A 287,529-nucleotide genomic window follows, 5' to 3' on the forward strand; every position below is an offset into this window, starting at 1 on the left:
CGTCCCTGCCCGTCCCCTGTCCCTGCCCGTCCCTGTCCCTGCCCGCCCCAGCCCCCCGGGACCCGCCGCCCGGCGCGGAGCGGGCAGCGCGCGGTGCGCAGGGGGCACGCGGCCGGCCCCGCCCCCCCGCCGTACCTGCCCGGCGCGCAGATCCCCGCGGCTCCCGGCGGAGGCGGCCCGGCCCGGCGCAGCGCCGCGCAGCCAAGGTCACCCCGCGCTGCCTACAGCTCCCAGGAGGCAGCGTGGCCCCGCGGGGGGGGGGGGGGGGGCGGCCGAGGGGCGAGGGGTTCGCTCCGGGCACCCCCCAACCCCCACGGTGCCTTTTCCCGGCAACGTCCTCTTCTTTCCCCTCGGCCCTGGGCTGTCCCGACCCAGGGAATTGTGGAAAAATCTTTTAAAATCCTGCACGGGAGAGACAGATCTGTTTCGTGGTTTTCTTCAGTGAAAAAGCAGCAGGAGGAGCAAGTACTTTCTGAAGGTTGATGTTCAGACGCTACGCGTTCCTTCCAGGGCCGCAGCCCCTACGCAGCTCCGTGGCCTCCTTCCAGCCCCCCCAGTCATTCCTGGGTACCATTCCCACTCCCTCTCACGAAGCAGGGGAATAATCACCCCCATTTAGCGGACGGAAGCTGGGTGCAGCACAGCTGGACTGATTTGCTGACAGGCACATAAGAAAATTGCGCTAGTCAACCATTCAGTGAGGCCGTCCTTGTAACTGCATCATTTCCCGGTGTGATCCCAAACACGGAGGGGACTCCCCGGGTAGGGCTTGACCTCCACAGAGCGTGCAGCTGACCCCTCCAGCACCCACACCCCCATGGCAGGTGGCTCAGCCAGGCTGTGTCCTCGCTGTGGGGCTCCACGGGGCAACAAACCCACAGCTCTGGTCCCAGTGACACCTCCCGCCCGGGGGTGCCGAATGCTGCCGGAGCCAGGATGAGCAGGTATGAAGTGGGGGGGACACGAGAGGTCTCGGGGGGGCCCTGAGGGATGCTCAGCTGCGTGGGGATGCTGCACAGACGCCCGCTCCAGCACGCACTGCTGCAGCCCAGTGCTGCTTCGCCTTGCGACCCATGCCGAGGCCAGCAGCTCTCTCTGCAGCCCAGTGGAAATTCCCCAGCGGTGCCAGCACTTGTGGCCTCCAGAGACCAGCAACCCTCGCTGGACCCAGCCAGGAGCTGGGGTGCTGCCATCTCGGCGCAGCACTCCCACCGCCTCGAGCCTCCTGGGCTCCGCGCAAGGATAATCTGGAGCAGCGAGGCTGGTGGGCGCTGTGCGGGGGCTGCACCTGCTCCCCCTCCACCCCCTGCCCTCGCCTCGTCGGCTGCGCCATCCCCTGCGTGTTTTTTCAGGCTCCCCTGCCCTCATTTGAATGGGCCCTGCCTGCCCAGCCTCATAATCTGCCACTAAGTGGGACTGCCGATGAACACTGTGATAAATTTAGAAAGAAATCTTTGTGTGGGTCAGAGGAAAAACACGGCGGCCTGGGGAATCCGAGCTGCAGCGAAGCGGCACAGCTCCGTTTGATTTCCCTCTGCTCTCCGCCTGCGAAGCGGGATTTCACGCCGCGTTTCTTACGGCTAAAAGCAAGAGGGATCCAGAGAGTTTATAGGTGGTCCCCGCTGCTGCTGGAGTTTGTAAGCCAAGGGTGCCTTCATATAAAAATAATCTGTTTTAACAGATATTAGCGAAAAAGGAGCGGGGAGGATCGGAGCGTGCGAGCAGCTGAGCCGCCCCGGCGCAGCACGACCTGACATTTCAGCTGGAGCCTCTTAAAGAGCAAGTTTACCTTCCCCCAGGACTTGTTTATACGCAGAAGTAGAGATGGCAGTTTTACTTAATTCCACTTTCAGGCTCGTCAGGCTCCTGACTGCCACACCACAGCGATATTGTTCCTCTGCAATTGCTTGTGTTGACCTGTTAAATTGTTTTTAAATGACAACAACAAAAATAGTAGCATTAGTGGTGCAAAATCCCCCATGAAATCACAAATCCAGCACCACTTTCCTTACTGAAAGTCCAAATGCTGTTGAAAACTGTTTTGTCATTTGTTGGTAAATCACATTGTACCAGTGCAAGAAAAGGGAAAGAATTTTCTGAATGTATTTCCTTTAATAAGCTATTAAGACCTTGTACTGCAAATTAAACTATTAATTAGATGTCTTATCATTCCTAAACACGTTAGCATGTTGCCAAAGCAGCAATAAGCCTCTGGGGCAGGCACAAGATAAGAAAAGAAGGAAGATGCAAACACAAAGATGAAAAAAATAAAGCTAAAGGGTCACAAGAACCAGAAATAGCAAATAAATAGCCAAGGGTCAGTGGAGTATTTTTTTATTTACAAGAATAAAATAAATATGTAACTTAAAAATAAATTTCCAAGGTGGAGGCCCTTGGGACATCTATGTCTTATGCAAGACAAAAAGCGATGTAACTGTTTTCAGACCTTTATTTTCTACAGTGAGTGAAAAACTGGAACTAACCTCCTTTCCCCCCAACAAGATGACTTTCCATTAGAAACATAACAGAAAAATTGTTCAAACTTGTGGTTTTTTTCTCCAGAAGAAAAATGCAAACAATTTTCAATAGGAAAATATAACCCTGATGCAATTCCACACTGACTCCACAGCTGTCCCTTCCGAACCAACCCTCCCCCCAGAAACAGCATCCCAGGCTCACCCATTCTTGTCTCTCCTGTTTTTTTAAGGTTAAAAAAGAAAAATGTTGAGCCTCACAGCACTCGGCACACTTCCCTTGCGCACTGTGAAGGTGGTTCCTCCTGCCCTCATGGGTCCTTTCGAAATGAGAAGGTGAGCCTGCGAGCATGGGACCAGCTCTGTGCCTCAGCCTGAAGGTCCTTCTCACACGGCGGGTCGTGTCTGAGACCCGAGCCCTGGCTCACACTAATCTATGTTCATCTCTGGCTCCATCTCAGGGTTTGCAACATGAGCATATTAAAATGTTTTTAGAGCCCAATTCTTCAGCATTTGCCTCTGACAGTTTATCTCAGGGGATAGATAATCTCATTTATGTCTGTTACTGCAAATCAAAACACCAGCAAATTAAATGGATCTGAAGGCTAGGATTAAAGACTTAGAATTAAAACACCTGTGAAGTGCCTCTAATGCAAATAGTTGTAAATACCATTTTTTCTGAGGGATGGAAAAGCCCTACCCAAATGCTGTTCGCTTTACCTTGAAAGCAAAGGCGGAAATATCACATCGGTGCAGACATCATATACGTGGGCTTTATGTGATGCTGGTTTCTGTTCTATGGTTAGGAAAGGAAATGAGCTTGAACACCCTTGGCCAACGCCGGGAGACGTCTTTATGGCCATCTGATGATGGGTGAGCTTTCGGCTGACTCAGAACTGGTACAGCACACGAATTCCACGGGACGGGCTGGAGGAAGCTGTGGGCGCTGCCGGTTCCCAGGCTGCCGTCACAGGGATGTGCCCTGGCTCCACCGACGATGCTTCGCCAGCTTCTCCATCCGTAAGCGTAACGCAGGCCGTTGGCAGAGCCGGCTGGGCTTCCGTGGTCCCTGCGCCCGGATCGCAAAACCTGCCGGGCCTTGCAAGCAGATGGTGCAGTAAGTATTGTAGAACTCCCACACAACTTTTGCAGGATCAGGCATTGAACAAGCAGACGGGAACTGGATTGATGGGAAATTCACTTTAGAAATTTCATTTTAAATGTTCCCCATTCCTAGAATATGAGCTTCAAAGCCCACTGGATGTTTTACTTCTTCCATAGTTTCATAATGTTATTATTTTAGCCCCTTGGCTGTCCTGCCGGTGCCCCAAGTTGCAGCAGCGGAGCAGAACCCTTCTTCAGGTGCTGCTTCTGACTGAGCACCCGAACCTAAGTACCAGCTGCCCTCTAGAGCAAAGTATTCAATGTTTTAGCAAAGCACAGCCAGCAGATAGCAGCATTGTTATATAGAATATACCCTAGGCTCTTTCTGCTGCGGTTTCAAAGTCCTGCAGAACCCTTGGTGCGTCTAAGTCTGAGGCCGTGACTCCCCCTCCACTGAGCTCCTGCTCACCTGGGCTGCAGCCTGTGCTGCGGAGGCGAACATTTACCTGTTACGCTTCAAAAGAAGCCGTAATCTCTAAGAGAAACTGCTTTGAACAAAATTTCACAGGGGGTGAGGATTTGAGAGTGAGACCAGGCACACAAAGATCTACCCTTAAACTGATATTTTAGCATGTCGGGCATCGGGGCAGCTCTTCCCAGCGCTAAATCAATGAAAAAGAAATGAGCAAGCAGCAAACAGAGAAAGGAGATACTTTTCTCTGACCTGGGTCATGCTGTTTTGCTGTGAAGGGCTTGTGATATTGCAGTTTTCTCACCTGGGAGGGTTGTGCTGTTTTTATTGTCAAAGGGATGGAAGATCCACTGAGGGACATAATAAGACAATAAAAACTTGTTTGCTCTTGATAAATCTGATTGATTTCAGCAATGCACAGAACCAGCCACCTTCAACTCACAGTAGCATTTTATGGCAGTTCCGATACGAAGGTATTCCTTCTTTTCTGAAAAAGTCTTTGATTTCAACCTGCAGAAAGATTCGGGGCTGCCTGGGTGGGTGTCAGGGCTTCTGCTTGTGTTTCAGGCTGGGACATGGACATGTCATTTCATGGCTGTGTCACATTGATATTTTTATTTAACCCCTTGTATATGTAAGTGCCACCATTCTTCCTCAGAGGATGCTTTCATGCCGGTGATTTTCATCAGGGCATTTCACGCCAATATAAGGGTCCCCACCAACTGAATAGACTATGGATGCACTGTATACGTGGCATCACAAACCAGGCAAGAGCACCTGCATCAACCTTGAGCCAGGTTTATGTGAAAGCAGGTCAGTTGGAAGATGGGATGGATTTAGCCCCCTTAAAAGCCCCTAGAAGTGGCCCAAAAGCAGCTGTGAGCCCGCAGGCAGCATGGGATGGCGAGAGGAGGGGGCTGCCTGGCAGGCGGTGGGGCCAGCAAGGAAGGAATGCAGGGAGTTTGATGAAGGAATGCAAGGAGTTTGATAAGGAAGAAATAATAATAATAACCTTTTCAGCTGGGCCAGAGCTGAGCCTGCCTGTGTTTACAGGCTTCCTGAGCTGGAAATGCAGCCTTTTCCGCTGGCTCAGCACCGTCCCTGCTTGGCCACCGCTGCTCTCGGCGTTTCCTTCAATCTGGATGTTTCAGAGAAAGCTTTTGTTTTGCCAGAGCAGTTGACTGTAACTTTATTGTCTGCTGGGCTGTAGGGCATACCCTCAGCTATGAAAAATGCACCTGACGTTTGATTAGATCTCCTACTTTGGTACAGTAAGCAGTGCTGATTAAATAAACAATCTCCAAAAAACAACAACAAAAAAAGCCAACCTGAGCTCCCTCTCCTACCCCACAGTGCAAACCAAGCCTCTGGGAGTGCTTTCTCCGTGTTCCACTGCAGCCAGGGCTCTTGGGAAAGAAAGTAATTTCATTTCCCAGTGCCCGTTCCCCTTGCAGCCAGGCTTTCGGAGGTCAGATTCCCCCAAACTGCAACAGAATAGGCAGTGGGGATCCCTGTTCAGTACCCCACAAGCGGTACCCGGTGTGTCTCTGTCTGGGAAACAAGCACTAGGAAGGGTCGGGCATCCCAGAGAGGAGGGGCCGGGTCAGTAAAGATACCCAGCTCCAAACCTCCTGCTCTCAGTGGAGCTCGAGCATCTCCACAAGAGCAGGCACTACAGGACTGCCATGCATCGCCCTACAAATTATTTGAGGCAGGAACCGTTGCATAGTGAGGAAGCCTTCATCTTCATCCTCGTACACGTGTGCACACACCCCCCCCCTCTGCTGTCAGGTCAGACCCCTGCAGGTCACTCCTTGAGGCTAAAGCCTTGTTTATTTTTCCAGGAATTATCTGGCCATCTTAAACATCAGAAAATCAAACAATTGCGGTTTTATAGTGGGCTGTACGTCACTTGTCCTGCAAACGTGTTTGTTGAAAGACAAGGAATAATGTGCGCAGAACAAGCTACAGCCTTTAGTCATCGTATTTCTGCTGGGAAACAACCTCTCTGCGAGGCGTTGTCCTCTCATCGCGCTGGCACACGGCACAGCCAGAGCCAGTGTCCCGGTGGGATAAACACGCTGTTGTTCCAAGGACACAACGAAGAAGCTGATTTTTAATACTCTTTTTTTTTTTTTTCTTCCCCCCCCCCCCCCAAATGGGTTTATTTACAACGAGATTTGGGAGAAGCAATTCACACCAAAACAAACAAAACCTGAAATATTTTAAACCATGTTTAAATGACTCTTGCGCTCATAAAACAGCCCCAGATAATGACGGACATTGCTGTACCAGAAAAAAAAAAAAAAAGCCTTCCCCTCAGGTGTTCAGCACTGAGAAAAGGTTGCAATAAATTCACTAGTGAGAAGGTAGATCAGCTCCAGGGGCCATTTTTGTCCTTATTTTGGATGTGGAGGTCGCTGCTGCCGCCAGCAGAGATTGTGGTCTGACCAGCGTCTGCTGAACTGCAGCCTCATCGCCAACACCAGGCTTGCAAAACCCACAGCTCTGGCTCCCCAAAACTGAGCTGCACTTGCTCAGGGCTGAGCACAAACCTGCCCCTGGTCCCTGGCTCTCACCGGAGGATGCTCTCACTGAGCTGCACGATGCAGCTGGCAGCACCGCTGGGCCTCGGGCGCAGCACCACTGCAGCACGAGGTAGGACCTGCTGCTGCTGTTGGGATTTTGGTGTTGGCCTTCACTTACCAAAGCAAAAATACAATTTTTTGTTTGTGTACCCACTGCTGATGCAGAGGGAGAGGCGCTCGCAGCAGAGCCGGGTTGCTGACTAGCACTCATTGCGCTGGGAGCTCTTTGGCATCTTTTATGTCCTACCCGAGCCACCAGCCCCCACGGCGGGAGGGTGGGCGGTGGGGCTGCCAGCCCCCGGCATCTGCAGAGCTGTCGACAGCGGTATCAAAACTTCCCCATCTCACCCCAGCAATTGATTGCTGGCTCTGCCTTGTCAAACACTCTCTCCAGTCCCCGACGTGAAGAGACTGGGGAAGGTTTTTACTCTAAAACAGCTACCTGCGCACTGGTAGGATTGCAAAGGAAACAATTCTGAAGTCTATTCACATTTCAGCCTGCAATTCCATGTGGAAAGTTTTTCACAGAGCTTCAGCAAATTTTGCTGGAGTAGGAAATACTAAAGACAACCTAAAGCACAAGGAGGGGATTAAGTGTGATGTTCTTAAAAGAGGAAGAAATCCTGCACTTAAGGATGAGATTAAAAACAACTCTGTTAAACAAAATTATCTGAAACCTGAGAGGTTTTTGTCACTGAAATCCCAATTTAACTATTTTAATCAGCCTAACACACTGCCACAAAAAATTTTGGCTGTCTGGAGTCTGGCTCGAGGCTTCTGTAGCTTCAGTCTGCCTCTGCTTAAAAGCTGCTCAGGGCTAAGGGCACTTGCATTGCTCATTATGTTCTTCTAACAACAAAAGCAGAGAACAGCTGCGAAAAAGTGTCTTGTGTGGTCAATGGGGGAAGCAGGAGGAGGCAGAGAAGCAGGTCTTTGGCAGCTCTGGCGCTTAATGTGCTTTAGGCTGATTTTGAAGTTCTTCACAGAAATAATAACAATAAAAAAAGGTCTGCAAATCCCTAACTGTCCATAGAAAACTCTTGCCCTCCCTTGTCTCTCTGCTCCCCTTGCAGTTCACGCTAAGGATGCTCTTCTCTGCCGGGTCACATCTCGGTGTCGGCGGGGCTGTGCTGCCTGGCAGAGTGGCTGTTTTTGGAGGACGCTTGGCCAGTCCCGTTCTCCTGAGTCCCACCGTTGAGGTTTGGCTTCTCCTGCAGCTCAGGTTGTTCTTGGGGGGGCATCATCAGCATCGTGTTTCCCTGGCTACCGTTTTCTGTGTAATATGGGTCTTCAGCCTAAACAGGTACATAAATAACAAAGGCAGAGTTAGGGAAGGGAAAGGGCTGACAGCAACCGGCTTTGATTGCAGGCAGCGTCTTGGCTGCCTGCCTGCGCTTCCTGCACAGGAGGTACAAACAACTGCAGGCATGGGAACCTGCTCTCGCTGATGAGAAGGGGAACAGAGGGCCTGAACCATGCCGTGGCAAGATGAAGCAAGAAAACCAGCCAGGGACCGCATTTTTGTCTCCTAGACCTGAAAAGAGAAGCCATCAGGTTTTGTTGTATTCTCATAACCAGGTTTTGGAGATGACTCTGCCTTGGGTTTGCAAAGCCACCCTGTGACAGATCACCTCTGCTTTCCGCCTTGGCCAAGTAAGAGCTGAGTGAAAGCTATGGAAATTACCTTCTTCTCTCCCTCTCCTCTCTTTCAGCCTGTGAATGCACACAGCTCACAGCAAGGTGCTAGCAGAAGTGCCGGACTGCACTCCAGCGCACGCAAAGATGTGCTGTGTGGCTTGTTACCGCTGTTGCTACAAGGAGCAGATGCCTTTGGAGGATCCAGAGCAATAGGAGAGCTGCCTCCATCCCCCACCACGATAACACCCCATGTGTCAGACCGTGGCAGGTCTGATAGTAGTGCAATGGGCACTGGTGGTCCCTGGCCGCGGGTGGTGATCCCTGCCGCAGCAGATAGCCCCACTCCTGCTTTGCTCAGCGGCATCCAGCACGCCTGGCAGGCTGCCAAGCTTCCCACCCCCCCGGCATTCTCTCAGCCCCTTTGCTGACACCATGGTCCGTGGCAGAGAGACGGGTGCACTGGACACGTTGCACCTAGAAACTGGATTGATGCTGCCATGCGTTTACATGGCCTTTCACTGGCTGCCAGCATCCAGGAGACGGTACTCGGAGGCAGCGGGCTCCAGAGCCCAGGCTATGATGTCCCTGCCACTGACACGTGTGCTTGACTTCCCACCTGCATGTTTTGGGAGCATCCTTTCTGGCAATGAAACAACCTAATGGCTTCCCAGGACGTGACTGTTCACGTGCCCACGATGGGGGAAGAGCATGGCCCATCCTCACTTTACAGAGGGCTCACGTCCCCAAAAGTCACTGGTGGGGAAGAATCCTCAGCAGCCAGCCTGCCTGGAAAGGGGAAAATGGATATAGGAAATTTCTTTTTATTTCTTGATATATTTTATTACCATCGGTTGTTAAGTGAGGGGAGAAATAGCCTTTATTACAGCATTGGTACAAGACAGACATGTAACTCAAATGCAGTGAATGGAAAGTTAAAGTGTGTCACTTTTAATGACAGATTCATAAGGTTTCGGTGTCTCTGGAGGGGTCTTGCTGGATGAGTTCTTGCTGCTGAGCAAAAAGAAGTGTTAGACCTAGAAGTACAAGCGAGAAAGGGGCGGTTTTCCCACAGCAGCAATCAGCTAAGAGTTAATTTTAGAAGGCAAGAGAGGTTTCCCTTCACCCTGCACAGTCTGGCCTGCCTGCTCCTGCCCTTTGCCGTGCCAGGGCTGAGCCAGCCCTGGGTCACATCATCCCATCGACCTGGGGACACACACAGGCTGGGGGTACCGAGCCGCAGGGTGCGGAGCAGCCCCCTTCTCTCCCACCCAGGCACCTCCCGGCTGCTCCAGCACTGCCTGCGCTGCCGGGCTCCTCTACCTGCGGCTCTGCCACCTGTAAGCACTAACCAGCCTCTCTCCTGCCGGGCTCCAGCTCCGCCGCTTCATCAGGAAATATCCAGCCAAGCCCAGGAACGCCAGCATGAGTCCAGATGTGACCAAGGCAATCAGGGTCTTCTGCGAAAAGTCCTGATGGTTCCTCACGGTCTCCAGTTTAAGGGATTTTATTCCAAACTGGAAAAAACACCAAAGAGAGCCGGGAGTCTGACAAACAGGAAACATGTGCATCTGCAGAACAGGCACCGGGCTTCAAACAATGCTGTTCTTCACCTCCCTGTTGAGCTTCACGTAAACAAAGCCGGGCTTTGCTACCCAAGCTCCTGAGCTTTGCACTCGCCCTGTGAGCTTGCACGTCCTCACGGTCCCATTTCCATCCTAGCACCTTCTGTGGCGCAGGGAAATTTTCTTCCTTAGACCAGATGCTCAGGCCCTGCTCTTAGATTTAGAGCGTGCATCTGCACGGCTGAAATATCTCCGTGCACTGCTGTTGCAGCTCTGTTGGCTGCTATTTATATAGGCACCTGGAGCTCAGCTTTACAAGCCAATGGCAGCCTCACTGGCGTGTTGAGAGGAGGAATTAATTAATGTCAGCGTGGTACTTTGAAGAAGCAGAGTGCCAATTACATCCCAAGAGTTATTGTTGGGATCTGGGTCTTTTTAGAGAAGATACTGCAGAATTTTACAGTAACTATTTCAAGCATTTCTGCCTTCGGTGGTTACGTTGGTCCTCTAGTTGCACTAGTTCACCACTGCCTTGCTGCAGGTCTGGGGGTTGGCTCCAGCCATCTCACGTGCCAACGCTCAACAAGCCCCTCCGAGAGGGAGGCAAGGTCAGGTCTCAGCCGGCTGCCCCAGCCTCAACTGCCCGTCTAAAAATCTCCTTTCTCCAGCCACTCAGGCCACCCATTTTTTTCCAGCTGAATTTGCTTAAGGAATTTACCTTTTCCCAGTGAGACTTCTGGAGCACATTTTGATCAGGATCTGCAAGGTTTAAAACGGGAGAGGCACATTACACGGAGGGTCACGCTGCAGCCAACGCCAGCACGGAGGAGCCTGGCCATTGCTGAGCACGGAGGAGCGGTGAGCCCCTTCGCTGCTCTGCAGGCAACGCCACGGCTCCGTGGATCTAGCAAGGCCCCAGAAGAAAGAGCAGCAGCTGCAGGGAGAAGTCTCCTCCCTGGCTGTAACTGCGGATCTGTGCCCCACAGCCTCTCCCCACAGACAGCCCCCCTCCCCCATTGCCCACATTGCTCGTTACCCAGCGGTGTTAATGACAGCCAAAGGAATCGGCTCAACTGACCTCCCTTGCCGACAAGGATGAGGAGCATACAGTCACGGTCCACTTCAGATTTAGCGAGTTTTATCTGGCAGGGGGATGAGGATGGAACAGGCCGGGTTCTCTCTTCACATATTGCACTCCATAAGTCCGATCCCTTCGTCTCTAAAAAATGTTTCTGCAAAATTTTCATTAAAAACAAGAAACAGCCGTTGAACCAACGGAACGGACTAGTTCACCTCAGCTACGCTGATGATACTACTGGTAGTGTTCCGCATTCACCCTTTGTGTTTCAGTGGCTCGGCTGTGCTGTGAGAAGCTGAGAAGCAACAAGCAGTGACAAGCGGCGCGGGGGTGTCAGACCTTCACCTCCCACCTCACTGCTGCTCGCAGCCCCCACACCAACACCTAGAAAATGGAGATGCTTCTTTCTTAAATTAATGACAATAAATTAAATAAAGATATCATTAGCAACTCTTGCAAATGGCATTTAAGCAAAGCTAAATTTAGGATCTGGATTGCATAGCGAGTCTCTCCATTTTTTGGACTGAAACAGCCGCCTGAAGAGCCCCATTGTTTCAGAGTCCCAGGCAGGGGCTGGGAAAGGAGGGAAATAACAAAGAAGCATTGAGCCTTCCTGTTTAGGAAATGTCTTCAATGTTTTTGCTAGGTCGCTGATCAAAGGCTAGGCAAAAAAATACAAATTTCTTACATTTTAGAGCTGAACTGACTCTGGGGTGGAAGAGGAAGAGGAGTGAGGAGCTGCAGCCTTTCCCTTCTGTGGGCCAATTTCTGTATCGGACAGGACAGCCTTTCTCCTCAGGTCTATTTTCAGCCACGGTCAGGCCTGGAGACAGAGCCCCCAGTCGCTACAAGACGTTATCAGCTTCCCTAACATCCTCCCAGCTGGGGACATCGTCTGAGCTGTGGCCTTGCCCACCCCCTCGAGACAGAGACCGGCTCCAGCTGACCTCCCCCCTGCCCCTACCCTCCACTTGCTCCCCGGGGGGCACCCACCAACGTGGGGCTGCCAGGGAGGAGAAAACCCTCTTGCCTTGCAGCGCTGTGCAGAGCCAGGCAGCTCAGCACCTTAGAATTGCCTCAGGATTGTGCTCGGATCGCCACATCCTCTTAGCATACAAAAATGCAGAAACTTATCCATGGGAGGATAACAAACAAATCATTTTCAGCTGTTTCTGTAGAGCTTGGCTTGGGGTGAGAAAGGCCAAGATGGAACAAGAGACCCAAGTGTGTATTTTCCTTTCTCTGCTGTGGAAAGAACTCATCGGAGTGTCAGAATTTCCCTTTGCAATTAGCAGCGCTGGGTGCCAGCTTATTGCTCATTTGCTTTGGGAAAGGCCAGCAGGAAAGTGAGACCCGGCACGGTCCCTCCTATCTGCTCTCCTCCCAGACACTCTTATCTGCTTCCCAGGTCCAGCAGCTGCTGAGCCTGAGCTGGTTTTTCCCACTCAGGGATGGCCGAAGCGGAGGCGGGGCGGGGTGTCTGCCGTGAGGTGCGAGCTCCCAGGAAAACACGGGTGGAAGTGGAGCAGTTTGACACGTTTCACATGCAGCGAGGGTTAAGAGCGTGTGCAATTTACATACGACTCTATAGCGTATTCTATCAGTTACATATGCATCCATTTATGTGCTGCAGGTATGTAGTGCAGGCACGGTGTCCATAAACCCTGTGCCCAGGGGCCGCTGCCCGCTGGATGGCATCTCTGATCAGAATCACTCCCTCCCGGAGGAGTTTCCATGTGGATTCTTGCTAAAGTGCAGTCCCTGTATACCGGAGCAAGTCTAAATACCATTTCATTGCAAATTTGCAGAGAAAAGGCAAGAAAGAATTCACTCATCCCAAGTGGCGGCAGCATGGCTGACCAGCAAAAATAAAATTAATCACTGTCAGTTTATACCCAGGGCATTGCCAAGTTGCCATCCCGCAAGATCCAGCACCATCTGCCCTCTGTGGCAGGTTGTACCTCCAGTGTGAAAGGGGTCTTGCCTCCCACCCACAACAGTGTCTCAGCTGGACCCTCTTCTGCTTTTATAAATGCCTCATTTTTGGGGCACAAGGCTGAGGGCAGTTATGGAGAGCCTGGGATTCCCTTAGGAGTCAGCTCAGATGGGGATGCTGCTCAGCCACCCGTGCTCCTTCACATGCCTTGATTTCTTTCCTAGGGCACTTGGCAAGACAAAAAAAGGTGCTCGCATTCCCAACAGGCAAGAGGAAGGAGAAGAACAAAGGAGATTTCCTGTTAAATGTGGCAGAGATACTTTAGAAGCTAAACTGACCCCAGAGCTTAATTATGAAAGAGGAGGCATTACGCAGCCAGGAGGCTGCATTTCCCCTTGGACTGCTGTGATCGTCCCTTTGGGATCCTCCTGGGACTGCTGTGATCATCCCCACCTCCATCAGTCTGGCACAGTTCAGATGCTCTGCCCTAGAGATAACCCAAACCAACCCCCCAGGCATGGTGGGTGACCCCATCGCTCCAAGCCAATCGCTCCAGGAACCTGCCCTTGGCTGTTTGCTTGCAGCCCCCCTCCTCCTGCATGTCCTCCCGCTTAGAGACACGTGGCCACACAGGGCTGCTACTCACACAAGTGTTGGACTCGTTGAGCTGCAAGCAGATGGCTGCAGTGTCACTCACTTCTTTGACATTGTGGCATGTGATGAGCTGGAAGGGAAAAAAGACAGTGGCAGGATCAGTGAACGGTCAGGGGCGTTGTGGGACAAATCCAGCCCCCTCGTGCTCCCACAGCCCACGGCATCCATCTGTATCCTCACCTTGGAGCTGTCCCTGGCTATCTGCAGTGACGTGGTGGCAGCCGAGATGAGAGGATGCTCTGAGCTGGCAGGAGAGCTCACCAGAGCTGCCGTGGACCCTGGGATTTCTGCCGTCATGCTGGGTTGTGTTGCTTGGCTCTTGGCGGTGGAGACCCCTCCGCTCGTGTGGTCCGGGTCCAGGGGGGTGCCTGGCAGCTGTGTGGGGGCTTGGCTGGGCTGTGGGCTCGTCTGCTTGCTGCTGAGCCCTGGGGCCGTGGGGCTGGCTGCCAGGGACCCGGCAGCAGCTTCAGTTTTGAAGAAATGCAATGAAAAGGATACATGAGAAAAGCTTAAGTCCTCTAAAATCAATGCGTGGCATTGCGATGACTGAAGTATAATATTGATTTGTCATAGCCAGCAGTACCAGAACGTGTTATTGGCTGTATAAGAAACGCACATTAGACTTGCTTCAGTTACCTAATTGTTACATGCGCTTCATAATCTGCTTACAATGGGCTAATTTCCTGGGCGCATGCTGCACCACAGCAAGGATGCCACTGCCCGGCCTCCCCTGCGTCACCTTCATCACCCCCTTGACCCAGAGTCTTCATACAGATGCACTGATTTCAAACAGTGTAAGAGAAAGGCACCATCCACCTGGGCAAGTGTCCCTGCTTCAAAGCCCTTCAGAGCCGACATCTGGCCTGTCATCGGAAAGGCTGGCAGACGTCTTATGGGTGTCATTTGCCGAGCAAAGAATCAGTATGTTAAGATAAAAGATGAAGGAGCACCTTGTCCTATCATCTCTTGGCTGTTTTGCAAAGGATGTGTCTAAGCCACCCATCCTGAAGACAGCAGTGGCAGGTTGGCCCAGGTGGGGTTTTTTGGACAGGATTAAAGCTTTTGACCATACTATCAGGCTCCTTTTCAAGAGCACAACCCACGCACCAACCATGTGGTTTCTTAGGGCAAGCCTGTGCCCTTAATACATCTGATTATTAATGCAAATGCTACGAGGAATCATGGGGGGCGTGATTACCAGACGTCTCTGCCGCCGGCTCGGCGCTGCTGGGGGCTCTGGGGGCTGTGGTGGCTGCCACGCTGCTGATGCCTTTCGTCTCCGTGGCCGTGGCTGCTGGTGTGGGGGTGTCTGTCGGGCTCCCAGAAGCATTGCCTGGGGGCAGAAGAAGGTGTTAGGGGCTGCCTTCCTTCCCCCCATCCCCCATCCGCCCCTGAGGGTCCCTGTGGGCAGGGCAGGGTTAGCTGCTTTCACCAATTTGCTTTCTTCTCGCCCCAAAGTGGCAGGCTGCCTCAGAGCTCATGTGGGAGAAGCTCAGAGCGCAAACATTTTGGCTGGGCGAGCACCAGACTTGGGTGCAGCCCTTGCAGAGGCTCCGGGGCTCTTGGGGTGGTGCTGGAGGAGGACAGGCTCGTTTCTGCCCTCATCCTTACCGATCCCTGGGCTTACCGAGGGATGCACAAAGCTCTGCACAAAGCTGGATTTTGTAGTAGTTTGGGTTTATAATCCTTGGAGGAAAGACTCAGGCCTTGGAAGAGATCACTTGTACAGCTTAGGAAAAATGAGTTGGATTTGCAGTTGCAGGCACAATCTCAAAGTAAATAGAAACATTCCCACTGGCTCGGGATCAGCCCTGACTCATGAGCAAAAACATCTTTGGAGGTAAAACAGAATGTTTGGAGAATGGTTTGCTGTTCTAACTTAAAGTTTATATATTGCTTCCTGGTATGTTACAAAGATGACACTTCCAGCTTTTCCTTCTGAAATGAACAATATGAGTCAGTGAAAATGCATTTCTTCCCGCTTCTTAACCTTTTCTATTCTTAAGACCTATTTCCACTCGTAAAAAACAGCTTCAGTCTCTACTCCAGGGCTGTTGCTGTTTAAGATTCTTATCCAGACACTAAAGAGAAAATCATACAAAATACGTTGTTTCATTTGTATTTCTGCCGAGGAGAGCCTGAGCTCCAAGAAAAGTTACTTCATCCCTCCAAAAACCCTCCGAGACGGAGCAGCACTGACAGATCCTGACCAGCCGCCCGGCGCCGGCACTAGGGCAGCACCCACGGCCCGATAAACATGCGTTTCGGTGTCGTGCGCTGCGGTGTCGTGCACTTCGGGGTTGTCCTGGCAGGAATTTTTCTACATTGGGATGTCAGTACTTTGCTGGATCGGGTCCAGGGAGCCTGGACGGTTTATGAAAAGCAAAGACCGAGATCGCTGCAGTTCGTATTGGCAGTGGGTGGGAGCAGGCAGGGCTGCTCGGCGGTGCCTGCAGCCGGTGGGTGGTTATACCGGAGGGTGCTGAGTGGGGACTGTGCCCCATCCTGCTCCATCCCATCCCGCCTCGGCTGGGCTGCAGCTGCTCAGGGCGTGGGAGCACCGGGGAGGCGGGGGCCCTGCCGAGGGCTCGGCGCAGGTGTCTGGAGCTGGGATCGAGATTTTGGCACAGCTTTTATTTAAGGGAGAAGTTTCTTCTCTCCAAGACAATTCAGTTCCAACTGGTTAAATCACCAAGTATTTCTGATGAATTTTAACAAATCAAAAGCAGGAGGCATGACTGCATGCCCAGAATAATGAGTAGCATGAAGTTAAATCCACGCTTTGCATATGGCTTTGTGTTTGCATGGACATTAGCAGGAAACTTTACATCAGTAGAACAATGTAGCACCTGGACTTGACCTCCCCAAGTGCCACAGCCACCCAAGTACCTCTGAACTATTCCAGATGTTTGTAAAGCACCAGAGGTATTTCTAATCAAAGTCTTTTCAACACTAAATACCATAAATTGAAGCCTGGATTATTGCTCAGTGTAATTTGTAAGAAGACCTGTCACATGGTATTTTTTTTCTTCCCTTTACTTGTAGCAAATGCAGGACTTTTATAGAGACCATAGCTAAGTTTTTTGAAACCTTAGGACTCATGAGATAAATAATGATCCAGACGTGGGCTGGATAATCCACATGGTGCTCAGCTAAAGTGGGTCATTCATTGCACTATACATTTTTACTGGCTTTGCTAAACTTTGTGAATTTGTTAGTATTAAGGGTTTGAGAGTTTAAGCCAAGCCATTTATTAACCTCAGAGAAATCTCCACCTGGTAGTGCTACGTAGAAGCAAGAGCACATAGATACATGAAAGCAAACTACTTCACAGTACCTACTGTATTTACCTGTCTAGCTTTTAAAAAGTGAATGCCTCTGGGTTTTAAAGCTGGTTTGTTAATGAGGCTTAGGAAGTATCTCAGCTGGAATCAAATAAAAAAGCAGCAATATAAATGTTAAAATAGTTGACTTGGTCCAACACTCATCCCTGAGCGCTAAAGCAGGACCATAGAAGGCAAAACTCTGCAGTGGTGAGGGCTCAGGAAACAGGAGACAAGTTTCCATGGTTTCTGCCTTACTCTGCACCCACCACAAACGAAACACGGGGGTGGGTTTTTCCCCGCACATCCATCCCTGCGAGGTGGGGGGGGGGAATGCACAGGGGATTCCCCGACAGCACCTGCACCGCCTGTGCTGATACAGGAACCTCTTGGTAAACCTTTTGCTAACAGGGTGCCTACTCCAGTGCTCTGAGACAGAAACCCTCTCCCAGGGGAGTTTCTCAAACTCTTCCATGTGTTTGACAAAGTCTTTTTCCAGGCTCAGCTGGCGCTCTAGAACCTGCAAGGGCTGCGGGCTGAGCTGCGGCAAAGCGCTGCGGTGAGCCAGCTCCGCGGTACTGCTGGCACCAATGGCTGCAGAAGAGGAGGGGTAAAGAACCACGGGACATGCAGCAGGAGGGTAAAGAACCACGGGACATGGAGCAGGAGGGTAAGGAACCACGGGACACGGAGCAGGAGGGTAAGGAACCACGGGACACAGAGCAGGAGGGTACAGAACCACAGGACACGGAGCAGGAGGGTAAGGAACCACAGGACACAGAGCAGGAGGGTAAGGAACCACGGGACACGGAGCAGGAGGGTAAAGAACCACGGGACATGGAGCAGGAGGGTACAGAACCACAGGACATGGAGCAGGAGGGTAAGGAACCGTGGGACATGGAGCAGGAGGGTACAGAACCACAGGACACGGAGCAGGAGGGTAAGGAACCGTGGGACATGGAGCAGGAGGGTAAGGAACTGTGGGATACGGAGCAGGAGGGTACACGGGACACAGAGCAGGAGGGTACAGAACCACAGGACACGGAGCAGGAGGGTAAGGAACCGTGGGACATGGAGCAGGAGGGTAAGGAACCGTGGGACATGGAGCAGGAGGGTACAGAACCACGGGACACGGAGCAGGAGGGTAAGGAACCACAGGACACGGAGCAGGAGGGTAAAGAACCACAGGACACGGAGCAGGAGGGTAAGGAACCACAGGACACGGAGCAGGAGGGTAAAGAACCACAGGACACGGAGCAGGAGGGTAAGGAACCGTGGGACACAGAGCAGGAGGGTAAGGAACCGTGGGACACGGAGCTCTGAAGCTGCCGCCAGCCCAGGCTTCCAGCAGCAGCTCCTCGGAGGCTCAGCCTGCATTACTCATGCCTTTCCAGTTTTACTGCTCTCAGCCATGTGGCAGGAATTCAAGCGGGTGGAGCCCTCTTCCCTCTGGAAATATCTGATAAAAATCCCTTCCCTCCCCCTTTTCCTTCTCCCAGACAGGATATGGGTGTGGGGCCGCAGTCACGCAGGACGCCTGGGGCAGGGGGCTGCGGAGCCCCCTGAGCCGCCACCCCAAAGCCCAGCTGTGGGACCCCAAGGGTTCCCTTGGGGGGGGGGGTGTGTGTCTCCCACAGCTGGGTGCTGCTTGGGAGCCCAGCACCTTCCTGGGGAGCCAGGTTGCTCCTGGCCTGAGCAGTTACAGTGTGCAGCCCTCTAAAGAAAGTTAAAGTCAAGTGCCTGTGAGTTTTAATGCTCCTTTTTCATTCCTTGATTTTTAGAACTTTTCTAGGTCTTGCAAAAGGAATGAAGGAAAGAAAAAAATGCTTTAAAATAACAAGAAAAGAGATTTTTTTTAAAAAATCAAGTTTGGCAGAGATGAATAAGAAAGATGTAAAAAATAAAGATCACATATTTTTTAAAAAAGTGTTTGTATTGGGTACAAATAGAACGTATACTCCCATTTCCACGCAGATTCTGAGACAAGCAAGGGGCAGCTCCCCACATGCTTTAGCAATACTCAGTGTTGCCACTGCAAACTGCTCGCAGCACTGTGCGCTGTGCAGGCAGGGGGTTCTCCAGCAGCCCCGAGCATCAGCCACTTTGCAGCCCAGGAGACCGCTCCCACACACAGTGCAACTCAGCGGTTCCCCAAAGGGTCAAGCAATGCCCAGGACAGAGCATCTCCTACGCGACGTGCTCCCCGAGAGGCTGGGCAAGGCTGCCCCTCGCTCTGGAGTCAGACTGGTTTGATACCTGGTACCCAGCCTCCATCCTCCCCACACGTGGCATTTGTAGAAGAGCTGCAGCTGGCCACTCATGGCGTGGGGGTTATTTTATCCCCCTGTAGAACTCCTGGCATAGCTGAAGGTGTCATGGGAGGCCAGTTGTCCCAACCTCGGCAGTGCTGCCATGAGCCAACCTAAGTAACTCCCCCCCCAAATTGGGATTTCCATCCCGAGTTGGTCAACTGCAGCCTTCACTTAATTCACTGGGACTCCCCAAAGGGGTGGGAGCATGCAGGGCCCCCCAGGTGAGCTCCCTAGTTTTTCTCTGCTCTGCCCAGCAGCTACATTGAACAGAAATAAACCTCCTCTACTCTCCAGCAAGTGCTAATAAAGCACCGTAATATCCTGCAGAAACACGGACCATGCTGGCAAAAGGAATGACATTTTGCAGCATTAAATCCCCCGTCACCCAGTGTCTTTGTCTTTGCAAAGGCATAGGTTTTTATCACTTTTCTATCATTTTTGCTTTGTACTACAAGGAACTCAGGTTTCGCATTTCGGGTAAACACTTTTGTCTTACACCCTGGCTCACTGCTCACTTCAGCCCAATCAGACAGTCCTGAATTTTATTTCTCTCAAATCAAATTGGCTTTTTCCTTCCTGTAGAATTAACATAGACTGGAGGGTCAGGCGCAACGGCTCGGGTGAGCGATATACCTTGGCAGCAAAGGGAACATGAAAGGAGCACCGTGAAACGCAAGAACAAAACACAGCAAATTCTTTCAATAGATCTAGTTGCTCACATTCATGTGAGTAAGGGAAAATTACATTTGAGGAGACACCCGCACGTTCCTGGCTCCTGTCCCAGCACACAATGCAGCACAGAGCACTGCTTCACTTTTTTTTTTTTTTTTTTTTTTTGTCCCTTTTTATTACTTTACGGTTGTTGGGTTCAGGACAAGAATGGTAATATTTCCCTAAAATATAACCCTTTAAAAAGTACTACCTAGAGAAAATCTCTGTATTATTATTCACTTTTTCATATGATGAATATTTGAAGAGCTCAAATAGGAGTTTTTAATATTTATGGAGATTCATTTGATTTGCAGAAAATGCTTAGTTCCTACCACAAAACAAAAGTAAAGCTAATTTACACCAGCGCAGACTGAGAAATTACTTGAACCGCGGCTGCACTCTACAGCTTTCCATGCTGCATTTGCATCCCCTTGTGTTACCTGTAAAATTATGAGGAGCTCTTACACCCTGATTCCTCTCTTTTACAAACCACCAGCATTTTCTGTTTGCAGCACATCGCTGTGAACGTGTTGGCCAGGATGCCTGATGCAGTGCCGTCCTGTAAATTGTCACCACAGCGTTCTTTATGTGCAATTGCAATCTCCGCTAAGCGCCCACTAAAATACATCCCCCCGAGCTGCTCTTTCAGAAGTCACAAAGAGTTGCCCCATGCACTAGTCTCACACTGCTCTACTGCTCAGTGTTTGTAACCCTGGTATTTTCTGCAGTCGATACTCACCGGACAACTCCACAACACAGAACGCAATCCAGAAAAGCTGCTTCCACTTCATTATTCTTAAACTTCCCAAGAACAGCATTCCTGCTCGCAGCTCCCACTAAAACTGGCTGTGACAGCTCTTGGGCTTTCAGTCCTGCAGCAGCTCTGAGCTCATGTAGCTTGGGTTTAGTTCAAGCCTTTGAGATCACTCGGTGGTGGGGTGGGTTTCTCTTCAGGGGTTGTGCTTATGGTTCAAGACTGCGAGGTGGAGTTTCTCTGATTTGATTTCAGTTTTATACCGGTTCATGGCAACCTCACTATCACTTAGGTAATTTTCTCCTCCCCACTTTCCTGCCAGGGCTTCAAAACAAACAAAAGAGCAGCCCTCTCCCCAGCAAAGGATCCCAAAGCCTCCCTGGGCTTAACTCTTTCCTGAGAGCTGCCGGCTTTCCCGTTAAAGCAAAGGCAGGGATACAACGTGCTCCAGCTGGAAGGAAGGATTACAGTGGAGCATGTTGCTAAACTTCCCTCAAAGCAAAGTAAACACCATCTGATGAGAGCAGAGAAGTGGAGGAACCCCAGGTCCAGCCGGTGACCCCCGTGCATGGTCCCAGGGCTGGGCTGTGGCAGTGCCGTGGAGAGGGGGGACTTGGAAAACTGACTTCGGAATCAGAAATTTTCTCAGCAAATTAAGCAAGGAACTCAAGGATGCAAAATCATCACTGACCTGAAGAGAAGCAACTCCATTAGCTTCACTAAATTGACTTCAGTTAAACAGAGAGCACCAACGAAATGGTTTAGAGAAGGTCTGGGGGAGAAAAAGCCCACCGGCAAAAACTTCTGCATAAAACCTGGAGCAGAAGAGGGACTGGAGACTAATAACTTCCTGGAGCTCATTTCCATTAATAATGCATTATAGAAATATTAAAAACTTGCATAGAAATATTGACTTCAGTTTTATTACTGGGGTCAACTCTAGCAAGTGGAAATGGTTGGCTCTGGCTCTCGGGTTCTCCCTGTGCTGCAGGCACATGTGGGACCAGCTCTGGAACCAGCAGGACGAGGGATGCTCTGCAGCAGGCAGCAAACGGGGCTGAGTCAATGCATCCTACCATAGCTTTAAAGAAAAATAAGTATCTCCAAAAGTACTGATATAAAAAAAAAATACATTTTAAAAAAAGAACCAACCTGAAAAGAATTTGGTGTTTTCATTTCTTGATTTTTGTCTGGGGACACCAAAGTCAACAGAGTGTCCTAGTAATAATTTTGGCTTTTGGGGATAAAAAGAAAGACATGTTCACTTGGGAAACTAATCTCTAATTAAGTCTGAATTCTTCCTTTCCTTTTATAGCTAAATGATGTGGTCACTAAAGGAGTTATTGCTAAGAGGAAAAGAAAAATGAGGTGGCCAGGAAAATAGCTGTGGAAGGAAGGAGAATGAAGCAGTTGTTCAATGTATTATCTTTTTGTGGATGCCCCCATTACACTTGTACAGTCCCATGGCTACAGGCAGAAAAGGATTAAAAGACAGAAGGACAGGGTACCGTACACTGAAATCCCCAAATAGCATTTCCAGTACGCACATTTATCAGTGTAACAAAATTCCAGTAGCTTTTGTTTTTAGCATCAGGCATGAATTGGACAAGATGATGTTTAAAGGTCCCTTCAACTCAAATTCTACGACAGGAAAATGGCTCTTGGAAGGAAACACCTGCAGCTCAGTAATGTGCTCCAACGTCTATATAAAGTTTTCTATTATGTTCAGTAATCTATTACTGAACGACAGAGCTGTACAACTCCATTAAAGACCAAAACATCCTGGTAAAATAAGGTCTACAACACGGTATAAAACCGGTGTGTGGACACAGCCCGGCTGTCTCCAACAGCTCCCACCAGGCGTTTTCTCTTTTTCCCTCTCTTAAGTGCACACACACATTGGGAATCATTTGGCTCAGTACTGAACACAGGTTTGCATGCATATCAGTTTAGAAAATACATTCACATATGAAATGAGAAAAGCAGAGTGAGACAATGGTCCTATTTAAATAACAGACTTTTTTTGTGAAAAGTGAGAATTTGGGTCGAATAACAGAACTAAAAATAAAAAGTTGAAATTGTAAAGTATCAGCCACGAGGGAGGCAGAAGACCATCTGGTGCGGACCAACATCCCATCACACTGAAAAGCATCAAGAAAAGCTGCCGAGCTGCCTCTGGTGGGACAGGGCTCGGGACCGCTTTTGTACAGCGAAGGCAAAAATCTTCCAAATGCTTTGAAATGTTATTTTGGTACTAAAGAGGAGCGAACTGTAGGAAAGGAGTAAAACAGACCAGCACGTGCTGAGCACCCTGTTTGCACAGGGGTTGCGGGGGAGCTCTGGGCCGCCAGCTGGTGCAGCCCCATGGTGGGTCACGACCGGTGGCCGGTCATCCTGTGCCCCCCAGTCCCCCCCGCCCCCACCAGGGGCTCTCCCCTCCACACTGCCAGGTTTCCTGCCATTCTCCTCCAGCACTGTGCCGGGCTCCTGAATGGAAGAAACCAACAGAATCATCCAGGTTTGGCTGCCGGTTATATTTCACCTTTCAAAATCAGACTAAAAATAGAGTGTTGCACCACAAACAGATGACGATGTCTGCCAGACACCGAGCATGGAAAGCTCGTGGGTTTGGTTTCCAGTGGAAGTCAGGCTGTGATTAACTGCCATTCCCCGTGTCAAAGACATAGGGTTTCGTTAATGCTTATGCCCACCGGGTGCACCGAGTATGTCAGCCCATGCCTTAGATCTCATCTTAGGAAGTGATGCGGCTAAGCATGGCACAACAGGGAAATATAACATATCCTCAAATGAAGAACTTAAAAAAACCCAAATCAGTATCCTCAAATGAAGAACTTAAAAAAACCCAAATCAGTTACTTAAAAAAAACCCAAATCAGTTACTTATTAAGACTCTTTGATTTTGATTGAAATTCTTTGATTGAAAGCACTGTCTGCAGAGGATTTTGGAAGAGAGACCTAGAGATGCTTCCACCTGTCCAACCACTCTGCTTGTGGATCCTCAGCCATTCCCCTAGCGCGGGCACGGCTGTGCTGCCCGTTGGGGGATGCGTGGTAGAGGGTGGTGGCACTGGGACCCTGCCTGCCTCTGGTACAGCACCGCCGGCTGTGGGGCTTAAACCGGGCTGAGCCAGGCTCAGCAGGAGCAGGTCGGGCTTGGCTGGCTCGTGCCCATTCGCAGTCATGTTTCAGAGATGCTGGTGAGCTCCTCGGTGGGGGGTGTGTGTAAGTAAGCACACACCTCCAAGCATATTCCAAATATTTGGAACATCCAGCTGTAACCAGGCCCTGCAGTTATTTCCATCTGTTTATTCAATGAGCGGAAGATAACACCTTTTCTCATTGATATCGCTCCCCATTTAAACCTCCGTTTAAAGCATGTTGCAAACGAATACTGTAGAATTATTTCCTCCTTTTAGACCCCTAAATTTTTTTTATAGTTAAAAATTTAAAGACTAAAATAAGAAAAATGCACTTGACTTATCTCGAAGCAGCCTGTATCAGCTGTATAAGGTTAACAGCGCCTGAGCCAATTTCAACTAAGGATTTACAGGATCGAGCGTCCAAATTTCAAACAGCACGGTGATGAAGACTAGTTCACATAGACTGGGAATTTTTCCAAGTATTTAAGGGTGATTTAATTTAATTGTGAATGATGCAATAGACATATGGCTAGGAAGTTATATGCCAGGAAACATGTTTTCTATAAGTATTTTAGCAGGCAGATGGCATACAATAGTTTTGGTGTAGTCATTTCCTCACCTCTTAAAAGTTGCTATTTTGGACAGATGAAACAATTAGATTCCCACCATCCTCCCAAGACACCAGCACTGCTGACCCAGAGGATGTGCAACTTTAAGAGGACTATTTCTGTACAAATCCCATCAAATCTATCAAACCGCACGCTCACCTATCCGTTGCCACCCAAGACTTTCAAAGCATTTTAACTTTCCCACTTGAATGGAAAGCGAGCGAGTATTAATGCTTCACAGCACTCCCACCCCACGAGCGAGAACAGAAGCATGTGGAAGCACTTGGAGCAATGCCACACCGCAACTACATCCCAAAAGCCAAACGTTTTGCATCTTAATCCTCAGCCTTAGCAACCAAACCACACCACCTCCCCGGCAGCCCAATGCTTCCTGGAAATTACAGCTGATCTCCTACGTCCACCACGCTCAGGCCTCCAAAGAACTGCTGCAGGACAGCTGGCTCTCGGGAGCGGTGCGAGCATCCCTGCATCCCTGTATGGGGCGCGACTGCTGGAGCAGGGTATGAAGCTACAAACAAAACGGTATTGGAGTGAAGCCCGGGTTGTTTCTCCTAGTGAAGCTTCTAAGGTGCTGTTGGAATCTTTCTCTCCTTTGTGAAAATTGACTCCTTTGTGTTAACAGGAAGCATGGGACCAAATCCTGACTGGGGCTGAGCAAGGGGAACTCCTGTCCACTGCTAATGCAAGACAACAAGCTCTCTGCTCTGAGCAGATGGCTCCTGAGGAATGCACTAATTGTGATTCATCTAAGAAAGGGCAAAGAGCTCAAAAGCTTCCCTAATATTATCACCCTTATCGTGATTTCCTTAAAGAACTTGTCATCTATTTGCTTTATTGTGTTTGGTTTTGCACATTATTATATTTATATTGTAACTCTGGGGGCAGGAAATGCTTCCTTTATTAGTGTTTCAGAAACTACATCCTGTGACTTCTATCAAGGCATCCTTCGTGAGAAGGCTGTTCTTCAGAGATTACTGCCTCAGTTTCTACATCAGAGCTTCTCCGAAGCCGTCTGCTTCTCCCAGCCCTGGAGGAGCCCCTGACCCCCAAAAAGACACCCCTGCGTGTGCCCTGGGCACGCTCTCCGCCGTTACAGAAGGATGCTGGATGAGACCCCTCTTGCCCTCACCTTCACCTACAACTTTAAACGAAGGTTCCCCCTCTCCTCTCTTCTTTGTAACCTCCAAGGAAAACTTCCTGCTTCAGCAAGAAGCACACAACTTGTCTGGGCTCTTAAATCTACTTCCAAACTGAGTGCACAGAGCCTTTAATAACCACCATTTCGGAAAGAGCACTGCCTTTCTACACCACTGTTTACCTAGGTGTTTGTATTCTTTTTCTAAGTTTTATTTTAATATAGTACTCGGAATTAAAGACCAAATATATGTATATATATTTTAATTTGGGCAAAGTCTTGCCTCTTCACAATCCTTGCAACTGCATTTAACAGGTGCCTTGCTATTTATTACCCACTTGCACAGCTACTGCTCCTTCATTTACACACAGCAGAGTCATTCCTCAGAGAGAGACAGCTGAAAAAAACCCAAGAATATCAGACTTCTGATCTGTAGATCATATATTTTCTTTTAAAAAGCTTTTGGAAATCTTAAAAAAAAAAAAAAAAAAAAAAAAGATTCATGGTTGTTGCAACTGTAACATACTGTTAATAAAAGTGGTATATTAAAACAAATTGCTTAGTATGATTATTCCACTAAAATCAATATCTTCAAATAATAAAGCAAATATGAAGCATACACATGACTACATTCAAGCAAACCATATGGTGGATAGATTGCTGAACAGTTTTATGCCTTAAACTTTTACTTCAAGATTGTTGGTTCAAATCTAATCAAGGCTATGCTCATTTACTACCTTCTGTCTGTTCAGCGCTTTGTAAGATATTACCAGGTCTTTAATCTAGTTTTAAGGGGCAGGCTACAATGTAAATCAAGTCACTTAAGCATTTTTCCATGAAACTGTTCCCCAGATGCATATTTTCCGCAGGAATACCAGAGGTTGAACGAGTCAGAAGGAATCGCCTTGAACAAGGCGAGAATCAGCAAAACCAGAAGCCTACAAAAGGCAGCAGCTTTTCAAAGTTGCAGGAAGAGAGCTCTGCGTGTGGAGAGGGAAACTCTGGCACAGGACGGGCAAAGAGCCAGAAGATGCTCGGCCAGAGCTGCCGGTGTGACCTGGAAACAGTTTGCAGCGCACGGAACATCGCAGGCAGGAAACTGCTCCAACCACCCCAGCGCCAGAGCTAAATAAAAACCTTTTGTTGTCTTTGACATGAACTCCTCCTGGCTTTGTGATGGAAACAAAAAGATCCACGGAGATGGTATCTCGCCACTGACCGGACAGGGACAGCGATGTCGGAGAGCTGTGCAGCGTCAGCGCATCGCACCCTCCCTTCGTGAGAAAAGGGCCAGTGGCTAAGGAGCCGGCCGGCGTCAGGGGGGGCAAGAAAAGCCAGCAACAGCCATGAAACCTGGCTGAAAACTCTTTCCAGATAGTGCTTTGGGCAGCGCGAGGGACCTGGCTGTCCCCGAGGTCATGACAACACCTTGCAAAGAGCAAATAACCTAATAACGCACCTCTCCAGCATGGGGCCGTATCACCGCTTGCCTGCGCGAGGGGCGGGCGGGCACGCAGAGGTCTGGGTTTGGGTAGCTGAAGGGATGACACAGCCTCAAGAGCCGCTTTTTAGTTTTTTTGGAGAGATGCACGTTTGCTTGACGATACAAAGAATGACAAGTAGCTGCAGCAACATAAGAAAAGGAGCAGGAGAGGCCAGAGATGGACTAGTCATACTCCTGTTACTGCCCGTCACTACTTCTGCACGGCATGAGTCTCATTAACCTGGCTGATCTCATTGACTGCTTTTCACCGCTGCACCGTCCAAAGTACTTAACTATAACAAACAGCAGCACCACAAAACACCAATAAAAATCATTAAAGCATAAGTCTCGTAATTTAGTACAAAGATTAGCTTCTCCATCCAGATCTGCAGACTGCTGATTACAATTTATTTTTCCCATTTATGGACGTCATAGGAACATGCAAGTTGGATTCATTGCTTGGGCTTTCCATCCATCACCAGGATGCAGCAAGTCCATCTTGTGGATACACCAAGTGAACGGTACTTGAGATATATGAGATGCTTGATTTACAATTCAATTCCAAATAAATGCTATTTACATTACTGTTTTAATTTTCTTAGTAAATTTAATTAAATTTAAATTTAATTCATTAAAATCACTATTAATTTTAAACGTATTGAAATTATAGAATCGTAGAATCGTTTAGGTTGAAAAAGGCCTTGAAGGTCAAGTCCAACTGTTATCACAACACTGCCAAGGCCACCACTAACCCATGTCCCCAAGTGCCATGTCTACACGTCTTTTAAGTACTTCTAGGGATGGCGACTCCACCACGCCGCTGCGCAGCCCGTTCCAACGCCTGACAGCGCTGCCGGTGAAGCATCTTTCATTTTGGTTGCTCTGATACGTTTCGCTCGCTACATTTGCAAATTTACTTACAAAAATACAGCCGCCCCAGGGCTGCCCTGCTTATCCCACGGCGCTACGCGGCATGGCGCGCGCGGGGGCTGCGGGAAGCGCGGCCGGCTCCTGCCGAGCATCGCCTCTGCGCCCGCGGGGCTGCGCGGGGCTGCGCGGGGCGGGAGCGAGGGGCGGGAGCGAGGGGCGGGAGCGCGGGGCTGCGCGGGGCTGCGCGGGGCGGGAGCGAGGGGCGGGAGCGAGGGGCGGGAGCGCGGGGCGGGAGCGCGGGGCGGGAGCGCGGGGCGGGAGCGCAGGGCTGCGCGGAGCAGCGCGGGGGCGGGAGCGCGGGGCTGCGCGGGGCTGCGCGGGGGCGGGAGCGCGGGGCGGGAGCGCGGGGCTGCGCGGAGCAGCGCGGGGGCGGGAGCGCGGAGCGGGAGCGCGGGGCTGCGCGGAGCAGCGCGGGGGCGGGAGCGCGGAGCGGGAGCGCGGGGCTGCGCGGGGCTGCGCGGGGCTGCGCGGGGCACGGGAGCGGGGCAGCAGCACGGAGCAGGAGCGCGTAGCAGCAGCGCGGAGCAGCGCGGATGAGCAGAGCCCCTCGGCACCGCCCCCCCCTCTGCGCAGCCGCGCTGGCGGCCCAGGGGCTGCAGCCGCAGGTGTGAGTAGCTGCTCCCGGTAGGCGCAGGAGGCGGTGGTGCAGCCGCACTGCCCGGGTGAGGGGAAACCCGCCCCCAAAGCCTGCGTTACCCCCTGTCCGGGGAGCGCTCCAGCTGTAACTGATGTGACATACAGCCTGAAAACTCTGGTGGTATCTCCGAGAGAGAAACCCAAACTGTAATTAGGAAATAAAGGAATGGCTTTTACTCTGAGTAAACAGCAGGTTGGTGCCAGGTGTTAGGGAAGCATCGGATGAGATGTGAAACTCAGCAGTGGCAGCGCTGAAAGGCATCTTTAAAAGCACCAGGGGGAAAAACCTGGAAGGGGCTCTCAGCTCCACCCTGGCCATCGCTGATAATGAATTGCTGCTGTTTTCTGCGGGGAAATGAGGTCCCAGGGGTAGAGTCTCTCCCTCTTTCAAAGGAGGGTTTGCTCAGGTACACAGAGGAGCATCCTCAGTCATTACCAACTCCTGCTGCTACTGACCCGCTGCACTGGGAACTGGCATGGTCCACATTCAAAATATCCTTTTGCTTTGATTTTAAAGTCGTGTCCTTGGTCTTAGAGTGATAAATAAAACGAAATAGAAATCGAAGAGCCACTTCTTTACTTGTCTCCTGAAGAGAAGGATGCAACAGCAAAACTATTTCAACTGCAGAGCTAGATGACCTGAAAAAATGACAGGGCTCTGCTAACAGTTATGAGCACACAGCTAAATTCAGACACCACTTATTTATTGATGTGTTTGTACAATAGGAGTGGCTGAGAAGGCTGCAGACTCCCAGGTACGTTCTGATGGCACATAATAAGCACAGACAACACAGACCTACAGTGAATAATAGAACAAAAAGCTTCCAGTATCGCTGAAAATCAAAGCGCATATGCAATCAGACACTATCCAGTTAAGCCTCCTGGGAAGGGGAGCGAGGGGCATCTTACAAGCCTGGCTCTTGCCATGAAGGAGGCAGGTATTGCAGGACAGTTGCATTAAAATATAAACATCCAACAGCATTAGAGTTTAAAATTATAGTGCTGTTTTACCGTACAAATTGCAGTGTATCTCACATAATGCCATCGATAGGGTCCAACGAAAGAAGCAGCACAGAAAGGACATCCACATTGTGGACACATCCCCAGCCTGTATTCTCAGTCCTGTGGTGATCTAGGGTGAAAAAAGTATCTATTTATGAGATAATAAAAGATGCATTAGAAATGTCCAAGATTAATAACTTCCCCCAGCAACAGAGAGTTAATGCCGCAGGTTTTCCCCCGAGCTGCAGGAAGGCTTTCTGGCCCCAGCAGAGCCCTCCAGGCTGCCCCCTCCTCAGCCCCCGCAGCCTGGCAGGGATGGTCCCTCACTGCCCTGTCCCCTCCGAGGGATGCAGCCCGAGCAGCCACAGGGCCGTGCTTAAAGCTTTCCATTCCCGATTCGGAAATACAAACGATTTCACACACGGGGAAGCCAAAACTGATGAGAAAAAAAGGCTTATTATTTCCACCCCTCTGCAGGCCCCAGACATCTGCTTACCTGGGTTACTCCATTTCCGTGTACGAGCGGTGTTGCGGCAGGTCCATGCGCACGCTGCACGGCCGGCTGCACTGCGACCACTGTGCTCACCATAACCCCGGGCACGGGCTGCCCACCTCCCAGTGCCGGCATCCCCAGGCAGCAGCCCTGAGACACGGCGTCCTTCCACTGCTCCCCTTTGCCCGCTGTTAATAAACACTGTGCTTTCTCCAATTACATTTTTCTTTCAGTTATTCTTCTTCTTAGCTCCATCAATTGCATTGTCCCCTGCGGTACCATGCTGGAATTACTGCTGCTGAAGGTCCTGACACGATGCAGAACAGCCTCCATCAGCTGTTTTGTGAAGAGCAGAACTCTCCGATATGGGAATATTTCTGTTTTGTGCTTTTAGAAAATCTTTTCTGCAAGGCTCTCAAGCAATTATCATGAACAAAGAGCACCTTAACCTTATACAGAGAGAACCCAGGGCTCTGTTAAGGGCAAAATGAGGGGAGGCCCTGGGGGATGCTGCGGAGTGGAGCTGGGGGATTGAGGGCAGCAGGACAGCACACGCATGGATGTGGCTGCACAAGGACAAACAGCAACTTCATGAGAAAATCAGCAGGACACAGCCTCTGCTGTAACAGGAATTGTGTTCTTCCATGATATCCCTCGCAGGAGAACTGCGATGGGCACAGCTTTTAGTGCTGCTAAACATGACTTCGGCTGGGGCTGTCGGAGGGCTGAGAGGATTTGCACCGTGAGTTTGGGATGAGGAATTCTACAAATCGATGTTTTTTTCCACCACCAAGAACTTTTCCTCTGACCTGTTGGGACGCAGCCCCTCTCAGCACCATTTGTAATCTTAGGGAGAGCATTGGTGATGAGAAGTGACGCCGCATCATTTAGCTGAAGCACGCTGGTGACATAGGGCACACGATCGATACGTGGAGGCTGAGGCTCCATTACTTATAAGAAATGCTTCAGAGAGCACTTTGGAAATGCAAGCCCTGTCCTGGGACCTCTCCTAGATGATTTCAGATTAATTGTTACAGGTTTGTTGGTTTGTTTTTATGGAAGAAAGGTGATTTGTTTGCTTTCTTCCCCCCCTAGAGTTTTACCATCATCTTTTCTCATTAGGATGGTGGCAGGAGGTCAATAGAGTCCCCTGTCTGCGTGAGATTCCTCCGTAATTTGGAAGGGAAACATTCAGAGCTGCAGTGTTGGGGGTACCTTCCCCAGCGTGTTGCTCTGTGTTTCAGAGCAAAGTATGGAACACACAACCACCCCCCCGCCACCAGCCTCTTTGTTAAACACAAAAGCTTTGTAATTACTACCAAGGCGTAAGAGACAAATTGTGGCTCTGCTGCTCTCCAGGCTCAGACTTGCTGGCTCACTGGTCTCCCAGCCATGCTTCTGGTGACATTTTATTGCTTTGTACAGGAACAAAGCAGAGCAGAGAAGCCTCCGCCGCTGGGGCTGCCTTGCTGAGGTTAGTCAGTCCTTCCTACCCAGAGGACAGGTTGAGAGCTGCCTCCCCTCCCTCTGCCCATTCTCCTTGTCACCATTTTCTCTGGTTTTTGGTTTTCTTAATTATTTTGGAATCTAGAGAATAATCTGTCGTCAAATCCTGCAGAACAAATTGAACGTCAGGTTTTCAAACCATTCTAATAAAGCAGATGGTATCACAAGCCTGTAAATCTCCTCCCAACTTCAATGCATCTAAACGCTGACAGATTATCCATTAATGGGCAGATTAATCCTGAACAGCAAAAACAGTGGGAAGGAAAATACATGCTTTTGTCTCCATAACAGGGAAAATGAACACGCTAATATGTACAACTCACAGGAGAGGTGCAGTTACATCCATTACGAGCACATGGAGCGACTGGCAGAGCCCAGAGGCACTGGAAGATGTGCACAGCCGCTGAGCACAAGGCAACAGCTTCTTCCAGCTGCCCGACGCCTCGCTGGGAGCAGTGAAAGAAAAATAACTTTATGATGGAAGGGGCTGACTATCCTGAAGCAAGAGTCTACTTCCCAAATGGGCCAAGTTATTACCAGCATTTCTGATAATTTCCCTTCCCTTTCCCACCAGGCTGGGTTGGGGTGCAGCCTTCCTGCAGACCCTCTCCCCAGTAAGAGCAATTTTGCTGATGTCTGTTTTGGCCAATTCCTCTTTGTCAGTCTCACCAGTAGCAAATGCTACCGGCCGTTGTACAGCCAAGTAAAGGATTTTTGGTCTTCTGTGTTGCAAGTGGCAGCCTCTCCCCCTCCACCCCCAGCACAGCATCCCCTTCTCAATGCCATCCCCTCCTCTCCCCACTGCTGATTTGCTTGGCAGGTGTGAAATATTAATTGCCTCACATGGGAGCTTGGCTCACTGTCTGTCGCATTTGACTGAAATATCATTCTCTGCTGCAAATGTAATTACTGGGGGTCTAGATTTTAAAAATAGCCTCTTGCCTGTCTGTTAATGAGGAGCCATGCTTTGCTACACAACGAGATATTTTGGTTAATTATAAAAGAGAAAAGGACAAATTTGTCACGTCTTTTGTTTTCGTTCCACCGTGTCTCCTGGTGACAGCAGTGCCGAGCCGTGATGGACTGCTCAGCCGACAGCACCAGATGCTCCCTCCCAAAATGGGGAGGGGGCCAGGGCTGGCTGGGGTCTCACTGCTGAGCAGGGGGTGCTCCTGCCTCCCCTCACTGCAGGGAAGTTGAAACAAAGGAAAGAAAATTTCAGGCAAAGCCTAGATTTTCGCTCAAATTCTCCCCAATCCAGTGTTTAAGGACTCCCTGAATTGAAGCACTGATATAATCTTAGGAAACCCACCAGAAGGGCTGACCTGAAGCATTCTGGGCTGCAGCTCCAGCATCCAGTAGACTGTCTCCTGCCCGCCCTCTGCTTGGGCTGGCAGTGTGGCAGAGGGGGGGCACTAGCACATCCTCCCCCCACCATTCCCACATTAAGGAGCTCCATCCTCTCAGGCTTGCTGAATGCTCACACCAATATCCACACACATTTCTGGTTTCTTTCCTAAAAAAAAGAAAAAAAGCCATTTTATAGGTGCCGGTGCAACTGCAGGAGAGCGATGACAAGCTTGGAAATGGCAGATGAAAGTGCTAACAAACCTGCCCTTGGCTTCATGTGCTAATTAATAATGTGTTAATAAACCTCCAGAAGAATAAAGATCAATAGGGCTGTTGCATTCCCAGGCCCTGCTTGAAACCTGCCAGGCAGCAGCAGCAGCTGCAGCTCAGGAGAGAAACGGGCTAAGCGCGGCTGTATCGGTCATGAAACTCCTGGTTGCAGAAAGCAGCACCTACCCCTGGCACACACTGGATAGAAGACACCGTTCTGGTTAAACAAACTCATTTTAACAGGAGTTATGGAAATAACCAGATGATCGTGTGGTTTTGAGGATGCGCTGAGCCATCGGGGCACGAGGAGGATGCGGAGGAGCCGAGCAGCAAAAGGGGCTCGCAGCCAGCACTCCAGCCTGCAAACGGAGACCCCCACAGCCCCCCACAACCCCGCCGGGTCCCTGCCACCCGGGGTGCCCAGCCATCGCTAGCGGAGATGTCTACCTTGCAGTAAAGGTTTTTGTATGCCGCTCTGAATCATCCTCCTACTGGCCAGCTTGAGAGAGAAGCACCAGCTCTTCCAGAGTTACGGTCTGACTCGATGCCCAAGGACCTCTGCAGTTGAAAAGAAATTCTCAGCAACCTGCAGGTGAAGGAGCCTCAGCCGGCTCCTGTCCGTGGATGCACGCAAGAAACCAAAAGGAGAGAGAAGGGAAGCAAGAGAGGTGGTGACAGTTCATTTCTTGATCTGATGCTTGAATTGCCTGGTATTCAGGTATGTGCCTAAGGGAAGCAACCTATTCGGTATGGTGCCATGGATTCCCTCTTCCTCTCACAACTGCAATTTTTAGCGCTGCGTTTGTAAAAATCAGCAGCAATACTTTTCACTAAGACGCATTGATAGAATGTTTCATAATTATTTATATAATTATCCAGCATTTCAAAGAACCCATGATAACAGCCTAAATTGATGTATTAAACAAGCATAATAATTATTCCAACAATATTGAATGCTGCTCTGTCAAATAATCATTTCATATATATGAAGAAAGCTTTCAGAAATCACACAATTCAAGATGCTACCAGATTAATGACAAAAAAATTCCATATCCTTTTCCTGAAGACAGGCAGAACTTAGTATGTGGAAAATTAAATATGCAGGTACAGGGCATATATGGAAGTATCATACATCAAAACCAGTAAGAAACAATAGAAGAGGGAGAGGAGAAGAAAAATGGCACTTCTTTAGCCTAGAATAATTGTGCAAGGATTACACTGCTTCAGAAATTGCTCCAGGTAACAAAGTAATCAGGAATAGAAAATACTGTTTCTAAACCAAGAGCCCGGATGGTATCTTTGTGGCCCAAATTCCATCCCAAGCCAGGTCTGTATTGTCCTCCCAGTCTTAGTCTTCCCGCAATAGCAGCTACTGGGGAAAACACTACTACTACTACCACTACTACTACTAATAAGTTCCAATATAGCACAGGAAAATCCCACTAAATGAACTGCAGCAAACCTGTGCTTGCCTTCTCCCTCTGCTGAAACTTCAGTAACACTTAGAAGAGTGGCACAAATTTTATAACTTTGTGATGAAGATTAAAAAATAAAGCCCAGTAAAAATCCTTGTGAATTATTGAAACTGTAGCTCATTATAATGGAAGAAGTGAGCCTTTATTTTCAGTAAGTGACATGGGAGCAGAAAAATGGCAGGATAATGATGCTCAGGCAGAGCAATTACTCCATTGTGATAGAAAAGTGTAAAGTTTATCACTTTGATGACTACCCTGATTTTTTTGTACACCCAGTTTAGAGACCAGGAGTCAGGAGGGTTTCTGATGCTCCATCTCTGCTGCTGGAACCTCCTCCCTACTCCGACACAGAAAGCTGATCTGCCGGGGTGGGTGCTCCTTGCTCCATCACGTTGTTGCATCCTGTGCCCTGTCCTGCCTAAAGCCCTGAATTTGTAGCAGCCCCTAGACCTCGTTTCGCAACACAGAGCTTTGACACAAACATTTTGAGCTTGGATAAAAGACAAGCTCAGGATTTATGAGGGTCCCACCCTTGGATGAATCCAAGCAGAGGGTGTGTGATGCTGTTGATAATGATCAAAACCAGCTGGTTACTGCCTGAGGCAGAGCGGAGAGGGGAATTTGGGTTTTGTTGCCTGTAGGAAAATGGACAACAAAACCATCCTGCAGCAGGCACAATCCTGCTCAGGCCTGAGCACACCTTTCAGGAGGAACCCACCGCAATGGGCAACACCCGAGAAGCCTGGAGGGAGCTGCAAGCCCCGAGCAGGGAGCTGGTTACCAGCCTGCCTGCTGCTCCTGCGGCACTGCTGTTTACACTGGCATTGTTGCTTTCCTTTGGGTATGTTTGCGTGACACTTTGCCCATAAAACATGTCAGTGTGATGCACTGCGTAAGAGTGACATAACTTTTATCAAGGGGAAATTTAAGGCTTAAGTGTCTTTAAAATGCTGGCATCGCTTACCATATGTGCAAGCTCTTTTTGAATATTACACCCATTATATGTAATTCTTTTTGCTCTTGGAGGAATATTAGCATGTACTTTTCTCCTCGTCAATCACTTTTTTCTTTTTTTTTTTTTTTTTTGCATCCTTTGATGATGACCTTTGCATCATCAGCCGTCTTTAAGAGGGTCGCAGAAATGTGTGCTGTCTGATGTCTGGGCTTTCCAGAGCCTCTGCTAACAACACCACGAAGCCAGACTGGAAATAAGATTGTTGTGCATTTATATGGCACGTTCTCTTCAGGGAATTCAAGCTCTTTCAGACTCAATACAGAGGCTCCCATCACTCACCAGAGCTGAATGATTCCTGTGCTCATGTGTGCGCAGACCGACCCACGGAGAGCCTCTTGCCAAAACACACTTTGTCCCACTCATTTCACGAGTGTCATCGCTGCTGCAGCAGCGGTAGGTCCTTGCAGTCGTGGTGATAGTCCTGTGCTTGGAGGGGCTCCCACCCTGTTGGAAGCGGGCTTATCTCTCACAGCACCCCAACATTCCTGCCAGGGGCTGTCCCTCACAAGCTGCCTGCCCAGCTCCCGATACTGCAGGGTGCTGTGGCACAGAGCACCGGGGTGACTGCGAGGGCTCATCCACAGGCTCTAGGGCATTTTGGGGTAAGGACCATGCCACAGGCCTTCTAAACTGAGCACCAAGTTTGTAAGTGCTCACCTCATTCTACGCTTCTTTTTCCAATGAGGGAGTAACCTTCAAGCTCCGAAGTGGAAAAATACAGACCCCCCGGTTCGGCTTTACAGACACTTTTAAAGCTGGTCCATTTACAACCCACTGTCTCTACACTCTCTAGATTAGGATTTTCTTTTTGTTTACCATTTGCCCTGCTGCACAGCGACAAATCAGCATACTAGGTCACAACTGTCTTGCAAAGGCAGGACATCTCAGATAATTAGTCAGGCTAGACCCCTTGGATTGAGTTCATCGCTGACATCTTCTTAACTGGAGAGAAAGGATTGCATGTCATTGCCTGCGTGCACGGGGTCAGAAACACATTCAGGGTATAAACAGTGAAAAGCTGAACCAGATGAGATACAGAAAAGTGCTTTACAAATAAAGGTCCGATTTCACTCCCCACCTAGTGCTAATCCTGTGCAATCTGCTGTTACCTTATGTCCCTCTGATCCCTCCAAAGCCTGGCCAGCACTTCATTTCTACCCCATCTCGGAAGTGATCTGCACCGCCGTGAGAACTGCTCCGGGAGCTGGCGTCTAGGAAAGAAAAAAATAAAATAATAAATAAATTAAAAAAAGCTGTTAAGCCACTAGATGGCAGAGAGCTCGCCGGGAGCTAGAGCATCCCCAGGAAAGCTGAAGCATCCTCACCGGGAGCTGGAGCATCACCGGGAAAGCTGGAGCATCCTCGCCGGGAGCTGGAGCATCCTCGCCGAGAGCCTCGCATCTCTCCTGCCCTGCCTTGCTCCCACATTTCCTCGTCGCCTTTTCTTCGCATTCACAATCTCCTGGTGGCGATGCCACGGCGGGTTTCCCCTCCCCCCGATTCCGCTGCTCCCGATGTGGGGTCCACAGGGAAGCGGGGGGGCACGGGGCCGTGCCCTGGGCACCCAGGACTAGCAGCAAGCAAGCTCCCCTAGCACCAATTGCGTGCATAAATTATCCCCCTAATTACACCATATGCACAAATTGTACCGTATTAATCACTATAGAATGCTAATTACCCCGGCCCGGCCTCGGGGGGAGCCCCCCCGCCAAGCCCCCCGGGGGTTTCACTGCTGAATTCGCCGGAGCTGGTACCTCCCCCGTGTTTGCCTTGGAGATGCGCTGGGTCCCGAGGCGGGCGGTAATTAACCCAGCTGCAGGGTGTTGCTCGCCGAGAAATCCCTGTCATTCCCCTGAATGGGAGGCGTTGGGGAGAGCCATTTGTTTTAATGAGGCTCTTTTGTGTGTGTGGCTGTGTGTGTGTGCGCGTGCGGTGGCTGTTGCTGTGTTTTTGGGTTGTAATTGTGATAACAGATGCTGGGGGAAAGAAGTTTCAGTCCTGGACCTCTTGTCCTGCTCATTACGGCCTCTCTGAGCTGCCACTTGCACCCCAAAGCTGCTGTTTAATGAGCCTCGCTCAGCAGCAAGAATCAATTAATGCTCCAGCACCTTTGGCTTGGGCTTGGTAGATGCAAAGCCATTGAATTAAAGCAAAAAAAAGCGAAGAGCAAACCCTCGTGTAAACCTCCACCACGGGGCAGCCACAGCAAAGCTGGGCTCTGCCGTTAGGCAAAATGTGTGTTGTGATGTGGACTTGGCTCTGTTCCCCTCCCAGTATCCCACACCCCACTCCCATCCAACCATCTGCAATATTTCAGATGGGTTATTTGTGAGACATGCGGTGGGAAGGAAATTAAAGGCCCTACTTGTATGTAAATGGGAACCTGCGCAACTGTGCTCAGGAGCGCTGAGGAAGGAGCAGCTGTGATTTGCCAAGCCAACCAGAAAATTAAAAAGATTGTTTTACAAACATGCAGAGGGCATGTGTGTGTGCGCCCACAGTTGTGCAGCGGTGGCCCCAGGTTCAGGCAGTGCCGTGGGTCCCCTCCACTCCTTGCTTGCCTGTGCTGGAGCGAGGGCAGCGGAGGCAGGAAAGGATTTGCTGTCCCTTGGTTCTCAAATCCCCTCTGCCAAAGACCGCTTTCATCCTGAGAGCAGTGAAAGGCAATTGAGGGGGACGTGATCTGTAGCTTTGAGCTGCAGGGTAGGTAATAAGGCGGTTGAAAGTCTCCTTCCCTTCCAGGTCAGTGCTTTGCAGACAGGTCAGGGATCCATTTATACATTTAACCCCCTTTTGAAGTGAGGAGGACACCCTCGTTTGCAGGGCATGGCAGAGATGGGAAAACTCAGTCCTCTTCAGAACATCACGGGACCCCCTCACATCTGAGGTGCGCGGTAGATGCTTTTGCTCAAGCCTCATCCTGCAGCTGAACTGGGTTCACTGAAGGTAACACAGCAGCAGAGAAGTGACTGGTGTCTGTGACCACGGCCAGGAGCCGTGCCGGAGGGGGGCCGCTCCAAAGGAGATGGCAGTGAAACGCCTACGAGCAGTGCCTGGGTGCAGGGGTACGTGCCAGGCTGGGCTGGCCTGCAGCAGCTGTAAGCCATTCCCAGAGGCTCTCCAGGGATCTTCTCGTACTCTTCACCCACCAGGCCTGAATATATTTCCTGCTGTGGGTCATAAGAATTCACTCTTACACTTTAATTTAATGAGGTGTCTTAAATGTGGATTTAATCACAGCATTAAGGTAACGGTCACTGCATTCGAACTGGTGAGTGCAAACATCTTTCCTGAGCAGACAGCTCTGCCGCATCCTTATTAATCCAAAAATCATATCCATATTAATTACTCCACAGATTATTGCTCAACCCATATCCATTACCAACCTGCTAATCCTCCAGCCCGTGCAGTGGGTATTAGCTTCCCCGCCAGCCAGCTCCTTGCTGCTCCTCTGCAGACGGAGAAAGAGATCCTGCCTTGTTTCAGAGGTGCATCCTTGGGAGCCAGCTTCCCAGTTCACAGCTCCGTATTAAAAGGCAGCTGATTCATTTGTGTGTGTGTAAACCAGGTATTTGTTTGAGACCTGCAATTAGTACAGTGCTGAGGCCACCGCGGACGCATTTCCTACCGCCTCGCCATGCCAGCACGCACTGAGCCCCAGCAGCGCCCTGCTGCTCCGGCTCCTGCTCGGGCAGGAGGAATGCCGCTCTGTGTGCCAGACCGGGAATTACAGCATCTCTAGAGGGTGATTTAGCTCAGCTGGGGTGAGTTATCTTCTAGAAGTACTGATCTCTTTTATATATCTGTAGCGGGAGAGGTGAATCCCACCCATTAGCATGACAGGTTCTGCTGGCCAGGGACATTATTTTGCTGTCAGCCTTGCAGCCAGCAGAGCTTATAATTCTTCTGGAAGCATTGGGCTATCCTCCTGCTTCTACCTGTATAGGCAAGAAGGCCAGGCCACACACCGAGCGATCCTTTGAGTTCTCTCCCAAAGTGGACTTGAGTATTTCTGGTCCTTGATCTATTTGTTTGGTGTATTTGACAAGTCTTGAGCCACTTCCCTCCCGGGCAGGGTGCTGGCACTCTGACCTGTGCTTGTCAAAGGCTAAAATGCTATCTGAGCACATATAAAATATGCATGAGGTCTTCGACCTAGTCTATAAACTCCTGTACAGCCTGAGGCAATGCCTTTGTGGTGAGCTCAGAGAGATTGCAGGTTCCCGCTGTAAAAATCAAATGAACCTCAAAAGAATGCTTAAAAATTCGTGCAAAAGCAACTCTCCCCCCCGAGATCATCCCAACACTTCCCTTTGTGAAAGCTGAAAATGACAAAAAAAAAAACCCCAAACAAAAAAAAGGACTTTTAAGCATTTATAGTTTCTCCTCAAAGCTGAGCCTAATTGAGTGCTTACAAAAGAGAAAAATGCTTTCTCCTCTCCAGGCAGGCAGCGGCTGGAACAGAATGACGATGCCGGCCGTGCGGAGCCTGCCAGCTCCCTGCACCCACCACCGCATCCCGGCAGCTCCCAGGCCACCCACCACCGCCTTGACACCGAGGGTGCGTGTGTCCAGAGCCAGCCCCGGCACCCAGCAGGGACCTGGCTAACGAATGGATTGGTCCCTGGTGCTCCTGCAGTGCCTTTCATCTGAGGCTCTCAAAATCTAATTAAATCTCCCAACACCTGCGTGAGGGATGGCGACTAGCTCCATTATATTTGTCAGAGGGGAAAGGGGCAGGCAGGGTGCTCCTATGGCAAGGCAGCAGCAAAGCTGTGAGTAACCTCAGAGGGGAATAATTCTCCCCACTGCAGGAGTAAACGGAGGATATTTATGGCTCTGAAGCACCAGGAGGCTGTGGTGTCTCCAGCTGTTGTGTCTTTGGAGCTGGAGGTCCTGGTACCAGGCTCTTTGCTTTAGCAGGTAGCTGGCCACCAGCAGCCCTTCGAAGGTGAGATAGGGGAGCTGGAGGGGCTCTGCAGCCCCAGAGCAGCCCCCCTTCCCCTCCCCAAGGGGCTGATGCTGCTGGGGTCCCAGCTCTGAGCACCAGGAGATGGCAGTGGTTTCCTGGTCATTGCAAGGAGCACAGCAAATCCCCATGGCTCTTGGTGAGGGCTGAGCAAAGCAACGCAACCACAGCAAAGGGTAATTTTCAAATTGTAATGATCATTGCTGATGGTGTTTTAAATGAGCAAAACAAAGCAGGAACCCCATGTTTTGTATTTCATACTGCTAAGAGAGCCTCCTATGCCCTTCCCAGCCTGCTCCAAAATAGAGATGATGTGGGATAAGCTCGAAGCACCGAGGATGGACATATGCACAGCCCCATGTGGACCCAGTTACGGTGCTCCAAATTTTGCCTTGAAATAAGTCTGGATGAATGGAATCTATTTATAACCCCCCCAAATATTATTCCTGGTGCTCAGGCCATAGGCAAGCCTATTTCCAGGAGCAATAAGGGTGAAATGGCAGTCATAAAACTCCAGTAATCAAATGTGAAAAGAACAGCCCAGTTCATTAATATGCAGACAAGCTGATAGAGATGTTATTAATTATCAAATATTACCATGGAGTTAATTTTTACCTGAGTTGTTTAAGCCTGGCCATCCTCCTTCTCTTTTCTTAGACATTTTGCCATAGGGCAGCATTGAACATTTGTAATTAGATTCCTTCACTGGAGTTAATTATGAAGCGACAATAAAGTCTCAGTGGTTTCCATTTTTCAGAAGCATTATTTTGAACTAAAACCAAATCCTTTGTTTTGCCATAAGTATTTGTAATCTTAAATTTAACATGAACCCTGGGGTATCCTCTTGATACAGACAGACACGTTCACATTGTACTATGCTGCGCATCTATTTTATATTGTGTTAAAATACTTCTACGTTGTTTTATATACACTTGCCCGCACAAACCTGTCTATATACTGGAGCAGATACAAGATTTCTCTTCTGGAAGATCTCTGAATTAATGAGCTACTTTTCATCCCATTGATGTCAGATCAGTGGCCCCCACTAGCGACACTGATAATTTGCAGGTTCCAGATTGACCAGGCACCTGGGGAAATGTGCCACCAGAGGGGTCCCAAGTGTCCCATCAAACAATTCTGGATTGGGGAGGAAGGGTTTGAACATGGCTATTAGTGACGTGCTCCGTTTTAAGCAATGAAGTGTCTGCTCAGCACTAAGCTAAATTTCCCTTACAAATGAGTTAGCCACTTAAATATAACAGGACCACGCACACTGGAATAAAAAGCAAAAGATTTTTGTGGTTATTATTGCCAGTTTAAGAAAACTGTCTGGTTACATACAATTTTATGTCACCCTCTAGCTAAGCATTCACAGAAGAGAAAAGATGCTGGAATTTAAACAGGTCAAAATTAATGTCACGATTGTATTTGATAATTGAAAGTGTCACCTCCATTAGCTCGCCCTGATAACCAGGCTTGAAAAGCCAGCACTAGGGTGTCCAAAATCCTTTCCACTATTTACAGAGCAACAGTGATTAAGCAACAGGGCACTCCCCTATATTCAGAAAGGGAAATAAAAGCTGGCCTAGGGTGAGCGCAGACAAAGCTAAAATGGGGGGATGGAGGGTAGACTTGAAGCTGTTTTGCTGCTTTTTCACAGAGAAAATCTGCCCTGGGCGGTCTGCAAAGCTGCGGAGCCCCAGCTCAGTGGTGTAAACGCAGCCTTCCGCGGGGGTGTCTGCTGGCACCCACAGCCTTACCTGCGAGGTCCAAACGTGCTGCTCCAGCGGTGCCTTCCAAAGTGTGTTTGTGGCTCTTCTGCACCGGACATGGGAAATGATAGAGGGGTCTAAGCCATCTGCATTTTATATAACCTTTACTAAGCATCACTTGACCTTGTCAGTGCCGACAAAGCCCTGTGAAGTGCATGCTAGATAAAACGTATTTTTTAATAGAGTATACTTATTAAATATATTAACAAGGTGCAGATGAATACAAATGACACCATGGTCAATGCTGTCGATCCATGCTGAGATTTCTTTCTCCTTTGCTGAGCTGAAGGAGTCAATAACCTCTCAAAGGTCACACATGGAGTGGTGATGCCTCCTGGCAGCAGCCGTCCTGCCACCTGCCTCCAGCGTCCCTATTACAACACAATGGCCACGAGCAAGTCAGCACAGAGAGCAGCATCTCCAGAGGTCCCCTGTAAAGCACCATCCCCTCTCCTCCAGCTCTTAGGAAAGCCCTGGGAACCTCAGTGCAATTCATATTTTATTCTTGATATAAATTTAGACTAACCCAAGACACAAGTGAAAAACAACCATCTCCTCTTTTATTCCCTAACTTCACAAATCATGGGAAAATTCACTCCATATTGAGTGGACGCCCCTCGGTTCAGCACTGGAACGGTCGCAGGACTGCCAGCAAAGGAGCTAAGCGAGCCCATGGGATCGATCTGCCGAGGTTAAAATCCACTGGTTTCAAGTGGGAGATGGCAGGATGTGGCCTGCCTGCCTTCCTAAGGTTCACGTCAAGCTTTGCTCTCAGTTTGAGGAAAATAAGATAAAATGACCTGCCTGAGGAGCAGACTGCCGCACTGACGCGATAGATTTGCATTAGCTTCAAAGAGGAGCAGCTTCCCATCACCCTATTAGCACTACACTAGAACAAGCGGCCTCAGTGTCAAATGTCTGTAGAAAAACTACATCTTGGGGCAGCACTGAACTCCCTGCTGTGATCCACAGTGTGCCGTGCCTTCCCCTTCTGGGTTAGATTTATCCTTTTTAGTACCTAATTTAGAAAGAAAAAAAACCCTAAGATCCTTCAGAAAAAGCAGTAAGACCTCATGTTCCAGATCCTCATGTTTCTTTTTTAATGCTTCCTTAAGGGTCTCCATTTTTCTGTCACTTATCATCATCCAGAGTAATTTTGGGCTGTTAGAGAAAGTTCATTGCTGTAATTGCAACCATATTGGTCATTAAAGTTGACAGACAGCTGCTGAAGAAGTCACTTGCTGATTCCTACTACCCAGCAGATGCCTCTCAGCGCTTGCTAAAATGTTAGCTTGAATTTATGAAATGGAAGCAAATGCATTTTACCTTAAGGACTGATCATTTCAAGGAGAGGAAAACATGACAAACTCATCCAGGGCTTTTATTTGTAAACAGCATTTGCCTCCTCCTTCCCTAGCTAGGGTGGAAGCGCCCAGTCTTGTCCACAGCCCGTGAGGCTGCCTGCGTGCCCTCTCCTGTCTGCGAGGATCCGTGCTCCTCAGGGAGACATCTCAGCCCTTCGACCTCTTTTTTCTGAGATGATGAACAAGCACATCTCATGGGACATTCCTGAGCTGGAGGCCATTTAGCAATAATGATAAAAGTCTGCACTGAAAGCTCTGGAAGAGCAGGGAGGCCAGCAGGGACGGCAACAGCCTGCCCTGCCCTGCTCTGCGGGGAAGCAGCAGCGCTCAGTCCCTCAAAGCCTCCCTGCACCTCCCGCACTTTGCTTTTCATTTACTACTGGCAATTTCTTCCGTGCTGCAAAGGCAAAAGTTGCTTTTCACAGGCTGGAGGCCAGGGGCAATCCCGGACCCCCGCTCAGCCCCACTGCACCCCCCGCTTTGCCAGACAGGGGTTATTTCCAGATTTCCACGTACCTTTTTATTTATTGCTGGTATGATTCAGTAAGTAAATATTTCTCACCAATATACTCAGCTTGTATAATAAATGCCACACACCACATGTTAGAAAATAAGGACCCACTCAGGATGGCTTTTTTAACCAGTAAACTTTATTTATATATAACAACAGTACAAAGTGAGTCCTTGGCTTGCAAAATAGGAGTGTTTCATATTTACAATAGGTACACAATAATATATTAGAATAATAACAAAACCCCCTTTTTCCTTGGAACATTTTTAAATACTTAAACTTTCTTACATTTTTTCCACAACACTTGTAAAAACAACAAAAAACAGACAATCATCTTAAAAAAAAATATAATACAGAACTCCAGTGTGTCAAGTATAATGGGGAGGGGAAGAGCCAGAGAACGATACGGTGGAATGGGTACGGATACAAATCAATTCATTATTCCTGCCAATACACAAATCCCCTAAAACTGACGTGTGTTTATTTTAAGGAGGGGGGGGCAGAAGAAATCAGAATCTGTTCCATGGCTAATACCTCTACATTCCGTGACATTTTGGGGAGCTCCAGAAGATTTAGTACCTGTACATTCCCTTTCCTTTGCCGCTTCCCACCGCTTCTCGTAACAGCCCCCAAGGTGCCATTAGCACAGAAACACTCATCAATAAGAGAAGGATATTTTACTGCAGTATCTTCTGAAGCTAGGAAATAACGTGGCAAAATCAGCTCGTCAGCTCATTTACTTTCCGACGGCTCCTCTTGCAGGCACACCTTTCTTCTGCCCAGTCCATGAGGTGGAAACATCTGATGGAGAAGCTGTTGCATAAACTTCCAAGCTTATTCGAAACAGAGGTATTAAAAATCTCAAAGGAAAGGCCGTATAGCAGACCTCGTGTTTGATCTGGCAGCCTCAGGAGGCCCAGGGAGTTTGGGATATTGTCTGTGCAATTGGATGGACCCTGCAGGTCTTTTCAGCACGTTCTTAGGCGCTGCAGGAATGTCTGTCTTTTAGTATTATCTTCCACTTTGACAAAGAAAGGAGAGGAATGGGTAACATGGGGGCAAATGGGGATCTAAAAGAACAAGCACACAGACACCGCCGTGCTCACAGCACGGCCAAAACACCTTCAGCTGCGGTTCAGCTGCTTCTGGTGCAACTGCAGCAGCAACGTCGGCGCAGACGCCCAGGCAAGACAAGGAGCTTTTCCAGCAAGGGAGCAGCCGGCCTGTGCTGCCCCGCTGCCTTCTCCTCCCCACCTCCCACCCCTGGCACGGCCCCCGGCATGCAGTGAAGCTCCCCAGGCTGCAGGATGGGTACAGGAGACCCAGAGTTTTGTGCTAGGAGCCGGGAAGGCAATAGGTACCGCTAGCAGCTGGGACGCCAGCCTCTGTGCCGTGCCTTGCCCAGAACAGGACCACTGCCTGAAACTGGTTTCTTTTTTCTGTGGTGAACAGAGGCTTTGCACAAAGCCTTCCAGGTGGTAAAAATCGGTTTGAAGATTCCCATCCTCTTCCCTGCCAAAACTAATCTGACCAACCCACATTTAAATTGTACCTTCAGGGTTGCTCAGCTCAGTGGATCCTGAACGGCACCTTCTTGGCAGCGCACGCTGGCGTCTTTTACTCCGATTATTTCCCCACTGAATGTCAAATTAAAAAACTCAAGCAGCCTATCCACACGGGTGTTGGGTGGCCTTGTAGCTGTCACCAGTGCTTTGCCTTCAGCCTCCAACCCACCGGTCTCAGTGGCCTCGGGAGAAGGCTGGGAGGAGGCTGGGGCGATGCAGGCGTTTCACCGAACACACATTCACTAAACAGACGGGACTGCTCACCTAGCTCTACCTAGCACGCAACTATATACAACATCGCAGCTCCCTGCGTTATTGGCTTGCGGTTTATGGTACAAATGCAATTCTGAAATAGGATGGCTGAAGCTTTGTGGCATTTTAATGTATCTTTGATGTCAGTTATTTATCCTTCTCTGAACATTTTTTCTTCTCTCCAGGGTACAGTCACACGTGAGCTTTCCCTGATGTCCCAGCTTATTCAAGTCAGTCTATTTTAGTTTCATTTAGTTTGGCGAGCTGAGTCCCTGTGGCAGGTGAGCTCTGACAGCACTGGAGACCGATGGAGAAGAGCCAGTGACAGGTGAGAATGTGGCTGGGCTGCTGCCAGGGAACAGGCTCGAGGCACAGGCTTGGACAGGAGCATCACGGGGACCACGCCAGGAGCTGCTCTGTACTTTGCCAACCTGCTGCCCTGGGGACAGGGCAGGGACAGCAGGCAGGTTGGTGCTTCTCATCCCCGTTGGCTGCTTGGAAATAAGACTTTGTTTGTCGGTTGTGCCCACTGGAGGAGGAAAGCGCTCCGACCCTTTCCACGCAGATTAGACGACTCGCAGCAAGGTGCTCAGAGTCAGCAGCGCGCAGGAATGCAACCCCAGAGCTTTAAGCCCTCTTGCTTTTGTTCTCCACGTGCTCACCCATATTGCTCCCTACATTATGTAATTTTTGGTGAAGTCCAGTTGAACGTAGGAGAGAGAACTTACGTGGGGACAGGCCGTTAGGATTTTAAGACAGTGTGTTGAAGGCACTGCTGTGATGAAGGTCTCTGTTGCCACCGTGTCCAGCGGCTGCACTCGCCATCCCCACTGTGTCACAGCATTGAGACCCTGTGGGAAGGCATCACCATCCGGCACGGCCACGTCCAGCCTCCTTTGGAGATAAACCTCTGCTGCCCGGGATGCTGCCCACCAGCAGTGAAGCCGTGGAAGCAGTTTTGCTTCTCAGCGCTGGTTCCTGTGGTGGGTCTTCACGCAGCTGCCGGACTGGTCCATGCTGGATCTCATGGGACTCCAGCGCTTTGGCCGTGCTGATCTCTCCGGCCTCCCTTTAAACATAAATTCATCCTTTATGGCAAAGCGTGGACCACTTGACGTCCACATCTTCTGTACTTTGGTGGGCTGCAGTGTTGTGGTGCTCCACAGCAGGGCTCATGCGGAGACAATCTTGCCTATAAGTTAGACTCTTGTATATGGGTTTTTAATAAAGGCTTTCAAGGTGGAGAAGCGTTTGATTAGCACCTTGCTCCCCCTTGGAGTAGGTGCTTTGATAGCTCATGAGCAGAAGATTAAATGGAATTATTTAAGCAGTGACACCAGGCAGAGAGATTCTGGAAAATGACGTCTCCCACTTTGATGTCGAAACACCTGAAACGAAGTGAACTGGAGAATCAAAACACCAACCAGCCTTGCAGGAGGAAGGGGGCAATGAGAAGGATGTGAAATCATTTCATGTAAGGCAAAGTCACTGCCCCCTCCTGACCAAACCTCAAGTCCAGTTTGCTGCAAGTGCGAAGAAAATGCCATCTTGAGATCTGAAGCTTCCTCTTCCCAAGGGAGTAGTGGGAAAGTCAGATGCAAACAGGGCAATAGATTACAAGCGTTTTGCCCCAAGGGGATATGTTGCTTCATTCCATATAATTGCCTATAAAGATCCATAATTAATTCAACCACATGAGTATATACTTGGCAGATGATTTAATGGCCACCCATTCCAGCCAGCACCGTGCTGCTCCCTGTGCCACCCTGCTCATGCCTTTTCAGGTGATGGAAGAAGAGGTGTTTCTGCTGCTTCCCTTGGAAGTCAGTCAGTCAAAAGTGTAATAGCTTACTGGTTTGCAAAGTGCTCCCACTGCTCTCCCTTTCCTCCTCTGCCCAAATTCCTCCCACAACACAGAAAATAAACTCAGCTGTCCCCTTCTCAGTGCTCTCCTGTATTCATGGAATACAGACCCTGTGTTTGGCCAGCTTGGACGCATTGGATTCTTTTAATCCTTACTCACAAACCAGTACCTCCGGGCTCTGCAATCGGTTTTCTTTTCCCTCCCTCATCCTTACCTTCCAGGATAATCCCAGTTTACAGGCCCTTTCCCAGGCTTCTGACAGGACAGGGGGAGAGGCTGCTAAGGGGCAAATCAGCCAAGCAGGACAGGCAGCCCATCGTGCTGCACGTAGAGCATCGTGAGCAGGGAGACCTCCCACGTGCTGCCTCTCCTGCTGCCTGCCCGTGGGGCAACGGGCAGCCAAAACGCACATGGAAAAGACACTGGACACCGGCACTGCCGGCATTGCTGCTGGGTGGCTGCAGCACCCACACTTAGCGCTGCCCAGCAGACCCCTTGCAGGGAACCCAGCGGGTGGTTGGGGACTTCGACTTTTGCTGAGAAAATACTGGGGAAGGGGGAATGACAAAATGTTTGCTTATGGGGTGCTCCTGGTCAGAAGGTAGAGAGCAGGAGGAGGAAAGTATGCTTAAAAGCAGCTACGCAAAAGCCTCTCAGATAGATGTGAAGACAGAGGACCATGAGGGCCTGACTTGGGTTGCAGGGCCAGCACACCTTCAGGAGCACCCAGGTGATGAAAAGCCAGGTCTTTGCTTTGGGCAGTACTCATATTTTGTGAATCCTGCAGGCATAACTCTTCAGACTAATATTTAGAAGCATTTGGAAACTGTTGGAAAACCATTTGGAGTGTTTTCTTTGGGTTTCAGAGTACCATAAGAATTTGGTGAACCATCTGAATACGAATACTCAAAGCAATGACCACAACTAAAACATAGACCTGGCAATCACTCCCAGCAGCTGCACGTCGGATCACTGCAAACAGCAGCAACAGAAACCAGTAAAAAAATGAGACCTGGAGGATTTCAGAACCCGACACTCTGCAATCCCCTGTAACACCAGCAGCAAAGAGCAGGGCAGGCTGGCGGCTGCTGTGAGGATGGCTCACCACGTCCGCGGTGCTGGGCTCCAGGACGTCAGGCTTTCATAGGACAACCCACAAGCTTGCACGTTTTCTGTCTTTGAAATTAGACTCATTGTGCAGCAGAAGGATCCCTGGGAAGGCAACTGTTCTGGTAATGGGCAGTACGAATCCTGCTCTGCTCCTCAGTCTGTCTCTGCCAGCTTGCTCCGTGTCTCGGTAAATCCAAGCCCTCCAGTTACAAAGCTCAGGCTGTTGTAAATGTCAAGAACTTATTGCACAAGGTTGATCATTATCATCAGTATCTTCTCCCAAGTATTAATAGGGCACAGAGAAACTCCTAGAAATGGATTAACCAAAAGAAAGTGGACTTGGCATGGCTTTTTCTGAAGGGTAATTAAAATAACAAATTTCCTGAGTATTTCTCTACATGCTTCTCCCCTCGCCTGTTGCTGGCTTCTGTTAGGTCTGTGCCTTGAGACCAAAAGCCAGCAGCTCACTCGGTGCATGGGGAGCCTGTGGTGACCCTCCCGGGCTCTGGGATGGATATGAAAATGGATTTTCCTTCGACACACACTGGCTGCAAACTAAGGTCCCAGTCCAGCACAGCACTGCCTGGGCAGGGCTGAGCAGATGTCGGGAGCTATTTTCCTGCCACTGCCAAGCTCATGCAGTCAATACTTGTACTTCCATTAGACCTAATCACCCTGTCCTCCCCACTGCAGCCTGCGCAAATATCAATATTTATTACAGAGAGAAATATTTACAGCGTTCCTTCCCCTCCTGGCACTCTACAAAGGGACACACACAAGCTTTGGTGTCGTTGAAAGAAATAACACTCACAAACATTTGCCTATCACTGGCCACAAGAACACGTGCCGTCGGGGCCAGCAAGGAACTGAATATAACAACAAGACGCCGAGACAGAGACAAGACAGCAGCGCTAGCTGGCCCGTGGAGTGCTGGTTGAGGTTTTGCCTTGCCTAGAGCACAAAGATTTCTTTCCCCTCCCCAGTGGAAACACAAGTCCTGCGCTGACCCCGGGCGACCCCGTGAATGCTGGCAGAGAAACTCAAAGGGAGCCTGTGCCGATCAGCTCTGCAAGTCAAACAGAAAAGCAATAAATAGCTCATCTCGCTACGTTGAGTCTTTTCAAGTATCGCTCACTGTAAACATTGGGGGGGTGTTGGTTTTTACTGCCAGAAATTCAGAGGCGGCTGCCAGAAACCACCCCAAAACCCAACCAAGGAGGCTTCATCCCAGCTCTGCCCGATGGGAGAGGGCAGCCGGCTGCTCTGCTCTGAGCGTACCTGCAGGAACCAGCATTGCACCGAGCGCGGCCGGGCACGGCCGTGGGCATCCCACCGCTGCTCAGCGGGCTGCCGGCTCACTGCAGTGTGCCGGCCTCCAGCGAGGGGAATGGGGGTGGAAAAGGGGAAAGCATTTAAAATCAGATCTTTCCTCGTTCAACAGTAAATGGGATTTAAAAAAAATATATATATATCGACACTATATAAATACATAGATAAAGCTGGATTTCAAGACAGGTTGGATGATCTGATGGTTTTGCAATTCAGGTAAAGTTCCTTCTAGTGCCTATAAGTTACTCAGCCACGGAACTATTTTCTGGCTAAACCGCTATTTTACTTGTGTAAAAAGGTGTGGTGCAAACTTGTGCTCATATTTTTTATAAGATCCCAAAAAGGAGAAGATTTCATTTTTCCAAATGTTCCAATTAGCATAAGAGTCCATTCGCAGAATGTCTGAGCCACATCCCCGGGAGTCTCTCGAGGACAGGATTCAGAGCTGAACCTTCTTGCCAGGATTATCTCTGTGGCCTCTGTGGTTTTTGTTCTATATCTTTTTTTTTTTCCTTTTTCTTTCCTTTTTTTTTTTTTTTAAAAAAAAAACTTTAAATAAAGTTTTATTTTCTAATATACATCAAACAATTTTCATGCAAAGCAGCAGTCATGGAGACATCCAGACTTTCCAGGTTCCTTCTTTCCATGTATGCTCGAAAAAATGATCCATCTTGATTTGACTTTGATTGAGATGCTTTGTCCTTTTCTCTTCCTGCCTTTTCAAACCGGATCCTATGTGGTTTTGAACACAGTCACTCCTTGGGCCAGTCTGCTCACTCCAGAAGAGCCTTGGTATTTATATGTGTTCAGCGCCTTTCTTGCTTGTTCTCCTTCTTAATTCCCCAGCGTCCGTGCAATCCTCTGCCCTTTGCTGTCTGCGAGCACCGTGTCCTTTCTTCAGCTCTCAATAGACATGGCACCAATAAGTTGCTCTACTTTGTATGCCAGACGCTGCCTACGTGCCTGTTCATCCTGCTCCAAAGCCCCAATGAGCTGGTACAGAAAACATCAAAAGGGAGGGAAAAAAAAAAAAGAAAAAGAAAGAAATCAGCGTGCGAGAGGGGGTGGTAGAGGTGGGTGGGCAGCAAGATGTGAGCAACTTGAAACTTGGATGTGTGAAACTTAAATAACAAATGGCAAAGCAACGCGACGAGCGCTTCGCCGTGCCGCAGCCGTCCTCATTGATTTGTTGGACCGCTTGGTGCACATTACCCACACAACACCATCATTCCCACTCTTGTACCTTGGACTCCACATTTCTTGTCTCATTTAGCAGGAAAGTTATGAGATTTTTAAACCCTAATCAGAAATTAGCTGTGGCATTGTACCACAAACATACATGCAGTTAAATGACAAACCCCTTCCTCTTAACGGACATAATTGCAAAATAGGTTCTTCTTACACTGAAATGAAGGGGTGGAACAGATGGCAAGAACTTGGTTTCAAGTGATGCGTTCATTAAAGGAGCTCATGCTGCCAGGAATTCTTTGCAAACAGGAGTCTGCGCCACTGCAACATGGGAATTGTACCACACTGTTCCCAAAAGACAGGGATGTTTCTGGGGACCTTCAGTAGGTCATGATGATTTTCCACTGCATTTAGGAGTGGGCTGCACTGGGCAAATGCCAAGGCTGAGGAATGCAGTTGCTCCCACAGTATTTTAGGTTTCAGTCCTCCTGGGAAGTACGCTATGGGCACAGGACTCTTTGTGCATGAACAGAACAGAGCGGGAGAGCAGTGGTGCAAGCTACGGTCACACTGCATCAAGGACAAGGGAGGAGCTCTGGGCAGCAGCAAGGAGGGTCACTGCACAACCCAGGACCGCCCAGAAGCTCATCTCCTCTCCCATGCGGGTTGGCATCACCTCTGCGCCCACCCCAGGGGACACCCACCTCTTCGCTGTACTTGCTGACGTAGGAGTAGATCTCGTTGAGCGCGCTCAGCATGTTGAACTCGACGGCGTGCAGGCGCGACTGCTCGGCGAGGTAGGCGTTCATGTCCTGGTCGCTGATGGCAGGGAGCTTGGCGATGTCTGCGTAATACCTGCAGGAAGGAAAGCTGTCAGAAACACCAAGCCTCAAAACACCCCTCTTCTCCTTGGGATTTAAACAAAGCTCTGCAGGGAAAAGGGCAGCATTTTGCTTTATGCTTACATCTAGTAAAACAGGATCCCGGTCTGTAACAAGCCGAAAATAAGAGCAGCGATGCTTGGCAGGGCTGAGCTGTGCCACCAGCTTGCTGCAAGAGCCACCTCCTGCATTGCCGGCCAGCGACAGCAAAGCTGCTCGACGTGGGAGGTCGGGCAGGACCGGAGCCCCCAGGCCAGCCCCGCACCCACATTGCTGCCGCCCGCACGCTGCCACTCACCTCTCCACCCAGCTCTTGTAGCTGGGGATGTCCTTGGCATAGAGCAGCTTGTTGGAGGGGGAATCCTTGCCCAGGCGGTGCTCTGAGGTGGAGCAGGAATCCATGAAGGTCTGAGCCACAACAGAAAGGCAGGCATCTGTGATGCTGCCTTTGTGGATATCAAACACAAACTGGGGGTTTTTGATTACGTTCACCCAGAATCGCAGAGGGAGGCTGTGGGGAAATCAAGAAACAAAATTAACTGTGATGACAGAGGCTAGAAAAGGACATTTAGCTGCGGTTTGCGTTCCCAAGCAGAATACAAACGGTGGGAAGCAGCAATAACGTGAATAGGAGCTGGGCCAGGTCTATCAAACACCAGTGAGCCCAGTGCTGCCCGGGTTGCTTGTGACAGGTCCCGCTAGGCCTGGGCTGGACGCTGCTGCCCCATGTACCCCAGGAGCTGCTCTGGGGCCTGATCCTGCCCAGGATGGCAGAGGAGGCAAGAGCCGGGGGACAGCAGGCGCTGAGGGCAGGCTGGCTGTGCCAGGGCAGAGCTCGATGGTGCCGTCTGAGCAGCTCCACGAGGAGCCCATTAGACCGTGTTCTTAGAGCAGGAGTCCGCGGCGCAGAGCCGAGCCGGGGCAGCGGTGCTGCCGCCCCCGCGCTAATCAGCCGCTGCCCGGCCGGTCCGCAGTCCATCATCTGCCAGCGGTGCAGCAGGCATCAGAGGCTTTGTCCCCAAATCCCGAGGCCTTTGCAATCAAAGGGGAATTATTATTCCTTTTTTCTTTGGCTGTATAGCAGGATCAAAAAAACAGCTGCTGCTTTCTATTACCTTTCAAGTCTCGGCTCTCTCTGTCTACCCAGCTTGCTCACCGAAGGCTTCAGCTTAACTCTTGCTGCACTGCAGGCGAGCAGCTCGGCCGCAGCCCCAGCAGTGCCAGCTCCCAGACCCCCCGGCTCCCAATTCCAAGCCCCCGTTTGCTTTGACCTGTTACGGTGGCATAAGCCTTCTCCCATCTCCCCACCAAAATGCCCTTTCTGGGGATGCTGCAGCTGCCCAGAGCGCTCAGTAGAGCTGTTAGTTCAGAGACCGAATTTTCACCATTCTCCCGAGCCCACCGTGCTCCAGGCCAGGAGGAAGGACCAGGGCTCGTGTGGGCTGGTGGCTCCGGCAGCAAAAACTCTGCTGGTCGGTGCTTTCTTTTTTATTGCTTTAAGAAGTCTCATCTTTTTGTGTGATTCTGGAGTTCTTATTCTAATAACACCTTCCTCTAAGCCTTTCAATAAATTGTTTTTAGCTTCCCACAGCCTTAGCAGGGTACCCAGCTTTTGCAGCCATGATGATTAGAGGCCTTTTAAACCACGAGGGACTCAGGAAAATACAAAGTCTTCAGGGAGCAACCATTTGTTATGCTTTTTTTCCTTCCTCGAAGAGGTGAATTTCTAACCCACGGAGCTTTTAATCCTAAAATAACAGCAGAGGCAGAGATGTGAGAGCTCCTATTGTTTGGAAAAGGCTGAACCTGGCTGCAGTCCATGCCAGTGGCACACAGGGATGGCTCCTTCCCCCCTTGTCACCTACCCCACGATTTCCAAAGACCAGGTGTGTGGATCTACGGCCTGAGGCCGGTGCCCAGCTCCCACCCGGGCAGAGGACGCTGAGATAGCTGGGCACAGGGGTTAACGCTGCACCAGGGGTTCAGCTCGTGTGTGCATGGAGTCAGCACGAACCAGCATCAAACCCCACTGCCGCATCTGGGGCAGCAGCTGAAAAGCATTAACATGGCTTCATGGAACATCTCGTGCTTTGGAGCTACGGGACTTGGTTGTTCTCAGCCTTCCCAAAGTTCTTCCCCATCTCTGTTTTTCCCCAGGACACAGACAATTGCTCAGTACTGAGGTCTGCTCCCCTCTCCATCTTCCTCCTTCGTTCTTACCAATTGCTCTTCCACGTGTGCCTCACATCTGTGTCATGGATGCCGTGCTTATCTGCCTGCTCATCCAAGAAATCGAACATATACTTGATGGCCAGCGGGAGCGCGCTGCCGCGGTGCACGGTGCTGAACAGCGTCTCAAACAAGTCGTCCACAAATTTCTGCAGCGTACCCTAATGAAAGCAGCAACCGAGAAGGTGAAGGGAGGCGCAGGCACACGCTTGGCTAAGCAGCGGTGGCAGGAGGGGATGCCAGATGGCATTACCAGCTCTGCACAGCCCCGCAAAGTGCTGCCATGGACCCCACAGGAATAAGTAAGGTCGGGGTCCTTACGAATGCTGACTGTACAGCCAGAGGACCCCGGGGGGATGCTCCAGCTTGCAGTTATTCACGGCTGCATTTACTCTTTATTTCTCACCTGAAAGAAGTTCTTTTGCTCTCAAAAGCAAATCTGCATTATCTACAGTGATGAAACACGGTGAAAGGCAGGACCTTTCCTCTCTGCCCAAGGAAACCAGTTAAATATTTACAGGCACTGCTGTGTCTCTCCAATTCTTTGTGTTTTATAATGTGCAGAAGAAGGAAGCATTGCAGCCATAGCCTTGCAGCGTGAGAAAATCTGGGATGTGTTTCTGTTGCTGCCCCATGAGCCATCCAACCCCTGGCACCCAGGAAAGCCCGACTGGGACAGTATCCCCTGGGAGCTGAGCATCACTAGGGGCTGCACAGGATCCCTGGCAAGTGCCTATAGACAGACCTCCCTATGCATTTCCCAAGCAAATTTAGTGCATGGCAGTTACCTTTGTAGCTAATAGCCTGGTCAGGTAGATTTCAGACACCATCTTACTGCCCCGGTCTCCTTCCTTCTGGTCTCCATGGTCGTGGTTTTTGACCAAGTGCCAGACCTTGACCCCGCTCTCCAGGTCGGGGGTGATCATGGGGGCGCGGGAGCGCAAGCTGTCGGGGCTGCCGGTGTAACGGAAGGTGGAGTCTGAACAATGGGAGGAGAAGTCGGTCATGCTCAAAGCAACCCCCTTTTTCATTTCCCTGTCTCCTCTCAGTGATGCCACTGTGCTTGCTAATGCCAAAATCATCCGCCCTGGCTTTTTTATGGGGTAATGAAACGTAATACCAGCCTGGCACTGACGAAATGTGGCATTTGCCAAGGATACGTGTTGGTCTTCACTGAGAAGAGCCCTTCAGACTCAAGCTTTTGTGTTTTCACACTCAGACATGGGACTTTTCTGCTCCATTCACATCCTTTACTTATGTGAACCGACTCCTGCAGCACCGGCATCCTGATATCAGTCTTCCCTAAATAATAACAAGCTCCCCAGCACAACCAGCACAAAGGGAAGAAACTGTTGTTCCTGTTCTCCAGGCATTCATTAGAGCAACAAGGGCTCAAGCTGAGCACCAACTGCAGAGCCTGAGGCCAGTCCTGCATCCCGGCTGTGCCGCCCGTGGTGCTGAGCGGGTCCGGCCTCCCTGCTGTCCCTGCTTCTGCCCTCCTCCCTGGCAGGGAAATGGGAGCTCAAAGGTGAGCAGACAAAGGTTTTTCCCTTAATTGCTCAGAAACCATGGAGGGATGTGAGATACATTTAACTTCCCAAAGAATGTACCTCCCTGGATCCCATCCACAGCATCTTCAAGCTGAGACACCGGGCTGAGTAACACAATCATGTGCTGTTGGATTTTTTTCCTCTCACTAAATTTCTTTGTTCTCTGGGAATCTCATGCGTTTTCTCAAGTTTAGCCTCCAATTCACTGCTCACCCTCCTCATGGAGAGTAAGGGAATCAATCATAAATCAGCCGAGGGAAATACGCAAGTCATTACCAAACTAGCTAGATTTTCATCCCTGATTAAGGCTTAGATAAATGACTACTCCAACTGATATAATTAAGGAGACAGACAGGGGGACAGCTAGGGAAGCATCTAGTAATTCTATTTTTAAACACAGCTCTGTACTGATATATAATGGGGGAAGTAAATAAGTATCTCATTTAAATTCTGTCTGCACAATTAGAAGTATTAATCTTAACATGAGCGATGATAGTTCATATTGGGAGTTTGCAAAAGCTTTTCCATCTGACACAGATCAATGAGCACCGAGGACTCAGGCTGTGTGACCCAGCCTCGGTTTTTCCATCACCTGAAGCGCGGGAAGTGCTGGGCACTCGGGTGGACTACAACTCCCAGGGAGAAATACCTTTTCTCTTGGCTTTTGCCTAAGACTCTCCTGTGGATGGCTCCTCAGAACCCTTGCTTGAGAAAAAAAACCATTATTCTGGGGGCTATAAACAAGAGGAGGTTTGTCAGGAGATCTCTCGTTTGTAAAACACTCTGTAAAATGAAAGATAATGAAAGATCAGCACACTAGAGATTTTGCCACTGCTGCCTTTTATGGAAGTATATTATTACTATTATTGTGGATTTAGTGCTATAAACGCACACCTGGCACCTCGCAGACTCATTTACTCAGGCTGCAGCGTCTTCAGGGACCCTCTGTAAAGTGCCAAGCCCTGCTATTATGCAAATAATTAATTCCCAGGTGTGCACATCCGAGCACGCCGAGTTAAGATTGCCATTCCCCGGTTTTGACCCATTAGCTGAGGATTCAGGATCCTCCATGTAGAGAAGAAAGAGATGAAGGGATTGGGCTCTTCCCTGGTGCAGACCTGCTTACACACAAGGGACACAAAGCTGCTTTCCTGCAGCGGGAGCCCCAGGGGAGCTCTGCTGCATCCAGCCCCTCTCAGCAAAAGCCTTTCCCTGGGCTTTTCCAAGAGCCGTGTTTCCCAAGGCTGCTCATGTGCTTGGCATTTCCTTTTCCCTCCTCTCAGCTTCTCTGGGCTTTCTGCTGTTCTGTCCATAGATGGAAAAACCTTTGCAAAAAACCAGTAGCCAAGGGCATTCTTCTGTTTGGCACCTGAACGTGCCCTCATTGTGGCTGAGGTGGTGTGGTTCTTTGGGGGAAGCTGCTGCTTTTTCCCCCACCTAATTGCCTTGGGGTGCTGCCCTCCTGCAACAAAGGCAGCTTCAATACCAACCCCATCAAGATACACTCGCAAGTAAAGCTGCAAGCTCCAGGCTGGCTCTGAAATGCGGAGTACAGCAGGAGTAATGCCCGGTTGCTGCCTGTGAGCCATAGTTTCCCAGCCCTTAATGCTGCTTCTTACCGTATCTACTAATGGATGTCCGGGATATACTGGCAGAGGCAGGAATATTATAGGAGGAGGTCTGTTTGGGAACGAGAGCCACAACTGAGCGGTCCGATACCTGGGGAGGCAAAGGGAGAGAAGAAAAGCTCAGCGAGATGCACCGGCTGCTCACCCAGCAAACGCAGGTAACACCAGAGCTCGGGTGCAGCGTGGGCAGGGGGCACGGCACGGCACAGCATGGCACGGCACGGCACGGGGTCCCCAGGGCAGCCAAGCTCTCTGCTGGGTTGTCGGCGAGGGACCAAAGGAAAAAAGTGGTAAATCAAAAGACATCTTGAAGCTGGTTTTGGTCGTTCTGATTTAAGATTATGTTTTATCCAATAAAAATGAGAATCTCAAGAATTGTTGTGATCCAATTAAAGTAACAATGCAGAGGGAATAAAAGGGCTATAATAACGTTATGGACCATAAAACATTCCTATTAAACCATTTTTTATTTTAGCAATTTTTACGAACTTTAAAAGTTTGATTTACAGCTAAGCAAGACATAAAGCCATCTTTCAGGGTATTAAATTGTCAGTCCCTCTACTGCACCAGAGAAGGAATTAAATGCTGGGAAGTCTAACTATAAATGAACATTAGTGCTAACAAGATTTTGTTACAGCAGATTTTAGTAGCCATGTTTAATTTTATCCTCCCTATAAATCTAGTAGTCACTGGAAATTTTTTAACTTATTTCCCTTAATTAAGGATCTGCAGGTTTCCAGGGAATGGGCCTGAGTGTCTTTTAATTTTGAACTCGTGGCCCGTGGCGCGGTGCGGCAAGGGAGCAGAGAGCGCAGTCACTGCATCTCTCAGGTTGAGGACCCGCCGGCGCCCAGCCAGCACATTATTTAGAGGAGCTGCATGAAAGAAATGCCTCTTCCTGCTGGAGAAATTGCTTTTGGGGCTAAGTCCCCCGTTACGTCCTGCGTGGGACTCGGCACTGTCCCCGCGCACGGGGAAGCTGCAGGGGTGTTTGTACAGCGTCTGCTGGCGCGAGGTGATCGCACACCGCGATCCTCACTGCCTTCAAGGCTCTGGGTACCAGTCAGATGAAAGGTTTCATGTAAATGCGACTTATTATTATTGCTAGTGATAGTGGAAATAATAGTCACTTGTGTTTCACAGTACAAAAGTGAGGTATTTCTAGGCAAAACACTTCAACCACCTCTGTTATTTCCTCTTCTGCTCCTGCCTCACTTCATCCCATTTATTAAGACAACGGAAGAAACAATCAGTGGTGACATTATTTTCTTAGGCTGCTATTAGCTGCCACTTCAGTTCAATTTTGCTAGGGAGAAACCCGAGTGGGCCAGTGCTCCCGTGGAGGCAGCAGCTCCCTGTGCTGGGATCCATATCCACTGGGGCTGCGGTTAACTGGGAGAGAGGCATTAAAAATTCCACACACACACACAGAGCACTCTCACTCTCTAAATTTTGGGTCGAATGGCTCTTGTCAGCTAAAAAACACCAGCGTGCAAATTAGCATCAGATGTAACACACATTCGTTTCCCATCTCGCTCTGCTGTTGCCATACTCCCATAAAACCCCAGAGATGCTTGCGAAGCTGGCTGGCTGTTTTACAACTTTATAAATATTCTGATTCTTCTACAAGCTGGAAATGTGCTGCACAAAACACCTTAAAGAAAAGAAAATTAAAATCTGGAGCAGGGAGAGCAGAAGCCCAGACAATAATCCTGCGTTTGCGTGGGGTAGTGAGGACGCAGTGAGGATGCCAGCTCCACATCCACGCCACCCTCGGCTCCTAAGTCTCATTTTCCACAAAAATCTTCACTCTCTGCTTCTAATTTTCCATTTAAAATAGTTTTCTAGTCTCTCAGCCTTTCTAGACTCACAGTGGCTGACAGGTATTCATGCTCTGCTGCCTCTGAGTTAACCCTGCATGAGCCACTGTAAATCATTTGATATTAAATTCAGTGTTTCATTTTTCTTGAGTAAAGCCACACGGGGTGAGACTCTCCCACGGAGTTTAATAGGCATGAAACCAAAACGACACCACACAAACGTAATACAATTCCTTACAACATAAGTTAAAAGCTCCAGAGAATTTAACAAAGAATTACACCTACTTAACCTATACATCTATTTTTATAAATGAAGAAATGAGCAGCAGGCATATGGTTCTCTATATAATTCTATGAAGTGGTTCAAAAATATTGCCGAAAGATGAATATTTCTCTTCAAATTCAATCTGGCTTTTGTATGCAAAGGCTTCCCATGAAAATTACATTCTATCTGTTGATGCAGGTATTGTATAGTATATTGAAAACAAATGTAATAGTGTCAAATTCCAGCAGCCAGGTATGGAGCCGAGAAACTCTTGGAATGGAGTAAGTGCCCTCTGCAGAGCCTTCCCACCCTGCCCCAGTGCACGGTGAGGAGGAGGAGGCTGGTTTGGTCCAGGAGCTGCAGGGACGGGGGCTGCGGAGCGCTCAGACCCCAGAAACCGGGGGCAGGGGCAAGGCTGCGAGGACCGGGCAGGCTCTGGTCCTTGCTCCAGCACTTACTGCCAGCAGCACCTCTCCAAAGGACCACAGAACCCCGGTGTTCCCGGATGGAAACATGGGCTGTGCGTGCAAATCCAGAGATCACTGTGCCTTCGGATCAGAATAAACACAAGACAGCTCTGAACAAAAGATGGAGATAGCTTTACAGGGCTAGGGGTTGTTTTGTTTTGTTTTGTTTCGTTTTTCTAGACATTCAGTAATCCTTCGTTAGTCCTCCAGAAACTGGAGAAATCTAGATTTCATTTTTATGGCTCGAACCACGCCTGTTTTACATGTAACACATGTTAAAACGGTGAGGCAGCAGTGCTTAAAACCCAAATGATTTTATACCCTCTTCTAAGCTGTGCCTTTGCCCACATATTTGTTTCACTGTGTAGTCCTGGAGCATCTGTATTTTTGATACCTAATAAAAACATTTATTACTCAAATAGAAAAAAACCTGGTAGGAATAACAACAATGAGAAAAAATTGCTTCTTGTTTTTGGCAAAAGCCCTGCCTTGACAAGAATTCTGTTGCGCTGCAGAGAACTTGGCTTCTTTTAAATGGCTGAAATGGCTCTGCCAGGCTGCGCGGAGCTCGGGCCAGGGCAGGGAGAGAAGTGCAATTGCTACCTGTTTAGATGTTTGGCAGCAAATTTCTATCCGGCTCCAGAGCAAAACTGACATTAAAATGGCAGGAATAGCTGCAGCATCTTGAGTGGTGCAAGGATTTTGTTTATTTTAAGGGTAAACTTGTGGCTCAGATTTTCCCACAGGCACTAAAACGAAAGTACTCCCCCTCCCCCCCTAGCATCCGACACACATCAGGAAAACACGGCGCTCACTCGTGACTTCCTTATGATGACTTTTAAAGATCAAGGCATAATAAAGCCTTGCGGCTTCCCTGCATGTTAGTTAATCCCTTGCAACTGTCAGGTAAAACAGATTTTAGAAACAATGGAATTAATCTGCGCAACTCCTAAGACATTTTACGGTAATCTGTGTTTAAATCCTTGGGGCCGCTTGGAAAAGTTGACCCTCGAGGTGCTTTTTTACATGCACTTTGCATATCTATGCCATTCTCTCAGTCTCGCTCCTTGATTATACGGCTCCTGTCAATACTGGCTCACATTCAACTTACACAGCATGAGTCACGCTGATGGACTTGAGATGGTGTATAAACAGGGAAAGATGCCAGATTAAATACTAAACACTTCTGTGTAGGTAGTGATGGACAGTAGTAGGTTACAGGTCCCAATTAATGCAGTTATCCTCTGCTGCAGGCAGGCTTTGAGTAAAAGCCTCTGATTCCCTTTAACCAAACCTTCCTCAGCTCCCTCTTTACCACCCTCTCCGTCTTTTGCACACCGTAAGAAGCCCTTTCCAACAGACGCACAGCCACCCAGGGCAGCCTGGGCTGGGCTGGGGCACACGAGCTGCAAGAGCTAAAGGTGGCAGTGACTTCTCAGGTCACCTCGGCCACCCTGGCTGATGCGTGATAGAGCATCCTCACTGCCTAGCCTCCTTTTATGTGACTTAAACTCTTGTTACTTGGCTTGGAAGACTAGGTCTGGGACTTAGGAGGTTTGATGCCACTCTGTCAAGAAGTAGCTCTTGATGTTTACTTTTTCCTGACCTGGCTTCATCCCCTAACTCCCCACAGCAGCCTCTCGAGCCTCCCATGGGACAGTACCTGAAGTATTTGCTCTGCTTCCCTTCTTCACTCATTGCACGATGCTCAAGAGCCAACGCATAGGAAGATCAAGAGTACAAGAGGTGAGCTGCCGCTGCAGCCTGTGCTTTGCATCAGATCATCAGATTGTGTGGCATTTGCAAAGCTTTGAAGGAAGGCAGAGGCTCCTCTTCCTTCCCTGCTGCACTCCTGGTTGTCTCAGACCCCCGCACAAAGTCCTGAGCCCCACGTGCCATCCATCCCCTGGCCCCACACCTCCAGCAGCAGGTGGTCAGCCCTCGTCACCGCTCCCTCTGTCTCATTAGCACGGCTGGTGGTTTTAATTTAGCCAATTTTCAACTCTGCTGGTTTCTTTAACATCCATGTCAAGGTTGCTTTCCCATCTAATGCGTAAGCACATTGAACCCTTCTGGTTTATCACATAAATGTGACCTCCCTGTCTGTCTTGGTAGATGAGATACTTGGGAATTAAATTTCTGCTTTTCTTCCCTCCTGACAGCTTTCCGGGAGCTGTCCGCCGGGGCTGCTTTCTTACCTGATAATGCATCAAGGTGTTCAAGCGCTTCCAATCTCCTTCAATCTTGGTGGTGATGTCTTCATCTTGCAGGACCACACGAGCTATCCGGCCCTGCCGCCACTCTGTGGGAGAGGCAAAAACCAGGCAGGCATGATGGTCAGAGAGGGGGAAAGGCACTAAAAGGCTCTATCCACTTCTGGCCCAAGTACCTACTGGACAGATGAGCCTGTAGAAAAGGCCGTCTCCCAGGAGGAGGCACCCAGGGGAAGCTAAATTGTCAGCAGAGCAAAGGAGGCTTCAGGAATCATTTGCTCTGTGGTCAATGGACAATTAGCTGATCCCACAGAGCTCAAAACCTATTCAGCAGGAGCAGTGCCCATGCCCCTCTAACGCTAGAAACACGTATGGTGTTGTGCAGCCTGAGCTCTACTTCTCAAGCTCTGCCAAACCCACCAAGAATCACTGTTCAACCTCTCTGATCTTCCCTCTCCTACGAGGCAGGGAAGCTCCTACCCAAGTCCATGTCAACAGCTCTCGGTCTTTGAGAATATGGAACGTTTTTGTATACTGCATCGAGGATCTTCTCTTTGACTTGAGTGATGGTATCACAGTTGAGCACCTTCACAGGGATCTCTGGACTGTTCTCATTATCTGGGTTCACACAATTTAGGATCTGGAAGGCAAGGAGAACACCACCATGCTCTAGAGGGCTTCAGACAAGCATCCAGGAGAACTGTAACCACATGTGTCACAACAACCTGTTGTCATAAAAAAAGCATTGCAACCCTAATCGCATCATTGCTGTCGCATCTAGTGTATCTTCAGAATGATTACCAAGGTAGGCGTCCTAAATGTCCATTTTCATTTGCTAGAGGGAGGGCAACACTCAATGCACAGGGAGATAAATGGTCCCCTCAAACCCTGCCTTTCCAAACCTTAGCTCAGGCTTTTTGTATCTGCAGATTAGGGGCACACCTGACTCGGCCGTGGGTCTGGCAGCATGAGGCTTTACTGCACTGGTAACATTTAGGCTTCACAGTGGTGTCCTAATCACCAGCCTAAGGTCAGAACAGCTCATGGCCAAGCAAGGGGGACAGAAGCGATTCAATGGCAGCTTCTACAGCGATCACTCACCAGGGTCTTGTACTCAATTTGCTGCCGGATCAGCTTGTCCTCACTGAGGGAGTAACGGGCTTCTCCTGTGATGGCATCAATGGGACCTTTCTCCATCTGTTGCTTGATGGCACAGTAGAGCATGAAGAGCGGCTCTCCAGCACATTCCTACACAACGAGACAGACAGCACGACTAACATGGAGGTGGAGGTGCATCTCCTCCAGGGCCACTGGCTGCACGCAGGTTTTGCACAGGATTCCTGTCAGCAGAGGCATAGTCCCACTGACTCAACCTTTAGCACATGTGCAATCCAGGCTCAGCCCCCAGCAGCTCCTGGAAAGGGCAGCCAAACCCATCAGCTCCATTGCTCGAGGGGTATGTTGCCGTTGGCTTGGTAAATCTCTACTGAATCTACATGGCTGTAAAAAAATGGAATTTGAGATCTTGACCTCACTGTTCACTCCCATGAAGCAAATTCTGTGGGGCTTCCAAAACCACAAATAAAGTTAAAAAATATGGAAGTCCAGGCACGGAGATCCAAGTGAGAATTTCTCCTAAGTACCAAAGAGGTGCAACAGAAACTCCACTACATGAGAATTACACCAGGTGATCTGAGGGTTGGAGAAGGCTGAGCACGGAGGCCGTGCCAGCTTGGCTCAGCCCATGTAACAGCAGCCCCAGCTGTAGGCATCTCTGAGCAAATTTCCACCTCCCCTGCCTTGCTACTACATCTTTTGACTTGGAGTCTGACTGAAGAATTTCAAGCCCGGATTCACGCTGGGGATGGCTGGTGGGTGAGACAGCAAAGCAGGATCTCAGCTCCATCCCTCCTTACCTTGAGGAACTTGTGGAGGAGGAAGGCAAACCAGTTAGTCAGCATCTTCTCAGCCACGGACTCGGTCCTAGGGAAGCCCGGAGGACACGCATGTTACACATGAAACCAAATCACACACCAGAGGCCCCAGATCTCCTCGGGTGGCACCACCTGGCTGCACCCTGACACAGCTGCCGTGGTGCTCCAAACCAGGGCCCCCCCCTCTGCTGCACCGAGCTGACAGCAGCTTGCCCAGCTGACAGCCCTGATGGGGCTGGTGATGGGGAGCCTGGTGACACTCGGCTTGTTGCACGTGGTGCAAATTACAGCCTGGCTCGGTAAATCATTGGGATTTGCAGCAGTTCCTGGCAATCAGGGACAGCAGAGTGACAATGGCAGGGAAATTACAGCTTTCTCCCCAGTCCCACCCAGTGTCCTCTCCCCACATTGTGCCCAAGATTATTTCTAATTTAAATACAATGGTTCCTAATGATAGTTTTTAATGCTGGCTCTGCAGGACCAGGAGACTTTCCTTAAAGCACCACAGTTCCTTTCCTTGGGATGGGACAGGATGGCTGTGCTGTCTCACAGTCCACATCTGAGCGCCAGCCATGCAGCTCGTGCTGGTGGCAGGCAGGCAGGCAGGCAGGCGGGCGGGCGGGCAGGCAGGCAGGCAGGCAAGGCTGCCAGCCTGCCCACGAGGCCACGCAGAGAGCTGCTCTGCCGCAGCCAAGCCAGCCACAAACTGACCCCGGGCAGCCCGGCTCCCTGCGCTACCAGCCTTCTCCTCGTGCCACATGCAATACCAGGATCTGGTCAAAATTTCAGCAAGTGAAGAGGGGTGGATCCAGCACCCTGCCCGCTGCAGCACCCTTTCTGCCGGGGACCATGCCTTCACTGTGAGCCTGCAGCAAGGCAGCAGCCCCGCTGCCTCTGGGCGCCTCTCTGTGCCTTCATCCCCTTGGCCGGCAGCTCTGCTCCTGGTGCCGTTCCTGCCGACTGCCCTTCGCCCACTGTGCCAGCAACCTTCTCAGGAGATGCTCAACAAGCACGGCAATGCATCGAGCCTCTGCCATCACCCTGACCCTGACCTGGAGCAGGTCACTGTCCCGCTCCAGACCCAGCACCCCCATTTTCCCCTGTGTGCTCTGCTGCCTTGAATCAGGGACTGCCTCTTGGTATGTATTTACACAGCATCCCACATGCTTGAAAACTCTGCCATTTAATGAAAAACACACACGACAAAAGCAACAAGGTTTGATCCCAAAGTCAAGCAGATGAAGCATAAACGGGAGCCACAGATATCACCAAAGAAAAACTGATGCCAGTCGGCAGATAGACCTGGGGTCACGCTATCCATCATCTCTTAGGACTGCAACATCTGCCAGGAATTTGTGAAAATGTCTGCAGATCCCCAAAGAATTTAAGCCTGAATTGATTAACTGCCTAAAAAATCATCCTACAAATTGACACACACATTGTTCTCCTGTTTAAAATATTTCAGTCACCCAATTAAGGAGGAGAAGCACCAGCACACTGCTGCGCCAGCGAGCCACAGAGAACAGAGAGGCAGTGATACAAACTAAAGAATAGGTGAAAACCTCAGAAAATTATACATTTAGAACGTCAGGGTGAATATTGATTTAGTAAACTACTTTGTTAATAGAATATTATATTAAGAATTAGCAAGCCTCCCTATTAGCCAGTGAAGCAATGCTGTGACCTGTCCCTGTTGGCTGCTCATGGGCTGCCACCAGCACCGCAAAAAGAACTGAAATGTGGAGCGACAGAGAAGTTGGGGCATATTGTGTGGGAGAAGGGTATCAGGTACTCCCACATCTAGCTGTTCCCTTTTATTTTGTTATCAGAAATAAAAGATCAGCTGAATGCAACAGCAAAAAGAAACACCTCTGAGCATCTCTGTCAAATCCCATTTCTCCTTACCTTCAAGCACTGAATCTCACTCTCATCTTGACACAGGCTGACGCTGTGAGATATTTGCAGTGCATCGGTCCTGGGGACGGCCAGCAATTGAGTTAATCATCACCGTCCTACACTGGCTGAGGAAAGGGGCTGCTTGTAACCTTCAACGCTGCTGGGTGCAGCAGGAGCACCACAGGCTCCTTGCAAACAAGTCTGCTGTCTATACTTTCCCTGGCCTCCTCTGCCTTTGAAATCGGATCGGTGGTGACGGCTGGGTAAGCCATCCCTTCAATTCTGCCTGCCACCACGGGGCCTGACCTCTCTTTCTCTCTACTACGTGGGGAAGGGTCTGCTGAGCCGCAGCAATAGCTGCTGCGGGGCTTTGTGCTGCCCCTCGGCAGGCATCGCTCATACGCTGTCGCTGGGCTGGTATCTGAAACACTGTTAGAGATCTGCCTCTAAAAATAAAAAATAAGCTCCTGAAGATTAACACGGCAGGGGAGAATCCCTCCACTTGGAGAAAACCTTTCTCATATTGACCACATAACAAGGGCAAAGCACGATCCAGAGATGACTTTCCAAAGGAGTCTGACGCCAGCAACCGGCGCCTTGGCGGCTCCTCTGACTTTCTGAGGCACCAGGAATAAAACAAAACTAAACAAAAAGAGCTGAGAGAACCCCAAAAATAAATATGTATTTTATTAATTTTCCCTGCTATATCTAGGTCTCCAAACTGCTGTGTGCTGCGCTCTGTGCCAGGAACTGGAGCAGATATTTGATTTAATGTCAACTTTCTTGCTGTCTCCCGCGAGGGGTAGTCATGGAAGAAAGAGAGAGGGGAAAACGAGGAAGAAAGAGAGAAAGAACTGAGTGTCAATTATGAACTGCTGCCACCAGAGATCTCAAATTTTTTTTAAAAAAATTACATTTCACTTTGTGGCTGATCACTGCTTATTAAGTCAGAGCAAGACCTTCCAGCCTGGGCTGTTTTGTGCACCAGCAGCAGCCGGGAGCCAGCTGGGCACAGGGCTGGGACAGGGCTCCAGCCGGAGGTTCAGTAGGGCCTGTAGCGATAGGACAAGGAGTGATGCTTTTGGAGTAAAAGAGGGTAGATTCACACTAGATATAAGGAAGAAATATTTTACAGTGAGGGTGGTGAAGCACCGGACCAAGTTGCCCAGCGAGGTGGTAGATGCCCCATCCTGGGCAACATTCAAGGTCAGGTTTCCTGTGAAAGGGCTAAATCCTGGTGCAGGACAGGCAGCCCCAATGCTGCTGGCATTGCCCACGGCCCCGTCTCTGTGCTGGGTGCTGTGGGGAGCAGGGGGCACATCTCTGATCACCAGACATGTATTTTTTGGAGCACCGTGAAAAGTCATTATTGATGGCTGAGGCAGAAGACGCTTTCCCAGCGACTTGTCAAACCACAGGGGAAATTAAGACGGCTTCCTTTTCTGAGATGAGTTATTGTCTCTGCAAACACAGCCAGATTTAAAGCAATTTCCTGTCAAGTATATTCATTATGGCTGGAGGAATCCCTGAAATTTTGCTAGAGCCGTGAAATCCTCCTCTCGCCTTTGCCTGCTCACTCCAGCGAGATGCCAGCAGAGCCGCAGCCACGGCCGATGGGGGTGCGTTCCTGCCGCTGGCCAAGAACCCAAAGGGACATGGGACGGAGGTGGCTTATGACATGGAGAACAGGTGTAGCCTTTTACTGGTAGCTGCTGACCTTGCCTGCATTAATATACACTTTTTCTTCTCTTTATTTCTGTCACTTCCCAGCACAATCTTGGGTGAGTTGCTTATCTGTTCCTGAGCTCCTTCCCTCAGCTGTGAAACACAAACGCTGCTCTCCATCCAGGCAGACGTGGATGCTGTGAGGACAAAGCCCATAAATACCTCTGAGGCAGCTCAGACACGTGAGAGTGGAGCTCGCAGAAGCATCCTGGCTGCGGAGAATGGGCTGCCAACAGGAGGGGGACCAAGCCTTGCTGGGCAGCCTGCCTTTCCCTGATGGCTCCAGGGGCAATCCGCGGCATTGCCCATCCAACAGGTCCTTTCCTTCGCTAGGTCAGTGCTGTACTCACCCCAATAATACCACACAGCTCACGGGAGACAAGGACCCTCAGTACTGTACAGACATGTAAGTTAGAAGACTCCTGCCCTTAAGAGCCTCAAGCCCAGTAAGATGACTAAAAAAGCTGCATCCCTGCTCCTCCAGACCCTGCTGTACCTGAGCTAGCGCCTCCTCTTCCCTGCCTGGACGCACAGATCACTGCTTGGTACCAGCAGCATGCAGGTGATGGAGAGCCCTGGTTTTTGGGCCATTCACCTCCCTGCCACGATGGTGCCCTGAGGCAGCCCTGCACAGGACTGGCACAGGCGCTAAACCCCTTTGCTGAACCACTCGGGCATCTCTGCACACACAGGTGAGAGAAGCTGGAGCTTGGTCAGGTGGGTGCAGGCAGGGCAAGGAGGAGGCAGTTGGATGGTGGAGGTGACAGCACTGGCATCGTCACCTGCTCTCAGCCAAGCCAGAGTGAGAAGGAGATGCAGCAGAGGTAATAGCTCTCTTAGATCCAATTTAAGACCCTGTTCAGCCATCTGTGAAATCACAGAGTGGAGTTAAGCCTGTGTCCTGGAGGCAGGCACGGAAATGGATGGGTTTATCCAAAGTTCCCCATGGAAAGCTGCATTTTCCTGCTGACACCAGCACCCTGTCCCGCAGAGCCCCCATATGCCACCAGCAGCGTGGCCATGCCAGCCCGGGGGACCGTGCTGACCTGCCCACAGCCTCCTCCCTCCCCCGGCCCCGTGGTACCTGCGCAGGAGCAGTTTGGGGTGGTTCTTGTTTTCCAGGTTCTTCTCGATGAGGTCGGAGAGCAGCTGCTTCAGCACGTCGGTGGCGTACTCCAGCTTGCCTTGCAGACCCGTCATGATGAGTGAGGCCACGTTGCCTCGATCGCGCATGGAGAAGCTGCGCTGCAGCTCCAGCGTTCGGATGAAGGTCAGCAGGAAGACTTTGTTGTTGATCAGCTGAGCAAAGAGCTTCAGAGCCTTCTCCACGCTCTGCTGCCCGTTCCCTTGGACCTGTGGTGGAGAAGAGCATGCCCATCAGCCAAGGCATGGGAGGACAAGGGACCAGAGGGCAGCCCTGCATCACCCCAGGGGCATGCCACCGTCGCTGGGGTAGGGTGAATGGTTTAACCCTGGGTGCACAAGCCAGCATCCCACCTCTCAGGGTCTCAGCATCCCTGAACGTGGCCTCTGGCCAGTTCTGAACAAGTGTCACCCTTTCTGTCCTCCCCCAGCACCTCAGCACAGCTTGCCTTAATCATTGCTTCGAGCTACACTCTATGCATGCCATAAAGCTGCTGCTTTGAGGCTAACGGCCCTATAAATGACATACAGTTTTGCTTGTTCTGCACAAAAAGTGACACTCTTGTAAGTAAATTAAATACTAATTTAGGCTATTGCTTTATTATGGGACAAGTGTAAAAAATTGAGGCTTTCAGCCAGTTACAGATTCAAGTAATTCATTACAAGCGAAAATGATGAACTGCATTAAGCAACTTTACCAAACATCTTGGAGACTTATGTATTGGTTTTACTAACGTTACATAATTAAGCAACTGTGTAATTGGCAACACATTTATCACTTGTGCAATTCTGTTTTTCATGAGCAAAACAAATAAAAAACATTCATATTTGTTTGCTAGAGCGTCAGCTTATTTGGCAATTTAAACAGCGAACATAATGTGTGGGACTGGAAAATGGCATGGGAATGGGCTGAGGGAGGCTGGTTCAAAGCCTGGGTGAGTTTTACCAACTCCACAGCAACTGCTCGGTCTTGGTGGCCCACTGGAATCTGTTTTGATGCATTAATGCTGAGTACTGCTTGCCTGGAAAAGCAACGCAGCCGTACGGAGCACAAGCAATCAAGACTTCTTCCTCTGACGCCTCTGGCTGAAGATGTGGGCCACCTCCCGGGCTGTGTGAAGGCAACGGGACTTTCTGGATTTACTGGAGTAATGCCAGTCTCTGAGAGGGAGCGCTGAGCCCGGGACCTCTGGGCACCCCAGATGGAGGATGGCAGCCCCACACTTGGCGGCAGATAGTTTCGTGAAGCACGATAATTTTTTTTTTTTTTTGGCACTCTCACAGGTGAGAAGAGCCCATCTGCAAGGTGATCCGATGGCCCCTGGTACCTTACCAATTTTTCTATATCCTCGGTGAAAATCTTATGTATAGATTCAACATACTGGTGGAAAAAGCAGGGAGCTGGAGGCGCTTGCTGAGAGCCAGGCAGGAGCTGGCCGCGCCTGGGCATGGTGCTTGCCCTCCCGTGGACACGCCATGGAACAGCAGCAGCAGGATGCTCCAGGCAGGATGCTCCAGGCAGGATGCTCCCAGGCGCACAGCCTTCCCCTGCACCGTAAAGTGATTAAGGAGGACTTTCAAAAGACCCCCATAACTTGGCTCTGCTGGCCTATAGCAATATAAACCCCCATAAAATAAAACTAAATCAACACCGGGGAGAAGAAACTGAAAGGAATGAAGCAGTGCACGATGGAAATAAAACACCAGTTTCTTAGTTAAAATGAACTCAGGGCTCATCCTGCCAACCCCAGCGCCTCTGGCAGGATTTGGTGTGGAAGGGATAAAGGCACCTCAGGGTCTGGTGCTGGCTCACCCGAGGGCTCAGGGAAACCTCGAAGGGCCAGAGCACAGCCTGTTGGTTACCTCCAGCTCCCGCAGGACAGGATGGTCCTCGATGCCAGGGAAAAGGACCCTCATGGCATATGTTCGGTAGTCGAGGTACGGGATCCCAGAGCGATCCAGGTCGCTGGTTAATTCATTGATGTCCGTCTGCAGCTCTGCAAAAGCTATTCAGGGAGAACAGAATGAGACAGAGAAATACCGGTGGGCTCCGGGAGCTGGGGCTGGGCAGGGGCTTTGGGCAGGGCTGCCTGCTGCTCTCCGCGGGGGCATGGCAGCAACCATCAACGGGCCCCCTCAGGAAACCCATTCGGAGGAGACCTCGCGGCAGAGCTCAGACAGACCCTCACCCCTGGAGACTCTGTCTCAGCAGCTGAGCGCGAGGGAGCACATACTACACACAGCAGATGCCGAGAACAAAAGATGCTTATTAATTTGTATGCAGTTCACACCTGTGTATATACACCTAAAACACCTTTAAAGGCTGCAGATAGAAATGAGGATCTATTTTCCTAACTTGGTGCCTCCCATATTTTCCTTTCTTCTTCTTCTCCTCCTCTATCAACAGTTGCCAAAATAATCAAATCTGATGCAGGTCAATTCCAAGCAGAAACTGCTTGCTGCAGGGGTCAGGAAGGAATTTATTCTTCCTCTTGTAACATGACATCACTGTGTTATACAGCTGTATGGGCATCCTTGTGTTCTCTCTCCAAAGTATGAAATACTGGCTCAGGAAGGTCTCTGTACCCCAGCTAGGCAGCTGCCCATGCCGTGGCTGTGGTCTCTCCTGAACAGATCTCGTTTATTGTCCTCTGCTTTCAAGGCTATCCTTTTAAAATGAGCCGAACAAATCCAATGCAACTCTCTCTATATACAGAGGCCACACTATGAAATTTGCAGCTTTCTATTTATTTTTCTCCGAGTCACTAAGCTCCCTTCCAGCTGGAAGGACAAACACGACAGCAGCAGCACACCTCCCCAGAACGCTTTTTCTCTCAGCCCACCAGCTACAGAAATGACGCCCGCCTCCACCTTCGCTCCTCAGCGCCTCGCTGCAAGGGACGAGACTTGTCTGTGCTGAAATCCGCAAGCGGCAGGTCTAGCTAAGCCAAATAACACACAAGATTTCCCAGAAGCAAATGCTTGAGGAGCTTCTTCCTATCCCTCAGACCTACTCTTACTGCTCTGGGCTCACACCTTAGGGACCGGAGGAGGGACTGGCCCGGCTTTCCAGCCCTCCCGCCTCCCAGGTGGGATACACGCTGTTTCTCGGGGGTCCGAGACCCCTCTGCTCCCGATCTCACTCTGTCTTTTCAAAGCTTTCTACTAAAAGGCCATTAGACAAGGGGGCATATCGTGCCGGGCACCCCGGAGCTCACGCCGTCCTCGCAGCGCGATCCAGGCATGTCGCTTAAGCAGGATCAAGCTCTAATCCCATTCTCGGCACACCAGGCAGCAGAGCCGCGTCTGCCGCTGACGCCCTTGTCGCTGCCCACCTTCCCGTGGCAGGGCAGGCGGGCAAACCTCGCAGGGCACGCGCTCCGCTCCTCGCTGCAAAGATGGGGTGACTGGGGTGGTTCCAGTGGGGAAAGCAGGGGACTGGAGCACGGGGCTGCAGCACAGCGAGAGTGCCCGATCCCGGGCAGTACTGACCCTCCTTGCACTCTAGGGCCACGCGGGACTCCAGGTTGTCCATCTGCATCTGCAGCCTCTTGAGGGTCAGGTCGTTCTCTCGGGACTTGCGCTTGTAGGCGATGAGGACAATGATGACAATGATGAGGAGCAGGCTGCCTCCGGCCGCAATACTGACAATGGCTGGCAGGGTCAGGAGGCTGTCTGAGGCGATGCTCACTGAACCAGGGGAGAAGATGATACCACCAACACGCACCTACAAAGCACAACAGAGACAACCACAGCTTTAGGTAAGGGTGTCAGCCTGTCCCACAGCCCCGTCCTCCCCAGCCAGGGCACGCACCGCAGGGGCTGCACAGACCCCTAAGGAGGCACTGAACCACCTCTGGTTCAGCCAAGAATATAGTAATTCTGATTGCCTTCAAACACAGAAGGTGCAGCTTATGTGAACACAAGGAGGCTTCAAGTCATGATAAATGTGCCAGCCCTTCACTATCTGTGTTTTGTTCTTATTATCTGATGGCTCCATTTGACTTTCATTTTATAAGCTTTCAACTCCCTTTTGTAAACCGTGGACATCAGCAACCCAGTGATAATTTCACTGACAAGAAACCAGAGCGACTGGAAAGAGAGAACAGAGAAGGGAAGAGAAAGCCCCAGGTGAAAGCTACAGAGCAAACACGGCGGAGGTTAATGCCAGGACAGGCTTTTCTTGGATGTGCCCCGGCCACAGATGCACGCAGCTCTCAGCCAGGTTGCGCTTCTGTGAATCACACTGCGATAATCTGAATATGTTTTGGATGCTGAACTTAAAGGGAAATAAATCACAATTACAATCTCATTTGGGCTCTACTCAAGCACTTCAGCAGCTGCGAGCTTGGTCTGCGAGTGGATCAGGGGAAGCAGCAATGCCCAAAACCAAAGCAGAGGAAGACACCAACTGTTATCCTGGATGAGGCCGTTGATCCAACCGCTCCAGTGTCTGGATGTCCCTGGCTGCTTCTGCTTCGGGAAAAGGCAAAGCCTTTCCATTCACTTAGCAGGTCAGGTCTGGCTACAAGGACTGATAAAATCCCTACAGGAGGGAGAACACAGCCCGCTGAAAACGGTCTCGCCTACTGAAGGAAGAGCAAGCAGCCCCAGGGAATGGAAGGTGCCTGGCACTGAAGGCACCATCGGAAAGATTTGTTCCTTCTAGAAGTCTCTGATAATAGCTGGTGAGTTTCAGGGAGGGGAAGAAGTTTCTCCTTGCTAATCCACATCAATATTTTAAGCTGCCAGTTCGACAGCCATAAAGATCTAAAATCCTATCGGTCCTTGGACAAGAAATCACACTCAATATCTGAGTATGTCAGGGAGCTGGAGGAGGAGAAAGGGTGGGAAGGAGGGAGGGGAGGGATGCTGACAGGAGTGTTTGGTCCCTCACCATCACTTTGTGCTGCCCGGTGAGATTTGGTGGCTCGCACAGCAGCTGGGTCTCGGAGACGGTGACAGCGCAGGGCGTTTCTCCGATCAGCACGGTGTAGTTGAGCTTTGCTCCTCCCGGAGCGGGTGGGCACAGGTTTCTGCCCTAGGGACAAGGGGAGAGGAGACTGTACAAAGATGCAGCACATTTCTCCAGTTTTCATCTCCTTCCCCGCTTGTGCAAATGACAGGACTCTGTTTAGCAAAACCTATTCTCCAAAGGGGACCTAAAACTCCTCTCTGAAATTTTTTCTGCCTCTTCCCACGGGTGAGTAGGGGTCTCCTTACCTTCAGGATGATGGGTGACCCTGGCTTCTGCTCCAGCACCCCAGCTGGACTCAGGAGTTCAAAGGTTGGGTTGGGGTAGTATATGAACTTGGTGTCGTTGTAGACTAGCAGGGACTGCACGTTGTTAAAGATAAACCCAAACTCGTCCGGCCGCTCGACGGCATCCAAGCCGGGTCGGTAGTCGGGGGTGAGGGGGGGGGCGAGGCAGGCCAGCGCCGTGGCGTTCACCACCTTGCAGACCTGCGAGGAAGGCGATGCTTTGAAAGACAGCAGAGAAAACTTGATCCTGACCTGAACAATGTTCTGATTCCTTAAATACTCCCTGGAAAATCCAGCGAGTTCAAGTTTAGCTCGAAATTTTTAATCCATACTTGATGCATTACAGCCATAGTTTGGGGGAATTTGCTTCCCCTCTGGCCAGCATGAAGGCACTGGTGCAGTGAGGGAGGGTGAGCCTGGAATTGAGCAGCTTTCAAAGGAGCTAGAGGCATGCATAGCAGATCACTTAACCCTTTTTCTTTTCTCTTTTTTTTCCCTTTCTAGTTGTGTCCTCTTCAGCAATGCTAGCTTTGAAACAGGCCCAAGGCAAATATCTGGTCCCTACTACAAACTGATGATTAGAGGCAATTCCCAAATGCCAGGGAGGGAGAGGAATGATCAGCTGATGCTTGTGGGCTGGAGGTAACACGAAGGTCATCTCCTGCCGGGCTGGGGACAGCCACGGCTCCTCCAGCCCTGGAAGCAGGGAACTGGCTGATTTATGAGACTCTTGCCTTATAAAGCAGCAAGAGCCCAACCGTCTGGCCTCCCTCCATAAGTAGAAGATTTAATTTCGCTCAATTTTGTGTCTTCAGAATTATTTTTATAGCACTGTAACTGCAACTGCTAGCAACAAAATTAGATGTCTTTTTAAAAAGAGCTCAGATGAAAAGGGTCTTCAGAGGGGAAGGGAGAAAGGGAATAGGAAAAGACTGATAAGTGATTTGCCCTTTCCAAGATAATACAGATTCAGTCAGAGAAATCACTGCTTAGAAACAATATATTTCACTTTTACTCAGTCAAAATAATTTCTGCGGGTCTTGGAGGTGCAGTTCTTATTTCTAGCACACAGGACCATCGCTTAGCTTCCGTTTAGCTGAGGATTCATTCCCGTTTCTCACTCTTGGACTAAAACAGTACAGATAGGGGACAGAAGGGAAATTCCAGATCAGCCCCAACCTCTGCTACCAACCCCTTGCTTTGGGAACATCAGGGTGATAGGAGGGAGGAGGGGAAGGAGGCATAAAAATAACACCCAGAGCCCCATGCCCAGCATCCTTCACCTGGCGAGGAGGGTGCAGGGAAGCAGCACCTGGCCTTACTGCGGCCATCAAGCTGCAAAAGTGGCCCGATAGCTGCTCGTTCAGAAGCAGCTCCCCTCTCCCCTTCCCTCCCTGGGCTGGCGCAGGCATGCCGGGCCCAGGGCTCCGGCAATAGGAGGTTTATTTATAGAGAGGCAGCTGGGGAGGGACTAGTTAAACATAGCAGCCTCGGAGCTGGCAGGTCTCAGTGCCTAGCTTTGGGCTTTTACAGAAAGAGCAAGACTAAAATGGGAAGTGTGGAACAGCTGGGAATGGTGGGGACTGCTACACTTGGACTTTCCATCCTAACATGCCCATAGAGCTGAGCTAGGTACTGGAAACGGAAGGATGCTGGGGAAAGGAGAGCTCTTGGCACAGGGGCTCTGACAAAAGGGGGAATTTCAGGAGTGAAACAAGTTTACCTGACCCAAGACAGAATTTGAGGTGATGGAGGTGACCTAAACCGGAGTCCTCCATTTCTACCTTTGGAAACTCCTCTGCAGTTACTGTGTTGCTGAGGAAGTAATTTCCCATTTCTGCGTGTCAGAATTCCTCTTTCCAGGGTCCCCAGTTTGTGTAAGTGTAGGGAAATACCCCCAGGGCAGCTTTCACCACAGCAAGCCCCACCACGCAGAGAGCACTGGGACCAGTAACCGCATGTGTGCATCCGGGTGGGGGGACCCGCCGTGTGGCAGCACATTGGGGATGCTCCCGGCAGCCCCGCGCTGGCACCTACTTACGTTGACAAACTCCTTGCCGTTGTACTTGACACGGATCCTGGGCTCCTGGATCACATCCAGGTTGGAGCCGGTGACGGTCAGAGGCGTGTGTCCGCTGCGGAGAACCAGGAGACACCTGATTAATGCATCTGGCAGGCTGGGGCTGTGCAGGGAGGCTGTGCTCAACAATAAGGATACTTGTTGATCTCAGAAAGATGTTTTCTGCAGACACTTCAGGCAGCAGGTGACAGGGTGGATTAATACCCTCTGCCTGAGCCGCTGGGAGTGGTGTCTCAAGTTAGCTAGGTTTAGGCTGCAACGTCTCCCACCCAACGGCACTGCAAGGCAGCAGGGTGAGAAATGGGACCAAAGAAATCAACTGAGCTGAGACTAAATATGTAAGACAATAAATTAGTCACAATGTTTAATGATTTACATAGTGATGTTTTTAAGGAACACGACAAATGGTACGTGCAGTGAAGGAACTGACGTGCACTTGCATCTGGACTGCAGACGCAGCAAGTTGTCACATAGAGCGGGGAGGATGGAGTGCACCCGGTGCCACCGGGGCCAGGGAGGACACAATCCCCCGGGCGAAAGTACCCCCATTCTCCTACAGCCAGTGCCCCTGAGCAAAGGCTTTCACTCTTGGCTTCTTTCATGTGTTAACTGGAGCAGCACAGCCCAGATTCACCCGAGCCTCCAGCACCTCTACAACAGAGCCCAGCTGTTCCCTTTAGACCACCTCTGCCAGCGGTCCAGCCCAGCCTATCAAACCCATCTCACCAAAACCAGATGCAATCTTGAATTTGGATTCAAAGCAAATGTCTTGCAGAGCCTGCTGCGAGACACTTCTTTCAAGGGCAATTTTAAAAAATAATTGGAATTTGCAATGAAAGGCTGTGTTACAGCCCTTGTGAGCACAACCGTTAAAGTAACACCAGGGAGGAGTATGGCCCAGGGTTTTTAGCAGCAACATCATGGTGATCTGACAGTGCTGGCCGCCTCGTTCCTACAGTGGATCTGGGGTAAACAGTACATTTTGATTAGCATCAGCTTTTTCCTTTCTTGGTGGTTGCTGGTTTTGTTTTATTCCAGGACTACAAGAAGGAAACTTTAATGAGCAATTGTGCACTTCTTCAGCAGATGGAAGCGATCTTGGCTTTATTTGTGCTCCCAGAATCCCGGCACAGACTGCTACTGCTGTAATTACCTTGGTAATCACAACTACTTTTGTAACTCTGGAACTGATTTGGGGTAAATGCAAACGCCTCAAGCACCCATCCCTGACAAATCCAGGATGCTGGGTGGGATGTGCATTTCCAGATAGACCCTCTTTTAGCCTCACTCAGCATATGCTGAGAGGAGACCCAGACCAGGCGAGCTGGCTTCTCTCCTGCTGCGGAGGAGCCGCTGCTGAAGCCCCACGTTACCTGGCAATGCTCCACTCGGGTTCGATATGCTGCACCTTTGGATCATCGATGTACTCAAACAGCAAGGTCTGCTCCAGCTGCGCCCGGTCGACGCTGACAGAGACGTGAACAGCTCCCAGGCCGTGGGCTGACGGGGCCGACACGCAGACAATCTCGTTCATGGATCGCCTGCGCAAGAGAGAAGCCAGGGATGTGTAAAAGGGCAGTCACAGCGTAGGGGCAGAAAACAACCCTTTGTCCTGGTGCTGCCCTGCAGCGGGGCAGCTCACTACAAGGCTGAGCCATCACTCAGCCCCAGACTCTGACACCTGTGAAGGGGATGAGCCCCTGAGACGGGCAGGGGGGCTTTGCTGGCACGGGAGGGAGGGAATGGAGCTCTGCGCGGGGGGGGGGCCTGCCTGTCCACCAAGAGAGAAGCGCAGGCTCCCTGAAATCACTCTTTGTGCCAAACTGCAGCCTCCTGCATCCCTCTGTGAACCCGCTGCCTTCTGCTGGGCGTGTGAAAACAGATGGTTGTTTTTAAAATGGGATGCATAAGCTCACTCAAAAGCCAAATTCTTCCCCTCCCCACCCTGCTGCACACACAGGCTCTTGTGAGCAGGATAATGGAGCCGGCGAAGCCCCCGCCTGGGAAGGGCAATGCCACCGTCCCCGCTGCCTTCCAGCTTTGTCTCCCCGTCAGCACAGGGGTGACCTCGGCCTCGGTGCTGGCTGGCCGGACACAACAGACCATCTGCTTCCACTGGAGCCCCGGAGAAAGTCGAGGCGGCAGGGTAGCGAGGCGCTGTCAAAGCACAAAGGCACCGGCGGGTGGATGGATGGAGAAGGGCAATGGGAGCCAAGTGGTGCTGTTCCCAATGCTGGGACAGAGCTGCGAGGAACCACAGCTCTGCGGTGAGCCCGGACACTGCTCCTACAAAAACTGCCTGAGTGACATCCCTAGAAGGCCAGTGTCCCTGTACCCATGGGTCATCCCGCCTGCCCAAACCTGCTGCCGGCTCACCAAAAAGGCTGTGCTGTTTCCATGGCTCAGTAAGTTTTGGCTTCTCACGGGGGAGATGACAGGGAGATCTTCAGCCTCTTGCTGACAGTTTGGCACTTAAATAAAAAACTGGCACTCCTGGGTTCACCATCCTCACCCTCCTCAGAGGCTGTGCAACTCGTGGAGGTGTCTGGGGCTCAAGTACAGCGCCCCGCATCTGCTTCCGGCAAAGCACTGGTGTCTGGTACCCAGGCAAGGGGATGCTGCGTGGTCCCCTCTTCAGGGCCCTTACACACTCCTTGCCCTCCCTAAGGAGCACGGGCACATTACTCAGCCCTGGGCATTCCAGGGGGGTATCGAAAAGCGGGTACCACAATGCTCCCAGCTCTCACCCTGGCACACCCATCCACCACAACAGAGGGAATAGAAACAGCCTCCTAAAATACCTGAAACAAACTGGACGTGACTGTTTCTGTTCTTGCAATTACATGTCTACCCCATCCTGCTCTCCTCCTCCTCCTCCTTCATCTTATTCTCACTTTCCACCTAGGTGTAATTTAACCATGAAGGCATCCTTGTGCGAGGACCGTGTTTCTCCATCTTTTTTGCTGATTCTCAGAGTGTTCTCCTGCATTCCTGTGCAGCTGAAGAGCTGCCTGCCTGCCTGCTGCCGGCTCTGCCACCCCGTGCCGGCGCAGCCGCTCAGCCCTGCCAGTCTCCACCGCGCCTGCTTAGCTCCGGCGTGAGATCCAGAGTGACGCATCGGTGCTGGCAGAGCTGCTCTCAGCTCCCTGTGATCAGTTAATTAGCTTTCTGTGCTATTATTATGTCGTCATGGTGAATCTACCCACTCCTCCGATCAGAGAGGGGAGAATGGGGGAAGCTGTAATTAGAGTGAATCTCATTAGAAACTGCTTCATCTAATCAGGCTCCCCCACACCCTCGAGTACAATTGAAGTTCATTGCCTCAAAACAGTCCAAGCAAAACAAAGTGCACAGCGTGACCCCACATGAAGGATGGTGCCATTCATACACTGCCGCTTGCTTTGTTTAAGTTTCTGCTTGCCTGCTGTAATTAGAACACACAGAGAATTGAAAACTCTTCCAGGTTTTGCAGGTCAGTGACTGCAGGTTGCCTGAATATAATCATATATTTAAGGGATTATATTACAGGGCTGATTTTGCTCTCAGGCCAGTTTGCAGGCTGCATCTGCTCGTGGTAATGCTGTTACCCGTGTGCATTTGAGGAAGCAATCTGGCATCTTTGCTTTGGAGACGGGAAGAAATATTGATGGGTCGGTTACAGTGCTTAGCACTTGGAGAATTGAAGCACTTGAAGACCTTGGCATGGCCAGACCACCTGAAGCACCATTCTAGGATGGACGTAGAATAAGCACCGCCAATATCCCCACATGTCCCATGTCTGAACGCCCACAGCTCCCGTATCGGAGAACCTCTCAGTCTTCCAGATGAGAAATTCACCTCCAGGCGTCTTTACTTTCCCAGAAACTTCCTCGGCTCCTCCTGGGAAGCCTGAGTGAAGATCTGACGTGCAGAATCCCTTTGCACATCACACCACTTCGCTTAGGTTCCTGCACAGGCTGCGCCCACGCTATGTAATGCGTACTGCCAGCTGCTTCAGGGCACCTGTGTACGGGGCAGGGATGTGTATGTGATGCACACAGATGTATGCTGCATGTATCTTCTTTTAACTAAGCCCCAAGAAAACCCATTAAACCCTGCAAATGTCAGCTCTGTGTTTACACTGCTGGGTAAAAAGCAAATTTGCCATAGAAATCCCAGAGGAGATGGATGGCTGCGCAAGTCTCTCAGCAGAAGGTGTGTGCACATCCTCAGTTTGTTCTGCCACGCAGAAGCCCACCCCTCGCTCAGACCATTTCTAGGAGGTTAAGGCACCTGCAGCAGTGGCTGCAATAGAAGTAATTCAAGCCGTTGATCTGTGAAAAGCAAAACTAGATGTTTCTTATAAACGTCGCATTTTCTTCAGAATCAACCAGGTTGGGGGCAGGTACTGATGACTACCAGAAATGTTTTACAATCACGGTGATGTTTGCCCAAGATTTTTGGACCAGTTAACATCGTAACTGCACTAAAATGAAGTAACAGACAGCACTAATACTGATGCCACCGCCCCCTTGCCAAGCAAGGATTGGTCACAGTAAGAGAGACGATGGTTTCATGTAATAAAAGAGGGAATGGGAGCCTTCAGGGGTTCCCAGAGGAATTTTTGCCGTGGCTGCAGCAGATACACAGTGGTGCAGCCCTGGCAGCACTGGCCCAGCTCGGCCCCTTACCCGTAGAATTCGCAGGTCTGGTTTCCCAGGAGCACGGACACGCGGCTGCCAGCCCCCAGGTAGTGCCCGGAGATGGTCACCATCGTCCCTCCTGACTCTGGACCGCGGCTGGGATTCAGAAAACTCACTGCTGGGGTCTGGAGAAAGAAAAGGACAAACTCAGAGCTCCTGCCTGCTGCTAGCGGAGCGGTCAGTGGGAGGGTGCCCGAGGGCTGTGCCAGCCAGAGAGCACCGGCCCCTGAGCATCCTCATGCTTTGGCTGAGTGGGGATATCTTTTATAAAATGGAAAAGCAGAATAGGGATGCGTCTTGGACCTCTGACAAATCTGCTAGATTTTCAAACCCAGTTCTGAAAGAGAGACGCGTCTCTGCAAAATGATTGCAAATTTAACCTTGGCAAAATTCTGTGTTTACCTTCAACTTTGCTCTTACACAAAGGTAAACTCTTTGCACTGCAGTTTCAGAAACTAAATATATCCCAAGCCAAGCTAATTGCCACAATGGAAATTTGAACCCAAATGTTTAATGTTTGCCAACATGATAAAGCATCAACTTCCTCCCCCCCCCCGCCCCCCAGGGTCTGGTAATGGGAAATACCGCACAGCTTTAACAAAAGGCAGCACCATCAGCTCCAGCTTAATATGAACCACCAGAGACAGTATTGTAGGGGCAGAGCTTGTTTCCCGTTGCTGATGGAAAGACATCCTTGGTGGGCAAACTGAGATCCCACTCGACATTTTATTGGTGATGTTATTGCAGCAATGCCACGTCTTTATCCTGCCTTGCACCAGGATAGCTATTTATCCCCCTTAATAGAATTTGCAGAAAGCAGGTACATTTTTATTTGTTTTCAATCAGTGGATATTACCAAATTGTTTTGCTAATGCTTTCACATTACCCTCTTTATGACTCTCATCTGCAAAGGCTGGCAGGCTCCCAGCTCTGCTCCCCTGGTACCACCTGCTTGGCAGCTCAGTGAGTTTGTCCTGTTTTCTCTACTGTTTTCACAACGCAACATGTGTTTTCTGGGTGCCACAGCATTTGCCAGAGCAGCTTAGACCAAAAGCCTCCTTGACCCTGACTCCTGAATAGACCAGACAAAACCACACAATCCACCCTGTCGTGGGTAGTTACGGAATAATGGTGCAGGAGGGAAAGATTTGTCCTTCAGCTGCTCGTGCTCTGCTCACAGCTCTTATCCTCACTGGGGTCAGGAGTTGGACTCAATGATCCTTGTGGGTCCCTTCCAGCTGAGGATATTATATGATTACACCAGCTAGTAGCAATACAAGACAATATGAATGGTAATGGCAATCTTTACACTAGGCAAGCTTGGGAGCATTTCATACAACTGAGAGGAGCAATATCAAAACACAAAAACCCTCCAAAGGATGTTCACTGTGTGATTGCCCATGCAAAACCTCCTTCAGTCTCCAGCCCAGCCCTGGCTACAGTTCCCAAGGTGAATTATGAACAAGCTGCAATGCAGGGAACATTCCAGACAGCGAAAGACCCCTGCCAGCCACCTCCCCCCTCCAGCCCCATCCCCGGGGCCAGTCTGCTCCTGGGACCCTGGGGACAGAACAGAGCAGTTCTTTAACATATTTAACATGCCCGTGAGGTCCAGCAGTTCCCGCACACACCCCAGTGATGGAGCTGCACACATACTGGACAACACAGCCCTCCTCCTCTGCATTCCAAATCAATTATAAGCACCTCCTGGCTATAAGCACCTGACGTTTCTGGTGTGAGCATCACCTTGTCTAAGCATTGAAATCCTTGGAAATTCAAAGCATTGCCCAAAATAGAAACTCAGGCTATAACCCCGAGCAGTCATTCTTGTAAACAAGGAAAAGACAGGAGAGCAGGGGGCCCATCCTAGAGACCTGCAAAATAACCCAAGGCTGGGGCGAGGCCGGCATCAGATGAGGGCCTGAAAGCTGAATATGAATTTTCTGTCTTCAGCTCATGATTTGGTGATAATTGTGACAGATTTACAGATCCAAAGTAGCTCCAAGGTTCCACCTCCCCAGATAAAACAGGTGTAATTAAGGTGACAGCATCGCTCCTGCGCTGTGTCAGGCACCAGATGAGCTCACTAAGGCATGAACCCTCTCAGGGTCAGAACTGAGCTCTGCTTTGAGGTACCGATCAATTTTACTACTGACTTTAAAGGTATAAACCAGCTGTAATGGAATTTGTGGCAGTGCTAAAGAGAAAAATAGAGGCCAGCTAACAAAAGGAAATGATGTGCTAGAAGTTTTAAACGCTTGAGAAAAAGAAACGATATAATCAGGGTAAGTGCTCGAAATCAGAAGCAACAATGCAAAGGCTGATAATGCTCGGCGTATGCTCACCGGGTTGCTGCAAGGTGCTACTCCAAGGTTCATCTCTGCAATTACCTTCCACTGGCTCTTGGTCATTATTTAACACAAAGCAAGAGAGCACCCTCCCCGTGTCGCATGGGAACCTGCCTTTCGAGCATGGCAAACCCGGGGACCCGCTGGCACTGCCCTGTGATGATCAAAAGGGGTTTCTTTTTTTTTCTTTTCAGATTCAAGCAAAATGTGGTGGTGTTTTGCACCCCTGCTATGTCGCTGAATAAATGAAATCCCAGGGGAGGGTGTCGCTGACAACACCGGGAGGGTGGCTGGGACGAGCCTGATTTATCCCTCAATTAGTTTACAAATTGCGGACAATCAGTAAGTGCTGGCATTTCCCTGCATACAGATTCCACTAGCACAAAATCAATGTGGCTGGATGAAGAGCCCCTTTTAGGCAAAACTGGAGATATGAGAAACCCCAGCTGTGGCTTTTAAGTTTATGAACCAAAAGGCTGCTAATTAAACAACAGAAAGAAATGACCTGCTCAACCAGTGGAAGCCCACCAACCCAAAGAGCAGCTCTCCATTAGGCAGACAGAGAAAGCCTACACTGAGCCAGCATCCTTGAAGGGGAAAAAAAAAAATCCTGAATATTTGGATGCGGAATTACCCTTCCATCCCAAAGGGCATCATGGGGAAAAAAAAATTAAACCTATAGACACAGAACTAACTCAGATATATTTAGGTTTCAGAGGCAATTGATGAAGTTTCTAGCAGGACTTCAGTACCTGAGCTGCAGAAGGACGGACTCTGGCGCTTGCTCGCCTGGTGTGTTTCTGTGCTCGTGCAAAAAGGCCTGTTGGTGCCTGTATGTATCACACACACCTACAGAAACATCTGCAAAACCAGCAAGCAGCAGCATCTAGATTTGGTCCCATTAACTGAGCACCAAAGTAACAATGTCCCTTCATTACAAACAGAGGAAAATTTTGTGCACTGACTCTAATTCCTTGACAATTCCTCATGCACAGAAACTCCTCAGAACAACGTTGTGTTTTGTGCAAGGCTCCTCCTGGGAGTACCACAATGTGCGTTGCAAGGAGTAAGTGAGCCTAACAATTTGGAGAAGGCTGTCACTATTTTGGAGGTGCAAAGTTGCAACCAAATGCTGTGGGAGCCCCGGGTTTAGGTTCCCACCTAAATCCTGTTTATCCTGTAGCCCTGTGTGAGCTCCAGACCCTGAAAACGGCGCCAGTTGAGTGGGCTACCAAAAATTGTGCAATGCAGTGGGGAAAGCATCAGCAAAAAAGATGGCAATTTTGGGATTGCCTTCTGGTGTTGAACCATGCATCTGACGCGCACTGGTGGAGCGTCACGGCTGTCCCCGTGGGGCACGCGTGCTGCCCCCACCCCTCGCCTCAGCAGGACACTCACCACAAACATGTACTGCTGCGTGGACTTGGCCGTGAACTCCGGCTTGCACTCTCCGATGCACAGGAGCACTGGGCCGGAGCTGATCCCTGGAAGCGCCTGCCCCATTTCACAGACGATCCTGGAAGCAGAAATGCCGCAGGGAGGCTTTGGCAGGAGGTGCCAACAGTGCCCTGTGTAGCTCCACGCAGGGCTGGATTGCTTTCTTCCTTCTTTCCTCCCCCCCAGCTTTAACTTTGATATCTACCTCTTTGGAAGAAGTTAATTACTGAGTCTATTTTTATCCCATGTAGTAATTTAAAGAAAAAAAATCAAAATTAGACATAATTATTACAAGCTGTAAACTCCGGAGCAAAGCAGAGCACTAATGGCAATATATTAGCCAGTAGCAAAGTGAGTGCTAAGTCCTTAGAGTAACAGATGAGTTCATTAAGGGAACAGCTCACACTGCAGTCTCCCAGTTAATCAAAAATGGAGAAACCTGCTTGGGGATGATAGAGACAGCCGTGGAGAGCAGCCTTTGCAGGGGAGCCGGGCCTGGCTAACCTGGAACATACTGATGCTGGTAAAAGGAGTTAGTGGCACTGAAAGATGGACCTTGTGCTCCTGGCGTGGTCCAGCTCAGCCCCACGGGCACCTCCCGAGGCAGGGCAAGACAGGGAGAGCTGCTGGGGTTAACCACAGCTGGCCCAGCTGGCAAATAGGGAACAACAGATCGCCCTGTGGGTGCCTAACCCTGAAATCCCAGGGCACTGGCACAGGTACCACCAGCTGGAGATGCGCCCAAGCCAGTGCCTGGCACGCCAGCAGGTTCTGGAGAGGTTTTTAAAGGGCCGTCAGCTGGCAGGGCTCTCTGGCTGTACCTAAAGGGGAGGGATGCTGCTTGCTCCCACGGCAACACTGGAAAGACAAATTCAAGAGCATCTCCCCAGTCACTGGAAACCTGGGGGTAGGAGCAACCTGCCTCGGGGCAGGGGATGCAGCAATGCCATCTCGGCACCCTGAGAGTGAGACCAGAGAAGAGCCAGAGCATCCTTTCCCCCGTGAGCCTGAAGGTGCTTTTGCAGAGCGGCAGGGGCAACACTCACGCTTCTGCCGATCACGTGCAAATGCATAAAAGCCTCTAATTTGTGAAGGCAGCGTTTCAGCTGCCTTCGGCAGCATTGAATTCACTACAAATAAAATAAAATAAAAAGACTAAAAGAAAAAAGAACCTGCAGATAACATGCATAGGTGATGCCAGGAGGCCTAATGAAATACATACATGCTAGTAAAGAGCTCTAATGTGAAAATCCTTACTGCTGCACATCAAAACAGGTTGCCTAGAGAGACGCTGCCTTTGGAGAACAGGAACTGAAGCTTCTCAGCTGTGTGCCTTAATCTGCCACGTGCTCCTCTCTCTGCTTTTCAACCAGACATTGCCCATGCACCGATCTCTCCTCTGCCTGCTATTTCATTACTTCTCCTCCTGCAGACTGGCAGCAGAGCGAGGAGGCAGGGTTTGGGAACAGTAGTCTCTGCCCCTGCCAGCTCACGGGCAAACAAAGCAAGGTGAAGTGATTCCTGACACTCCATGGGCAGGAGAGGAGAGCAGAGATTCTCTCCCACAAGAAGCAAGGATGCTCCAAGCACTATACATGGGGGAAACACCGAATACTCAACTATTTGCCAGTAAAGCAGCAGCTGCCATACAGCACCAGACATGATGGGGTGCAGGACAGGGCAGAAGTGACCTGGTACACTTGATCCCGATTCCTGATAAAAGCCAAATTCCCAGCAGGTACCTTGTTACAAAGTGATACATTCAGCAGAGCTGTAGGGTGCTGATTGCTGGGCTAAGTGGCCCTTTCACCAACATTAACCTAATTGCTGGCTGATAGATTGCGTGGCTGGAGCATATGGTGAGTCATTACAGTCTTGGAATTCAGTCTGCCCACAGAACCCTTAAGAGGGTCCTTTTATCTGTATTCATCTTTAAAAGGCAGCTCTCATGCTAATGCTTGCTGTTATCTGCCCAGGGTAAATGTTTTAATGATGTTAACAAACTTTGAAAGCTCAAGAGCTGTAATTAGAGTCATGATTATAAAATCAGGGTTTCATACCATCAAAGGAGGATAATTTTATATTCTTCCACCCTTTATTTGAAAAATAAAATAAAACAAAATACTGCTCAGCAGAACAGCCCAAACCACTAGCAGTGACAGTACCACTGGTGCAGCGGCTGGAGCCATTCCTGCAACATCACCAACGACACTCTGCAAGCCCGTAAAACCCTTCATCCAGTGATCGCATGACAGACTGATACACTGGAAGGGGAGATCAGTGTCATTTCTGTCTTACAGATGGGGAAACAAAGATAAGGAGTGAGCAAAACCCTAACCAAGGCCAACATGTGCTAGTGGCGGGTCCTTTCACTATGCTGGGGATCAGACTGGGACCCACCCAACGCATTTCACCACCAAAGGGCAACTGCTTTCAGCTGTTCTCACTGTTCTGTTCACCATCCTGAAAGTGGGGCAGATCCACACTGCTGGGACCGCTCACGGGACCTGGGCTCCCCATCTCTCACTGCGAGCAGTCATGGCCCTACTACATGCCATCCTGATCCCCAGCAGAAAAGATTAGACAACCCAAGGGGAGACATTACCTTTTGCTCTTCTCCTGCCCTGCACAAATGACCCCCAACACACCCCTCAGCACCTTGGCTACACCAGAACAACCCCCTGCCCCTCAAACAGCACCAGGAGCACGTGTCACTTTGGGAGGTTTATTTGCCCATCCTCTGTTACATGCCTATTTTCTAATTTTTGGTTGACATTTTTCTTAGTGAAATAAATGAATTGACTCCAGTGGAGGCCCATTCGGATTAAGTGGCTGTCACCACCTCACCCGCCTAACAAATGGCTGCGTGCAGCTGGCAGCGCCGGCTGAATTTCAAGTGCGATGGGGAGCAGAGAGGGCAGAGAGGCTCAGCGTCAACAGCAAGGTGCTCATCAGAAAAGTTGCTTAGCAAAGCAGGAACCGTGGTGTGGAAGGAAACAAAACACTTAATGAAAGCTTAAAGGGCTGCTTAACCCCCCAGACAGCATCCAAGCACCTCAGCCCCTCTGGTGTCGGAATGGCATGCCCTGCTCCAGGCACCATCCACCTCCAGACCCCTTCCTGCAGGGCTGGAAAGGGTGGAGAGATGGTGCCCAGGGTCTGGATGAGTTACTGGCCTCCTGTGCATTTGCTGGAGGTCAGGGAAGAGGCTTTGCCAACCCTGGGGACCCGCGGTGTGGATGGGTGAGGTCTGCGAGGCCACTCACTGTTCTGCGACGACATACTGCTCGGGCAGGGGTGTGCACTGCACCCCAGCAACCTGTACCCCATGGGCAATCTCGGAGAAATCCAGGCCCAGGTTCACGCCACGGATGGTCACCCTTGTCCCTCCTTCTGGGGGGCCTGACACTGTCAGGATCTAGAGGGAAACAAAACAGAAAAATTGAGTTGGTGGCCCCACAACACCCATGCTTCTTCAACCCCGTATCTGACTTGGAAACAGACTTTTGCTTTGCAGGCTGCTCGGGGAGACCGAGTGCTCCAACCGCCAAACCCAGGCCAGCGCCACCTTCTCGTGACACCTCTGGATGTCTTGGAGAAGCCCAAGGAGAAGCTGAAATCCATCTGTGCCGTGGCCCGAGAGAGGACATTGAGGTCCCTGGGCTGGCCAAGAGGCATGGGCAATGCCACCCCCCAGGAAGCCTTGCAGAAGGGTAGGACTGGCTCCGTTTTTATACATACAGAAGATGGTCAGTCACCTTCCAGAAGCAGCCTGTTGCTTTGCAGAACTTTAGCTTCTGCCTTGGCTGTTCTCTTGAACGTTAATGTCACATTTTATTAGTAAGTTGGCACCTCAAATGACTTATAAATGTTAAAGAGTGAGATCTGTGCTTTAAAGCTGCCTGTTTATAGCCTGCCTCAGCCATAATCATCTCTGCTTCTATAGACTCTCATTAAGGACAATATCCTCTTCAATTAGGAGTATAAATTACAATAACATATAGTCACAAAATTTGGACCCAAGACTCTCAAATAGTTGTCCTGAATCTGCCACTGGTCTGCTGTTGCTTTTGGGTGAGTTACTAATCTTCCCCATGCTACAGCTGTTATTAATAAATAAACATAATCTGTAATAATGCAATTTAATTAATTGAATAGATAAATCTTGTTTACGCTTGTTTGTTCCACTCTTGTCTTTGGCAAAAGACTTCAGCTCTTCAAAATGTTTTCCTTAGCAGTTACGGATGCATGGCTGCTTTTCTTTTACTTCCTTAAGAGCTTGCTGTTCCCTGGACGTGAGCAGGGAAGGAAGGAGGCAAAACACCAGCCCCAGCCCGAGTGCGCCCCGGCAGCCCGAGCCTGCCCCAAAGCAGCCCCTGTGGGACCCCCTGCACTCTCCAACGCCATGGGACACGTCTCCCCCTTCCCACCCAACATGAACCGCTAACACCATCAGGCCACCCCTGTTCCCCGTTACTTCTGTGGCACCAAGTTCCCCTCAGCCCCTCCCCGTGCTTCAGACCCCAGCGGAAGCCACTTTCCTTCTCCCTTGCTTACACCTCTTCATCTCTGGCTCTCCATCTCTGCTCCCATTCAAGGTGCTGCTACTGAATCTGGCCAGACACGCTGGGCTCAGCATCCTGCGCACAACCAGCAGAGCCAGGACCTGCCTAGTACATCCAACCACCACCTCCTTCCTCCGCCTATGATTGAATTTCTACCTCCCCCTCCCCTTGACTGAGGTTTCTAATTTATTCACTACACACTCCGTTGTGCTGCTGTTTTCTGTAACTTAGACGGCGTAGCGTGTCTTGTATCATTTAGCTCCATGAAGCACTCTGTGCCCATACAAGACACCAGAAGATTAAGTAGTGCATTACACCGAGTCCTGAAGGCCTGCACTGGTAACGTTTATGTTGCTAGTTGGGAATCACCTGGACTCGGCAGTTCACGTACTTGACAGTTACAACTGTCCTTTGCAGCTCTAGATTACGTTAAAATGTGTTTGCTGGAGCACTTACACGGCCGGGCTCATTGTCTTATCGCTGTTCAAAAAAAGTCACAGTTTGCCATTTCTTGACCTTACTACAACCAGCGGAGCCAGCCGGCCTCCTCGAACAAAGCCGCGCTGATTCTGTATTTTGAAAATGTCCTGACCTGGAAAATCCCCAATATGGAGCTCCACTCGACCTAGATTTTAGTGGCCACTAATTGAACAGTTTTGAAGTAACTGTGCCATAAAGCAGCCCCAGGGTTAGAACAGATGCATTCAATTAATTACAGCTGGAGAGATTCAGTCAAAATCACAAAAAGAAGATAAGTCTTAAAGGTCCCGTTGCAGTGAGTGCTGGCGAGCCCTGCAAGCAGCACCCGGCCAGGCAGCACCCCTGGGTCACCTCGTGCTGCAGATGCACAGCCAGGCACCTCCAGCAACCTCAGCCCAGGGATGCTGCTGGCAGTGGGTGCTGGGTGGTGCTGGGGAGCCCAGATTTCTGGTCTGAGACAGGCAGGATTAGGAAGGAAAACTCCCCGATTTCAAGAAATGTACTTTAATAGAGTGGCTTTTCATTCTGTGGAGGATCAGAAGAACCCGCGAAGGGCAGCTGAGGAAAACAAGGCCATTACCAGGAATTGTACATTTAGTGTTTAATGGGCTGCACCTCTGCTGGAAGTTTTTTAGGTTGTTTGCAAAACTGAAGCAGTTTTGAAGTCAGTGAGAGCAGGGCCTTTGGTTTTGCTCCTCTCCCAGATTAATCTGAGCAGGTCATCTCTCCCCTCTGCATCAGCCTCGCCTTGCACGAAAAAAATCAGCAATCCACTGCCTCTAGGAAAGCATGTTCCTGCGGCCCAGGGAGAGGATTTATGTGCGTGTGAAGCAGTGTATTATTCACAGAAAGGATCCAAACACAGAGGTGAAGCGGGTGGTGGTAGGAGCTTGGTCACCTTTACACTCCACCCTCACGTCACGTCAGGCATGCAGATGCACCACTGCGTTTCTGCTGTTGCTGCTTCTTTCTTGAAGCCAAGTTAGGGGGAACCCAGGGATCACCGAGGCTGGAATCCATAGATCCCAAGCACCCAGGAGCTCTGACACGGTGCTAGCATACTTCCCTCCCCAGCCTGCAGAAGACACTGCTGTAATGATACAGGATAAATGTTCTCAGCCTCACATCTTGCCAGTTGCACAGTTCAGCTTCGCTGACATAAAGCAACATTTAGCTGCCAGAAGCAGCTTGTGCATGAGATGGGGAGACCTAGGGCTGGCTGTGAGTCGGCCAGGGCTTTCCTTCTGGAGCTGGAGGTAAGCCGCCAGCCTCAGACCCTTCTGCACAACGGCCACTTGGCATCTGTCAGGGTGCGGAGAGAGCGGCCGCCTTGCAGAATAAAGGGCACAACCGCTGCCCCCTCCCAAAATGTCATCCACCTTCATTCTCTTTGTCTTTTTTCATCCTGCTCTAAGCTAGCTGGATCCCAGCTGATGAGCCCAGCAGGGAACCAGCACATAAGCATTGTCATCCCGGCATGATCCCTCCTTGTCTCTGCCTTAGCTGATAGCACATTCAGAACCTAATTGTTATCTCAGCAGAGCAACTCCATTATTCAGCCTGACACCGCCCCCCCCCCCTTCAGCTGTTTGTTGCACTGATGTTATATTAATGAGGCCTGCAAATAAATGAATAGGAGATCAGAGTGCCGCTTGTTCGCAAGAAAACTGATTTTTATTTATTTATTGCTAAGACCACAGACCGTGTGGAAGTTTTATGCTGTTAAAGGGACACTGTCGGTGACAGCTGGGCCGCTTGCTCAGAAAAAGAAAAGGACTGCCTATATCCTACTGCTCATTTACTTTTACGACTATTAAAACACAATCTTGTCCTACTAGTTATGCATCCCCTGAAGGCACTGGTGCCTGGGAGTCAGGCCATTGACCTCCAGCTTGACAGGAAGCGTGAACCTGGGCAGATGAAGCAAAAGGAGTGGAAACCAGCCTGTATTAAAGGCTCTTTTAATCTGAGAGATCCAGGCTGCAATGCAAGCCCCAGTAGGAGACCAAACACTTGCTCCCCAGTTGAGTCTCTCAATGCTGGTGCACGCAGGATGGAGAACGTGTCACCCAGAGCAGGCTGGTCCCAGCAGGGCACAGTGGTCCCTTCCCAGCTTTCAGCACAGAGCTCTGCAGCACTGCACGTTGCAAAAAGGCACCCAAAATACTGAAAAAACTGGGATGCCAGTAAGAAGGAACCAACAGCAACGAAGGCTGTAAAGGTCTCATGATCTCCAAGACGATCTCATATACTTTTCTGGAGGGAAAGTCTGAAAGAGCTTAATCTGTGCTGTTGAAAGGTTTGGGTTCAGGAATATTGAACCTACGGGGTTTCTATGGCTTTGCTGTTTTCTACAGACATGACTGCTCAAGAACTTGGCAAAATTCTAGAAGAGTTTTTAGCCCTATCAGTGCCCTTCCCATTGGTGGATCTCAAAGTGCACAAACAAGGCCCCTAGTTCCCTCTGCTTCCCCCCTTCTTTTTCTACAACAATGAAAACTGCAAACTTTCACATTAAAAAAAAAAACAACAAAAAAACCAAAAAAAAAAAAAACCCAACCAAAAAAGCTGTGAATTCATAAGGAGAAAGGCAAGAGGTGGAGTTCGAGGAAAACCACCAAACACTGCAAGACCTGTAATAAAATCACAACAGCTCACAGCACCGTCAGAGTCAGCAGAGGCCATGGGACGATACATCCCACTGAAATCTGTATTTTCTAGCGCTGACTCTCACTGTGGAATAAGCCCAGCTGCCAATGAAAGCACAGACTCGATTTCTCTCATCTCCAGACCCACTCAGGGCAATCTCCTGAGACTCAAAACATCCCCTGGCGAGGCACCCCGTGCCTCCCACTTCGAAGGCTGAGACACAGACCTGGTTATGGAGACAAGAAATCTGTAACAGCAAAGCTCTGCTTTTTTCTCTTTGGACAGAGACCAAAAGTATTGCTTTCAAGTTGGACAGTGATAAAACACTTGGTGGCAGCGCCATGCCCGCAGCCAGCCGCCAGAGCCAGCCTGGCAGGGCTTAGATGCAAGTCACTTGGTGGCTGCAGCAGTGTTTTTCCCCTTCTCTGCTTACCTCAAGGAGGGGTAAATAAATCATTCTAAGACTTATTCAATGTTAAAACTGTCTGAACAGTTTACAGCAAAGAAAATCTCAGGCAGAGGCTGTTTTGCTTCTTGCATCTTGTAGCATAACCTCGTGCAAGCAGAACGGTGTTCAGATATGAAAACGTTGGTTTCTGACTGCTGGCAGGACAGGGTGAGTATCCAGGCAAGCCTTTAAGGCATCTCTCTGTGAAGATAGGTATGATTTGCCAAACCAACCAACCAACAAAACAGCGGAAGGACAGACTCTCAGCACTTCTTAACGCTCTCACGCCTCTGCACAGCCAGCACCACCGCCACCTCCACTCTGCAGCTTACAGAACACTGCACAAGAGAAACACCCGCCCATCAAAAATGTAATGCAGCTGGACAAAAGGTCTAAGAAGCACCAAGAGCCTGGTAACGTCCCTGCGGGATGGACAGACCCTCCTCAGCAACGTCCTCCTCCCGCCAGCCCCAGCCCTGATACAGCCCCACTAGCCTCTGCCTTGTCCTCGCCTCCTCCATCAAAAGGAGGGCGATGCCTTCCTCCCAGGGGGGCTGAGCATGAGCCAAGTTTAGTTAAGCTGGTGTAGAAACTCATCTGAGTTAAGAGGAAACTTCCACACATACCAGGATCCTTATTCAGCTGGCAGAAAGCTTATGTGCCAGGGAGCCCTGCTCCTGCCCTGCCATGAGCATCAGTGCAACAGGCTACTTTGATCCAACACCGTTTTACACCCACACCTCCACCTCCTGCAGTATGGATGCATGCTCAGGGCAAGGGAGGCTTTTTTAGGGGAGTTAATTAAGTGAGAAACCAAAATCTTCTTTCATTCCCACCTGATACGAGTGTCACTCCTAATAGTAACGTTAACAGACCGAGTGCAGTTTTACTGGTAAAAATGCTCGTGGGAGACATTTTGCATCCCTCAGTGGTCTGAACAGAAACATCAGAAGCACCAGCTATAGACTAATTAGCTCCCTAGTTTAATTAGCATTCTTGCAACAGTCCATAGCGGTCACCCCAGTGCTGGTAGCATCGCCGGTGAGTGAGAGCTGCGCGGCGGGGCAGTGGGCTGCACACCCTGACCACGTGCCGGCAGATCTGCAGAGCAATTTCACAGAACGTAGTGGAGCATTTTAGTCCCTGTTCTTCAGCATGGGATGCACAACGGCGGGTTTTCAGTGGGGAGGGAGGCGAACACAAATCCACTTTGGCCGGGGTAAGGAGAAGGGGCCGGAGATGCGCGCTCTTACCTCGGTGATGCGAGGGTTGGAGCACTTGACGTTCCTGCTGGACCAGTCGAGCCAGGGCTGGGCGGGGAGCGCGCTGCAGTGCGGTCGCAGCGTGCACTTGGCCTCGCCGCTGCACCAGCCGCACTCGAACTTGGGGTCGGCTTTCAGGCAGAGCCCGCAGCTCTCGCGCTGGGCTGAGCACTTGTAGAGGTGCACTGCGGGGAAGAGGGGATGGGCACTCAGGACGAGGTCAGGAATTGGGCTATTCACATGCACTACAGCTGCTCTTGGACTTAGAAGCAAAGGCGGCTGTGGAGTTTTGACTTAACAAGCTGCAGAGTGGACTTGCACATGTGGCTTCCAAAGCCAAGGCTGTATCAGTGGAGCCCAGTCCTCCACTGATAGTGCTGCTCACAGCGAGTTGCTCTCATCCAAAGCAAGTTCCACCAGGACCACAACATCTCTGCCTGTGGCCAAAGTGATGGCAGCTAACGCCACTCTGCCCCAGGAACCGCTTTCCAGCCCCCATCACCTCCCTCCTTCCCGTGACTTGAAAGCCCACTCAAGCAGCCGTTACCTTTCAGATCCTCCGGGTTGTCAATGACAAAGTTCCCGTTCCAAACCACAGCAAAGTCCACCGCCAAATTGCTGATGTCCATCCCGTCATAGAGATACTGAAGGAGAAGATCGAGAATGAAACGCTTGGGAGGATGTGTCAGAGACACTAACAAGAAAAGATTTTTTTTTTTCAGAAACCATGATTATTCTCTGCTTAAAAACATGTGCTGATGTCTGAACCACCGCACTTCTACACTTCACCTCCAGAGTCCTGCTTTGACTCCCTCCTCCTCACCAGGAAGAGATAATTAAATCAGATCTAGTCCTTGTGAGAGGTAATAGATTAATTATTCCACTCACAGTGGTTGCTCTTGTCACTCAGTCTCTAGCTTATCAATACAGCCCCCTCCAGTTAATCAGACTGGAAGGACTGCTGCCTTCAGGCTATCTTCTTATACAGTCACTGAGCACCCTAGTGTGACTGGGAGCTTAAAAATCATGCTGCACAGCTTTGCCTGATGAAGTAGGCAACAGCTGAGGGAAAACAGACAGTGCAGGGAGGTCCTTTCCCACTCTGTACTTCAGCCTAGCCTAGGATAGCACTGGCTGGAATTATTGACCTTCTCATGGATTTCCTGAGGGCCATGGCTGCGTGAATCCCGATGCTTTAGGCAAATTCCCGGTGTATTCTGAAATTCCCCTTATCACAATTAGCACCAAGGAGGCCTCATTCTGATGCTCTCTGTAAGTCAACCAAGAGCTGCTAAAAAGACTTAAAAAGGTGACCGAACGTTGCCATCCTCTTTGGGATGAGGGAATGATGATTAAACCAAAGCAGACTGCTTTGACTGTCCCCATGCAATAGTTGTGTATGGTTTTAACTTACGTTTGGTTGTATGGATTCACCTTGCCTGGGTTTTACTTAATGTGAAAGTAGCTCTTCTGTACAAATGATAGAGCTGTGAGCACAGAATTGCCCTTACATTCTCCACCTACAACTTCCTATTAGCCTAACAGGAATAAAAGTGCTTCTCTAATGTTTATAAATCACTTTGGATAGGAAAAGTACTATACAGTATTAATACATTTATTATCCACCAAGCTGCAAGGCCCAAAGACGACCAGTGATATATAAATACCCAGTGAAATTTTTAAAAATTCAAAACGTCATTAACAATTTAAGACCATCTGTACCGAATATTAAAGCAGACCCTGTTCCGCTGCCTAAACCAAACTGAACATGCCCTGTTTGCCTGTGGACCTCTTTGAATGCACGGCGAGGAGGGGAAGGACCGTGCCCTCCCCTGCCCGTCCTCCAGATGAGGATGGTGCCATGTGAGACCCAGACGTGGGCTGCAGCTCGGAGGGTTGGCTCGCGTTCACCATATGCGTTTCAGCATCCCTGAGTGACTTTGGGTATTCTGGGGTAAAATTCTGCCAGGTCCACAGGCAGGGCTAACCCCATCCCATGGAGGAGCGCTATCCTCCCTTGCCTGCTTCTCCGGCAGAATCGTTCAGTTTCCCTCTCTCTGCTGTGCTGTGCTCTCTGCCCTGGCAGTTTTCCTTTCCCCCTCCTTCCAAGCACCACGCTGCTTTTCAGCATTACTGTATTCATCCAGCTACCATGACCTGGAATTCGACAGCTCCCTGATAAGGGGGTCTGTGATTCGCCTTATCTCCCCCGTGTAAATTAGCCTGCCTTAACACCTTCTGTGCATCTCCTCCTCCTCCTCCCCTACCCCTTGCTGACCCCCCACAGTCAGACAGGGAGCTGTCAGATAAAGGATCTTCTCCCAGCCGGTGCTATAATGAAACACGGTGCTATAATGAAACACGCTGCATGCCCACGGCGGGTTCCCACCTGGAATTCAGGATTAGTTTAACCCCAAGACGTTCCATCAGCTCCATGGCTGAGCCCAGCCCCTTCGCAGCCCTTTGGAGCTGACACCCATTTGGGGCACTTTTTTGCCAAGGTCCCCTCCCGGTCCCTCACCGAGCTGTTCTGGCACTGGACGCTGGAGCTGTTGAAGCGCAGGGCAGGCACGCGGTGGATCACACCCTGGATGCTGAGGACACACTCGTACCCGCGCTGGCCGGACTGGGGCTGGGGCAGGTTTCTCGCCTTCAGTGTGATGGGTTTTACCTCTCCCACCGGGATCAGGATCTCCTCTGTGGGGAAGAGCTGAGGACAGTCCTGGGGGAGCAATAAGAGAGAGGGGGAGGTTATGGTGGTGATGGTGTGTCCGCAGGTCTGGCCAGGTCTCAGCCCACCTGCTCCGGTGGCCGGGCTGATGTCCCAGAGCATCCTCAGCACACAGGACCAGCCACTTCTCAGTCCACCCTCACAGCTGCAGGTGAAGTGCAGAAATAAAGAAACCCCCATTACAGCCCCCCTTCTCGGGGACCGGCGCTGATTTTCTCACCGCAGCCACAGAAGGAACACCTCTTTTTGGGGAATAAATCGAAAGCATCCTCCCGGCTCTGAGCTTGCTGGAGTTTTATCTGCGGAGACACAAGCTCTTGCCCTGCCCTCCCACAGCAGCGACAGCGCGTTATCAGCTGCTCCAGCTCTGCCTGAGCCCCGCTGCTGCAGGAGGGTGATGGGCTGCACTCCCTGGGCCCCCTCCTAATCCCATTTCACTCCTTACACCCCTTGGCTGTGTGCTGCTTCGGAGCGAGACTGAGCAGCATGGGATGCACTTCCCTCTCGCTACCAGGTACGGTTCCGCTCTACTTTAGCTGAGTAAAATTACGCCAGTGTGCCACTAATTTCCAAGGCGATGTTAATTTCTGCTCTATCTGCTCTCACCCCTTACCGTGCTCTCACATCTCTGGCCTTTCTGAGATGCCCAGCCAGCTCACTGCCACGCTCCCACAGTTTTTTCCTTAGCTGAGGACTGCCTGGGTGGGATGCGTGCCTCCGCTGGCCGGCTGGGCAAGGCACCGGGACCTGAACTGCCCTTTCGATCTCTAAAGCAACGCTCCTCCCTGCTCTGTGCTTCTGGGAAGTGGAGGACGTCCAAGGACGGGAGGATTTGGTCACAGTCGGTATCCAGGAGAGTAGGGATGGGGTTTTCACAGATGGGATTAAGCACCCTAATCCTGATCCCCGTGGGCTTTCTGAAATACTGTCTAGTCTACAAGACTGGCCTTTTCTTTTAGGAATCACAGCAAAGGGTTTGGCACGGGCAATAAACTCAGCGCCTCCTCCAGCAAACAGCATTTGTAAAGGTCTTACCACTTTTAGGAGTGGTCATCCTTAGATCCGAGGAGCTGATACCAAGGAGGGATCTCTCACAGAGGAGAGAGGACTGAAGCAAAAGCTAAATAATTTGTGTACAACTGGATCTCAGTATGTATCAGTGGGATGGATGCTGGGCTGTGATGGGAGTGCCACACATCCCTTCATGCACTGTGAAAACAGCGAAATTACCAACACATGATGGCACCTGCAGAGCTCCTGCCACTGGGTGTTCACTGAAGGGACCATCAGAGGGGGAGGAAGGGCAGCCCAAAGGTGCCAAACAGGCTCTGAGGCCCCTGGAACCTGAGACACTGGGTCTCTGTCTCCTTCACAACACTCCCAGGGCTTCAAAACCGTAAGCCTCCGATTCTCCTGGACACTTGCCCTTCAGGCACCCTAAGCCCTTTTACATTAGCCTGCAAAGAGCAAACAGCCTGCCAGCCTGCCCAGGGGACCCTGCCAGCCCCCTGGGCAGGAGGAAGGTGATGTCCTAGCCAAGCTCAGTGACTCAAGCGGGTGACAGCAGTGGCTCCTGCTGCAGATCAAAGTCTTTCCACACCTCTGGGATGCAACTGGGAGCTGCTCCAGGAATGCATTTTTTCTGAGGCAAATGCAAATTCAGGAGTGTATTACAGCCAGAGCCTTACGGTACTATCAATCACCCTGCCAGGCCAGAGCAAAAGCATTTTGGGAGGCAACCAGAACCGGCGAGGGATGCTGAGCTCCAGGAGCAAGGAGAGGCTGCTCAGCCGGAGTCCAGAGGAGGAGAAGGGAGGGAGTGGGGGGCTGAGACAAAACAAAAGTGAAAAGAAATTTCACTTCAGGGCTTTCCTGGTTAGGACTGGAGCCTCTTGTATGAATGAGGAGATTAGACAGGTCCTGCTCCTGCAATGCCAGGCATGAGGCTGGCTGATGACAGGCAGCTGAGCTGCGAATGACCCCTCCTGCAGTGCGAGGCCAGTGTGATGGGAGCTTCACCATCCACTGCAGGAATTAAACAGCCTCTTTGCTGAACCCCAAAGGCTCCAAACACTGACCTCAGGGCATTAAATAAAGGTGATGTCAAAGATGGTACTTCCTCCTTGATAGTCATTTTATAAACAAGTTAAGGCTCAGGAGTTCTCAGTAGGAGGCAGTGAAAAAACGTGTAAGGATAGTTCCTCAGTCCCTGAAAAGAGCCTGATTTTCAAGAGTACAAACCAACATGAAACCGGAAGCGGTCTATTAAATATTCCATTGAAAACCATGTGAAAATATTTCAAACATCTGTGTGATTGCAATAAAGGAGCAAAGAAAAGAGCAAAATGCTGCTGCCTTCAAAACTATATATATATTCAGAAAACTAAGCACAGCAATTAAAGCCTTAAGTACAGAGAAGCATGATTTGTTTCCACTTCTGCCACTATCTGGCCAAAATAACGCAACTGTAATTTAATAGCAAGTTTTAATATTGCAGTAGCTCAAGACTTTGCTATGCAAGATGCTGTATGCAAAATAAAAGGAAACTCTCCCTGCAAACATCGTTCCACAGATGAGCAGATCTCCAGCTCCCCATGAGCACAAACTAGGTGTGTAAATGAAACTCTGAGACAAACCGCAAAAAAAGACCTAGGGAATGCCTGGTAATTGTGTGACGTTCCTCCTGTAAGATGTCAACACTGTAAGCATTATCTCTTCGTAACACACCGGGAGATACAGTTTTTCCTTGATTTATATACCAGGAACAGCAACACATAGAGACAAAGGCTCTGACCATCAGAAGTATTTACATTCTGTTTAGCTCTGATTTGCTTTGATCTAATGGAACTAGGTACCTAAGTACCTGTAAGTATCTGACGTTAAATGATTAATCCCAAGCTAAAGTAGAAGTTCTAGAGAAAAATGGACTGACGTCTCCCTTCCCGCTGCCAAATCCTAGAGTGGCACCCTAAGCCCTTTGCCACCCTGCCTTTAAAGTGAGGGAAATCATCCGGATGGCAACACGGGAGCCACCCTCAGCAGGCTCCCGCTAGGACGGTGTATTTAGGGAGAAAATCCCCATCTCTCACTAATGACCACCAAGCACGCCAAGCCGCGCTCCCTCTCCAGCTCACAGCCAGACTGATGGGATGTTGTTTTGCTACTGGCTCAGGCAAGTTGTAAATGAGAAACAGATGCTACCCCAGTTTGGAGAAGCCAGTAGCTTAAACTGCTGCCTCATAAACCTTTTTAGTAGCACTTCTCCTTATATATTTTTTATTTTATTTCTAACAGGAACTTTCACGGATTAACAGCCAAGAGCGATTTTAAACTCCGACAGCCAGAAAACGGGCTATGCTGGCAAGGAAAGAAAAGCCCTTTTCTGCAGTGGAGCAGGTTTACAGGCTGGAAGGGAATGCCACCGTGAAGCTCAGCCCTGAGGTTCCTGCAGACCCTGAGATCATGGATCCAACCCCCAGCTCAGCCTCTACACCATCACCAGCAACCTCCTAAGATTCATGCCATTCTCCATCCAACTGCCAGCTCTTCCGAGCTGACTTTGCATGCACATTACACACTGCACACCTATACCACCTTCTGCTCCAGATCTGGCTGCGTTTCAGGTTTTGCATTTAACCTCAAAGTCATATCGAGGACCAATGGGAGACAAACGGCTCCACTGCAGAGAGGTCCCCAGCTCTGTGGAAAGCTCGTGTTTGGGAGGAACAGCAACCTGGAGCCACAGAATCTTTTATCACACTATGATTGAAAACAAAAAATCTCCAGTCACATCACCAGTGGGAGAACCTCAGTGCACAGTCCTGAAAATAATGAATATGTTATGGACCATTATCCCTCCTGGCCACTGCCGTCCGTGAGACGACTGTTGAAGAAATGTTTCTTCCTTTAGAGACATGGGAAAGGACTCACATTTTCAAACCTGGTCTCCAGTGCTGAAAATGCTGGTAGCAAAAATTGTTCTGCCATCATTAGAGATGAGTAGGAAATAATAGATTATTTTTTTTTTCCCTTTGGTTTCAGCGAGAGGAAAATGTCACATTGGGATTCTGGTGAAAAAAACAGGCATGCAGCCTGTGAGTGCACATCACTCGGGGAAACACTGAGAGAGGCAGCCCCTCTGTGCTGGCTGACAGCTACAGTGATCACACTAATAAGGGGATATACATTTTGGGATGGAGCGACATGTAGGAAGATGCCACACAACTGAAAGCCCAGAGCACTGGTGGGGAGCCACAATTGCTGCTGGCAGTTGCTGCTGAATTTATCAGATGAATGAGTGAAGCCGCAAGAGCTGCAGGGGCTGGCGGAGGGCATGGGTCTTGCTCGGACGCCGCACGCCTTGCAGAAGCGCTGCTGGAAGCCCTCTCCTCCCTCTTTGTGCCATTTCCCATCCAGGCTCATTGTTCAGCTTGCAGGTCTTTTTATTTACGTGGGTTTTAAATCGCTGCCGCAGTGATGTACACCTACGTCCCTGCACACACAGGCATTCCCATGGGGTGGGGGGGGGGGATTGGTCTTATGGGGGTGCTGCACCACAGTCCCACACTGCACACACAGAGCTGCAGCGGGGTGATGCCGTATGAAAGCCTGGCAGGCTGCTTTGTCCATTCACCACCTCTTCTACCTGATCTAAAAGGCAGTGGCAACACAAATTATTTCGTTAGGGATATATCAGCAGCTTTAGCAACGCCTCTGTCAATGCTTATTCACCTTATAGGAATTTGTGATGAACTGGGAAGCGGTTGGCAGGGCCAGTCCTGCTGCTGGGATCGGAGCTGTGTGGCTGTGGCAAAGGTCTTCTCGTGGTGGCGAATAACAAGAGCATCCCTGGTTTGTAGGGCTCGGGTCTGGGTGCTCGATTCTGTGCTTCCCCAAGCTAGTGCCAGGAAGAGCTGAGCATCCACAAAATACAGAATAAAAGGCAGACTGCAGCCAGTGGAATATACAATTTTTTCCATAATCAGTTTACTTTGTTTTTTAATTCATGAGAAGTAAATCCTGCAGTGAGTTAGAAAGGCCATTTATTGCCTCCTCTCGCTAAACAAACACACGCTGAATCCTCTCATTATCCTTCTTGACTTGTGTACACCAGAATAAACGCAAATCAGAAGATCTGCTGGAGAAAGACAAGACTCCGACGCATGAGTGGCACAGACTCTCAGGGAATAATCTGCGTATGAAGTATCATTGCACACAATTTACGAAGACATTTTATGCTTCTCCAATACTTTTTAGCCTCAAAGATTCCAAGGTCTATAAATACCTTTTACCCGCGATACCCATCTGTCTCTGAAGTAGAACAGAGCACCCATGGTTATTATTTGTGTTTAACAGAGCAGTTTTAGTAGGTCAAATCTTCCTGCTCTTATTTGGAAAAAAATTGCCTAGAATGGCAGGGCATTTCTTTTGACTACAGGATTCAGTGCAAATGGAAGAAAATACAATGGTTTTGTGCTTTTTGTCTTAAAAAGAAACAACAAAAATGCTCCGCAATTGTTAACTTGCCACACGTATTTTAATGTTATAAACATAAATGAATCTGGCACATGAATGTAAACCCCTGGCTCACAGTTGTGTTCCCAATGATATAAATTACGGTCCCCGTCACTCATGGAAACGCATTATTTTTCATTTATGCTACTGGAAAGGAGAGCAGACCTTGCTCCTTAGAAACCAGACATGAAAAGAAAGGCAACTGAAGCGAGACTTTTTTCTGACTGGTAAATTCTTACCCGATGCCCTTTTGTCCTGAGCTCTGCGCTGTAGGCGCGTGCTGTAACCCAGGTCTTCACCATTAATTTATGAAATACCGTGATATTTACAGCCATGCAAATGTAGGAAGGCTGGAGAGCCTATTTCTCCCCCATAAACAACCCTTTGTGTACCAGAGGTGAGGACAGGAGCAACTCCCCCCGCACATGGCTGGGTTACAGGCGGGAGCATCTCTCCTGGCTCCCTGCGCTGCTCCCAGCCCCGGCAGCCCTGCGGAGCGCTTTCCTGCATGGCTTTTTCCCCTTCCAAACACCAAACACTGTAGGTTATACACACCGTAAATCTACTGATGGAAAAAGCGTTGCCAATAAGCTCAGAGCAATCTTCTCAAATTGAGATGAGTTAATCTTGCTACAGCTGGGCTTTTTGTTACTACTGGTACTTTTTCCGACAAACACATCTCTCAGAAGTTAGACGTGACCCAGCAAAGCCATTTGCTGAGTTTGGTGGGCTTGGATATGGCTCTGAGTTATCTCCTACACATCAGAGAGGTTCCCATTCAGGTATTCAACAGTGGGGATTGTAAGGACAGATATGAGGAAGGTTTGATTTTGTTTTATTTCCTCCAAGGCACATCAAGCAGCACTCAGCATCCAAAAGCACAGCCAGGGGCAAAGGTGTTGCTCTAAAAGCAATGAGAATTTAAAGGAGCCAGACCAGAGCCGAAATCTGGCTCTGTGCTAAACTCCCAGAATCTGAAGCTCTCTGTCCCCGACACAGCATCTCACACATGGAAATGGCATTATCTGCACACAGCAGACTTGAAAGAGGGATGGGATCCCACATTCCGGGAAACTAATAGGATTTATTTGGTTCTAACTGTCCACCAGGCTGGGGGTGTAAGGATGTACTTATTTATCTACATCCCTCTTCATCTGCTTGTTTTCTACATTTAGAGAGAGATATCTTAAAGCCTCACACACGCTCACAAACGCAGCCACCTCAGACATATTAAAATGATATCAAAGGATATCGTAGCTTTGCAAAGTGAGACAATGAGGGTACACACCACAAGACCTCTTGGAGAAACCCTGCTTCTGTGGCAGCACACCAGCCCCGGAACTTCACTTTCCCATTGCTCTTTGGATAGCAATGTCCAAGCTGGCACATTCTGCGGACAAATGAAGCCTCGGGCTAAGAAAAAGCTGAGCAAATAGAGTTGCTTACCTCATTATTCACTCCTAGAGAACTGGCTACCCGGAGGCAGAAGCCTCAAAAAAGTTGGGTTTACCCCATGTAAGAAACGTCCCACCAGATGGAGGATATCAAAACAGCCAGCTCCGTCCTGGAAGACATCCCTCCTTTACAGGCTGTGAAGGGTTCTGTATCTCTCTACCAATGACTTCAAACCAAACATGCTTTGCACATTGTCAGTTTTGCAAATACAACAGCATGATGCAAACCAGCGCTCTGGAGGTCAAGGGGCGCCTTTTTCCATGCATCACAAATGCCTGTGGTTGTCACTTACCTGTGGCTTCTCAGGCCACTCGCTACCCCCTGCCAAAGCACCGACCCATCTTTGGAGGCTGTCCTCTGCATCACCCGCCTCTACTGCCGAGCAATGCCCTTAGATTTTAGTAAACAATTCCTGTTGACAGGGCAGGCAGAAAGACAAAAAAAGCTTGTTCTCTCGGTTGTATTTTCATGGAAAGCAGAGCAAAAAGGCAGCATTTAGCTCAGTCAGTGCAGCCAGAAGACTGCAAGGAGCAAGTGTACAGCTCATGAAGAAGGGCTTTCTTTCCCCCATCACCTTGTAGAGTGGCTGAGGCTTTGAGCTCTTTTCCTTTCTCAAGGCAGACGACTCCTAGGAGCATCAAAGGGAGTTCGTTACACATGGAATCCCACTGGGACATGAATTCTGATGGGCCAGGAGTAAAAGGGAATATTCAAGATATTTTCTCTTAAATTAAATATAAAGGTACGAGAAAATTTCCAACCCCTGTGTGTGAATACATGTGCAAATCTTACATGAGAAGAGGCACATGGGACTGAAAGTAGGGCAGCACGTGCCAGCACTGCTCCCTCCGCGGCAGAGGCACCACCATGGTTATCACCGCAGTGCCAGCAGCACTGCTCCGGCTCCAAACACAACCAGCTCCCTGCTAGGAAGGCAGCGATGCTGGTGAGCACATTTTGCTGATACATCAGGCCGTGACACAATGAGAACATTGTGATCTGAATTGTTTTAAGAGAGGAAACTCTTTATGAGGCATTTATTTCATGCCTTGCGTTAGCCGGAGTGAAATGCCTGCAATAAAGGCATTAGCGCTGCGCTGTGTACGCAAGTGGCAATTCATTTGCCTTAAATAAGCGAACAAATTAGCTTTTGGTGGCTGGGTTTGCCTGGATGTTCAGAGGTCTGGAGAAGTCAGGATGAACAGTGAAGCATCTGTATCGTTATCATCAGCCCTTATCAAAACTAATCACCAGGAAGGTGTTAGATATCACATAACATCCCCTGGTAAGGAAACCTCTACAAGATGAAGACGGCAGAGGAAGTTCTTTGGAGACACGGCAGTCCTGTGATCCCAGCAGGAACTGGCAGAGATACCAACTCCTCCACTCGCTCCCTCTGTGTGATCTCGGGCAAGTCCTGTGCGTTCCCAGGAGAAAAATGCAGATAATGGGATTGTCCTACTTTACCACAGACTTGTCAGACACTTCTAAGACCATGGGGCTGAAGACTATAAAACTGAGAACTATAATTGTAAAGCCTGGGAAGATAGTGATGCTTTGAGTGTGAAGGAGAAAAACTCCACATCATTCGAGAGAAGGAAACCCAAAGGTTTTTGCTTTCTCTTGTTATGTTGAAAGGAAGTTTCTTGACTTTGAACTGGACTGAGAAAGCTTGTGGTTTGTCCCCAGGGTGGATGCTTTTCCTTGGGCATCCATTCCCTTTGCCGCATGGGGCAGCTCTTTGAGGCTGCTGCGTGAGCCCCTCTTCTCCTCCCTTGCAGATGGCTGGAGGCAGCGTCTGCTCCAGTGTACTCTGTCCATCCCTCAGCTCTTGCAGATTCCCGCTGAGGCATCTACACATGGAGTTTATTAACTGTTCTTGCCTTCTATCTGTGTGCCTCTTGGCAGCATTTTGACCAGAAAGACCCATGAGTTAAGTTTCAAGTTCACTATTGGTTTAGCAGCAGTCTGGTGGCTTCAGTCACTTCTTTTTAATGGCTCAGTGTTTTACTCTACTGACTGATCTCTTCTGCTTTTCTCTATCTCCATTACTCACTGATACGGGTTTGTCTTGATGCTGGCTAACCTTACCCTCCTTTCTTTTTTTTCCTAATATTTGTGTGTGTCCTCACTGCTGCCTTTCCCGCTTTCCAAGATGCTCAGGATTTTCAAAGCACCTTTAAAACCCTTTTTTACCCTTGCAGCTTTAGGACCTGCACCCATTTCAGGTGCTACAAAGCCACATGTAGGAGCAGTGAAGGCAAAGACCAGAACCCTACCAGCATCAGAGGCTGTATCTGCTCTGTACTTGGTGAACCTGAAGCAGACAGCAGCACGGGAATCAGACAAGACAACGGATGCAGGAGCCCCAGGACAAGGCGCTGGTGACCTTTGATCAGGAATTGGTGCTAACAAACTCCTTTCCTCCATGGATCTCTCTGCCTCGGGACATGCAGAATATCTGGCAGAGCTGTTAATGGGCTATGCCTCCTTCCAACTGTTAAAAGCATTTTTGGACTTGAGCCCCACTTGAGCCTTTTATTAACTGCTAAGAGTGATGGCTCCTGGTCAGCAGCACTGGAACCTGGATCAAGTCTCTTTTGCAAAGTCTGGGGCTCTTCACATCTGTAATTCCCTTCTTAATCAGTTTACAGTCAGGCTCCTGCCACAAATGTCAGCCCTGCCCACACAACCCACTGAAGGGGTCCCACCAAGAACTCTGCATCTGACTTGTTGCTTACCATCGGGCAACTCCTCACACACCTCGTGTGTAGAGCCAAGTGGCTGAGATGCGCTGGTCTTTGAGAGCCCTGAAGGAAAGCACTACAGCAAATAAGAGTTACTGCTGAACCTGAGTGTACCCACACGTCAGAGGTGGGATCAGCTTTGGTGTTCAGGTCAAGACACACCGCATTAGCTAGACTGGCACTTTCTTGCTACGCTCCTTTAAAGCTGCATCTTTTTTATGGCAGCCCAGAGAGGAGCCCTGACCCACAGAAAGTCAAAACACTTCACATAAACACTAGTTATGCTAATTGTGCCATAGAAAAGCAAAGAAGAAAGAGCTGAAACCCCAGTTTGGTACCTCAGAGATGTTGATCCGTCCCTCCTGAAAGGAGCATGTGGTGGGGTCATGGGTGCAGAGGTTCCGGTACTTGCACCAGTGGCAGCGGAAAGCGCTGTTCACACAGGACAGGCACCTGGGGGGAAAAAGGAGGAGTAGAGGGGAGGTTATTACCTTGGGAGGTCTATGCAGTAACAGACCTAGCCAGAAGTCCTGGCTCAGGGTCCTTCATGAGAAAAGAATTTCTTTGGAGGGATGTTTCAATACAACAAAGCTAATGAACAGGTTTGGGAAAACACACACACAAAGTCTTTAAGCAACCTCACAATTCGTTTCATAACAAACTACAAGCTGCGATTTATTGCACGTCATGGCATTGCTGTAAAATAAAGCACAATATTGCACAGACACCAGACTTGATTTTTAGTTTCTAGAAAGTGGAAAACAAGGCAAGCCTGGCAAAAAAACGGAGTGGTTGTTTTACAAGTCAGGAATGCTCCAAGTCAATGGTAACACTTCTGTTTGGCCTTGGAGTGCAAAGAGTCCAGCAAGCGCTTTTGATTCATGTTGGAAGAAATTAACTGTTTATGAAATGATTTTGAAGGAATGCAGACACTTCTCAGTCATGGGGTGGCCCAGCTGCCAGCGAACTGCCTGGGTGATTTTTATCCCACACTAACTGGTGGCCAGTTAGATGCACGGCCCGTGACAGCTGCTAATATTTGCAGTAACCACCTTCATCATCTCTGAGGCCAGCCCTTCGTGCCACGTGTCGGTGTTTTGGTGACCATCTGCTGGCATAAGTGTAAGCTGTGCCCATGGAATTCAGCTCCATGCCATAAACTGCAGCTCTGGAGACCGTGGTGCTGCCTGGAGCAGGCATGTGCTGGAGCCAGCTGCACAGGGCAGGGATGCTCTGGAGCCAGCTGCAAGGGGCAGGGATGCTCTGGAGCCAGCTGCATGGGGCAGAGATGCTCTGGAGCCAGCTGCAAGGGGCAGAGATGCTCTGGAGCCAGCTGCAAGGGGCAGGGATGCTCTGGAGCCAGCTGCAAGGGGCAGAGATGCTCTGGAGCCAGCTGCAAGGGGCAGGGATGCGCTGGAGCCAGCTGCATGGGGCAGGGATGCTCTGGAGCCAGCTGCACAGGGCAGGGATGTGCTGGAGCCAGCTGCATGGGGCAGGGATGCTCTGGAGCCAGCTGCACAGGGCAGGGATGTGCTGGAGCCAGCTGCACGGGGCACAGATGCGCTGGAGCCAGCTGCACGGGGCAGGGATGTGCTGGAGCCAGCTGCATGGGGCAGGGATGCTCTGGAGCCAGCTGCACAGGGCAGGGATGTGCTGGAGCCAGCTGCATGGGGCAGGGATGCGCTGGAGCCAGCTGCATGGGGCAGGGATGTGCTGGAGCCAGCTGCACGGGGCAGGGATGCGCTGGAGCCAGCTGCATGGGGCAGGGATGTGCTGGAGCCAGCTGCATGGGGCACGGATGCTCTGGAGCCAGCTGCATGGGGCAGGGATGCTCTGGAGCCAGCTGCACGGGGCACAGATGCGCTGGAGCCAGCTGCACAGGGCAGGGATGCTCTGGAGCCAGCTGCACGGGGCAGGGACGTGCTGGAGCCAGCTGCACGGGGCAGGGATGCTCTGGAGCCAGCTGCATGGGGCACGGATGCTCTGGAGCCAGCTGCACGGGGCACGGATGTGCTGGAGCCAGCTGCACAGGGCAGGGATGCGCTGGAGCCAGCTGCACGGGGCAGGGATGTGCTGGAGCCAGCTGCACGGGGCAGGGATGCGCTGGAGCCAGCTGCATGGGGCAGGGATGTGCTGGAGCCAGCTGCATGGGGCACGGATGCTCTGGAGCCAGCTGCATGGGGCAGGGATGCTCTGGAGCCAGCTGCACGGGGCACAGATGCGCTGGAGCCAGCTGCACAGGGCAGGGATGCTCTGGAGCCAGCTGCACGGGGCAGGGATGCGCTGGAGCCAGCTGCACGGGGCAGGGATGCTCTGGAGCCAGCTGCATGGGGCACGGATGCTCTGGAGCCAGCTGCACGGGGCACGGATGTGCTGGAGCCAGCTGCACAGGGCAGGGATGCTCTGGAGCCAGCTGCATGGGGCAGGGATGCGCTGGAGCCAGCTGCACGGGGCAGGGATGCTCTGGAGCCAGCTGCATGGGGCAGGGATGTGCTGGAGCAAGCCCAGGGCCAGCACAGACAGATGGGCATCGTCAGGGAAGTGGGAGTGTGGCTGTAAGCAGGAAACCCTGGGAAATGAGGCAAGGGGGTCTCTGGGCAGAGGGTCTCTTGCCAGCTGGGCAGAGGTGCCAGGGCAATGCATCTTGTAGGCTGCTGCCACAAGAATGTGTGTTTTAATAACTCAATTGCATTTTCCTTCTGATGCATTCGCAGTGACCTTAATAGCTAAGGAAACTAATTCTAATCATGGACAAGCAAATCTGGGGGAGAATATAAAGAGCTGCAAGCTTATTTAATTACTCATTTGTTTCACCCATTTCTGCCTCTGTTTTGGTCTGTAGCACTTCTCCCACCCTCACTCACTTGGCCTGGCCCTGGCTTCTGGCTTTCCTGCCTGGTGCTGGTGGAGCTCTCTGCTTCCCCCAGCACCACTGGGTCCAAGGGAGGATCACCTCTCTGATCACCCAGGCCAGCGGCTTGGTTCAACACCTCTTGCTGTATCGTGATTTTCTGGCTGCTGTTTTCAGCTCTGCTCAGCCTCAGCTGAGTGGGGCGAGGGGCTCCTGGCAGGATCCTGAGCTCTCAGGTGTTTACACCAGGCCATCACCTTTGCTCTTTGGTCCCTATCCAGCTTTCTAAATGACCAGTGTCTCTCTTTTGCTTCAGAAAGTGCCTCTCTCCACCTCATCTATCCCTTATTAAAAAAGACTCAACACAGAAGCCACCACAACACTCCCTGACCCACTTGCAGCTCCCTGGGAACACAGGGACACAGGGATCCATGCACCTGAGTGCTGAACCATCTCAGCCCAGGGGGTCACAACAGCTGGATCCAGCACAGGAGGTTTCACAGGACCAGTCTGCAAAAGCAGCACGTTCCTGTCCAGCCCCAAGCCCCTCCTGCCCCTCTCAGCCTAATGCCACCTCCCAAGGCGTATGTGCTTCATACACCACAATGGCTTCTTGGACTGCCGTGCAGCCACAAAGGGCACGGCTGCTCCCTGCTCTCTCCAGACACCCTTGCCATTGCAACGAAGAGTCTCAGGATCAATAGTTCTCTCTTCTCCGCTGGCTGAGACCTGTATTCCTTCCTCCTTTTTGCATGCTGTGATTCATTCCTGCCAGGCTGGCTCGTGCCCTTGTTGAACTCACTGATAACGAGTCCAGTATGATGTAAGTGCTGCAGAATTTACCACCGTGTTAGCACTTTATCTCCGAACACAAGCTGGTAGAAAGGCATGATCAGATGAAGCCAAATGACAGGCTAGGAGAGATGCATTGCATTGCTTCTCCTGATTCAAACCGCAGCTCCTAAATGAGAACAGGGGTCCCCCTGATGCCATCCCTCATGCAAATTCAAAGCCACAAGAATGCAGAGGAACTGCTGGAGGGACTGCAAGTGCTTGCAGCTAGAGGAGAGGCTGGTGCTGGACAGCCTGACCGAGGGGCAAGGATATAAGGGCAGAGTTGTGCATGAGGGGTAGCATGAGAGGAGGCAGGGGTCATTAGGGTAATGAATACAGACCACTGTGAGAGGCAGCGGGGGGGGACACGACAGGCTGAAGGACTCACAGGGCTCCTTTCATCCCAGTGCCTCTGCTCTGTGTTATGGCTCAAAACAAAATTAAAAGAAAAAATGAACGCATGCCTAGAAAAATGGCAGGCCAGCCAAGCCCATCAGTATACACAACCCTCTTCCAAGCTCAGCAGGAAAGGCCCTGTAGCTTGAGGCTTTGAATCCAGCGCAGAAAGATTGGGAATGACCCCATGCTGGCCCTTCTTGACTCCCACCAGCCAGCTTGAGCAGCAAATTGTGCTCCTGGAGTAAAGCTGGCAGCTGACCTGCCACAGGAGATGCTGCTCAGCCCCACCATTCACTGTCCGACTTCTGGCAGGTCCTGCCCACATTTCATTTTGGTGCTTTGGAGCTTGTTAAAGAGAAATCTAGAAACACTTCAGGTCTGTAAACGCGTATTTAACTGTAAACGTGTATTTAAGGCCAGCCAGCTGCGTGCTACCTTCCAGCAGCAGACGTGCCCATGGGCGATACGTTTCCATGATGCTCAGCAGCACTGAGCCCCCTGGCTCTCTGTGGAGCAGCGCACTGTGCCTGGCACATGCCTGGGCTGATGTCTGGGGCTCTCAGGGCTGCTCTGCCCCAACCCCGGGGGCTGCAAGGAGCTCCTGCCACCAGCCCTTCTGCTCACTCCATCTAAAGTACAACCGCTGTGCTCAGACCCCAGGGCTGGACAAGTCTGGGTCTGCCACCTCCTCCGGCAGCTGTGCCCTCCTCCATCACCCTGCGGAGCATCCTCGTGGCAGCCAGCAGCACTCTGCTCTCTGAGCCAGCGCAGCGTGGAAGGGCTCTGTCTCCTCCAGCTGCCTGCAGCCCACCTCCCCGCTGCCTGCAGCCCACCTGGCCGGACCCTCTGCTCTGCCTTCGCCGGCTGCCTGCGAAGATGGATCCAAGTTCATAGTTGCCGGATCGCGCAGCTTGGGGGCACCAGCAGGTTGAGGTTTTTTCAGGCTTGCTCCGCCTGCGTCTCTCAAGGCAGAGAAAGCTACACAAGCACCCAGCGAAGTTCAGAGAAGACAGCGACTGGTGGGCTCCCCTTCTACCGCACCTGTCTCCTGGCTGAACCAAGCAGCATGATGCCCTCCCCCCCAGGCTGGTCCCGGAGCCCAGCATCCATTTCCCAGTCCTTTCTCTTTTCAGCTGGTGTTGGGCTCTGTCAGGGATGGGGGGGAGCACTCACAGCTGGTGGGCACTGCAGTTGTAGAACTTGAACTCTGTGCTGACAAACGTCCTCCCCGTCTCCTGCGACTTCAGCTGCAGCACCACGCCAAACCAGTCTGGGGATATAAACCGGAGCCCGTCAGTCCCACCAGCAGCAATGAAGGAAGCAACAGCAGATACGGGGGCACCCACTCCCCTCCTGCCAGTGTGCTGAGCCATCTGCTTCTGGGGTACAAAGCGGAAGGCAAGTTGCTTTCATCTCCCTGCTTCCCCAGCTGTCAGGACCCCCACCCATGGTAGGTCTGCGGCAGTTCCCCAAGTTGGGGGCTGAGCATCGCCCTGCCAGACCCCGTCCTCGAGCACCCCAGGGTGCAGGGCTGGCCGTCTCCAGCAATGCCTCCAAACCAAATCAAACCAAACCAGGCTTGAAGGCAAAACGCGTCGGAGACACAGGGGCTACACGCTCCCATGGGTCACAGTTGAAATGATTTTGGAATCTCATCCTGTTCCTTAAGGGATTCTGTCTCCAGCATAAGAACACTAATCCAATCTACTCTGAGAAGCAGCCCAAGACCAGAAAAGGAGACAATGCTGGAAATAAGGGCATTAGAGAAGCTCTTTAGAGGCCTCCGCGCTGGGTTAATGAAGAGCAGATTGCTCTCCCGGAGCTGCTGTGGGTAAGTCTACGCCAGCCCTGCTACTACAGCAGCTCTCAGCCCCCAGTGTTCACCAAGTCTCAGGCTCCATATAATGCCTTAGACATACAAAGATATCAGCAGGGAAGCACAGTTGACACCTGGAAGGATGCCAAGGAGAAAATGAGTTTTAAGCAAGTAGCATTTTGGTTATGGGAAGAGCAAATATGACAGCAGTGACATTAATGAAGAAACAACCCAAAGATCAGGACCGAAAAATAGAAACTGCATCCACCTACTCGTGGGTGCTGAGCCAGGCCGAGGGGAGGGCTCCCGCGTTCCGGATCCACCCAGTGTGGCAAGGCTGCGAGCCCCTGCCCCACTCATGAGCCACCCCGAGGGGGACAGACGGCTCCTGTCCTGTCCTGGGGAGCTGTCTGGCAGCACAGGGAGGGTGCAAGGACAGGGCAAGCATGCGGTGCTGCCTGCTCCCAGCCTATCTGTCCCTGCGTGGGAGGCATTTCTTAAGGACAAAGCATTTTTAGCTCCCTGAGTTCAATGATCTTTGACAGGAGCATGAATTTCTCCAGCAGCAGCAACCCCAATGGGTCTGCTCCACCCCGCAGATACTTCCAAACCTACGCTGCACTTTCTGGCAGCACAGACATCGTTTTACTGTCCAGAAATCAGTTACTTACCTTGATCCACAGGTATGGCAGGAACATCCTTTGCTGCTGGTGAAACACACACAACGCGGCTGCCTGAAACCTGCCCTTCCACCTCCGTCAGGTTGCCGAAGAGGCAGGTGACCCCAGCCGTCAGGTCTGGAGCATCGTTCACCAGCAAGCTGAGCTGCAGCCGGCGAGAGGAGGGGCAGAGGGGAAACAAAGCACAGCCAGCAACTTGTTAGCAGGCAGAACTGCCCGAGTTTCCTTCGTATGTTCAGTACCTGCTGTTTTCCCATTCAGTACTGACCCCCTGAAATTACCCATCCGCCCACAGGAGGTGGCCAGCTGCCCTTTCATGGGAAGCGGAGGAGGAAGAAGAAAGCCAAGGATGCAGGTTCTTTAGCGACACAAAACCACCTTGCTGAGCCTTTGGGTACTGTGGTTCAGGAAAGGTGGCAACGGCAGCTTTTTGTCACGCTGGTAGCTCTACAGAAGCATCGCCACCCTCAATGCCCACACTGGGAACCCATGACAGCAGCAGCAGCGTGTTGCTCCTCATGCACGAGCAGTGGTGGCTGCCCCAAGAACCCCCTGCACGCACCACAGCTCCAACAACCTCCCGGCATCGCGAGCGCCCCACTGCGTGCACGGAAGAGGCAGTCCTGCCCTGGGCACGCGTGGCCATCAGAAACGGGCAAGTCCCCACTAACCCCGCCATGAGTGGGGACTGTCCCCGTGGCAGACCGGTGCCTGAAGGGGCGAGCAGCCTCCCAGCAGCCCCACACTGTTTCGACACCAAGTGCTGGTGGGCAGGCGGGGGCAGCCGGCCCTGGTGGGGAGTGGGAAGGGGCTGCGGTGAGGCCAGCTGCTACGGGGTGCTGGGGGGCTTGGGGAGCAACAGCTGGGATGCTTCAGAGAGCCAGGCCTGAGCACAGCTCACAGATGAGGTTTTTGGGAAACAAAGCCTTTCCTTTCAACAGCTAATGAAACCAGACCAAGGGAAATGTGAGCTGAGGCCCAAGGGGAAGGGGAATTTGTTTCTGCCATCCCCACCCCCTTCTGCGGCGGCTCGGATGACCCCTTTCCTCCCCAGTCCCCTTGCGAGGCTGACTTCATGAGAAAACATTTGTGCCGATGGGAAGGGAGAAAGGCTGGAGACCGGACTGTTCGCTGTGAACCTGAAAAGGGCTGGAAGTGCTTCTCACCAACAGGTCTACCCCTCCCCGCTTGGCAGCACCTACCGGGAGGCTGTGCTCAGAGACGGAGATGCTGCTGGGCTGCACGCTGACGCTCATGCACTGGCTGATGCTGCCTGCAAATCGGTACGGCTCGTCTGCTCGCTCGCAGCTGTCCCTCGGGGAGCACCTGCCACACATGAGCACACATCAGAACGGAGAAAGCACTCAGGGAAGATGTCAAACAGCACGAGGTGCTACAGCTGACCGGGGACAAGTCAAACAGGAGGGCAGAGCCCTGGCCAGGGGAAGGGGGAGTTATCAGCAGGACCGGGGGCGATGCTCTGCACCGGGATCAGGTATTGCACACAACCTCCAGGTCAGGACCAAAAAGCACTGAAAAATTATCTAGGATCAGAGGAAAGACAAACCACAAATATCTCGTGAGCAATTCCTAGTCCTGCCTGCACTGGGACACAACCCAGAGCTGCTAAGCCCTGTGTGCCAGCAGCGACAGTGGGTGCTGCGGGTGCGCGATGAGCCAGGCACTCTGCTGCTGCTCAGCCGGGGCTCCCGCAAGCCATAAATCCATCATCTATCTGTACAGAAACTAAACCGTAAAGCAATAACAGGCAGTAACAAAGATGATGCTTCCATTCTAATTAAAACAAACCCACATAGTTCATTAATTGTATCCTCCTGGAGCTGAGGAGTGCGGCCGGGCTGGGAATGGGATTTCCCAGCAGCTGCCGGCTGTGCTTTGGCCAGTTTTCGTGCCTTGGGCTCCCAGCCCTCTCCTGTTCCTGCCATCAGGAATGCAAACTCTGAGCACGCCAAAGGGACCAGGACTGCTCCTCGCACGCCGTGGGCTCCAGGATGGCTCGTTCTCCCTGGTTTTCTGTTGCAGGTGTTCTTGGGGTGGAGTGACATGAAGTTGCTTCCAACAGGTAGAGGAGCACCCAAGGGGAAACCAAGGCCGAATTATCAGTGTTTCAGACCAGGTGTCAGAGTCTGCAGCACAGCACTGGAACCGCTCAGTGATTTTCTGGTTTACAACCTTTGGGGAAAATCCTTTCCTTCCAAGCCCTTTCGCTGGGTGCAGATGACATGTTGGCCTTTTGGTATTAGTGGTCTTAATAAGCTATCAGCAAACTTTATCACTCTTCACTCATTGCTGATCTTGGACCCTATTTCAAATGGTGGCGCAAAGGTCAGGGGATCAAGATGCTGTCACCAGCCCAACATGCCACCAGCCCCACATGCCACCAGCAAATTCCCTTCTGACAGTTACTTGAGTGCATATGTTACTTGAATTAACAAGGTGCTGCTGTCAAACTGCTTGTTTTCCTGGTTCCCTGTGGAGCGGCTCAGCGGTCCCAGACACATGCATCAGCAGAAACACCTCCTGCCCACGCAGAGGCTGCATTTTGCCATGCACATCTAGCTCTGACCAGCTGCTGACAAGTGCTTGGCAAAACCAGGGCTTCCTGCTCTGAAACACTAGACCACCATCCTCCCAGCGTGGCTGTTTGCTTTTGATTAAGAAAAGCGGAGGTTACACTTTCCCTTTCCAAACTACCCGTACGATCCCTGGCAAACGCTGGTGCTGTTCTCCTTACCCTCTCACTTTTTAAACCTTTTTTTCTGGAGTATAATGGAGCTAAATATGAATACTGCCAAAGGAAGAATTATTGAGGTTTAAGTGAATCTGTAAGATAGCTTTAAAGTGAGCTCTTGACTGGAGCCTTTATCTCATTGACTTGCTGGAATGGCTCTTTTTTATCATACTATTTATGGTAACAGCCCTAACAGAGATAAATAGGTCTGTAGACAATAACACGCTTGCAGAGAGCAGCATATGGAAGTCTTGCAGGTTTCAAATCCCACTGGGCTGAAGAGACTCTCTAACAATCTCCTTGAGGCCTCTGCTCGCTCCCAGAGTGCTGCTTGTAGAAGAGGAGCAAAGGATGCTGCCCTCACATGCAGGGGATGAGCCTGTGTGGCAAACAAGCCCCTGGCCGGGAGGACACAGCGGAGGCACCGGGCAGGGCTGGGTGGCTCAGCCATTGCACTGCTGCCCCAGGTTCCCCGGGCGAGCCTGCGGAAGGGCGAGCACCTTTGTTCCCTTCCCGCTGGTTATCAGCACCTTCCCAAATGTCCTGCCTGCAGGATTCCTCGAAGCTCGGTGCAAGGCACACGCTGCCCACAGCCACCACCTCCCCAAGCACCCCTCTTAGGGCAGCGGTCACGGGTCTGCTCCAGCGCCTGCGCCCAGCCTGCAGCCAGCCCCCTCCTGCGCTCAAGTTCATTGCCAGAGCTACCCGGGTCAGGCTGTGCCGCCAGCACGACCGACTCCTGCTTCCCGGCCTCACTGATTTAATCCTCACAGACAGCTCATTCATGAGCATCACTACTATCATTACCCTTAAATTCTAGGTATGCACACGTGTATGCACGCACCCTGCTGTGCAACAGAGCCTTAAGCCCTGACTCAGGCTTCTAAGAGACAATAATACATAACGAGCGCGCAAGGAAAGCTTCATGTAATATTGGATAATGAAAGCTTATCCCAGGACAACTCCGATCCTTTCACTTTTCCTTTAGTACTTCTCTCTGGCTGGTGGCGTGGAAGACAGGGCACACTGCCTGACGCCACGTGGGATGGGGCAGTGGTCTGTCTGTCTACCTCCATCCGTACCTGTTCATTCAACACTTCATTAAAAATCTTGATTTTTTTTCTGGCTCTGTGATAGCCCAGTACATCCAAGTCCCTGCTCCCAGCTGAGCCTCTGGCAACAGCAAACGTGGATGCCAAGTGCCCCGAGAGGAGCTGCCTTAGGGGCTGGCCTGCCCTTCCCCCCTTGCCCAAACTGCCCGAGCTGCCTGGGTGTCTTGGTACCCCCAGGACACAGACTCCGAACCCGTGGAGTAAAACCCCACAAGCAGCAGGGAGAATCAACTGGACTCCCACCCCCAGCTGAGGCTCAGCGCCAGTGTTTCCCGCACACACACTTGCTCCGGCGCCCAGCCGCTCTCTTACTCTCTCAAGGATGAAAACCTCTTCTCTTCTGCCCCTCACCCTTTCTGCCAGCCCTCAGAAACCACAGCATGAGCATCACACCCTGACCCGCCACCCTTCCACCGAGCAAAGGAGCAGCTGGTCCATCTGGCAGGAAGGACATGGAAGAATTAGAGGAGAGAGATGACAAATTAAATACAAACACTCCAGCGCTTGGGGCCTCCAAACAAATATGACAGAGGCTTCAGGAACAGCAAGATAAACTCAATTATTTACAGCTTAAGACAAAAGCTAAAAAATGATCATTGCTCCAAGCAGGCCAGGAAACTGCAAATGCTTGAGGGGAGGGTTGAGGAATGCCATCAGGGAAGAAACCCTTGTTGGGAATAGGTTAATGCTGAAATGTCACGGCCAAAAGGGCAGAGGAAATGACACTTTTCTCTCCTCTTGACATTGAGGGTTTTCTCTCTGCAAAATGAAGATAACAACCTTTACCTGCTTCCCAGGTGGTTTATGAAGATTCAGTTCATTAGCATTAGGAAAGCGCTCAGTGATCCTTGCAGAGGAGCTGCTGCAGGAGCCTGAGGAGCAACACCAACCACACAGACCCAGCACCAGGCACTGCCAGCCCACCGTCCCCGGGTGACTGATGCTCTCGTACCCTTAGAGCTGGCTCCTGGCAGCACCCGCAGCCCTGCAGCTCGGGCCAGATGCTGAATACAGCCCAGCCCCTTTCCTGCTTCCTTCTCTGCTCACTATCACAAGGTTGGGGTGGCTTTTCTCTTAGCTAACTGCTGGAAAGGCATGGGGGGATGGCTGCCCTGAGGGAAGAGCTAAAGGGATAGGAGTCACCAGGGGTGGAAAGCACTTCCTTCTGACAAAGCCGCTGTGACAGTAAAGACTTGCGGACACAACCGCACATATGGTGGCTTAGCTATAGGGCTGGACAGGCTCGTCTGAAAAGAAAAAAGCTAAAAAAAAAAAAAAAAGATATGCCCTGGGCACCTGTGCCCCACGATGCTGTGCTCTGCCACTGCTGCCGGCCCCAGCCTGTGTGGAGCCTGCGGGATGCTTGGGGCCACTGGCTGCGATGGTTCTCCTGCATCTTCCCAAGCGTGGCAATGACTTTTTGCAAAGCAAGCAAGCTGCAGGGAGCCCGTTTGCACCCCAAAGCCCACAGGTCCCAAATCCAGGCCGGATTTGCGGAGGAGCCTGCCATTCCCCGTTCCCCCTCCAGCACCTGCTCCTCAGGCAAGTGGCCAAGTGCTGCTGTGCGGGTCCCTGAACTCTGCCTCCGCCCCGATTTCCATGCATTTAACAGGGCTGCTCTGCAAGCTGGCACGCGGCCGGAGGGATTGCTATTCCTCTCTTCCAGCCTCCTCGAGGCTTTCCCCTCCTCCCCCGATCTGCCTCTGCCTGGTGGTCCCTCTTCCGCCTTAGGAAGTGATCCTTATTATGGCAGGGGAGAGAAAGGAAGGACACGGACACCTCCTGAATGCAGAGAGCGCTTCCTGGAGCTCCCCTGAAAAAAAACCCACCAAACCCTCAGCCCTTTGTGCCTGTTGATGTGCGTGCGGGGCTGCCAGCTCTGAGCCCCACGCTGCTGGCTCTGCCCCATCGGGGATGGCTGAAGCACAGACCCTCTGACCTCTCCTGGCAGAATTTAAATATCTCTTCCTGATACATTTAATAGGGCTTGGTGCTCTGCTCCGTTCCACTGCTGCAACCTCTCTGAAAGCAAAGTTGCATTCATATGATCAAGTCTGCTATTGCCTTTAAAAATTCCCTGTTAACTGGGAGGGACTTGCGGCTTGGGCAAGCAAGAGTGTGCAAAATACAAGGCCTTAATCCCCAGTGTTTTCAATTCTGCTTTCCCATCGTGTCCATGGCACCCCTCCGTGCGGTGTGCAACCCACCACTCCTCAAGCAGGAATTTGTTTTCCTTTACCTCTTCACAGGAGCTCAGGGATTTTCAATGGCATTCACACTGCAATGCAGGCAATGTCCATGGAAGGGAAGAATGGATTTAAGGAACTTCAACCTAATTCGCATTTGCAAAGATTGCGTGGGAGGTGCTCGGTGGTTTTGAAAGCTGCTTTTATCATCACTACCAGCAGCTCAAACCAAATGGTCAAGGCTGGACTTACATGTGGTGGAGTGTGCACCAGCCGCAGTGTGGGTCTCCCGAGCTCAGGCACTCCCCGCAGGTCGTGTACTGCTCGCAGGACTCCACGGGCACCCGGGACACCTGCAAAGGAAGCAAACACATGGGCTCAGGGCTCCTCTCTGCACGGTGGGCAAGCAAAATGAGAGCAGCTCCAGGTCCTGCTTCACCGCTTTGAGTCAAGTTAACACAACAGCCGTTCACAAACTTAAATCACTTGTTCCAACAGCCGTGCAGAAGTCAACCAAAAATAGGAAATATTGGGGACCGAGTCATGAAGTCACTCAGTCCTTTGGTACAGCCATGCCATGAATCACGGGCGCAGCCAAGCTCCAGCCCAGAGCTTGGCCAGTCTCCCACCGCCGGCGCCAGCTCTCCAGGAACCCTCCTGACCTGCCTGCCCGGAGATGCTCCCGCGGCAAAAGCAGCATCCTCTCCTCCCTGATTTACAGTCTGCTATCTTACATTTGCCGCAGGGGAATCTGCTTCAGGGAGGAAAGCTGGCAGGGAATAAAATTCCTTGGGATTTTGCAGATTGGCAGCTTATTTAACCTACGTGGGTATTTCACTGCTTGCTCCTCCTCAGCCACCCTGAGCCCTTCCAGCGCCAGCGTGGACTTGGCTGCCCCAGGCGTGACACTCCCCCCCCCCCCCCCCCCCAGGCTGCCCATCTCTCCCAGGCAAGAGATGCCAGAGCAAAAGAGAGAGGGAAGCGCACGAAGGAGCACAACCCGGATCGCTGCTGCAAGCACCCTCTTGCACTTATCACACACGCGAAAGGTCCGCGCCGCGATGCTGAGGTGTAGCACAGTCCCGACCTTTTTATCAGCAGTGAAAACCCCAAAGGCTCCAAAATGACACCCAGCTTTAACCATGGGTCATTGCTTGACTCCAATGAAGAAGTTCCACTTTAATCTTTCCAACCCATCCCCTTCCACCTCCAGCGGGCACGGCACGTTTGCATCTGCTGTCCCGACGCCGCAGCGCAGTGCCCCTGCACTGGCCCTGCTGGTGCCTCTTCAATATATTTACATTTCTATTATCAAATACTGTAAATAATTGCTGCCGTCCCTGGCACAGCTGCCCTGCAGCACCGGCCGCTCCCCTCGGGCCCCAGGAGCGATGCCTGCAACTGGCTGAAAATTAAAACAACTGTCGGCATTGCACTCGCTCTGTCCGTCAAAACAGCACCCGGCTCCCAGCAGCTGGGGCGCGCGGGGTGAAAGGAGCAGTGTCTCACCAAACAACGGCCACTTTCACGCCAAGTGCTGTTGACACAGTGAGAACCCAGTTCCTCTCTAAAGACGACACCAATAGGGCTGCTATTCTTCTTGTTTCCTCAGCCCTACTTAACAGCTTTTCCTAAAACAAAAATTGCGAGTGGATGTGCGGGGCTGGGTAGGTTTTTTTGCCGAGATGAAGTCTGGGGGACAGGCGCAGGGCTCAGCCTGGGGTATGCTCGGAGCAAAGCAGCCCTGGCTGGAACTGAGGGGTGCGAGAGGCAGAGGCAGGTGTGCTGGGCGTGCATTTAGCCAGCGATGGCTGTAAGGAGCTTCAGAAACGGGGAAGAGAAATGCAGGGTGATGGAATAGCACAGAGGCATAAAGAAAGGGCTTGGGTTTGACTCCTGGCTGCAAAAGGTGTCTGGGGTGCCTTCGCAGGGTCTCATCTGTGTGTCGGATGGCGGCACATGGCACGCTTTCCCCCGTCTTGCTTCTTCCCTCTAAGGTCCTCAAGGCACTTTACAGACATCACGGTGGCATGAGAGCAAGCCCACCAGCCTGGCAGCAGGCACATCATTGCCATCATCAGCAATGACGCAAAATTTCCCAGCGCAGACCAGAGATGCAGACATTGCACTGCTCCTGGATTTTTTTCCTAGGAGCAAACATGTTTTTCAAACCAAATGAGCATCCCACGGGAGCTGTGGTGGCTCTCGGCAGCCCCCAGAGACACCAGCCACTGCAGATTGCATCGAAGGAGGCCACTGACTTTCCCCTAAACCTGCCCAGCACATTGAGCCGTGTTGGTGGGATGGCTCTCACCCAACCCAGGGGTCAGGACAGCCCCAAAATCATTGACCATTGCCAATTCCCCACCTCTTACCCACAATGTCAGGCTTGACAGGATCTGTCCCTGTGATTTATATGCAGCTCAGGGCTTGTTTCATGTTTGTGAGGAGCTGGATGCTCTCACAGCACTCTATAAATAACAGAGGATTTGAATTATATGAATAACAGTTCATTACAGATGATTTTATGTTAGGCATTTGGGTTCTTTCTCTGCTCAGAAGCTGTGGCTTCTGCACATGATAATTCTTTAAAATTCACACAGAAATTTTTAACAATGCCTAAAGTCACAGGTTTCTAGCCCAAACGGGACCATTTGATCCTTTCTTGGCAATGCCTGCAAAATGCAGGGCAGGGAACTTCACCCGTTCACCTCTTTGCAGCACCCGGTGCCCGAAGCAGACCTGGCAGAGGCGGGTGGGTGGGTTGGCACTGGCAGAGCTGGGCTACCTGCTCCGACCAAGGATGGTCACAGGGCAGCAGAGCCCCGAGGGTCCCTCTGGGTCAGCAGTTCTGTAGCCCCAACTGCTCAGATACACCCCGTGGTCCCTGGCTGGAGGAAGGTCTAAGACTTTGGAGGAGAATAAACCATCTGCTTTTCTCCAGTGCTGTGCCCGTGACCTTGAAATTCACCCTTCATAAAAATTAATGCCAGAAAACCCACATTGCTCCAATACCCAAGTAAATGTTTAAATGAAGAAGTTCAAAAAAAGGAACAGAAGGCATTTTAATATTTGCATGCATGAAAAAGGTTGGAGTTTTTGCAGTATTTGCCGAGCTCTCACAGTAATAACACATAAATGACCGCCCTCACCATCCACAATCCAAATATCAGGAATATTCCAACCCTCTAAAGAATATGTTTCATTTTAATGGAAAAACAAGAGGAATCCCATTAAGAGTAGGATATATCCATATGTTATCCCATACCTATCATGAACACAGAAGACTGAAAGCTATATTTCCTTCACAGACAGAAGTAAAGCTCAGATGCCCTTATTCTTCCTGACAGCAGTCTGGAAACACTCTCTCGGCTTTACGTATTTTTAAACTGTTTTCTGCCAGTTTAATTATCGTTACGAGACCAAAGGATTTGTGCATGTGAACCGCTGCGCTGGGGAAAGAAGGCAAGGAACACCAATGCCTGCAGGTGGAAGGAAAAATAACGTGGATCAGGGCTGGGAACAGTGGATTCCCAAGTCCAAGAACTTCTCGCCATATGCCCTTCAGCCATGGACTGCTGTCAAGGAAGAGAAGAAAGAGGGGGTGCAGGCAAAGAAGCAGCTGAACAGGAAGGAAACTAAGAAAATGAGACAGAAAAGCTCTGAAGGGAAAACCAGAAGAAAAGATAAAGACAGCAGAGGGATTGCTGATGGTCTCTGGTACGGCAGCAGCGGAGGCTGCCGCTGTCACCAGCATCACCCGCATCCCTGGTGGCTGGGCATCACGGCAGTGTCCTGGTGATGGGAGCGGATCCCGCTCGGCCGGGGAGGCGGCATTGGTGAGCCCTCCTCACCCGTCCCTGCCCGCACACCCTGCTGCTGCCTGCGCCGCAGTCGGCTCTGCAGCCAAGGGGGAGCGAGGCTCCGGAGGATCAGCCCTGGCAGACTTCACGGTCACAGGTGGTTCAAGCCAGGAATGAAATGTTTTTATCGGTAACCAGATACAGCAGAACCAACCCAGTCCGGAGCCGTTTGCTGCCCGCCGCTGGGAGGTGGCTGACTGCTGGCAGCTGGCCATGGCAAGGCAGCGGAGAAGGCAGCGAGGGAGGAAGGAGAGAGCCTGCCCATGAGCTGTGCAGGGCCGGCGCCCCGTGCCTACAGCTTTCCAAAGGCAGCAAGGAGAGGAGTGGGTGCAGTCATCAGGTACCCGCTCAGTAACCCCAAACCGTGCCACGGCTGCGTCCAGCCTGCCAGCCTCACTCCCATGGCCACAGGCACTTGCGGCATCCCCATCCCGGCATCCCGGTCCCAGTGGGCACCAGCACCTCGCAGCTATGCATAACCAATGTGACTCCCATCTGTCACAGCCTGGTCTATTTGCTCTCTCATCCTTGCCAGCCCCTGGGGCAGCTCTGTGTGCAGCAGAATGGTTTATTTGGAAAAGACTTTGGTTTTCAGTATTTAGTTTTTAAATGCAAATACTTCTTTTTGTTTACATTAGAGGAGATAGGTCAAAGGAAGGCTCCTGGCACTCAGAGCAAACATCTGAGAAGGTCTATCACCACTTCAGGAGTGTATTTCCCACCCCAGCATAAGCTCCAAGAAAGCTGTTGCCTGAACTGATGAACTTATCCACAGAGCAGGAGCACGATCTCCTGCGGTCCCCAAAGAGCAGAGCTCTCGACTCCAGCCCCATCCTGGAGCACCAGCAGACCTCACGGCAAAGCTTGAGCTTTCAAAAGTGGGTGCCAGTTTTGGATGCCTTGAGATTTCTACTTCAGCTACCAGAAACATGAGGTGGTCCCAAAGCCATGCAGAGGCGTGCAGGAATTTTCCAAATGCAGCCTCAAATCCTGCACCTCCTTCCCGGCGGGATGGACCGCTGCCCCCCAGCAGAGCCCAGAGACCACCATACCTCTGCTGGAGCAGGCAGCAGGTCATCTGGGGGATAAGACAGGGTGACAAGTGCTCCACATCAGCGTGGTCACAGCAAATGCAAAGCGATAAAGCAGTTCAGCAGAGCTGAGGAGCATCTGCATGAAGGACAACAGCCAAGGAACCAGCACTCCTGGGAATTTCCTCACTACTCCTCCTCCCAGCCCAAGTGCTACCTCTCTTTCTTCTATCCATGCAGAAACAAACCTGCTTCTCACTAATTAAATGACAAAGTCTCATTACTGCTTTCCTTGACTGCCTGACCCAAAACATCAGAAAAAACAAAAAAAAAACCCAAAAAAACCCCCCAAAAAGAAAAAAAGAACAACCAAAAAACCCAATACAGGCTCTCCAAAACACATGAATTCAAACTCTGCCAGCCTCCAGAGAAAATAAGTGCAAGATCCAGTTCCAAATAAATATATACATAAAATAAATAAACAAGGCAAAGTTTCCATAGCTTATGCCTGCTACCAGCACAGGCCTCTGACCTCCCTGGCTGGAGACAGCCCCTGGGCATCCCACTGCCACGGCACACTGCCTGCAGACCCCTCGGGGTGCTGGAGTTCAAACAGAAAATCTATTTTTAATGACTTTGGGGAGTGTAGTAGAGATGCCAACTAGTTCAATGTAATTAAAGCTATCTATCACTCAGTGAGCAGGAGCCCAAAGTTGATGAACTTTCCAATGAGATTTTATTCTTCCCTTCATTCATGAAAAAACACCACTTTGTGCTTCTGCAGGAGACGTGAAAAAGTGTGGGAAGGAGCAAGGAGGACTCATCAGTTCCAGTCATTAACGTGTTAGGGTGACAGAGCTGGGGGAAACAAAGTCAAACTTTCCCAGAAGCTTGGAAGAAGTTTGACAGCCTCTTCTTCCTGCTGTTTCTCCACCCTGTGTCTTCACGCAGAACCGTTCAAATCTAGAGTTCCTCCTGTGATACCGTTTCTGCCAAGGAGCAAACCGGCGTGCAGGGCTGCGCAGCACTTGTCGCTTTGCTGAGCCAGCCCCGTGGGTCAGATCCACCCCACGCTGTACGAAAAGTCCTATCTGGCAATGCCTTATTCTTGCCTCGAGCAGAGCCAGGGGAGATCTCGGACATGCTAAGACTGATGCCAGCAGCGAGCAGAGGAGACCCAACAGCGAGCAGGATGCAGCCAGTGCATCGCATGGGGCAGCAGCCAGGACGCAGGGGAAGGTGGTGGCGGGGGAGCGTTTTAACTGAAAAGCACGGAGGAGTGTCCCCAAAGTGCTGCCGAGCCCCGAAGGCAGGAACGCCCGCTCCAGCCTTTAGTCCCTGTAACAGATGAAGGTATGCACCCAGGCGAGGAGCAGATGAGGGGGAGTTCTCCTGACAGGTGCAGCAGCTACTGGAGGACCCAGCTTTCCGCTCCCACGCCGCTCAGCAGAGAAAGGATTATCAGAGCTACCGAAGGGCTGTCAGAACCAAATCAACGCCTGTAACTTTTGGCAGAGAAGCAGTGAGTGGGAGAGGACACAGAGACAATGTTTCCATGACTACAAAGGGATTATTTAATTACAGTGCTGCAGATGCATGCGGAGAAAGTCCCTTAAACTCTGATCCAAGCAACCTTTTCAATGCGTTTGGCTTTACTGCTATAAGAACCTCATTAGCATCTTATGAGGACAAGCTCTGTTTGAGCACAGGAGGCCAGATAGCTTTCTTAGTGAGTAATCAGACCTTCCCCAAGCATACCTGTCTCCTTGGCACCCAGCTGCTCTCCATGTACAGCACTAGGCTCCTGAGAGAGGTGATGAAAGTTAGGGCAGCCTCCTCTGGGAAGCAAGAAAGAGTGAAAAAACCAGCAAGTGCCCCAAAGTAAGGCTTGATCAACCTGTAAAACTTCCTCAAGCCAGAGTTTCCTCCATCTAAGCAAGCAGCAGCCAGCAGGATGCGGGCGTGGAGCAGACTCATGTTCTGGCACGCAGGCTCCTGCAGGCAAATGCTTTCCTGTGGTTTACCACGACTCGAGTTAATCATTGCATCAGTATGAAACACCTGAGCGAGATTTGTTGGACCAACAAAGTGCCAGGCAGAGATCCCATCCGCACTCCCAGGGGCAGCACAGTGTCATGTAAACCTGGAGGAGGAGAAATGGATTTTCATCTCGAACATGGGCTGCCTGCAACCATTCACCGAATGCTCGGTCTGTTCAATCTGGCAGCTCCTCCTCTGCGCTCGGCAGGCGACGATGCTGCTCGCTTGCTGCAGAGCGGACTCGTGCAGGAGGTGGTACAGGGGCAGGGTACCATCCGTCTGGCACGGGCACTGACCGTGCCCCTTCCTGGAATGGGGGTCCCAGCGCCTCGCCCTCCCTTGGATCCCAGCTGTGCCATTGCAGCGCAGCCCTCCGGGCTGTGCACAGCGTTTGGGATCCCATGCTGTCACTTGCATGCCCACCCCATGCTCAGAGTTAGCCCCTGGCATGCCAGTGCCAGCATACATGTGACAGCCACCTCTCCAAAGTGGCTTGGCAGCATCAGTTCTCCCTCCTGCTTTGCATGGACCATCTGCATCTGGGAAGCGCGTGGCTGGGGATGCACGTCCAGCATCCCCATACGTCAGCTATGCATGTCCGCTGCTATGGGAGAGCAGGCCAGCAGAAAAACCTTGTGCACCTACAAGATCAGGAAGGAATTCCTCCATCTCCAGCATAAAAATAATAACACTGGCTGAAGTATTTACACAGGCTTCTGGAATAAGCAAACGCAGCAAAATTTATGGGTTGAATAATCAGGTCACACGGGACCGCAGAGGTGCAGCCACATGCTCGCTCCTGCCCAGCTCTCCCGCAGCAGTTGTGTCCCACGCTGCTCCTGCGCCGCATGGTGCTGGCTGGGGAGCCCGGTGCAGCACCCTAACGCACGCGGCGTGCACCACAGCTGGGGCATACGGGATCCTCAGCAGAGTATCTGGCTCATTTGGGACACTAAGCTGCTCTATTCTCCCGCAGAACTGACCACAGAAACTCTACTTGACAAGGAAAGGGGGTAACATGATAAATGTGTACACACACTAATAATGAAGAATGAGATGCTAAAGGTCTCCACCAGGAAATGAGGTTATGTTACAATACATCCATGTGTTTCCTCCCCTGGAAAACCACCGTGCCTCAGAGGAGCTGCATTTTTGCTCTTGACTGCAAAAAAAGTTCAAGTGAGTATCTGGAAATCAGGCTCTTTCCAGGCGTGCTGCACAGCGCTGCTGCTCCGTCCGGGTGGGAGATCCTCCGCAACAGCTCTGTGTGCTGCTGGCATCGGCCGGGGTGACACAAACTCCCTGCTGCCCATGGGAAGTCCCTCTGGAATTGCTCCGGACTTCAGGATAAGAGGCTGATGTGCCTGGAGCGGCCACATGGCACATCCAAGCATCCCTGCTGAGGGACATCACTGCTGCCATCAGAAGTGACTTCTTGAAGCGCTGGCACTGTCTTCTGATGAACAGCACACTGCTCGGCGAGACCACCCTGCCACAGCCACACAGCCAATGAGCAGTGCCCTGATTAGTCCAGGCCTCAAGGGAACTAATTAATAAGGATGAAAAGGGAGCAGCTTTCCAAAATTTCTGGGCTCAGGTGGGGATCTATCCAACACAGTAAACTTTCATCTCGCATCAGTTCACGGCCTCCACGTTCGGTGCTTTGCCTTGCTGCCACGTAACTCGTAGCACACTCCCTGCAGTCATTTATAAGTTTTAGCAGAAGCTCAGAAAATTAATTAAGGTGAATAATTATAAAGTGTGTGCTTCTTTCCCTCTCTGTTTTGCAAGGAAGCGGCAAAAATAGAATTCGGAATAATTTCGGAGTTGTAACCAATGTAATTAGGTGTTCAACGCACACTTACAATTGGGCTGCACTTCTTAAAATTACTGTTTTAGTCAGAACATTGCCAGAGAGTCATTAACAGCACAATGGTTTGATTCCCTGGGACTCTAATTAGACTTGGACGCCTTGCAGCTCAGGGGATGCCCAGCTCCACTGCCCGCTCGGCACTACAGGTGATGCCCGGCAGCGCTGTGGGAACCTCACCAAGGCTTCCCGGGCACTTCCCAGCCCCAGGGCATGGGGACTCGGCCAGGAGGAGAGCTAGGACAGGGGACAGAGCTCTCAGCATCAGGCAGTGGGAAGAGGTTGCTCTGTGACATGGAATGCCCCGGTCATGGCTCTGACTTGGTGCTTCAGTCTGCAGCGGTCACGCTGGACGGTGCAGGTGGGGGCATCTCAGGCTCTGCTGTTTCCTCCTCGGAGAGAGGATCTCAGTTCACTTTATAGAAATCCCTTTATTTCTTCTGTGCAATGGCTTCACAGGGCTTTAGGCGGGAAAAAGACAGGTCTGTGTTAACTCTGTCCCTACACTGTGCATGCTTGGACAGCAAACAGCCACGCTGTCCTTAGGGCTGCAGTCAGGAGATGCCCAGCTGGGAATATTTGCAACACAAGCTACAGCAGGACAAACCTTCTCTCCTGCTGCCTGCAGCAAACAGCCGTCCTCCGGCCCCATCTCCTGCGGGATGTTTGCTCCCTGGGCAGAGCGCTGGTGCAAGCGCCTGGCTGGTGGCTCCCAGCTGCGCCGATGCAGCTTGCTCCACCTCAAAATCAAAGACTGTGCTGCTCAGAGTTTGCCCCAGCACAGATGTTCTTGGGGGTCAACATTTCCAGGTACGTTCCCACAGCCCTCATCAGCGCGCCTCCCTGGCCTTGGTGTTAAGGAGCATCCACGATGTGACGACGACTGGAAGTGGGGACACCTTGGAGGGAATGATAGCGGCCATCTGGAAACACCCTGAGCATTTATAAACAGCAGCCCCGCTCCAAGCGGCTTCTTATACTGGTTTGGAGATGATGGAGGCTTCAGAGTAAGTGTCAATGCACTCCCTGTGTCAGAGAAAGGAGCTCCATGCTCTGAAACGCAGACATCCAGCTCTGTTATGAAAGACTTAAATCTCAGTGGTGTGTATCGCAGGAAAGCTCAGTGCCTGCTGCTTGCAATTGCCTTCAGCCGTCTGTTTTTCCTCTCTCCCCATAAAAACCACATGCCAGACAGCAGAGGCCCCTTCCCCCAAGCTGCTAGCCTAGAACTCATGAATTCGGTTAAGTTGTTAAAAAGGATTGTGGCAGGCTAAGATAAAACAGAGGAGTTTAAAATGACAAACAGACTCCTAAATGGGATTAGAGTCTTAATGAAAACAGTAATGAATGAATGAGGCAACCAAATATTACCCATTAATATTAGACAGATAGATTAGATCCCTAGGCACTGCATTTAAAACCGACATGAAATCACTTCAATTACTCTGCATTGATAAATAACAAGGCCATATTTACTGTTAAAACACATTTCCTCCACCCTCCCCCATGCTTGCTTTGGCTTCTGCTTCCCAGGAGTGAGAGCAGACCATTGAGAGGCTGAAAAAATGCACCAGGCTGGAAGCTTCCACCGCTCCCCTCCTCTCTGCAGGAGACCTGGGCCAGGCAGCATCCACCGCACACGTATTCCAGGGCACCTGCTGCAGAGGACGAGTCCCATTAGTCTCAATTACCACCATCAACACCGCTGTCACAGCTCTTGCATTTCTGTGCAAGAGCCAAAGCAATCACTGCCGACTCGCTCAAAACCTGATGCTCGCAACATCCTTCCATCTCAGAAATTCATTCTACCTTCATTTGCTGGTGGATACAGCTGCTCTGCATCCTCCTTTCCACACGGGGAAAGTGAGATTAACCTGATCAGAGGCCTCTTCTAATGAAGAGATCATAGATGGATAATTCCTGGGTGCTTGGTGGCATTTACATGCTAATGATGAAAGGCACTCTGGTAAAGGTAATGTCAACAAGAGTCCCTTGTCCTTGCATCCCAGCCTCCAGCCTAACCATCTGTTCTCTGGGTTCAGGAAAGCCCTAGAGAACAGGTTGGTGCTAGGAAAGCTGCAAATCGTCCTTTCCAGCTCTGCCGCCTTGCCTTGCAAACCTTCCTGCCTGGCTGAGGTCCTCACTATGTGACTAGGGGTGCTTCGCCCAGAGCTGGATGGCCAGCCCAGCTGACAGGCTAAACAGAGCACGACTGCAAGCCCACCGACGTTAGTGTGTCAAATCACTGATGCCTTGCTGCTACGGGATCTCAAATATCTTTGCAAAAACCTCACATTCAGCCACATAACATATCAGTAAACAAGAAAAACGTAACTCATTTCAGAGGTGCAAGAGGAACAGCGTGAAGAAAAAGTGCAGAGCAAATCGCTAGCAGCATAGCAAGCCAGAGAACCTGAGCCCAAACCCCAGTCCTTGCTGCAGTCATTGGATACATCATCTGATGTTTCCCTGGGGAGAGGAGTGGAATAACCCCCCCAGTTTCCCCTCAGCTGGGATAAAATCCCTTGGGGAAAGGCTACACAGCGGTTGAATGGGGCTCCTGGCTACTCCAGCTAAAATACTGCTGAGCGTGGAAGATTCATTAAGTGTGGGAATGGGGGGCAGGAGGGCTGAGGGGGTTGTGTGTACCATGCAGATATAAATTAACTTTCCAGGAAGGCAACGAAACCCAGTCTTTGTGCTTTCCCACCCCAAAACGAGGGGTAAAGCAGGAAAGCGAAGAGGGAGGAATGCGCAGAGCTCTTCCCACAGCTTGGGGGATGGATGACCTTTCCAATACTACACCTGTATAAATCTTATTTAATGAAATAATAATAAAAAAAAAAGAATAAATGAAGGTTAAATCATTCCCTGCAGCAGATTTACATTGAAAACAAAGTCTGTTCAGACAGCGGTTGGTTTGCACAACAGGCCTTTAACATTCCTTTCCTAACTACTAGGGTGACTCCTGACCAGCTAACCACAAGATGAGTGATAGGAGCCCTCAAAGCCAAAGGCAACTTGCCAAGACAGAGGCAAAAGGAACAGCGCTAGTCTGGGGTTTACTTTAAACACACAATTAGGGGTTTCGCTGGGTCACAAGTCACAACATTGTGGGTTTCACCCACCAAACCTTCCCCACAACATTCCCATCCTCTGGGACGTGACTTCATTTTCAGTGCCACCACCCAAGTCAGCACTTTAGACACCTACTTCCCCTCCCTTTGCACACCGCCGAGCAAACACCACCGCCTGCGGCTTGGAAGTGCCCCTGGGAAACTGGGAAAACTAACCAAGGGCCTCCCATTATCTGCAATAAAAGCTGGAATGGTTTTTGTAGCCAGAGAAGGTTGGGCAAAGAGTTTAGCTTTCATCTTTACCTGCTTTTCCTTGGGCTGGTGTTTTGCTGTATGGGAGAAACAGAATCAAAGAGCAGCTCTGGGGCTATGGTATTGCTTTGATGAAAGGCAGAGGTGATATAAGCTCAGAGCTTATACATAAACTTCAGAATTGCTGCATTAATGCTCCCAGTGCTGCAATGCTAAGTCACTTGTCCCTAGAAGCCATATCAGCTCCCGCTGTAAACAGTTACTTTGACATCAGCTTCTCACTGTCCGGATACAACACTCAAAACGGTGGCATTTTGGGCAAATAATGCCATGAAACTATTTCTGCTCCATCAGAGCCTGAGGAACTTCTGCATATATTTCCATAAATATCACTGGCGTCAGTACAGCAATAGACCTGGCAGACTGCGAGGGGGATCCTGCAGATTGCTGCTGAGTCCACCTACAGAGACCGGCTCTCAGAAAAGCTACGGGGTTGAAAGGACTTTGACTGAAACCACAAAATAAACCAGCCTGCATGAAAATTGGTAGCCCTCACTTTCTAGTGAGGCTGAAAATGGGGGGGAAGGTCCTCCCAGCTATCGAAAAGTGCAAGCCTTACCCCAGGAGGCTGAAAGTAGATGGCACTGACTTGCAGATCAGTTCATTAAGGCCAACTTAGGAATGCCAGGAATCTGTGAGGATGCACCAGGAGAAGGACCAGTGGGTAACTGACCTGCTTGCTGTCTCCTGCCTCTGGCAGGGTATGGGCGCAAGGAACCACCACGGTGGTTCTTACCGCTGTATGAAAGAGATGAGTCTACCAACACTTCTTGACAAAATTTAGTCCCTGGTGTTGTGTTTCTCAGGTGCAGACCTCCCATGGGAGGTGAATCCCCGCCGGTGTCTGGGGCAGCGGAGGTGGAGGGGGATCTTCCCTCCCCTCAGCTGCCTTCCTGCTGGAAGCCCGCACCAGAGCAGCTGCTCCAAGGGCATTTCTCTGCAGGGTAGCTGGCAAGGGACAGGGTTAATAGGCCCACTCCATGTGTGACCTCTTTTCCCTCTCTCTGAGAGCTTCTAATTACCAAGCTAAAGAAAGAGGGGTAGCCAGCAATCCCACCGCTCGCTGGTGCCTGCCCTTGCTGATCTGATCGATCGCAGCCCGCCGGCGGAGAGAAGGGCTTCACCCCTGCGTAGAGACTGAGGTCTCCAAGAAAGGCAGCTTCTCCTGTCCCACCCACCCACGGAGCAAGCTAATGGAGGCCAAAGCCACCCTGGAAAAAAACAGGAGCATCAGCAGGTCCCTTTTTCCAAAAAGGAGAGCAGCTTGGGAGGGCCATGAATAAATAATGCTGCTAATGAAAAGATGCCTGCGCAGCTCCGGCAAGGTGGAGGAAGCAGACCGATGACTCTATTTCTGATGCACCGGCAGCCTGACAATTGGCAAATGAACCTCTGCAGTTATGTGTTTCCCCTCTTTATTCTTTTCTCATAAAACTGGCAGGAACAGGGGTAGGAAGAGATGCTGGCGGCAGCTGTGTTCAGTATGAAAAATGAGCAGCATATGTATGGGAGGCAGCTGGAGCCCAGCGCTTGCTGCAGAGCGAGGGACCCCACGGCTCCCTCCAGCTCCCCTGCCACACTGGTTATTTCCCTCTCTCCAGTGGGGCCCCGTGCTTAACCCTTGCCTTGCTCCATTGCTGCATGTACCACAATGGAGCAAATCAGCCAAACCCACAGGGACCTGAGGCTGCACCCGATGGTCACCAGCACCCCGTGTCCCGGAATGACAGCATGTTCCCTACGTTTCTGGCATGCCCAGGAGCTTTAGGAGAAGTTGTAGCCCTGCTGGAATGGGCAACATGTGTACACACAGAATAATAGACCACAGCTGCTCCCAGAAGCAGATGAAACATTATCCTCAGTTTATAGATGAGGGACTAGCACTGGTGAGAGCAGTGCAATGGGGCACAGCACAAGGGCTGCAGCCCAGGCGGAGCAGCAACATGTTCCCCTTCCTGGGCTGCCTCCATGAACTGCTGCTGCTCTTCCTCCAGGGCCTGCTCAGCCTGAGGTCTCCGCACAGCACTTTCTAGGGGCACACAGACAAGGTCTGCAGCAATTTGCCCCAAAACAACTGGGAGACCCCATGTTGGGGCCCGTGTCCCAATGCCACCGCTCTCGTGCCCGCCATGGAGGCAGAGCTGGAGTTCCCTCTGCCATATGGCTTCTCCCCACCCCTGCCCTTACAGCATCCCCCCTCAAGTGCCTGGCCACTTGCCACCCCTGGCATGCATGGGGACATGGAGGCCACATTTTGTTTACCCTCTGTGCTCAGGAGAAAGCCCAGGGCTGCACGGGAGGACGTGTCTTGCCACCCACCTTGAAAGGGACCCCACGTGGCCAACTGGCCGTGGCACAGCAGGGTGGGCAACCCTGCATCTGCCCGCTCCGAACAGACTGGCAGGCTGTGCTCTGCGACAATGCGGGCTTTGTTCCTGGCTTTGGCACGTCCGAGGGTGTCAATGACACTGAAAAGCTTTGACTGGCCCTTTCTGTTTGTTTTCTTGGCACACGCAAGTATCATTTAAATAGCCCAACCTCAGCTCTGCCCTGCACCTCGCGTGTGACTGACATTATTATTCAACAGCAGCTCTGCCCAGAGAATGGGCTGAGCAGAAAAACGGCGGCTTCCAGCCCCTCCAGCTCCTACGATGCCTGCTTACCTCTCTGTTTTCCCAGGAAGGCATCACACACCCCAGGCTGGGTGAGCGGGAGCCTGGCTGGGGGGGCTGGGGGCTCATTCCTTGGATGCCCACATCCCATGGGACATGGCCTTTCCACGGGGATGGTGAGCTTTGGGGCTGTGTGGGGAGGTTCAGCGCAGCGACCCCAGACCCTGCATGGCTTCTTCTCTGTAGCCCCTCATGAAAGTCTGCTGCACACTGCAAGCACACAAGCAACTCTCAATTCCCCATTTTATGAACCATTTCAGGGTTCTTCAAATTGTTTAAATACTGCAGAAACCTAAGAGGAAAGTCACAGGCATGGCTGGTTTGTGTAATTTTATAGAGCCTTGAAAATCGAAAGCATTTGAATGCCCTAAGTAGCTTTAAAGGTCAGAGTTGTATCATTACTGTTTTCACAGCCTGACTGTGGTCCTACTACTGGTTTGCTCCAGGAACACTGCCATAGTCTCCATGGCTTTTTAGTAAGTATTGCTCTCTAACTACATTACGCTGTCCTTGCCAGTCAATTTTCTGCTACTCCATCACTTTCCCATTTGTATATCATTACATACGGCTGTCAAAAATAATTTAGGAACCTGACCACCAGCATGAGAAATGAACCCTCCTAGGTATATCCCAAACTCTCTAATTCTGAAAGAAAATGAGCTTTAAGCCCTTTTCCCCAAGAAGGAAACCACTGACCCATGGCAGTTGTAGCACGCTGGCCCCATTGTTGTGCACAGGCACGCCGGTGTAGGGGGTGAGTACCAAAAAGAACATCTCAAGAGACAACACGGCAAAGCTTCAGGGGCCACATCAAACCAGAGGAAAACAAAGAGCCATCAAAATGTGCAGTTTGTTGTACGATTCTGTGTTCTAAGGTGCTGCGTTTGCTGCCACCGCAAGCCAGGCACTGCAGGTACCCGTGCAGCTGCTGCACACCCTCTGCCCTGACCGCCACGGGGCCAGGATGGGCTGGAGTTTAAGATACTATTTGCACTGAAGCCTCAAGACATGTGGATTATCCTCATTTACTGCTCTGAACAAGGTATTTTACTGTTCCTGTAGGGATGCACGAAGACAAAGCACCTGCCGCCCTCCTGGGCCGATCCTGCCTATGGTAACCTTGGGTGTCTTGCCCTGTGATAAGGTGCCAGACTTGCTCTCTCAAGGCTGGAGAGGAGCCCCAGCGTAATAGTTTAGACTCAAAGAGCAAATTTAGACAAAGAGGAACATCACCGCTCCTCTGACTCCCAGGCTGTGAAAGGCCACAGGACTGCTCTGCCTCACTGGGATGACAGCAGAGAGCAAGGTTCGGGTCAACCCCATCTCCTCTAAAAGGCAAATCATTGGTTTCGAGTCCCACAGAAGAGCCTCTGGGCACAGCCTCTGGCTCCTGGAAATGGTCAAATCTTGTGGCAGAGATCGAGCACAGAGCACCAGCCCCGCACGGGCTGCAGGGCTGCTCAGCCTCGGAGCAAGCAGTCCTGCACAGATCCTGTTCCCTCCCTCTCTGAACACACACACACTTCTGGCAGCGCGGCATATGCCATTAATTAGCTGTTTCATCACAGGCCAGCGCTAACGCTAGAGCTCTCCAAGATGCAAACCAAACCACTGCGCCCTCGCCGAGTACAGAGGACACCCATTCCATGGGAGCAGCAATCTCTCCTTTTGCAACAAGTTACAAGAACATTTGTCATTATTATAATACATTTACGGTTGTATAGCGCTCATCTTTTCCTCCTGTAACAGAAGGTGTCGCCAAGGACCTTAAAGTCCATCACAAACACTAACAGATGCAGTCAGCATCGCTGCAGCTTCCACCCTTTGGAGGCTTTTCCACTGTCACTGAACGCCTCCCCTTCCCTTCACTCGAAAGACTCTTTGGTTGTTGGAGAAACCAGCCGACGGTGGGGAGACAGGCTGGTGCCTCCTACCCACATCATCCGTGTGTCCCCGAGATGATCAGGCTGAGCCATGTCACCTAGCAGGGAGGAGGCTCCTTGAGTTATCACAGGCAGCTATCAGCTTCCCACCCTTCCCAGCGCTGGCAGCTTTTGATGCCCAAAAAAGCGTGTGGGAGAGACTCGCTCTCTGCCGTGTGCGGCGAGCTGAAGGGGTGAGACATCAGCGCTGTCAGCGCTGCAGCGCAGATCGACTCCAGACGTTTCATATGAAAACCCCGAGCTCTTCACATTAGTAGCTGCAACAAGGAGACACTCACAGTGGCTTTCACTGACAGCTATGGTTGCTCTAATTTCTTCCAGCATCCTTGGAAGCCGTGGGACAAATTTGCTACTGGTGTAATACTTCAACTCATTTCAATAAATTAATGCTGAGACTAAATTTGGCCTTGCATATTCTGCTCCCAAGCCTAGTCATCAGTAGTGGAAATAATATGGTGTATGCTGCTCTGATGTTGCCATCTTTTGTGCATATGAAAATGACAAAGACATCGGGCCCTCAAAGTCCAATTGAAGAATAACTGGAAACCCAAAGTGGCACTAAATGTTATTTTCTAAATAAAATGCATTCAATTAGAGACCATGAGGCTGTAAAGCATTAAAAAAGATCAGTTAGAATAGGGAAAAGAAAAAGAAAAAAAAAGTATTCAAACCTTCAGAGACTTCATTAGATGCACAGGATACCCTCTATTCTTTGGGACAGGCAGGAGATAAAGGAAATGCAAAACAATGCAAATATTTCCAGCAGCTTATGCTGCCTCAGAAGGGCCTGGATGCTTCCACACTGCTGCATTTCCAGCTCAACTGTTGCATCTAGTCCCTGCTGAGGGCTGTACGTTGCCCCACTCCCACAGGCAGGCACATCTGATTTCGCCTCCACCAGCACCTTTTGTTACACAAACAAATTTCCCAGGTTGTTTTCAAACCCAGCAAGTTTGTTTCATTAAAGCAAGCCCCTATTTACAAGCACTGGTGGTCTGGAACACTCCCACCGCCTCGTTTGGCAGTCCCTGTGCCTGCCCACAGCACGGGGGTCCTACAGCAATTCCCGCTGTGCTGCCCACATGGCCGAGGTGTCGTGGTCTGCTCAGGGATGTCCCCATCCCAGGGTACCATCCCCCCAGCCCTGCAGACTGGGCTGGAGCTTTGCTTCCAGAAGCAAAAGCTGACAGCCACTTGGGGGATGTACAGCAAACCCTGAGCAAGGTCGAGACCCGTTAGACAAGGGGTGGAAAAAGCTCCCCTGTGTCTGTATGCATTAGGCAAGGCAGGTGAGAAAATACAGATGAAACAAGAAAAAGCAGAGAACAGAGCAATCAACATTCCTGCTTCAGTGTCTGCAGTGAGATGCTGCAATGGGAGGAGAAGGCACAGTGCGAGGATGGGCTTGAACACAAGGGATTAGAGATCTCTGCAGGTGTGTGGATGGCAGGGGGGCCTGGGTGTCAGGGTCTCCAAATCGCCCCCATAACCTGCAGAGGAGGAGCTCGTCCAGGCTCACATCCTGGTGCTGAAAGCCAGTCTGCATTACGAGCTGTCTGCCACATCTATATATTAATAAGACCAGGAATACAACAGATGCTCTCAAAACTTCAGCAAACACCACAAAGGCCATCAGGCAAAGGAGGACAAAGACAATCGTATTTCACACAGTAGGAGCCGGTAAACCCATGCTTTGAGCAACAAAGTCGCAGCCAAACAAACATGACCCCGAGCGGGATCTATGGCTCTGGCAGGCACATTCTCAGCCTACACAAACAGGGAAAGATGAGATGCATTTATCTCAGATACTTTGTTTCAACAGCTTTCCTTAACAGCTCTGGCCCCTTGAATTAATACCCATGGCCAAGCAAGCTGCAGAACGGGCTCACAGTGGGGGAGGTATCATTATCTACATGCCCTTTCACTATTTCCGTAGAAGGATCGAAGACCAGGTGAGAATTCTTTGCACACTAGATTATTTCTTTGTTGGGGGTGTGTGTGTGTGTTTTAAGAGAAAGTAATTGTCACTTGAAATCATTCAGGTGCAGATGCAACAAATTGCTGACCTGCGGCTGATCTGAAACAACAGCGACGGTATCTCAACTCTACCAATAAATACACACTCGCAATGGGGGAGAGGGGAGAACAGCCTACACATAACTGAAGATGGATTTATTCCAGCCTTTGCTATAAGGCTGAAGGCTGGGAAGCCGAATCCCTCTCTCCCAGGGTTTCATTAGCCGGGAATGGCTTTCTAACGAGATTTACACAATCTAGCCTGGAGCCTACACATTTTGCTCTGCACCCAAAGACAATAACAACAGGGAGCTAAGGAGATGCCTTCTTTTTCTCTGGTCACCCATAATTCAAGGCTGTTACACTGCTGCCATCAATGTGATTACACAGAGCACAAAAATAAAATAAAAACCTGCCCTTCTATAGCATTAAGTCTCCAATTTCAACTGACCCAAGCCAGGAGAATTTATGGTTATGGGGACCACATTCAGTCCATTAGGAAAGGATAGGAAATTGCCAGCTGGGATCTAGATGACATTCTCACCTCTCCTTCCACCGACCGGGAGCCCAGCTGGGGCGAGCACCGCTCCCGTACAGTGCTGCAGTCCCCCATCCCCGCGGACATCACAGAAGGGGGCTGGGGGGCTATTTCAGGAGGCTCTCTCTGCACGTGGGGTAGTGGCAGGTGGAACTGTGGTCCTAAGCCCCACCACAGCCCTGCAAGGACAAGGAGAGCCCCAAGCTGGCCATCCCCTTATGCACTTTGGTGGGTCAAGGTCCTTTGTTGGATGGGATGCAGCTTTCCTGGAATGGTACGTCCTCTGCTGCAGCAAACCCACATCTGTACAAAGCCTAAACCCAGATGCCCTGCTAGCACACTGCCGCCTTACAGGGATGCTTCTCCCACAAGCACAACATATCCTCTAGCACCCTTCTTGGAGGAGACGATAGGGGATGAGCAGGGTCACAGGCCACCAGCCTGGACCACGTGCACTGAAAGCAAGGACCTAAAATGGAAAAACCCAGCCTGTCTTTGCCTAACAACTGGAGCTTGCACACCCCTCTCCCCAGCCACAGGAATGCTGTTTCTGGCACAGTTTCTCCAGTAACGCTATTCTAGTGTGGTCAGCTCTTTTCGTACGTAAGGATTTTAAGCAAATTCTTTTTGTGGGCAAGACTGTCGGCTCACTCACACAAAGGCCCAGCCTCACAAGGAGGAGTCATTTTTTAACACCCATCCTCCCCTCTGATTTCTCCCAAAATAAAATAAAAAAACCCCCACCAAAATTCAACCAACTTATCATCATGTTCTTATGGAGATATTAATAGCACGCAAGACACTGACAGTTGCCTGCCTGTGAGTCACTTCTTAAAGGGATGGGAAGAAGCCTGCAACAACTGCGGCTTGTTAGGAGACAATGAAAATATCATCGGTGAAGCGCAGTGCTAAACCCGTCCTTACTACAGCAGATTCAACGGGAGGTGCTCACGTAGCACATGTCCAGTGCAGCTGGGCACCAGGGGCTGACTCTGTCACACAGACTTTGCCCAAACCAGCAAGAGAAGAAGCTGGTGGCCAGGCAGGAAGCAAGCGTTTGCCAAAGTCTACCTTAAGTATCAGTTGACTTTGGCCATTTGGTTTGGATTTTTATCACGGTAGCGCTCTGGAGCTTGCAGCACTGACCAGGATCGTTATCCATGTCACTAACGGAGCAAAAGGCAGATCCCTGCCTCCAACAGTCTCCTGGATCATGGTGATCCCAGGCTGAGGCAGAATGGAGCCCACCAACACTTCCATCCATCCCAGCTGCTGAGAGACCCTCATTGCTTGGCTCTTGTTTCTGGGCCCCTGTGCTACTCAAATCTTATTTCTCCACTGCTGGCATGGGATTCCAAATGGGTCTTTTAATTCAATTATTTGAAAACATCTCTGATGTCTTGACAACCTAATTTGGTCTCCTCCAGGCCTTTCAATACCACGTGTGGAAGAGCAGAAGGCACTGTCCCACCCACATGATGCACTCGCAATGCAAGTCCCTCCAGCTCTCCAAGCACTCAACTCAATTTCTATTTGAAAGGAAACATGAATACTAATTAAACAGCCATAAGGGCACAGAGCAGATAAATATGTGTTGCAAGAGAAAACTGGAGAGAGACACTCTGAAGTGGAGCCAGGGAGGGGAGGAGGCAATGTGTCATTGTTTTTGGTGGCACAACTTCAGAATAGTACTCATTACTTAAAATACTCCTATAACCAACCAAACCTAGTGTTAGGCGAGCATGCTGGACTTCCTCCACTGCCTTAAAATCTTCCTCCTCCTCCATGCAACATCCATGGCTGCTCTGACTTCAGTCGTACACATTTGAAACCATATTTTGTTTCATTTGAAGCCTGGGTAAAGCAGTACGTACGTGCCAGCTTCCAGCACGCTCCGAAACTCCCGTGCCAACTCCTCTGCAACTGAACAGCCCTCTGGGCTGCAGTCGGCAGGCTGGAAGGATGGCGATCAGCTGAAGCATTCTCTCTCCCTGCTCTTAGATTAAACCTCTTAGAATAAAAAAAACCAACACCTCCAATTTTCATCTAACAAAGAAAGGTGAGCAGCCATGCTAGGAAGACTCGATTACAGAGAGTGGCCCTGCCTTTCTGTTCAGCTCTTTGGAAACACAGCAGAAAACTACTCATTGAGCCCCTACTCAGGTTAGTTTTAAGCACAAAATCCTCCGCCCTGCTTTGTCTGCACAGACAAGGAGCAGCTGACATCGGTGATGCTGTCCTGGATGCAGCTGGGAAGGACAGTGCCACGGAGATGCCCTATGGAACAGGCAGTTCAAGACAGAAAGGGCAAATCCCCACTTAAGCTTCGTTTTTTGCCATCAAACCCAGCAGTTTGGCCCTGCCAGAGTTCAAGGAGTTTTGGAGGAAAAAGGAAAAGTTCCAAGTCTGGGAAGAAGAAAAGTCCAGAACCTATTAATATGCACAGGTGTAGCTTGGCAGCAACAATGCACACGAAATCTCATTTGAAACTCGAGGGCTGCCACGACAGATCAACCTATTGCTCAGTCAAGCCTGGGAACACGCTGCCAGCTACGGCCACTTCCAGCTGCTTTGCCGGGACGGGAACAGGCTCCCCAAGCTCCCGAGGAGCCGGCCAGCTGTGCGGCACCGCAGCCTCCATCACGCCGGCGTCACCTTCAAGGAGCATCGCCCTTCGTGACAGGTACTTGAGGATTTACTGATGAAGGTTAAATGCTTTCAAAGTGATTTTTGTGCACTGAAATCACCTGTTTATGAAGATTTATTTTTTTTAAAGGTACACTTCCAAGAGTCCATATGACTAACTGCAGCTGGGAAGGTGATGCTTACATTGATGAAGACTTCGTAAACTATTTGTCACTGGAAACCAGACCAGTGACTTCTCTTATATTCACCTCACTGTGACCACAGAACACTGAACTGAACAGCGGTGAAATGAAGAATGGTCTTGTTATGGGACTAAGGATTTGGGAGGTTTCAGTTCAATCTCTTCCTCTGCCATAGATTTCCTGTGTGACTTAGGATAGGTCACGTAGCATCCCTATGCTTCAATTCCTCATCTAAAAAGTGATATCGCTGCTCCATCTCATAGGGCTTTGGGGAGGATAAATCTGTTAGCAGATAGCAAAATGTTCACAGCCTGGTGGTGGTTGCTGCAAAGAAGCCACTGAAAATTAGGCAGCTGTGGTAACCAAACAGGCAGGTAAGCACAGAGGAAAAAGAACGAGGGAAAACAATGATCTCCCCGTGCAAGGAGCACTTTCTAAGCTTGATTGCAATAAAAATGATTTCTTTTACACCCGCACAAAAACCTTCAGGACCCCACTGTTATTTCCCCTTGCACAGCCCTCTTCAGCTCTTGACGAATGCTGTGCTCCTCGCGGATCAGCCCCCACGAACTTGGCAGGGAAAAGTCCCAAGCACAGCCCTGGGCACAGAGTGTTTAGTCTGCTGGGCACATTCCTGCGCGCTGCTAAAATAAATAATGGATTATTAAGGGAGCTCCTTTTCCTCACTAGCATCGGCCAGAAATGCCAGAGTTATCAAATGGCTCGCGAGGACGGCACAGGGATGGGGCTGGAGGGACCCTCGGGACTGGAGGGACCCAGAGGGACCCTCGGGGCTGGAGGGACCCCCTGCCTAGATAGCTCTGGCCAGGACCTGCGCTGGGTTTGGTGCTCCGGATTTTCATTCGGGATGCTGAACTTGCCTGCTCTCCAGAAATGTCCCAAGCTCCCCAGGGAAACCCCTGTACCTTCCTCCATACCCATGGTCTGGCACGCTCTAGAAAATCTCAACATCTTTTGCTACAGCAAAGTTTTAACAGGGAAAATATTTTGCCAGGGAAGGAGGAGGGAAAACAACAGCAAATGCCACAAAAGTTGTTTTTCTGCTTTGCAACCAGCCTTAACTTTTATATTTAGTCCCAGCTCACAACACCATTACAGCCAGCTCCCCTGGGGCACATCCATCATTGTCAACCTATCTGGAAACTTTTTTCTGAACTTTTCTGAACTTTTCAAATACTTTGGTGGGAACTTGGTTTTAAAGCTGAATAATTGTTTGCATTAAAGCTGTGCCAGTGGGACTGGGCTAAGGGTCCCACTGACTGGGTACACTCAGAGGTTTGGGATGGGACTTGCCGCGTTTTTTTAGCTCTGCTCATTCCAGTATTATCGCAGGAATCCCTGTTTGTAGCTGTATTCTGCATGACTGATTTGAAGTGAAACAAACAAAAAATACACTGAAAGCCAAACCTCAGTGCATCTGATTTTGCAGAACTTTTCAGAACCTTGAGGAGAAAACCAGAAAATGGCACAGGATGCTCCGAGGTTAAAGACTCGGGGTGGATTTGAACTCTCTTAAATCCTCCTGCCCCTTTGAGCCATGGAATCCAGTCTGATCCCGATGTTGAGGTTCAGGGAAGAGCCAAGCCTGGAGAGAAGACTGCTGGAGGGGGCTCTTAGTTGCTCCCCATCCCACTCACAGCCACCAGGAAAGGTGCCACATCATCCCGAGCCTTCCAGGCTTCGAGGTGCACATGCAAAGCCCACGTCCAAGGGCAGCTGCACAAGGCACCTTGTCCTTCCCTGCAGAGCCCGCGGCTCTGAGCTCACAGGGAAAAGATCCAGAGGGGCAAGTGTCTGCACATCGGCTGTGCTGACTTCCTGCAAACTTCATAATAATAAAGTGATACTCTACACCGTATCCCTTTTTCCATTTCACCCTTCACTGGATCATTTTATGCATCTATTCCCATTGCTAATTCAAACTAATTAAAGTATAAAATAGAATAATTCGTGCAATTTCAGAGCTCCCCTCACCATATTGTGAGTTATGTTTCTTTTTTGTTAGCGCCCGGTGTGAACAATTCCCCTCCTCACCGGCTGAATAGCCGCCAAACTCATTTGCTGAGAAGACAAACTATTCCAGCAGCATAGGAAGGGGGGAAGGAAAAAAAAAAGTTTAAAAAGCTCTAATAGAGAGAAAGAGGAATCTGAGGTTTGCTTTTAAATTTCATAGCTGAGCACCGAGTGCGAAATTTCAGAATTCTCCTTCAAGTAATTTTCTCTCTCGGGAACAGAGGTCTTTCCCTCTCTTATTGCTCCTGTTAAGGACAGGAGACCCATGTCTGTCTGTCCATCCAAACATGCAAATCCCACAGCAAAGCCACAGCTCCACAGCGTTCCCTGCACAGCTCAAACTCAGCCATGGACCCCAGCACCATCCACAGAGATGCGTGGGAAACCTCAGCTTGCCTCCAGGATGGAGTAGGCGTGGTGGCACCAAACCTGGAGGGACATTAGACCTTCCCGCAACTACTGAGGATGTCAACTGTCCCCTTACAAACACCTGATGCATTGGTGTGCTGAGAAGGAGGAGCTCTCTGTGTGCGTACGTGCACGTAAGGGAAATTCTGGAAATATTTCAGGACTGTGGTTGCTTGCCTGAAATTTAAACAATAGGTCTGTGGAAAAGGGGGAATTGGAACGGGAAGCAAGTGCTGAAGCAAACACATGGGAACCCTGTGGCTGTGACTGGCAGGGGAAAAATAGACTAATCCAAAGAAAAAAGAAAACAAACCAAACAAACCCTGAAAGCAAACCTAGCAAGCACTTGAAAGAAACAACCATATGAGCAATGTTGAAAATATAACTCATTTAGAAAAAACAAACCCACTGACCCTGATATTGAATCTTTACATTGGGGTATTTTTTACCACTTCTTCCAGGAAAGTTTTCTTGTCAAGTATTCATTACCTCAAAGCCTTCAGCACTTAACTCCACCCCCTCAGATGCTTGAACATTTTGTGTCTGTACATAAATTTCAGCAGGCTGCGGGGCTGCAGGACTGGAACCAGGCTGGACCCCACCACGGCAGCCCCACCGTGGCCAGAGCTCTGCTGGCGTGACAAACGGACTGCCAGCAGGGCAGGAAAATGAGACAGCATGCTGTCCCACCTGGCTGGGCTGGGGTTTGTTGTGGTCAATTGGCTTTAATTAACACATCCTTCTTGTCAGGTAGATATTGTTCATGATCTCAGACAAGTTTTTAGCTGAATTTCTTCATTATTCCTAATTGACTACAGGGAGGAAAAGTGGAAAAAACCTGCATCAGCTGATGAATTTTAGAAAAGCGTAGCGTGAGCAGCTGGTGGTGGAAGGGGATGGCACAGAGCTGGTGAAACCTCCCCACGGAGCACAGCCCTTCCTCAAGGACAGCAGCTCTGCTGCAGCAAGGACCACGCTGCTCTGGGGGGGGATCCTCTCGCCATCCCCACACTCCCTCATTCATCCCCCTACTCTACTCCCTCTTTGCCCCACCTCACAGCTATCTCACGCCTTTCTGGCAGTAGTTGTGGAAAAACACAAGTTGGGCAAGTGCGTCTGCACACCCCAATGTGCTGGCGCAGCTGGGGGTCCCAGCCAGGCTGGTGACACCGAGGGTCGTAGCAAGCCCCTGCCAGGCAAGCTGTGTTATCTGCACGGGTGAGGGTGAGCCCCTGGAGCAGTGCATGGGAGGCAGGATTTTGGACATCTCTGGTGGGATTCAGCAAAGCCATTTTCCCTGTCCCAGTGGTTCAAACTTCGCTAAGATTACGTCCAGCTAACTGGCTGTTCAACTAGCAGATAATGTAGTTAAAAATTTAATCAGTTCATTTTTTCCCTCTTGATGACTCCAGACCCTTTTATCCACATCTCTTGCATTTTTTATTGTGTTTTCTCAGTTCTTTTCAGGACACCATCAGTATTTACAGCCTCGCTACTCCAGAACTGATGGACTTCTTGTTTTTCTCAGCCCTCACTCCAGTTCCAGCCTCTTCTAAATCATCCGGGCAGCCCCCGCCTGCCTCCCTCTCAGTCAGCAACCACAAAGTTCAGTCCAAAGCAAAGCTGTTTTCACAGGACTTAAACATCTCAGGGTTACAGGACAGGGAGCTGTGCAACAAATTACCCGCAGAGCCTCCTGCAGATCTGCAGCTCCTGACACAGGGGCATTTGCAAAGCAAATATTTCAGAGCTAACAGAGCAGGCTAAAAGACAATTTCTTTACCTACAGCCACAATGATGTATGTGGAAGAGGGAGGGAGGAACTTCACTTGAGGGAAAAGCAACAGGTCTGAGTGAGCTCCGGCAGCGCTGCCAGCTCCCTCTGCCCTCCACACCCACAAGATGCTCATAGCCTGGTCAATACTGGTCATACTGGGCAATGCCCCCCAGTGCTGATGCACACAGAGTAACGGAGTCTAGAGCTGCTCCTTGCTTTTTAAGAGGCAAGGCTGGGATGAAGTGGCTGCAAGCCATAAAATGGCCCTTTCCACTTCTTCAATCCAAATAACCTTCAGTGTCCCCAGCACACCCCCGGCAGGAGCGCTGGCCCCCTCCCCGCACCCGGGGCCATCACTTACAGCGGCAGGCAGCAGCTCTGCCCTCCCTGCTGCCGTGCCCTTCTCGCCACGGCGTGAGGGGAATCTTTAGGGGTTGGCATTAATCTTCGCTGCCTCCCACCAAGCGACGGGCAGGAGCGCAGCTCCGCTCATAACGCTCTGCATAAGGGCCCCTGAACTACATCAACCAGGGATAAAAATGTCCCACCAGCCACCAGAAATTGCTCAGGTGCTCGAGCGCTTGCCGGCTTAAAAACAAGAAGTCAGCCTGCACCCTCTAAACCCTCCTTGCCTCCCCCTAAGGCAAGGTTATCCTGCAACAGGCGTGGAGGGGCTCAGCACCACACACAGCTCAGCATCATGCATGCAAACCGACCGCAGAGCATTTGGTACTTGCTAGAAGGGCAAAGAATTCCTCAGTACATCCCAAGCTACAGAGGTCCACGGCCCTCCAAGCTCCACAGTGCTAATTGATGTTATCTGCATTTCACTGGGTGATTATGTGTTATTATTTCTACCACGGGAACAGTGAAGTTCCCAGTCACGGAGCAGGATGCTTCCCTGCTACATACTGTATAAAAACAGAAAGAAATCATCCCCCTGTGGCAGAATTAACCACCGAAGTAACTATGGATGAGCTGAGAGCAGCAGTGTTTCCGAGGCAATGAAATGTGCAGGGATTTTGGAGGATGCTGATGGAAGATGAATTTTGCATTTGCAACATCCTGGCCAGGTAGCTCATTAGGAAGGTGCTGCTTCACCCATCAGGGAGCAGACCCGCATCGCACAGCCTCAGCACCTCATCGAACTATTTATGTGATTAGCAAAACCAAGTGGTGGATCATTAGCTAAAAAAAAAAAATAAAGTGTTGGGAAAATAAAGGAGGAAAAACACGTCTTGGTAGGGTCTGTCTGCCAGTGGGGAAAAGGCAATGAGAGGAGGGGGAACGCCTGCTCTGGTGCCCGACTCCTCTGCCCCTACCAGCACCCTGTGCCCCTCGCTGCCTGTGGCTGCGAGAAGCCCCTGCAGTCAGGGCTTACAGCTCTGCACTGGGGGAGAGACCTGTTGGGCCATGTTTCTTTTCACTAGAGCAGAGATATTCCTTCCAACAAGCCCTGCAAGTTATTTTGATCACGCTGTTTTAAATTCCATGTTTATAGCCCTTGATTAGGTGGTGAAATCTTTTGGAGACGGCAATCCCTGCCCCGGTGCCTGCAATGTGTTTGATTTGAGCCCCCGCTCACTCCCAGATTAAAAATAACAAAATTTGTTCTTCTATCAAGAGCTGCAAAAATCTTTGGCCCCAATTCCGCTGATGCTTATATAATCTCCGTGCTGAAGTATGCCCACCATTTCTCACAGGGTTAGCTCGCGACGGCTGAAGGTGTACGTGGGAGCAAAGTCAAACCTGCTGCATGCAAAACCAGGGCTGCAACGGTTTGAACTTGCACGGGGAGCAGAGACAGCCAGCAAAAAGGGGTTGCAGCCTTGGAGTCAGAAAATTGCTCCCATCCTACAGGGCTTATTTAATTGAAATGCACTGAGCTTTCATACATTAAAAAAACCTACCATCTCCCTGACGCACAGACAATTAATGCTTCAGGACTGAATTATAAAGCCACTTTTTCTCACTATAAGCAGCATTTTTCCTGTAAGCCTCAGTCTTTCCCTCTGAAAGCAAGAAATCAGAGATTTTCGGCACATGCAGGGGATGTTGGTGTGGGTTCCATGACAGACTCACCATTAAAATGGGAAGATTTTTAATCTGGGGGCTTTTGGTGGCCCCACAACATTTGTCACTGGTTTTGCCCTGCGCTGCCATTAACCCCTCTCCTGCCGCTTGGTGGGTGGGGGCTCCTAGCCCTGGGTGCACCCTCACGTCTCACCATCGCAGCAGAGGGCAGCCAAGCAGCCGACAAGCCCATCACGACAGCAAGGTTACCAATTCCACTTCAATATTTTTTGTGGGTTTTTTGGGGTTTTTTTTCTGATAGAAACTGTTAGTTGAATTTGTCTGTCCATGAAAAACAAGAGGCAGCTCACGCTGGGCTCTGGCTGAGAAGAGCCCTGGTGAAAATCCTCTTGCTGCAGCTGTGCGGGTCCCCCCAAAAGCTGACCCACCCGCAGCACCTACCGCTATTTCGGTCGGGGGGCATGATGCAACTCTGCCAGCACTCCCCAGCCCCACTGCTACTCCCATCCTGCCACCCCACGTTGCTCTGCGAATGCAACACGTCTCCATCTCAGCAGCATCTAGCGCTATCCAAGCCTTGCTCGGCTTGTGGGCAGGAATGACGCTTCTTGCTGGAGCAAGGCTGAGAAATGAATTTCTGCTTTTGTCAGGGTCAGAATCATTCCTCTTTTGCTGTAAAGAGCTATTTGAAACCAGGTGCAGTGGGAAAAGAGCCTGTAAAAGCTCCTAATAAGCACTCTTAAATCATGTGGTTAAAGAACTCTGAGTAAGTGGCTGGAAGCAAAGTTTCTTTATCCTTCTCTCCCCCGGACTGGGCTGTGCAACTGTTGCTTCTGTGCTTTGTGGGAGTGAAATCGAATGTCAAATATTCTGCTTTGGAAGAAGTTGGCAATGAAACATGAAAGGCTCATGGAGAGCTCAAAAGGACTGCGGATAAATTGGAGCGAGGCACAGACAGGGCTGGGACAGGAGCCAGGGGGAGTGGGGAAGGACTGTGCCTACAACCACAACTCCAGATTTCAGAATGAAGCAACTACTTTCCCTAACGTATTTCAGCAGAAAGCTGATCCTAGCTGCTGCTAGCACAGGAGGAGGATGGGCTTCAGACCGAAATGGTACATCTATGCTTTGTTGGGAAGCATCCACACATCTCAGTTTGTTCAGCATCATCACAGTCCAACAGAGCATCGCGTCTTACTGCTGGTCTGTACCTAACACCACGGCCGCAGGAGCTCGAGACCTGCTACTGATCACTACTGGGGAGCACACATTTCTTAGCTGAATTACACCAAAAAAACCCCCCTCATTTTTTGAAAGATGTGTTTTTAAACATGCACATATCCTGTTTCTTTCTCAGCAGATATTTAAAATCACAGGCTCTGGACAATCCTCCCCCAGTACATTAACATGCAGCAGATCGACGTTAAGAACAGCTGCTCTCTATGTCATTTTACTGTGGCAGAATTTTATTTTGTTCCAGATTTCCAGACTTCAGAAGACATTTTTACTGCATATTCTTGCTGCTTCTGAGGGCACTTCCCACCATTTATAGCCTCAGAAGCTGCTGGATCTTTCTCCTCTTGGTACTGACCCCTTTTTAATCATCAGGCTCCTTTATATAGCACTCAGGTAAAAAAAAAATACATTCTCCTCTCCACTTTGCTAAACTATCACATCGCCAGGATTAGGGCAGTGGGGTCACAGGAGCTGTCGAAATCCATATGTAATGGCATGCCAGGACTTCTGGACCCACAGCACACATCTCTGCAAGTGCAAAAAAGCAAATCCTACAGCGAGTCCTGCAAGGAATGAGGGACAGTGTCCCCCTGCTCCTGGAGTCTCCCCCAAGGCCAACGTTTTGCCAGAGCTGTGGCTGGAAATGGAATTAACGTTCCAGAAATATTCGATTATTTGCTAATTCTCTTCACATCTTTTTGTTTCACAATTAAGCAAATTAGCACTTTGATGAATATTAAGACGCTCTCGCCTCATAAAAGATGAGTTGGAGGCATTCCCACTGGATTTTCCTCCTAATGAAAACAGTTCCTCAACTGTTTGAGACACACGCTGGATCGTTTCCTCCCTGGTGAGAGCACGAGGAGCACGTGGCTCCTGGAGAAAATGACCACAGCATTAACATTTTAATAAAATAATGCAATTTCAAAGTTTGCATAGATCCTCATTATTACCATCTAATCCAAGGCCAAGCTGGAATGGGATCCTAAATTTCTGGCTTTTCATGGCAGTTTCTATCACTGCGTCGCTATAACAAGCATATAATGCCTTCTTTAACCACAGGGATTTATTCAGTTAAGTCTTTTAGCAGGAAGAAGACTTTGCACTCTTCTAAATATTTATTCCCTGGCTTTAAGTTATAACCAAGCTAAGTATTTGCCATTTTTTTTTTTGTTTTGCTACAGGTTAGCAAAACAGTATTGCTGGCTCTGGGAGGAGCCGTAAGCTCCCTCGGGCAAGGCAAGCTGTGAGGATAGCTGCTTGCTCTCTACCCCCATGAGTAGATCTTTGAGCACTGCACCCTGATACCTCTCCGTAGCATCTCTCTAGGAACAGGTGGGAGGGAGGACAGATATTTGTTTACCAGCAGATGTGGAAAGCTGTTAGTCACCAGAGGGTTAACTCAATGCTGAAAAATTTAACAGCATCCAGACAACTTCAGATGCAACCCTTCTCCTGTCTCCACCACCCACAAGGCACCAGCTCCATTAATCTGAATTACACAGTCATGAGTAATAGCCAATAAAATGCTCAACAGAGTCAGTGAACCCAGAAGTCTGGCTTAATGGTGGGGTCTTCATATGTTTTCTTGTCTCCAAGAAGAACAGAAGGTCCCAGATTATTTACATTGTGCTGGCTCCCCCAAGCAACAGCCTCCCATGGACTGTCAGCTATAAATTCCCATCCTAATCATTTTGGTTGTGCTTTTTTGGGCCGGGGTGGGCACCAGGCAGCAACAGAACAGGCATGTCAACGGACGGCACGGTGCAGATGCAGTGTAAGCGTTACTTGCAGAGCATATACCCACACCACGCCTGGTCCCACCTCTGCACGCTAGCATCACTCGCAATCACTTAAACCACACCAGTAAATAAATAAATAAATAAATGCAGGCATCATAAACGCTCAGACAAAGCTATGCAAAACCACAGCCTGCCAGCCTCACTGTGGGGAGTGGATCGTAACGCTTACGGCTCAGGATCTTGTTATCTAGGCAGGGATGTTCAGAGCCCCAAAGCACATTTCCTCTGCAGCAGCTCAGCTCGGTTCCCAACGCCTGCAGACAAGAGTAAGTGGGTACAACTCTCTCCCTTGTGCACTGATAACAATCTCTGGTCAGAGGCCGATAAAACTGAGCTTCTGCTGGTGCTCCATCTACCCGTACTGATCCAGGCACCGTGGGGCTCAGCACACAACCTCAGCTCCATGCGCTCCAACAACACGCTCCTTATGGAAGGAAGCCACCACCACGTAGGTACGGAAGCAGATGCTTTACCTGTCGCTCCGACATGACGTACAGATACTTCTGATCGATGGAGAAGGCCATGTCTCGAAGGACTGGGCTGCCGTCCTTGAAAACCGTCACCATTTCGTACTGAATTCCACCATGGGGAGGACCATCTGCTCGGATCTGGAAGAAGCACAAACAGATTACAGGTGCTTTCATAGCAGCCAAATTCTAAATTTTTTTCTTTTTTTTTTTTTTTTTGCAGGGGGGGAGTTGTGGGGAGGAGGACAAGGTAGGGAAAGGAATCTAATTCAAAACCTCAGCTCACAAGCTGGAGACAGAGCAAAGTGCTAGCAAGCAATGTGTGGGGGCAGGAGTTACAGCAAAGGCTCCCTCTCCACTGAAGCTGATGTGATTTCCCCAACCCACAAGAAATAATGAGAAAGTTTTGTGGTCGCAAGGGGAGCACACAGACTGCCAGCACACTGTGACTGACCACGGGCGTTCAAGAGTAACAAAGCTAGTAAACTTTTCAGATTCTCTCTAAAATAAGCCTGAAACAAGGCCACAATAATCCCCAGGCAGCACAACAAGATACAGTAGACCTGTTTCTTTCTTCCCCAGACGCATGAAGATTGAGATTCAGAACATCACCGTCACCTCTTCTTGCCACAGAAGCCTCCTACAATACCACCTCTGCCTAGAAATGTGGAGCTGCTGCTGCCATCCCATTAGTTTCAAATTTGCAGGATTCAGCAAGGGGAAACCACTCCTGCTCTGAGCGAGCAGAGAACTAACATGGCCTGTCCAGTCTGCCGGGCTCCCAGTATCCATCCATCCACCCCACCAAAAGACAACTTCCTGCTCCTGAAGGAAAACCTGCGAAGCTGTGACAAACCCCATCCCTGCCACCAGCAGCTGCTGTTGAGGATATGCCATCTCTTCCAAACTTAATAATTTATGGCCTTGGGGGCTATGCAAGGGGAAGGGAGGATAAACAAACAATTTACATTGTCTTTCCTACCAGGATTTGCATATTTGGATAGCCATTTCATCGCAACATGGTGTCTACATAGCTGAAAACACTGGCAGGCGTCAGGCAGGGAGAGGAGAGCAGTCAGGCGAGCCAAGGGCTCGGTGGAGCCGCTGCTGGCCCCGTGGCTCGCAGCGACAGCGATGCTGTGTGGCGGGGCCAGGAACACGCTCCGCATGCGGGGCGCTGCGCAGCATGTGCATGCTGCCCTGCGAGGAGTGGGCTGCATGGGGGACTGCCCATCCCTGGAAAAACCTCTTATCGCAGAGATGCCATCTGCTGCAGCCTCATGCCGAGCTGTCTTGCCGCATCCCCTTTTGCTGCTCGATTACTCACTGCCTGGCTGTGGTACCGAAGAAGAGGCACGAAGAACCGGCTTTGGACAAGCCTATGCCTTCAGAAGATGCAGGACAGAGCAGCAGCGAGGGATGTCTATTTCTTCTAGTTCATGTCCCCAAGAGGTAAGAAAGCAGGTTGTTAAGCATCTTAAAATTTATTTGAGCAATGTGCCACCCCAGCTGGAAATACAAGGATATCTTCATGCTCCTAGAGGAAGGATGCTCCCCTGCACCCTCCTCCAAATAAATCCTCTTCTTGGAAAGAGCCCTGGTGCCTCCTGCCATATAAAGACATGTTGGGTACACAAATGCATTTATTTTCTGGATTTATCTCTTTTCTCCTTACCTTCTGAATTTTTAGTGATACAAAAGAACATCAGGTGTGCATCAGAGGGGTCTGGTTTAACACCCATAGCCAGATGCAGGGAGCCTCTGGCAGGACTAAGAAGGCAGCACAAGTCTGGCTCAAAACCCCTGAACTTTCATAAAGGAAAATCCAAACAAAAGTAGCAGGTCAAACCCTGCTTTAGTTGCACCTGTGTGAATTAGGCTACTGCACTGCCTTCGTGAAATACTGAGAACTAGAGGAAGGTTGAGACCAGTGTGAGACCAGTTCCTTGCTGGGTGTTGCAAACCCATGCTGCCTCCAGACCCACTGCCCGTGCGTGCACCACTGTCATATCCCACCCCGGCCTGCCATGAACATAGGCACAAGGCTGCAAAATCGCCTGAGGAATAAATAGCAGGGACACTGGGCTGTCAGGGACACACAGCCGCTTCCATGCAAACACCTGATTAATGGCCGAACGGGAATGGAAACGCTGGACATGAAGGATCAGCAGCCTTTGTGAAAAACAACTGTTTTTCAGAGTTCCCTTGGGGCACCAGCAGCTCGTTAAATTGAGCTTCTTTCTAGTAATGAGGTCAGACAGGGCTAATAAAGAGAGATACCACTGGACAAGCCTTGTGCAGGCCAATTCCAACTGGGAATTGAGGCTCTGGGATGGAGACAGCACCATGCGCGTGATGGCTCCTCCAGCCTGGATGCGTGCTCGGAGCTGTGCCTTGGCACGGGTGTCTTGGGACACAGCCGGAGCCCTGCATGGGGTGCTGGGTGCTGCCTGCACCCTCCTGCCACCCCCATAGGCGGGAGGAGCCACCTGGGGTCTCTCAGTGAGCCTGTCAAGGTGAGATGGCTCCATGCTGCTCAGAGGCCACAGGACAGGAGGAGAGCAGAGCCCGCAGCGCTCCTGTCCCGTCCCGCCTGCTGCGGCCTGTGTCCTACCCACCCGGGTATCCCACAGCCTGAGATGCACCCACCCACACCAGGATGCTCCACTGCATCTCTTCTTGAGGGTTTCGTTTCCATGACAACAAATGATGATGTCAGAGAAGAAAGATGATTCCTGTGAATGCGGAAGAAGAAAGGGCTCATCTCCTCAGCAGGAAGCTTCTTGTTGACGTCTGGAGAGAGAAATAATCCCTCTGCCTATCTTACAGGCACCCTTCCAGCGCCAGAGAACTGCTGAGCCACCACTAGCAGCGTGGTCCCAACCCCCAGGTCTGGGTTCACCCCTGAGCCCCGGCTCCAGGCACAGCGATGCAGCACAGGGAGGAGCAGGATGGGGCTGGGCTGCTGGTGGTTGGTCCTTTATGTCCCCCTAACTCTCCACATTTTTCTTCTCTCCATGACACGGTGATGGGGCATGGGAAGGGTTTAAGAGAAAGGCACGGAGGGAAGCGGTGCAGGTTGGAACGGGTGGGAGCGCAGTGAAACAGGGAGCAGGTGGCTATGGGGAGAAGCACATCGGTGCAATGGAAACCAGAGGTGTCCAGGCTCAGAGACGTGTTCAGCCACCTGAAAGGCAGTGGAGACTGGGAGGACAGGTCGCAGGCTCGCACAACTGGACAGGAATCAGAGAAGTCGCCTGGGACAGATACCACGCTTTCCTCGCTTGCTCTTGATGGATGTTTACAAATATGGCTCAAAAAGTACCTAACGACACGCCACGTTTTTTAAAAAAACAGCATGCTGCTCAGTTCAGGGAACTGCAGCCCTTCAAAGGCACTGCGCAGGTTGCTGAGCCTAATACCCCCACAATACAGACTGCAGGCATAAGCTCTGCATTATCTTAAGAGATTAGCAAAATACCACATTGTGACACGTAGATGTTGCAGCGTAGCACCCGCGTATGAGCCATTCAAGGATCTAATATGACACGAAGCTCCAACACACCTATTGTACTAAAGTTTCTGCTAGTTTGCCCAGCCTATGCCAGAAGTAAGGTACCTCTGGATTCCCTACCAGTTTGTCCCAGCAGAGTCCCGTTAGAAGACACTGAATCTCTTTGTAGGAACTTTCCATGATTAAATTACCTGTCTGTTTTCATTACAAGTGTTTCAATGAGGCTGACTCATGATGAGATGCCTGATGCCAGAAAAACAGCTGAACAAATCCATGCATGAAGGGACTGATTCCCCATCCTGGGTCCCAGATGCGAGGCCACCCATTAACTCCTCTAGAACTGCAGCTTCTCCCCATATCCACAGGCACCTGATGGGAGAGGGATCCCAAAGCACCTTGCTGCTGGTTGCCATGTGAAAAGATCTACGGAGGCAACGGATGGGCTCCGGAGATGATGCCCTGGGTCAGGAGGAACAACAGTCTGGCTGAGCGTGCTGATCTTTCTGCGTAACGGTGACGGAATGAAAAGCCCAGTCAACCCTGGAGCTTTAGGACTGCTCCTTTCACGCTACCATTTCTAGCCCTTCAGGGTGAATACTATCAAATAACATTGCATTTCTCTAAAATGGACGTTTCAAGTAGAACTGTATCAGCTCTGGGAATGCGCGCTGGAGCGTTACTGCATCTACTGCCTGAACTAGAAACCAAAGACAACAAGGAGAAGCCCTCACCGCCAAGGTGCATCTTTGCAGAATTGCCGCTGTTTTTTGCTGTTTACGCCTGCACATCTCAGCTCTTGGGCATTCCCCAGTAAAGCTTCCCATAAAGCTCTAGGATGGATTTCTTGCTTCAGTAGTGGAAATTTAGCAGAAAGGCCATTACTGGCAGCAGGTTTCTGAATGAGGCCGGAGCGCAGCACAGCTTACATACCCTTTCCCTACCTCTTTCAGTCCACGGTTATGTGGGGCCTTTCCTACCTAGACCTGGTACGGGAGAAAGTTTCCACAAGCAAGAGACTCAGCAATGCAAAAGCTCCCCAAAGACAGGACAAGATAAATAAATACCAGTCCAGATTTTTGCGTGTGTGCCTCTGCCAAATAATCTTTGCAAAAAGGATTTATTTTTGCTAATCCAGTTTAATTAAAAGCAGGCTATTCTATATTCACACAACTAAGAAGGAGGTGAGATGCACATGACCTGCCACTTTCCCTGCCCCCCTCAGAAACATCCTTTTCTTGCAGTACTGTTTTACAGGATTACTGATGCTGGCACCTGCGTGCTGCTAATGGGTCCTGCATCCTCTGACATCCAGAAAAAAAAAAAGCATGGCGATCTCTAGGAGGTAAGAATCCGGAATAGAAATTGCAAATATTCATATGGGAAGTTTCCAAAAGTCCTTCAGACCCCATATGAAATTATTCTGGGAGAGAAGTACCCCTTCACAACTTCAGAGCACGGCTAACATCAGCTAACTCCTGGTGCTCGGGGAGCCAGGTCAGAGCCATTTGCCAGTCGTTGATAAACCACAGGGAAGCCCAGTGGTTTGCTGGGGGTGGTACAGCCAGTCCACAGTGGATCTGGGATGTGAATCTGGTAATGCAAATGCACAGGACCCTGCCTGAACTGCTGGATAAGATCCCTCACCGCGTCCCCATCCAGGAGAAACCCAGCCCTGAGGAACCGGCTTTCCCTGCTCACACCTTCTGCAGGCAGGAACACCAGGAGTGTGACTGAACTCACTGCTCTCCACGAGGGAAGTCTCCCCCTTGAAATTAAAGTGAAATAGTAATCCCATTAAGTATCTTTCCTTTAAATCATAGATATGTCCGTAAGGAAGTTAATGACAACCCTTACATGCACATTCAATTCAAATCAGCATATCCAATTAACCTCATTACCTGGAGGCTTCCTCATATCCCAGTCTTTCTCTCCTGTCATATTTTCTTTATGCGTTTTTCCCAAATTAGGATAAAATATGTCTGTCATAGTGGGCATCACCATCATTTTTACTCCAAAGATAGCGTGGGGAAACCTCGATAGATGGGTTTGCTCCAGAAAATCACGAAGCTGTCAGGCTGAGTGGCTTGGAGCAAAACAGCTCCTCAAGTCCGAACGATCTGATCTCTGAGGGGGTAGAAAATCCACCCTTCCCAGAATTACACTGTCTGACTAAACATTAAATACACTCACTAATTACCACTGGGGTTGCCCTTACAAAACTCTACAGCGTCAGCTGGGGAGAAAAATCGGTTTGGTAAAGAGCTCGTTGCAGCGAGCCCTGCTAGTGCACAGGCACTGGAGCTGCATGGCACCCAGGAGGGTTTTTCTCAAGGGCTGCTTACCGTGACCATTCCTTCAATTTCTGCAGACATAGATCCTTCTTTTATAAAGTGCCAGAGAGGGGCCATGAGCAGGGCAGCTGCGGCCATCAGAGCGATGGGCAGCCAAGCCGGCTGGGAAGGGGATGAATCGGCAGGACCGGTGACAAGCAGCCCACGGTATCACACCAGCATCTCATCCCACGCCACCCCTGGGCACTGCTGGAAGACCCAGTTTCAAGAGGGTATATTGAGCGGTGTGTGACTCTTCCTTTTAAACTTCAAAGAGACATGAAAGCCCCACTGAGGCAAACCCAGCCTCGCATCCCAACTTCTCCCTCCTGCTGCTGGCCACAATGCAGACAAAGCATCAAGGCAGTGCAAAGCCAAGACCGCCTTCTCTACTCATGCTTTCTGAGTCCTAATCCCCTTTTTTGGAGACATTTACCTCCTCCATTCCCTCCCTGAACTAAAGGAAGCTCCAGGTGCAAGGAGACAGACCTCCTCTGCCCGTGTCCTGCTCAGATCTTGCCTTTCCCGAAAGATGAAATTGCTGGTACCCTCCGCTCAGGTGACCCCTCATTTCCAGGATCTGCAAACACCTCCTGCTTGTGTGGCTGCGTGCCTGAGTTTACACCTTCAAAAGGGGATGGGGAGAGGGAAGCAGGCTCCGTGCCGCAGGTCTGGGCAGCAGAGCTAACGCGGGGTCAGCAGCTGTACAGCCATGCACAGTGTGGGGGGAGGCAGGGAGAGCTGGAGCCCGACTTTATTCTGATCAAGCTTCATGATCCGAATTATTTATAGATCTGAGGTTTCTGTGAATTCAATACTCATGTCAGAAATGTCTCTGTGTATGTGTCTTTCACACCCACATGTGTTTCCCATCTCTTCTGCTTGGGAAATGTTTGCTACATGTTCAAAGTCACAACCTGGAATCTGCAGCTCCCCAGAGGAACTGCTGGGCTGACTGGGGAAGAGCACAGAGACCCCCCTTCCCCGGGGTCCTGGGAGGCTCTGCAGGGAGTGGGGGCTTGTAGTCTGCAGCACCAGCACCCACATATGCTGCTAAGCACAAAAATGCCAACCCAGCAAACAAATCAACCAACCCAAATTAACTCTCCCTTAGTGCATCTCCAGAGCCAAGGGTGGGAACCGTTCCCATGAGCAAGGCTAGAATCCTAGCCCTGCGTGACAGGACGGCTGGAAGCCTGCCCAGAATCAGCACATGCAACCGCAATGGACAGAGACCTGAACACTTTCAATCTTACCCTTTCAAAGAGAGTGAGCCCGTCTACAGGGAAGGCAAGACAGGTTTTAAAAAAAACCCAACAAACAAAGAAGAAACAACCCTTCCTTCTGTGCTAAAGCTCAAGCCACAGTCAACAGGTTATTGTCCCACAGATCGCAGCCGTCTCAGCAGCCCCACGTGTCCCTGGCTAACGGCACCCCCCCGCGAGACCGGTGTTCAAGGTGCCACCGTAGGAGTGCATGGGTGGCCAGAGAAGCTTGGGAGAGGAACCCCTGGCTGCCTCTCTGCTAGCTGCTGGAGGTGAAAAAAGCCAACTGCTGGGTTGAAGCTGCAGCTCAGCCATCCTAACAGGTATCAGGACAAAACCTTAAGAGAAGATTGCCACCGAAGCTGTTCTCTCTCTCTCTCTCTCTCCTAAGTCTTTATTTCGTTCTTCCATCCTTTTGCTCCCTCCACCCTCCTGGAGAGCTGATCCTCCAAGATAAACAGGGAGGATGGTACGGAGGCACCATGCAGAGACTAATCAGCAGCCCCCACGTCTTTAATTTATTACTGCATGAGAGGCTCATTTAGAACAAAGCTGCCAGTTCAGAAGATCATTCCTTTAAAAGACTTTTTATTTGAAAAGCTGTCAGCTCACACCTTGTCACAGCCCTACTTGCAGCAGTAGAACTTTAATAACGTGCCACCTCATGCAAATGAGCTGCTAATTAATTAAGTAGTATTCTTCCAGGGATGGAGTCATTAGAATCAAATTTGGGTAGGCTGGCTGGCTAGGTCGTATTGCTTTGGACTGTGCTTTAAATCAGCAGCACTGTCTTCTCCTTGAGTCCCAGCACTCGGGTGCATTCCCATCGGGAGGGAAGCTCTTTCCCATCCCTGTGCCCTTGGGAAGGCTCAGCACGCCCTGGTGAATCAGTGCAAAGCCACGTCGTGACATCACCACTTGCATGGCACAGAGCAGGCCTAGCTTAGCTAAGAACAGTAGTGAGATGAAAAAAAAAAATGATTGACAGAAGTACCCAAAAAGGTTGCCTTCTCTCCTGTTCAGGAAAGTCAGCGCAGAAGAGGGTCCAATTCAAAAGCAGGAGGTAGAGACTATTAACTCGGAGGGCTCCAGGGAGCAGGCTGCCAGGCAGGGAACACTGCAAAGGAGCGGTGCTTTTTTCTTGGAGCACTTGTTGCAAAGAGACTGTTGCTGGGGGTTCAGGGCTATCAGCCTTGCACCTTCCACCAGCATCAAAGTACAACCCATTAAAGGCAGAAACACTTGAGAGTGTCCTGTGGATTTACTCCCTGGAAGGAGGACAGCTCAGGGCATGTCTACAGCATGGTACAAAACCTATTCACTTCTAATTTGTCCCCTAATAAAGAGCCTCAATGTGCAATGACTTCTTTTTCCTTTTGTTCAGCAATAAGCACCCTTCTCCCTTTACATTCCTGTATTATTTTTAAAGAGATGCCTCAGTGCTTCTCTGGGAAATGGAAATCATTAAGTTAGCAGCACTTTGCTGCTTGCAGGCTTTACATTTTGGCACTGAGCAAGGAAATCATCAAAGAGACTAAGCATTGGCCTCCAAAAGAAAGGAAGGAGGGAGGTGTTGCTGGATTACAAGGCACTGCACGCTAACCTGTCTGCAATGTGCTCCTTCAGCCCCTGCCATTCTTTCCTTGACTTACCCCTGCTTCTCCTGCTTTGTGCGGCTTTAATCCAACTCCCTCCCTTACAGCTGAGAAGCAAATGAAAGTGCAGGCAAGCAAAGAGGAGGACAGCTCCCGGAGCAGGCAGAGGTGTTTTTTTCCCCCTAAAGCATCATCTTCTACACAGCCCTAGCAGTGTTCGGCAGGGATGCGCAGCCGGGTTAGCTGGGCACAACAGGAGCCCTGGCTGCTCTGAGCTCAGGCTGACCCCCCTCTGCCCTTCAGCCCTCTGGGTGTTGCAAACACCTGGGTGATACCCTGGCTTTTTCTCCTCTTTGCCCTGAGCCCATAGCTGGGCTCAGTGTTAGCAGGTGCCCAAAGGGCCTCGGGAGCAAGGACAGAGGAGAGCCATGCCTCGCCATTTGCCACCTGCAGGACACGCTTAGTGACAGAGGGAGTTGCAAGGAGCATTTTGGGGAGTGAGCCATAGCCACAGTGAAGGAAAACAACAGAGTGCTGAGCCTAAGTCTTCTGTGACCAGCAGAAAACATGAGAGGAAACACAGAGCTGGTATTATTTAGGGCGATGGATGGGTATCTGCTCAGAATTGCTTGTCACATACCATTTGCAGCACTTCACCAAAGTCCTCAAAATAGCACTGTATCTGTGTTATCTATCCACACCTCACCTGTGCCCTTCCAGCTGAATAATCCTCCACAGCCTGGTGTCAGACTCTCTCCCTACCATCATCCTCCTACAGCAGTACATTTCACAGCTGAAGGGATTGGTTTTGCTTAGTTTGGTTTGTTGACCTTGAGTGGCCATGTAAAATGGAATAAAAAGCCACTTAGACAAGATTGTCTAATGTGGAGTTTGCTCTGAACGAGCAGCAGCGAGTCGCAATTCTCCCCAAGGAGGAAAAAACTAAACGACTGTCAAAAATTGTCACATGAAAACCCTGTTTCTCCCAAGTCACAGCTTGCAGCTGATCAGGTGGGAACCAGAAAGTTCCTCAGGAAATATTATTCTCTTTCCCTTTCAAAAACATCATGTAAGTAATATGTTTCAAACGATTTAGACTTCCTGCCCAACACCCCCCCGGGAACGTGCAACACAAGCCAAACTGCCAGCCACTAAAGGCCAAAACCCCAGAAGAAATAAAAGAATCTTAATTTGGTTTTACAAACTTGTGAAGCAAACCTGCCTGGTAGCTTTGCCATGCTTTAGGTCAGACAGGAGTGATCAGGTGAACAAGGAGGCCGTGCACATTTCTGGTTCCACTTGTGCATGCAGAACCAGTCATGTGTTACTGATCAGATCTAACCTTGCTCGGGCAAAGGATGTGAGAAAATTACAGAGTGCACAGCTCCGCTTAAATCCCAGGAAATGAGGCTCTCCCACATCGCCTGCTGCTCCAGCACAGGCGCTGGCCAGCTGTGGGGAACATCACCCTCCCCCGGGTTACAACCGTGCGGATGCCGGGGAGGCAGAGGTGCAGGTAGGAAACGGGTATTTTCTAGTTAAGAAATGGGCCAAAGCACAAAGGAGTCAAAAGCTTTTGCCAGCCGGTGGCTGACCACGCTGCTTCTATTGAGGCTGAATTTTACTAGAGCAACAGCCTTGCAAGCGAGGTCACTTCAGGACGGGCAGAGCTGCGGCCAAACTGGCACTGCCCCACGGCTCCTGGAGGGTGGCCGTGCCGACAGAGCTCCCGGCTCCCTCCCCTTCCCTGGGCGTCGCGGCAGCGGGGCTCATCGGCATTTCACTACCTGCCAGGGGATACCTGCTCAGTGCCTGGGTCTCCTTCATCACCGCGCATACAGGAGCTGGACCAAGCGTGGCTTCATCAGAGAACGCAAGACGCAGGACCAAGATGCACGACGAGCAGCCAGCTGGCACCCTGCTCAAGGGCATTTGCTTATACAGGGCCCTGTATTGGCAGCATTAAAGCCTCCTGATAGGATTCAGGGAAGTGTACATCCACGGGAGCTCAATCTCTCTTTATGCTTTCCTATCTGCTCATTCAAGCTCAGAACTCACAGTCACCAGCAGCAGAGGCTTGGGGTAGCTTGTGTTTCTGGCATGCGTGGCACATGCCAAAGCGACAGCTTTTGCCCCTGTGAGCTGCTTCCCAAATGCTATTCTGGGGCAGATCAAGGATAAAAAATAATAATAATAAAAAAAATATCTCTTCCATCTCTGCACTGTAACTCAGTAAGCCTTCGGCATATGCCCTTTCCAGCATCCCAGAACTAATCAGCAGATAAGCAGATGAACTGGCTCTGAATAATCTGTATATGCAACACATGTAATGCTGCCGAACACTGCCTTGAACACGGCAGGGAGATCACTGGGCTCAACGCAGGTGTCTGTCCCCATCCGTCCCCATCTCGGGAGGGGGGGTGCAGCTGCCGGGCACACACGGCAGACCTGGGACAGCATAAAACGCCATGCTGTGCACCAGGCTAGAGAGGAAGAAAGGGGAGAAGCTGATGGATGGATCAGCTCTCTGGTCCTCAAATGTCCAAATTCAGAGGTAAAGTTTGAATCCAGCTGGGGAAGGAGAGGAACCTGAAGGAGCTCAGTGCTCCGCCTGTTATCTCCGAAGCAGTCGGGATGGTGCTGCAATCAGTACTCAGTAACTGTGTTTAAGACTTGAAGTACTTTGCAGCTCCAAAGCATGCTGCGAGCATGCAGTAACGCAGCCCTGCAGAGCAGCAGTGAGCTGCAGCCCCCGCAGCCCAGTTCTGGCAGCACCACCCAGGGACAGGCGGGCAAGGAGCTCTGGGCTTCCCTCTTGACCTCACTTAAAAAAACCCAACACCCACCCACAAAAGAGGCGAGTGGATGTGCCCAAGGCCATGCTGCTTGATGCACAGTGTCCTTGGCGGCATAACATGGGGTCACAGAAGCTGATGCCACAGCTCTTCCTTGGAGGCCACGGCTGCCATTGGCATGTGAACACAAGAGCAGCTACAGCACCACGGCAACAACACGAAGTGTGACCCAGGCAAAGCACAGTGGCAATATTAGACATGCCTGGATTGGGAGGAGGGAGGGAAAGAGGGACCACGGCTAAAGGGCTGGAACTGAAGACGTCCCTTTTGGTGTGCACCAGCAGCACCTCGCTCCGAACGCCAGAATGCAGCAGGAGCCCGTCACCCCTGCCTGGCTGCTGCTGAGAGGTTTGGCTTGTAGCTCCCTCTGCACCAGGAGGGGCAGCAGATCTGCCCCAGAGCTGTGAAGCACCACGCTAGGAGGACAAGCACCACGCTAGGAGGACAAGCACCACGCTAGAAGGACAAGCACCATGCTAGAAGGACAAGCACCACGCTAGAAGGATGGAGGCAGCTCTTCCCCCAGGCCCCTGCTTTTGTTCACACACCAGCCGGCACCGCTAATCCCTTATCGTGCCCATGGCCCAAAATCAACATCGTGAGATAGGTTCAGGCTGGGGTCCACGGGTGGGAGAGACAAAGCTACACCACATTACTGCTTTCGCTTCCATAATTGACCTGTAGATAAACACATGGCTTCCGCCTTAATCCCCTGCAGCCTCATGAACATCAGCCGCGCTAAATTTTTCATGTAATTAAGAGAAAAACCCTAATCCAGTGTAATTAGCTCCCTGATTGCCAACGTCAGGCAGAAAAGCACTGTTTGAACAGCAATTCAGGTCTAGCTGGTTAGGCAAATACTGTGTGTGTGGTTCAGTAATTTAACACTGAAACAACTCCCCCTCTGCTGTCCTTGTAGGCTTGTTTTCCTAAACAGGACTAAGTGGTTTCATGACTGCAATAGGTCTGATATCCCTGAAACTGCTGTTCCACCAAGCTCCGGTTACGGCCCTGAAGGGCTGGGCACGAAACAAGCCAACCAGTTCCCCCAGAACCACACTAGCTGCTGATTTTGGAGTGGTCCCCCCTGCTCCATCTGCATCTCTAAGTGATTGCCACCAAGTTATTAACACTACAGCACCCCTAACTACTTAAACTCGGGGTCTGGCAGTCAAAATTAAGACCCTGATGGAGCAACAGTCTCCTTGTCAGCCGTGCTCTGCCAGCACAACCCGCCGGAGCTGGAGGCGATGGCAACACTTAAAGGTTTTACCACGCAGGTCGAAATTCATCCCAGATACTGAGCCTTTATAGTTTACAGTGGTATTTTTCTTTTCCATTCATATACATGAAGGCAAAATTTTAGGAGTAAAATGTTAGAAATTTGGGAAGTGGAAGCAGATGGGTGAGGAATAGAGAGCGTGGATGTACGTGCCAACGAGGAGGCAGGGAAATGAAGAACGCACAGCTAGAAGATACCTTCACATAACCATCTAATCCATCCCCCAGCAAAATGGAAAGGATCTGAACCACTTAAACCACTATCAAATATTTCTGTTGTCTTTCTAAGACTCGCTTGTGATAGAAATTACAGACTACTCCAGTTCTCAAGTAGTCACATCTTTCGTCTTCAGACTTAATATCAGCCTTCTGAAATACAGCATTTGAAATTGCAAAACAAGCAGCCCGCCTTCTATAAGGAGAAAGCTGAAAACCATTTCACAGCTTCAGCCTTGCAGACTGAATTCTTACAGAATGCTTGTTTATATGCTGTGGCAGGCGAGAGCCACTCATATATGTTTTTGCAGCTATAACTCTTAATTCTGAGGGAGGCCACAGGCTGATGAAAGGCGGGGGGGCTGTGCCTGGCTCTGCCCGCGTTTGGGCTCCAGGCTCTGGTCCCCCCAGCACTGCCCCTCTCTCCCCTCCCTGTCACACGGCTGCTCTGTAAACAAACCAGCAGTGAGCAGAGCAAGCTGCTTCTTTGTATCAAAGCCAGGGAGATTTCTTTATACCAAAATGAGTGAAAATTTATCAACTCAAAGCTCCTTTTAAAGAGAAGCCCCTAAGGAGAGCGAGCCCAGATGCTTGCTTGCGTTGTGTTGGTAAGCCAATTCCTCTTCCTCCCTCCTTTCAAACACACATTATTTTCCATGGAAGGCGCTGTAGATGAACTATCAACTGCACACAGAGTCTCCTGGTTGGATGGCAACACATCAATATGGATTTAAGCGAGCAGCAATGATACGGCACAGTTTGGTGCTTTGCCATCGTTCCCTTTACGTGGGAGCAGCACTTCAAGCCAAGCAAACAACCTGCTGCTTAAATGCCTCCCCGAGGACCTCCAGCCGGCGAGCTCTTGTCTTGCAGCCGCATGGTGACCATGTTTCAAAAGGCAATGCTAGAAATTGCACATCACCCTCCTCTTTGCTCTGCCTCGGGAGGTGGGAACCTGCAGGCACGTCCCGAGTCGCATTTGCAACCGCCCAGAGCGGCGATGTGCTCACCCCTTCCCTTCCCGACCATGCTCTCTGCTCCAAGGCTAACACATGGATGGGGATGCTTTGGCTAATGCATTCCAGATGGGGTACCACATCTGCACACTGCGGGTCGCAGTGGTCGCAGCAATGTGGGTGTATTTCACTTTGCTGCCTCGCAGTAATTATTCCAGCTTTGGGGAAATTCTTCCTGCCCAAACCCCCAGTATCGAATGCCAGTGACACATGAGCCTGTGCGTTGACTGGTCTGTGGTTTCTTTGCCTTAGATCCAACACAAACTCTTCTCTCCATCGCACATGCCTTCCCAAAGCAAAGCCCGTTAAAGGCCTGTGGAAAGTCGCTAGCTGAGGAGAGGAGCCGTAGGCAGCTCGTTGGAGGCTGGCTGCTTTTTTTTGCCCACTTTCCCTATTGCACATCCAGCAACGTACAACTGGGAATGCAGTCCCAGGTCAGCCTGGCAGGGAGCTGGGACTGAGGCACCAACTGGGCACATACAACAGCCACCCCAGCATCTTCTGCTACCAGCTCATATGCACTAAAGCTACATCAAAGCTACATCCCAGTGAACTGGATATTTTCTCAGCTGCCATTTCACCAGAGGATGGTGGAAGTGTCTCCAGGCAGACCCAGGAATCTCGGGAGGGTTTGCATTTGTGTTAATGAGCACTGGCAGATTTGCAGCTAGTTGGTAAGAAGTGTCACGGGGTGGTGAAGGGGGCAGAAAGAGGTGTTGGAAGGAAAGGGAGCTGCTCAACTTTACTTACAGACAGCTTTTAAGTGACCTGAAGGCCAACACTGGGTCATGAGGCTACCAGCTTCCACCACTCCCAGCCCCAGAAGCTCAAGTTTCTAACAAGTTATTTGATTTGCTCTCAGTCAAAAGAGATAGGCATCAAATGTTTCTAAAGCTTTTAGAGTAAGAGCTATAAACTGAGCCAAAACCCCCAAGAGACAAAACTGATACGGAAAGGTACCTGCTAGGGCAGCTTTTCCCGGTGACCGAGCGCCAGCAACTGCAGCAGCCCCTTTGCAACTCCAGCGTGATGCCACTGTTTATTATCAGAGGAGCTGAGCTACTTCTTGCCTTTCTCTTCCTATTGCACCGGAACTAACACAGTCCGCCCTCCATATCCATACATCTGCATAATGTAATCTGCTAATGATTTCAGGCCTCATATTTTGTCAGCATCGTGATTTATTAGGTGTGTCATGGTTTGCGCTCAGCTGCAAAGAAGTCTTTCAGTGACCTAAAACCATGAGACTCAAATGTTGCGGGTACTGGGGTCCTATGGCCTGGCGATTTCAACGCCTGGGTATTTCTCTGTCCCTGCAGCCCAGGGGGGCAGAGCAGAAAGCCTGGCAGGGAGCCAGGTCCTGTTCTCTACCTCTGGAGTCCGGTGAATTCCGAATTAACCAAACGGCTGAGCCAACTGCCAAAGAGCCGGCCCCTGAGCGGTTTGACGCCTTGAAAATTTCTTCTAAAGCAGCTTCAAAAACTCCAGTTTTCATTATTAATATGACTTCTTTCAAAGTCCACTTATCTTTTTGCTTTCTATTTCTGTCTCTACCCTTTTATTGTCTCCCCGAGTGCTTCTATGAGAACGCTACCAAAACCCAGACCAGGCAACCACAGCATCTACCCGCTCTCTTCTACCAGCATGCATTTATTTCCATCAAAGCTTCCTCCTTGAATCAAGGGTGGTGTGGTTTTTTTTCTTTTTAATTCCATCTGTATTTAATCCCAGACAAACACAAACAACAATCTCAGCTCCCTAAGGCCATCACTTTCTAAATCAGTTACAGCCAACTCCAATTAGCAAGCAAGCAACATGAGCAGCTTTGTATGCTGCTGCATCTTTGGGAACAAGCCAGCCCAGAAGGTCCTTTTCCCCAGACTGTCCCCTTTTTCCTTCTAAAGAACTTGCATCGTCATTAGAGTCACAAGCTCAGCAATATAAAACACACTCGCCTTTGCTTTTGCCACCATGGAAGAGCCAGGAAGGATGCTCCACGGCCTCATTAATGTTTCGTGCTTCTGCACTCCCACGCCTGGAGGCTACCTGCATGGTTTGATTTACAAGAGGATCCCAAAGCCTCTACAAGTGCTAAAGGGATATTTGCTTGGTCACTTTAGCTTCCCTCTTAACCTGCACTTGAAACAGCTTCTTCCCAGGCTCTCTAAGCCAGGCTGCCGGGGAAGCAGCGATGCCTCCCGTAGCGGTGCCAGCTCCTGCCGGGGTGGGCAGGCAGCAAGCCTCTCCCTCTCCAGGCCACGAGAGCATCCCTCAGATATACCCTAGAGAACAAACCACCAGCCCCCAGTGGAGCTCACCACATCCAACAGAGGAGGCGTAGCAGCTCACGCAGTGGGTTTACCCTGACCGTGAGTCCACAGTCTTCAAACCGCTTTTAACTTACGTTGGTGAGAAACGTCTGATCTCACAGGCTGGTTGGATTTTGCCGGACTTAGCCAGGCAGTGGGTAGGCACTGGCTCTTGAGAGCTCAGATGAGGCGGTGCCCCTGCTCTGCCGTGGCTCTGCCGGGCTGCTCCCCCCTCGCCGGGTGCCCAGAGGGTGGTGGGGGCAGCGGGGGGGCTCAGCCTTCGGCTCCTTCTCTGAAGGGACACCTGCACCAGCCGTGCCAGCAGGCACAGACAGACTCGGCACTGTAACTCAGCAGACAGTTCTCCCTCCATTAGTGAGCTATTTCGGGCAATGATTTCAAATGAAATCTGTATTTTATTAATTATGCGTCTGCTTTGCTGCTGAACTCTTTAATATGTTTCCCAGCTGTATCAATCCACAGCCATGAAGGAAGCCATTAAATCTAAACGCCTCCAGCGTGTAGCATTTCTGCTGGGACGCAGCCGTCACCAGGGTCAGCGCCGAGGTGCGAAGCCCTGGCCAAAGCTGCCACCTTCCCTCACCTGCGGGAACATGTCCCACCTCACCTAGCAGGAGCAAAGCAAGGGACATTGAGGGACCGGAGTGGAGGATGTGTCCTGACAAACCCATCAGGATTGTAAATGATTGCAAAGCAAAGTCCATCTGGTGAAGCTGCCGGGTTTCTCCATCTTTTACACAGGCTGGCAAGAAAAGCAAGGAGCCAGCTCTGTCGCTGCTGGGCTTCAGCTTAGCATGCTGCCAGCAGCTGTCAAAGAGAGAAGATGAGGATGGGAGGGAGAATCATTTGCATTGCTGTAAACTCTTCCTCCAGCTGCATTTGCTAACCTCGGTGTCCGGAGCTAGCTCTGCACTAACGAGTCCCTTGTATTTCTCTGCTCATCTCCTGTTGCACATGCACACCTCTTCAGCAGCTGGGAAAAGGATTTCCCCAATCCGTGCCTTTTCCTACCACGTAGGGATATTAGAAAGAGCAGAGTCTGCAGGCAGACAGATTCATTCACCTGTCCTAACCGGCAAAACTGATTGGGCTTGACAGACATGCAGGGATGTGCAGATGCATTAATGACCAGTTTAGCATGGAAACTGGAAAAGCAATGTACCTCACAGATGTTACTAGGAGAAGTTTATTTAAAGCGAATTTTCTGGCTGCAGAGAACGTATTAGATCAGCAACCTCAAGGAAAATCAGTTCAGGCTCCTCCCCTAAGAAATGCTTAAAAGAATTGTAAAATAAAATAAAACAAAGCACATACCCCTCCCCACCCCCGCCCAAAAAAAAGCCCAACACAGATGATTTTATAAACCAGATTCTTTGCCACTGAGATGACTTCATCTCTTGGGTGAAAACTAAAGAGATCACCAGCGCTCGGAAGAAGAAAGGGCTGAAATGCATGAACCGTACCCAGTCCAAGCCCGCGCGTCCCGTCCGTGTGGATCCTCTGCCGACAGTTGGACATTCATGCGACCTGCCTTCCCCCACCAAGCAAGCCATTTAAGTCACATTATTTTAGAGTGTCCTTGAGACAGAGCAGCATTAATGGGCTCTACTGTCTGAAAACTGCTCTTGCTTAGATACCCGCAAAGCTGAGCAAGAGAAGCACAAGGCTAAAAAATGTTCCCTCTCAAGCAAAACAGACTTGCACTTGGATTGCACAGAAATTAAAGCAACAAAAGGTCTCTGAAGCCAATTGCAATATAACTGAGAAACAGGCTCATCACTTTGTACATCCATCTGGCAAGGACATACTTTCCATTTCAGCAAGTGCGAGAACGGGTGGACAGCAAAGGAAATGTGAAAACAGCAAAGAAACAAGAAGAATGAAAACCTGCGGGACAACACTGCTACCCTGTTATGAATACTGTACGTCTATTCATATGAAAATCCATACGGCTGCTACTGTTGCATGCACTCTTCTTACACAGCATGAAATTAAAATTCCTCTTCAGTATCATATTGCCAGCACTACAGAGCAACTTTAGAGTAAGCTAGCAGACAATTTATCCTTTGGCTTCCTCAGACGGGCTTGTGCTGGGATTGAAAGCCAGTGGGGTGAGGGAGACGAGTCTATTGCCCATGGTAAAAAATTCTGCTTCCAAAACAAATCCCAGAGAAATATTTCTGGCCTAGAGTCTGACTGTTGGTGCTAATTTCACAGTGCAGTTTCACATGCATAATTCCCCCAGACCCCCCTGCCACTTTCCTTCTTATCTTCTCAGAACAAACTCAACATGCAGGCTAATTTCAAGGAGTGTTTCACCCAGAGTCCAGCCAAATGTCAGTGGATCTGCTGGAAATGCAAATTGAGACAATCATGCAAAAGAGGAGGGCTTATAGATTGTGCATAAGGGCGACAGAAGGCAAATAAAAGCTGACAGAAAGAGGTAGCAAGGAACAAATCTCCTGTCTCAAGTTGTTGATCATTTGCACATGTGCTCAGCGAGCAAAGATAGATTTCCAAAAACATACAAATCCCGTTGATTTTCACAGCTAAATTGCCTAGGTGTCTCTAGAAACCACATATCTCAAAGCTCCTAAATCAGCATCTCGCATCCACTCGCAGCACTCACATCCACTTCGCGGGGCTGTAAATGACAACGGAAGATGTGAGGAAGCAGAGCTGGTGCTGAACTGGGGAGACCAGGAGTTTTTTGTGGTTTCCCAATTGCAAAGAGCCATCGAGTTGTCAAAAGCAATTGCAGTTTTCACAGAAAGCATTTTATTTTCTGCTTTTGAGAAAGTTGGGATAACTGTGGCTCCCTGAGATCATCTGGGGACAAGCTGAAGAAAAGATACTGGAGACAGGAACTTGATTTGCTCAAACCCAGCCACAAAATTTTTCAGATACAAGCAAATGCGTAAGAAGGTTTGCTCATTATGTATGCAAAGAAACAGCAAGCAAGAGGAGAGAATCTATACTATATGCCGTAACATGATATAGAATTATTCCCCCTAGGTTACAAAATTCCTCATAAATCGCAAACAGGACAATATCTACTTGCATTATATTTTATCACACTTTCTGTCAAAATATCCCCTGCAGGGAGCCTTTTCGAAGATGCTATCACAAGCAAAGCCTTATTTGGGGACGAAAATTTGAACTAAACAGCAGCAAAATACCAATATGTTCCTTGTGAGGCTGCTAGATAGAAAAACCCTTAGAGCAGCGTTAGCGTGTCTAAGGTAGCGCACTCGTTCTTAAATAGTGCTGTCTTCTGGTATTGCTCGGGCCCCCACGGAGCATATCTGCTATTTAGTTTTATGAACAGCAATCCTAATACAAGCTGGCTGCTATGCTTCAACATGCCCCTGAGCCCCCAAGGGACGGCAAAACACTTTAGAAAAGCATCTGACGAGGAAAAGTTTCCCACTTCTCAGGGGCAGCATGGGGCAGCGCGCATGTTCCACGCTCCGCCTGGCAATCCCCGCTCGCCATGGCTCTGCAGCGCAGGACGAGGCGAGCGAGGGCTGAGCTCCGCGGCACCTCTCCGGGCGAGGGAAGCCGGGCTCGTCTGGCGCTGCCGTCGCCAGCCTTCGATCACGACGGCCAGCCTCTCCACGTGGCCAGCTGAGTGCTTCCGCCTCGCTGGGCTCCGCACTCCTCTAAGGCGCTCTGGCATTTTTGGCAGGCACTGAACTGGAAGGGAAAGGGTCTGATTATCTCCTCCACCACCTCAGTGGTGACCCAGACCAGTGACCCCTTTTCTGTCACTCTACATTTGCTCTGGATGTTTTACACAGGGAAGGGGCAAAGCCTTCACCATCGATCCAGGCTGCATCCATAGGTTCTGTCTTCTGCACGTGGCACAGAAGGCAGATGCTTGGTTTATCGCGTGGTTTCAGCTCCATCTCTTGCTCAGGGGCTCATGATCTGTGTGCCTGCAGTAGGGGAGCGATACAGGAGACGCCACCGGGGTCGGCGGAGCAGGACCTGCTGGCAGCCCAGACCAGGGCAGGCTTGGCAGTTTTCATTCAGAAAACAGCTTCTTCATTTCCACTGCCTGCTTAGAAGCCAGCCAGATAATGCAGCCTCCATTTTGCCTTCGCTATCCAAAACACTGACATTCTCAAAAACCTTTACATGCACCCTGAGCTGTTAAGCTACATAGCAACGGTGAAAACCAGCCAGCTGACACAGAAGACATCCCACAGTTGGGTGGGAAGAGGAGAGGCGCAGAGCAGCGAGACCACCTCCTCCTTCCACATCAAGCACCCAAAGGTCTTTAAAGCCTGCACAAGGCTGTCTCCAGCTTCACGGTTTCATTGTGGACAACAACATGCAGCCTTTGTCTATGGACTTGTCTTGACCCACTGACAGCAGCTTTGTCACTTTAACATGAGTGTCCCCGAGTTAGGGACATCGATCAAGGCAAGCGCCTATCAATCAGCTGGCACTAACCTACTCTGACAAGACACTTGGGAGGATGCTCCCCGTACACCACAACAAACCTTAATTATTTACGTCTCTGTGACTTTTTCAATTACTTCTTCCCCCCCTGCAGAGGGACATTGCTTAAAAGGGGGAGAAGCGAGGGCAAGGGGAGGTGAAAGGTGTCATTACCCACGGCACTCCTGCCTTGGAGAAACAAAAGCAGCTGGGTTGGTTGGAGGGGCAGAGCCTGTCTCACCACACATGCTGCGCGAGGCAGCACGAGGACCTGTTGCACGAGGGCAGCTGTGGCCAGCACCCGTCCTGCACATCCCTCGCAGGGCAATGCCTCCCTGCCTGCACGTAGGGCGAAGGCATTGGGAGCAGGTCAGAAGAAATGTCCCAGGATGTCCTGTCTGCCTCGGTCCAGCTCTGCCCACACCCCACCAGTGTCCAGCCCTTTTCAATAGCGCATTTAAGCCAAAGTTGTCTTTGCCACAAAGCTGACATTGCTTCCAGGTAAAAACAACTGCACTGGGTTTCTGATACTTGAACACTGAAACCTGGCCTGAAACGACCCGCTGCAGTTATCTGACATTAACCCTGAGTCACAGCTTGGCCGGCAGCTTTAGGGTAAAGCTCTCGGCAGCATCCATAAGGCATCCAAACCCCCCAAAGCTTCTCGGTCCTGCCTGAGGCGAGCAGAGGTTTGCCAGGCTTTCCACGCAGAGGTGCACTCACCTCTAGCTGAGCCCAGCGTGACCAGATTGTGTGAAAAATGAAAAATAGCCGTCTGGATTCCTGCGGTGAAGACAGCCAGGAAAGTTTCTGAGGAAGGCACCGTTCTGTGGGAATCTGCACAAACATCCCTGCAGCAGCAGCCGCCGGTGCCAGAGGAACGCGGGGGGTTGCACAGAGGATTGCGATACAGAAAAAGCCTTTGCCCACGAAGCCACTGGCTCCAGTCCAGTCTGGAATGGAAGATGCTGCTGCTCTGACAGTGGTTTGGCAGTCTGTGTGATTTCGGGATGGGTTCACGTTTAAGCCCTTCCTGATGTTTCGGCCATGAGTCAAGGACAGAGGTCTTGTCAGGGATGGGAAGGGGACCTCTGGGCCACGACAGTCTGCCCCCTCTAACAGGAGGGAAGTTGGGGGGTAGGACTTTCGAATCCAGTTCCAGCAATCTTCTTTGTATGCCCTTGGACACATCACTGTGTCTTCCTTTTCCAGCCATAAAATGGACATAAAGTTGGTCTTCGTTTCCATCCTAGTATATGCTCTTTGGGGCTGTGTACAGGGAACAGCCAGCACAGTAGTGGTGGAGGGATTTGCTCTGTATTACTGCAGTATAAATAAATAATGCACAGGTCCCTGCTGGTATCTGAGCAAAAAGCTTGAGCAGAAGGCGGCAAAAGGAGGCGTGAAAGAGGAGCTTGCACAGGTGCTCTTTATGCTCTAGTAAAACCACAGTTCCTTATACCAAATGCCTTTTAAAACTAAAGTAGCTCTGGTCAGGCCCTAATCTTTCTTCCAAGAAGTTGCAGGGCAGTTGGGAGAAGCAGGGAGAAACCCACACCTTTAAAGCCGGGAAGGCCAATAAAAGCAAACTGAACAGGAAACATAAAGAAGTTGGAGAGCAGCGCAGCTCCCAGTTTATTACCCAGGTGCTGTTTCAGCAGGTCATCCGAGCTCCGCTTGCTTCTCCCAGCTTCAATAGTCGCAGTGTTATTGTCTCTCTGTTGTGTGCTGGTGCTGCTGGGAAGCCATGTAGGGGGCTCAGGATACACGAGGCTGACAGCAGAGCCATGAGTCCAGCACATGTGCGGGAGATGCAGGGCCAAGGTGGCCACAGCTAAAGTCTGTCCCATCCCTGCTGTGGGATGCCACCACGGAGGGATGCCGAGCAGTCCCCGCAGCACAGAGCAATTCCTCAAGGCTCAGCCCCCGTGTTTTGCTCCAGCCCATTTCCCAGCTGCTGCCTGTCCCTGCAGAGAGCCAGAACACAGCACCCACCTCTGCTGCGAGCCCACGCCGCACTCGTGACCAGGAACACCACCACCAAGTTTCAAACAGACCAGCTGGGGCATCAGCACAGTCAGTAGATCTCCCGGCAAAGAGAGCTGAGCCTGGGGGGTGGATGGGGCAGCCCCCAGCAAGGTCTGGGCAGGGGGACAGGGACGGGCAGGGGGCTGGCCGGGATGCTGCTGCACAAAGATGGTGGCACGGGCTCCCCACGGCACAGGGACCCACCTGCTGTCTCACACACAGCTGACAACGAGAGGATCCAACACCTCTTTAATAAATTCATCAAAGTATTTTTAAATTAACTCCCTTTGTATCGCCTGTGCTCCCACTCCCTGGAGTGGCTGTAACAGACCTGGGTTATGGTATATAATTAAATATCAACACATGTATCCTGTGCTCTGCACAGTTTCTGTATTTGCTTGTGTTAATTGGGATGTGAAGTAAACCGTCTCACAGCAGAATCCTACGTGCTTCCAGACTTATTTTCCTTAAAGATTTAGGCAGTCAAATCCCATCTGTCCATGCTCCACCTTCCTCTCCCATTCCTTTCCCCCAAAAAAGATGCTGGCTGGCATTTCATTTCACCACATCCTGCTCAAATTAAAATCCCTTTGATGGAACGCTATCATCTCCATCGTCCCCTTATCTCACACACCCTTCTCCTGGGTGCAGCTTTTCTGCAGAAACCCACCCCCACGTGTCTCCCTCACACGCTCGCCTGCTCCGAGCCATCTCCCCTGCCCGCCAGTGAGGAGCACAGGGAGCCACGCACGCCTATATACGTGCACATACACGCATACTTGGTATGATAGGTGCAATTTTGAGCAATTTCCCTGCCAGTCTCTTTGCAATCTCATGTAATCTCCCCCCAAAGGGGATCAGAGATCCCACGGTGCCTTTGCTTGGCCATAAAGAATGCAAATCACATCCCCTGATGGTTTTGAATAATGCAGACGAGAGCAGCCAGCAAAATCCAGGAAGGTGGGGTGTCTGCTCGCTGCTTGTTAGCTCGCGTTCGTGGCTACTCTGGCTCCACGTTAGATCAGAGATGCACAAAGAGCTTCAGCAGGGCTGGGCAAGGGAAATAATTTGTTTAGACCATCCAAACTGCCAGCTTCCTGCAGGTCCCATATTTTAAAGCTCCTGGGGACGTGTCAAAAGGTGCCCTGTGGGGTTTCATATTCAAATAGTCTCATCAGGGCGGTGGATGAGGACTGTGCTAGCACAGGAAAACAGCCCCCAGAAGACCACTGGAGGTTTTTCCCCTGCCAGGGGCTGGCCGCTGAGGCTCAGAGGAGATGCACAAAGGATGGTAATGCAGAGCAAAGGCCCCCAGGCTGCACCGCACCCAGAGGATGCCCACCTGCTCCCACCAGCATCAGCCCAGTGCACACCAGGCCAGCTCGCCTCTTCCATGTCCCATTTATCCGCATATGCCAGAGCCAGCAGCTTAATGTACGGTTCTTGGGGGCGGAGGTACGGGAAGGTAAAACATGGGGTGCTTTTCTCCCGGTGCTACCGAACACCGGCTAGAATTCAGAACAGCAAGTCCATGCATTAAAAATATCTCCTCCTCGAAACACAAACAGCAGCTATTTAACAGTCCAGTTGGCAATTTCACAAGAGTATTATAGCTCAAATGTTCCTCAGCCCTTGATTTAAGGTGGAGTTGAAATCCACAGCTATTGCTGATGCACCTGAATGTTCCTAATGCTTCGGTTCTCACCCCAGACCCTCAGACCTGCCAGGTGGGATGTGGAGCTGACCCAACCACTGAACTTCTTGTTTCAAGCCTTGTCTCTAATGAGCAGCACTAAGTCTCTAGCACCGAGCAACACTGTCAGGAAAAGCGAGCAATGGAAAAAGCAAATGCAGACAGGCAAAGAAAATAAGGAGGAAGCAACCACAGATGTATTTTACTTTATTATTACAACTGGGACCTGAACTGGGAGAAAGTTCCCAGAGGGCACACAGAACTTCTGCAAAACCATTTTCACACTCAGGCTGACAGAGCACTCCAGATTAAACAGAGATTTGCTCATTCTGGGATTTTGCTGTAATCCAAACCACAATTCCCTGATAAGCTGTTACCACATTTGTGAATTGATGTGTCCCAGATGCTCGGGCCGGCAGAAGAACCTACAAGCCAGTTCCTCCTGGGACTGTTGGCCAATTCCCAGCACTGTCAATCTCCCTTTCATGGACAAAGCCAGTAGAAACAGCATAGCCAGGTAAGAACATGACAGCCCTGGGGTAACTGTCATGTAACAGAGCAAGTATGCAGTATTTATCTGCTTGGGCACATGGGAAACGCGTGTGCCTGCACAGCCATGAGCGCATGCATCCCCACACGCAGGTGGAGGTGACAGGGAGAAGGCTGATTTGAGACAGCAATCTTCAAAGAAGCGCAGGAGCTGCAAATCTGAGCTATTTCTCCTAATTAAACGGGCAAGCTTTTCCTTCCTAAAAGTTACTTCTGATATTTGAAAAACTATTCCTTTAAAGTGTATGCATGCAATGTCATTTAAACTCCTCCTTCACCATAGCAGCACTGAGAAAAAAAGCCCCCAGCAAACACATTCCCAAGAGGCATTTGCATCTGCTCCCAGACCTCAGACGAGAGCAGCGCGGGGCAGACCCTGTGAGCACAGACCCTCAGCCTTGACCCTGCTCTGGGCTCAGACACATCACGCACCCTGTATGAGGGCACGTGTGAAAAACCTAACTGGAAGGGTGTGCTGGCAGTGACATGCAAATGGCACAAGAGGAGCCTTCTGGGCAATGTCACGCAGCTCTACCTGTAGGGAATAGTGAAGGGAGCCAAGGGGTAGACTAATATTTAATCAAAATACATCAAAATCAGCAGAAGGGCTGATTTTCCAGGGCTGCTGGGAAATAGACCTTGTTTCTCATAAAGGAGTGACAGCGAGCCCGTCCCTCTCCTTTCCCCAAGGTTTGGCTGCTCGCCTGAGCCCTGTGCAGACAGGGCTGCGTAACTGTCCCGTGCTGTCCCACGCCAACAGGTAAATTGTCCCCAGCACCACAGGGCTGCCAGAGGCAGAGTCAAACCATCTCTTTTAACAGCAAGCACATCCCTTATCTCCTCTCCCTACCCACAGCTCCCTGCAGTGAACACTCTTAGAGTACCTCTTTTCTTTCCCTTAAAGGAACAAAACACAGCCTTTACTTTCTATGTAAGCCTCCAGAAAACGCAAAACTAACTTTAAACAAAGACTGACAGGTCTTGAAACAATTATTGCCCATCTAGGGGGAGAGGGAGGGTTGACAAGAGATTATTTTTAGAGATTAGGTCTAGAGTGACTGACAAACTGATATGTAACAGTGTTTGCTTTTAATCTGAAACAGGTTTGGGATAGAATTAAAAAAAACAACCAAAAAACAAAACCAAAAAAAAAAACCCAAAAAACCAGCAGCCACCCACCGACAAGAGCTCCTCGGAGGCAGGAAAGCTGCAGCCAGCAATACTAATGTGTTTCTCAGTTACCAGCCACCCTCTCCTTCAACAGAGACATATATTGCCGTTTCCAGCATCACTGGGGAACGTGCCCTCCCTCCCCAGGGCAGGGGCACCGACCCACGCACACGCGCAGGAGAAGCCGTGCTGCGGTGGGTCTGCTCACGGGGCATCAGCCCATGGGCACCCCCAGCCCGCTGAGCTACGGGCTTTGCTGGAGCCTTGGAGCAAGACCTGGTAGCTCAGCCCCATCCTGCGAGGGGTGGCCGGAGCATTGAGGAGAAGGGGTGCTGGGTCTGGGGAGCCCAGAGTGCACCAATTCTGAGCAAAATCCACTGCTGAGCCGTGATGTACCACACCTGCCCCAAGCACTAAGCACAGAAACAACTAAAACAAGCCCGTGCTGATGCTGTGCATTGCACCTCGCATCCATCATCCAAGCTGGGGACCATGGGCAGACTGGCCCTTCTGCCACACAGACACTAGCCAGGGGGAAGCCGTGATCCAGCCCAGGCTGCTGCCCCGCTCCAGCTCACCCTGCTGCTCCATCCCGGCTGCCCAGACCTGGTATCACTTTCAGCTTCCCTATTTTTAGACGTACTCAGAAAGGCCCTGACCGATGCCAGCAGTGATGGGATTACAGCCCAGCAGCTCTGCGGGCCGTTCTCAAAGGGGTCACATTACCCCTTCGCCAGGGACTGCGTCACACGTCGGCAGCTCTATCGTGTGCCAAGTCCCTTTGAATGGCACTGCCGCGATACCAGAGCAGACCACTCTTACACAAAGTCCACGCTGCTGGAAAAAGAAAAATAAAAGTATATATCGCCAGGCAATGCAGGGGGGAGGAGGACAACGTTTGAACTGGTCCACTCCATCAAAGCCAAAATGTTTTCAATTATTTTTAGCATTTCCAAGTGGTTTGTTTTTTTTTCCTTCCCATGCTGGCTGCCAGGGATGGGCAGCGGGAAGTGCTGGGGGAGCCCAACGTGGCTGCACCCTGCGGCAGCCAGTCCACCGGGAGAACCACAACCCAACGATTTCATGAGCTCAAGCACTAGCTAGAGACCGAATTATGCCAATAAAAACACTAACAGATGAACAGGCATACACCAGCTGCATGAGAAGCTTGGGGTGAAGGCAGGGGGAATTAAATTAATCCCTTCATTATCAACCTGACCCCTGGAAAAATCTGAAGGAATGGCTGTGAAGGTTCACAGTGGAGCACTAAAGCCAGAAGATCAGCTAACACAGCATCTGCCAGCCCAGACGGGCTCTGCTCTAATCTCCACCGCTCCAGCTGGGACCACGGTCGCTCAAGGCTGCTGGGAGCCAGGCGATCCCACCGGCGAGCCCGTGCCATGCCACGCAGGTGGCCACTCAGAGGGGAGAACCAGAGGAGAGCAGGACTTCAGGGGAAAAGCACACGGAAGGGCAAAGCCAGCAACACAGCCCTGTAGCAGCATTTTCTACATGAGGATTTTGGAAATTACTTTCTTTACCTCCTAAGTACAAAACAGCCCAAAGCCCCTGAGCAGCAGGGCACCCTGCAAGACCCGTGCCTCTCCTGTGGCCCTGGGGTGGCTCTTGCTTGCCCATTTCCTTTCACTTTAGGAAGAAATTCAGTGGCTTTTCTTTCGCTGCCCCTGGCACCTGCATTATTGACAAAGAACTGGCTTGGTATATATCAATGCTTTATGCTATACTACTAAGTAAGCTGATGCCGTAACCTGTGCATGGATTTACGCATTAGGTGAGCTTTGGATACGCAGAGATGGGAGCCAGATGTGGCTCGTCAGGAAGGGGAAAGGAGGAGAGGATGAGCCACTTGGGGACTCTAGGGAGGAAAGATCAGCCATCAAATGTAACTCCAGTGGAAACACTAAAACCTTCTTGTGGTACTGTATCCCTGGTTTTATAGCCGCACTTGTTACTGTCCTCACGGCCAACTCCCACAGACAGCTCCCCAAGTGCTGATCCCCCACCTCAGCTCTGCGGGCTGAGGCAGGATCCGACCTGCACCCATGCTCTGAACCTGCCCAAACCTTCACCCCAAAGCTGCCCTGCCCTGGGTCTGACACACAGCTGTGCCTGCTCCACGCTGATGCTCTTCTAAGCTGTAGGTGGCTCAGTACTAAGAGCAGCTGCCTTAGTTCATCCTTCAACAGATTTTCATTAAAGATCTCAAGCAGTTTTTTTAAAAAACAAATCCCCAAACCACAAAAAAACCCCAAAACCACCCCAAAGAAACCTGAACAGCCACAGCACACACACACGCACTCATCGGTGCTTTATTGCACCAAAAGAAGAGTGCAGAGCAGAGGCAGCGACGAGTGCAACAGGGATCATCTCTGGTCAGGGCAGGGAACGGGCAGTACTCCGAGGCCAGATGCCACATGGCAGAATAAACTCAAGTGCACAGTGTGGAGGGATTTCTGCTCCTGAAACCCAATCCTCTCTGCTGAACTGCCTGCCAAGCACCCTCCCGGCCCTGCTGCTGCAGAGCGGCTGCTGCCAACAGATACTTAGGTGAAGTCTGGGAGCGGGAGGAGAAAGAAAAGAAAAAAAAAACCCACCAAAAGATAAAAAAGCTCCTCTCCTTCCTGGGATGACTATCTCAAACAAATCTTATTTTGAAGAAGAATAACCAGGGAGCTAAAGGCAGAAGGCACCAGCCCCTGGCTCGTCTCTGCACCCCCCGAGCAGCAGCATCGCGATGGTCCCAAACGTGGTGGAGGAGGCAGCACACCTGTGGGGGGGGATTAACGCAGCGGGGGGCTGCACGCTATTCCCATTCCCAGCACAGAAAGGCAGCTGAAAGCAGATTTATCTGCTGGATAATAAAGGCAAAGGAGTCTCAAAAGGGACAAGTTTCAAGCCAAATTGCTAGGCTCCTCCAGTTCTCCTTTAATCCCCCTCAAAACTGTCAGTATTATATGTGGGGGGGGAAGGGGGAGGATGGGGGGCATCTTCACCCAAAAAGCAAAAGAGCTGAAGCTGCTGAAACGCGGTACGCCAGCCAAGCGCTGCAGAGGTGTCTCGGAGGCACAAAGAGGAGATTAAGGCTGAAAGGCTACAGCGTTGAGCCAGGCAAGGAGCCTGCTGGAAAGGATGGGAAGAGCACACGGGAAATATTTTGGATGCCCGACAAGGAGATGCAGAGACCATCTGGGTGAGGGAAGGGAGGGCAGGCTGCCAAGGAGAGCCATGGGAAGGATCAGCCCAGCCAGGGGAAGGCAGGTCTTCCCAGCTGTGTGTGTGGGACCCACTCCCACCCTCCTCTTCCTCTCCTAAAGAAAGTGAAGCGTCAGGCTGGAGCTCAGAAAGAGTGAGCTTCAAAACGTTGGTTTGGTACGGACAACCCGTCTGGTTCCACAGCCATTCTTCCACCCGTGGCAGGTCTCTGATGGCAAGGGCAGGCTTGCTTCCTTTGACATGTTTTTGTGAAGCTAAGAAGATCCAGGGCCAGTTAAGGCACATGGTAACCTATGTGTGGGTGGAGAGCACCATGCTGGCAGCCACGGAGGGGGACAGTCCCACCTGGTGGTCAACACGGCTGGTGAGTAGCCATGTACCTCGCTCTTTGCTCTGTCCACCAAGCCAGCACTGGGGTCAGGGCTGGGTCCTACCTGCTGGAGGGAGGAGATCTGGGCTGCTTTTGACAATCCATAAAACTGCCACCTGATCTGCCTTCCAGCTTGCTCTGAAGGCACCTTTCAGGATGCAGCCGCTGGTAAAGGAGGGCAACACAGGAAAAGTGGCATTATTCTAATGTAGTTTCATCCTTCCCTTCCTCTTTCATCCTGGAATCGTAAGTACAGTACAGAGAGCATCCGTTCGGCGCCGATACACTATGACCTCCAGCAACCCACCTCAGCCCTGCAAGGTCAGCCTCCTCATCCCTCGCAGGGGGACAGCAACACTATAACTCTTCTGAAACGATTTGGGATGCGCTGATAGGAAAAGCCGCACAAGCCCGGAGTATGGTTAAGAGGTATTGTTTGATAACAGGTTCCAGCTGCTCTTCTGCTCACCTACTCAAGGCCATCAGAGATAGCGGTGACGGCAGGTTTTTGGGATATGGATGTCTGCCCATGTTGGGAATGGGACCAGGACCCAGTGACTCATTTTTTACAGGGCACTGAGCAGCCATTAGATGTTAACGACTTTTGGCAACTACTGAGCCGGGTCATATTCAAACCAATGACCCAAAAGGGAGAGGTTTTGCTTTCCCCATCAGCAGCCCCTGGGAGCCATCCTCCATTGCTCTGCCTTGGAAAAAAGGAGCACAGAAAGAAAAGCCAGAGAGGTCCTCAGCTCTGGCGCAGGGTAACCCTATCAACATGCACTGCAGATAGAGGCGGCTTTTTCCCCGGGAGGAATCAAAGCCTCATTGATACGTGAATTATGAATGAAACCTTAAGCTTTTAAACTTTTAACCTGTGCATTTCTAAGAAAGTCTTAATTTAGTCAGAGACATGGCAGGAAAGAACAATGGCTCAGTGGAAGGTACTGGATTTTCTGGGCTTTTAAAATACACCCTTGTTTGAGATGAATATTTCATTTACTGAGCCATTCCCAGGGGAAAAAGGAAATCCTGATCCACACTGACCAAAGACGCGGACTGAAACCTATGTTACAATGAAACTCGTGGACGAGACTGACTTACACGGACATCGTCCCCTCCTTCAGTTCCAGCTCCAGTTGCTTCCTCAGCAGCACCCCAGGGCTTCTGCTTCTCACTCCTCATCTCACCCAAGTTTCCAATTTCAAGGCAGGCTGCGGAAGGGTTTAGTGATGAGCAAACCACCGAACACCTTCCACTGCCCGATGCCGGGGTGGGTGCAGGGCTCCAGAGCCTGGCTCCCACCCACCCACCTCCCAGGAACGGGAGGCACCGCACCGCTCCATGCTCTTCAAGCACGTTTTAGGCTGAGCCTTGCCCTGTCCCACTCCATGTGGCAGCTGAGAGGAGCTCAGGGACGGGCTTTATCCAGCTCCTGTTTGTGAATTTGCCCCCAGCCAAAGGCATTGAAAGCTGGGGCCAGGGGAAGGCTCTGGGGAAGGCAACAAAGCAATAACTGTGATTCAGCACGACAGAGGTCAGGCCACCTCACACCAAAGAAAATCAGGGTGGGTCAGTTCAGTGGAAGTAACACTCATTAGAAGAATAAACTATATAATGAAGGGGTCTCTGTGTGTGCTTTGCTCGGGTCTGGTGAGGCGCTGTTAAACCTTATACCATGGATTCAAATCCTTTCCTGCTTCCACTGCACTGGAGTTCACCCCAAAAATCGCCCTGCTGACCAGTGCTGAATGAGATTTTGTTTATTTTCTAGTCAACCGCGGGCACATTGCTTCCATCAGCAGCAGAGCTGGCACAGATCTGGGATGTGAGCAAAGCCAGGAACAAAATGAGGCAGGGACTGAAGTCTTCTGCTGCCCTACAACTGAGCATTCTGCAGGACAAGGGTGCAGCAAACTGCCGGGGTAGAAAGGCTGTGCAAGACCCAAACCCAGCCCAGAAGGGGCAGGGAGGATACAGGTGTCACAGGAAGCACATGGCAGGAGAAATCACCTCCAAAGAAAACATCATGCCCCTCCATCAGCACATAACTGTTGGCAACGTTACCTGGACACAGGTAAATAAGTACATTTGTATTTGAAGTCTTTCACGTCTCAGAGCTTCAGTTGCCCACAGCTTCCCCCGAATTTTAGGCGTTCAGATCTTCAGAAACACCAGATTGCTTCTGGCTGCCCAGTGCCTGCCGGCTATCCAACTATTCCAGCACCCCAAATGAAAGGCAGCTTTGAAAACATTGGCCCAATTACAATATTCTGCAACTGAATTAGCCATTAGACCTCACGAGCCTGGTGGGTCCGTGGTTCAGGACTTTAACAAATGAGCAGATTCTGCTGATGTGCTTCAAGAAGTTACAATCCCCAGCTCTGAGCCCAGAGGCATTAGCAGAAGGGATATATATCTGTTTCAGCAGCCCAGGACAAAGCCTGTTACATCAATTTAAATCACTGGTGGAGGTTTGAAGCAAAGCAGACAACTAAGTGACACCGTCTTAAATCACTGCATGAGGGTCCTTCAGAGCGCGGAGGTCCAAGCCCCGAGGGAAGGACCCAGTACAGATCAGGATGGAGCAGCACTGAGCACAAAACCGCAGCTGAGGCAGGACTGAGAAGGAGATGCAGGGGGCAAGCCTTGGGTCCACCCTCAGGATGGACCATCCAGCCATCTGTCTGGGTGGCAGGAGATGTTGCTGCTCAGGAGGAGGAACTGGGCAGAACTGGGGCAGCAGAGGCAGAGGGGAGGCAATGCTGCCCTCAGGGCTGCAAGGATTAGACTCATCATGAGCCTGCAAAGCTCCTCATTTTCAGAGGAGGGAAGAAAAAAAAATGTTGGGTTTTTTTTTTAAAAATCAATCAGCCACAAATTATAAATAAAAGAGATGAAAGTTAAGAGTGAAACTAAACAAAGCCCCAGGTGGCCCTCTGCCTGGGGCACTTGTGCTAATTTTAGTTTCTCTGTTCTTCCCTGAGCAAGGAGGAGACCTTTAAAGGCCCTTTCCAACCCAGCCCTTTCTATGATCCTATGACTGTGGGGTTTTAGAGCATTTCCCTTACCGCAGCTCCCCAAAACGTTACACACTGGGAACGTCCAGCCTGGGCACCAGCACAAAAGGGGAAGGTGAGGAAGAGCTGCTTGGGAGCCATCCTGCTGTGACAAAGCCAGCGGGTCTGGGGCCCTGAGCTGCACTGGGGTGGCCGAAGAGCTGGGTGCTGGCCGTGCCATCGCACGCACCGGTCACCATGCCTGCAAGCTGCAGGGATGGGGGGGCTGTGCCAGCATCGGTGTGCAGGAGCCTGCAGCCCCTTCCAGCCCGAGCACGCACCAGGGCATGCAGCCCCCTGCACGCAACCCTCCTGCTCGCCCCTCGCCCCGGCTGCCCTCGCACAAGCCCCACGCACCCTCTCCAGAGGCTGGGCGATGCCCCCGCAGCCCACCAGCACCTCTCCCATCGCACTCCTCTGCTCCCTCCCGAAAACACCATGGCTCTGCTGGAAGCTGGGGGTGGGGGGCGGCTGGGGAAGAGCCGTTTTGCAGCCACCACATTTATTCCACAGAGAGAAAAGGCAGTAGCCTCACAGAAGCATCCTATACAGCAGAATGTATTTAAATACCTAATGAAGGAATAAATCTGCGAGAGGGAGACATTTACTGCATACTTATTCACACAGAGCCTTTGTGCAGGCGGGGGCAGCGGGGGGGGCGGCGGGGCTGCGCACTGCACCTGCGCTCCTGGCCGACAGCCGCTTTGCCAGGGTAATGAATATGGCAGGATCCTATTAAATGAGACTCTACCTGTCAGGGAGGATATTGAGCACTCCCAGCCTCCACATCCATTCCGGAGGACTCATCTCTGCTACGACAAGATGCAGCACCTTATCGACAGGGGCCTTCCCAGGGGTCTCGGAGAGCAAACCGTGCTGGGGGCAGGGGGGGGACAGAGACAGATTGGGCCACTTTGCAGCGCCAGTTTGCCTCTGCACAAGACAACAGGGCTTTTTCTTTTTTTATTATTCTTTTTCCAATCCCTCCCCAGGCAGTATGTCAGAGGGTAGAAGTCATGAATTGGCAGCTCATCCCACAGCACAGGCAGGGCTGAAGGCCAAGGGCTTTGCTGAAGTGGAGACACAGACCAAAGGGTGTGGGTGAAGGTCCCAGGAGGACAATTAGATCCTACTTGTGTCCTCGGGCCCTGGAAATGTGCTTCCTTCAGCCTGGGCAGAGCCTGGGTCCTCTGCCATTTTACTGCAGGAAAAAGAATTTTTGGCTTTTGTTGTTCAAAAGGGGTGAGAACAACCCGCTGCTGCATCGGAGCGGGGAAGGAGCAGCCCAAGGCCAGACAGAAGCAAGCCCGGGCAGGACGCCTACACCAAGCACATCGCATTCGTCTGGGTTGGGATGCCGAAGTGCCACAACCCATCGAGGCTGAGCTGTAGCCCGTGCCCCCAGCACTTGCAGCCTGACAGGAACGGAGCCACCAACCTGCGCTTTTAAAGCCAAATGCCACGAGCATCATGCACAGTTCTCCCTGCCTTGGGCTACCAGAGCCATGGCCCCACACCAACAGCGAGTCGTGGTGGGTTTGCCACTAGCCTGCGGGGCAGAACCGCTTGGCAGGGCAGTAAGGGTAAGCGCAGGGTGGCGATGATGAAGTAAATACAGAGCTGAGCCATTTGCTTGCATTTTGCATTTCAGGAACCTAAATGCACCGGCAAGTATTCAAGATGGATGCTGTGTGATGGAGGAGCAGCACCCGCTCCGATCCCAGCAGCCCCATGCTCGCACTCAGCATCCCGCAGCATCCTCACGCCTCCAGCTATCACTTGCCTTCCAGTTTTACCTCCCCCACCTCCCAAATACAGCCCAACTCATCTTGCCCTTTGCTTGCCCCTCTGCCTGCCCTCCCTCCCCCATGATACAAAAGGTCAGTTTTGAAATTCAAGGGTCAGGAGGAAGAAATGTAGCGGGGTCAGGGGTGAGAGAAGCAGAGAGGGGAGGAATTTCACCTCTCCAACCATTTGCTTTCATGAATCAGCAGCTACCGAGCTCCTGCCAGGCGCAGGGGTGTTGGGCTCGACCACGGCAGCGCAGTGGGGGCTCGTGGGGACGGAGGAGGGTGTCCCCAGTCCCGCAGCCCCGGGCAGGGCGGCACGGCTCTCCCGCAGGCTTCTCTCTTTTTTGGGGTTATCTCAAGCTTATCAAGATGCCAGCAAAACCACACCTAAATGCCAAGCCCCCAAAGGAAAACTACAGCAGAAACTGAGTGAGAGGAAATTAAAGATGTGCTTAACACATCTGGAGTTTACATTTTCCATCTGCAGAGCTGAGCGAGGCACCCGGAGAAAGCAAAGGTCTTTCAGGCTCCTCTCCAGGTGCCTGCGAAGGGGAGGGAGCTTGGCTCACGCTGCCTCTTTGCAAGCAGGGTCTGGGGTGAATAAATATATCATCCCACATTGCTTATGACATCACTTATGCCCTAAAAACTAGCTTTTGGGTTTTTTTTCTTTAATCTGCTTATCACATATGCTCACTATCTGCCACACATCTCCATTAGCTCTCCTTTTCAAAACTACTTCTCCTGCTGCCTAAAGCTCTACAGCCAGAGCCAGTCACTTTGGGAAACCCTGAGAGGATTTCTCCCTGCTCGGGGGGTTTCACACTGGCCTCTCTCTGCTGAAAAGGCACAAACAACTCCAATGCACAGGAGGAAAATGAATGCACTGAGCATCCCAACCAACTTACAAGATGGCTTAAAGAGAGCAGAGAGCAAGGGAGGAACACGGCGCTGTAACATCCCTCTCCGAGCACACGGACGCAGCGGCTGCCTCACTTGGAGCTGAACTGTCACTGTGGTGTCCCCCCAAGCCAGTACCACTGCAATCATGCCCAGAGAGAGGGCAGCCCCATTCCAAGGGAAGGTAGAGATCTCCAGCTGAGGAAACGCAGCTGTAATCGGGGAATATGCTGTGAGAGCAAAAAACGCTGTTTTCATGTAAATGTCCCTAATAATAAAAGAGTGAATGAAGCAAGCACCACATACAAACAAGAAATAGTACATTTGTGCTAGAGAAGCAGAAATGATTCTAAAAAGAGAGCTTTATCAACATTTTCCAGAAGGCATCGGCTGTTCTTTAATGCTCCTTGAGGAATAACACATTGATCCTGCTGAACCTGGGCTGCCTGGTGCCTCTGATCACAGGTTTTTTAACAACCCCAGTCTCGATGCAGCGCACTTGAAAAACATTAAGCTTGTTTGTTTTCTCAAGCAAATATTGAGCCACTATTCTTGCACCCCCTAACTAGTTTTTTGTGCTGTTTGCCCTGTATCTGCACACAGTTTCTGCAGCCATTGCTGCTGCATTTCCATGGCAATCCGGACTCTGAAGCTGCTGGTATCAGCCTAACCCCAGCCAACCCCCCCCAGTGGAAACAGGGCTTCCCCTGTTCGCAGAGGATTTGATTGCTCTCTCAGCTACCAATATCAAACACTTTGCTTTTATTAGTTAGGTGGATACCTTCCTCTCTGACCATGCTGTAATCATTTAAGCCTCACAGCTTCTCTAAAGGTCAGTGCTTCACTCTTGCAGGGAGGGGTAAATCCAGTCCAAGCTGCTGAAAATAAGTCCAAAGTTAAGTCTTTGGAGTTTATAGCTGGTAAGTCCCCAGCCATGCTCCTAAACAGCTTCCTGGAGTGAGAAAAGGAACTCGGGACCCTCAGGCCCTTCCCCACACAGCAGCATCCCACTCGCTGAGTTCAACCAGCAGCAGGGAAACAGGAGATGACAACTGTTGTCCCTTGAGCAAATGTCCTACTAGTTCAATGGGAAAAGTGGTGAAAACATGGGGTCAGCTCTCACAGCAGCTAGGCTGAAGCAAGCTGAGGGAATCTCTACTTCAGCTTTAATTAGTAAGCCCAAGCTGCAGGACACAGCTCCAGCAGCAAACAAAAACGCTGCAAGAAATTCTCCACAGCTCCTCAGAGTAACAGCATCATGAATAAAACACCGGTGTGGTGCCTGTGCCGGGAAACTGGCAGCACTGGGACTGTCTCACCATTAGCCCCACACCCGCACCCCGACACAGCAGCGCTCCAAAGCTGGCAGCCTCGTCAAAACCAAGGGCAAGCATCAGCTGTGCCCTATGTGATGGGATGTGATTTGTTCCAAAATACAGGAAATTTAAACATATTTATCAGTTGATTATTAACAGTGAAGCTCAGTGTTTATTTTCTTTTCTTTGCACTTTAGACTACAGAGCAATTTTCAGACAAACTCCTTGGAAAGTTAGAAAGTGATGTTATCCCCTTTCCTGGTGGGGAAACCACAGGCAGAAAGCAGTCTGCCTGTCCGTCTTTCAAACCTCTCTGTCTTCTGCTATACCCGTCCCTTAACCTGTTCCTTCCAGCTTATTCTAATTATTTATTTCTCAATAACAAGACCGAATTCCCAGTATGAAAGCCTCTGCACAAAGAAAGCATAAAAAGAAAACCAGAGAAGGGTCAGTCTGCTGTCCTTTGGCTTTAAAGCTCTGCAGAATGATTTAGCTCAAATATACTCAAGAGGTGCAATTGGTCTGAGAGTCAAAAGAAAGGAAAAGGTGGGAGGAGGGGACTCTGGTTTTATTCCAACTCTGCCATTCGCTAATTTAAGTGTACAAGACCAGGACAGCCCCTTCGCTTCTGCACACTCACTTGTATTTGTGGTACAAAGTGTCTCAGAGTGGGAAGCTTTAAAAGCATCAGGCAAAAAGCATCAAAGAAACTCAGAACTGAAAGCAGGCAAAAGGATGCTCTGTTTTTCCACTAATAAGCCACTGGCTGCAGGATGACTAGCAAAAGCAAACATCGCATTAGTCAGCCAAATGTTAACTCAGAGCTGCGAGGGTGCAGGCTGCGAACACTCCCAGCCGCTCGGAAGGTAAGTGCTCCCAGCTGGAGGCACAGCGATGTTTATTTGAAAGACCTTGTTTTACCCCAGTGTCTCTCTCTCGCCCTTTTTTCTTTACTTTGAGCAGCTCAAGGGACCAACTCTTGTTCTTTCTGACTAACGGGGATCTCAGGATTGGCGTCCTCTCCAAGCAGCAAATGCAAATCACTCTCTAAGTTAGTGGCAATGACCAACTTAACAGGCCCCACTGCTTTTAATGAGCTGATGAGGGGGAGGAAGAGGCCGAGGCAAGACGAAAAATTACCACCTACAGTCATGGCAGCGCTTTGTGCTGCCTGACTTGCACGCTTAAGAGGATGCTTAGGCTGGTTTGCGTAGGGCCTGCAGGCAGGTTTATGAGATTAAAGCCCAGCACACAATAAATAATTTAGCAGCTTACCACAAAAAAAAAAAAAAAAAAAATCCCACACAGTATCATATAGCTAGGCTGTATGATGTGTACATTCATTTTAAATGCACATCACTTTCATCTGCGTGTATCTATTTGATGCAAAGACATGTAACCAAGCGAGAAGGAACAACCGGGAAAGGTGACAGGGTCCCCGGCTGAGGTGCAGGCAGGGGATGACGGACAAACGCTGCTGAAGACATTTGCTAATTATTCCAGGTCTGCCCGTGCTGCTGCCTGTGCTCTCCTGTTTGCATGCGTGTCGGAGGAATCTTAAACCCTCGCTCAGCCAATTATTCCTCCACCGTCCTCCCCTGGCCCCAGCAGGCTGCCCGAGCTGCCCTCAGCTCCGCACTGACCGGGAGAGCAGTGCAAAGCCCCCTGCAAACCCCACGGGGCTGATGGCTTTGGCCCCGCCAGCCAGCACCCCGTCTTTCGGGGGGATTGCACAGTGTCGGTGCTGTGCCAGCACCCCAAGGCTGGCAGCAGGCCCTGGAGCACAGCGCTGGGATGAAGATTTTATTTTAGAGAGAGGGAATGGATGCACAGGGAAACCTGCCTGGCAGATGGGAATCACTGCCATATTTCCTGGGTCCCAGGCCAGACCCTTCTCTGACCAGACCACCGACCCCTTTCAGTGTCCTCAGGGCTCCTCGAGCCAGGGGTGCAAATCACAATGTGCAAATTCAAGTTATAGAGCAGAAAATTGCAAGCTTGAGTGACACGTTCAATGTCAGCTCAATAAAACTAGTGGCTAACACAAGAGGAAGAATGCAAGCATCCTCACCCTCACAGTACCACCACATTTTTCTCCCCCAGCCACTAGATGTGGCTCCCTCCCTGCCCAATTAGCATCATCCCAGATTTCTTTGAGACACATCTAATGAATGACCATACTCTTCCAACCTACAGCTAAGGTGACAGTGGAGATAAAAAAAAAAAAAGCCCACAACCAAAACCTAAATGCATGGAAAGACTTTAACGCATCAGACCCTTGGACAGCATGCGTGCGGAGGGGGTGGCTGGAGAAGAGCCAGGAGTTGCTACCACTGCTGGTAATAAGCAGCGGTCACATTCAGACTTGGTGTCTTGTGCTTTTGGTCCAAGTCACAGCCAGGAAAGCCTACAGCCTGACCACAGACCCTAGGGAACGTCCCTGCTGCAAAATTCCCCCGAGTGTTCCTCTCACCAGCCCCGGGAGCTCCCTACCACGAGCAGGGGTTTATCTTCCACCTTTATTGCTCAGGCTGGGCTGCCTGCAAAGAGCTCCCTGAAGGCCTGAGAAATGTAGGCATCTGCCTGTCCATGCATCTCAGTAGAAATGAAAAGAGGGTAATAAAAGGCAGGGGAAGGTGGGGAGACTATGCATCATAACAGGCGTAATGGACTAACGCTAATATAGAGACTGGCCGCATCCAATCCACGCCTGTCTGGCACATCCATAAATATCGGGCAGACGTTCAGGTGATGGATTTGCCTTCCCAAACCATGCTGTATTTTACAGCCCTGCTAATGCTGTCGTTGCCCTGGCCGGCAGCAAAAAGCAACCGTAACAACAATGGGTAGTAAACTTGATTGTGGGATTGAGGGAATATTAAAGGCTGCATCAGTCAGATGCACAAGGGAAAGCCTAATGGCAAGTCCCATCACAAACCCTGGCGGTACTGCTTTTGCATGGCATTACACTCCCCGACTGTCCCCAAATCCCAACCTTTTTGCAGCAGCAGCAGCAGCTCGGGGCTGTGCCAGCACGCTGGACTGTTCCTGCACATTCCCCCGCCTCTCCCAGCATGTTTGTGTTTTCCACATTCCTTTTTTTGCCTCAAGGAGGCATTTATAGAAGCAACATAGCATGGGCTTCTCACAGTATTTCTTGCCACCCAGGGATTTAAGATCTTACAAATGGACCAAAACCCATGTTATTTTGACCTCTAAGGATTTTAAAAGCCTGCAGAAAAAAAAATAAAAATATATATATAGTAAAGAAAGCATGAACTTCTTGAGTCATGAGTAGAAAGGCAAGAGTCTGACACTGCCCTACCCCCCAAAAACCAGCAACATCCAGAACACAGCAACTTCTTCAGATTTATACTCAGAGGAAAGCAGAGAACAGTCAGAAAACCTAATGTGAATTCACAAAATAGTTTGGTGTTTCCTGATAGTTTCCACCAAGGTTACTTCAAGAAGAAATGCATTACTGAACTAGAGGAAAATGTAGCTCTGCTTCTAGCATGAAACGGAGGAGGAATAACTTCTGCCTCACTTCATGCTCATAAAGGAAACAATACCTCTTCTTATACAAGCTGTGGGGATTCATTATCTAAATTCTAAATACGTTAACAAAAAAAAGAAAAACCACACTTATGTGCACAAGGGGGAAAAACAGTCTTTTTGGTAACTATGTCCCAGCAGTTACTTTGGTAACTAGTCCCAAAATACATGGACCGATGCACCTCCCAGCTCCCTTTGCCCTCACAGGTGCTGCTCCCAGCTTTATTCCTGCCTGCACGAGAACTCCAAGAGCACTGGGGAAGGCGAGACACGAGACATTGTTCTGGTTTGCACCTAAGGGTATGCACCAAGAGACTTCACGTCAAACCTCCCAGGACTTTGCCAGTGCTGAGGGCGGTGCAGGAGCAGGAGGCAGATGCTGCAGGGAAAGCGCAGTGGCGTGTGGAGCCACAGGGCGCTCCTGCTCCTTTCCCAAGAGCAGGAAACCTCCTGCGAGGATCACCAGCAGGACAGGATCACCAGCAGAACTCGTCCTACGCTTGTGGTGTTTAACAATCAACAAGAGCTTCTGACAGGGGGTGCCAGGACCAAACCCCAGCGATCAGTATACACAAAGAGTTCTTTGAGAGAAACCCCTTTCAGCACGTAGAGCCCCTTGCCTCTGGGGTGCTGGTTGTTGCCAGAAGAGCTGGTGAGATCTCTGCTGAGCCCTGCGGAGAAGGACTTGGACCTACTGGTAGATGAAAAGCTGGACGTGAGCAGGCAATGTGTGCTCACAGCCCAGAAAGCCAACTGTGCCTGGGCTGCATCACAAGCAGCGTGGCCCCCAGCTCAAGGATGGTGATTCTCCTCCTCTACTCCGCCCTGGTGAGACCCCACCTGCAGCACTGCGTCCACCTGTGGGGTCCTCAGCACAGGAGTGGGTCCAGAGGAGGGCCACACAAATGGTCACAGGGATGAAACACCTCTGCTATGAGGAAAGGCTGAAAGAGTTGGGGGTTCTTCAGCCTGGAGAAGAGAAGGCTCCAGGGAGACCTTATTGCGGCCTTTCAGTACTTGAAGGCGGCTTATAAGAAAGATGAGGACAGACTTTTTAGTAGGGCCTGTTGTGATAAGACAAGGGGTAATGGTTTTAAACTAAAAGAGATTAGATTTAGATTAGATATAAGATTTTTTTTTTACGATGAGGGTGGTGAGGTGCTGGCACAGGTTGCCCAGAGCGGTGGGAGATGCCCCATCCCTGGACACACTCAAGGTCAGGTTGGATGGGGCTCTGAGCAACCTGATGTCGTTGGAGATCTCACTGCTCATGGCAGGGCGGGGTGGACTAGATGACCTTTAAAGATCCCTTCCAACCCAACTACTCCGCAATCTCTCAGGCAGGCTGTTTTTCATGCATAAAGCCATCCAGCCACTTGCAGCCTTTACTAGCTCCACTTCATTTAGAAACGAATAAAACGTAATTGTTGCACTCCAAAAATTTCAAGCTGATTTTTCAAGGTGCGTGAACCTGAGTGAGAACCAGAGTCATCGCCATCTCGTACGCCAAGAAACAGATTAAAGCAGACTCTGAGCCCACCTGGCTCCATTTCGCATACATTGCACTTCCTGAACACCTGCCCCTTCGCTCTCCAGCAGCTATAAAAAACATGCCAGCTCCTCTTTTTTTCTTATTTTACTTGCTCTGCCAGGCAACAGATAACAGAACTAGTGAAGTAATGTTGGGAGAGGAGGAGGCCAATTTCATGCCTTTAAGAGGTGGTAGGGACGTTCCTGAACTGCTCAAAACCAGAGTCTAGAGGGACCTGGCAGCTCTGCCCCTTCCCCAGCCCTGAAACGCGCACGCCAGCACTCTCCTTTGGCTTCAGCCACTTTTCACATTCCCTCGCAGAAATACCAATTAATAAGCACGATTCCAACTTCTGGCTACTAACAGTAACAAATGTAAGGGACCATCGGGCGCCTGGGGCACACATTTCTGGGATCACAGATTGACAGCACCCTTTTTACACAGATGGAAGCAAAGAGGAATTACTGTCTGAGGCTGGAAAATCCTTGTTTATCCCACCTTCGCTGACCACACCAGAGCAAATCACCAGCAATACAGTACCAAATAAATATCCCCTTATTTCATGTCCTAGGGCAAGAAACGGAGACTTGTTTCTCAGACCTTTCAATTAAACAACTTCTTCAGTCAAGCAAGAATCATCTGCCATCTTACACCCTTTCTGGGACACAGAGGTCTGCGCTCCGAGGGCGATGGATGGATCACTGAGTCAGCAAAGCACCGACCTTACAACCTATAGCTAGAACTGGGCATCTCCTTCGGAAGGTGTCTGCAAAGGGATGATTTTCATCTGCTCAATAACAGCCTGATGTCCTCTTGGCTTCTCTACACACTGACGCAACAGACTTTTTTTCCTAAAGTGCTACGGAATGTGTGAGGGGGCGATAATTAAGGATAAATTAAAAGGATGAGATAACCATCCATAGAATGAAGTCAGATAAGGACAGGTTCAGACGTATATTTCATTGTGAAAGATCTATTTTATTCCCACTAATGGAACAAATTAAATCAGCCAAGCTGAATAAAACTATCACATACCAAGATGTAACAACACACTTAAAGTTCGCCTTTCCCCTGAGTACGTAATCCCATCAGTTATCATCGTCCCTTGCAAAGAGGAGGTTTGCCTTCTTGAAAGCAAGGACAGACATTACGCATTGTGCATCCAGGAATTCAACAGGTAAACAGGAGTGAGCTTCCAGTCATGAAAACTAGTTACAGCACTAGGTATTTTTCTGTAGCACTTCTCCTGCAGACAGATCCCCAGCAGCTCTTCACGGGTGACCTTGCATGCCAGTATCAATTCAAGCCATGTACAGCGCAGCTGCCATTGGGACAGCGCGTTACCGGCGTTCGGAACAGTGTCTGACGCCCATTTATCCAGGAGGATCAGGTGCGAATTGAGATGCACACACTATCCTTCACCTCGGGGCATCTGAAATAACCAAACCTGGGTCCTTGCCTGTAGCACCGAAGTTTACACTGAAGCCAGACAATGCCGAGCGCTTTCAGCTTCCTTTGTAGACGCAATCCCTGGATGCCGAGCCCATCCCTCAGCTTTCACCTGGAGAGCTCTAATAAATACAGCAGCACCAAAAAACATACCCAACACCTCTGAGCGCCTTCAAGCGCATAGATCAAAGCCTTATTGCCACTGGAGCAACTCAGTGCTGGGTGAAAACCACGTACAACGTCACCATTACTGCTTTTCCCTGGGAACCATTGCATGCACCACCCAGGAGCGTACCCAGCTCTCACGAGCACAGGCAAGGGATGGCAAAGCTGCAGGCTCCCACTGCAGGAACTGCCTTTTTCCTACAGCAGGCATAAACAGCATGATGGTAAAATAATACATAGACAGTGCACTGTCAGACACAGAAGAGACATTTATTTATTCTTGATCACAAACAATGTCCTCCATTGACAAGCTGAATGAAGGGCACTTCACTGATTTATTAGATCTAATAAGAAACAGACCTCTTGGGATGAAATACAAGATTGATTTTTAGTGGTGAGCCATGCTGCTATCCCAGCCACTGTGCTCAGCCTGATGAGATGAAACCAGGCATGTACAGGGACAGAGAGAGTTGAAACAGCATTGGGCAGGAGAAATAAATGGAAAGATTTGCACAAGGAAGGGGAGATGGAATGGAAACAAGGCTTGCAATAGCAGCCCTTCAGACTGAGGGTTACTCTCTTCCTGCAATGCTCCTCTCTCCCACTAAGCCTATATATCTTAGAAGAGCAGCAAACTACTTGGAAGTTTAAGGGCGACTCCTGTACGGTTCTTGGGAAACCTCTACCATGTCAGACCCTTCCCATACATCTGCCTTTCAGAGGGGCCCCTCTAATTATAGCAAGTACAATTTTCACATCTGTCTCAGCATCTACCAGGCAAACCACATTAGCTGAGTTCCGTGGATGCCGTTTTCCATCAGGAAAAAGACAACTAGCACAGCAGTGCTTAGCTTGAGGCCCTATTAATAGCAGTCCTAATTATATGGCTGCAAATTTAATTCATAGCAATGATTAGTGTCAAAATCAAAGGCATCACACATCAATATTGATGGAATTGTATGAAGTCCATAAACAGAACAAGCAAGCTGACACATCTCCCCCCAGCAGTTAGTTGCTGTTAACTGTTACATTAATGTCTCTTCTAATTTTGCTCGATGAAAATTGTTTTACTGCAGAAATCCACGACTATGAATGATTACATCTCTAACATGATCCCTTTCCCCCTTCCTCCCCTGGCCACAGAGCTGAGATGCTTTGGAAGGAGAGCTGGACCACCAAGCTGCACAGCAAACTGCATCCCATGTACCTGTACTTCATCCGAAAGGTCACAGCATCATCAGCACATTTGCTTTTCACCCACTTAGAGAAAACTGCTGAGGAACAGTCGTTCTAAAAAGCAGCGGGCTGCCAAGGAGCAGGGGGTGGGGGGGTGGGGAGCTGCGGGTGCAGCTATTTCGCACAGGACATGCACCCAGCCCGCCGTGATGCCCCTGCCCGAGGCATGCCTCCCGTGCGGGTGGGTTGCAGTGAGGGGCAGTGGGCCGGCCCAGCCACTGCTATGTGAGAGAATTCCTCCTCCATCACTGCTTTTAATGGAAAATAGATCCACCGAGTCACCCTTCTCCCTTCGACGGTTACGGAGGACAGACAAAGCACAACCCTGTGTCACCAGCTGTGCGAGGAGCTGCTGACCAGCCCCAGCAGGTACAAGCACCCCCCTCTGCCCTGAACTCAAACCCTGACCCCAGCAAACGCTCTGGTTCCCTGCAGGAAGGATGCCAAGTTCATTGTCAACTGACTTATCTGATATTATCGACTTATTTGTCGGCAGCTCTGGTACCAACACCCCTCCAGTGCAGCCTGGCTACACCAAACATGCAGCCGGGCTGTGCGGACTCCGCGGGTGACCTGTCCAGGCTGCCCATATCAGCTGGACCCTGCGGGGCTCTGAAAGGCACAAAGTGACCTGCCAGCCCTGCCGCAGGGCTCCATGCCACTCCCGAGCCCACAGAACACTTCTTCCTCTACATGTCAGTCCATGCTGGCAGCTGAAAGGAGCAGAAAGGGACTTCAAACGTGCCCAGGAACAGAAAAAGGGTAGAGCTAGACAACATGGGCTGCACCGAGGAGGGCAGGCAGCGAGGGATGCCTGGGCAGGCAGCGGCTTGGGGACCTTCAGCACTCAGCTCCTGCGGAGGAGAGGCTGAAGCAGCAGCAGCAGCTCTCCCAGGGAGCGTGGCAGGAGGCAGTTAGGTGAATAGCTAATGGGAAGAAGGACATCAGTGAGATAACACAGCATTTTCGGTAACGAATTCTCACTGGGGAAACACAGACAAATTTAAAATATTTCAGAACTGACTCTCTAACTTCTTTCCTCCAGCTACACTGAACTGTCTCCTTTGAAACCCCAGACAGAGCCATCAGCTTGCTTCCAAAGTAAATCAACAGCTGTGGGAAAGGGAATAGGTGTGACATAGCTTTCAGACACTAATTGTGTAGGTAGATAGGCAAGGTGGTGAGCTGGAGGAGATAAGGCTCTATCTGTAAATCTCTGGCACTTACAGAGGTGCATACATTTTTACCATCCTTATTTCACGTAAGGGGAAGAGCAGATACGGAAACGTTTACAGTCCTGAGCACTCGCTGACTTAGAGACGAGTCTGGTCTTGGAACACACACAAAAACTGGAGGACAAGCTGAGAACTTCCCACTGGGTCTGCAATGCCTCCTCTGCAGCCAGAGCCCCGAGAGCCCCACAGGTCAATGCAAAGCTGCTTCCTATGCTTCACGTGGCCTCTCTTAGGCCATGTAAAAACTAATCCCACCTGTCAAATGAGGAAAAATTTATTAAAGGTGTGGACAGGATTGCGCACGAGAGAACAACATCATCCTCAGCCCCACACAGCGGAGGGTGGGACAGCGATCCCTGCAGCTCAGGACACCAGGAGGCATGGGTCTCATCAGCTGCAGACACCTCTGAGAGATGTTAAATCAGGGGGGTTGGCAGATGCCAGGAAAGCCTGACTGTAGCAAATGCCTAGAACGAATTTGCTGAGAGATGAACCAGTTTTCTTCAAGCCTGGTTACCACCAGCTCAAGCAGCAGGTGAAGGACTCCCCGCAGCCCTCTCTCTGGGCAGTGAGGCGGACGGGTGGGAATAGATGAACTCTGCATCAAAAAGGTAAGCATTCAGTAGAATAGCACAAGGAATTAAACCTTGTCGGACAGACTGCTTCTTCAGTAATCCTACATAATTCAGGGGACGGGACAGTAAATACCTACTGTGCAGGCAACAAGCTGTTTGTTTTAACTGCCTCCAAATGAGGGACCTCCCCTACCCCTCCCCCCCAAAAGACTGCACACAGCAAGTACCAGGCTGCATGGCTGCCTTGAAGCTTGCTAGCATATGCATTTGCAATATGCTGAGGTGCCTCTTCCATCCATTTAGCTACAAAAATCCCGGCGCTCCCATGTGCCACAGTGGGGGGGCTGGCAGGGAGGAGAGGGGCTCTGCTTACAAGCCCACTCTCCCCCACATTCAAAATTGCCCCACTGACACTCGAGAGGCACCAGGGAGGCACCTAATTTACTACTACTCAGCACTTGTAAAGTGCTGAATGAATATTAATGAACTGATGTAATTAAAATGATGCAGACATTCAAGTGTAGTATCTGCCTGTCCTTGTATCTTCCTGGATAGATGAGGAAGAAATTCCCTGCTGCTTAAGGACACAAAAAAATTAACAGCCTGCTGTTGATTATGTTTGTTAACTCTTTCCCTGGTACCACGAAGCAGAGTCTGCATTTAGCAGGTTCACCTAATGCTGCCATGTATATTTTAGGTTAATTTGAAGGATCTCAGCTTTCCAGAGCAGCATCTCTAAGGCTGGTTTTGCTGGAGCTGGATCAGACTTCTGCACCCACTGATGGAGGAGCTGGCTTCCAGTTGCAGCTCCAACTCTGAGGACCAACAAGGGACCTTACACACCTCTGCTCACGCACCTCCAGGCCATTCCCACACTCGTTTTAAATACGGAACCCCCGAGAAAGGACTAGTGAGGACCACAACAGATGTATGGCTGGGCCTGACCAGCCTTTGTGCCCTGCTCACTGAAGAGCATTCAGAGCCCTCGGGGTGGGATCCCAGTTGGACTCCAAAATCCTGTGCTGTGGGAGGAAACCAGGGAAAGCATCTCTTTGCCCTGGGCAACTAGCCCCTGCCTTTGTGATGCAGAGAGTGAGGAGTGTTATCTTCCAGGACCCATCAATCACCCAACTGTCAGAGGGAAGAGCAGGAGGTAAGAGGCAGGGGGAAGCAGTAGGACTTTGCCTGGAGGCTTGGTTTCCAGAAGCAGCCAAGTTAACCCATTCCTATCTCTCCGTGACCAAACATCCTGCCACCACCAGCAATTCTGCCATCACCAAAAGCTTTCTCACTCACTTCCACAACTTGCAGAAGGACTGCTGGGAAACAACTTAAAACTATCGCAAGATTTCCATCAGTGTGTCAAAAAGGAGGAAAGATCTGAGACCTTGGATACAACTTGCTGAGGTTCACTCGTACTCAGAAGTTGCACTTGTCTCTGATCAGATAGGCCCTGATAATTTCTGCGTCAGCCCCACAAACACACACACCGTAGTTCACTCAAAATGCAAGAAACCCAGACAAACAACGGTAATGCTTCAATATACAGGCAGACTGGGACCTGTATTACTCTGCCGCAGAAGAGGGTCGCTGGCTGGAGGCACGGGAAGGTGCCCTCAGCCCATGCAAGGGGATGCTCTGGAGTGTGATGCCACAGAGAGATGGGAACTGTGTAGCCTCATTTGGTCCCTTTTCCAGAACCACGCAGCAGTTTCTGCTTCACCTTTCCCTAGGCTGGGCACTTCTCTGCTTCAAAAGAAGCTGCAGCAACCACTCTGTACTAACAGCGCTGACAGATGAACTTGGTCTCACCAATGCAAAGCTCTCTGTGACGCAAACCCTGTGATTTTTGCTCCTGACTGGCTCCCAGTTTCATGCTGGGAAACATCTGTAACACACAGCAGCAGCTACACACATCAGAGCCTCCTGAGAGAAATGAAAATTAGAACCTGGCTCTCCAAAGTCATGGAAATAAGCTTACCTTCTTCAGCTTGCCAGTCTTAGTCCCCACGAACACCACGCTGTAGCCGTTGTAGACGTAGGACGCAACAGAAGTCATCCGGTCCCGGCTTGAGGTGAAGAGGGTCACTCCGTCCACCGGTGTCGAGCCTCCCAGGGGCTGGTTGATGTCAAGCCCACAGAAATTGTCATCGATGGGGACTGGCTGGAAAGACGAGGTTTGGGGTAGCCGTGAGTGAAACGCAGAGCGCAGGGCAGCCCCACGCACTGGGGCTCACACGGAGGGGAGCTGGCGGTGCTGACAGCAGGGTGGGAGCCACCAACACGTCACCCCCTGCCCAGGGACCTTGCCCGCTTCAGCCACCTTCCTCAGTGGCTTGCTCCCTTCACTGCCTGAGGCCAAGACACTCTGCAGCTGCTGCAAAATGTGTTTGGACAGGGCTGAGAAGGAATCCTACCTCCAATAGACACTTCCACTCATTTCCTAAATCTACAAGGTCTCTCATGGGTTTAGCCCTGCTGCATGGCCTTGCAGAAACATCCTCCTCCACTCACTTCATGTCCTCTTGACCCAGTTTCCAGAGATGCCGAGTAGTATGAGCAGAGAGATGCTCAGCATCCCCACATCTGCACAGGCTTCCCTTGAAGGCCACACAAGCCCTGTGAGAGCTCGCAGCAGCGCTAGCACGGCAGCGCATGGTGTGGGACGGGCTCAGGTCAGCCATCAGCCAGAGGACAGCTGGACACGGCTGATCCCATGCCACGAGGGAGGCGAGGACACTGCTGTGCACTCCTGTCTGGAGTAGCCACCTCTCTGGCACAAACAGCCCAGCTCCAGGACAGAGACAAAACTGCTCTGTGTGATCAGGGGGCTGGTGGAAAGCATCAGCCTGGCTGCCCTGGAAAGGTGGGTGAGCACACAGGGAAAGGCTCTGGGAGCATAAACCACCTGAGTGCAAAGTAGGAAGATGCACTCCTGCTCCTTCCACCACCCAGCTGTGCACTCTCCTACAAACCACCTCTCTGTGCCTCAGTTTCCTTTCTGCGGCACAGGGAACGTGGATGCTGGCTTCTCCCTAAAACGCCACTTGCCACGAACGAGGGAAAATCATTCTGCTGACAGCTAAGGGTTATTAAGCTGTATTAGCCGAGATCACTCAAGTGAGTTCCTACACGGCATAGGCAGCAGGGTGGTGACATGGGTTGCCACCCGCCATCACACTGACTGCGATCCACATATTTTCCACAAGGGACATTAACTACCAAACGCTCAGGCCCATTTAGTTGTAACTATGATGGGATGACTCTCCCCTGTGCAAGCCAGCACTCAAGCTTCTCTTTGCTTTCCTTCTTTCATTTCATTTAACCCATGTTTATTTCTTCCCAGCAGCCAAACTTAATAAGCCTGGCAAAAGAAGGCCCCAGAGATTCCCAAGCCAGGAACAACCTGCATGTGAATCAAGATTAAAGAAATCAGCTGAATAAAAATACAAAAGACACAACTGTCATTTGTATTTATCTTGTTAGTTTGTTGATACCACCCTCGTGCTCTGGGAGGAGCGAGAGCCTTCCTCCAGCTTCCAGAGCCCCAGGCTGGGAACAGCAAACACCTTCAGCAAACCGCACGCCTTCATTTATCTGCCTTAATGCTACCCCTTCCTTTCACTGTCACCACCAACTGTCTGATAAGAACATGAGTTAAAGGGGAAAAGGACTACTGTGTCTCTTCTGTGTTCAGGGAAACTGAGGCACAGAAAGATCAATCTTATTCTGCCAGCTCGTGTTCCATAGGGCCAGGCATTGATACTGGCTCATGAGGGCTACCACGGCCCGAGCATCCTTACCGCTTTAGTGCACTGGACGTCTTTGCCCAGCAGCCAGTTGAGCTCCAGGTTGCCTTCCCCCTGGTAGCAGGACTGCAGGCGGTCCTTGATCTGAGCATTGACGGTGCGAATGGGGAAGACGCAGAGCGCAGAGTCGTCGGGTGGCTGATGGTACTGCTTCTGCCCCTTGGAGAAAATGGCAAAGAGGACATCCTCCTGGGCCGTGATGTTGAGGGACTTGGCCAGCACATCTCCTGGCTTGGAGAGGTACGCTGCTTGCAGGAGGCGGTACTCCGTGTCCCCCTTGACGCAGCCAAAGGGTAGAGACACATAGGAGTGGAACTTGGGGTCATCTTTGCAGAGACGGACGATGCGAGACGTGTAAAAGAGGTCGCTGGCGGAGTTGATGGAGACACCCTCTGGGGTCTCTGGCTGGACAGTCAAAAAATAGACAAAGTTGCCACTGGCAAAACCATAGATGTAGAAGATGTCAAAGTGCGAAACAAGGGCCAAGGTATCTGAGGGGATTTTGATGAGGGATGAGACGAAGTCACTGTGGAGCTCGTAATCCAACATTGCTGATGACTCTGGATCCCGGGGAAGCTTGCGGCTGGAGAGGGTGGGGAAATAATCCTGCTTCCCATCCACTGCCGTGCCGATGAAGAGCTTCCCATCTTCACCTTCCGAACGCACGATCACACCGTACATTGTGCCCGTCTTGTTGACACTGGAGAGGTAGTGCTCCTTTTTGTGCGAGGGCTCCACCAAGATGAAGAGGTCGTCCAGGCGCAGCAGCTTGCAGACCCCCTGGTAGAGGCTGCCGCAGGCCAGCAGCCGGTTCTCAGAGTAGTCAATGATCAGCAGCTTGTTGACGTTGTTGGTGAGGGTGAGGATCTCGCTGCAAGGCTGGACGATGAGGGGTGGGTAGCAGGATTTATTGTCCTCCTCAGGACCAGTTTTATGAGCCACCAAAATAGTCAGGTTACCTGAAAGCTTGTAAACCCTGTTGATAGCTCCGACATAGACTGCCCCGGTGCCTTGGTGGACAGTCAAGTGGTTGAACGTCCAGTCCCGGTTCTCAGAGTGGAAAGTGCTGAACAAGGTGTTGCTGGACACATTTCGGGAGAGCGATGCCAGGAAAAGACACAGCAAAGCCACCGACCAGCCATCAGAGTCCGGTACCCGAGGCCAGTTCTTCCTCTGATCCATCCTGGGAAAGGCAAACTTTGTGCTCCCCGCGCGCGTGCTGTGACCCAGCAACGTCCCTCACATGGTTCTGGGAAAGGAGAAGAAACACACGGAGCAAAGGATTAGATCCAGTGCGTCCTGCAGATAAAATTCAAAGGAGGCTTTCTAATTACACAATCCTTGAGATAAAGGAAGGATGTTTCTAAGCCCAACAAGAATTAAGCAGGACTCCTAACTTACTGGTAAACAGTTCAAGCTTGAGGTTTTGCCACTTGGTTCAGCCTCTGCGTGTTAATTTGTTATGTGGTTTAGCTGTTTATAATGTACTCTGCTCAGCCACGGGAGGGGATAATCAGCTTCAGCCCAAGACAAAGCCCGCAGCTCACACACCCAACCATCAATCTGCAATCTTGGCTAAAAGGATACCTCCTGCAGGGTATGTTGTTGGAAGCAACAGAGGAAATAAGAGGTGTTTTCTACCTTTAAATCCTCTATTTCATTTGGAAACCTGAGGAAGAAGTCTCATGCAGGCAAGTTCATTGAGCACATACACACCAAAGCCGCCAGCATCTCCCCTCCACCCCTCCCCAGAGCCAGAAGAACTCCTGCAGGTGCTTTTCAGGCAGAACCTCCTTGCAGCCTTCACGAGGTGCTTTACTGCTGGAAAAGCAGCTGTCACCAGCATGGGGACACACGGTCAGACCTGCAGCTGAGCGCTGCCAGCAGCACCACGGGCAGGGGACAGACTGGGAGCCTCGGACAAATTTCCTGCTCTAACAGAACTCGCAGGTGATGGTTGAAGCCTACACAAAGCAACAGCTGGGAAACTGGGTCCAGAAGACCTAATGCCAAAGAAATTGCCCATACGCCCTTCCCGATAGCATTACATGTAAGTCAGAAGTAGGGTCGCCTTCAACGGGCGTGTTTTCACCCGCACAGACAAGGCAAGGCAAGACACGAGCTGGAGACCTCTGGCCAAAATCTGTGTAGAAACAAGGCATGAAAGCCAGGTGTGTTTGGTTGGGGTTTTTTGTTTCTGTTGTTTCTTTTGTTTCTGTGGGTGCTCCCAAAGCACCTAGACCTCATGGAGGCCTGAGGGACAGCTGGAGCCCTGCTGGCCCCTGGCCCCATCCTCCCTGCTCATGCAGGAGGCTGTCAGGCCGAGTTAGGAATCACGAGGTTGGAATTTCCTTAGGAAGCGGGTGTTCACCTCAGAGACACATCGCCTGCGTGAGGCATGTTGACACCAGAGCTTTCCACCCGCCCTTCCGGACAGCGTGCACACAGTAGCTGTTGAAGAGGACCCTTGTAACCCTCTGTCTGCTCCACCTCATCACCCAGAACCTCTGCTAAGGTGGCAGACTCCCCTAGCAAAACCATGAACTTTAAAGACAATCAGAATCCATGCATTTCCATGTCTGTCTCATCTGAGGAGGGTCTGGCTTGGATCATCCCACGCAGGAGGTATCAGCTCAGTTCCCAGCTCAGCCCCAGACTTTCAGCATCACCTTGGGCTACCACAAAGCGGCTGGAAGCGATGCCAGACAAGCACCCTGCAAGGCAGCAAGGACCTGGCTCAGCAGAGCTGCTCAGAGTAGCTGTGGGGCCAGCAGAACAACGCTCTGAGGTGGGCACCATGTCAGGGCTCTGAAAACATCCCTGCACAGGGGCTCTGCACCTCCCTTGTCACCACAGACCTGCCTAGAGGTCACTGGATTATCTCTCATCCTTGTTATCATCTCTAGACCTGACCGTGACTTGTACTCCTGGCTTGACCTCAGTCTTGCTCAGCGCCACAGATGTGTCTGACTGCCCAGACTCAGAAAAGCATTGCAAAGTTCTCCTTTATCCCAAATTATGATTCCTTACACGCTCCAGGCTGGATGATCAAAGGAACCATTTCAGCCCGCCCTGGGGAGAGATGTCCTCTACCACCTCACGACACCGCAGGGTCACACCAGCCCTGGGAGGAGGCTGAGGCTGAGTCACCTTCCACCCGCCCTCTCTGCACCAAAGTCCCACCACGGCCATGCAAGCCCCAGGCGTGCACACCAGGGAGAAACCTGCGCAGACTTGACACTCCTGCCTGCCCTGTGCGAAACACAGGAGGCTGCTCCCGAGCACAGCCCAGGCTGGCTGTCCTCACCTGCGGCCAGCCACCGCTTTGATTGATGCTGATTCTCCCTTTTGGTATTTAAAATAATTCACACTGCTGAAAACCTCCACTGAGCTCATAAGCGAGTGTCACCGAATGGCCGCTCTTTAGGCTTGTTAACGCCGGGGAGCGGAGACGGGTGTTTCTGAAAGGTGACAAAGGAGCTCTGTCCCTGGGCTGCACGTCTTGGTGTCACTGACAAGACAGGAGAAAGAGAGCGGTAATGGGTTTCTCATTCTGCTTAGGGATACGTTTCCCCGGCTGCTTGCTTCTTATTTCCAGTCTCTTAATTTTCACCTTTGGCTGAAGCGGTTTCTCTCTCTCCCAGCTAGGACGCAGACCCTGCTGCATTCTGATTGTTGTTTGGATTGTTGTGGCAGAAAACAGCTGCCTGCGCTGCGGACCTGAACATGCCACCACAGCACCGGGGTGACCTCGCCGGCTCTTCTCATTAAATTTCCCACCCAAACATCCCACCCAAAACTATTCTCTGAATCCAGAATAAAGATTTGTTGTTGTGCCAAACATTCATTGTGCCAAAAGGGCACAAATCAAACAGTTCCTGAGCATCTGCTCAGAGGAAGGCTCTCCATGCTGCCCACCCACGTGAGGGCTGCTGGTGACCTGCGGTGGGCACCGATGATCTGATATGGCCACAAGGATCTCAGAGCAGGTTTGCTCTTGGGTAATGTGGCAGTGCAGCCCGAGCCACCGAGAAGTCCACGCGTGTCACTGGTGGGGAGATGCCAGCCAGCAGCGCGGTGCCTTCTCATAAACACGCAGGGAACCCCGCGCCACGGAGGAGGCCGAGAGGAGCCCAGAAAAGCTGGCACGAGAGCTGCAGATACAGGAGCCCTGTGGAGCCATCGAGTCAGTGACAGAGCACCTCCAGATCAATGCACAAGAAGCCTCCAGCACCAGGGTACCCCAGGCAAGCGCTCAGCCATGGCCACCCGACTGCCCTTGCTGTGGGGAGGGCACAGAGAAGGCAGCCTCTGCCCAGGGCAGCACAGGGGGGCTCTCCTCCGAGGCCAAAGTATCCCTCACTAACAGGAGCCCCAAAATGAAGCCTACCTCAGTTTCTCCTTCCCCGAGAAGGAGAGATGCTTCTGGGGCAGAGGGCTCTGGGTCAGGAGGAGTCCAGAAAGAGAAGGAGGTTCTACAGGGAATGGGGAGGCTCCACTGTAAAGCTCAGCAGCGCACGACAGTTTTCCTGCTCAGCAGCTTTCCGATTTTTAGAAAAGCTGTTCCATTGCGAAGTGAGACAAGAACAGCGCAAGCTAGAAATTAATGACTTTAAATAATTAAATTTTACGTACAAATATATGTATGAGACATGGCAGCTCTTCACTCAGCCCATAGCAGTTTTCTCTTTCCCGGAGCCAGTGCAAAAGCCGGAGCCAGGCTGGAGCTGCTGTGCAGCAGAGCTGTCAGCTGAAGCCAAACTTCTATGCGGTGCCTTACAGTGAAGGTTTTGCAGGATATTTGTGAACAGCCACTGCCAAAGGCAAGAGGGATCATCCAGGAAGAAGAATCTGCATTTTCAAACATTATTTGAAGATGACAGAGCATGGCCATGAGCTGACAACCTACTGAAATGAGCCAAGGGATGATGATCCATCCCTGGCTCTGCGTCACCCCACTGCCCAGGGGTCAGGGTGGGCAGGAGGGGGGGGACACGGGGGTGCAGAACATGGATGAAGCAGTGCTCAGTGATACAGCTACCAACCACCAGCAGAAACCCAGCGCATGTCCTATGGGGGACTGTGGGGACAGCTGGGTACAGCTGGAGAGGTAAACGCCAGGGAACCAGGACAGTGGGTGATTTTAAGTCTGATACTTAATACTATTTGACCATTAATTTTTCCTATTATTTTGGAAGCAAATTTAAAATGTGGCCTTAAAAGCAATCTGAAGCTATTAGTAACGCAAGGTGAAAGAGAGAGTAAATTCAGGGACACAATATAAACCCAAGCAGCTGAAAGGCCTCAATTAGGCTGAAAGGAGTTATCTGGTATTTAAATAATTATTAGATTGAAGGAATAATCACAGGTCTGAGCCAATTTTTTTCCCCCACTGTCATCCTAATGGAGACTATAATATTATTATTCAAATGCCCATGATTCTTATTGAGGGGGGAAGAAAAAAGGGCTCATTTAATCTCCATGCGACAGGGCTTCAGGAGGCCCGATTAGTCATTTCTCTTATTTCAGCTGTCACTCACTCACGGGCACCACAGTTTGTCATTAGTGGTACTTTACGCACACCAAAAAAAAAAAAAAAAAAAAAAAAAGAGGGAGATAAAAAGGAAAATTAAAGCAAAACCAAAAAGAGAATCTCCCGTGGAAAATGACGGATCAAAGGAACAATTTTGATGTCACCAGTGTGGCAGCTGCATTTGCAGTATCTTTTCTTTTGGGGTAGGGTTGGTCTCATGAGCAGTGATTTATCCACAGCCCCATGCCAGCACCGCTGTGCCCTCACCCATCATCTACGCTCCAGCGTGTCTTGCGCTCCTGGGACACTCCATCCCCTCTGGAGGAGACAGCAACTACAGCCCTGGCACCTCCGAGACACAGCAAACTCATCCCCACCGACACCAGCATCCCCACCAATGCCATCCCAGCTCTCAGCATCCCAGTGCCATGTGCCTTTCCCAGGCTGCCCCGGCATGGCTCCCAGCCCAGAGGCCACTGAGGTCCCCAACCACCCCACGAAGGGGGAGCAGAGCAGGCAGTAAAACCCACCACGTTTTTTTCTCCTAAGGCCACATGGGTTTGGGGACTTGCCTCATAGAATGAAGCCTCCTGAGAAATAACGGAGCTTGTGGGGAGCAGGACAATGGGCCCGTGATTGCTTTCTAAGCTGGAGGTGGATTCTGCCTTTTTTGCTTTTTATAGTCAAATAAGATTCATTGCTGCGAGGCCAGGAGCAGGGAGACAGGCTGGCTCGGCTGCTGACCTCCCCCTGCAGGTCACCAGGCTGTCAAAAATCCCCCAGAATTATCAAAAGGGTCACCAAAAGGGCAGGCTACACTATATAAACCAAAATACAAGAACAAACCATTTGGAACAACCTCACCCTTGCATCAGCCTGACCCTTTCTCTTTGCATTGGCTCCATATCGCGTCTGCCAACTGGAACAAGGAAAAAAAGCTGAGAGTTTGGCCATTTCTTCGGAACCAGTGAGAACACGCGTGCTGGGTCTGCATCCCTCCTGGAGCCCATCGGGAATTTTTCAGAGAAACCTTTCCAACCATTAATGCTGCCATAGTGATTTATGCTGTTTGAAGAAGTGATATTCAGGACACATTTGTCAGCTATGGAGGAAGACCTTACAATAATTAACAGGGGTTTGTTTTGGTTTACACAGACAAAAGCTCTGAGCCAAACTGTCTGATCTAAGCATCTCTGAGCTATGGGATGTTTCCAGCCCAGATCGGAGGTCTCGGTCTCAGTCCTGCCTCCTTGGCCAAGCCACTGCAGCCAGATGAGCCCAGCGCTGCCGAATAGCCCCTTACCCAGCAGAAACCTGCACGTCCTCTCACACAAATCCCTTCCCTGCTCTCAATGTCTTTGCCTTTCTCCAACAAGGGAAGCCCTGGCACGTTGCAGCCCTGAGCAGAGGATTTTCCCTGCTGTCCTGCAGCTGAGAGCCTCAGCACCCATCGCACACGGCAGCAGCCATGCCGAGGAAGACAAGTGCAGCAACGGAGCGTTTTAAACCCAGGTAGCATGCGACAGCCAGCTCCATCCTTCGCTTCAGAGTTCGACACCAACTGAAGTTACTGGCAGCTTGACATCAAGTAATTACAGGTTTGTAATACAAAGCAATGAGGAGGGCTCTTAGTGCCTTTTCTTTTTGCCTTTAGAATATTTAGACTTTTAACAACAATAAAAGCAAGTTTAAATCACCAGCGAGGTGCTTGGCATCAGGTCTGAGGTCTCTACAGAGGTTACTGAACCACAGGGATGACAAATTGCAAGCCTTTCCTACAGGATAACGTGCAGCACCAAACCCTTGGGGTCTGGGGCTGAAAACCACCTTTATGCCTCACCCATCTGCTTCGCTGTCCCTTGGCAGCGCCTGTCCCCGCTCTGGGGGCTGTGCTGGCAGCCGCAGGCGGGACGCACCGGGAGCTGTGTCCCCACTTCCCCGGAGCTGCTTATTCACAAGGATGGTATTTCACAGGCCTGTCAGCTTTCTGAGAAAGAGTTAAGAGGGCAAAATACAGTATTGTGACTATTGCTTCCTCCAGCCCTGGGACAAGGAAGAGGAGGGGAAGAACAAAACCCAGCCATGAAAAGGCATTTCCCTGATAACAAACATGATTGCATGAATTATGCACAAAATTTGTTCATATTGTCCAGACTTCAGATACTGTTTGTACAATGCATACCGGATAAGCCACCTCTCCCCCTCATCTCCCCCTTGAACACACACATGTCAACAGGTCTGGAGTAAAGGGAAACAGAAAATCCCAGCGAGAGATCTGCTGTGAGCCCCATCTTTGCAACTGCATTTTGGAGAGCACGGCACGGCACCCCGACCTGACGTTCCTCCTGGCTTGGTCCCAGACTTGGACAAGCGGTGTTACTCAGCCTCAGTTGTTCTGCCTGTGAAATGGAGATAATGCTTTCATACATGAGGCACTTGGATGTTCGATGCATACATGATGCACTTTGATGGAAAACTCAGAAGGGAGTTACTAGGAATAAAGCACTGTAGTAAAGTACGCGTAAGGGACTGGTTTAGCGCTTCTTGGTGCGTCTGTGTTCATAAACTCTTTGATCAGAGATTGTTCAGCAGAGCAGAGCTGCTCTCCCCTGACACTGGTGACAAGCAAGCCTAGGCACGGCTACCTCTTGACCCCCAAGGAAGCTGAAGCATCCCTGCCACACAGCAAGGAGGCATTTCTTTGATAAAATCATCACTGTCTCCAAGGGAGCACTGGCTCCTCTGGCAAATCTAAAGCAGGACCGCAGCTGTGGCTTCAGCACAGCTTACACCCAGCTGTGTAGTGCAGCTGGAGACATTTAACCCACCAACCCCAAAAGATGTCCAGAAAAATTCATAATCAACCAAGGACACCTAGGTGGCAGAAATTAGACACCTTTTTCTTTCCCTGTGCTGATACTTGACACCTGCTATCTGAGAAACCACAGCTGGCAGCTATTGAGCTTTAAGTACACTGCTGCGAAATAGCTTATAAATTACCTTGCATCAAGAGAGGTGCTGGGAAAAGAGGACTTTATTCACCATGCAGTCCCCGAGGACAGACCCAAGGCTGGCGACAACACAATGCACCGGAGCACGGAGCAGAACAGACCCTTATTTTCCTGGTTGCCTTGAAGTATGATACAAAGGGAAAATTTAACACTTCTTCAGTTTCATAGCTGCTTTATTCAAGTTTTGGGAAGTCTCAGTTTCATTCAAACCTGTGTAAACAGGTCACTCGCTTTGGATAACATTAAATCATAAAAGTTTGCGGCCAGAAAGCTGCGATTCTCTAATCCACTCTCCTGCTACACAGACCAGCTATAATCATCATTCAAGAGACATTTCTCTAACTGTCGTTAAGGACCTCCAGAAAGAGTCCACCACCCCTCCAGGCAATCCAGGTCAGCATGTCCCTTAGAAAGCGCTGCTTCTAGTTTCTTACCCGAGTCCTGACAGACTGGGGTTTATCCGCCCCTCTTCACTGGTGCACCTGAACATCATTTGATTATTCATGGACTTTATTCCCAACAAAACAGAATTTAATGGATGGTGACCTTAGGTGCAAGCAGATTAAATGATTTGCCCAAGGCTAGTCAAAAGGTCCCAGTGGCAAAGCTAGGAGTTTTATCTCCTGAGCCTCAGCCCAGCACTGTCTCCCCAGGTGACATCCAGCTGCAGTTTATTACAAGAGAATATTACAGTGCAGCACGAGGGAAGATCACAGAGCGGCCACCGAACTGGAGGAGAAAAATAAGCAGCAGCTTCTCCTGGCCTCACTCCAAGTGCACCACAGGCAAGTGAAGAACCCCAGCTTCAAATTAAATGGGTCCCCAGCCACTCCATTAAACAGAAATCCTGAAACAGAAATCCTTTGGCTGTGCCAGCCCTGTACAGTGAGTGGTGTTCGTTATCCCCAACACTCCCTACGGCAGCCAGATGTATTTACACAGTAACCACAGTGCTGTTACCTAAGTAAACCAGGAAATTGTACATTTGTTAAAATTAGGTTCTGAGATGCTGAATCCCCAACTGTGCAGCTATAGATTTCCCTCAGCCAGCAGCACTGAAATTAAGAGGACACCACTGCCTGTGTGCACATTTAGGCATGTTCCCCCATCCAAGAGGTATTTACTGGTTATGATGCTCCACGCCACTCCAGAACGGGATTATCTTTTGAGATTATGAGCAATAACCACCAAGTTACCTACACAACCGCAGGCCATCGCGCTGTCCATCACTGTGCCTTCCTCATCACACTGGGAGGGTAGGGATGGTACGGCACCAAACCGGGGCAGGAGCCATCCCGATGGGAAGTGGAAGAACATGCGAAGGGAGAGATTCGTCTCTGCTACGTGACTGCTTCACTCCAAATCTCAGCTGACACTCACGATGCTGGCAGTCCCACCCCAGAAGCAGAAGAAATTATCCTCCAGGCACCACCGTGGGATCACGAGGATTTGGGAAGGCAGAACACAACTGCAAAAAGCCCTTAAATTAACAACAAAACCGAAGCAGACAGGTTGGTGCAGGAGAGAGCCACACAGCACTGAAGAACCCTTCAGGGGCCATTAACCAGCCCTCGTCTGGCCTGTCTTAGTGGAAGGATGTGCTATGAACTGCAATCGACACCAGCTTTATCAGCGACGAGAAGGAAGTGCCTTTACCTCTCAAAGCCTCTTGGCACAGGGCTGCCTGCCCTTTTCAGTGCATCACTGGGATGCTTGATGGAGTTTTGGAAAGTGTTTTGAGGTGCCTGAAGCCTGGGAAATGTAACCTATCTCCATTGCCTGCCCAGTCTGCTTCACCGAGCGTGACAAGCAGTGGCCATCGCAGAGCTCGCAGCCACGCGGACAGCGGCTGGTTGCTGGTAGGGTCCCAGCATACTGGTCTTGTGCATCGGTGCCTGGGGGGGTCCCAGTGCTGGCAGTCAGGTACCCCCAGCCTCATGTTCTGAGCTCTAGCCAAGGACCCCAAGGGCTGGAGCCATCTCATCTCCGTCCCACCATCAGCTGAACATCATCTCCTCTCCTACAGCATTTGGACATCAACGTCTACTCAAGAAAGTGGCTTCTTCCCACTGATCTGCTCCATGCTCCTCTGCCCTGCTTTTCAATTTCAGAGCTCTGGCAGATCACTGATTAATTCAAGCCTGTTTAATAACCCTTCTGTTTAGATGAAACAAGCTGTCTTGTTTTCTTTATTTTTAACACTAACTCTTGTTTCTCTGCTAAGGATCTTTCTGTCATTTAAAAATTTCTCTTTTTCTCTCCAACCAAACTGATAATAGGATGGAGAAAGCATCTGCTTACTTCCATGTCTGACATTAGCCAGGAGTTACAGCATAAGGCTACAGAGGGACTGGACACCTTGATGGCTTAGAGGTCCCAAAAGCCTGAACTTGTCTTGCAAAATCATCAGCTATGCAAACCCCTGCACAGCTCAGACCACAGTGCCAAAGCCGGGCACCGTGGGGCCAGCTCCAGACAACATGGGTGAGAGGAAAGGAGACGGGAGAGCTGCAGCACCCAAACTCCTCACGCAGTTCATCTGCAAGAAGGCTCACTGAGCTTCTGCACCCTGTCACGGGTGGGAAACGTGCCTTAGAAAACCTCAAAGCTGTTAGACGGCTGCAAGCTGTGCCCCACGCTGTGCCCCCGGGGCAGCAATTGATTGGCAATGGTCAGGCAGATGCGGAGCCCAGCAGCTGCTCCCACCACCACAGCCTGGCCCCTCACCGGCCCCCAGCTTCATTTGCCATCACCTGCTCTCCCATGGCAAAACCTCTCACCCCGGAGGGTTTTGAGGCATCAGCTGGTTCGCAGTGTGACCGCTGCCCAGCAGAGCCTCCTCCCTCCCCACCCCCTGCCCTGTCCCGGCTGCGACCCCCAAGTGCTGTGCACAAAGAATAACAGACACACAGGGACCCGGCTCCCGATGGGAATGAGTTGGAGCCTCTCAGCTGTCTCCTGCCTCTTTGAATTTCAAAGCTGCACTTGTCTGTTGAGCAACTGAGTCATTTCCTTCCTATATCCAGCCTATCGGACTAGGTCCAGCAGTGCCCGGAAAACAATAAATCCTTCAAGGACTTGTAAGGCCGTATTTCACAGGAATGCAGCAAGCCTGCCTGCTTGGAGAGCTCCTCGCACACCCTTTAATTCAACACTCCCCCGTGGAAGCTGTCTTGCCCTGGCCCCAGTCCCATCCCATCCCATCCCATCCCAGCAGCGGTTCCCATCCTGGCTGCTCCCACCTCCCAGGGCAGCACTGCAGAAGCCCAACCGTGGACCAGCACTTGCAACCCACACCTTGAGGACACCACCTCATCACCCCCGACCAGATGCACTACCGAGGGGATGATGGGTTGAGAACTGACGATGAAATTTCCTTGATTCCATAAAACTTACAGAGGATCTAGGAGGGAGAGAAGCTACAGCTGAATTTGTTGCAGGACTTCACCGATACCTTGGCAGACAAGAGAGGCTGCAGCTGCAGAGGAGTTTGCTCTACATAATACAGCGGAGCAAAGCAACGCGTGAGAACCAGTGCAGGTTGTAAGCATATATTCAGCTGGTTCCATTTTATAAGTGTCTCCTTTACAACCACGAATTGGTCTTCCAGATCCACAAAACACTTCTAGCAAGCTCACGAGGATTGTGGGGGGCAAAGACAAAATTCAATGATTCGAGCTACCCGTGGCCTGAAGGCTGCAGAACTTCCACTGAAACCACAGGGTTGAGGTGCCTGGTCAAAACAAAACCCTCCTGAATTTGAGTTTTCATGCAGCTCTAAGGAAAACTGGTGCATTTTCCAGGATCACTTCAGTGCTGCTTCCATTGTCTTTTTAAGATGCCAGAAGCAAAGCCCAACTGACTCGTGTTAAGATTCATAATACTGTTAATCAAATGATCCCGCACACGTGAGAAATGGCTAAAGCAGATAGTCTGGCAAAGTATCATGTTTCTAATGGAAATTTGCAGAAAACGTAACAGGAATTGTCAGGGATGAACAAATGAGTCAATATTTTGCCTTTTCTCAGGTTGAAATTCGCACTGTTTGTGGGAAAACAACTTTTTTTTTTTTTTTTTTTTTTTAAATCTTGGAAGGAGAAGGAAGTTAAGCCAAAATTCTTTGGTTTTCAATAGGTCTTTGCAGCTCACGTAAAGGACAGTGTGAGGGCAGGCGCCAGCAGGGAAGCTGAGCTGCCCAAGCCCTGTGCCAGCAGGACTCGCACCCAGCGAGACGGTGCCTTTATACTTAAAGGTAAATTAGATATTATACGAAGAATAGGATTGACACATGGCTCATTGCGTACAAGTCTGCAAGGAAGTGAATGGTTAAAAAACAAACCTTATTGCTGATTTCACACTCAGAAGTGAAAAACTGTCTGCAAAGCCAGTCCAGTCCCACCTTACTTGTCACTCCTGAGGTTAAGCCTCCCACTGACCCAGTACCCTGGGCAGGGCTTATTTTTTTAAAAACAAGTTATACAACATCCTTGGATGTCCTTAAAACAGCCTCTGCTTTTGTTTCTGTCTGTGAATTTGTTCTAGCACTTCTCAGCTCAGCCCAAGACAAGTTGTGGCCACCTCCACGTCAGAAAATTTATTTGGTGGAACCGATGGAACAGATTTGGCCCTGTCACACAATTTATGCCTTGAAAAGCCACGTTATGCAAGCACTTGTACCGGCACCTTATTATATCCCAGTGGACAAGCAAAGGGGCTCCTGCCTCTTTCTTCCAGTGAACTCTGGAGTGCTTCCCCATGCTCCTTGGTTGCTATGAGATTTTTAAAGGCAGTCTAAACCCCGTTACCACCAAATGGGCCTTTAACACAATTCCTGCTCCATCAGGCTCCTCTTCCGCCAGTGAAGCCAAACGCAGGGCTCATCAGTGCTACTGCAATTAACTCCCTGCAAACTGCAGAGGAAACTTTACAACAGCTAGGAGAGAAATAGCCTGTGGTGAAAGTTTTGCTGCTGCATCATATCTCAGCCAAATAGATGACTTACTGTGGATGTTTTTCATCTGGCCCTTCCAGCCTCTGTAACGCAATGGATGATGCCTCCGTCATGTTAAATTGATTTGGAAATACAGAGGGGCAGGCATCAAAGGTCAGAATTTTTAGAAGGTTTAGGACAAACACAGAAGCATTTCTCATGCCAAGCTGGACCTTGAGAAGCTTTTACTCCCAATTTACTTACTCCAGATTTTAGTAGGAACTTTCCCCACACTCTAAGTACATAAGCAGCATCTTTGGAAAACACTCAATTCACAACACACAGACTTGGGGGAAAAAATGAAGAAAGCCCAGCCCTCACCTAGCAACCTTGCCTCGGGCTGCCCTACATCTCCCAGAGTCAACGGCTAAACGAAGGAAAGGATTTAAGCATTTTCATTCTTACTTGCACCTTACTCTCAGCATCGACAAGAAAATGAAGACAGCAGAAGAAATGTTTGGGGTGTGCAGCTGGACAGGCAGTTTGTATCTATAGATATTGACAGACCACTGCTCCCCTGTGCTCATGTGAATTTTGATAAAGCACGCCTACCGCATCCACACAGTCACTCCTCAAAACCCAGGATAACCGAGACGCCTGGAGCACGCAGACTCACCCCCCGCTGTCCCCTGAACCACACAGAATAACTGGGAACAGCTTGGCAGGAGCAGATTTCTGACTTGAGGTTTGCTGCTGGGACCTCCCTGTGCTCCTACACCAAGTCCAAGCTGCAACACCCCAACCACTCTTGGCCCCTCTCGACATCCAGAAGGGCAGGACCTCCCATGTTTTACCTTCAGCACAGATTTAAACCCGGCAAGATGGCAAATCTGCAGCATAAGAATAATGTAGCCAGTTAGGAAACCTACAGGCATGCTCCCTTTTCCTCCCCACCCCACCTCTTCGCACTTCCATTAAAGATGAAAAGGAAATTCACAGGCGTTTGTTGGGTTTTTTTTGTGGTTTGTTTGTGGGTTTTTTGGTTTTGTTTAAATAACATTACAGGCTGTGACATAAACCAGCAAAGACAGGAAATATGATCATGAGGGCAGCGCTCCATCCTCTGCTCCTGTCACTGCGACTTTTGGGGGACTTGGCAAATGAATGAGTAGAGGAGACAGCCTGTGTGTTTTATGGAGTTGAACTGTAACATCCCTGTTAAGCAGCCAACTTACCATTTCTGTGCTCTGACATCAATAAATCTACCCAGCCACAGGGAACAAAGCTCTTCACATGAACTGGCTACACGTGAATCCCTCGTATTTGGCTACCTGGGCAAGCAACCAGCCCGCTGTGGTCTGCCGCACTTACTGCTGCTCTTGTAATATTCTCCAAGAGGTGGGAAATAGCCTGTTTCAGTAAGGTGACTTGGGAGGTTTTAACCCTGCTACCGACCCATGCACATTCACTACAACACCTGCTTTTCCAACAGCCAGTTCCCAGAATCTCAGCTTCCCACTCCCGGGGGGAAAAACGGCCACTTTGTGCTATAAAGAAAACCTTGACAAGGCAAACTCTAAAAGCCCAGCAATCAAGAAGCAAATAAAAAGCATTCAAAGCCTCATTTCAAGTATTATAATTTATCTTAAAACCTTGGAGCTCAAACTCACTTTTTGGAAGCTCGTTCCCAGGTTAACAAAGCAAAGTGGTGTTACACATGAACACCGAGGAAAACCCCCGCACTCCTCCAGATGTCTGCCCTTCTCCTGCTGGATGCCCAGTTTCCTCCGCCACCTCCAGCACGCCACGCCGCACACGAGGGACCGCTCTGAGCTCTCTCTTACCGATGACATGAAACTGCTACAGAGGAAAAACTACACATAAATCTCTCCGGGAGGCATCTGTTCCTAGGCTCACTGAGCCTGGAAATAACACGAGGAACTTATTCCACGCTGAGTCAGGGTCTGACGGCGGCTCCTGGACCAGCCGCAGTGGATCTGCTTCCTTCCCGGCGCGCGTCACGGGCAGCAACGCCAGCGAGCAACAGCCCGGCGCTGCCCCAGAGGTTTCCTGTTTTCCCCAGTGCCGTGCGGCTTCCCAAGACACGGTACAGGGAAATGGGGCTCCAGAGTCTGACACCGAGCTGCTGCAGGAATGAAAACCGCTGTTTTTCAAATGCTGTTAAAAGCCAGCCAGGAGCTGAAAGCAAAATAAGCCTCTTCCTTTAACCTTCACTGATATACGCAGGGAATGGCCTCTCCAAGGACTATCACTCCCCCATCCAACTATCCCTTCACTGGGAAAACGGAGTAAGATTTGCCTGTGCATCCCAAGGGCTTCCCCCCACAGCTGTCCCCCACATCCCGGCACTCCCATTGCTGAGCCCCATCCCTGAGCCGAGGCCGCGGCAGGCAGAACCCCTGGTCCAGCTCTCGGGGAGCCCTCCTGGCCCCTCCAAGTCACCATGGAGAGGCAGAGGCCAGGTTGATGCTCAGCTCCTCCCGCTTGCACCCACTCCTCTGAACAGTCTCTTGCTCACACAGATTTTTGCTGGTGTAACTGTTCCCAGAGGCTTCTGCGAGAGCAGCAACACCCTAAACCAGCACCTCCCCTTGCTCCCACCAGCACCAGTGGCCAAGGCTGAGCTGTGAACATGGCTATGGCACTACGTGGCACCGGCGCCCACCGGGACAGCCCACACTGCTCCCCACCGAGCCCCAGCAAAGACTGATCTCACATCCACCTACCACGCTTGGGAGGAGGCTCAGCCTGGGCGGCAGCCAGGAAGGAGACTGCCTTTCCCGTCCCGCTCCCCGCCGCGAGGCGCTGGGCTCCTGCTCCGGCACTGGGCTCCTGCCGCTCTCGTGCACCAGCACCGACCCCTTCGGCAGCTCAGCCCCGGGTCAGCCGATGGCTCCGTTAATGAGCCCTGAGAAAGGAGCAGTGGTGGCAGGAGGAGGTGAGGTGAGAGGTCAGTGTAATATTTACTCAGACATCACCTTTCACTTTTATGAAGCGAGGAAGTGGTGCTGGAGCAGGAAAAGGGCTGTGAGGGATGTTCCTGCTGGGAAAGCTGCTGTCACACTAAGCACAACATGCACCAGCTCCAGAGAGCCAGGGCCTGGCTGAGGCAGGAGCCCTCCACCGCATCCTTGGACCCCCAAAAATGCACGGGGATGGGGACGGGTGCTGGGCACTTCCCAGCATTGCTGCCATCTGCCCCATCAGAGGGAATGGCCGGAGTAGGCAGGAACTCCGAAAAGCAGAGAGCTTCTCCAGGTCTCCTGCACTTCAGGAGATCCCCAGCCAGACAGGAGCCCATCACACAATGGGGCCACCCATCCACACCGAGATTTTAAGGAACCCACAGGAGACAAGGCACAGGGTGTAGGGAGCTAACAGAAACACATCTGCTGGATAACATTTCCCCAGGGGACCTCTGCTTCTTGGAAGAGGTATCTCTCCTCTGCCAAGTGGCAAGATGGCACCAAGTGTGGCTCCCAGCACAGAGCTGAGCCAGCACAGCTCCAGGCAGCAGGTAGGGATGGTCCTGGGACAGGGTGCGAGACAGGGCTGGTCCCGGGACAGGGTCGTTGAGGGACAGGGCTGGTCCCACTGCCAGGTATGGAGGAGCAGCCCTCACTGCCTCCCCGGCACAGCGGGGACCCTGGCTGGCAGGGCTCTCCCAGGCTTGCTATCGCTTTGCCTTTGGAGATGATCTGGACTTTTTTTTTTTTTTTTTATAATGTGACTCTGATGCCTTTTATCTCCTGCTCTGAATGTAATTTTAGCCCAGGCAAAGCAGGATTAAATTTTCATAATATGATACATTTATCTCGCTTTTCATTCCCCCCCATCACCACCTCCCAGTTCGATTTCACCCAGACAGAAGCAGCGATTACAGTGAGAAACATGAGATGGGCTCTATCCGATAACGGAGGGGAGGGCACCTCTTTCCCAGCACCCTGTCCCTGGCAGCCCCCTGCCACGCAGCAGCCAGCAGCCAGCCTCAGGCTGACAGCATCACTCAAGCCCTCTAAAACGCACAGATGGATGATAAATTCAGACTCAAAACCCAGCAGAGAGCATGCAACAGATTAGGTACATCATAGACATGTGTTGCGCTGGTGTTTGGTAAACTTGTGCCATCCTGATAAAGTACTGCTGGAGCAGCCTCACCCCCAGCCCCGGTGGCTCCCAGCACTTGGGCTCAGACCACAGAGGAGCCCTAAGCCACGCTTTCCTGGACAAGGAGTGAGGAAGAGGCAGCCACAGTCAGCCCACCTCGGCCAGGAATCTCTGAAAAGCACCAAAACCGTCCTGCCCCCAGCCCCCAAGTGCTGTGTTGAGCAAAGCGCCGAGTCGGACTCGCAGCCCCATCGGGGACCAGGGCTCACACACCAGCCAGAGCCTGAGATGCCAGTTGCCGGTTTTACGTTCATTTTTCAGTTGGGCTCCGCCAGCCTGATCCGGAGGATCCCCTCTAGTGGGATGAGAAGGAATTTCAAGCCCACATCCCACTCACATCTCCTCCCCAGCTCTCTCTGCACCAGCCGCTGGCTGGCCTTGCTGTCCAGGGTGGGAGGTGGGCTGCAGCCAGGAGCCCCTCACAGATCACTCACCCTGTTTTTGCCAGAGCCATTTGGGACAAAGACAAAACCAGGCTGGAAAGGCAGATGCCGGGGAGGTGGTGCAGACGGGAGGGACCAGAGCAGAGGAAGAAAACAGCAGACATCAAGCATAAATCCCTTCACAGCAGCAAAACATCTACCTTTGATGATAAAGTGCCACCTGGACCGTGTGCTCCCCCAGCCAGCCCAGGCGCTCGCTGCAGAAAGCGGGCTGGGGGCATCGTGGCCACCCCGTGATGGTTGGTGCAGCGGCACGTGGGGACCCAGCCCGAGGCACCTGCCCGGTGTGATCGCAGCCCATCTCCCTCGCTGGCACTAAACCACGTAGTAAATACATACATTTTCACCGCAGAGAAAGAATCTGAACAGAAGCCCCGGGTGGCCGCCTCTGCTGCCCAAGGACAGCACGCTGCCCTCAATTCTGCTTTTGTTCCCGCTTTGCTTTTCATCCCGGAGGCTGCCTCTGCACCACTTCTGCAGACAAAGAGCTCGTGGCCCCCTTAGACCAAAACGCCTTCAAGTTTCACACAGCCGAGCCTGCCCTAGCCCTGCACTGTGCCCTGGGAAGGAAGGTGGGCACCAAATTAGCCAAGCTAAAGAGATCACCACAGGATGCTCTTGGTGATAAAGATGCATCAGATCCAGCCATCGGTGTTTGTGGCTCGGCCCCAGGCAGAACTTGGTAGCACCTTTTCCCCCTTGGTTCCCCCTTGCCCTCCCCTTTGCTGTTGTGGCGGTGGCCTCCTAGCCAAGCTGGTTAAGAGATTAACACTCTAAAAACCACATTTACTCTAATTAGCCATGAAATCTTTGTAACTAAGTGAAAAAATGTTTCCCTTGAGGGATTTTTGTCCATTCATCACTGTTTGAATTGCCAGGGAGGGAGGGGGGGGACTGAGAAAAGAGAGGGGAAGAGAGAAAAAACCCTCAGATCTAATGAATTAATAGCAGAATGCCCTGGGGGAGCAGCGGGCTCCTACAAAACACTGGGCACCTCAAAGGGGGCTTTTCACAGGCTCGCCGAGGGGACGCTTCTGAATTATTTCGAGTTAACAGACTGTAACACAACGCGCCACTCCCGGTGCAAGCTGGGCAGCTTGGGCAGCCGCTGCGGCCACCCTCTCCCTGCCTGTGGCCACCTTGTCCCTTCCCTTCCACAGGGATGGGCCGATGGATGCAGTGCCCAGCTGGGCGGGTGGGCGGCTGGGTGCCCCTGCCCTGCAGGCAGCTACTCTGCTGGCAGCATGGCCAGCACCTCCCAGTTACTCCTTTACTGGGAAAAACATTTCAGAGTTAGGTGGGAGGGGGGGGCAGAGAATCTTGCCACAACTTAGGCCTATAAATATTTCATATTGCTGGAATAAGAACGATTATATTCCTGCCAGCACTTTTCTTGTGTATTTTAAATGTGTCACCACCTTCTACTTTCTCCCCCGTTTGTGTTTCTTGTAACAGGCCCATGAAATAAAGATTAGCTGAATAATCAAGAGTGTTTAGAAATGTGAAGGGGCCTGTCTCAGGAGCACTGCATGCTCAGGTTCATCTTTTTTTTTTTTTTTTTCTTTCTTTTTAAGGATGCCAAACACAGATGGGGGAGTGCAGTTTTCACACGCTGTTAAGAGACGGGCTGGAGCGGGAGCGAGCGCGGTGCCCGAGCGTGCAGGGACGAGGCGAGCAGAGAGCACACGCTTCCCCATCAAAAATGACAGCCTCAACGCCATGCAGAAGAGGGGGGCACCCTCCCCCATTACATATTTATTGTTCAAACTGCAGAGGGGCCAATTAAAACAGCTTGATCACTGCCACGTTCAAACAGACGCGTATGTGCTTGGAGAAGGGGGATGAGAGAAGCAGGTGTATGCTTCCCTGTTGCCGTACAGCAGAGCCCGCTCCTCTGAGAGTCACTGAAACAACCTCAGCTGAACAAAGGTACTTCTGAGACGCAGCCTGGCTCCCGCAGGAAACGGGCAGCACAGCTTGCCACCCTCAGCCTCCTTGCCACATGCCCCGTGCAATTCCTGCATATTAGCTTTTGCTTCCCTCCCTAGCTCGAGCCTTCACACAAGCTGCCTACGGCATGAGACAGTCTGCACCTACATCTGCCCTAGCACTTGGGCAGTTATTCCAAGATGTGCTCTAGACTCCCACATTTAGCTGCCACAGGAGTTCCCAAAGTAAGTTCTGGAAAGCCTGGTAGCAGCAGTTAAATTGGAAATCTTGGGAAGATAGTGCAAATCACATGTTTCTCCAAGACACCGCAGGGTCTGCACAGCAAACCGCTCCAAATGTCATTTCCATTTAGCTGCTTTGCAAGCCAATTTGTCACATACTAATGCAATTTGCTGAAGAGAGTTAAAGAGCACAGGGCAGTAGCAGCCACCTCTTCTCCAGGCTCCCACAGCCAGCCTGGATCTGCATTTTCCTTTCTGCATCCAGCTGAAGTTCCCCTCTGCTGAGAGGCAGGGCAAGCTCAGGGTTAACACGAAGAACAAGACGGAGCATGGCAAAAGCACCAGGGAAAGCTGTTTCTATCATGTTGCTGGATATTGTACAGATCTTATGCAGCATCTGTTACCTGTTTCCACTGCACAAACTTGTTATAAGCCGGGGGGAAACTCTGCGATTAATTACATCGAGCAACACTATAAAGACAATGAAGAGTAAATTGGGTTACTTTATCTTCTTGCAACAAGCGCTATAGATATGGTTAGAAGAGTTGAGAAAGACGACTGGTTTGCCAGATAAGCCATTTCACAACGGCAGTCGTACACTCACGTTACTCATTGCTTGCACCAACTTTCTTAAATCAAAGCTATTTTGTCTGGTCCCCCTCACCCCCCGAAAATACCACACTTAAGCTTTGAGGATCCTCAAAGTGACAACAAATGGCAAAAGGACAGCAGTAAAGACAAAAAAAAAAAAAAAAAAAAGCATTTTAAAGGCTCTAACACCTCTGTGTTACAGGAAAAAAGCTAAACATCTGTTCTGAAGATGGCACAGATTTCTTCTGAGGCATCTGTCTTGCAGCTGTAAAGTAGGTCATTTGATTTAACTTTTAGACACCGTATCAATGAAGCCATCCAGAGAAGGAGAGACAAGACCGTCTCCCCGAGTCAGCCAAGATCTGTTAAACACATTCAAGCTCCCAGTGAAGCATCAAGTGCTCAGCAAGTAACAGGGAAACCCTGTCAGCAGTAGGTTTTTACATCATGGTACTCTGCTAACTTCACATCCCCTCACCTCCAAGCCAGCACCTTGAACTGCTGGTCACAGATGTACAGGCTTTTTTCCTCCACCACTTACTATTCACCTCACTTAATATTAACCTATTGACTTTCTGATACCCCTTAGAACACAGATTAATTGAACATCATTCACTTCACCTCCAGCAACATGAAAGTATTGGCCATAGCTTGAATGGAGACAAAGGCTGTAATGCCTGACCGTGCCAGGTTAAACGGAGGTCACAGCCGGAGAGGGGACAGTGGCATCAGCAACCTCCCTGCGATCCAGGCTCCATCCGAACAGCTGCGGGGCTGGGGAACACTGGGACGAGCACAGGGAAGTTCGGTTTTCCCAAAGAGAGCACAAGTGCTTCTGCCTTCCCCAATCGCCTTTCAAAAAGGGATTTAGGAAAGTTTTAATAGGGATTTTTTCCCCCTCAGGATTCAGGGGTGTTTTCAAAAAAGTCCCTCCTTGCCAACAGTTAACTTTTTTACGGTAAATGAGTTTATTCCGGTGCATTGACTGCTCCAGACCGTGACTGAGCGGTAACAAACGACAGCAGAATTAACGAGAAAACACACACACGGAGACCGTGTGTCCGCAGGTAGAACAGGACGGGGGGAATGGGGGGTTGGCCAGGGCAGGGATGCTCGCAGGGGTCTCTCCCTGTCTCCCCAGCCGCAGGCAGCCCCCCGGCCGCCGCTGCTGCCCGCGGCGCCGCTTCCCCGGGCACGGCCGGTACCGGCGCACGGCGGGGGGGGGCCGGGGCCGCCGCCAGCACCGCCCCGCGGTCTGCAGCCCTCGGTGCCACCCGCGCCTGCGGCCGCAGGAAGGGGCCGCGGTCAGCACGGGCTGGGGGAGTGGGGGGGGGTACAACGAGCCCAAACCTCCCCCCCGCACCCCGCACCCTCCGGGCAGCACCGCGGCGGAGGGCATGCCCGGGGGAGCCCCAGCCCCGCGGATGCCCCGCACCCCCGGGGATGCCCGGGGCGAGCAGCAGCCCCTCGCCAAGCCTCGGTCACTCACCAGACCTCGCTGCTCCGATGCCGCCCGCCTCCTGGGGGTGCCGGCTCCCCGGCTCACGGCGGGGTAATCCACACGGCCCCCGGCACCATGGAAATCCAGGGCCGGGCTCCCGCTACTCCTCCGCCTTCCTGCAGCCCCTCAGCCTCCCCCGGCGCGGCGCGGCTCCGCCGGCCTCCCGTGCCTCCGCAGCCCTGCCCGAGTACGGCGGCGAGCCCCGGCTCCCCTCCGCCCTCCCCGGCATCCGCCCGCCGCCGAGCCCGGGCGCGCTCCCCGCTCCCGCCGAGCCCCGAGCCCCGGCGCGCTCCCCGCTCCCCGCCCGCCGCCGCCGCCCGCCCCCGCGCCGCCCCCGCTCCCCGCGCTTAACCCTTCCGCAGCCGGGGCGCCGGGAGCGGGGCTGAGCCCGGCCCCGCCGGGGGGCAGCGCGTCCCTGCCCGCCTGCCCGAGGGAGCCGCCTCGCCTTGTAACGTAAGCCCCGAAGCGACACGGGGAGCGGGGCTGCACCACCCCCCCACCCCCCCCATCCCCCAGGGCACCGCACGGCTGCGGGGATGGGATGGCGCTAGAGGCTCCCCCAGCCGCCCCCCCGCACCCCTGCCCTGAGCGGTCCCACGTTGGTTGGGTCAGAGCTCCCCGCCAGCGCTTCGGGGGGGTGGTCTCTGTGCTAGGGCCCCCTGCACGCCGCTTGCTCCCAGTCAGGTGGGGACAGTGACACCTGAGCCTCAGTTTCACCATCTATGAAATGGAGTTGGCAACTCGGGTTTCTGCCAAGGCTACATCACCCCCAGCAGCGCAAAAGCTGCGTGTGCCGCAGAGCGCCTGGAGCCACCGATCTTCACACCTCCCGGCCTGCCAAAAGCTGCCAGAGAACAACCACAGTGGCCACGTCCAGCTGGGACAGGGAGCCCTGCCACCTCCCGCTGCTGGGAGCCAAGGCATCCTTCCCTGGGATTGAGCAGCTGACCGCAGAGCCACCCACCCTGGCCTCTCCTGCCAGCCTAGCACAAGCCTTTGAAAAACAACCCGGCCAGCTGTAGGGTACCCAAAGTGAGGAGCATCTTCAACCACCCCTAAGCCACACTGCTTATCTGTGTCAGCTCAGAAACGCCTGCGAACAGGGAGGCAAAGCCGGTCCCTGGTACCACAGCAGGGCAGCGTGGCCGTGCTGCTCCAAAACCCCAGCAGCACCGTGGTCCAGCTCTGCCTTCCTCAGCAAGACAGCGTGGGAGCAATTCTGAGGAGCGCAACGGGTGGAGGGAATCAATAACGTGATGGATTGCTGTTTTCCATTTCTTGTCATCAAGAATTTTTAAACAATATATTTATTACATATTGGAATATTTGCAAGAGAAAATTATAGCTGTCATCCTGGGTCTCTTCCACAATAAACCTGAGCGGCTAAACCAATCCAATCTACCTTTGGAAAGCAGCGCACAGGGCAGGCCTCCTCCAGCCCCTCTCACCTCTGCTGCCAGCAGGGCTACTGAGGTGGCCACGCTGCATCCTCCCTGGGTCATCTCATGGAGGGACACACCTGACGCACCGTGGGTGCCTTAGCAGGACCCTGCAAGAGCAGTTGCGGTGGGGGAAAGACAGCTGCTCTTAGTTTTGCCGTTTGCCCCAGGTTCTGGAGCCTCTTGCCCGGGGCTGTAGCTGGGAATGCCTTCACATCCCACTGTGCAGCTCCTGATCCTGCGCTTTTCCCCCCTCCTGGGAAGGCTGTAAACCAGAGCCTGCACTGCCTTCTCTCCAGGGAGAAAATGACAGGTTCGCTTGCCTGCGCTTCTCCCTATCCTCACCACATTTACCATCCTTCAGAAAAGGATTTCTTTTCCAGTTGCACCTGTATAACCATTAGCAGAGCACAGGTGTACCCCCCTACACAACCCAGCCACGCGCCAGCTGCACCCCCATGAAACGGTCCCCTGACTTCCCCGGCAGCTCCAGAGCAGGGCATCCTGATACCCTGGGAAGATGCACAGGCTGCAGCTGTTTAGCTCAGGAGAGGGAAGAGAAGACATTCAGTGGATGGCAGCACTGGTACCTTAGCAAGCTTTTCTCTTTCGCTTTTCTGTCCCTAATACATTTACTGTGTCATGCATTCATAGTGAATGGTACCAAATCCTATTACAAATACCATCCTTGGTTAAACGTGCATCCCACTAATGCAATTTCTCCTTTTGCCAAAAGACGTACAAGGCAGGTCAGAGTGTCTCAACAACTATTTCTCTCCTCTGTGCAGGACTGTCTGCATCCTGTCTTCTGTTTATTATTTATTGATAGTCAATTATGTTCCTGTATGGAGAGTCTGTCTCAAGCTAATTACAGGATTGCTCAGCTGGGGAGCAGCCCCAAGACTTGCAGAGTAGCTCATGCACAGGGCATGTGAGCAAAGGGCTGTTCCAGCATGTGGGGAGCAAAACAAAACAGGTGGAGATTCACCTGGGTTTGCTCAGGTGATGGATGTGCTGCTGGGCTAATGAGTTGTCTGTGTGCTTTAAATATTAGCGAGCTCTGTGCTGAAACAACTGCCCGAGAAATCCTTCTGTGGATATTTGCGTTCAGCTTTTCCTGAACAGGGTTAGAGACATAAATCTTGGAATTAAAGTCTGGAACCGTAACAGAAGATAAGGCCTGCCTTTAATTCAATCAAATACATATGGTGACAAACATATAGAGATGCAAGTACACGTAAGTGTACAATCCTATGTCCACAAAGCTCCACGCCACCTCTGCACACATGCATATTTACGTACCCTCATAGCATCACCACGCAGAGACACAAACTAAATAGCCCAGAGTGTAAACATTAGTCCGTGCCTGACGCTCCCCATCAGCACATGCACCTGAGCACCTTCTGCTGGGGGTCAGGAAGGGCCCTCAACCACACAGGATCCCGGCAGGTGCCAGCGACCACATCCTCGGCAGCAGGGTCACCGTCACAAGCATTTGCAGCTTTGCCAAAGGAATGCTAAGCGGCACCAGTGTGGGTGCAGAGCCTCTCTGCCCATCTCCCAGAGAGCTCTGAGCTATGCCCTGAAGCAAACCAGGAGCTCCACAGCAGGAGCTCCTGCCCAAGCAGGGAAGATGGGCAATAAAGCCACCTTTAGACTCTTAGCGTACAACTTCTCGTCCCCATTTCCCCTGACATAGGGAGCTACGCTGAGCGCTCCTTTTCTGCGGGACAGGATCTGGTCCACAGATGACAAAGCAGTCTTTAAGCAGCTGGTGAAGCAAGGCATCAGTGAAAGATAGGTCTCTGTTTCTAGCCTGTATATTCACAATTTCTCTCTGTCCTCGTCTTTGATAAACGCCCTTGCTTCGGAGTGCAGGGGTCATGAATCTGTCTGAGCCGTGTGAAACGACGAGCCTTTCAATCCTTCCAGCACCCAGCCCTTCATATTTACTAAAAGTCCTGGATAACGTGGCTTCATACATTGCCTCCGGCGCTTCTCTTGCTGCCTGCAGATGCAGCAGGACCCAATGTCAGTATTTGCTCTGCATTTGCTGTTCCCAGGGGATAAAACAGATTCTGCTCTTCCCCAATCTGAAAAGCAGGAAAAGATCTTTCCCCCCTGCCCCTTCCCTGTGTCCATTTAGGACAAGCCGCTGAGTTAGGAAAGCACAGTCCGGGCCCCTGATCCCCAGCTAGGACTGACTTAGAGCAGCTGCTGAAGCTGCGCGAGGGGAAGAGCACCATCTATAGGCACCGTCTATAGGCACCATCTATAGGCACCATCCACAGGCGCGGGCGCCCGGCTGCTCGCCGGCAGCATCAGTCGATAGCGCAGATGCCAGCGGCTGACAGCTTCTAGTTACTCGCATCGTATCTATCCATGCAATATTCGGCAGAGCTAATAATTATTCATCACTAATCACTACAATAGAAGAATCATAGGCAGTTATTTAGGAATGAATGTTTCCACTCAGTTATTACCTATGACAGTGAAAGGAAATATCAAATAGTCAAACCCACACGTATATGGGAAGCTGAGTGAAAGATCAGTGGGAATTTAACCAGCACTTTACGCTATTCTTCTTCTTTAGAAGAACCTTGTCAAATAATTTTTTTCCCTCTCTCTGCTGTTCATAATACCTTCTTGGAAAATGAAAAGGATTTTTCTTTTCCTAATGCACCTTATCCTTTCCCCTCCTTAGATTTTCTCATAAGTGCGAGCTTCGATTCCTGCCTCGGTATCCCTCTGTTTGAACTGAGCTGAAATTAACTCAGAAAGGTTTTTTTTCTTTCTAAAACAAACTCTGTTTTCATTAAGTGCAAGGGCAGGAGAACAGAAAGTCTCCAAATCCTGAGTTACAGAGTGTCTTGTTACTGTCAAAACCACAATTGCCGACAATGTCTCTGCTGAAGTTCTGTCAGAAATTCAAGGTGCAGACAACGTGCCATTTTTAATCACCTTCCTACAGCTAAGAATTGCCTCAGCTGAAATAAAGGGGATCACACACAGAAGAGGACAAAATTAACCCTGCAAAGATACCAGGAATATTTAGTGATCTTAAACCAAAACATGACATGAAGATATTGGTCATATTGGCCCATACCCGGAATGTAACTGGATCACTTTTTCCTAGCCCTTGGCTTCCTCTGGCTCCATAGCATGACCATCTAAAGTCTACACATCATGCAGCTCCCATCTCTTTTTTTAAAACAACTATTTAGCTGCATCCTCATGTTTCACTCCCAGGGCTGTACACGTCTCTTCGAATGCACTGCTAGGAGCAGGGAGAAGTTTTCCACCTCAGTCACAAGCAAAACAAATTGTCCAAAGAAATGTCATCTGAAGAGGTTGTCAACCCTCTGTGGTACTCTGGTGTCACCCTGAAACACAACTGTTTTCAAAAGCATCATCAAAGTGATTTGTGAGGCCATCACCATCACACAGAGCTGGGCAGAGGTGCCAGGAGGGACGTCGGGACTGGTAGGTGCCCGGGAGCAGGGGGCAGGGTCCTTCCCCAGAGACATGTCATGGGACTGGGCATCCATCCATCGCTTTTGGAAACGTTACCTGTCCCACCTACTGCCCCACGATTCAGCTGTGCTGCCTTGGCCCCCAGAGCAGCCCCGACAGCTGCTGAAGCCATGCTTGAGGCTGGGAGCTGCTTTGCTGGAGCCTTGCAGGGCTGTGGGGGCTGGGCTGCACCGCCACCCCCGGACCATGACTGAGCGGGGTGAGCAATTACAGCCCATTGCGTCAATTATTGACCCTCTAACGAAGGAGTCTCCGCACAGCTTTTGACATGAAACAGAAGACCAGCGCTATTCCAGCCTGTCACATCGAGAATTTACAGCTTAATGATTTCCTAAGGGCCAAATCCTGTTCTGACATGAGCGCGCCTGCTTCGCCATCGATCAGAGGCACGTTCTCTGGCGAGGAAGGGACGCTTCCCTGCTCAGGGGGAACTTCTGAGCTGCACACCAGCACCAGCCGTGTCGGGTCCATCTCCAACTTGCTCCTTTTCAGTGGTTGAAGCAGATGCAGCAAGAAGGACAGTTGTTTTTCCTGTCCTTGGTTTGTCTGTGTTATTAATTATTTACTAATGACGCAGCTACAAACAAAACCACTGTGCTTGAGGCGGCCTTTGAAGAGTTCCTGACTGTTCTAGTAAGAGGGGAAAAAAGTCTCTACTGCTCTGAAATCCAGATGCACCAAGGTGCATCGCCAGCGTTATTCCAAGATGCTGGTGATCAACATGGTCCCATTTCCCACCACTTCCATCCCAGGCTGTCGAGGCCGATTTCAGCATTTTTAGCACCCATGGCCAGGAGATTTGCAGAAGTCCTCAAAAATTGCAGCAGGGCCCATTGTGACACAAATGTCCAGTTCTTCAGAGACAGGTGTCCAAAGGGAGAGTTTTTAACAGAGCTGTAACCGTGGTTTTCCAATGCCCCTGCTCTAAATACCTGCATCTGAATTTCCTCAGGACCTGCTGAGGTTTGTGTGCAGGGATCCCATTTCCCCAGCACACTGAAGGGGTGTCCTGGAGGAGAAGCATCTACACAACTTAGTTATTCACATTGTAAAGCCTGAAAGGTGGGTCACTGTGATTAACAAGCAGTTTTAGCTATAAATCTCCCCAGCACACTCATTGCAGCATGTTCATTGGAAATCTTTAGTTCCTTCATCATAAAGAAATGAGTATTTCAGACTCCCTGTCCTAATGAACATAAAATACGGAGCATATTGTCAAACACACTGTGGCTCTGCCTTTCATTCTACAATAATCTTTTTAATTTTTCTGTAGGCAGTGTGTATTACTGACAATACAAAACTAAATTAAATGCAAGACTAAATTATTTTAAACCCTAATTTCATCTCTTTTTTTCCCTCTTGTCTGAGGAGATTGAGGTTTTTTTGCCTGCATAATGGGTGTGAGGGGGGTGGAACTGGAAATCCTTTGATTTGTGGGTCTGTGAGTGTTAATCTGCTACTATGAATTCTGCAAAGCATTTTGCAAGTGACTGAGGAATGTGGAGCCTGAAGTCTGCTTATTGTTCCATACTCTTTTCAGTATTCCTTAGGAGGTTTTTCAGGAAAGGGAGGAGAAGGAGGTCAAATGCAAACTCAGGAGTTTATAGAAACTCCTTCCTTGACAGGGAGTTCAGCCGAAGTCTGAACAGGTACAGGTTCATTTTAAAAGTTCTTATTATCACTCTTGATACAACCATAAAGAATACAGGCTGCCAAATGATAAAAACCAACAAAAAAGATGACTTCAAGTGCACCAACCTTTTAATTTATGCCCTAATTTAGCAGGACACCTTTCCATCTAACCTGCTTCTCCAGAATCTCCTTCTAGCCTGCTCGGCACACACGTGTGTGCGTGCATCAGGCAGGGCTGCATGGGGGAAACACAATTCATACCTCCAGGGAGATGCTCTGCTGGAGCCCGGGCTGGCCAGGGGGTCCCCTCTCCCACCTTCACCCATCACAGCTCCACTGCAGAGAGTCAGACAAGACGTCTCATACAGAGTGGTTCATTCCACGTGTGTAAGTGGTGCTTGCGGAAGGATCTTTGGTTTAATTGATGTATTGGATCATGTATGATAAGTGTATCCAGGCAGTTTTCACTTCACAGGCAGATGTATAGAGAGGGACCTCCTCTGGTTCCTTTCTTTGCCTCAATACCCAGCAAGGGGGCCCAGGAATATTGGGGGATTAATGTCACAACAGAGGGAGAAAGTCTGCCATTCAATCTATTTAAACATTTTATTCCACCAGTGCACCAATTAAACATTCTCTGTCTGAAGAGACCATGGATTAAAGCAATAGCAATGTTGAAAAAAAAAAATAATCATCTCTTTGGAGATCTGTCTATGGACAGATCTTTTCTCTTAAATGATCAAGGAAAATATATGAAATCAGAAAAAAAAAAGACCTTTCAGAAGTAAAGTTTAGGCCTATGTGAATAATTTCTCTCTTCCTTGTCTGTGCTCCCTTTCATGAGCTTCTTTTACTTTCACTGGCACCTTTTCCCTTGCAGCCCATTTGCATTGCCTTAATTAAGGGAGCTGGCAGCGATGGCAGCTCCGCAGACGGCTGCGCCTACTGCCCTCGGTGGGGTCTGCACGAAGCGCTTCAGATGCCGGACCCAAGCGCTGGGGTCTGGGAGAAGGGGATGAAACCACACTCTGCCCCAGCACAGACAGCCCTAACTGGTGCTGGGATCAAACCTATGACCACAAACCAGGTCAGTCCCCCTTACACCAAGACCAGAAGGAAACATTGGGTTTCCTCCAGCAAGAGCCCTGAGAGCTCTCCCAGGTGGTCTCTGCTGAGCTGGTGGTGTCTTACCAAGCTGCTCTGGTTTTAAGAAGTTTCCTTCTATTAAAGAAGGACCAAAAGCATCATTTCTTTCATCCCAAAAGGCCACACGAGGTGGTGGTGATGGCACCTCCCTGGTGCCAGCCTGGTGGGCAGCGTACCCTTGCTGACTGGGATCTGTGGTGACGTACTGGGGAATAAGAAAGCATAACGCGCCTGTCCAGAGCCCTGCATTACTCTCGCGCCGTGACTGACACCAGAAACAATACCATGTGGTTCGCAAGCTGTGCACCTGCTGGTCATCTATTTAAGCAAAACAACTCACAATTTCAAATTGATAGGAACGGACTGGATCAAAAAAAAAAAAAAAAAAAAAAAAGACGACCAAATGTATTATTTTTCCCAACTCCTCAAATCCCTCCGTGACTGTGCCAAGACCTACTTCCAGCTCCCCTCTCTTTATTTGGATAAGTGGAAGGTTTAAATGAGAAAGTTTTCCTTGGCAAACATTTATTGGCAGCGGGATCGGACCAGTTAAATATACCCAGCTCAGACAAAAGGAAAAGGCTGTTTCTAATTACAAATGCTCGTATTTTTCTATTCCATGATTTCTGATGTTGCTCTAGCCAGAGGTTTAGCTCAGGGAGAGGGGAAAAGGGGCAGGGGGAAGCCAAACACGAAGATTTGCCATTATCTGATCGACATCTCTGAATTCCTCAGCACTGCTGGCACCGCAGCATCCTCAGGCTCCACCTCCCATGGCATTTTCAGGGCTTGAATCATTTCAAGTTACTCATGGTCACTCCAGGCACAAGCCTTGGAGCAGTTCTCGGTGGGGTGGGTAATTCCCATGGGAGCAGAGCCCTCGCACCCCTCGCAGGTGGCAGCGGCACGTTTCCCACGGCCCTTCCCTCTTCCACCTCTCAGGATGCAGAGAGGAACAGAACTCCTTAGCCTAGAAGTAATTCAAACTAAATTTAAATCAGAAGAAGCTCAAGCAGACTACCCATAAATCTGAATATCTTATCTGAAGATTATTATATCACTTATTTCTTCTGTGGCGTTGGACGCCAAGTGTGAGAGATACTGGGGACCCATTTAGCGGTTATGGCGCTTGCCGTGAACAAGTGAGAATTTACTTTCTGTTAAAGAGGCTTGAGAAGCATTACTCCAACACGCTGCCCGAGCGCCTCATGGAGGAATCCCAGCCGGGTCGATGACAAGCTCTGGGCTGTATTTCATGACAAGGGATTTCTCAGTGAAAAGCAGAAGAGACTACACCACTGTCCCTTGCAAACAGTAAAGAGACGTAAAGTCATTAAGCAATTTAAACAAAAATAACAAAATAGAGCCAGAAAAACTGAATGTGTTTAACACTGAAGAATAAAAGAAATGGGAGCCATTTGTTACCTAATAAAGGAACTGGAAAAGAAAGTCTTTGACGGTAAGGGAGGACGATTTTCTCTCATGGGCCAGTGAACATCCAAATATATACAAGCTGTTCTCAGCAGACTGATTGCAGCTAGGCCATAATGCTATTGTACATGCTCTAAAAAAAAAAAGCGGGGGGGGGGATGTGGCGAAAAAAACACTACCACAGAGAGGTACTTCAGAAATAGATCATGGTCTATTCATTATTTTAGTGAAATCTATTTCCCCCCTCTCTTTATTGCCATGTTTTCTTTTATGTTAATTTTGCGTCTGTTTAAAGTTGAATTCCTTGATCTGCAACATCTTTAGCTTTAATTTTTTTTCTTTTCTCCTCTTACCAGGGAAATGAATTCAAATCATTTGCATTTATTGCAGAGAACATACAGCCTCATCTGTAGCCTTTAGTCTGACTGAATTGCTTTTCTGCTTCACAAGGCACATAGTGTAAGCTGGAGCATGCCCCCTCGCCACTCTCCTACAGCCGGGAATTATCTAGTTGGCACTTCCATGTTTCTGTAATGTTTATCATATTGATCATATATAAAATAAATAAGTAAAAGTATATTATTGGAAGCAATGGTCTGATGAACCTATGGACCAAATCAATCACTTGGCAGAGACTTGCAAAAAAGCAGCTGCTTGCTCGCAACCATTTCCAAAGTCAATTTTCCTTACAAATAAGTTTCTCATCAACCTGAGCACCCGAGAGAGACAATGTGTCCTTCCACTAGACCTGATGTTACACCAAATCTAACTTCTTTATAACTATATACTTTCATTAACTTCATATAATATATAATATAATATATATGAATATAATATATAATATATATAATTTCATTAACTTCAAAAGTCTTCTTTAAAAAATACTGTATTCATTTCATGGATTTAGCTTAAAAGAGACCCAAAATAGCCAGAGAGCATCACAACGCATGAAAACAGAGCTGGCCTCAGACTAGTCCTATTTGTTTAAATAAATTTGTAAAAAAAATATGGATGTAAATACAGAGAATGTGCACAGCTTGTATTACGATATGGTCTGTTGTGGTACAGCAGCAATATTGTTCCCAACCGTATATGGCAAAGGGATAACTTCTGGAAGAAAGGGAAGTGGAGATGCAGATTCAGACAATATGAAAAGTGACCTCAGCAAACACAGCATTAAAAAATTAAGCTTGTTCCAAGTGGCTCTCTGCAGCTCTAAAGCCCCCAGTGCTCCATTTCTTGACCAACTTCCAGCGCCACAGTCTCTTCCTTGGAGAAACTGGCTCTGGAGCAGAGATGATGAAGATCGCTACTAGGGATCGGAATGGATGGCAGGGGAACCCTGACGGGGCGGCGGATCCCCAAAGAGAAAACACACAAAAGCGTGTGCCTAGTTTAAGCACCGGCATTCTGTTATCTCCAGCAGATGCTGTGCTGCCTTGGTGACTAGGGATGGACCCGAGCACGCGGCTGAGCGCACCGCAGTGAGGGTCCGGACCGAGAGGCGAGGTGAGTGCTCATTGCTCCCGAGCATTGCCACTAGCCGGGACCCACCGGGTGGCCGATGCCACCGAGGCAGCAGTGCACAGGCTGAGGCTGATCCTTTCCCAATTCTTTTAGCAGCTCTAGCAGCAGCAGCAGATGCTGCTGCAGTCAGATGGAAACAACACAAGGAACCTTCCACATGGCGTCTAGTCAAAGAGAAAAAACGAGGAGCTGCTAGAGGCTGGCTGGGGATGGAGGGGAATCTCACTGTGGGAAGCAGGCGCAGCTATTTTCAGGTCAGGCTTTCCCTGCTGCAGTGCCGTGTACGCCATGGTCCCAAAGCACCTGGGGTGCAGTACCAGGACCTGGTCGTACCTCTCCAGCCGAGATACAGCAGCTCTATTTCACTGACAGAGAAGCAAAAGATTGAGATGGGGAAGTGACAGCAGGAGGGGATGCAGACAAGAGAAAAATCTGAGTCTTGGCAATAATCTCATAGCATATTCTGTGCCTGTAATCTGTCTAATGCCATGGGATTCACATTTCCTAAAACTTCCAAGATGACACATTTAGAAGTAGCATTCACAATACCTCAAGTGGCAATATCTTGGTCTTAATCCTCCTTTCCTATCTGTCCCTTTAAACCTGGAGTATCAGCCAGCGAACCATGCCAGAGCCTTTACAGCATCCCCGAGATCCAACCCCTCTCCCCTGGTGTCAAACTCCCCCTAATGACCTTGGTTCCCTTCTCATACAGTCCACAGTGAAGGAGAAGAATTCCATGAGAAATCAGCATGATCGGGCAAAGACTCAGACTTATTGATTCCAGTATCAGATGTACACAATAGCTGTAATTAAACACCGTGTAGACTGTGTACTGGTTGTCTGCCCTTGGGTTTATTCCATGAATAAACTAAAGACAGACAGACTGCTCCCCCAGTTGTGACTGCAGTCTTATGGAGTATGAATAAATTAATCAAGCCTACCTTTCTTTGCAGGAAAGCCAATCAAGCTGGCTTTTCAAAGTATAACTGCTCAAAACCTTGCATAAAAAGGGGAAAAATACAGCTGGGACATACACATAGGCTTTTTAACAGCTGTTTGTAAATATGTCTAATAATTCATCCTGTCAACATGCTCACTTTTCCATTACAAGGAAATATTCGTAAATGGTATTCCCAGTGCTGATGGATCCATTTCCTTAATGAAATACACACAGTTTACTTTACAAAGTTTAATTGCTCAAAGAACGGGTGTCAGGTTTCTTTATTTGACCTGCGGTACTGAAATCCTTCCAGCTCACATCTACAACAAGTAAAGAAGTTAATGGAGCTTCTGCAGCAGTGGCTTAGTAGCTAAGCCACCTTTAAGCAATAATCCTAGCAAATATAGTTGGAGATGCTGCAATCTCCTGCCTTCTAGGAGTATAGATGTTAAGTAATAGGAAATTCAGTCCTACTAATTGACTGAACAGGGGATTTCTATAGGGAACGCCTAGAGCATTGAAATCAAGTCATTGATTATATTTCTTAGATATGAATGTCTGCAGCAGGACTGTGCAGCGCGAAGTGCTGAGCCGGAAAAGGAACAAACTGGATGAGAAGTCGTCAGGGCCACACAGGGATGGGGCAACAGCATCGTATGGGGTTATGTGGGCTAAATAGTCATATCAGCAACACCCCCCCAATTTCTGATGTTTGTCAGCTGATACATTTCATCCATTAAATCTGTCATAAACAGAAAGCTGAAATTGCTGGACTGCCTCTGTAGCCTTGACTCTGCATTAGCAGAGGGACACCCCACATTTTCCCACCAGCAAGGTGCCTGGATCTCATCAGGAATCTCAGACCATGTAAACCCATCCCCAAACGTGGCAAAGCACAGAACTGACGGCATGTTTTAGCAAATGAACCACCGTGCACAGGACCTGCACACCGCAAAGCTTCTTTCTGTCAGCGTTTCTGGCTAACATGGTACTCAGCACGCACGTCTTCCCGAAGATGGAAATGGTAAGCTGTGTGCACACTCTACTAATGATCCAATCTGACCCCAAACAAATGGAAAAACATTTAAATCAAAGCCTGAAATAAATTGCTGAACCGATAGTGGCGGTGTGATTTTTTAGAGACATTTAGAAATGTTTCTAAAAGCTAAACAAACTCATTTAAGCATGATCTCTGTCCTTCTGTATGCTAATATGGAAAATGGAAAGAAGCCTCGAAAACATTGTATGCTTTTGACATCAGGCAGGAAGGTTAGCTGGACGCCAATACTTAAACACGATCAATCATTTCCATGAGTAGTCTGAGCACGTAAGCAAATCTCCCTGCATGCCACAGCAGCTTTACATTACTGAAGTCTCTCCAGTTACGTCAAAATAAGCTAAAGACTTACTACTGACTTAGTCTGCGAGGTGTACGAGGGGAGCACGGATACAACGGATTCCTCATTAAAATGATATACTATGCATGAAGTCAAATCCCGACCATGGCATTTCCTGGTCCTGTTCATGACCTCTTAGCTGGACTCCTGTACGTTTTTAAGATCATGTTGAGAAGTAGTCAGAAGAAAACGTGATTTTTCTTTCCCCTCCCCTGCACTCTTGTACTGTTGTCTCATAGTATTTCACATTGGAGAGGACTGTTGTCAGAATAGGTCCAAAAAAGTGTTGGGATCTTGCAGGACAAAAAATGACACAGAAATGTAAGTTCTTTCTTTCCCACAAACTGCACATTCCCTGTTTCTGCCTTGGGGTGGACTCAGGAAGGGATGAAAGCCGTACGGCACATCCACGTTCCTCTTGTCCCCTGCGTTGGGCAGGGCACGTCTCCTCCACTCCAGGACCAGCACAGTCTGTGTTGATGAGGTTCCCCTCCTGCAGCAAGGCCCGGGGAACCTTGTGGTACAGTGACAACCATGAAACGCCTAAGTAGCCATAGATTAGTTACAGTATTTAATCAATTTGTGTAACATTCACAGAGCTGTGAAAAGCCTCAATGAAGCTCTTGGGCACATGAGTAGTTCTGACGTACTTTTCAGCTAAACACAAGGGTTGGTGACAGAGGCTGCCCGACGAGCCAGCTTGCTGGGTGCAATGGTGGGGAAGCATCTCCTCTGGCCCTGGCTGCCGGGGAAGGACAGTGTCCCACAGCACATCAGTTTGTCACATGGGTAAGTTTAGCACGGGGATACCTATACCGTAAGTATGGGGGCAATGTTCCAGTTCCAGCAAATAAACATCCATGTGCTGGAACTGTGGTGCTGGGGCATGTTCCCCGCACATGGTAGAGAAGCAGCTCCCTCCGAGCCCTGTGCAGACCCTGCCAAGGGGTGGCCGTGTCCCTGGATGGGGTCCAACCACATCGTCCCCCTGCTCAGCACCGGCCCTTACACAAGAGGAGGGAGGTGATAGATGAGCATCCCCGAGGGGCAGCCCCACAGCACAGCCCAGGGACTTGCTGCCGAAGGAGTCTGCAGCGGGAGGGGAAGGGATCGAAGCCTCCACAGCAAAAAAAGCTAAAGGACTGTGTATTAACCAGCACGGTGGTTGTATCAGGGAATAAAGGTCTGTTTGTTTTTACTCCTGTCTGACTCCAGCAAAGCAGAAGCTGATCGTATGTGAAAGAGCCAGGATTTGAACAAGATCTCAGACAATATAAAGGGCAAGGCAGAGGACCCTGCAGGAGGAAGACTGATGCGATTTTATTCCCAGATGCCCAAATGGAGGCATTCTCTGCTGCTTCAGATGTTAAGGTCAGGGGAGGACAGATAACTGAATCCCCTTTTAAACCCCATAAGGTGCATGACCCTTGTGTAGCCCCTCTCTGAAGGGGACAGACTATTTTTCTATGAGCCCTCATAGAAGTACATAGCAGAAGCAAAGCTTCATCCTTTTGAAAAATCAAGCTGCAAAGGCTGGCTCTGTTTCGGTTCCCAAAAAAAGGGTGTGGGATCCTCCCAGGACCTGGCTTCTAGCCCACCACAGCAAAGCTGGCTGCGAAGCAAGGTGCCGCTCACAGCACTCACGTCCTGCAGCTCAGAAGCTCTGGCTACAGCCTGAAATAAGGGATCCAGTTCACATATTTTTGAAAAAGAAGTGCTGTTTAAGGCAACCAGCACAGGAGGCAACCTTGGCTGAAAGCACCGAGCCATCCTCCACCACCGACTGCAGCGACAGATGCCGGTTGCTCTGCCTCCTTGCAATGATTTGTATGAACCGGCGCGGGAGCTCCTGCCTGCCAGCACCCGCATCCACGCGATCCGGGAGGAGCTGGAGGGGAAGGAGCCAGCCACGGGGACTTTTGGAATGGCAACCTATAAAAGCCACCTGCAGCTGTCTCAGCACGGGCATGGGGCAGCGCGGAACTGGACGGTCTGGTGAGCCCTGGGAAGTGCCCAGTGCGGCTTCACTCACCTCTTGGAGTGAGAGGGCTCTGCAGGGCTCCCCCGGCTGCACCAGTGCTCAGCACCCTGCTAGGGCTGGAGGGTCGGTTTGCTTGATAAGCAAAACCACCTATCTCCCTCTTCCCCTGCTCTTCCCTTTTGTCCTGTTCCTCTATGCTAAAGTGACACCAGCCTGCAGAGATAAAGCACATTTGGTGATTCACAGAGCAGCAAGGAAAAAAAAAAAACAAACCAACCACAAGCGCTCTCCAGTTTGGGCTCCCAGATAATCATAAAATGTAGCCACAAAGATAAACACATGCTAATGCTGGGCTGGGTGAGAGCATGTGACAAGATGGATTTTTAAGCCAAAAAGTGTATCTGTTAACAGAAATCCTGCTGGCTCTGTGAGATCCTGGGAGCCCCTCCTCAAACAGGCTCCCCCCACCAAGCAGGGCAGCAGGAGCACCCCCAGCCCCGCAGCGCCCGTGACCCTGGAGCCAGGCTCCAGAAGCCCAAGGACTCTCCATCTGCTGCTGGAGCACAGCGTCACAGTTCAGTTACACGTGAAAAAGGGCTTTCAGGCTCCAATCTGATCTTCAGGCTCATTCTGAGGCAAAAGACAAAGGGCTGGAATAACAGACTGACCTCTTTTGCCCTCGTTAGGTGGGCACTGAAAGCTTCCTTAGGTTTACAGGGAGGCAGTAAAGCCTTCCAAGTGCCTGAACACTTGTGTCGATCTGTCCCCAAGTATCAGACTTTGCTGTAGGCAAATACTGCAATTTCCCAAGGAACCTTTTTATCCATTTTTTATATGGCTCACTTTCTTCAAAGGCAGACTGGGGCTGGATGTGAGAAGGGAAACTAATATTTCACTTTCATTATGTTGCATTTTAATACTGAAGTTTAGCACCTGGCTGAATGCTGCCCCAGTTTGCCAGGGAAGACATCAGGAGTCAGTGGGTAACTGAGATCAGAGTCATTAGTGCAGAAGAAGACAGAATGTGGTTAACTATATGAAAGGCTATTCATTTTTTTCATTTTTATTTTAAAATCATCAAGCTTGCTGTTTGATCCTTCCCATATGGCCAAGTAGTTGTCCCATACGAACAAGGCAGGTGGTTAATTAAGAGCTATTTTGTTTTACCAAATAATTCAGGGAAGAAAGAATGAACTGAGCATGAATGGTGATCCCTAACATTTACATAATTTAGCTTAATTTCCTCGGGACTTTAGCAGGAATGACAGATGACTAGTCTCCACCAGGAAAGCGTTCCTCTGTGGTAAAGCAAGGATAAGGCTGGTAGTAGCTTTTATCTTTTTGGCTCTGGTTCTGTATAAATTATTGTTCAGTCTGAGCAAAGCTTGTCTTGGTGGCATCATATCATATCAAAAGACAGACGTGGCAAGCACACTACCCAAACAGAGGATTATTGCAGTGGTGACTGGCAATGCAGCTTGGCAAGCTGCAGACACACAGTCCCCGCTCGGCGCCTGCACGTGGGCTGCACCGTGGGTCTCGGTTACAGCACGCCCACGCCTTTGCAATGCCACTGGCATCGGGTACCACATGCACATTGGCCTCAGAGCAAAACAAACAACGAGATGGTCCCCAGCTGTGGGTAACCCAGCTCTGCTGACTCCAGCACAGCTAGGAGTGTTTACGCCAACTGAGGATCTGTCCCTGTAGGTGCAAACCCAGGAGCAGCCAAACATCCTCGTTCCAGCGATGCTTGAGCCCAGTTGGAGCGTGCGCTGCTGCTGCTGGCAGGGAAAAGGTGGATTTGACGCAAGGGGTTAAAAAGCTTACAGCGTGCTCCTACAAGTCATGCAGCTCTGTTACAGGTTTGCAGGTTTGCCACTTTCTGTCTTGGAAAGCTGGACAACTCCATCAAGACTGTTTAGTCAAAACAAAACCTCACCAGTAAGAGTTCAATCCCAAAAGGACACAGAAGTTAATTACAGTTTTGGTCGATCTGCAATTTCCCCTCCCCCAATTTTATTAATTTCATGCAAAGTTTCAGTTGCGGGTAGTATGTCAGTCTGGGAGGATATCTTCTAGCAGATAAGCTATTTCATCATTTAAAAAATTGACTTTGTTTTTGGCTCATGTAACATTTTAGATTAATGTCCTATCTCTTCAGTTCAGGAACTTCAGTGTAGACCCTTTCCTGTTAGTTAAACTTGATCAAGAATGAAACCAGTCTGGTCTCGATACAGAAATTAGTCTGTACAGTCTAGGTTGTTAAAAATTAATTTTGCCTGATGGCTCCTCAAAGCTAAGTGAAACACAGCCAGGAGTCGTGCTGAGCCCTCCTCCCTATCTCTACCTTCCTCTGCTCTCGTGTTTCCTTTCTCATCTTCATCACTTCTCATCTCTGTTCATTCATTTGGAAATGTTTTGGTTTTAATTAAACTCATAAACAGGCAAAAGTAAACATGAAGAAAAGAAAGATTAGAGTTAGTCCGTATGAGATGTTTTAGAGAAATGAACAGAGTATGCCATATCTACAGAGCTCATCATGCTGCAATTAATTCAGCAACAGAGTTACAACACCCCATGTGGGTTTTCACATTGCGCTTTTCCTCATGCCACAAATGTGTAACCTCCTTCCACCCTCAACAAGTCTCATTAGCTTTAACTCTGAGCAAAATAAATCTTGCTTGACCCAAGCATTGCTTTCACCTTTGTGCAGAATTTATTTCTCCTGCCTTTCTGCTCAGCATCTGCTCAGCGTCACCACAGGCTTCAAGCATGTGGCTGGGAATCCACGTTCTTGTTTTTTTTATCGCTGCCTCCATCCCTGCTGTCTGACTTATGATGGGCCAAGAATGACTTCGCCATTCTCATCCTCAGCTTGTTCTCTTGTAAAATGAATTCTAATTAATAAATGTCGGTATGTCAGCTTGAGTTCTTCACATGGAAGGCAGTAAAGATCTACAAGGTGTCATTAATTTAGAATTAGTTTCAGAGACATCATTTCTTTAGTTTTATAACTGTCTATCCCTTCACCAATCCATCTCTACACAATTCTACATCATGATCATTTACCAAAATATCCTAGAGACTGTTATATTTTAAGCCTTTTCCATTTTTCTTCGTGGATGCTCTGATTTAGGATGTGGACTCTTGGGAAAGACAGATTTGCCCAGCACTGAATGGACTCACTGTCAGGCAAGAGGCTGTCTTCTTTAACCCTGCAAGGGCCACAGCAAGATACGGTCCTATGCAACCAGACAGCATACTGCAATTGTTTTTTATCAAAATCTCGATCTGTAATTAATCTTAAAATGTTTTCTCTTCTTATCATTCCTCTTATGCACCTCTCCAAGAATGCTACAGTACGTATATTCACTTGGGGAACTGGAGAAGTGCTCAAGTTCACGGGGAATAACTTTAAAGAACTGAGGAGAAGGAAACAGAAGCACACAAAGTTCTCTCACTTATTTCCCAGACTTGCTTAAACAAAAGCAGTAAGATGGAAAAATCATCACACTAATGCAAATAAGCAAAGTCACAACAAATGTTGCTGATGTTGGGTAGGTAAAACCCTGCCAGCAAGAGCCTGTTGTAGCTGTTCCCTTTGAATAGGGGGTTACAGCAACTGACCGAGCCTATGCTGCTGCTATTGCCGCTGCTTTTGAATATTACCTTCTGTTTGGTTTTTAATAAAAGAGGTTTAGGAAAATAAATAAAAATATTTCATAGGAAGTTTAGTAGCCAGAGAACCTGCTCATGCATGCTTATGTATTAAAAAAAAGCCAATCTATCGATTGCAAATCAGCAAATCTTTTTGCAGAAAACCACCCAATTCTCTCCAACACGCTCCCTCTGCCCCCAGCTAACTGGAAATACCTTTTTTTGAATAAATGCCAAGATTCCAATTTTTTTTAAATTTTTTTTTAAATGACACCCCGTCCCTCTAGATCCTACACAAACTGCTTGTTGGACCTGGCAAATTTCTGCAAAATGCTTAAATTAAGTCTCCTCACTCCCCAACCCACTGACCCCTCCGTGAGGTGCTGCTCAAGCCAGCTGGGGGGAGCATTTTCCAAACTGTGCAAACAAGTCTGCAGGCAGGACCCAGGGAGAAGCCAGGGGATCTGAAGAAGATGGAAAACCCCCATCTTCCCGCCCCAGGCTTTTGGAAGGGTAAAGTTTCAACACAAAACCCTCCGCGGAGCACTCCAACGTATGGGTGTGAGAGCAGGAGCTCCTGAAGCCGCCTGACACTCTCTTGGGTCCCAGCCACACCGATGGGGACACAGCAGCCTAGTCATCGCCTCCCCCACCACAGCCCCCCTCCCACCCCGGGTTACAGAGCAGATCCCAGGGATGCCATTCCCGGTCAGAGCCATCCGCAGCCGAGTGAACGACATGAGCAAGACCCAGGGCACGTTGGCTTTGCTGGGAATCGATTTTGTAGGAGAGCTCAGAAAAACCCCAGCAGTCTCAGGATGTTTTGGGTTGGGTATTTTTTTGTTGTTGTTTGTTTGGTGTTGGGTTTGTTTTTCTGTTTTTCTTTTTGCATGTTTATTTCTCATTGGCAAAGCCATTTTGGATACAGCTGCGGGCTGTGGAACATCTCACACATGGCTGTGCTCCATCCTGCCATGCAGAGGACAACCTTCGGGGAACCGTGAGGCACAAGCCTCCAAGCAGTTCTATTTAATGAGAGAAAAATTGATGCTCTCATGTCTCTTCAGCTGAGAGCTCTCCTCAGGGGGGCTTCATCTCTGCTTCTCCAGGAAGAAAATCAGAAGAGTAGGAGGGGTGGCGGAGATACATGCACTCCTGCCACTATTCAGAGGTTACAAAAATCTTTACAAGAGGAAATGCCAAAAGCACTTGTGCTCACTCTGTGTAGCTGGGACAGCAACGCCTCCTCTGCGATAAAACCCCTCATCTTTATCTTTTTCCCTATTTTTTTTCATCTTATATTCCGCTCTGTCCTTCCTCCCTACCACCATCTCCCTCCCTCCTACAGTCCAAGTGCTCATGAACACTTTTTTTTTTTTTTTTCCCTCCTTGCCAATTTTGGAGATCAAGTTCCCCAGCCAACTCCCAGGGAGAGAAGGAAATGGGAAGTGCACCCAACAGGGATGTGACAATGTTAATAGGAAGACAAGTCACTCATGCGGTCTGCTGCCGGCACTCTGCCGCACTGCCCTTTCGTGCTTGACCCTATCTCATCTTCAGAATTTAAAACAACTTAAGACCATGTAGCCTAAACGTATGCTTAATCTCATTACGCTAATAATTCATAGGTCTTGATCTGCAGGAGTTTTGCACATAAATGGAGAGAGTTTTATAAAAGTGCCCATCATCTTTAAGAAGTCGCATTTGGAACGTGTGTGCTGGATCATCCTTCCGGCAACAACCGCTCTTAACCCGTGCCACAGGGTTTCATCCTTTCAAATGTCACACTTGAACCCCCCCTTGAACTACAGCAGCAACCAGGCAGCACCTGGGTGTCTGTGTTGGCAGGAGCCACACACAGCCCTGCGGGGCGAGACCCAGAGCTTCCCCACGATGCTCCAAGGAGTTTTGCTCACACCTTGTACTGCACTTTATTCCCCAGTAACTCTTTTGGTTTAGGAAATAGATTATTACCACGTCAAGAATCACCTACACAGGGAAAACAGCAATCTATGTTGTGTGTTTCTCAGGATTTCTGTGCTGAAAAGCAGGCAAAAATATTCTCCGGCATGCAGTGAAACCCTGGCTTTGGGACGAGGCACTTGGGACTCCTGGTTTGGTCCCTGCCTAATTGTTGTCGGTCAGAGGTTTTTCTGTTACTGCAATTATACAAAAACACCTTAAGCCATTCAGGAAACGTGAGCATATAAATTTAAAAGGCTGAAACAAAACTGAAGGACACTCAGCATGTACCAGAAACATCTAGAGAGCCTGGTTTTGCAAGCTAATGTGTCCACTGGGGTTTTTCCTCTGCTGCAGCCCCCAGCTCAGACCCATTTATACTGGTGGGGGTGCATTTGCTTCGGTCGCACACCAGACACCTTCACGAGATGCAAGCACTCTATTTGAGTGATTTGAAACTTTCCTTGCTGCTCACACATGTTCATGCTGCAATTACCGCCCGGTCAGGGAGGAGAGTTCCAGGGGGCTGTTCCTGCGAGGGCTGTAACACGCTGCGGGTTTGCTGCTGTGGACCAGCCTGACCCAGGAGGGTTGCTGCATGGTTTGCTCAACACGTTAGTTATTTGTTGGCTTTACAAAAGTAGGAGGTAAATCTTATTCTAACATTAGGACACGCATGTAGGACAACTGGTGTCACATAACTGCTGCACAGATAAGGCGAAATCTCCGTGATTATCCTGGCCTCAGCTGAGACCACTCACCAATTGCAGAGTTACAGGATCCATGGTAATTTATGTCGCCTGGAGATCTGGGATTTTTGTCTGACTCAGAACCAGATAAATATTGAACAAACAGCTCAGGAATTGTCCCAGTAGGTGGGAATTATATTACAACCAAGCTCATAAAAATGTAGATATTAGTAATGGGAAAGCTGCTAGATTTTTTCCATTTGAGCCTTCCAGCCCTAGCCCTGGACAGTTTTCAAACGCCCTTGGCTGCGCGATGTGTACGCCTGTACATGTACGGCCGCTTCCCACACAAGCCACACAAATCCCAACTTGTGGGGACCCACAAATAGAAAAGCACTCCATCTATCCACAAAGAAATAATTAAACCCTAATGTTATTAACCTACACTGAAACTGGGTAAGGCTCAGAAATGAAGGAGAAATTGCTTTGCATTAGTTTCTCTGCATGTCACCCTGTTCCTAGCAGGGTTTTAATAATAAGCATACTTATTTGAATAGTTTGCTGATCACACTCATCAATCCTAAAATTCAGACTCTTGCCAGAAGAATTTATAACCCTTCTAATACAAGCTGACTCTGGAATGCATTCACTCATGTGAGGAGAAACGGGTGGCAGTGCCCCGGCTGCCACCGCCACCAGCCACCTCTGGGACACACAGCCCGCTTCAACGGGGGGAGAACCATGGCCAGAGATGCTCATGAGGAACAGCGATAGCTACACCCATTGGTACCTTCCAGGGACACCAGCAGAGAAACAGAACAAATAGTTTCAAAAAACCCCAGCCAAACTCCAGATATTATTTTTCAGTTGTTGTTTTTGAGAGTTTGCCTGTTTTCTTGGTGAAGACTTCAGAGGCAGCAGAACATTTTTGGGCTCTATTACACACAAAATACTTCTGGGAAATAGATAAAAAAAATATCTTTGCTCTTAAACTTTAGCTCCTTCTTAAATGATGCCAGTATAGCACAAAGATATAGGAGAATGGCTGCAGATTTAAAAAGAAAAAAAATATAAGTGCTAGCGTATAGACCTGGAAGCAGTCCCTGGCTCCAGTGATAGCATAAGCATTATATCACACCATCACATATAGCCAGAATTACTTGTCCCCGTTGGCTCCCCCCCCCCCCCATCCTTTTCTGCAGCTTTACTGTGTTCTTTACTTACTTTTTATTATTTCCGGGGGCTTAAGTCAAGTTTTCAGTCAGGCTTCAAAGGGCCTTATGCTTTTTGTGCCTGTAATTCCAGGACACCAACAAGTGCCAGAATAAAGTTATTGGGACTCTGGTGGAGCCATTTGGAGGAGTAATTAGACATTCACAGCTGCAACTGATCCCAATCATGTTTCCAAATAGTTGCAAGGAAAAATATTAATCTCCAGATGATCTGTACGTGCTGAGCTTCTACAGCAAATTGGGATATTCACACCTGAAGATACTGCCATCGGAGAATGATCTCACCTCGGACCTGATGAAGTCTGTGAAATGATTTTAATGAGCTTTCAGTCACACAGTCTGCACCGGGGGAGCACCTGCTCATGGCGCAGAAAGGTTCTTGGTTGCATGGCTGGGCCAGATGCTGTTAAATAACCCTGGGTTTAAATCATTGAAGAGGGTGCAGTAGGGTCTTCCCTAACCCAGCGCTGCAGCAAATGCTTATTTTTAAATCTACAAGGTCCAGTGGCTTGTGCAGGAGCGGGCACAGCCATCAGCCCCCATCTCAGCAGCTGGATGGGGTTAAACAGCGACAATGCCAACAAGCAGTGATACAGAGCAAGGCACTTGTATCAATAAACACACTTAGTTATTCCTCAGGTGTTGCTTATTTTTTAATTATTAATGAAGAACCTCCATGCAATGCCAGTAGGTACCCAAGAGCCTATTTTGCAGCATGGCTGGCAGCCAGGTCTCTCAAGGACAGTGCTACCTCCTCCTGTGTTTCTGCTCAGGAGTTGGAATAGACTATCGTTCTCCCTCTGGTAACTTATGAGCTCAGTGAAATTTGTTTTTCATGTGTAATAAAGTTGCTGGTGGTGCGCAATTTGCATTTAAGTTGGCTGCATGCATGCTGACAGGGGCTTTTAAGCATTGTTCACGGAGCTAAAATAACAACAGTTATCTGTTATTTCAACCTCTTCCGAAGAATCCATAAGAAAAATAATTTTAAATATCATCAACAGATCTGTCTCTTATTAGGTCCCCTTGATAGGGTTTAGGGCAACTCTGAAATTGTTAATAACAGGCAATCTCTATTTTGGGGCTTGTGGAGAAGCACAAAACCAGGCTGCAGTGGTAGAATGAAGGAGTTGCTGCCTTTTTGTGCTGCTGAGTAAGCTTGGACTAAGCTGAACCAAACCCTTAACATGCACCCTGTGCCTGTGATGGAGCACAGCTGCCCAGGAGCATCCTGGACAAGGTCTGTTTGCAGAATCAGAAAGTGTAACAGCATGTGGAGCCCTACAACAAACAAGAAAAGGGACCATCAGGTCCAAGAGCACCATTTTGCTCAGAATAACGACGTGCTCATATCACAGAGACCCGTGGGTGCAAGTTCGGAGAATAAGGTCAAGACGCCAACTAATGTTTGAGTTCCTGGGAGAAACCATAACCCCCACCACTGCTGGAGAACATCACCCTGTCCTTCAGCCCAAACCACACCCAACTGCCCCCACCTGAAAGCAAATGCAACAGGGGAGAGGTGCTCCCAGCAAACCAGACCAGCAAACCAGACCAGCAAACCAGACCAGCAAACCAGACCAGCAACCACCATGCTTCCTTTAACAAGAACTGGGCCCTGCCCCGCACACGGTGCTGCTCACTGGAGCTCTCTGCCCACCCCTGCCCCCTGAAACCATCTCCATTTCATTTGCAAGCTGATTTCATGATGGAGCAGAAACGCCAATCAATTGTACAGCCATCAGCACGAGAGCATCCCCAATCTGCATTAGCCAGCTGGGCAGCTTTCCAGAGCATCATCTACAACACATGAATTATTACCCAAACATTACTGCTGTCAGCACATTCCTCTCTATACAACTTCCTATTATTATTTTTTTGGCGGACAACCCTGAAATTTTAAACAGCTCAATCTTGCTAAAGTAATGCAACTGCCTGCTGCCTCCAGGATGAACTTTTCATAAAAATCAACAGTAATCCTTCTACTGAGAATAGCAACAAAACCCTCCAAACAATCCTTTTATTTTTTCTTTGTTTGTTTTGGTTTTGGTGTCTTTAGCAGCTCTGACTTACATTCTAATTTGCAATAACAGCCTTTTATTTGTCTTGCAGAGGAAAAAGAGACTTAAGGGATCCTTAAGCTTCAGTGACAGAGTATGAAGCAGCTTATAAATCAGGCCACAGACGGCAGGGTCAGCGGCGCTGCTGCTTGCATCTCAGCTCATTAAGAAAAACGCGCGCCAAGTACCATTTGCTTTGAAACCATTTGCGCTGCTGTGATTCATTCAAAGAACGCCAGAGTCCAAAACCCACTAGAAATAGTCTTAAAAACCCGGAAAATAGGCTCTCTAAATTAGTTACTTAGTCATTACTACTCTTTTCCACAACTGAATAAAACTAATGGTTGGAGTGAAAACGGAACAGTGCGATGCTGCAAGGGCTGTGCAGCAGCTCGGCGAGCCCCTCCTGGTGCAGCGTTTGGACAGACGTACGCGTCTGCCGCGTGCCGGCCTTGGATACGAGAGTCAAGTTTCGGCATTTCAGTTGATATAAGATATACAAACAAAACAGCCTGGAGCTTTTCAGGACTACACCCAGATCTCCCAGGTATTCCCAGTCCGCTGTGAAGACTCATTCCATATTTCCCATGACTTGTTTATTTGAAAAGAAGAATTAGGAAAGAATCCTGAAAGCTGTGTTTACGCTGAGGTGAAGGTATAGCTAGAACTTGCCATAATTATATGAATCAAAGCTTTCATTTAGTTTCAATAAGAAAATTACTTTGATAACTCTTCTGGTTATGAAAAACATAAATGTATTTCTTCCAGGTCCTGAGAAGCATACGTGCTATTACATAATTAATAGATCGCACATTTCTTAATCAATCATGGTTGATTTTACAATAAAAACCTCCAGCATAACAAAAAATGGGACTGATTATCCAAAAATATTTATTCAAGATTAAAAAACATGTAGCATATGAATATTTTAATAAATATTAAATATTTATTTCTCCTTTCCAAAGCTTCCATAACCGGGGCTTTTAATTAATTTTTCATAAAAAATTTACAGACCCAGGTAGACTTTTAAATATAATTATTAAATCATATCTTTAAGCTTCAGGTATTCATTTCTTTCTTGTGCCAGCACAAAGCATCCCTCCCAGCAATGCCAGGGAGGCTGCACCAGCACGAACAGATCCTGCTGCAGGCTGGGAATGGACAAAAGCACATTGCCAACCTCTGTCACAGCAGTTTGAGAATTGTTGGGATACACTGGATTAATTAGTATTTGCATTTCCCTACAGCATGGAAATGCCAGCTGAAAGCAGGCCCTGTTTGCTGGGAGAGGCATACGCTTGGGAAGAGGTGGAGGCTGAGCAGCCGCCACGGATGCTGGGGAGGGCAGGTCAGAGCCGCAGCCCAAGGCAGGGGCATCTCGCCACCACCTTTTCCATAGCTCCCACACAGGGAATGCTTTGGTGCCTCCTTCCCCTCCGTGCAACCTTCTCCCGCTCACCAAAAACATGAGCTCAAGGGTCAGATGCAGGATCTGGGATGCATTCCCAAATTAGTTTTTTAAGGCATGAGGAGCTGTGCTATCTGGGTCTCCAGTCTCTATCAGTGCTGCCAGCAGTGGCTTTGCAGCGCTGCCCGGGCTCGCAGGCTGCTGCGCAGCGATGAGCCAGTGCACCCGGTGCTGGGGCCACTTGGGTACCCAACGCCGCAGGAGGAGGAACACTGTGAGGAGCAGCTCTCAGCAGCGCAGCCGAGCCAGCTGCCCCCACGACAGGTTGGAGCAATTTATTCCCTGCCCGCCCATGACATCTCACATCACAGAGATCTCTCCGCTGTAACAGTCACAGATTGCATTTGCTGGGACAGCGATGCCCCGACCTGGGAAGACGACAAGCTGCCCAAGCTATCTACGTCTGCTTGACTGCACCATGAGCTGGCACAGGCGAACCCTTCCTGCTGCCCAGCTCTGCCACCGCACTGCCTGCCCGGGTTAAGCCCACCCTGCCTGGTGTGGCACACCAGTCCCCACGCCACCACGTGTGGCACCCACACCTCCCCAGCACCACAAGCTCAGACCAGGCTTTGCAAGGATGCCTTTTCCTTTTTGTAGCCCCCCCAGCAGCTCCTGGCAGGAGCAGCTCATCGCCAAAGGAAGGTCAGCCAGAGCCCAGCTCCATGCCCAGGGATCCGAGGAAACAACGCCACGTCTGAGCTCAGCTTGGCAGCACCACGCATTGATGCAGCCTTTCGCTGCTTGACACAAACCTGCCTAAGTTTCTCCAGCAAGCTGCTGCAAGGAAAACAGAAGTCACCTTTCCTCAAATCGCAGCGAAGGAGCACACTCTGCTCACTCTGTACTCACTCGACCTGCTGGCATCCGCAGAGGTGAAGGAGAAAGAGATGGAGTCAAGAACTGAAATGCTGAAGCCCATTATTTTCAGGGAATTGTGCTACTGGAAGCCCTCGTAGCTTTTGTAATCGCCTCCCCTTGCCACCGAGCAAACTCAATTCAGCAGCAAAAGGTGATCATGGCCACACGAGCAGACCCTGCGCTTTTTTGGGGGGGTGCTGAGTAAAAGAGTAGCAGCTGGCCATCCTAAAAAAAGGGAGGAACTAGGGGTTTTAGTATATTATTAGGAGGAAACCTGTAGTCAGGTTTTCAGCATCTTCTATTAACTTTAGCTGGTGTTCACATGACATTTTGGACAAAGACAGCATTCCTCATTTCATTGCATTTTAAAGTTCTTGTCATCTGTTACAGAAATGATGTCACATAGCAGCAGAGTGCCAGTGATGAACCTCCAGAAAAATCTCAGAGACTCCAAATGAACACGTTGGCCCCAGTAAGAGGCTTTGGGTCAACCCACAGGGCTAACTACCACATAACTGAGGTCTTTCTGCCAAATGAGCACAGAGACAGATCCTTAATTGTACTGCCTGGCACACAGCTTGGCCACCTGGCAATACCACTGCCCTTGGAGGTAAGAAACAGATGCACAGAGCCCAGATCCAGCTATGTGACCTCCCAGGAGCTCCACTGGTTTCCTCCCATGGGACTGCAGCTAAACATTACATCAGCCTTCCACAAACTGGAGAAAACAGGACTTTTGGCTAGTTGCAAAGCCACTGGGAAGTTTCTGTACAACCAGTCTGAGTCCATCTCTGCCTTCACTGATTTGCCTGCATGGAAGCATTCCTTTCCTTACACCCATGTTCCTTGCTCTGTGGGAGGCTAGGATATCCAGTTCTGTATGTATAGACAACATACATACGGAGCAGGAGGCAGCACCGCAGGGCAGTGAGCACCATGCACTGCGTGGTCCAGCCTCTGCAGCCGGGTGGGTTGCCCTCACCTCTCCCAGCTCTGCTCCGTGCTCGCGGCCAGGGCACACAGCCAGGCTGCAGGAGGCGGCGCAGAAATAACTCCAACGAGGGAAGTCAAAGCTGAAGCCCCCCGAGTTACACGGAAGGGCTGGGAACGGTTGAAGGAATCATTGTTCAGAGCACTGCTCTGCTCCCCCTGCTCCTGCTTGCCCAGCAGCAGACAGCCCTCAGTTAATTGTTCCTGGCTTCATTACCTCTTCCCAGAATAAAAGAAAGTTAACTTTACAGAGCAACTACTGGAAGCTTTAGGAAGGGAGGGGTTCTTGCCTTACATACTGTGTACGCCCTGCTTTACACGAGGCACCCTGCCTTACGTACATCCCACTCCACGGAGGATCTGCGTTCGAGGGTGCTGGCTGAGTGAGGCTCCCAGCATGTTCCATGAGGGCTGCCAGAGCAAAGCCTGGCTCCCCAGAGCACTGAACGTGCCCCTCCACCCGGGGTGCTCAGGCCAGCCCTTGGGGAGGAAGGCGGTCCATGCCCTCCCTCACCCCCGCCGATGGCTGCGGTCCCCTGGCCCCCTTGGCTGCTGTCAGCACACTCTGTACAGGCAGCTGAAACAGTCTGAATGCATCTTCTTGAACGCGGCCAACACTGATTTTATGATATACTTAACACCCCATCCAATAGCTATTAGTTTTACTGTCAGGCACACAATGTACACGATCCATCTTTCTTCTCAGGCGCACCACATGTCCCCTCTCAAATGACATTACAGCAGTCTTTATTTGTTACTGTGGGGCTTTTAAGCGTTAACATTAAAGCTCTTATCTTTTTGGTTTATTTGTTATTAATGGCACATTTCATTTAATGGGGATCGGCCCACGGTTCCTGTTCAGACGCTGCAGAGAATGACTTTGATTTCCTCTTTGGCAAACAAGGCTCTGCAGCACGGAGCTCCTGCCACAGCACCATCCTGCGAGCACACAGCCTTCTCACTGTCTGCTTAGAGGGAGCGATGCAGAGACCAGCCAAAGCCTCCCAATTCCTATGCACAAGCTGGAACAACCTTATTGCTTTTGTCACTATCAGCCCTCTTTCTTCACACATCACTACAGTGGAAGGGCACATCCCCACCTCTGCTTTTCCCTGCAGCAGGCTTTGGGCTGCAGGACTCCGGCACACTGCTCGCTTCTGGGCTGTCCGGAGGAGAGGTAACAAACTGCCCCACTGCAGACGAGAGCTATGGCTTTCCATCATCCCACATGGCATGGTGGTATCAATAAAACCCACCTGTAGTGACAGCAAGCACGCCCCAATTTCAAGATTAGCCTACATCGCTTTGTGCCACAATTCCCAGAGAGAAAGAGGTGCCAGGAAAGCAGGCTTCAGCAAACCAGCACGTAAAGCTTTTCCTACCCCAGGCCTAAATGAAGTCGTTTGCAGCAGGAATCACGCTGGTTCTGTTTGCATGCAAAAGCATTCAAAGTTGTACAAATGTCCATCAAAGCTCAGTCTCAGACTCCATTAAACACAAGGGCTGTCAGCCAGAACATGACCACTTCAAAAGCCTCCATGAATTATTTCAGATGCATTAACAGAATGTTTCCTTACAAAAGCGTTGGAGCCCTCCAAAAACAGTCTGAAGAGGCATGAAATCTTACCCTTGCAAAAATAACAGTTGATGCTTGAGCTATCAGTCTCTCAGTCTTCGCTTCATGTAAGTCAGGCAGTACCGTGAAGAGAGTTAAACCACTTTACATCATAGGAGGAGGTGTTTATTATCCTCATTCATTTTGTTGTCCCACCTCAGTCTGTCTCCAGGGAAGAAGTGCTCTACCATTGCCTACATCGGTACACCCCAGGCAGGGACCAGAGGTGACATGCTACGAACACCGGCACACGTCTATGCTATTGCACAGCCTCTCCTTTGCGGGTACACACCTCTGTACCACAGACACACCGTGCTGCTTCAAAATCTCTTTACACAGAGGATGGCAGAGCAAGCTTTGTATGGACAAAGTACTCAGACAGAATATTAAACTAAATAATAGCAATTAATTAGGCTTGTGTAAAGCCATTAACCTTCAAATCCCTATAGAAATAATAAGTAATGTTCAAATCCTCTGGGATGCACATGATATTACGCCATTCCGTAGAAGAGGAAGCGGAGATCCAGAGCAGTGAAACGATTTTTGCCCAGGGCAATGCTGTAGCAGGGTCAGGGGAGGCTGTAATCACTTCCAGTTCCATAGTCCAGGCTGCTGCTTTTAGACCACACTTGAGTGGGTGGATACAAGTGATAGGTACAAACACACGCACACGGAGCGCACCTCATATTTAACTGTTTATTACAACCTGACACACTGTGTTTGCAGACTAGCATCTGCATCATATGAAAATGAGATTTTTCTGGAACAGGTGATGCCCATCACGCTTTTCTTCTCTAATCCCCTCTGCAATCCCGCACAGCTGATCACAAGTCTTTCTCCCGACCTCCTCCTCAGTGTTAGCATTGCACCCATATGGAAAAAGAGCTCTTAATCTGCTCCTAAGCACTCTTCCCAAATGCCTTCCTCAACTTCTATGGGAAACATCTAATAAAAAAAAGCTGAGCATCAGCTTAAACTCAGAAGTCTGTCTAGGGTGTTACATTCACAGCACCAATAAATCTTGTAGGTTTTTTTGCACAGTATCTCTGCAGTTCAGCCTTCCCTGGGGCACACTGCTAACCTGCTCCAGGTTTTCAGCATCTTGTGGCCTAATTATTGCAACAGCCACATCATTTTCATCTTTGTTTGGAACACCAGTAGGTTTTGCTTGCATCACCCCTTTCCCTGCATCTCTCCACAGGCTCATCCCTCCTAATTGCATCAAACACAGGTTGCCTCAGTTCTCAGAGCCCTTCACAGCTTGTCTTCCCTTTCCCACCTTTTGTTCAGCTTGACCCAGGGCGCCAGGCTCTATCGCACATTGATTATGGTAAAAGCTGCCTATAAATACCCACAAAGCCATTTCAGTGCTGTGCTTCAATTCCCAAACCTCACTCACTGCAACGCGTGAAAAAGGCTTGAAAACAGTTAGATCGCCCGTGTCCTGAAACCATTAATTTTAATGTTGGCTCCTCGTGTCATTATTTTCTAGACTAGTTCTGTACCTCTCAGGGATTACAAGCATATATACAACTCCGTTATGCCCTTCCCATTATCAGCTCTGGATTTGGTGCCACACTCACCAACACAACAGCACGCCAGTCTGCGACCGGGTCCCGCACACTCTATTACATTAAATGAGAAATTAATAACAACACTCCCAAAAGCTTACAGTTTCCTGGAGTGGGATTGTCCCTCGAATAACGCTAATGAATCCCGGGGTGGGCCCTCGTACTGCTGTTTACATGGAAATTACAGCTCCCAGCTGCATCCCCCCCGTTACAGGGCAGGAGCAGCCCGTTGCGGGGGTACCTTCTTTGCCTTTTGTGGTGGCTCATTTCCCACCAGAAACAACGGTTCTTCTGTCAAAAAGTCTTTTCAAACCTACCACAAACTCCTTATAATTAGTTGGCATGATGGCTTCCAGAAGAAAGGAGAGATACAAAATGTAGCTCAGGGCATCTTAACAAGGGGAAGACTCAGCTCTGAAAATCCTTGCTCTTCAGGGGTGCAAGATATCCTGCTTTACTGTAATGAAAGTCCTCTTGTCCAACGTCCTCCAACAATCTGCCTTTAATGGGGTTACTATTGCAGAGGTAAAGCATTTTATATGGAACCAGGTTTACATTATCCTGCTATTCGGAGATCTAGCTTGCAATGCTGTTCAAATCCTTTAATCCATAAATAGGATTCCAGCCAGAGCTGGGCTGCCTTCCAAAACTGTAATCTCCAGTATATGAATTATTACAAAAAGATTAGGGTGTTTCAAGTAATAACATTTCAAATAAATCAGCTTTCATGGAGGAACAACAAACTAATATCGGAAATAACAATATAAAGACATTTATATAGCCACTTGCTGGAATAACTTCACTAACCAGAGGGATTCTTTTCTCATTTGCGTGGGTTTCTTTCAGAAGCACACCTTTGCCTTTGTCCCTTCGCTGCTGGGCGCTGCTGCAGAGCAAACAAGGGGCTCCTGCCTCATGTCAGCCCCTTCAACCACCAGCTTTCTGACTCGGGGACCGAGAGGTACACTGGTGTTACTGCAGAGGATGCTGTTCTCTCTGAGCCTTCAGCTTCACATAAAGCTGCCATGAGGATGGTCAGATAATCCTGAAGGGCAGAAACATTCCCCTAACTCCATTTTAATAATGACGAGCTGTGAGTTTAATTATTAATCCTAGGGCATTTGCAAAAGCCGTCCCTTCCACATGCACAACATGTACATGCATGCAGGGAGAGCTAAATAACTATCCCTTCTCAATTATTTCCTGTTTCTTTGGGCAATGCAGTTATTTGACAAATTTATTGTGCTTTTTCTTTCCTGCAAACTGTATTGGCACAGCAAGGAACCATGTCTACAACAGAGTTCAAAACACTGAGATGGCGAGAAATTAAGAGGCACAGGGTCTGGGCAGGTGAGATGGTAGAAAAGGAGGTGGAAACAAGCAGAGCTAAAAAGCCACTGTCCCTTGAGCTCCTTGGGGGACCAGGCAGGGGCACGGGCTCGGTGGTAGACAGCAAAGTGCTGGTCTCCTTTGGTCTGAAGGCAGAGGCATGGGCTGGGAAAGCAAGGGGATGTGTGCTCAGCACCACTGCCCGCCGTGATGCTCCAGGTTGCTTAGTGACAGATCAGAGTTCTGAGGTGCCCATGGATTTATGGTGTTCCTCCCCGCCTTCCAAGTGCTATGAATAAATGACACATCTCAGTTCCTTATTTATCCATTTGTGAAGCTTAATGGGCAGTTGTAGAGAAGAGTATTGAGCCTTTTATGGGGTAGGGCAGACTAGTTTCCTGATTTACACTTGCATCAATAGAGAGTGGAATATGGACTCTGCAAATCTTGCTCTTGTTTTTAAAGAAAACAAAGAAATCCAAAGAACACAGCAAAACTGGGCACCCTAAAAAAAATAAACTAAACCTGGTACCAACGAGGAGCCCCTGGTTTGAATTCAGACCTTGTAATGCTGTCAACAAGGTGAGAAAGCTCCTGCCAGATGTGGTCCCAGGCTGGTGCCTGGGCTTGTTCCCCACACAGCCCCCGCTGCAGGGCCAGGCTCCGAGGCTGCGGAGTGACAGTGACACGTCGGTGGAGACCTGTAGCTCACAGCACAGGTACATCCAAGCACATGCGCAGCTTGAACACGCTCATCTGCCTATGGGGCTCATCATTTTAAGAGGTGGCTTTAAATAAGGTACATAATGTTTTCAAGATCTGGGACTAGAAGTTACGGGAGGTCCTTGCACGGTGCATGGACCATGGTATCGCTGCACAGCGCAGCAGCCAGTGACCTGTGCAAGGATCTCCACCTGCTGGGACAGCCAAACATACAGATGAGCAGCCACAGAAAGTTATCTCGGCATCCCATTTCCATCAGTTGGTCTTATTCTCATAAACTAAACTCCTGAGACTTCCAAAATCCAATCACACCTAAAGCTCCTGAAATTAGATCTTTAATAAAAGATAGCCAGTGTACTATCAGAAACAGCGCTCTCCCACATTTTATCATTTTAAAAAAAATTTGATAGCCCCCATAATTTTTGGATGAGCTTCTTCAGATATTCAGCTGTGATTTACACAGGACATTTTGCTTTCATATGACAAATTACACCAGGACACAAAGGAGACTGAACAGCAAATGAATCAGCACATTTGATTTTCAAAGGTCCTATGACAAGGAAAATTAGAGCCAGTATTAATTAATTTTTTAAAAATGCCGTGGATTCAGGGAAAATATTGAATCGCACACATGATTTTCAAAGCAGCACTACTATAAGGTTAGAATGCTAAATTCTTCTAGTGCAGATCTTTCCCCCCACCTCCCCCACAAACAGCAACATCATCATCAAAACTATTACTTTTGCAAGTATCTCTGTTATTCCAGACTGAAATGCTTTCAGTGCAAGCCTAAAAAAGCTAACAAAAAACCCAACCCAACAACCACCAACACAAGGCCTTTTCTCCTTTTTACTTCCTAATGGACAGTAACGCAAACAAGCCATAATCACATGAAATACAGCCCCCTTTTTGCCAGCCTATAATTTTTTCTGCGGTGCATTAAGGTGGAGAGCAACACCTTGGTTAAGAGACTGTCAGCACGTTCACTACACAACCAGCATTATTTTTCCCCTGGAATTCATCTTTCAACCATTTCAAATTGAGCTGAAACTTTGACATGCAGGCTGTCAGTTCAGGGAAGAATTATTATTATTCTCAGAAAATTAAATAAATCAGGTCAAACTTTATGACCAGCTTTCCCACCCACTGTGCATAAAACTCCCAGTTCCTTCCCTCCCCCTGTTCAGCCACTTCTGAACACCTTCCATTTTAAACCAAGCATGAACGCTGTTTAGTACCCATTGAGGTAGGGTCCTCCATGCAAAGGACAGCTCAGGAGCTTGCCAGAAGGCTCAGGGTTTGCAGGGCAGGGGCTGTACACGTCCCTGCACAGGGCAAGTGGTATCCAGGATCTGTACAGTCCCTTTTCTGCGTGCAAACTGCAGCGGGAGCATCTCCCAGAGAACAGGGTAATTCAAGCTAAGGAACTCAATGAAAAAACACCCAAACCCCACCAAACCCCAGAAATAAGGAAGCGTAAGTATTCCTGGCTGCAATAGCTGCAAGAGCTGCAAGAGCCCAGCACAAGAGGCAAAGCACTGCGTACCAGCCCCGAGCCCTTCCCTGCCAGCCCTCCAGCAACAGCCACAGCCATTAACTCCCCTAAGTCACCTCCCAGCTTCCCAGGTTAAACAAAAGACCAAACGTTTGATTTAATCAGCTCTAGGCTACACATAGCAATGATTTCTTGCACTTCTGTATCTCATGCGAGGAACTCCTCTACCCACAAGGTGATTCGCAGCATAAATTTTTTTTTTCTTATACTATCATTTCTTATACATACCTTTTTTGGCCAAAAGGGACACACTGCTACAACCCACTCTTGAATGAGCCTCAAGTGCATCTCCATTTCTTCTTTCAAAACCACCACCACGTGGAGAAACTCAGCAAGACCCTCCAAACAGAGCTGCAGCCCATCACCTGGCCTTTAAAGCAAAGCTCTTCGCTGGGCACCTGCTGGACCTCGCCCAGGGTTCCCTGACTCCTTCCAGCTGGGCTCATCCTCGCTGAGGACATACAGCTGGGGAGCTCTCCTAGCTCGAGGTTGTTAACCCTCTCCTTGCAAAGCCTAGGGTGCTCCCTCCTCTGTGGGGTGCTCAGGCTCTTAATGCCACAGCATTGGTCCCTATTATTTCACAGGTAACGTGCCTCCATCCTGCCCAGAGCATCCCAACGTCACACTGCCATCCAGCCCTGCTCCCCACTCTGTAGAGAAAATGGCCGGAGTCCTCAGTGAACGTGAATAATGTTTTATTGGATGCGCGAGCATTTTTAATGCCAATCATTATGTACTGATTGAACTAGATTAAATAAAAGCCACCTTACTCAGTTTCTCCTCGCTACTGCAGCCTGTTTCCACTGACATAAGCTGCACAAGGAGTCAATGAGGCTTTTATGCATGTATTATACCTGGATATGGCATTCAGCAAAAATAATAACAACATCTGACAAAGTTTATTGTATTAAATAGAAGGTTGAGAATTCTTTTTAACCTACAGTATGTGCGGGAGCTAGCTGCGCAGAAACAACAGAAAATAGCACAGATCACCGTGAAATAATTTGCTATTTATTTAGCTGTCAGGTGTACTTTTGAACAGAAGTTCAAGCACAATTCAGCTTTAATAAGTAGATGCTTAAAATACACTTTGTGCTATGTAACCGTCACCTTGCATTAAACTTAAAAACTCAATTAATAATCCAGAAAAATACAACCCAACAGCAGGCTGTTTCCCTATTATTGAACCTTTTTGTCCAATAACCTAGACAACTAGATTAACTGTAAAGTATATGCAATGTAATAATCCTCTACTATGAATATTGCATTGCTGGGATCCATTAGCATTTTAGACAGGCTGTAATTAGGCACGATGGAACCATGTGGATTTTGGAGTTTAGGCTCATATCCAAAAATCCCCAGGTGAAATTTTTACCTAGTTCCAGAATTTTGGTGTTAAGTGACAAAAAGACCTGCACAAAGACTGTTTCCCTGAAGGTGAGCCCTGTCCTGCTCCAGGCACTGGGACAGACCGTTCCATCCTTGCTGGGAGGACCACTACAAAAGCCCCAGATGGTACGACCTGGGGAAGAAAGCTGGAGGTGAAAGACGTGGCTGTGGTTGAACCTGCAAAATAATTAAGGGACAGGCTACAACCTAAAAATCACCCATGGAATCGCTGCCAGATAATTATTAAATCTCTGCTAGGGTTCAAAGCCCAATCTGGTTCTCAGTCCAAGATGGGCAAGGAAAAGGTTTTTTTTCTTCATTAAACTTTCAGACACACTTCTAGGAAAATTAGGGTTTTTTGAAACATTTTCTTCCCAAACACTAAGACCTTGATTTGAGCTGAGTGCCAAAAGCTGGGAAGGATGGGAGGAGCAGCTGGTGCCCGTTCGGACCGTGGAGCCCTTACCCCATCGCTAATGCCCAGGATCTGGCAGTCGGCTGCTGGCTCCAGCACTTAGCTCATCCAGCTGCAAGTACACTCAGAAGCGTTCTGTTATTCCTAACACTTCGTAGCTAAGTGGTTGTTTTGAAACCTCTTCCAGCTTTTTGCTGCTGGGATTAAGATCTTGATTGCTTTTGAATCTTTTTTTGTCCTCTCCCACTCCCTCTCTGATCTAATCTCTCACTGGAGGTTGGTACTGCAGCTCAGCACTAACCACGGGTGCTCAAATTTATGTAGCTGTACCCGCAGAAGACATCAAGGTGAGATCAGCTGTTCTGTGAATTTTCATGGCAAACTTTAGCTTTGCTCGATTGGGCAGGGCTTTTTTTTTTTTTTTTTTTTCTCCTAACAACCGGGGATGCAGCACAGAGTCTACAGAGAGATAAATGTTCTTCATGATGATTTGGTTTTTCCATTTTTTGACAGCGACAGTATTCCAAGGACAAAGCTTTCAAAGTATTGTCCTGCTTGCCACTGAGGTTTCTGACTGATGTATATTATCCAGTGCCACAAAACCTAAGTGATATGGATGAGTTAAAGTTATAATTTAGAATTTCTTGTGACCCTAAGTTGGTGTTGAAAATGTCTACCTTTCTGTTATCTAAACTCTTTTTTTATATGCTTTCCCTTTTGTTGTGCAGATCAATCAATAAGACACACCATAACTCTGCTATCCCCCTCTTGGGCAGATTCCACCTGTTTGCAGTTAACACCAGTGCAAGGCAAAGCACCAGGGACAGTGTGACATACGGCTCTGCTCCCGGTTCCGTACCCAGGAGCTCTGACACGGCGTGGCTCAGGTCTGAGCACCAAAAGTGCGAGCCCAAACTCCCTGTACTACATGATAACCCCTTAGAAGGATACGGTGCACTTAAGAAATGCACTCGGAATGCCATTGAGGAAATCAATGCCCAGTCCTCAAAATGAGCTGGAAAGTTCCAGATGATAGAGCACATGAACTATTTTCTGTAACAATAAACACAGCTCGGGGTGCCCTCTTGCTTAGCATCACTTCTGGCTGGAGCGGTGGAAAAAAAAAATCACCCTCTAACTTTGATGTCAAGCTTGCAAAAAGCTGCATTTGTGTTTATCCTTCCACTGACTCAATGACACATTGTTAACACAGTATCTTCTGGGTGTACATTCCGCGTATGTATGGGGCCGGCTGGATTTGTAGTGGAAAGATAAATGTATAAACAGTGCAAGCTCAGTCCAGGGCTGAGCGCAGCAGAGATGCAGCACACGGGGAGGGAACATTCCCAGCAGGTCCCAGTTCATGCAGCTTTTCAGGAGTGGGAAGCGGAGGCTGATGGATGACGAGTCAGGCGAGCCAATGCATCATGGGGTCAGTTTTGCTCTGCCCCACTGTGGTGTAAATCTGGAATAAAAAACTCTTGTCTTCAGTGAAATTACCTCTCTCTGAAATCTCCTCTTCCAAATGTTAATACTGGTAACGTATTGTTTACCACCCAAAATCACTGAATTCCCTTCTCTGAATATTTCTTCCTGCATTCACTATGAATTACATTTTTCTCTTAAAAACTTGCATAAGGAGATGCTCCGGTACCTCCACTGCCCCCTGCGTGGGCAGAGGGAGAGGCAATGCAGGCAGCACTGCAGCAGGTGAGCGCTTTGCTGGGTCCAGCCTCCTCCTGTTAATGCCCAGAGATACCCCAAGCCCTTGGCTTGGGACTGGAGGCTTTTGCTCGCGGGGCTTAGGCACGATGCTCCAGTGGAGTTCACGTCGTGGGTGCCGTCAGACTTTTAATATGTTGTTAAATGGAGACGATGTGCCACGCGCTGTCAGGCACGGTGCTGCTGGCACCTTCCTTCGGCCGAGCTGTTTCCCCAAGCCGGGGAGATTCGGTGCATCTGGTCCAGCTTTCTGGCTTGCGTTGGCGCAGCATGGGGGTGAAGGGCAGCGATCCTTTTTATTTTAATAGATGAGTCTGGGCTTTTCCTATGTGCTTGCAACCTTAAAACTGACTGCAGCAACCTGCTGTCATCTCCAACCTGCTAACTGACTACCCGCCAGTATTTTGTCAGATGGTATCTTATGAACATCTGAAGTTCTTTTTGCCACTTTCATGCATTTTTTCAGTAACTTTTTTCATTACTTAGTCTTTTTTAATAGAGTTCATTTTCTTTGATCCTCACAAATTTTTCTCCCAGTTTCTCTGATAATTTTTTTAAAGAAATCACAGTAACTTTGAAATGCCTTTCCCTGTGTCCACCCTACACAGCATGGCTAAGTGAGATTCCTTCCAAACCTTTAAGAGTTGTAAATGTGACCCTGCTAAGAAAATGCAGAAAGTGTCATCTCTTATAACATATAAGACAGTAAAAGACTGTAATTTATAAGGCTAAGTACAAAGGGCTGTTTTTCTTTGAGATAATTAACTGGAAGAAGAGCATAACTAATTAACTGGAGAGACACAGAAGGAAATTTGAGGTTGTAGCAAAGCTCTGTGGCTTTGGATGCTCCTTTTCATCTCGGGGATGGATTGCTGGGGATCAAGCTCTGCCGGGGGGCAGTGCGTGGCCCTTCCCTCTCCTTTGCTCTTCCCTGCAAGCTGCTGGCCTGGTAGTTTGCTTCCCAAATCCCGCAGACCGGGGTGCTGTCCTCCCCCTCCCAAGGGGATGGCGTTTGCAGCTGGCTGCGTTTTGTGGAGTCGGACAAGTACCATCACAAGGCAGAAGTGTTCTTCCCAAGACAAGGTCGGAGTTAATTCCTATTCACACGTTCAAATAATTCCAGTGATTCCTTGGTATCTCTAAAATTCAAGCTGCTGTTATTTCAGTAGTTCAGTACAGTGCATGGCTAGGCACCACACTGTAGACTTTGGGGTATCACCTCTAGTGACAACACTAATTTGTGGAGTTGCTACAAGGGAAACTGAGGAATCTCAAGTGGTCAGTGTCTTCCCCTCCCTCCCTCCCCTGGAAATCCATTAAAAGACATGTTTAGGGGAATAGGCTTCAGTGTGCATGCACCTGATAAGACCTACAAAATTAATCACAATAAATGACACTGTTTAATGGAGAAAGTATTACCTGCTATGGCTATTACCTAGAAAGAAAGCCATTCAATTAAAAGCTACCGAGGTATTTAGGAATCTTCTAGGTAGATACAGTTTCTTGCTGGATTCTTCAATCTGGCTAGAGCTGATAAAAGGGCAGCAGAAAAATCCGTGCACAAAACCCCCCTTGTCCTAACGAAAGAATCATTTTGTGCGTTGCTGACAGCACGCATTTGCTTGGCATTATTACAGCATGTGGCACGGTGCAGAGGGAGCCCAGCCTTAGCACTCGTATGTTTCGTGATGCTGCTTTTGGGCGATTCTGAGTGTCTGAGCCCCCAAGTTATGTGCTCCCAGCGTGCTGCCGGGCCTCCGGACACTGCCTTTCACAAGGAAAATTCCAAATTGCATCAAACCCTCTGAACTTCTGGGCTTGTTTGTTTTCAGTGCTGGCTGGGCCGGGCAGCCCACTGGTTAAATCCCCTGTCCCTCAGCATTGCTCTGTCAGTGCGACACACCGGTGTGGCACCACGGTGCAGCCGAGAGGATTACACTTTCCAATTTCAAGTTGAGCTCAACTCTAATCGGAATTTCTCACATACAGTATATAACGAATGACTCTTTCAATAATGTTGTGCTGTCCAGCACATGCACTGGATGTCAGGTGCCATAAAAGTAAAAGAAAACAATATGCAGCACAAACAGATCTCATTATTTTATGCTAGCTGCTGCAATTATTTTTTCTGTAACATGGGCAAAGAATTCCATAAATTACACAGTTATCACCCATCTGATCTGCTTCTGAATCTGCTCTGGACCTGCTTCCAGTACCAAACTGTCAGACAGCAGAGTGCTGAAATTTAATGTTTGCAGACACATCCTGAGATGCCTGGGAGCAAAGCTGAGGCAGAAGGTTGCTTGTTTAGAGACTGCTCTGTAGTTCCTCCACAGATGCAGCTACATTAGTATGTTTACCGTGACCAGGAGTGTGCTTAATTCCATTAAATTCATTAAATTGTATAATTGCATTTGCTGCTGAAGTATTCTTCCAAGGCAGCCACAGTCCAGGCTGTCTCTGGGGCAGCAAGGACTCCAGTCACACCCCAGGACAGGTATTTTTTGTGATGTTTTTGCGAGCAGTCTCTGGGGAGGGATACGATACACAAACCCAGACCGAGAGATGGTTGGAAATTTCTGATTTCCCTGTTTCTTGGTGAGAAGGAAAAATAGCCCAGGATCTCCCTGGGGAGGAGGAGAGGGAGATTTTCTTTGCTGAGAGTGATGCCACTCCTGGCCTCTCCCATCAGCCGAGGTCTTCTCTCGCTGCTAATGAGAGGCCAGGCAGAGTTGGCGGCTGTGCTGTGATCTCACCGGCTGCCCTCCTTCGGCAAGGACGACCTCATTTTCATCTACTCTGACATTTTCCTTTCCATTAGTGTCCAGGGCCAGAAACAATTTGTCCAGGTGCTTTGCCTTTTCCTTTCTATTCCCACAGCAGAGCAAAGTGAATCATAAAAATCACCAAAATTAGAGCAGGGAAAAGACCTTTTAGGCTGTTCCAGTCTTCCCTCAGGGATAAATGCCGCCAGGATTCCCACGGTACGTTTTCTAGTGCTTTAATCAGTTCAATTTTCATGCTGTGGGTCACAGAGGGCTAGACAAGAGGAGGGTCTAGGGAATCAGCTCATCCTTTGTTTTTATCAGCAAAATTCTGTTCTGGGCTAAACCAGCGGGAAACTTAAAGTATTTTGCTGAATGCTTGATAATTCAGAGTTCATATGCCAGGGAGATAGCAAAGAGGTGTCCTGAATCTGAAACACTTGTTTTAGTCTGATATTATGGCTACTGCTAACAAGGACTGATCATTACCCGTGTTTCCTGCAAGTTTCAACGTGACTGTCATCGCATGGTCCCCTTGCTATGCTGGCAGCTGTCCCCGTCCCAGAAAAGTCATTAAAATCACTACAAGATGGACTATGGGTAACTCTGCAAAAGATAACTGAAGGATTTAGAACCTAATTCCCTCTGTATGTCAAAACCATGTAATACCTGTCACTCGTGAGGACGGGACCCATCCCCTGGCTGTGCTCTGTGTTGACGTTCTTACCAGCACTGGGCTAAAAATCCCACTGACTTCAGTGGCAGCAGGTTTGGGTCCAGGCTGGACCACATACCCAGCAGCTCCTGTAGCTCCTGGGGTTCTCAAAGCTGCCTGGGATGATCAGCCCTGGAGTCATACGTGCTGTATCAGAGCCCATTATTCAAAACACTCTTTCCAAAGCCCAGCCTGCACTGTTTTAAGGAAGATGTGTTACTGGAAATGCCTGAGTAAGAAAAAGGAAAGCAATATGGACACACCAGTGAAAACAGTGCGCCAAAGGGCTGGCTGCAAAGCTCATGCAGCATCGTCTCCTGATTTGAATGAGCATTTGTTTGACTCCTAAACTTCGGCAACGTATGTATACTGGTAGTGGGAATGGTGTAGCTGTATAAGCCAGAGGAAGACCAGTTTCCTACCCAAAAATGCTGAGGGGTGAAGGTGGCAGTGGGGAGAAGCTGCGCCGTATGCCTGCTCAGTAGCAGTAGCAGCGTGAGCCTGATCAGCAAGGCATAAAGCAAGTCTGAGTTTGGATTTGACAAGTATCAACACACACTAACAAGGGTTTATGAGTCCAGATGATAAACAATAATGAGAACAGCTGCATCCCAAATGAATCCTTCTTCAGAGAGAGAATATAGGAGATTTCTGCTTATTCAAGTAACATTAGCTTGGGGCAGGGTTAGATTGTTCTGCATTTTGACCTCATTTTGTAATTATCACTCCTTCATAGAAAGATGTGTTGTTTAAATATCCTCTAATTTGCTTTCAGAGATCATAAACCCCTCTTTATTATCTGCTGCGATGTATTACAGATAGATAATGACTGACTTTTGCCTTCTTTACTTGGAAAAGTGCATTTAATTTTGTGAAATAATGGAGGCGTTTGTTCATCTTTGATACTATTTTCTGTGCTTCATTCCCTTTACCTAATAAAACAGCCTCCTTTGGAGGTCCGCTCTGTGTGATTACTCCTAATGCAGATACTGTATACAGCTGAGGGCACTGATGTGTTAGATATTCATCACAAACGTTGTACAAAACTGCTGCCAGAGTATCACACAGAAATGCCTAGTCTCAGGTTTAATCTGTTCCGTTTAATGCACGCATAGCTATCAAGACTTTTTCCAAATTACTTGTAATTAAGGCATTTGTCATTACAGAATGAGGGTGTCTTAGGCCAGCACCGGGTCCATATTTAGCAGAATGGGTGAAGGCCAGGAGCTCTCTCCCAAGCACCTCTGCTTATTGAAGGGAAAACCTTTCCCCAGCCCAGTAAAAAGAGCTCAAGTCCTTAAACCCAGGGATCACCCAGGTTCTGCACAGTTACAACAGAAACCCTCTATCTGCTGGTTCGTTACATGCAGCCACAGTTATTCCCATAAAAGAGGACTTCATTGCGTCAGTCTGAGCAGATTTTAGCTGTAGCATTATGCATGCACAGCACTTTTTGCTGGATATTTGCAAAGCTTTTAAAAATATGAAATAGTTACTGCTTGTGCTTTCTCAAATGTATCAATTATTTTTAATTTCTCAGAACTGCTACAGTAGCATACAAATAGAGTAGAAATGAGAAGGGCTTTTTTCCCTCAAGAGTAGGGTTTAAGCATCACCCGACATACTCAGATGGTGGGGGGGAGAACTGTAACAACAGCTTGTTCCCTACATATTTTCATCTGGTTTTAAGGCAGTTCCTGTTTATATATTCTGCTATATGACTAATTATTCATTCTCTCTCAGGCACTTTGAGACGCATTGTATATTTTATTATTATTTGCATTGTAGCGTGATTGTTTAATCATTCTGTAGACACACAGCCAGAGCTGGATTTGCAGCCTTAGCAAACACTGGGCAGCAGAGCTGCTCCAAAGCCAGTGTTCACGTGCAAACTTCTTTTGGTAAAGGCATGTTAATGGGAGGGGGCTTACCCCCAGGGGAAAGAGGATTAAGGTCCCTTAATGTTAGTGGGCTAATAACACGTATATATACAATTATTGTGCAGCAGCCGAGGCACCTGTAGTCATGCTGTACCTTGTCCTGCTCATGTGGCTGAATGCAATGGTTATATCCCAGGGACCAGAAATTGCCCAAAATCCTGGCTGGGGCAGGAGCCTCGGGAGACAAACCCCTGTTCCATGGCTGGTGGGGCAGGAGGAGAATGGGAAACCCGTACCCAGCCTCCCTGCCAACTGCGTCACACCACCTGCTTCACCTGCCTCCATTCCTGAGTTTTTGTTTATCTTGATGGCATCGCACAACAAGGGTCTAGGAAGACCCTGGAGCAGCTCCCAGTGCCTGAAGGGGCCGACGAGAAAGCTGGGGAGGGGCTTTGGGCAAGGGTGTGTAGTGAGAGGACAGGGGGGAATGGCTTTAAACTGAAAGAGGGGAGATTTAGATGAGATATTAGAAAGAAATTCTGTACACTGAGGGCAGTGAGGTGCTGGCACAGGGTGCCCAGAGCAGCTGTGGGTGCCCCATCCCTGGAAGGGTTCAGGACCAGGTTGGACGGGGCTGGGAGCAACCCGGGCTGGTGGCAGGTGTCCCTGCCCGTGGCAGAGGGTGGGAACCAGATGGTCTGTCAGGTCCCTTCCAACCCAAACTGTTCTATGATTCTATGGTAAGGCAAGAGATAGTCAAAAGTCTACCATGTTATTGTCCATTACCTCCACGTTATTCACCGACTGTCCCTTCCAGTAATTTATTTGGCAGTAATGACATACAGCAGTTGTCTAAATGGCAGATGAGACAGAACCCCTGCACAGGGGACCTGATTTCCCTGCATATGGGAACAAGTCTCCACCTGTCTGCACTCTCCGACGCCGGTAGCAGACTCAAGCCACCCAGGCTGAGCAGCAAGCGCGGGCGGAGGGAAGGGGAAGCCCTCTGGGTGCTTTTAAGAAAGATAACTCCTTACACGCGTATAACAGAAACAATTCCCCCCACTTCTGGCTAAGTGACCTAGCAATACAGCTAAGAACAGAGATAATATGCGATGTTAAAACACAAGGATGGCATTTCCCATAACTGCACAGAAATATGGGACACTTTCCCTCATTTTACTGTATGTAATTGATATGAGGCCAGGATCTGCTGGCAGATTAAATTTTACAACCCATGACACACCAAGGCCTTGACTCAAAAATTACTTGCACTCGACTCTAATTATTCACATCCTACCAGTTCAGATGTTAGGGATATATGCCATTTATTCTGAAGGAAAACGATTTGCAAGCCCACAGCAGAGAGCAACAGCAAAGCAGGGGCTTAAGCAGCACAGGCAGCACTGCGGGAAGGTGCGGGGAGCGAGGAGAGAGGGGACGCGTGCCTGACGGGGGGAAATCGCCAGGGCAATCCAGCCTGCTAAGGCGCTTACCACTGGGTCTGCATCAGTGTTGCCACCTCTGCTCTTGGAGGGGAAGCACAGGGAAAGTTTTAGCAGGCAAAAGCCATTGCCGATGGACAGGGAATACAATATATCAGAAATGAAGAAGCTTCTGGGTGCTTGCGGAGCCTTGCTCAGGAGCGAGCTGAGAGGTTTGAGCCAGGATCGGTCGTGCCAGGACACCCATATGCTCAAAGATTTCCCAAGCTGGCACCCACTGAAATTCGAACAAATGCACGCGCAAGGTGACTCGGCAGAGTACAGCTTTCGAGACAAAATAATTCGGAAAGCATGCAGGCTCCTGCGCAGGGGTTGCCCGCTCTCCCCGAGCAGGGGGAAGGCTGCCGCCCCGAGAGCCCTGGCAGACTCATGTTTTAAACCACGCTACAGACCACATTGGAAATAATTCCCCGCATGGCTCAGCTGGCTGGGTTCCATGTTGTGTAAAAACACAGGATGGATGAAGCTGGCTTTTTTCTAAATGAAATTAAAAAAAAGAAACTATAATTATGCTAGGAGAACATTCATTTGCTTGTTAAGTGAAATTTGAAGGGGAAACTTTAATGATGTTAGGAAGCAAATCAGATTCTCTTGTTAAACTAAATTCCAAAAGAACTCTGTGCATATGCTGGACAGCACATTAAGCATCAAAGACTCATCAGTGATTCATAGAAGACTTTCTTCTCAGCGACATGAATTATTTTCATGGGGAAAGATATGAAGATATCTTAGATGAATATGAGGAGCGAATATTTTTTTACTCCTGTCCTTGGGAAACAGATAGTGTATAAATAAACCTTAAGTTTAAAGGCCATTTGAAAAAAAACCCCACAACTTTATTTTTCATTATGTTAACATAGAAAAATAGGTTCTAATCCCTCCAACTCAGATTGGAATTGCAAATGGGTTGAACTGTTTTCAACTAAGATAAGGGAAAATGAATACATAGTGCAAGCTGGTTTTGATGTTTTCTTACTAACCCCTTTGCCCAGTTGCTGGCAGGACCAAGCACATGCCTCCTGCCTTGGGTGGATGTGGATGGTGCTGCCAGTGCCTGAACGCTGCTCAGGCTGCCCTCGGGCCCCGCTAATCCCTTCTTGACTTACAGGTGCTAATCACCTATTCATACCAGTTCAGCTAAAATCAACACCGGTGGAATAATAATATTATTGTTACTAATAACCCTCTTTCTAAAGAAAGATCCTGAAATGTTAATTAGGCGTGACTTTAATAAATTAAGCCTGACTTCACACCAGCATTAAAGTATTTACTTAACATTATATCACAAACAGGGACACTGAGGCAAGGAGAGCTAATCTACTTTCATTTACACACTCCTAATTCCAGAATAATTCTTTTGCAGCTACTAATACGCTTTGGCAGAGTACACAGCAAGCATACATCAGATTTCGACACCGTTAACCTGATTTTGAAAGTAAGTTAAGAGAAGCAAAATGCATTTTCATGGGATTTGGCACATAAGGAAGGCGCAGAGCAGCGTGCAGATGCCGGGGCTCAAACCTTTCTTTTTCCCTTCACCCACCAGCTATTCCCAGGTGATTCTCCCTGCCTCCCAGTACCTTGTTTTCGTCTCCCACCCTCATCTCCCAGTTGCGGATGCTGTTGAGCTGCTCTGCTGTGATTGCCCGTTCCCCAGCAAAGAGCAGCTTCGATCTCAGAGGTGGATACCAACAATTACTATAATACAAATAATAACTCTAGGATACTAATGAAGGATACAATTAAAGGCACTCAAGCATTAATGCCTGGGAACATGCTCATAAATCCCATCACCCAGCTCAGAGGAGTGGAGGTCCGTTCAGGCCATACCCCGAGTCCGGCTGTGCCGCAGAGGATGCTCAGGAACAGCGGGGAGGGCTCCTCCTGCCCGGCCACAGCCAAGCTCAGCAAACTAATACCAAATACCCACATTTAATTCATTAACTGACATTTAGAGGACAGTATAGTAGAAACATGACAAGCAAGCATCAAATAAAAAGGTATTTAGCGTTATCGTATATCAGAGATGCCTGTACCATTAATTGTGGATACTGCGGTTGTGCTGCTATCAATCAATCACCAAATGTCCCCCTCTCCCTTTCTCTATCATCCATCACTGGAGGTTTCCAACTATATATCCATCACCTTGCATTCCTCAGGAATGTCCATCATGCTGCTATCCGAGGACTGAACCATATGGGAGGAGGCGCGGCGTGAACTCCGAGTGGGCAGATAAACCCTCTGGTATCTCTCCTCCCCTCCTCCTTTTTTTTAGGAAGTGCAGGGTAATCTTTAGAGGGTGATTTCTCTCTAACAGTCTTATTCTTCCCTTTGCCAGCCACCATCCCTCCTCCCACCCATGAGTTATTAGATGACATAACATTCACTTTGGTGAAATATATTATTCAAAATGAGTAGCTTAAAACTGAAATGCTTACATGGTCATGAACCCAGGCTGCAGTTAAAAATAAATCCCTTTATCTGTGCTGCATTCTGAGGCCGGCATTTTCCATGAAAAGTCCTTTAAAATACTCCGGACTCTGAGCCTGAACAAGATCAAATGTGACTTTTTAAAAATAGGATGCCTGGTCCTCTCCACTTTCCTCCTTGGGTCGACAATGGGAGATAAATTTGCTCCGCAGGAACCTTTTGTGGACCGTGCTGCTGAGGCAATTTGCAGTTTGCTGTGGAAAAGGCATCTTACGCTACATTTATCACCCCCTGCCGCTGGCTACAATTCAACTCACTTGGAGCCACTGAGCAGAGGTGCTGAGCAGAGCTCCTGCATTATTATTCTACATAATAATGGGTGTTCAGGGAAGCAGGAGACAAATATAGAGTATATTCCAGAAAGGCTCAGCTGGGGAATGGAGGTAAAAGGACCAGGGGGTGAGCTGCAGGGAGGGAAGGCAGAAGGGAGGAAGGTTAGCAAGAAAACCGAATAAACTTGTTCATCAAATGAGGAGTTTCTCTTGCAGTGTTTGAGAGATGCTTCTGCCCCGCTTCATCGGGATGTCATCACCTCACAGCAGGCACCAGCTGCCTGCGGGGACTAGAGTCCTGCGGCGTGGTCCATCGGCAGAGGTATTCCTGGTGTTTCTCCCAGGAGACCCGGGATGCTCCCTTGGCCAGTTCCTCATGCAGGGCAGGAGAGGGGATAGAGCTCAGCCAGATGCCACAGTGACTCTTAAAATATGGACTCGAACAGGAGAGAACAGAACGACTTTTCACATGGGAGGGAGAGGCACCGACAGGTTAATTAAGCAGCCTACAGGCATACTGTAAGCCACTGAGGGATCAAAAGTTTCGTTTTAACCCTTGAAATTCAGACTTCTTCTACCATATACATATGGATCTATTTCCTCTACCATAAAACTAAAAGCCACCCATTGTGTCCCATAAAGACACCAGAGAAAGCTACATATCGTGTTGTAAGCAGATAAAGATGATCGGAAGACAGTTCTGTACTTTTATATAGCTATTTTTTGAGGTTCAAAATCAAAAGAGGGCTAACTTTTTACTAAACAGAGCTTACAGGCAGATACGCCTTTATCTTGCCATCCTATACACTTGCAGCCCAGAGCTTTGTTGAAAATCTTTGGTGAGTATTTCGGGCAGCAAACGTCTGGTGAGGAGACATTCTGAGCATGTCAATTGTAGGAATCTTTCTCATATCCCTAAAATGACATTCCTCTCATGTTCCAGAATTTCACATCTGTGAGGATTTTATTTTTTGAATGCAGGAATGAAATACAACGTCCTGTCTGAAGATGCAGGGTTTGATCCTTCTATTGCTTCATCTTTGGTCCTTGTCAGTGTCCCCATCTGACACTTGTCATTACAATCCCTCTGCACAGGCAACCCCTTCCCCCACTGTTAGCTTTTACAGTTGTGTCAACACTAATTTTTCTTTTCCAGAGTAAGTTGGTTAATCAGGTCTTTCAAAGAAAACTTTCAGCTGGATATTTGTATGCAACCCCTCGACAGAAATACAGATTTAAGGAGACAGCCATATGCAAGCATCAAGGGAGCAGATGTTCTACAATCAAGGGTAATTTAAAAGAGAAGGGGGAAGGTGATAGAAGGACAACATGGATCCAAAGTCAGGATTTTTTTTTTTTTTTTTTGCTTTTGATACAAACGTAAAAATGATGTTCTACTTTGCACCTTCAAGTCCCATGCTGAAAACCCTGGTTTTCTTCTGGGTCACTGCCACCAAATGCCACACGTCTCTTTACAGATGTTGTACTTTCAGAGCTGTGCTATTGTTTCTTGCACTGAACAGAGAATCCATCCTACGCATTTTCCTTTCATCTCCCAGCATCTTTCGAAGATGGAGAACTCTGCACTCTTGAGCCATGAAGACTCCTGGTAAATACAATGCAAAGGGGTCGCATCAGCACATCTGGCAGTGGAAGCAAATGGGAGCAGCCACGCCGTAAACTATCATCCAGTCCATTTAACCCCCATATCAGTTTTCTCCTCCCTCTAAAAGGTACCAGCACGATCAATCATGTCCTATGAAACAGTCTTATAGAGGAGCCTGGGGGGACGGTGGTGTGCCCCATGGACACTGCAGGGACCTTCTGCCAACAGCACCCCTTAGCACTGCTCTCCTGCAGACGGAACGGGCGTTGTGGTTAAGCCATGAGCAGCCCTGCAGCCATGCCAGGGCAGGGAGAAGGCAGGACTGGCTGCAGATTGCTGTGCCTTACTTGCCTTGGCCAGAAAAAAGCAGAGAGAGGACTAGCCCCTGTGACGTCCAGGAAGGATGAACTCAGCAGGTCAAGATGAGGTGAGGGGCAGACCTCCGTGCTGGCCCCAGAACCAAAACACCAAGGCGGCAGCTGGGACTTTGTCTCTCTGCTCTGCTCTTAGGGCTGTCAACCTTTCGCATCCATCGAGATCAAATTTTGCCTGCGTTCCACAAAAAGGGATTAAAAAAGGAAAATAAAAGCAATATTTTTTGTAATTCAATGCAATACTAATCAATTGTGGCAGGATCTAGAGAATATTTTCACGGTGCCAATTACTTAAAGGGCAAAGATGCCATAGTACCATTAAAGTAATAGCACAGACAGCTCTCTAGGACATTGTGGAACAATGTACTAAATGTTGTTCAACTTGTTCAATGAAATAAAGTATTGGATCATTAACCTTACCAATGTCAATGTGTTGTCACTATCAAATTCAACTAAATGAGTGTCCAAGGTAATGCGAGCACACTTCCCACCGAGGAATGCATTAATACATTACTGGCTGCTAATAAAGAGAAACTGTAACGCAGTGTGAGGAAGTTGGAGAAAAAGCTATAAATGTACATTAAAGACAGAAGGTCAGCCTGGATGGGATAGACAGAAACCTATAGGTACAGGTGCTACGGACAAACAGATTTATGCACTCACATGTGCCTGTTTACAATTCATGAAATGACTAAGGCAAAAAGTTACGAAAGGAAACTCCAAAGCTGTAAACGTGCATTACGGGAGCAAATTTTTGTAAAGTTCCTTTGGAACAGGATTTCATATCTGTATATAAATATCTCCGACAAGTTGCTTGTGAAACTTCTCAGTAAGAGTCACTGTTTTTTAACCTCTTCGTCAGCGGTGCCGGCAAGGGGAGCTCTGTTTGGTTGTGGTGCTCCAGAGGAGAACAGCTCCGTCATTCCCGTGTGCCCCTTTGAGGTGTGCGCTCTGGGAGCTGGTACATCACAATGCAAAGAAATCAATTCAGGCATCGCTGCAGCTCAATAACTTCTTGCAGTGACATGTGTGAGGAGGAAAAAAAAAAAAATCACTGAGTGAAATGAATACTGTTCCAAAGGAAAACGGTGGCACTAAAAAATATAATTATCAAAATACTTGGCCACTGTAACATTTCAGTATGAACTGAATTTTCAGGTAAAGGGAGCAGAAAAGGAAATTTTCCTTCCTGATCGTTCATGGGAGCAGGACTAACAGTGTGAGTAGCCAATGGTTACCAGAGCAGATGTCCTTCGATACTTGCAATCCCATTTCAATTTCATGATGAAATGGAAGACAGAAAATACATAGATTTAAGATATGCAGAGGTGGAAAAACCACCAGGATACCGAGCACCGCTGCCATTATTTCTGGACCCATTTGTATTTCATAATTAATAACTTAAATGGGGTAATTTAAAATTGTTAATTCTTTTCACAGAGTCTGCGTGAGCTCAGGTGATGTCAGACACGCTGTCACCAGGAAGGTTAAATACTCTTGGTAGTTGCTAATTACCTAATCACCATTACTATCTCATATTAATTCTACCCTAAGAACAGATTTCATTATGACTAACCCGAGTTATTAAAGAACAAGCTGTAAAGAAAACCCCTGTTGTTTGCATTCATTTAAAGGAGAGAAAAAAAGCCCCTAATCAGAGCATTTCTCCCCGGCATTAGGCAATCCTGAAAAGCAGCAGCAGAATTCCCTCCTGGGAGGGTGGGTGCAGGAGCTGGGCTCCAGCATCTCCTCTGCATTCTGTTGGGTGCAGGAGCTGGGCTCCAGCATCTGCTCCGCAGCTCCACTGCCCGTATGCACGAGCACAGCACAGCTCCTTGTCACCCTGGGAGCTCCAAGCGCAAACATGGAGGGCTTTAGCCTTGGTCCGGTGTCGCTTCCGTCTTCTAAATGCATATTTTATTGGTGAGTTTGTGAATACCTTTGAAGAGAAACCCTTGAACCCCTGGCTAGCGTGGAAGTGGGGCTGAGCAGATCTTGTTTGCCACGTTCACCTCTTGTTCTCCTCCGCACATGGAGAATTCCCATTGTTCTGAGTGCGTCTTAAGTATCCCCTTAACAATGCCAGAGGTGGCTGATAAAATCCATGGCACTTACGTAGCTCTGTTTTCAACATGTTCAAAACACACATTGTCCCTGACTTTGGAGAGCCCAGAGCTGCAGCAATGACGGCGTTTGCTGCAAACCTTGTCAATCAGCTCCCTCCTGGGCTCATTCAGCACGTGCCTGCAACACGTGCACGGGAGGGGGACCACGGCTTTCCAAGACAGAGCTTGCTATTTTACCATCTCTACATACAAGCACCCAAAGAAGTCTTGTGATGGGAAACTAGATGCTTATCTCATGCAAGTGGACATCTCGCAGCACTTCTCTGGGGTGGAAAGAGTTCCAGGCAGCGAGGTCTAGTCTGCGCTGGGAGGTGAATGTCCCCTTCCTCTCACCCCACGCTGAGGACAGCTAATGGCAGATGTGTCACAGATACGTGACTTGAGATTTTCATCTATTAGAGTGTTAGCAGGAACACTTCCAAGGCAGGTAGATTTTATGGCTGTTTTTAGTGCTCTGCTATTAATTCTTACATTTGATTCTAACTGTGTATTAGGCAATGGCAGCTACATAGTTGCAACCTTTTGAAATGCTAATTGTCAAACCAAAGTTTAGAAAGACTATTTCAAAGCAAAGTTACCATTATTTGTAGGCTGTGCTCTAAATGCAAGAGCTCAATTATCTAGTGTGTCAAACTTCTGACACCTTTGCTGATCCATAAAAACAAGGGAGATTAAAGAGTTTTTTAGAGTTGAATCTCATTTTTATGCTCAAGGTTATTTACTGATTTACACATTGTGGCCAACCCCAAAGCCAGCTTAGTGATCGGGTCAAGATATTTATGGCTACCTATAGCACCCTTATGGGGGTATAGCATTTGGGCTGTAGAAACACTTTCATTGTTTTCATGGATTTTTCTGAGCCAATAATCTGTTTTTAAGACCTAGAGAAGAGGAGCATTGGTGACTCTTTCATGCTTTCTACTGTCTTTTTAGAGACAACAAAGGATTTCCTTTATTGTTCCCTTGACTTTCTCTGTTATTAGTGTATGGTAGAGACCATTAGCTTCTTAGAGGGACCTACACTCAGACCTACATAAAAGATGAAAGATACAGCATGAAAACACACTTTTGGTAGGAATTTGGATTTGCAATTCAATGTTCTTCTGGGAAGCCCTGTCTGCGGTATCTCCCAAGAGCAGAGTAAGATATCCTCGTTCCAGTGTGCAATGAGTTTTCCCAGTCCTGCACTCGAAATTGATGCTCCCTGCTCGCTGATGCTGTGCATGAACACGCAGCTCGGCCGTCCAGCCACAGCTCTCCTTACCTTCCAGCACTTCGTCTGGAAAAGTAACAGCATGACAGTTGGAAAAAACAGCTTCTCAGACAATGTGAAGTGCAAAAGGTATATCTAAAAAAATACTGCACATGGCCTAAGTGCTGCTTAAATCCCACTTGTATCAAGTGTATGATAGTAAATATTAACTGGCAGCATCCTCCTCTGTTAAGTAAAAACTTACTCATGAGTAACCTTACTGCTTTTGCTACTAGCAGGACTGAGATGCTAATGAAAGATTCACCCTGGTGCTAAGCTGGACTCCAGTGCCGTGCAGACTCTTTCTAGGGTGCTTCCAGCCTTCCTGCGTATTGCTGTGCTTCAGTCAAAGCGACAATACTCTTATTCAACTTTTGATTCTCACTGTAAAATTTCAGTTAAGCAGTAGCCAGCTGAATTATAAGCTTTGGCTTAACTTAATTTTACTTATTGCAAAGAACATAGTATGATGTCCTAACGCAAAAGAATGTGGCAGGCTATACTCTGGATCATTTGCGAGATGAAATACTACAATTTTGTCACATTCAGGGTATCACGTTATACTCTATAGCATCTAAAAATTCAAGAGCAATTAAAGGTCATGAGCCACATCAGTGACCACATTGCTCATGCTTCAGTTCATCTAGAATTTGTATATTGTATTTTTGCTGGACAGTGCACAGGACATAATTTTTCAGAATGGGTCGGTTCTTTTTTTGGTGTCACTCTAGTGACAAGAGGGTTTCGCTTAACACAGTGACCTCTTCTGAACATATGGCCTTCTGCCATTCCCCTTGCAGAGATTTTATCTGGATGGCAGAGCATCTCCTCATTTCACCCACAGAGAATCACAGATCACTGATAAACGGAGATTCCTTCAGCGTGACATGCCACCAATCTGGGGACTGAGGCAGACTTTGCTGCTATCTGCAAGGGCATGAAGCAGCCAGGGTAGGGGTAACCACGGTTTGACGGTTTATATCTGCGGGAGTCAGGCAACAGACCCCAGAGAACAACTGCAGAATGAAAATAACCCTCAGGGAAAATGTTAAAGGAGTTGAACACCCCAGAAAGCGCGTTTGCCACCTGCCAACGCTACCCAGGCACCACTGAACGTGCCGCATGGGACGCATCTTGGTACTCCATCAATGTCAGCAGAAGCTTAGTGGGGAACAGCAGTGTAGTTAAGTGTCAGGATTACGAATTAAGGGGTTAATATGCCTGGCTGAACTGTTTTCTCCATTGTTAGGAAGGTTGTAGATGCCAAGATTTGATTATTTGATTAAATGGACATGCTGGGATAATGTTAGAACACTCTCATCAGCTGGGTTACTCCCTGTTGCAGCAAATGTTCCCCCTTTCCCAAAGCAGGAATGTGGGTCCCAGCTCTCCAGCCAAACACAACACAAATCCAGCCCTTTCAGATGAAACAGAAAAGTTCAAACACAAACCCAATTTTTCTGGTTTTCTTGGCTCAGTAGTTCTCCAGCTGAATAAAGATTCAGTTACATCTTTATTGGCCTTTATCATCAATAGCTCTTTTCTTAATGGTGTCTTTAGGATGGTTTTATCCTACTTGAAAAAAGACTGAAGGTGCCTTTCTCCATCTCTTTTCAGAATCCCTCCTCTGAAGCTCCTAAACAAGGCCAAATGTCAACATCAGCTTTCAGCTCTAACTAACTCCGTGCTGCTGCTTGTTTCCTTTGCTCCCTCCGTTCCTGACATCCTGACATCCATGCTGGAGAGCCCTCCGTAGTAGCTAGCTGTTCCAGACAGCAAGAAGCGATTTCATCCCGCTGCAAGGAAAACCTGCGTTTCTACATCCCAGCAAGCCTCGCTCAAAGTCACCTCTGCTGCAGTCATGTGCTGAAGCGAGGAGGAAGGAACCAGGCGCAAGGTACGCCTGGAATTTAAAATTCCTCAGGTTTCCAAAGAAATCAAAATAATTTCAGGGGAAGCTTGGGAACTCCAAGTGTAACACAAAGCTGCTATTTCCAGGGAAAGCTTAAAGATTTCACCAAGCTGCACGCCGGATTAGGGAATTGTCTCTCTTTCTGTTTTAAAATGCATAAATGGAGCTGATAGGCAACACTGAATGGCTTCAGGCTTGCGGAGTAATGCTATAAATCAGTTCCATACAAGTTAAGGGCTTAAGCCTTTGGCATATATAATTTCATTTTTTAAAAAAATACACTAACTTTCTCCTGGAGCCAAGGCAGCAGAAGGACAGCAAATGGGGATGTACAACGGTGTTTGGCGTGCCAAGTTTAACACCTTTAAAATGATTAACCTGCTTCAAAGATCCAATCACGGCTTGGGATGCCCCTCTGAAACCCCATGGAGATGCTTCTTCAGAGTAAGGTGGTCCAAACGGAGTGGGACTTGACACTGGCAGAGCATGGGAAGGCTGGGACCGCTTTGTGGTTTGGAGTTGTTCCACATTGGATACCTCTAGTAAGGATCATTAGTTTCAAATAAAAGTGTAGCCCTTCGCCTGGATTAACCCCCCCCGCCCCTCTGGGCACGACCCACGGAAAGGAGCTGGAGTCCTCGGGTTTAGCACCTATCGCCTTAACGAGTTCAGGCTGGGATACAGCTGCAGCCTGTAGTTATTGCTGTGTTCCAGTACATTTAACACCTCCTAAACATGGATAAATGGAAAACCACATATACTACTCATTTTGCAAGTGCAATGCTTTTATGATTTTTTTTAAAAAAAACAACAAACCTGCAGTAGATAAACTGTGCAGTCCCAAAGAAAACTGATCAGTGCAAAAGCACTCTCAATGTTCATGCTTTTGTTTGTCCTGTTTATTACATCCCCTGGCACCTAACCTGCCTAGGAGCCAGGCTGAAGTGCAGCTGCAACTCTTGGACGTGATTATTATTTGGGATGCCATGATACTGTGACCTTTGGCTGGTGAACGAGTATTAAAAAAAAAACAAACAACACAACACCCTCAATTTTGGGGGGAAAATAAGCCATGTGATCACAGTCCGAGACCTTTGTTCCAAACCATTCTCTCTCTGCTGGCAATCCCACATGTGAAATGCAACTGGAGAGCTGGGCGGTTGCTTCCGTATGTAGCTACAGAACTCAGCGCTACTTTTTCCATTTCTAAAGGACCCAATAGGCTGTTATACCACTGTTGTTTTAAAGGGATCATTTGTAACTTATCAAAGCTTATTGTCTGAGGTTGTGCGGTAAATCTTAAGGTGCTATGGGGAAACTCAAGAATGCAGCCTTCTCTTCCAGCTGTGGGCTCTGCTGGTTGTGAAAGCCCAAGGCAGGATTGCAGATCGTGGCTCTTGACTTCTGATCCAGCACCAAGGCTGCCAGAGGCTTCAAGTAGCAAAACTAAGCAAGACCGTGGAAGGCTGACTCAGAAATCCTGTGTGTATCTCTCTACCGGCCTTGTGGAATTATCCAATTCCTCACCACCTCCTCAGCAAAGCGCACTTCAAGAGCCTTATACTTAATATAGCATTAGATGAACACTGTAACAAAAGCGATAATAAAACAGACCATGGAAAATCAGAGGACAAAGGAACAAAACATTTTGAAATGAAGCTAGTGGCAGAAAGGAGCCTAAGGAGCTGTTCTGATGCTTTAAGGTCTAATCCATCACCTTTTTTTCTTGCTGGCCTTTTAATATTTTTTTATTTTATTTTATTTTTTACAGGGCAATTTCATAAAAATAGATTTGGCGTTTTGACGTTACGGTAAGTGCCCTGGGGAAAAGCAGATAAAAGGCAATAATACAACTAATGGAAATAAACTTTGCAGCATTAACTGGTCAGGAGCACAGAAGAAACCGCCAACTGGTGGGCAAGAGATGTAATCCCTTTACTTAATTTTTTTTCTGGCATACCGCATCAGTGCATAAAACTCAGATGTAAGGATACAGGTTTCCAGGGTACAGATAAGAAAGTCAAAATGACTGATTTCAGAACACTGAAAGATAGCAAAGATTTATGCTGCAACCCTACTGATTTACTTCTCATGCTAAATAAAGTGCTAGTTGTTGCTGTAGTTTAGACCAATATCCGTTACTTTTGCTAGATTATGCCTTCTTACAACATGGAAGTGCAAAGACACCCAGACCCGAAGAACAAAAGCAACTTGTTCAGTAAGGGGAAAACCAAAAAATACCACTTTAAATTTATTGGGTCACATTTACAGGTATAATGGGGCATCTTTACTGACTTCAGTGCATTTTCACGTACTACCTCAAGAGAGGATTTGCTCTCTTTGCTTTCCAGCAGCTGCAATAACCTATTCAGCAGAAGCACCGCAGAGAGGTTAATCTGAGGAAGCCCAACAGAAGGAGGAAAGAGAAAGCCTGGGGGCTTGGACACCTGAGGTCACTTCACCAGACAGGAATTTGTGCTCCCTGTCCCTTTTCCCCATAACACAGCCATCCTTTTCTTGCCCCTGTTGTCAAACACACAGTGGGAAATAAAATATACATTAATTTTCAATGGTCCAAACCCAGTTGCTGTTAATTAGCAGGTATGTAGTGCTTCAGCTATCAAAGTGCTGCTCTAATATTAAATGATTAATCTTTGCAGTGCTTTCCTGGTGATGAATTAGTAGGTCGTTATCCCACAGAGGGTCAGAGGCAGATGAAATGGGATGTGGAGGAGTGCGATTTCCAAGACTGCCACACTTCTGACTTCCATTAGGCAACAGAAAACCATAATCCTGTATCGTAACGGAGAGCGGGGGCCCGTGATCACTGTGTTGGTCTGTTGGCCACCTATGTCTCTGCTCCTCTGCCTGTCCTCCTTTCTGTCCTCCCCACAAGTGGCAGTTATGACATTCAACCAGGAAAGGAATTCAGCGGGTGGGAGGAAAAGAAAAACATCCTTTTTGTCGAAGTGATAGATTTGAAATAAAACTCTATGACTTCAATGTTCAACTTGTTCCATTTTAATAGGGCTGTCAGCAGTGGACAGTTAGCTTAACTTAGAAAAATCAAGCAAATGCCTTCTTGTTGCTTTATATATCATGATGAACAATAACCTGACAGGAGAAACAAGCCCTGATTAAGAAAGGATTGCTTTTTGGGGCAAGCCAGTAATGAGGTATGAAGGAAATCGAAGACTTGCCGCTCACAGATATTAGCACAAATTCAGATGTCTTGGAATTACGTTTTCAACCACAATAGATAATTTTTGAATGATGTGCCTAACAGGGACAAATCCTGCAACCAAAGGAAGCCATCTATTAAATGAACAGGTATATTTACAATTCCTTCAAAACAGAATATGGCTTAATCAGATCTTCAAAGCCAGAACAGAAATGTTAAATGTCTTTCAGAAGCGATTTCTGCAGAGGTGATCCTAGTGAAGGTGATCTGACAAAAGCATGTGCTGTAGCTCAGAACCTCTGCTACAAATTGAAGAGCAGATTCTGACATTCACCTTCACTTTTATTCTCAGCTACTCAAAACAAGCTGCAAAGATTAAATTCACCCCTGTGCGGAGGTACAAGCACGAGGCTGATGCAGCGCACGCTTCCCAGAGAACTTTTTTTAAAAAGGTTCAGCGCAGAGTGCGTGCCTTCTCCATGGGTACTCCAGTTTAGGCACAGTTGCCTACACCTGAGCTTTTCCTGAAGCTTATCCTGAAAGTTCCTAACCGATACTGCCTTTATGTCAGACTCCGACAACACATTTTACTGCACTATATTGCTGATGCCAGGCTGAGGGGTAAGGGGTGTGTGACACAGATGCAGCGGTTGAGCCATGGGGAGGGCATCTGTGTCTTCACACGGTGCCACCACATGCCCCCGCAGCCAAGGGAGATGATGCTCAGGTGATGCAGAGCCTCTGCCCATTCGATCTGGCAGCTGCTCGCATTGGCAGCGCTTGTGGCCAAGGAGGTCTTGGAGTTTTGCTGGGTCAGATCCCAAATAACAAGTGAGGTTCCCACTGCAACCCCCCCCCTCAGGGATGTAAAGAGAAACCAGAGGCACAGCTGGTTTGTTGGCAAGAGGACTAACCTGTACAGGAGGGCGTTCCTCTGGCTCATTGAACACAAACCTTAATTTTCCCTCTAGGAAATTTGGTTTTATTTGGCCTTTTGCAGAACTGTTCCTCTTCTGGGATAAACGATGCTGCTGGAGTGGAAACTAGCTTAATCAGCACCAAGTTCTTTATGGAGGAGTGATGAAAGCTGCTGGGTTCTCCCCCCCCCCCCCCCCGGGTATAACAGTTTGCAGCAAAGGGGCCTGGGGCTGTCTGAGGGACCACCCGGCTCTGCCCAGGACTCGGGTCGGGCTTCGGGCTGCTGGTGTGAAGGGCAGCCTGGCTGCCGAAGGACACCCTGGGGCACGCGCATGGGGAGGAGACCCAGCACAGGGAGCCAAGGAGCGGGGGGCTGAGGGGCTTGTTCTGGGGAAGTCCATCAGTGGTTCCTCCTCTCCAGGTGGGACACAGCTCCACGCGGCCAGCTCAGACCCCGCTAGCATTGCTGAGCTGGGAGAGCGGAGCCATGCCATGCCTTGTGCAGCATCACCTAGACCCGAACGGAGCACGTCATAGCCAGTCATCAAAAGTAATTATTCAAGGATGCCCGAGGCTATAACAATGGATTTAAATACAGAACAGCAAGCCGGGTTAGAGTCTGTGTAACTTAGTTTGTCATTTCCTTCAGCTAGTCTCTTTAAAAATGGATTTTTGTGCTCCTGAGAGTTTCCAGGCTGCCTGCTCAGGAACCTGACGCTTGGCTACACTCAGATTAAGGTCAGTGGAGGCTCCAGCACAGCCTTCCCTTGCCCAGACCCTTTGGAAATCCACACATGGGCAGTGTCACCATGCTGGGATGGGTGGGAGATCCCTTCCCGTGTTGGTGCTACCAGAACCACCTCTAGCTGCATCCCCAGCCCCTAGCACAGAATGCTCAGAAAGGCAGGGCGGCACCGCCGGAGAGCAAAGGCGGCCAGGGACCCCCGCTCCGCTCACTGCCAGGCCCCATGGGACTTGAGCTCAGCAGAGTCAAACCCTATTCTTTGCTTCTCACCATTTCTGCTCTCTCCTGCCCTCCCAAAGGCTGCCTGGGGGACAGAGAGGATGACAAGGTCTTGGAGGTATGAAAAGCACGAAAGAGTCTAATTGCTTTTCTTCCAAGGTGGATAGCTACCCCTGACCAGACCATCCCCATGCAGAGGGAGGGTAAGATGGAGAGATCTGTGCTGGAGGATTGCATAAAACTATTTGGAACTGAAAAAAATAATAATAAGAGATCACTTTCTGAATAACAGGGTGATCACGTCGTTCTGCAGATAATTCCTTGGCTTTGCAAGAGGATGGCCTGCAATCCCTTCCCAGGAAAAACAGCACCACCACCACAAAATCCTCCCCAGTCATGAAGCTTGCTCCTCCTCCCTCTTCCCCCTCTCCTCTGTAGTCCCCTGACTACAGCTTCAGTCATTAGCTAGCGAATTAGTCCTGGATGCAATCTGCAGCAATGCTTATTTAGGCCTGCAGGCAATTCCCTCACCTTTTAAATGTTACTGGGGAGTGCTTAGAATTTTTTTTTTTTTTTAAAACACAATTTCAGTTAATTTAATTATAGCTGCGATTTAATGTTTAAAAGCCATCAGCTTAATAAGTACCAGGGATCTGCATCATTGTTATCAGCATCTTTGAAAACTGCTGAACAATGCCTGTGCCATTTAGAGGATGCAGAGATGGAGTTAAGAGATAGCCCCATGCAGCTCCCTTCCCTCCCAGCCCCAGAGGAACTCCCAGACTCTCCAGTCCACTTTCCTCCATCTCCCAGGCTGGTTCCTACACCCCGGAGGTGGCTCTGCCCAGTGGTACACATATATCTGTGCCCACCTGCTCCTATGTGCTTGTTCAATGCTCCGACTAATATCACATCTCCAAAGGTCAGCCAAACCCAGTGACATTTTAATTTATTGCGAGTCAAAGGTGCCTTGAACTACCATGTGTGACTGTGGCTGAACTTAAACTTGCAACTGGGAGCAAAGGGAGCGCACGCCCAATGAGTACACTGTGTGTGGCCCCCAGCAGCCGGCATCACGCCGTGCAAAAATCCCTCCAAATCCTTCACCTGACTTTAAGACCGTCACTGGCACAGGAGGTCCTGTCCCTCACATTGGTGTGGATCAGTCTCACCTCTCCTACCCGCTATTATGGGGTGTTTGGTTCTCACATGTCCGCTTGCCTGGCCGAGGGAAAAGCAGGTCTGACTCTCATTTGCACCGAAGTCACGAATGCACAACTCCTTATCGGCCAAACAGTTTGGAAATGACCTTCAAGCCCTTTCAGGGATAAGTTTAAGCTCTGACAGAATCAGATTGCCTCCCCACAAACCGTACACACACACAAATACTCTTACTCGCTGGTTGGAGGGTTTTCCTCCTGCTTTGCCAAGGTGTAAATCACTGCATAAGGTGCAAGGCAGAACCGAGCTGAGCTTTTGAGTCTAGAAAGGGCCCTGGTGCACAAATGGCTCTGCTGAGAATAACAAATTATCATCTTATCTCCACTGGTGCTGCATTTTATTGCTTCTTAATATTTTTTCTGGGCTGTCCATGGCCTTTTATCATCTCTCCTGCAGTTGATCACAGCTTTATGGCCTGATGTTCCCTCCCCATTTTTTTTTTCCCCTCCTGTCTTACTGGTCTCTATTTCCCTCCTCCAAACAATGGCTTTTTGCAGCCACCTCATCTAGCCTAGCTGCTGATATTCCTCAAGGTTCAGTTGCTTTCTGAATTGTTATTTGCAATTTATCTGATTCCAAAACCTGACATTACTCTTTGCTGTGATATACAGTCGCCTGGCTATTGCTAACCATGTGCAAGCCTATTATTCTGCATTGACAAATTTTATTTAGTTATTTAGCTGCCCTCCCAGGTTTAAAGCGGCATTCACTGAATTACGGATTTTGATGTCTGCAAATCATAACCCCATCACGCAGATAAGACAGAATTCATTACTGCAAGCCCTGCCATTACACGGAAGAATTTAGGTCAAACTGCTTTGTCCTTGGACAGAACCCCTGGATGTCAAATTCCGTGTATCTTCTTTTTATCCAAGTTCTCTCTGGACCCCAAAGAAGCAGTGGCACCACTAACTTTATACTGGAAACCTTTAGACCCACCAGCTCAGTTTATCAGGAGCAAAACTTTGGCCTGCACAGAACATGAAGGCAGAGGATGACTGCATTGCACCCGCCGCGGTGGGTGAAAGGCAACAAGGACAAAGGAGCACCCAGCCGAAGAGGGACTGGCTGAGCCTTTGGGCACCTTTTCCACACAGTTAACAATGGAGAAAAACCTCAGCAGCAGAGGTTTAAATTAAATTTAAATAAAATTCCTTCCTGCCTTGTGCATTGGGGAAACATCCTTTTACTTCTTACCACCTTGTCAGGTGGAGTTTTTTGCAACAGTCTCTACAAATTACCAGCTAACAGAAGTATTTTTGCTGCGTATTTTTCACCCGTATTTTTCTTTAAAGTGTCTATTAAGTTAAACAACAAGCATACGCACTGGAGATCCTATCAGAGCTTTCGTCTCCTGATTTGCAGATAGGGAGGCTGCAGCACAGAGGTGGTTAGTGAATACAGGTCACAGATACAGTCACTGAGGGCACAGTGTTATCACTGAACAGAAATGCTGTAGCTTCGCTTCCCTGGGCCTTCGTTCCCTGCCAGCAAGATCCCGGATTCATAAAAGAATTAAAAAGAATAAAAAAATATGCAAAATATAAGGGTTTGGAATCATTCTACCCACTTCAAGCACTTAACTGAGGTTTTC

General features: G+C 49.7%; 2 protein-coding genes across 4 annotated transcripts; both read right to left on the reverse strand.

Annotated features, from left to right (window-relative positions):
* Positions 1–6,200: 6,200 nt before the first annotated feature.
* CD34 (CD34 molecule) lies at positions 6,201–20,862 on the reverse strand. Of its 3 annotated transcripts, none has more exons than XM_037410811.1 (8): positions 20,592–20,851; positions 14,705–14,839; positions 13,687–13,970; positions 13,499–13,576; positions 10,917–11,070; positions 10,557–10,597; positions 9,626–9,790; positions 6,201–7,933 (listed from the first exon to the last, which is right to left on the reverse strand). In XM_037410811.1, the coding sequence occupies exons 1-8, from the start codon at positions 20,668–20,670 to the stop codon at positions 7,742–7,744; spliced, it is 1,128 nt and encodes a 375-aa protein (XP_037266708.1). In that variant the 5' UTR covers positions 20,671–20,851; the 3' UTR covers positions 6,201–7,741. The 3 variants fall into 3 exon arrangements, with proteins under 3 accessions (XP_037266708.1, XP_037266709.1, XP_037266710.1); XM_037410812.1 differs by lacking the exon at positions 6,201–7,933 and adding an exon at positions 7,944–9,287 and having other exon boundaries at positions 20,592–20,862; XM_037410813.1 differs by lacking the exon at positions 6,201–7,933 and adding an exon at positions 7,944–9,284 and having other exon boundaries at positions 20,592–20,852.
* Positions 20,863–44,427: 23,565 nt separating this feature from the next.
* PLXNA2 (plexin A2) lies at positions 44,428–224,703 on the reverse strand. Its single transcript, XM_037410617.1, has 32 exons — positions 224,472–224,703; positions 202,110–203,364; positions 200,288–200,470; positions 151,610–151,744; positions 119,908–120,008; positions 114,808–114,931; positions 113,597–113,750; positions 112,283–112,379; positions 107,364–107,478; positions 97,100–97,300; positions 95,126–95,222; positions 94,570–94,763; positions 88,441–88,592; positions 85,136–85,253; positions 81,378–81,514; positions 78,081–78,248; positions 76,669–76,762; positions 74,589–74,828; positions 74,263–74,406; positions 72,858–73,092; positions 71,229–71,371; positions 69,307–69,575; positions 64,584–64,650; positions 63,769–63,915; positions 63,148–63,307; positions 62,653–62,756; positions 57,894–57,993; positions 55,513–55,703; positions 54,716–54,885; positions 52,794–53,006; positions 52,319–52,469; positions 44,428–51,419 (listed from the first exon to the last, which is right to left on the reverse strand). Exons 2-32 carry the CDS (start codon positions 203,295–203,297, stop codon positions 51,324–51,326), a joined length of 5,688 nt encoding a protein of 1,895 aa, XP_037266514.1. The 5' UTR covers positions 203,298–203,364; positions 224,472–224,703; the 3' UTR covers positions 44,428–51,323.
* Positions 224,704–287,529: the final 62,826 nt, after the last annotated feature.

The sequence above is a fragment of the Falco rusticolus genome, chromosome 17, assembly GCF_015220075.1.
Source record: "Falco rusticolus isolate bFalRus1 chromosome 17, bFalRus1.pri, whole genome shotgun sequence".
Taxonomy (NCBI): domain Eukaryota; kingdom Metazoa; phylum Chordata; class Aves; order Falconiformes; family Falconidae; genus Falco; species Falco rusticolus.

Excerpts from the sequence above, each read along its gene's own strand:
- CD34 (XM_037410811.1), bottom strand. The coding sequence starts at position 20,670 with ATGCTGTTCTTGGGAAGTTTAAGAATAATGAAGTGGAAGCAGCTTTTC. Across the intron at positions 9,791-10,556 it reads AGAAGTCTCACTGGGAAAAG|TTTGGAATAAAATCCCTTAA; the intron begins GTAAATTCCTTA and ends TGTTTTTTCCAG. Across the intron at positions 7,934-9,625 it reads GCCCGGCAGGAGAGAGGCTG|GCTGAAGACCCATATTACAC; the intron begins GTTAGTGCTTAC and ends GTACCTGTTTAG.
- PLXNA2 (XM_037410617.1), bottom strand. The coding sequence starts at position 203,297 with ATGGATCAGAGGAAGAACTGGCCTCGGGTACCGGACTCTGATGGCTGG. Across the intron at positions 85,254-88,440 it reads CAGTATGTCGTCGCAGAACA|GATCGTCTGTGAAATGGGGC; the intron begins GTGAGTGGCCTC and ends TTCTGCTTCCAG. Across the intron at positions 76,763-78,080 it reads CCCGAGTGGAGCATTGCCAG|CGGACACACGCCTCTGACCG; the intron begins GTAACGTGGGGC and ends GGTTCTCCGCAG.